This window comes from Thermobia domestica, chromosome 18 (assembly GCF_964235325.1).
Source record: "Thermobia domestica chromosome 18, izTheDome1.hap1.1, whole genome shotgun sequence".
NCBI classification, from domain to species: domain Eukaryota; kingdom Metazoa; phylum Arthropoda; class Insecta; order Zygentoma; family Lepismatidae; genus Thermobia; species Thermobia domestica.
Window position 1 is genome coordinate 123528369 of NC_137471.1, and position 288358 is coordinate 123816726.

General features: G+C 35.6%; 2 protein-coding genes across 3 annotated transcripts; one reads left to right on the forward strand and one right to left on the reverse strand.

Moving 5' to 3' along the window:
- The first annotated feature begins 2029 nt into the window (after window positions 1–2029).
- Window positions 2030–124933, forward strand: LOC145674766 (DNA repair and recombination protein RAD54B-like). The gene is made up of 17 exons (XM_081744956.1): window positions 2030–2169; window positions 11463–11712; window positions 31296–31395; window positions 36941–37033; window positions 56113–56307; window positions 63340–63542; window positions 69162–69306; window positions 73197–73361; window positions 80924–81047; window positions 84458–84663; window positions 99534–99686; window positions 106390–106548; window positions 109751–109877; window positions 110296–110455; window positions 114344–114470; window positions 116425–116658; window positions 124773–124933. Exons 1-17 carry the CDS (start codon window positions 2079–2081, stop codon window positions 124833–124835), a joined length of 2595 nt encoding a protein of 864 aa, XP_081601082.1. The 5' UTR covers window positions 2030–2078; the 3' UTR covers window positions 124836–124933.
- A 7212-nt stretch (window positions 124934–132145) lies between these two features.
- Window positions 132146–194332, reverse strand: Dci (Dodecenoyl-CoA delta-isomerase). 2 transcript variants are annotated; one of them, XM_081744957.1, is made up of 9 exons: window positions 193975–194332; window positions 184547–184826; window positions 182531–182701; window positions 174829–175004; window positions 162923–162991; window positions 147182–147302; window positions 146554–146643; window positions 144304–144447; window positions 132146–132667 (listed from the first exon to the last, which is right to left on the reverse strand). In XM_081744957.1, exons 1-9 carry the CDS (start codon window positions 194004–194006, stop codon window positions 132512–132514), a joined length of 1239 nt encoding a protein of 412 aa, XP_081601083.1. In that variant the 5' UTR covers window positions 194007–194332; the 3' UTR covers window positions 132146–132511. The 2 variants fall into 2 exon arrangements, with proteins under 2 accessions (XP_081601083.1, XP_081601085.1); XM_081744959.1 differs by lacking the exon at window positions 162923–162991 and having other exon boundaries at window positions 193975–194329.
- Window positions 194333–288358: the final 94026 nt, after the last annotated feature.

Sequence of the window (288358 nt, forward strand, 5' to 3'; positions counted from 1 at the left end):
TCTTCCTTGTTATAGTATAACATGGATGTAATAACAGTCATTCACACAAATGTAATAAGATTATAACACCAATGTTGTAAAGAGTTGTTTATACCTACAGTATTTTTCCAGTTAGAAATTGTTTAAATTAATGAACATCAGAAACGTAAGCGTAACTAATATTACTCTGCAATGACTATTCGCGAAATACCTGGAGGGATTTAACATGGAATACCTTCGATACGGTAAAATTCACTACACTAGTGAATTTTCGAGAAAATCGTACATGAATTTGATGTATCACTTGCACCTATTCCCATTTGAAAAACCGAAAGTTGAATCCAGTATGGTGGATCCAAGATGGCGGCCGGGAGTAACATGTGTCAGAGAAGCAGTACGTGACAGTATCCAATTTGTTTTGCACATACCCACGTTCAGTCCAGTTACATCTAAAGAAACTAAAAGTAATTTTGTGTCCTAGCGTTATAGTAGTGTATGATTGAATTCCGGATATATGAAGGCCCATAAATATGCAAATTACCCGTATGGGCCTCTAAAGTTAGTACAATACACATTGGGCCGCGGAGAACGTTTCACTTGAATCAATTTTCCACGAATCCCAAAGGAACACTTCGCGAATGTACCTTGTCAGAACTGTATGTAATTAAAAATCATAATTTCAAATACCATAATTTAGCATACAAACGATAGCTAGAAATGATAGGATCGTGAAAGCGATAACATTATTCACATCTTGCAGACGTATACTTACAAACATTGATTTTCTGATGCAGATCCTTTTTACACTTTCCTTATGGTCGTTGCTTAGTACTGGTGAGCTATGTAGGAAAACACTAAGAAACTCGCATAAAATTTTGCAACAAGACATTTACCCTTATAGTTATATTTAGAGTAGAATGTATGTTCATATAACAGTGGTGTAATTTCCATGTGATTTTTTTCCCTGCCTATTGAATAATTGAAATGTTCCTTTTTCACAGCTTCACGAAACCTCCTATATTTTTTCCATTAGCATTGGAAAGCCTGCTATTGGGGATATCTCACGATATCCATCTATTTCTGTAATAATAGAATCCATTTCTTGTATATAGTGGATACAGTAAGAGTTGCATATTCCCTACGCTGAAAGTGTTGGTTCAATATGGATATTAAATCCCTTCATTGAAAAGGCCATAAACGTAGCTGATCTAAGCCCACAACTTCTTGACCAACTAATAGAATTTTCGTGCTACAAATCCTTGCAACTAGTTTTCTGTAACTAAGCTTAGACAAGTTCTGGCTGAAGAGGAGAGACGAATATCCTGGTCTGGTATCTCCTGTTTTAAAAGTAACAGTTCCATTTGCTACATCGTACCTGTGCAAATTTTTTTCAGTGGTAAGCACTAAAAGAAATACAAGAAATCGCTTATCAGTTGAAAATAGTTTGATAATGTGCGTCACGAAGATTGAACTGGACATTGCCGCACTAGTGAAATCACACCATGCTCAAGAATCTCATTGGCTTTCAGTTTTAATTGTATCTTAATATGCAGTTCTCATTGGTTTCATATCATACTTCTTTCATTTAAATTGATTTTTAAACAACTCTGCACCTGTTCAAAATGTTCAGTAGCCCTGTTTTTTGTTGTTCTTAACAGTATGTGTAAAAATAAAAGTATGCATATCAGAACAAAATTAAAAATAATTTAAAATATTTTCCGGTATTCGATTCCAGTTATATTTATCTCTTCCGTTTATCTTCGCAACCCTAGCTTGCGAAACTCTGTGCTAGGCTGACGGGGAGGTGCCTATTCTGAAAAGTTCAACATAGAAGCTTCTAGATCAATACATTAACTCCAAGTAGAAACTATTCAACAATAGACTATAATTGCACTAACATAACAACAAATTGTCCAATGATTTAACAATTTATACTATTTCAACACGTAGAAAGTCCTACGATATTGTCACCCGTTGATAGTTTTAGTGCTCTTTTCGAATAATCATTTTCACGTATGAATTAATAATTTTATAAAATTTGTACATAAGTAATGTTATATTCTGATCTCTTTTCAGAGTGATACTGGATTGTTATTAAAATGCGTAGGTCAGCTGCTCCGTCAAGAAAGGGGTTTTCTGCACCATGGATAAATAAAAATACTGTCAGTAGTAAGGATGAGAATAAGAAAGGTAATTAAAATTCAGTCCTTAATATTGGCCATGAATATGAATCTATCTTGTACGCAATAAAAAATCATGGTATTTTTAAGATGGAAAGGTTTTTTTTTATTCTTTTAAATACGAGGGACATCCAGAAAATAAAGACCATTCAGTTATACAAGATGAAAAGCACTATATTTATTGGGAAAAAACAATTTTGTTATACGCCTGAAGCTTTCCTCTCTTGTCTACACAATCACGACCTTCATTTAAACATTTGTCGCATCTGTTTACGAGCTTCAAGAGTTCCCATGCTATACTCTTCTGCGGCCAGTTCATTAAACCAGGTAGTTACTGCATTCAAACAAAAGACTCAGCTTTGACATTCTTGACACGATAACACACAGATGGAGACGCCTTTCTTAATCGGATTGTGACTGGTGATGAGACCTGGGTGTGTCACATCACCCCAGAGAGCAAGCACCAATCACTTGAGTGGCATCATCCCTCATCACGCAAATCACCGAGAAAATTCAGACAGACTCTCTCGACATGAAAGTTAATGGCAACCGTCCTTTGGGATTGTAATCGGGTTCGGCAACCGTTCTTTTGGTGGATTTTATGCTAATGATCTTCATCATTTCCCTAAGTTGAAAGAGTTTCTGGGCGGAAAAAGTTTTGGAAATGATGATGAGTTGAAGAATGCAGTTACCAGCTAGTTTAATGAACTAGCGGCAGAAGAATATAATATCGGAATTCTGAAGCTCATGATCAGATGTGATAAATACTTAAATGTAGGAGGTGATTATATAGAGAAATGAAGGAAGCTTCAGGTATGTAACAGAATTGTTTTTTTCCAATAAATATTGTGTTTTTCATTCTCTATAACTAAAAAGTCTTTATTTTCTGGATGAACCTCTCTGTCTCTCTCTGTCTCTCTCTCTTTCTCTCTCTCTCTCTCTCTCACACACACACACACACTTATATATATATATATATATATATATATATATATATATATTTATATATATACTTTTTTTATATAACAATCTCCAACTACAAATACTTTGAACTAAAATTTTACAATGTAGAGCGATTAAAGTGGATGTGCACGTTTTATTTTTATTTACTTATTTATTTATTTTTTCAAATTCAACAATAGTATTCAATACAGTGTAAACGTTGTTGAGATTGTTATATACATCAATGCATGCGTTTCTACAGTAAAAGAAATATTTTGCGACAATTGTGTAAGTAAACTGAAAACGTTATCAAAAAGACTCCAAACATCTGCGTATTTCCCACTAGATTAACTTAAATGATGTAAAGTAAGTACTGATCTATACTAGTTATTCCAATTGCCAGTGTACATTTTCATTAGTCGTGACTGAATCTCTTTTCTAAGATGTAGAAATGTTAGCGTTATTTCGTTAAGTTGCAACGCGGGTTAAGTTCTAAAGTTAGTAGTCCGTTTCTGGCAAATATTTAAAAATTTACCAGGAAGAAATAATAATTTGCTCGTTTGTGTGCTTGCTAATATGCAAGGAGAGCGGAACTTGTGTTTATTTTTTCATATATTCTATGTGGATATAATCATGGAACTGTTAGGCAAGGGGAGGGAATTACTTCGCTCAAGGTTACCGCATAGTTGAATTGTGGGAAAGTAATGAGCATTTGTATTCTGAACATGGTTGCAGGTGTACAGAGACACTCCACTTGGTATCCTTACGCAAAGACGAGAACTTACACTCTTATTAATCTTAACAAAATGGGTCCAAACATCCCTAACCATAAGCTAACCCTACTCTATCCTACCATACTGTATTATACATTTTTAAAGAGGTCTTGAAAGTTGATGATCTTAAATAATAATTGATCTATTATTATTATTATTATTATTATTATTATATTATTATTATTATTATTATTATTATTATTATTATTATTATTATTATTATTATTATTATTATTTTTCGAAAACCAGGCGGACGACCAACTTCGGAATAAATGCCAACAACGCAGATAAAGTTTCGTACATTTTTATTAAAATTAATATCCACTTATCTCTTCGTGTGTGCCCTGGAATTTCTATTCTGATATTTCCTGAGCAGCTAATCCTGTTCCCATCATATGCCAGATCCACTGATTGAAGAATGTTGATTTCTGAAGATTTTCTCTGCTCTTTGCTGGTCTAGTGACTAGCGGGCATGCCTTTTATATGAGTATCTTTGGCTCACCACCTGAAACTGTAGGTCCAGAGCTCCGTCGTGGCTGTGTGATTAGCTACTTGTCTGTGCCGCTTGAGTCTTGGGTTCAATTCCTGGTAGGAGCTCATGTGGTTCGGACCCCACGTCAGGTTGTGGCTGCACGTCTCATATAGCCTTGATGCTGAAAAGAGGAGCTAAACTTCAAAGTAAAGTGTTTCGTGAAATTTACTTAAGTCCTTTTCCAAAGAACCGCTAATATCAGAGTCATTGTTTAACTATTAGTGATCACCAGGGCCCGGATCTTGTTGACAAGTCAACTTTTTTCTGTTATGCATAGGACAAGGCAAGTTGAAAGAAAAACGTTATTCATCAACTCTAGGTTCTAAAAATATATGTTTTTAGAGTCAGCATTTGGTCACTTTTTTGTCGTTTTTAAGTTTTGGGTCATTTTTTAATATTTTAAGGTAACTTTTAGGTCACTTATGGTCTTTTTATTCTTTTTCTTCTACATAAAGAAATCTTAAAATGAACACTGTTTACGGATTTGAAGAACACGAAGTTAAATGATCTCTTTTTCTGCTTCGTGACTATTGGGGTGGAAAAACTGTATTCCTAACAAGCTAATGAATACTAAGTTGTAGCTGGTTGATGAGGGGTGGGGGTTGGTAGGTGGTGAAACAGATGGTTTTGGGTTGTTGACCACATAAGATATGATCACGTGAATAACTAGAAATAAATTGAAAGGCGTTCAAAGATTTTAAACTTTTTTATCTATTATTCTTGTGTATACAGTCTATACCTGCGAACTTTGATTTCAAGTTTCAAACTTGTACTGAACTTGTATTTCCTAGTTTCAACTCGCGAGTGAATTGACACTTTCAGTACTTACAATACAGTACAATGGACTGATCATTGAACACAACATTTGATCAATGGGCTGCAGCTAACTGAAACAAAACTTTTGAAAATGACAGAAATGATATTTAAAATCCAGTAGATATTCAAAAAATGTCCATGTTTAACGAAGTAAAAGTTTAAAAAAATGCAAGTTTAAAGTCAATTTTTGTGCATTTTAGGGTCATTTTACAGGAATTTTAGTGTCATTTTATAGGTCACTTTTTAGAAAAGTTTAGGTCAACAAGATCCGGGCCCTGGTGATCACATTCAGACAGTATCTCATCACGCTTAGAAATTTAAAATTATCTCACTTACTTCAGATTCGGATTCCTGACAATTCCTTGTAATGTCAAGAGTTCGCCTCTCCCATGCTTTCTTTTTTACTGAGAATAAAAAAATATGAGTGAAAGCTACAAGAATATCAAAGAAATGTAATGGAATTATCTGAACGGGGAATGAGATATACCTTGTTAATTAGTGATTGTCACTCGTCAGGCGGCAGGGTTTGAAAAAACCCGGGTTTTTCTGATAAAGCCCAACCCACCTGGGCCCATATGGGTATTTTCGGGTTTAATTGTTTTTTTTTTTTTTTTTTTCAAAATATTTCAATGTCTTTGGAATAGAAGTGTTAAAATGTAATTTATATTTCAAGCTTATCATTGTCACAACTTGCAATAATTTTCTATTCAGTGCAATTTTGAAAAAATGGCCACCGTTTTGAAATTTTACATTGGATCACCGAGAAAATATATACAGCAAATTTAGAGTATCTCGTGCTTCTACTCTGAAAGTTTCAACTTGAAAGACCGAAAATTGCGCTTTGTAGCGTGGATAACAGCTATTTTGAAAAAAAATTGCCGCCATTTTGAAATTTTACGTTGGTATGCAGCTAAGATCTATACAGGAAATTTAGAATGTCTCGTGCTTGTAAGCTGAAAATTTAAACTTAAAAATCCGAAAGGGGAACTCAGTAGTATGTGTGGTACACCAGGGGCGGATAACCTCCAGGGGGGGAACGGTCAGAGCTGATGGAGATGAAATATTCGTCTAATGATCTAAAGGACGAATGAAGAAATGTAGATCAAATCATCCCAGAAGTCTCGCTGACATTTCCCAAATGTTTTGTTGAATATCACTTCCGATACTTTGTGCGTTGAATTACGGGAATTTCCCAAGCACTTGTTGCAAGACAGTTCTTTCCAGAAAATTAATTTAAAACAAATATATAATTCATATTTTATAAAGTAAATGTTTCAAAAAGTCTTAAATGAAATTAAATATTTTCCAGCGTAAAATAAATGGTTTTTAATGTTGAAGTATTCACTTCCGATGCTTTGTGCGTTCAACTGCGGGAATTTCCCGAGTACTTCTTTCACGACGTCCCCCCCCCCCTCGAAAATGCAGCTTGCTTCCTTTACTGTACATCGAAACTTCAATTATATAGTACGGAATTTTGAATTGAGCACTTGAAATAGTAAGCGTTACATTGTCTTCGGAACTCCGAGCATTAAGCTTTTAAATTTGACAAGAATTTTTACGCTATTGCTGGTGTTGATTCTACCGAATCTTATTTGAAGAGTAGCAAAAATAACTGAACTAAAATTTTGTTGTTGGAAAACCAAATTTTACTGAAGAATACTTGTGTTACCATCAAAAGTAATAAAAATAATACTAATAGTTTTACTAATACACTGCATATTTATTAGTAGTATTGGCACATACGGCCTTAAACCCGTCAAACATATGAGGGATAACGTCCCTCGGCGTCGCCGAGCATACTATTCATGAAAAGTATTTTTTTAAAATAAAATAAAATTACATATTTTACTTCAAACAGCCTATAACCATAGTCCATACATTAATTTGTTCTATAATTATCTTAAACTAAGGTAAGGTTTCTTGTTCATTCAGAACTTATGTTGAAAGGTGTTCTCTACTTTAACGCAAAAGCATCTCATTTGCCCAAGGAAAGGCCAAAATCTGATAAAAATTACTTTCAATGTGTTCACCTTAATTGTACCAACAGTATACCATCAAAAAGCTCAAAAACCCAGGTGGGTTTTTCAGGTGAGTCCACTTGGGCAAACCCTGTCAGGCGGTGGTGTGGCATGCTTTGAATCGTGCATCAGTTTATGCGCTTTTTTGTTTCAGAAGAGAAGATTGCAAACTGTTTTCAAAAGTGATTATATTTGTTAATTATCTTTGGGCATTACTTAACCAACCTTTCTCTATATCAAGTTTTGGATGGTTTTAAATTATAAATATTCAACTTACGAGTGGTGTTCCCTATGTACATTCCCCTTCCTTCCGCCTTCCCTTTGATAACTTCATTGCATACGTATACAGTTATGGCTACAATAATTTCACCGATAATGTTTACCAATAATTTGTTTCTTTCCAGTTTTGGAACACAACTTAAGATAGTCGATAAGGTATTTTTTTTCTAGCAATATGTTACATTCAAATTATTGTATTTTTACCGTTCCAAATAAGCACTCATCCATCCAGTTAAAACTGAAATTCCCGAAATGTAGGCATGACACTACACGCCATTCTAAGGAACTTAAGTCAAAAGTGAATAAATACATTGCTATGTCTTTGCATTTTACAGTCCTGCTCATAACTTAATTTCATTGTGTTTTCAGCTAAGGCTTTCTCGTAACTTGTGCGCATCGTATATTGTTCCATGCGGAAGTTCGATTTTTTTTTTTTTTTTTTTTTTCAGTTTATACAAATATTCAGTTCTTACATATAGTATGGATTTCTTTCTTTTATCAATGATACTCTCTTTGTTTTTAGCCTAATGTTCCCTTTAACTGTATGTTCGAACACGTCGGTTTTTTTAGGCTATCTGTTACAGTACAACGTTCATAGTTCATGTCTTCGATTAAGGTTATTGTAGTGTTACCTGGTCATGATACGTGGAATAATGAATAATGCATTTCTCCAATTGTGTGTCTCAGTTGAAGCCTCTCCCCTATATTTAGGAACAAATTGTGTGGTATTCTGTGTGTTGAGTTATTGCATGTGGGGCCGCAGTAGTTTAGTGGTAGAGCGCTCGCTTCTAGCGCGTGAAATCCTTGGTTCCATCCCAGCTCCGCCAAATGAGCTTTGTAATGGACAAACACCCTGTGTAGAGGTTTTCGCGGGATTCTCCCTTTTTCTCCCACTTCATTGCTCCATCATTATCATTTCTTATCATCATCATCTCCCGTAGCCTTGTATGATCGTGGGACGTTAAACTGAAAAAAATAAAAAGAATTGCATGCCATTTACTACTTTATTTCCTTTTAATCTGTTTCTGAGTTTCAGTAATCTTCCTAATAGTTCTGAGACTGTTCTGGCTTGTTTTTCTTTTACTTGTATCTTATTGTCTTCCATACTACTTCTATATGAAGTGTTTAGTAATAAAGCATTTTTGTTTTAGTAGAATACACGCCCTACGATCTTATTGGCATATTTCTGTGATCACTCTCTGTAGCTGAGACATATTTTGCAAACTCATAATATATAATAGCTCCTAGATGGGGCTTATGGTCAGTTTCAGAATTCGGAAGATTAGTTGCCTTCGTTGAATAATTGATAAACTATTTTATTCGTTTATCTTTTTTCCTTTACGTACTTAACACTAGAAGCTCCGTCAATAATCACCCCGAGAATCACCGAGCAGTTGTTTGAACCGCTCATCAAAGTTTCCTATTGTCAGTAATGACAGTAATGAGTGACGTTACATTTCATGTTGAGTTATCATTGTATTTAATAAAGTTTGAAAAATACTCAATATAACAGCATACGATATTGGTAATGACACTTAACAGTACTTTTATTATAATATAGTACCATAAATACAAAATTCATGTTCTACATTGTAAGTAAAGAAATCGAATATATAAAAAACATTGAGTGTGTTCTCTTCGTTACGGCTCTGTATTTTTGCGTTGATTTTCCTAGTAAAATAAACATACTCTCGTAACAGTTGGATGCACAAACTGACATTGACGCAAAATTTGATAACAATATTAGACTGCATTGCATTTCTTGCAGATAGTTTCAATACTTTCTAGCATGCATCCCTCATGATACAGTTCCTTCTTAGCCTATGTCCCATCCAGTTTCTCTTCCTCTTCATAATAATGTCTACAATTGTTCTTTCTCCCCCACCATTTCTGACACCCACTCATTCCTTTTCCGCTCCACCTAGGTAGTTCTCTTCATTCTTCTCCACACTCATATTTTGAAATCTTCCAGTCGTTTTTCATCATTTTTACGTAATGTCAATGTTTCTGACCCATACAGCACAATACTCCACACGAAGCACCTTATGGATCTTTTTTTCGACTTTTTGTTCAAGATCCCACAAAATGGTATTTTCTTCCTCCTAAAGGCTTTTTTCGCCATTCCTATCGTTGCTTTTATTTTACGTTCACATTTCATATCATCACTAATAATACTACCCAGATATCGAAAACTATTCACGTGCTCTATCCCCTCCCCCCTACTTGTATATTTGATACCGACCCCTTCGTTCCAGTCACCATGGCTTTTGTTTTTCCAACATTTATTTTCATCCCATATGCTTCAAAGCGCTTCGTCATATTTTTTAACATGTTATTGATTTTAACAAGTGCTATACACCTAAGCATTCTACTCCTACTGAAATGCCTTCTTCATTTTGCAGGCTCTTTTTCACTGTCTCTTCAAGATAGATACTAAATAATGTAACATCCGTGTCGAACTCTCCTTCCAGTTGCACTCCGCTCTGTCATTTCCTCTCTTATTCTAACGCATATTTGTTGGTTCGTATATAAGTTTCTTATGAGTCTTCCATCTTTCCATTCCAACTCAGTCTTCTTTAGAACTTTCAACATCAATTCCAAATTCACGCGCACAAAAGCCTTTTGTAGATCAACAAATACCACACACACCTCTTTCCGTTTTTCTTTGAACCTTTCACCGATCACCCTTAATAATCCAATTGCATCTCTTGTGCCCTTACCTCTCCTGAACCCAAACTGTTCCTCCTCAACTTCTTCATTTGTTCTTTCATACAACCTTCTGTTCAAAATTCTAAGCAAAGTTTTTGCTGCATGAGATTGTTCTATATTCCTCACATCTCTTTGTTCGATTTCTTCGATTTCTTAGCCATCGATATCATGATCGTCTTCGTTTGGCCACTCATCTGTTTCATATATTTCATTGCGCAGTCGGAACAATTCTTTCTTGCCCTTGTCTCCCATATTCTTGATGAATTCGATTGATATATTATATATCCCGTTTGACTTTCCATTCCTAACCTCTGATATTCCGGTAGCTTTTTCAAACTCATCCCGAAGGATACTAAACCGTTTATCATCCTCGTCTACTTCATTTTCTGCTTCAATCTAGGGCACATGATCTATTCCTACTCTCACATAAGTCCTCAACATATTCTTTCCATCTTCCTAAGACTTCACTTCTCTCGCTTACTACCTTTCATTCTTATTTTCTAGTGCCATCGTAATACCCTCTTGTTTCTTGCGAAGGTCCATAGATTTCATCTCCTTGTACATTTCCTCATATTTCCCAACACTTTCTAATTCTTCATAACCAATCAATATACTGCATTTCAAATTTTAGTTATGTAAATCATTAGAAATAAAAGCAAAGGTTGAAAATAAATAAACTCGTATCGTGACTCTCGTATTTGCCCTCTACGCGAGAGAGACATATTATATCCCAGTAGGAGCTCTTCGGATTCATGTTAAGGTGTAGGTTCAAGTCTTACACAATCTTTTTGCTGAGAAGGGACGTTAAACTTCAAATCAACCGAAGTTGAAAATCGAAGTAAGTACGACAGGATAATAGTAATAATAATAATAGTAATAATGTAAAATTGAACTTCCATACACTATATTGTACTTCAATATATTTAAGTGATCGGTTTTATTTTATTTATGTATTTATGTATATTTAAAGTGCCCTTGCCATACTCCCTAATGTAAGTTTACTTGTGTGTTGTGGTTTTAGCCTTTTTGCCTTTGTCCTTGTGATAATCACAGGTTAGTGCTTGAAATTTTGATTGTTGGCAGCTTTTTGCCAAGGAAAAGCACCAGAAGTAAGAGTGAGTTACTTTCTTGTTAGCTACATTTGGCTTTCGTCTCTTACATTCATAAGAATTGAAGCTTAGTTTCAGTTCAATGTTGTGCATAATATTCAATCATTTATTTTCTGTGTTTCCAGAGACCACTCCAGCTTCTCCCTTAGTGAATGTACCGAACGCTGTTCGTGATACAGCCAGTATATTAGGTCTCCTGAATGAACCACAAGAACCGCCGAAGGTAATTAATGATTCAGCAGTCTATGCGAGTGCTTCAGGTAAAAGAAATTGTGAAGATACAGACTCTTACAGTGTTGCTAGTAAACGAGCCTTCTGTTCCTCTGAAGTCGAAAATCAACAGCCACTACAGACAGAAGCTTCGCCTGATAAAAGGTAAGATTAATGGAATAATATAATAGTCTTGCTGTACTGTACTGTGGGGTTACAATCACAGTTGTTTCAATTGTCAGTTTTTACTAAAAGAACGTGGGGATCTGAGCAGTACAGCGCTGAAGTAATTAATTGGGGATGAATGAAATGAAATGCATGTTTTCTAATAGAAGAAATCACAGAGACGCAAAGGTTAGGAAAGGAAAGGGTTTTACTGTACCTCAACCATTTCGATGTGACGAGCCTCTTCAAATATCGGTGAAGCCTTATCCTCCAATCCGTTGAGTGTTTCCGTCTGGTATCGATCCCGAACCTCACGTTCGAGAGTGAAGAACCTCTCGACCTTAGGGCAACAGCTTCCAGATGTTCTGACCTCTTCGGAATGACACCTCTGTCATGTAGTGGATGCTGAGGGCCCAGGCGTGCCGACCGTCTCTCAATTGCTGTTAGGACGACTCTTCTGAATAGCGGTCCAAAATGTGTTTTTGGCGGCTTCTGTCACACTTCTCACCTCGAGGGTCCCGTGTCCCCTGGTTTTGTTATACTTCCCTGCTTTCGCTTTTTCCTGGTGCTCCGCACGTGGGTGACTATCTCATCAAAATTATCTTGGTCAATAGGGAAGTTTGTTAATTGCTGAAACGGCGTGGCTGCGTTTTTGATGAAGTTACGGAAACTAGGAAGAGAATGGTAAGCGTGAATTTGTATTGGGATGAGGTGACAACATAGGAAAGTCTCTTCTTTATTATTTAGTAATTACAATTTCTTGTTTGAAGAATAATAACATGCAGGGAGAATTCAAAATAGGCGCTAAGCCTGATATCCTCTACAATAGTTAATAAATTACCATGAGGGGATATCGGAAAATACGTTTTTCCTCCGTTTTCTCCCGAGAAATCGTAAAACATGGAAGTATTAAGACATCGACTTAATACGAGAGCTATCCATACGTAATTCGGAGACGTGCGTCCAAAATCTTGCAGTTGGCACTATCGCAGTGCTAGCAGAAAATTCGGATGAGCAGCTTGTTCTGTGTCGGGCAAGAATGGAGGTTGCAGTAATCAGTGGTCACGTTATTGTCTCACACTGGCAAGACTGAAATGTGGTATTCACAGGAAGCAGCCTGACCTTACTCACACACGGCGTTCTTCTTCGGACGACAATGCGAGACCACACTGAGCGGTGGCAATGTAAAACTATCTTTTCAACCTCAGTTTGGAGCGCCTTGCCCACCGTCATCCAGTCCCAACCTTTCACCCAACAACTTCTGTCTTCCATTGAAGGAAGGCATTTTGGAACCAATGACTATTTAAAGGCAGACGTGAAGGAGAATTTCGTATCGAGAACAGTATTTTTCCAAGAGGGCATTTAAAAATCGTGGAAAGCGGTATGATAAATACATCAGCATCCTTGGTATTTACGTAAAAATAAATAAATAAAGTAAGTGTTGTTTTTTATTTATTTTTGCAGTATATTATTTGCCTTCCGTAAACATTCTGTCCATACCCACCACGGAAAACATATTCTGATTTGCCCTCGTATTTTAAGTTTAACCGAATGCTAACGCTTAACGTAGAATGTGGTAGCATTGAAACAAACGATCGAAAAGAAGAAATAGAATCGTATGCTGTGGATCAAGTGCCTTTAGAGGATGAGGTTATTGTTATCTTTCTAGTAAGAAATTGAAGCTCAAAGACAACATACATCACCTACTAATTAGCTTTTTTTATTATATTTTTTTTACTCTATCCATATGTTTTGATGACATAGTTACTGAAGGTAGGGCCTATTACACTAGTTTTTAATTGAATTGTCCCTTTTTCCAAGAAGTTATCCAGTGTCCGGAGAATAATGCAAAAAGGAAAGCTTTTTTATTTATTTATTTATTTTTAGCGTCATATTTTTGGTACATAGGAATGTAGTATATAGTTTTTAAGTGTTCTTAAATCCCACAGTTAATGCTTCGTTTGAAATGATTTTGAAATTTTGTAAAATAGTTTAATATTTTCCGACTAGATGGCTCCGTAGTTAACGCCATGTTTCGACATTTGATTACCTTCTCTGGGCCGGTAATCGAAGGTTGCGGCTGCTGGATTTTCAAATTTTGCAGTTTACCAAATTGCAGTTTACCGAATATATATATATATATATATATATATATATATATATATATATACAGGGTGTATCACTTAACTTTGCGACCAGAAATATTTCCAAAATGCAAAAAAAAAAAAAAAAAAAAAAAAAAAAAAAAAAAAAAAAAGAATGTACACATGTCAAGGGCCTATAAAATTCTGTAAACAACAAGTGTCCCCAGGGGTCCCATCATAAGGCCCAACTTGAAAATTTCAAATAGAACCTCCCTATTTTTATTGCAGATTCTGATTCCGCGATTGAAAATAAACAACTTTTACTTGAAGCACTTTTTCGTTATTCTACTAGATGGAACTGTAATAGCAAGAAAAAAATGGATATCATCATACGCACGTACGTCACCTATGGCTGATAGTAAACTAAATACCTCGAGAAATACCCTTGCAATTTAAGTACATGTCCAATCATTTGAAAGATCTATTAAACTGACATAAAATGAAGTTGTCTTCATCTTCCCAAGATTCCAAATAGAAATCCTCTACATTAATGCAGATTCGCATACTATCGCCGAAAATATCCAACTTTTAGTTTAAATATTTTTTGGTTGTTTATTTAGATAACATAATCATCATCATCATCATAGGTATTCTGCCTTTATTGGCAGGTCACTTGCCGCAGCTGAGAAGCTTCCATGCTCCACGATCCTCCACTAACCTTTTCGTCTTCGCGTATGATCTTTCTGTTTTAATATCATCCATTAATTGTAGTCTCTTTCGCCCCCTCCCTCTCTTTCCCGCCACCATACCCTCTAGGACGTCCCTCATGATACAATCTCTTCTTAGGCAATGTCCCAACCAGTTTCTCTTCCTCTTCCTAATAATATCTAAAAGTGTTCTTTTCTCACCCACCATTTCTAACACACTCTCATTCGTTTTCCGCTCGACCCAACTAACTCTTTCCATTCTTCTCCACACCCACATTTCGAAGGCTTCCAGTCGATTTTCGTCACCCTTACGCAATGTCCACGTTTCCGCCCCATATAGCACAACACTCCACACGAAGCATTTTATGAGTCTTTTTCTCAACTCTTTATTCAAGGTCCCACAAAACAGACTTTTCTTTCTTTTAAAGGCTTCTTTCGCCATTCCTATCCTTGAATGTATTTTATGTTCACATTTCATATTACTAACAATACTACCCAGATATCGGAAACCAGTTACCTGTTCTATTTTCTCCCCTCCTACTTTTATATTTGACACAGACCCCTTCGTTCCAATCACCATGGCTTTTGTCTTTCTAACATTTATTTTCATCCCATATTCTTCAAAGCCCCTTCTCATTTTTTCTAACATTTTATTGATTTTCTTTTCAGATAACATAAAGCGAAATAATAATAATAATATCATTGTACGTCGCCTGAGGTTGATAAACGAAAAGCTGATTCAAGAACTGGACGTGCTGTGGTGCTAAGACTTGCAAACAAGTGAAGTTAGAATAAGTTTGTGATAATATTCTTCAAGAGATAATACTTTTTTTTTCTATGAGCTTGAGAACACTATGAAAGTTGATTAACTCTCGCTCTCTGTTGGGACATGAAGTTTCAATTAATAATCAGACATAGTGTCAAAAGAGAATTAAGTTATTCATTTTTGTCATGTTTATGTAGATACACCTTGTATGTATGACGATTTGATTTGAATATAGACCATGTGATTTTACCTGAGAGGTAAAAGTGAACACGTAAGGTTGATCGGTGGATCTATGAAAGTTTAAAAGGACATCGTCATTTTATTGTTATGGCATAATTACGATTTGATTTGAAACTGTATGTAATTCCGTTTGAGAAATGAAAGTAAATATGAACATGTAAAGTTGATCGATAGATCCAAGAGAGCAAATGTGCTGTTATAAATTTAGTGAAATAAATAACACTTGACCAGAAGGCATATATATGTCACCCCTATGTCACATTCTGTAAATATTTATGGTTGATTTTAAATTACGGTCCAGCAACGTAGAAGCCATTAGATATTGGTAGCAGTAAGCATTATTACACAGAACCTGTGAACACTCAAGATGTATTTCAACTTGTTTGTATTAGAGCTCTCAAAGTAAAGTTCTAACACTCTCTATGATACGAGAGTGGACAATCACCAAAGGTCTTGTGCTGAAGTAAGGGTAATATTGAACGAAAAAAAATCACGTTCCACACAATCCCATTTCAAGATCTACTATCGAGTGCATCGTAAGACGCGTCAAGGAAACGATAACTATAAATAATTGTAATATTCCAGGTCGACCGAAATCGGCGACAAACAGTTTGATGTCGGAGTCATTTGTTGAAAATACTCAACATTCATAAAGCTGCTGAACAACATGACATTTGTTACATCTGTGCGAAAAGAATGTTGAAGAAAATTAAGTTCCACCCATACAAAACTCATCTGATACACAAGCTGAATGAAGATGTCTTTGATCGCCGTGTAGAAATTTGTGAAGATATGATGAAATCAATGATGATCCTACTTTTCTTACCAGCATTCTGATCTCTGATGAAGCCACGTTCCACCTAATCGGTTATATTAACAGACAATCGTAGGTTTTGATTTGACAACAATCTTACTGGTCCTTTCAAACACACTCTACATCATGAAAAGTTGAATGTCTGGGCGGCAGTGCTAAATATATAATAATTGGTCCATTTTTTATTAATAACAATTTGACTTCTGAACTGTGTGAGAAGATGCTTCGAAATCAAGTACTTCCAGCAATGAGAGACATTGCAGAAGACAATTTTGTCCGCAGATGGTTTCACCAAGATGTGCAGGACCGCACAACGGTGTAAATATGCGGCAATTTCTTAACACGGAATTTCCTAAATTGGCAGAGGAGGTGTGATTTGGTGGCCCGTTCGTTCTCTGTTCCCCTGATTTATCGCCACTAGACTACTTTTTCTGGGTTTATCTAAAACTCCGAGTATATCAAACAATGCCAACCACTTTAGATAATCTTCGTCAAACGGTTATTGATAAAGTTGCACTTATTGAACTGGACGTCATCAAGAATGCAGTATTTGTTTCATTATCAAATTGCTCACTGTCAGACCAAGAAAAGTGCGCAGTTTTAGTAGATGTTGTGAAACATCAGTTACACTTTGTTCAGCAGCCAATTTTAGATAATCAAGTCGTGAGAGGCAAGTGAACTCATAATAATCAAATTCTTTATTTAAAAAAAAAAAAAAAAAAAAAAAAAAAAAAAAAAAAAAAAAAACCTACGTGGCTGGTAAAGCTGATGTGTAGTTACGCGTTCCATAACTAGGGTACCAGTAAATCTAGACAGCTGGAAACGAAGACAGGACAACGTTTTATAATACTTTCATGTGAAACGGAATTTTCAATGAAGTTAGGGTTACGTTAAATCCAAGTGTATCAGTCACCCCTCCCTAACAATTTAATTGAACTTTGAGAACGCATTTGAGAAGCAGATAAATCTCCTGACTCTGGGATGGAAAAAAAAAAGTGTCCCAAGAATTAAATTATCAAACTGATGTATATTGAATTACAACAAACGGCACCCATCTTGAGCAACTTTGACAAGGAACATAACATGCATGTGTTTATAAACAAAAAAATATTTTGAGTTTTCTGTCACTTAACATAAGCTGCATGTCATTGTGACTAAACAAACCTTTGAAATCGGGAAAATCATTTACAATAGCCCTGTATATCAATTAAGGTTCTGTGCGCTTTACCCAGGTTTTGTAAATTTGTTCTGTAAAATCTCCTTTACGCACTAGTGTAAAATAATGATTTTACTTAATCTGTCCATGTCACGTGATATTTAACCAACATATTGGTCTACTTGACCTTTACAATTCAAGGGAAGTTGTTTCTTGTTGCAGAAGACAAAAACGTTTCTTTACATATCGTAATGGTCTACCATGGTTGCATTGAAATGTAAATGAAAGCAATTTTGTTTTATGCCAAGATTTTTTAAAATATTGGTCATGTATTTCGTGCTTTTTAATTGCATGTATTTCTCGAGATATTTAGTTTATTATTAATCCCATGTAGCGTATGATATTTCTTTTTTGTGTGTGATTACAGCGCCATCTAGTCGGTTAACGAAAAGTATTTCAAGTAAAATTTGCGTATTTTAGATCGCAAATTCGAACCTTCAACAAAAATAAGGGTTTTCCATTTAAAACTTTCAAGTTGGCCCCTGTTATGTGTACATTCTTACGTAACTAGATTTGTCACATTTTTTGTTATTTCGGAAATATTTCAGGCCGCAAAGTTATTGGTTGTACTACGATGATATTCATTTTTTGCGATTACAGCGACATCTATTAGAATAACGAAAGAAGTGTTTCAAGTAAAAGTTGCTTAGTTTTGATCGCAGAATCAGAATCTGTAATAAAAATAGGGGGTTTCTATTTGAAATTTTCGAGTTGGCCCTGAGGCCCTATGATGGGACCCTGCGGACACTTGGTTACAGAATGTTATAGGCCCCTGATATGTGTACATTCTTACGTAACTATGTTTGTCATTTTTTTTTTTTTTTGTCATTTCGGGAATATTTAAGGTTGTAAAGTTAGGGGACGTACGTACGATGGTATTAATTTTTTCGCGATTACAGCGCCATCTATTAGAATAACGAAAAAGTGCTTTAAATAAAAGTAGCTTAGTTTTGATTGCAGAACCACAATCTGCAATAAAAATAGGGTGTTTCCATTTGAAATTTTCAAGTTAACCCCTAGAGCCCTATAATGGGACCCCTGGGGACACAGTCATATCCTCTTACTAGTGACATTGTAACTTAATGTGTGTCTAACGGCGTTGCCATAGTTTTGGTCCGCGTTACATTATGATTAATGACTTATAGATGTGGGTTCTTTCTTTCTCTTTCTATGTAGAGAACGGGGAAATGAACAAACATTGACCAACTTGCCTGTCTATTGAAAGTAGGTTGAAAGAGTCAAATAACAAAGCAACATCAAGCACTCGGAGTTTCCAGACTACTTTTTTCTTTACCAAAACACTTGAGACATTCCATTCCTTATTCATGTGACGGAGAAGATCAGCTTTTGCTCACCCCCTATTCTCGCTGAGAGCTGACGTCCAGTTCGAATTTTGTTGGCAACAACGAATTTCGGAGAAAATATCTGTTTCGCTACCATGTAGTGGAAGGAGAAGGCTAATAGGTCAATTTTCTATACCGCCCACTTAGGCTTTTGAGATCCTTACTAAAGAATATAATATACATACTGGTATAGTATGATACCGATAACGGATTGCTATAAAAGTGACGCAAGCAAGTATTGTACTTTAATTACGTTAGGGGGAAAAAGTTCCAGCAGATACACATGAATGTATCGTAAATTCCAGCAATAAGTTCAATGTTTCTGTATTTTCCAACAACATTATTGTTTTTCCCATATTTATTAATCTTTTTTTTTTCATCATTGAAAACAGTTCAGTGTAGGGTTTCCTTTTTTTTCCATTCTCACTAAGAAGGGTGCGTCTTACGTTCGAGGGCGTCGTAAGTTCACGTAAATACGGTATATGACTTTGACCCTCTTTGCGGCTTTTCTAAGTAACTTCTATCCATTCTTAATTATTCATCCATGTGTAGGACATTGTTCAGAGTCTAGAATTTGCCAAAAACCCAGTAGGCAAAATTATTTGATTTTCGGTATATTTTGAGTTCCGGTATTTGAACCAATGTCCTATATGTGGAAGAATAATTAAGAAAAAGAAGTCGTAACAGAGGACAGAAGTTACGAAAGTCCCAGAGACGATCAAAATCATATAATAAGAAGAAATAATCTTTCTGGATACAAAGATAGTTTATTTTCAATATATAAATACGTATCGTATATAGCATTCATTAGCTAGCATTCGAATGTATAGTATGTAGCATTTGTGGCAACGAAATTTATTATTCTTTTTATTGTAGATTTCATGCGCAGTCTAATTTTCTGCTAAATTATTTTATTTTGCTAAAACGTTAACGTTTACACTTTAACACACTAAATTATATTAAAGAGAAATATTGTTATCTGTTTTGATGCATTATGAAGTTATATTTTTATGCTGTATGTTACTGTTCCGTTTCTCCAGCATGCCCTTTCTCTTATTCGTGGACTTTATATATCTATATCTCAGGGGGCGCGGTGGCTCAGTGGTAGAGCGTTCACCTCCGGTGCTTGGGGTCCCTGGTTCGATCCCAGCTCGCGCCGTGTGGACTTTGTGATGGACAAACACCGTGCTCGTGGGTTTTCTCGGGGTTCTCCCGTTTCCTCCCACTTTCTTCATTCCATCATTTCACTCATCTCTTATTATCACCGTCTCCTTTAGCTTAACCGGCATAACCGTGGGACGTAAAACTTAGAGATATATCTATCTATCTATCTATCTATCTATCTATCTATCTATCTATATATATATATATATATATATATATATATATATATATATATATAAAGAAATTGAACAAGCCTTGTTGTATCGTACGTTTATCGTTATTTATATTAGCTGGAATCATGTAATTCGGTATTTATTAAAAATACTTAATCACCGTTTAGTCAATTATAGAAACCTTGTTACACTATTAAAGGTTACACAAGTGGGCGATCTCTGAATCGTTCTAATTACTACATAACCTATCTTACGTGGTCGCTTTATTTTCATTGTGTGCTTATATATGTACGTATTAGGGCCGGATTTAGGGGGGTGCAAAGGTGCACGTGCACCCCCTTCCTTCGTTGTAAACGTACACTATCTAAAGTGAGAAGCTAGCAGTGAAAATAGTAACACATTCCGATACTTTCTGCCATCATGTTTCCATTTGGGGCTTAAAAGAAAGATGAGCTTTGCGGAAGCAATACTTTAAGTTGATTTTCTGAAGGTTGAAGGAAAAGGATTCACCAAGTAAAGTAATATAACATTTGTCAAGTAGGGAAGAAAAAATATGGCAGGACGAGGGAAGGACATTTTTGTACTGCATTCCACTTGCTTCCTGTTGTCACATGTCACTTTGAAGAGTTTCAGTATGAGTGGTTATTTTGGTAGTTATAGGTGCACCTCCCTTCAGACAATTCTGGATCCGGCTCTAGTACCTATATATATTAGAGAATATATTATATTAAAGAATATATATAAAAATTTATAAATCCTAGGGGTGGCCAAAACCGGTTTGTAGGAAAACCGAAAAACCCGACATTTCGGTTTTCTCCAGAAAGTGATAGGTTTATCGCGGAAACCAGTTTTTTGTAAGTTTTTAGAAACCGGTTTTTGTGCCCACCACTAATAAACGCATATTGAAGTACTGTAGATCCTGTAGCAAATGCAACAACAAATGAATTCCTGAGAATTGACTGAATTTCAATATAACAGTATTTCAGTGTGCAAGTTAATTTCGGTGATCCCAAAGTTCCGTTATACTGGTATTTCACTGTACATGTGATGACCTCCTCTATAATGATACTAGAGCCTGTTGTTTCCTATACTTTTGTTAGTTGTTTACAAGTTTCACTTATAGATGTGATCTGAGTTAATGCTAATATCAGTTCCATTACCATATACTAGGAATATGTCATTCTCTGCTTTGTTTGAGGTCAACAATGAAAAACAATTTATATTTGGTATCTGTGGTACTAATGATAGAAGCTAGCTAGCAATTGCTGATGCTACCAATTATGGAAGTGAATGCTGCGATGGACTAAAAGTGTAGCAAGAGCAGATGCTAAATAGGAAGTGCTCCTGCTATACAAGCATATACTACAGCGCGCATCATTTGCTAGAAACTAAGTGAATATAAATAAGCATCTGCTAATGTTTTAAAGCAAAATTACCAACATGGGTGAGAGCATACTTGACATTATAGTATGAAGGCAAACAGCGTTTGTGATGTTACTTGGGCATACAAGTACGTAAAATTTCTGCTGTAGTGGTAAGCTATGCTATATTGCATAACATAACTAAACTTCTTCATGATCCTGACCACGGAAACGAAATCCCAGAACACGTAGATGAAGAGGAACTGGGAGCCGAAGATGATGGTAATGACGATGATGCAGTGTTATAACATGGCGTAAGAAGAAGGGGTAAAATAACACGTGGTACTTTCAACCAAAAGGTTATGAGGACTATTAATTGAGCAGGGTCCACTGGTTACCAGGATCAGACGGTTGTTAAGACTATAATTTTCCCAGGGTTAGTTGTTCTTTTCAGTTTCAGTTGCTATAATGAAACTAATCTCTGCAAACGCGATGTCGTCAGATGTGTTGCTTCAGTTTTCGGCAACGACATCTTCGATTTCTTAATGACGGTTGTGAAACCAGCGGTTGTGTTGGTGTCCTGACCAGTCAAAACTCTTTGGACGTCGATGGCTTAATTCCTGCGTCCGACACACCCCACATATTCCTTCCAGAAAGAAGTAGAGGGAAGATGTCATTTTGTGTACCTTGGATCGTAAGTTTATATGTAAGTTGTACGTACCACCACCTATTTAATGCATTACAGCGAAGAAGAATTAACTTTATCTTGACATTTGCTGGCTTCTCGCATCACCCCGTAACACTTCCACATTAACCATAGCACTTGCTTGTGTAGGGATAGGCAAAAAACCCGGGAAAATATGTTTTTTCCCCTGGGTTTAAGCCCAGTTTTTTTTCCCTTTTGGGATTTTTTTTTTCGCATAAAGACGAGAAAAGTATCTTTTATCTACACTTATCTTTTATTTATAAGTGTAACTCTCTTGACATGGAAAAAATAGCACTTCCTTTCGGAATATATTAATACAGTTCTCATAAATTTTACTATTTTATGAAAATTAGAAACATTTCTCAGGACTTACAACTTACAATGCTTCTGGAAGCAATGATAAATACAAGAGACAAAAATAATAGCCTATAGACGTCCCACGTGTTCGAGTCAAACTAAATATCACACAAAACAACCTAAGCCTTTTTGTGTGTGTGTGTGTGTGTGTGTGTGTGAAATAAGATACCGAGTATGCTAATAATAGTGTAGTGTTTGTAAAGTTTGTAAATGCGTATTGACTGACTAAGTCTATTATAACATAAAGTTTCCTAATGGCTAATAAATAATGATTACGAGGGCTAGATTGAGAAGGTAGTAGTTGGCTGGCTCGCACAGCTCAGAACTTCTCTCTAGGTCAATTAAAATTACGTCGATTTTAGAAAGAAATAGCAAAACAATCTAAATAATGTTTAATGTGAATACATTATATTTTTTTCATATTAGAAAAATAAATCTCAGCAGGACTTCCTATTATGGGAATTAGCTTAGGTTAGGTTGTTTTGTTTAGCTACTGAAATGCCAATTATGTAAACTTTTGGAAAAAATCAAGAATACTTGTCTACCACATGTATAAAACTGTAAGAATTGTACATTTTTCTTACGTGCGAGGGACAAAGTATCATTAAATCACATTTATCACATCATATGTAAGTGTATTTTATCATTCTTGAGCAAGGTAATCTAATTTATCTAACTCGAAGTCAGTAATATGTAAGAAAGTTGAACCAGTTTTCTTTACTTTACCTTAGACTTTGATTCTGAAAATTTTTTCTTATCAACAAAATATGCCCGTTTCTCGGTCAGCCATACTATCCATAAAAGAACGAATCTCATGCCCTCTTGACTTCGCACGTTAGCTTCGTACATAGGTATGGTTGGAGACTGTAAATGTTCTTGCAAATTGATTCTTTGATCTGAGTCTAATTCAATTAACTGTGGTGATGCAGTTCCACTCAAACTACACGTTATAATATGTATTCTAATCTACAAATTGGTACAAATTCGGTGGCCTAGTATTTGTATGTCTCTCTTGGTTTTGAATAGGCCTACTAAATAGAGATATACGCTTCCCACTTGTTTGGAGGAGTTCTTTCTTTACGTCTTGTGGACATCTGTAGCACTTTAATATATGGACTGACATTTTCTCCAAATTTGCAGAATTTACAGAATTTACATTAAACCGATTTACTTCCTTTCTCTGTGTACGCTCTCCAGATATCGCTTTTACGCCGTCCCATTCTTGGAGTTAAACCTTTATCAAGTACTAGCAACAGAAATGACACTAACTTCACAGCCAAACTAACTTTCACCTCTTGCACAAGTGAATAACATTTCCAGTGTTACCACATTCAAAGAAGTTAGAGTAAACTAACGTAAGTTACACTGGTAAAGATTCTGAAAATTAAAATCAATAATCATCAACTAAAAGTAACGCATTTTTGCTTTATTAATAAAAACCCAGTTTTTTGGGTGGGAAAATATGATTTGGGAAAAAAAACGGGTTTAAACCCAAAATATATTTTCCCTCCCATTGGGCTTTCCCCACGCCCATCTTTATGATTGTGTGACGCTCAAATCCAATCGTAGTCCTCTTCGGTGCGGACGTCAACGTCAGGTTATTTCTTCCCAGCTTTAGTTTACTACGCTAATGTTAAGAGATATGTTGTAGACAATAAGAACGCTTAATATTTACCTCATATTGATGAACATTCAAACGCTCCGGCACTTCACTTCAGATATACGTAATTGACAAAATCGTAAATTATTTCCAAAAGACAATCATTTTGTGTCAGTTATGACACTCAATACTTCATTATCTCACATGTTCCGCTAATGGTGTATACGCTACTGCTATTGAATTTGGGTCCCGGATTGTCTATCAATATACGTGATACGAGGGGTTGCATTTTAGATTCACATTTTTAGGTTTTCCTTAATTTTTCCTCATTAGTTTGTGCATTTCGATGCAGTATGTGACTCCTCATTGAGCATAGCGGTTAATTTTGAGGTTTTTTCCCCCCGCTTTACGGACCTTTATCTCCTTCCTCGCTCCGCTGCTCATGATTCCATTCTCTTCCTTTTGCTGTTCCTCTCTCCCATTTTCCATTCACGTGCTCTTACTTACTATTTACTTCTTTGTAATTTGTCTGTCTATTGCACAGACATATTTTTCCACACGTTTACACGTACTTGCCTTCAAAAAAACGGAGGGCTAGACACACAACACATACATACCTGTAACAATTTCAACCTTGTGCGCAAGCCTAGACAACCAAGCATGAAAAACAATCATGTAATCATCCATTTTCTGTTTTGTTTTCACTGTATGCTCATTACCTTTGATTACTATCATTGCAGTCAGACAGCTCCAAAGTTCCATTACATGAACTACGATCAGTGTTGTTTCTCGAACTACATGCGTGCTACAGCACATTTCCCCTTTCTTGTCATTGTTATTTCCCTTTTATCAAATACAAATGCACATACATTGCACCCCTTCTGACATCTTTCATACGATAACTGTTGTTGACAGTTACAAGACAACTTACCTGGCACTTCATTGAATACAGGATTTTGATCTCGTGATAATATCTGTAACAGCAGATTTTCTCCATACTTTGAGAACAATTTGCTTGTGTCCTATGGCATTTCGGTCAGTTTTTCTTTTCACCTCTGCTTTCTTATTGTTGATTTTCTTTTGCAGTTGCTTAATTGCGATTAGTTTTCTAAATGATTGTTCATATTTAGCAACCGTATCTCCCTTTGCCTTTTCTTTCTTTGTTTCCACTTTTGGCAATTGCGTCTTGTTGAATATATAAAAATTTTATATTTTCGAATAATATTAATAAATTTTAACTGGTTATCATTGCATTTCTCCGCATCGGAATGCTCCCTTTCTTCAAACATTTCTTCATTCCCACCCATTCTCTCCATTTGACCACAGAACCAGAGTCAAACATTGACCTGATAGTTGACTTCGTGCCTCTTTCACTTCAAACAACGTGAAGTAAATACTTCTCGTTGTGAGTTTTACCTTACTAGCACTATCAAAAGATTATTCACTTGCAATTCAGCAAATGCTATTGCTTTCTAGTAGATGCTACGTAGCACATGCTTTTGTTACTATCCATTGCTTCTAAGCAAGCATTTTTATTTACATCGCCGTGTGTATATACGTTAGCAACCAACAATAAACCCAATTAACTGATGGAAATTACATCAACAACGTAATTGCACTCCGTTTGAATAGTTAATTCATTTCATGCTGTGACATAAGCAATGTGATTTGAAATGAAAGAATATATTAACCTGAGATAGCACACGGGAAATTTGGAACTTCTGCAGTATTTTAATGAGGCAATAATTCCAAACCTTATCGAACGTTTTCTCTAAATCCATGAGAATAAGACATGATGGTAAAGCTTTGTTATATTGGTTAATAATTATTGTGCTGAGACGAAGTAGCTGGTCATTTATAGAAAATCCAGGGCGAAAGCCCGCTTGATGGATATGTAACAGAGAAGTTGTGTCAAGGTACTTGGAGGTAGTTGGAGTCGACAAACGAGAATTTTTCCAGTATCACAATTAAGTTGATTTTACTTTTACTTCCATTTTTCTCTTTTTATTTAGTGTTCTATTGTACACTTTTATCATATCTTTCATCTGTGTTTTCCGTTTCATTTGAGTATATTGTTATCTTTGTCTATCTCATTGTTGTGTTTTCAGCAATTTATCTTGGGATCATTGTAGAGTGGTTACTTTGAGTTCGCTGTAGTTAACAGTTGAGAGTCTTCAACAGCGAATAAGTTTGTCAAGTGCAGCAAACGAAAGTATTTTTGGACCTGTAACCTGGAGAATTCTGGAATTTGTTATGTCCTATGAAATATATCCGTAAGAAACAAAGAAAAATGGAATTGTCATTTTTCTAACATGTACTTGCTGTTCCTTTCATCTTAGAATTGCTTCAACACACTGAGAGATAACCCATTTATTCTTTATATGTGTATGGTTTCACTAACACACATCTTGAATGCTGTACTTGATACACTGATTTCTAAGAATAGCATTCAAATGTAATTCACAGTATAGATCTAGTGCTGTATATATATTCACTATACACTGCAACTTAGATTCATAAACTGAAATAGAAGTACTCGATAATATGAGGGCTGGAAAGAAATAAGTGGCAACACTGTTTTATTCCCGCGTAGGGATTTTTGTTCGAGCTGCTATTGGCAACACATGAAGAAGGTGGGTGGAGATATACAACGCGAGTGGCGGCGCTAATGTTGGTGCTGCGGTGATAGTAGAGTGTATTGAATGTAGGTTGTCAAATCATACCGCTCTAAAGGGGATGTTTTTCAAGTTAGAACAACGTGCATGGATAAAGGTTGAAATGGCCCGTGGTAAAAACACCAGGGAATGTCACTTTAGACTGCGTGAAGCTTGTAGTAATGGCGCATTGCCGTATCGAACTCTGGCACGTTGGGTTATAGCATTGGATGCAGGACGTGATAGTGTGCAACAGGAACTAGGTGGGGGTCGACATGGGGTCGAAGTCCGAGTCATTGAATTTCCCACATTACAGGTTGGATGTGTTGCACAATGTCTTTGGTTACCGACAAACTTCATCCCGGTGGGTACCGCACCTCCTTACAGACGTTCAAAAATGGCACAGACACGCCCTGCCGGTGATCATTTGGCACATTATAGACAGGAAGGTCGCATGTTCCTAGACTGGATCATCGCACTTAACGAAACATGGACGCGTTCTTATAAGCCATAACTTAAGCGCCAATCAAATGAATGTGCCACCCATCATTTCCCCGACCCAAGAAGCAGCGTTAGGAACCGGGGAATGTGAAGGTGATGATGCTGATAATGGCATACGGTTTACGTGATGTCATATTACGGCATGCAGTTTCTCCGAACCAAACCATAAATACAGTGTACTACCTCAGGTTTGTGGAACATCTTCGTCCTGCACTGCACAGGAAACGACCCAACTTCACAAGGGATCCACCCATTATTTTGCATGACAACACCCATTGTCACAATGCAGTTACTGTGAGGAACCTGTTTGCATGATGGCGGTGGGAGGTTCTAGAGCATCCACGCTGTTCATGGACATGAGTCTTATGTAACTTTCGCCTGTGTCCTAAGATGAAAGAACCACTGCGAGGGATATGTTTCCGTATCAGAGATGCCATACTTCGAGCTATAGGGTGCTCTCTTGCAGATATTATCAAAGAGTGCACTGCTGCTGGTATCGTGCGACTTGCGCACATCTGGTAACGGGTGTAACATGCAAAGAATTACGTTGTAGAAGTCTCATGATTATACAATAAATAGTTCACGAATAATTTATATATTGCCACTTATTTCTTTCCATTTGCGCGGATATGTACTGTTAAACCAAGACATATTCTTGATCTGCAAATGTTTTGACTTCTGAAGGAACTAAACTGATACATAATTATAAGTATGAACTTAAAATTTGGAATGCTTTAAATATTTATTAATACTGAAATTTTCAATAGAACTCCCACCCTCTTCAGCGCCTTACGCTCAGATTAAGCTACATCTGTTATTTCGAACTATCAGTGAAAATAAATTAACATTTCTGCATTTAAACCTTCTATAGTTCATACAAAGTATTTACAGATGAACTTTTTTCTTCCTATTTACCTTTTTTAACATGTTTCCAGCAAGCATAATTAACTTTCCCGATATCTATATACAGGGTTTATCATTTATCTCGGTACACCCTTGTAACTTTTGAATTATTAGACAAAAACCGCTGAGATTTTGTAGCATGCAAGTATCGACAGGGGGATGTTGTTTGACATAGTCTGTGATGCCACAAGGTTAACACTGTCGCCAACCCAATATAAAATTATATTTTTTCAATAGCACTACGTAAGGGTATTGCATATTGCAAATCTACATGTTAAACGAAAATTTGTTATTCAATGTTGCGAACTAAGGACACTACAGTATCACAAACATGCAAATTTTGGTGGTTTCAGTAGCAGTAAGAACGCAAGTGGATAGGCCAATACACTTTACTGTCTAGTATTATTGTCATGATATGACGGATTTCGAATAAAAAGAACAAGAGATGCAAGGAATTAAAAAATAAACATTTTTTAATAAATTTTGTTTTGAAAAATTGTTTAGATAAGTAATTCATCCAATTAACATCAATGGCTTTCAATAAATGTGAAGATCCTAATTTTACAGAACTTGATATTCCAAAACGTTCTAGAGATATGGTAAGCACTGGTAAAGTTTCCAACACTGTTTGTCTTAGTTTTTAAAAGTTTCCACAAAAATGCCATTTTAAGCAGTATATCAAATTTAATATTTTTTTTTTTCATATCTCTGAAACACTTTTTCGAAATAAAGTCCTTTAAAAGAGGTCAAATTTTCAGTTAACTTTGTTTCTACTTGTTCGAAATACGTCATATGATGTCCGTAGTGTTCGACATTAAAGTACTTTGGATATGCGTATCACTTGCGTAACTACTGTTGTAAAACTCTCTGAAATTTGGGTGTTTCTCGAGATTTGTAATACTGTAGCTTCCCTAGATTGCAATACTGCATAATAAATGTGTAATTGTAAATTTTTGTTTTCAGGCTTGGCTGGTTTAAACCATGGTTTAAACCAGATGTTTTTTTTTTTTTTTTCGGAAAAAAAATGGTTTAAACCAAAAAACGAAAAATGTTCCTAAAAGTGTAAGTGTTCGTAAAATCTTGATGAACACACATTTGTGGGTTATCACGTTTCACTCCCGTATATTATTCGTATTATATTCAGACCTAAATTCCCCATTCAGTACTCAAAGAGATTATGCTACAAAAGCAACTTTTGTTCTTTTTATAACTTTATGAATGTTTCTTTTGTGATTTTTTTTTATAGTTTGTTATTATTGTTATGCAATTGTAATCAGAGAAAAATTCTAAATATTGTTTCGTTTAATTAATGTTTACTGTTGGTAAAATACATCTAAGTGTCGTCCTTTTTCTTTTTTTAAGGGGGGGGGGTCATACAAAATCCCACCACAGGCATTTATTGAAATCAGAAGTATCTTTGGTGTCTTATTTACGTATAAATGGGTCAGAACCAAAGTAAATTCAAATAATTCTTTTCTTTACTCACTTTCCTTACTGATAATGCAAATTAAGTCGTTGTATTTCTTTAACTTGGACTAAAAAGTCGTAATAAACTAACTTGGACTAAATTAGTTCTTCTGTACTCTGCAGTATTTTGAAATTGTCCATATGTAATTCTGTATAATGGTTTCACTTGTGCAACTGTTTATTTTTTTGTCTTTCTGAAATGGCTCTTGACAATTATATTAACAAGTATATAAAGATCAGTATGATGTATTTTTATCAGGAGTACTTCGTGAGTGAGTCGGCAGACGCATCGCCAGTTAATCCTGGTTTCGAGTTCCGGTAGAGGACAATTTCTCTCGGATGTAAGCCGAGAAGCGGTTTGGATTTCGCTTTAAGCTTATGTAACCCCTTCCAGCGTAACCCGATTGTTGTATAACACTAAGGCGAAACAAACTTATTTCTGTCCATATGTGATGTAAATACATAGAAAAAAAAAAAACCTGGTTTAAACAAAACAAAAAAAAAGTTTAAACCAAAAAAACCTGGTTTTTTGTTTTTTTAAAATAAACCACGGTTTTTGCCACCCCTGTTTGTTTTACATGTTGATATGAAATATGTAAAAACCTGACGTAGTACAATTTAAAAAAAATCAACTTTATATTAGATTGGCAACATTGTTAATCCGGTTGTGTTGAAAAGTATGTCAAACGAACAATCTTCTGTCGATATTTGCATGGTACGAAATTTCACCGTTTTTGTCCATTAGTTTCAAAAGTACAAATAAAGGTAAATGATCCACCCGTATAAAGTACAATAAGTGATTAGAACAGGAACATTAGTGTATCTGAATCTATTATATTTATTACAAACTATCCACCATCGTATGGTTTATGTGTTTTATTTTCGGAATGTAACATGTAACGTTAACCATACCTCAAATGCTTCGTCAACATGAACAAATGAAAAAATGAGGTTGAGATCTAAAACAGCATTGATTTCGGCAACAAAAATACAATCTTTTTATTTCCTTCTCTTTATTTTTACGAAAAGAGTTTGAAAGTAATGAGAGAGTAATAAATCATTGATAATGTTCGCAAAAATGGTAATAGTAATGTCTATAACGTCGTAATTGTATGTTATAGTAGATCGTATGGTAAAAAAAAAAAAAAGACATGAAAGCACATTATTTATACCCTGGCCGGCGAACGATGATTTCAGACAGCTCAGCTCGCGAGGACGACTGAGGAGTGCGGTGTTGCCATGTGCTTCTCGCGCAAGGGGAGAATCGTCTGTTTCCCTCGTTGAGGGTGAGAACGGTGAGTGAAAGTTTGTCGATGTGCGGTAGTTACCATGGAGACGCGACAGGTTCTGAGCCTAAGATTGGTTGACCTGCTGTCTTCTGCTCGCCTCGCCGTGACCTTGTGCAAAGCTGTCAGAAATCATCGTTCACCGGCTATTGTATAACAATTGTTTCAGATTTTTTTATTTTGTTTCTATTGTTTAGCGTTGTTTTGTATTATTTAGTATTAATGATCTTCCTCTTCTCAGGATCTTCAACGTAGTTTGGGCGAAGTTGTCGACTAGAAAACACAAAAAATGGGAAGGAGATGGAACTATAGAAGTGTCAGCGAAAACAATTGTCCTCAAGGTAACTTATTTGAATATTCAAATTTGAATGATGTTAAAAATTTCAAACTATGTTTTATAATATTATTTATAATTATATTATTATATATTTATTATTATATTATTTATAATTATATTATTATTATAATATTATTTATAATATTTTATAAGTCTCTAAGCGACTGATTGTTTAAACAGTTTTCATAGCAATCTGTATAGCAATATAAGCGAAAAATATTATTTTCAATTCAGCCAAAGAGTGTTGCACGGAATGTATCATGTAGGCTTCTAAATATGTAACCAATTTCTCTTCTTTTTAATTCTGAATTTTAATTGTGATCTTCATCCTCCTAAACTGATTTTTTTTATACAGTCCCGTAAGACACAATATTCTTTTCTTCTGTGATGATATACTATTTTGAGACATTAGTTCTATAACTATTTTTCGTTGTTAAATTTAGTATTTTATCAGAATTACTTGTTCTACTTTTAATTTATTTCCTTGTCCAAAGAATCTTAACACATTCAGATCGGGGCCCTTTGTTGTGATTTTTGTGTCTCATGTCTGCGGTCTTTACCATATTTTCGTATTTTTGTAATAAAACATCTAGAAACCTTTGGATAATCTATATTATTTTGTAAAACAGAATACGTTGTATGGAAGCCGTTTGTACACTTCTGTATATTTTTCGTTGTATAATATAAATGATTCATTTTGCATAGAAAGAAAAAGTCAGACGAACGATGCAAACTAGCATGTGTTTTGTCCATGTGACTGTGTTGTAATGCTTAAACACACACATACACACACACACACACACATATATATATATATATATATATATGAGGTGTTCTAAAAATGGCGGCCATCGACCACAAAGCATTATTCTACAAGTCAAATAAAGCAATATATATATATATACAGATAGATAGATATACACCTTTCGAGCCCAAATCTGGAGACACAAATTGCACTATGTTGCAACATCGCAAATAAAGAACCATAGATTAGATCTACCAATGTATCAAATAGTTATATCAGTTTTTTTCCAAATAGCAGCTAAAGTCGATATTAATTGACACTAACATCATTTATTAGTGTAGCAATCGATTCAACTGCTTGTTGTATTCGTAGAGTAATGCTAATGGCTCCAAGTTAATCTGCGACTTTTCCACATTATGAAATTTTGATTCCTCATAGCGGCTGAAGGAGGCCCCGGATAGCATTCCATCATATAACATTTTCGCTTTTTTTTTTTTTTTTGCCTGTAGAATAGTACTCTGTGGTCCATGGACGCCATTTTTAGAACACCCAATCTACAAGCACTAAATTTATAAAAAGTTTTAAAATACATAACTATCAGTTGTTTCGTTTCAGAACAAGTATAGGACCTTCGCAAGCATTTACATATTCCCGCAATTACATTTTTCGATAAATTCTTTTTGTTCTTCGAAACTGTCCCGAGAACATGTTCTTTTATGTCCGCATAATTTGAAAAAGAAACAGTAGTGTAATACTGATGCATATAAATATATAGCTCATGTTCCTTTTCCAAATAATCACTTAGATAACCTCAATGAAACTAATTCTACTCGGTTACTGTTGTCCTAAAGTCCTGTATATATATATATATATCGCAGTTCAGGAGATACCATGTTTGAGCGGCAAATAGAACATGGAAATTTAATCCATATTTGTTCGGTTTATTTGCTATATGTCCTGAAAAAATGCGATTGCGATATGTAGGAATTACTTCATCAATATATTACCTACAATACTATAAAAAAAATGGACATATTTTGGAGAGAGGGATCAAACTATAACTGAGACAAAAACAGGAATGCGTGAATTCAATATTGATTCTTCGACAATGTATGATATATATAAAAATTAATAAGAAAAACTGAATTCACGCATATTTATATCGTCTGCTTGAGTTCACAACGATCAAAATACAGGTTTTAATCCTTTGTATTTTTATCTAGAGTGATTTGATATTCCCGTTTAATAATCTGGCAAAATCGCTTATCTGACGGCCGTGGTCCCGAATGTTTCGGATTAAGGAGCGCCTATTTTATATTACTTTTGCTTTTCATGTCTTGCTCTCTGTTCTACTTTATCCCCTCTTATTTTTATATTGTTATCTAGTATTTCGTTACAGTCATCGTTGCTTATGTCTTTCGAACGTTTGTTCTTATCCCATATTGATCACAGCGTATTCTCAAGGTGTCCAACACATTAATTTTCTTTTTTTTTAGATTTCGCAACAAGGCCCATATCATTTGCAAACTTTCTGGTTGCTAATCTCAACTTAATATTGAAAAAAATAAAGTATGCACCCTACACTTAATATTCTTCATTAAGGAACTTCCAAAGAAATAAGTAAAATGTAAACAAAAGTTAAAATCTTAAGCAAAGCAAAATCAATGTTAAATTCCTTACAAACACTTACATTAATCAATGCTTATTAGAAGTCCAAACACTAGAAAACACTTTGAACCATTATTATACATCTAAGCGTTCTACCTCGTACTCAAAGTATAAGTTTCTTACGAATCTCCCATTCCAACCTCACCTTGCGTACAAGTTCCACCGACGACTTCCATTTCATCCAGTGGGAAACCTTTTCTCGATAAATAAACACAATATGTACCTCCTACCTCTTTTCTACAAACCTTTCACCGATTATTCTTAATTAAACTAGTAACATATCTTGTATTCTTACTCATCCTTAAGCCAAACTACTATTTCTCAACTTCCTCGTTTGACTCACATATAGCCCTCTGTTCAGTATCCAAAGCATAAAGTTTGCTGCATGTGGTATAAGGCTACTAGGTCTATAGTCCTTGCAAGTCTGTAATTACGATTTCTTATCCAATGATATCATTGTCACCGTCAAGAAATATTCTATCTTTTAATGTATTTCATACATAGGCGATACAGTTCTTTCTTTTCCTTCTCTCCTATACAGAATAACCTCTGAACTTTGACCCACCTCTAATTTGGACACCTTTTCTTGGAACCAAGGAATTCATATTTATTGTATTTACTTAAGTTCCTGTAGCATGATTACCTAGCCATCTTGGACATTGGCTATCTATTTCTGAGAAATTTTGAATCCTTAAAAGAAATCCTTGCTGAAATGGAAAGAGTTAAAGCACTGTAAAAGAATTATAATTCCTACAAGAATCATTCAGTAAAGATGATGTTAATATCGAAAAATGACATTTCTCTCAAGACGAAAAAGAAACTGAAGGGAATAATTCCGAAGTTGTTACAAAAGAAAATCGAATCTCTGGAAGAAGATAAAACAATATTCTTCCTCTAACCAGAACCGGTTGAAATTTTATTTGTGTCAGAAAAACAATTGAAAATGTGTGGGCAGAGAGCAAGTTTTATATATATATATAAAAAAAAAGATCATTACTGAATTTTTCTTAAAATTTTGATATATATAGAAGTTCTGAAAGACTGCAAACTAATTTCTGGTAGAGTGTATTTTCTATCAGTTCTTAGCATTCGGTTTGAGTGTATATATATTATATCAAATGTAAGTTGCACTGATACTTCTCTACTACTGCATAGCGAAAAGTGCATATAGTCCGTGGTTCGATCCACCAAGTGTGTTTTGTGGTGGACAAACATCGTGCTTGGATTTTCTCGGGGTTTTTTACGTATCCTTTCTTTTTCTTCATCCCCTTATTTATCATCATCTTCACCGTCTTCCGTAGTCTCGGTGCATAACATGGGGCGTTAAACTAAAAGAATACATAGTCAAGGAAGGATCGTTATTTTCTTTGATACTTCAATGATGATCCTGTTTCCATGTACTTCAGGATATGTAAATACACTTACAGAGGCGCATTACGTAATTTTATAATCACGTAATCAACTGTATCATGTTTACATATGTACGGTAAGAAATACAATAGTATTACATACATGGTTTTCTACCATTAAAAATCCTTATCTTTCTGTATTGGACACTCCTCTAATTTGGAGACATTTTCTGCGAACCGTAGGTGTCCAATCTAGAGAGGTTACATTAATTTTAAGTAGCTGAAATGTCCATTCTGCTCACTGGAACAATTGGTTTATGCAAAATAGTACAAGGGAATAATGAACCCCTTTTTCTCACTCACAGATAGCTCTCCTCTCTTGGGTTTAAAGCCTGGGATCTAGGGGTGAGAGCGCCTCAGTTGTAGGAAGTTCAGACTGTTGGGAGGATCGGGCTCCGTTAGGGGGCGAGTACATTGAACTATTTCTTAGAATCCATATTTAAGTCGAAGTGAAATGATGAAACCCCAGCTCTACCTAAGTGTTACCGATGTTCAAAAAAAGTTTCAAACGATGCAATTGTTGTTACTCTTTGCGAAAAATTTATACCCTCTTTCTTCCTTAGAATACGCATTTCAATGGAAACGTAATGATAAAAGCCTAGGTCAATCGAGAAACTAACTGTGTTCAAAAAATTCATTTCAAATTAGTCAACAGTGTCCTTACTTTTGCAATTTTCTGAGTTCAAAATAGGAAAACTAACATATTCTAGAAACTGCCTCCTTACCTTTTAGAAGCGGAATTTTAGAGAACTCTGGGGCATGTGTCAACGTATTTTTAATGAAAATTTATATTCCTAGCTTAAGGAAATGTGTAAGATACTCTATTTTCTTTTCTTCTTCTTCTTCTTCTTCTTTTTTTTTTTTTTTTTAACTTATATTTTCAACCTCTTCCCAACTTCTATCTTAGTATATCCATGTAATTAAAGTGACATTGGAAATATTTGGCTCGAGCCAAGTGCTATATTTCAAAATTCATTTCAAATGGTTCAACCATTTTCCCGTTATAAAGAGACAGACAGCGGTTTAAAATGTGAAGAAAGCATACTCCGCCCTTAGAAGCGGAATTTTCGGAAACACTCTGGGACACTTATACAGTTATTTTTAATGAGGAGTTTTACCAAGCTTCATTCGTAACTTAAGGAGCTCCTGATAAATTGTATTTTTGGCATAAACTTTGAATTCCCTCTCCCTCCCCTGGAATAGGTATTTTAATAAAGTTACGTGTGAAAAACTCAATTCGAGGTATGTACTAACTAGATTGGAAAATCCATCTTGCCTTATCATTGTCCATCTCGGATATAGCTATTTCAGATTTAACTTGTAGTGTAGTGAACCCTTTATCATATGCACTTACTGTTTTTTCTTCTTCAACATCTAGGCTACTCGGTCTGAGTTACTTTAATAAGTTATTTCTATGTACCTAAGACTGTGTATTGTGTGAAGTACATAATTGTCATATATCTCCGTTAAGTTTGATTTGGTGTTAGTGTAGCTATTTTTTTACAAGTGAAAATTGAGACATAATCAATGAAGTACTCCTTGTCTTTAGGTGGAAATAGAAATATGCATATTACGAAAACTATACTTTGAATTCAGAACGACTTACCTTACAAATACTGTTCATTTGAATGTCAATGAATTTTAATAGTGCAATTTTTTTCGTTCTTCTTGTTCTATTATTATTATTATTATTATTATTATTATTATTATTATTATTATTATTTCAGGATACCGATGGAAAAGTAATGGGAAAGACGAACAGAGTAAAGACTGAAGTGGATGAGGGATGCCGATTGGTTATTGGAGGCAAGGAAGTAGAGGTGGGAGACTTACTTGAATAATTCATGTTTATTTTGAGAGATTTTTTTTATAAAGCATTACATGTTTTGAGATAATTTCGTTTATATTTTTTTTATAGTTTGTAGTTATTTGTATGTATCAAGTGCACTGGCTTATAACTTGAAGTGGAAGAATGTTATATTTTCTTGTATAAAATAGTTGTGATGACTTAAATAAAGAATGGTTGAAGCTAATGCCTTCGGTTGTCTAGTTCGTCTTTTTCCTCATCTTTTTCTTTTTACAAAGTACGGAACTAATGTACATTTCTTCCTGAATTATTATTATTATTATTATTATACTACAAATTACGGATGCGTTAAGATATCAAGTAATATTTTCAATAAAGTGGATACTTTCAAATACCTTGGATCAATATTAACAAACCAAAACCATATTCACTAAGAAATTAAATGTCGACTAAAAGTAGGAAATTGATGTTATTATTCAGTTCAAAATCTTTTGTCGTTACGAATTCCATCGTGGAATTTGAAGCTTAAAATATATAAAACGATAATCATGCCTGTTGTTCTGTATGGTTGCGAAATATGGTCGCTTACTCTGAGGGAAGAACGTAGACTGAAAGTATTTGAGGACAAGATATTAAGACGAATATTCGGACCCAAAAGGAACGGGAATGATGAATGGCGGAAACTTCATAACGAGGAACTACACAATTTATACCATTTACCGAAGATTGTTAGGGTCAACAAATGTAGGAGGCTCAGGTGGGTTGGTCATGTAGCCACAATAGGAGAAAGTAGAAACACTTGCAAAATTTTAGCTGGTAGTCCAATCGGAAAACGACCATTAGGAAGATCTAGACTCAAATGGAAAGACAATATTAAGATGGAACTGGTAGAAATAGAACTACAAAGTAGAAACTGGATGCAGTTGGCTAAGGATAGAAGTCAGTGGAGAGATTTTGTGAACGCAATATTCAACCTCCGGGTTCCATAGGCCATATAATGAGTGAGTGAGTTAGTTAGTTTGTACTGGAAATACTATAGAGTTAGTTGATTACGGATCGTCTGTGCTAGTCATGGCCAATTTGTCATATAGTGCGGACCATAACGAAATAAGAACTATACTTGGAGACCATTGCGAATTTTCTTTCTTTCCCCACCTGAGGTAAGAGATCGCTGAATGTGTTTCTACATTTTCTGAATATTTGTTGTATTCTGTTTTTATCTTTCATGATTAGACCAATTAGATTCCGAAATTAGAATATTTGAAAGTGATTCTATGAAAGCTGCATTTTTCTGAAGAATAGGTCCGGTACCAAGTCCTTACCTTGCAGAAGGGTTTGGTAACCAAAGATTGAAGAAAATATTCTTACAGCTAAAAGTCAGATCCTGATTTAGGTCAATTTTAAAACCAGCTATACTCGTGCTGTTGCACACAGTTTTTTTTTTTTTTTTTTTTTTTTTTTTAAAGTACATTTTTATTTGCTAACCGAATCAAACATACTTGCGGGCCGCCATTTGGCCGTCGCTGGTCTATACAATAGTTATAACTAATGAAAGTCTGAGTTGAATTTTAGTCTCATAGTTGTGCGCTCAAAACATTTCCTCTTTCTGCATGTGATAAACCACATTCTACTAAAATTGCTCGTATCAGCTTATACAAAGAGTAATAATAAGTATGAAGGTCAGTAACTACATGTGCTTTTGTATAAAAGGCTAAAGTGACTCATTCATCAATTAAATACCTAGATGAAACTGTTTTATTGACAAATTTCAAATTATGTTTCTACACTCCTTTTATGAGATACGCAAGGGATGGAATTACCAATGATTTTCAAAAATGCTGACCCCAAAAAAGGGTATAATTTCTTGTCACATCTACCTGCTGCACAAGAAACTTGGTGGAAATTGATTTCAGATATAAAAGTACGACTATCTCATTCTCTTGCACGAAATTCGGAAATTCCGTTCTGAAGCAGAAACTATTATTTCATGTCTTGTGCTAATCTTTAGACGTAAAGGCATAGATTGTGATTTTATGTTTCGGAAAATATGAATCTGCCATTCACTCGCATAAATTCAATATGAAGAATGCGGGAGAGAGCGAAAAACATTGTCTGTTGTATTAGATAAAGCTTTAAAGCGTAGTGTTGCATCGAATAATATAATGAATGTAATCCGTTCCTTTGAAGGGAAGGGGTGTAAGTGTTGTGCAGGTAGTTACACTATCTCTTCAAGAAAAGGAAGTTTTACATAACTAGAGGTTCTTTAAGGATTGGGCACGGGATGGACCAGGAGCATGTCGACTTCTTTCCCTGTAGAGGTAGCAGATGAGCTGTTTTGGTGAACAACCCGTTTCACGACGTACTATTTGACATAATTATACAACAGAATACCGTATTTTTTGCTCTTTGTTGTTACTACTCTGTCAGAAATCTTTATGATAATCGTAACTGATAACTAATATTACTTAACTAGTGTGGCTTCCAGTAATTATTTTTCTGGTATGTAAAAACAATATTGAGGTACATTACATATTTCTGGATACTATTTCGTTTTCCTTTTTGTATACATGCCCACTGATTTTTCGAAATGTTTCCTTTATCCTTTATAAGTAGAAAAATTTGTGCTAATTATTTTTTTATTATATGCTATACTTAATACGAGGTTTGGGCAATGGAATTATTAAATTAAATCTTTTGGTCAAAAAGGTGAATGTCCTCTATTTAGATGTCTAAATTTCCGTAAGTTATTCCTTCAGCTTCTACCTAGTGTATTTGCTGTTAGAGAGGGCAATCGATATATTATGTTCAAATTGCACTGAATTAGGTTCACGTATGCACGAAATAAAAAACATATGGTATTTACAACACACCGTCATAACGATCTTTTCGTCAGATCGTAATCTACTCTAAAAATGGGGATGATCCTTTTCTTCCATATCTTTCCGAGATCTTTTTATTATTTATTTATTTATTTATTTATTTTTTTTTCATAGCTTTGACTGATTTCCTTTCACTTTCACTTGCTGGCACTTAAGTGACTATAACAGATAAACTTTCGTCACTTCAAACTAAAGAAAGAAAACACCTATGATACTATGCACTGGTACAAAAATTTAACTTTATCGCTTCTAAGCAAACGAAACACACAAATTTTACCTAATGTATTAGTTCTTATATAAAAATCAAGCTTTTAACGTTACAGACTAAGCGAAAGAAACCTACCTAAATAAACGGGTTCTTGTAATAAAAAATCAAGATTTTTAATGCTTTAAACTAAGCGAAAGAAATTTACCTAAATGCACTAGTTCTCGTAATAAAAAAATCAAAATTTTTAACGCTTTAAACTAAGCGAAAGAAATTTACCTAAATGCACGGGTTCTCGTAATAAAAAAATCAAAATTTTTAACGCTTTAAACTAAGCGAAAGAAATGTACCTAAATGCACGGGTTCTCGTAATAAAAAAAATCAAAATTTTTAACGGTTTAAACTAAGCGAAGGAAATTTACCTAAATGCACGGGTTTTCGTAATAAAAAAAATCAAAATTTTTAACGCTTTAAACTAAGCGAAAGAAATTTACCTAAATGCACGGGTTTTCGTAATAAAAAAAATCAAAATTTTTAACGCTTTAAACTAAGCGAAAGAAATTTACCTAAATGCACTAGTTCTTGTAATTAAAAAAAAAATCAAGATTTTTAACGCTTTAAACTAAGCGAAAGAAATTGACCTAAATGCAGTAGTTCTTGTAATTAAAAAAAAAAATCAAGATTTTTAATGCTTTAAACTAAGCGAAAGAAATTTACCTAAATGCACTAGTTCTTGTAATTAAAAAAAAAATCAAGATTTTTAACGCTTTAAACTAAGCGAAAGAAATTTACCTAAATGCAGTAGTTCTTGTAATTAAAAAAAAAATCAAGATTTTTAATGCTTTAAACTAAGCGAAAGAAATTTACCTAAATGCACTAGTTCTTGTAATTTTTAAAAAAAATCAAGATTTTTAACGCTTTAAATTAAGCGAAAGAAACTTACCTAAATGCACTAGTTCTTGTAATAATAATAAAAAAATTTAACGCTTTAAACTAAGCGAAAGAAACTTACCTAAATGCACTAGTTCTTGTAATTTTAAAAAAAAATCAAGCTTTTTAATGCTTTAAACTAAGCGAAAGAAACTTACCTAATTGCACTAGTTCTTGTAATTAAAAAAAAAATCAAGCTTTTTAATGCTTTAAACTAAGCGAAAGAAATTTACCTAAATGCACTAGTTCTTGTAATTTAAAAAAAAAATCAAGCTTTTTAATGCTTTAAACTAAGCGAAAGAAATTTACTTAAATGCACTAGTTCTTATAATTAAAAAAAAAAAAATCAAGCTTTTTAATGCTTTAAACTAAGCGAAAGAAACTTACCTAAATGCACTAGTTCTTGTAATTTAAAAAAAAAAAATCAAGCTTTTTAATGCTTTAAACTAAGCGAAAGAAACTTACCTAAATGCACTAGTTCTTATAATTTAAAAAAAAATCAACCTTTTTAATGCTTTAAACTAGGCGAAAGAAACTTACCTAATGAACTAGTCCTTGTATAAAAATTTAACATTTGTCTGTTCAAAGTAAGTAAGAGGAGAAAAGTTAATCTTTGCCGATATGATTCTCTTCAACAGTTACAACTGACTGTTCTTTCTGGAAGATTGCTCGTTGGGAGAGTGCTCCTCATATTTCTCTTTTTTCTGTTTTCTTTGGTAACTTTCCCATTTGTTTCTCAGTATTCCTTGTTATTCCTTTACTTCTGCTCTCTTCAGTGTTCCTTTCTTATGCTTAATCTTTTGTACATTCATCGTTAATACTTTTTTTCTTTTTCTTCTCCTTTCTTCACACCTATAAATGTAACAATGATGTAGAAATATCAAATAGGAAACAAATGATGAGATAGCGTAAAAGGATACTGAATAAATAGTCCATAAAAATATTATATTAGCCCAAATCATCGTAGAGCTTGGTTATAGTATAAATGCAACTATTTGTGTAGCTAGTTAAAAAAAAAAAAAAAAAAAAAAAAATTACACTCTGCTTATCATGATAAACTTATCAGTTTAAAACTTTTTTAATATCTAGTTTCGAATTTTTATTGCATCTTTATTTGTTTATTATTTATTATTTTTTCTGGATGCGGAGAGTATTCTCAGATCGATTTGAGTAGTGGAAATATAATGAGTTAATGAATGAATGGGGCTACAATTTAATGAGGACGTCAGTGTGCTGATCTTATCTGCAAATCGTATGACGAGATAAAACATGACATATAGATCGAAAATTGGTTTTCTGCAAACACGTAACAGCTAGTGAATGGTGAGATATCAGTTGTTGCAACTCCTTAAGGTGACTCTTGAAGCCATTAAGCTTCCACTGTGGAAGCGCCGTAGCTGAAAGGTTATAGTTGAAGTCGAACCTTGCCCCTTGTGAGCCAATTACTGCCCACTCACTATCAGTTCGTCTTTTACGATATCAGATTTCAGTCAAATGCATGGAGGCTTGCGAACTGATAGAAATTTCATCCTTCTCTGAGAGAGATTGTTATTGAGGCGACGACGAATGTGTTGGCTTAATGTGACGCCAGCAGTGTGTGACAAGTGGTGATGAGGTAGCATTAGTTTTAAAATACTCGCTACGACAACCCTGTGTGCAAACGAGATAGCGACTGGGATTTTTGATTCTGGACTCTTAAATTCAATAAAAGATGTTCGGGTGGAAACGCTGGGTTGTAACAGATCTTCGGAAAGTCTGATCTCCGCAACTTCGGAAAAATGCAAGGTTGGAATATTCTCCCTACGTCGTTTCGCATTAGTAGCAGAAATCTTTTGAACTGCCAAGAGCTGTCTAATTCTTTTCTCTTTTGGGAAACTTGGTATTTTCTAGACCAAGGAGTGATCACATTTAAAATTGACGCAATAGGAATTGATCTCTGCGCCTCATAACTTTTCTGGCTACAATTCGCAGAAATACCGTGAGTCTTATTACATACGGTGCTGATGTGCCTAAAATGCTGCCATTTAAAGCAGCGAAGAGGATACTCGAAACTAGGGACATATTTTTAACTGGTACTATTCAGCTTACACAAATTCCGGGAAAGAAGGCAATCTGAAAATCAAAATTAGTGCTGAGTAACTTTTAATGCGAACTATGTCTACAACATGTTGGTCAGCTAACTTTGATTTGATCTCGTCTTCAGTAAGATTCCAATATGAAATCACTGCGATTAACATTCTGGCTCAGTCTGTGAGGCACCACTGAAACCCAAAGTGTTCTAATCGAGTAGCTTCTCCCTTTATTCCTGATCATTCGCTTCCACCAATGACATGCTATTCCATGGTTTTCTAATGTCTAACTTGTTCTGCTGTATAACTTTTTTACAAAAAGAGGGGGAAAAGCCCCTAATACCAATTAGACAGTAAGATTGAGAACTTGTACTTCCCTCATTCCCTTCTTCAATTACAACACATCCGACTACAGGAGTCACGGTTGTTTTCTTTTCTACATTATCTACACTGTTTATTGTTTCGGTCTCGCTCGCATTAGATTGTTTTCTTCTTTTTTTGCAAGGAGTTGAGTCGAGACCTGAAATATTTTTTTTTTTTTTAACCTGTAAGAGTGTTTTATTTTTAAAGTGAATAAATGAAAATAGTGTGTGGTCACCACAACACTACACAGAGGTCTTCATGAGGAGAAATAACGCTATCCCCTTAGCAAGCACGTAGATATGCCGGGGCCGCGGTGGCTCAGTTGTAGAGCGTTTACCTCTGGTGTATGAGGTCCCGAGTTCGATCCCAACTCGCACCAAGTGAGCTTTGTGATGGACAAACACCGTGTGCGTGGATTTTCGCGGGGTTCTCCCGTTTCCTCCCACTTTCTTCATTCATTTTTCATCATCACCGTCTCCTTTAGCCTAGCCGGCATAATCGTGGGACGTAAAACTTAAAGATTTCTTTCATTACATTTTCCCGTAGATATGCCGTCACTGAAGAATCAGCGTGATGCCAGCGTGGTCAAGAAGAATAAGAGGTGCACGAAACAACCATTCGACGAAAGCACACGACTCCGAAATAAAAAGCAAAAGAAAAAAGTAAAAACTAGTGAATATCAGAACTAACAGAATACAGTCGAAAACAAATAAGAAAATAGAAAAATTGTGCGTAAAACTTTTTTATTTTTTGTATTTTAAGTGTTTTTTTACATATAAAAAAGTAAAGAAGTTAACAAAACATTGGACTCACACGCAAGCAGATCAGGATGACACACAACCACTGACCATCCTTGTCCTAGCATCCCAACCACCCCCAAGCCTCACAATGGGATTCGCAACTGAAAGGACAAACAAAGAACATGAAGATAAAGGGTGATCAAATGAATGATGAATGAATGAAGCCACCCTTTCAACAAACAAGAAATTTTAATGAACTGATTGTGCTAAATCTCCGTCACCGTTACCCAGGCTATACCACGTGGAGGTAGTGCCTTGCAACCCGTGGAAACATAGTGAAGATACATCGGTAACAATCAAATCGAACCATAATATGACGCGTTACCATTACCTATTTCCTATATATTTCACAGTATGTTTCACGATTTTCTTACATGTATAAGCGTCAAATACATCACACCACGTTATTCCAAACACGACGAACCCTGGAGTTGGCGTTCCCAAACACTTTCGACTTCCCACTGACGCAGTCCATACTCACTGTGTGAAGGCTTACTTATTGCTCACCTTGGGCCCACCTTTAAGTCGGAGCATATCTGCAAATTATGACCTGTAGGGAATGCCTTACGCACACATTGGATATTACTGAAACCTGCATTTTTGGATGACATATCTATAAGTTCGTTTACGCTCATATGAACCGCCGCTCCATGGTTTCTCATGTCCTTTATGGTTTCAACATGTATCGCCATAGAACAAAACTGATAATAGATAACGACAAACGGTTTTCTACAATCGATTCAGGGTCTTAGGAGAACATATCATCACAACCGGAAGGAGTTGAAATCGACAACCACATTCGGTTTCAATATTGATTTCCATAAACCAAAAAAGGTAAGAAATACCGAAATGCGGTTTTTCGCATTTGATTCAGCTTGCCAAAAATAGGTTCCGTCTTTCCCGTTAATTCGCATAGTTTGGAAGTCACCCGTAGTTTCACACGGCAAAACGAAACACACTTGTTTTTATTATTATTATTATTATTAATAATAATAATAATAATATGAATAATATGAATACTACTTATCTCAAATATGATACTCGTAGCTATATTAATATTCGTTTGATATTTCAAGTCATGAAGGTATACGTTTTTGAAAATCAAGAAGAAACCAAGATTTAAATAGTAGTAAATTCCGAGAAATTCTCAGAAACCAGCATGTCCACAAAATAGGAGGAAGAGGAAATACAGAGTGAGTATAAATAAAATTATGTATTCAATGTAAATAACAATTTTATCACTCAATTTTATGAAAGTGCGTAAATCCACATAGTGTAACTTAAATAAATAGTTCATTTCCATGTTAACATTTTACCCCTTTCTGTCACAACTCCTTCCGAAGTATTGATGGCTCTTAATGAAGAAAGTCACAAAGAAACCTTAAACACCATCCTTACGAATATCAATAATACCATTGATAATGCAGGCTATATGAAAAAAGTTCTCAAATTAAGACAATTCCTTTCATATTGAAAATCACTTGAAGAGTATCTTATCAATATTCAATAAATCAAAAGGTCTTTAATTTTGCTCCTCTAAAGTATTATAGACTGAGTAGAAATGGAGTTAGCTTTGTGGCCGTTGTATTTGCTATGATTTTAGTTAAATATTTGCAACATTTCGTCTCTCGCGGTAGTCATTATCGTGAACTCTTCCTTCTTGTTGGAATTCACTTATTTTCCAATCTTGTTAGTTTGACTGTCATGGAAAAGAAAAGGAACCTCAAATATTCCGGTAAAACTTACTGTATTTCCAAGAAACACTTTTTTCTTTTGACTCTTGAAAGAGTTCTTCTAAAGATTTTCTTGGCAAATTGCCAGTGAACGGATACAGAGCAGATATAAGAGTTAAAAGAAGAAAAATATTTCTTGAAACACTTGAGACTCATTATCTTTTAAAAGAGAGATTGAGGCCCCATCACGGCGAAATTAAAATACTGCTAATTTTACAGTAATTATGAGATAGCTTCAAATAGATAAAAGATAATCGAAATGTGAACAAGAGCGCGGTAGACAATGTTATTTTGCATGAGGTACCGTTATTACGAGTCACTTATTAGCTTTCCACTTGCATCCATTTATGAACGCGAAAATAAATGCCGATTTTCTAAATGACTGGAAATCGAAGGTAGATAAGTGAGTCGTGATTACGGTATCACACGCAAAATATTGTTTAGCGAGCAGTTGTTTCACTTTTCGATTATCTTTTATCTATTTGAAGATGTTATATAATTACTGTAAAATTAGCGGTATTTTAAATTCGCAGTGATTAGGCTTCTTAAACAACACAGGATGGGAAAAAAGTGAATTCCAGCAAGCAGAAAAAACGGTTCGTGATTATGACTACTACAAGAGTCAAAATATTGAAAACATTTAACAAAAAATGCAAGAAGTACAACGTGTACAAAGAAAAGACCGTTCTGTTTTAAGATGTACTTTCTGGTGTCTATTAGTAATTATGTTATATATTGCTTAAAGAATGATATTGAACGTCGAACTTCCACTGACAACCATCAGCATTTTAAGACTTAGGTAAGGAAATGTGTTTAGTGGGGATATGGTGTACGGAAAGGAAATATTTACACTCAAAATTTCTTTTATTTATGAGTGTAAACATTTCATTTCCATATATCCTGTTCCCAATAAATACTTTTCCTTACCTAAGGCATGAAATACTGTCATCGAAAATTCGACGTTTAATAAGATTTTTTTTTTTTTAACAAGCTATAATTGGAGAAACAAAAGTAAAGATCTTTTTAGTTTATTGAGAGATCCTTCTTTCATCATCATTCATCATTTAGGTTTGCCGATTCATTTGGCACACAATTTATCAAAACTGTGATCTAGTAAGGAATTGTTATTGCAGAATATACTTTCTGTTTTCAAAAGTGAAGAAATACCTAAAGTATTGTAATGTTATTTAAATAATGCATTCCAGTTTAAAGTCAAATTACAGAAGAGGCCCTTGGCGTAAATATTCTGCCGTTAACATCCTTTTCCAACGTTATAGTGAACCATTTTGAAAAGAAAATATAAACTTATATATTTAAAATACGTATTTTTGTTATATTGTTATCAATATTTTATAGTTCACAATCAAGTTTTCTGTTCCAAGAACGTAATTCAATCAAGTGTTAAAACCACTAAAGACTTCGAAACTAAAAACAGCATAAGTTTCTCTTTGACATTTGCACTTTTCTTATTTTACCCAACAACTGTCTCAACACTGACCGGTAACATTCAATTTCAGTTCACTTTTCATGTTTCTTTCTTTTTATTTAACAAAAAAGAAAGAAAAAGAAAAAACACAGAGAGAATATTCTTCTTACGCAACCTTACTGTCATTCAACGGCTCCAACTTTCCAAAATTTATGTGGGTGCATATCAATGGCGGGACTTGTTATATGTTTTCAGGAAAGTTTCTCTCTCTCTCTCTCTCTCTCGCTATATATATATATATATATATATATATATATATAATATAATTATTATTATTATTATTATTTTATTTAAGCTAAGATCTTTTATGAATACTGTCATAAAGGGCTGTGCTCGATTCTATTCACAATGTAGTTCCATTTTTATTGTGGGGAGTGCCTTTGATTAGACCAGAGACAGGCAAGGAATGGGGAAGTGTGTTGCTTGATTGCTTTTGCACGAACACATTTGAAACAAACAATTATGTTTTAGAGGTTAGAAATTTTAACTTTCATCTCAATATTTTAATTGCTTATTATATTTTAATAATGACAAGTGAAAAATATTAATTTTATTTTGTTTCTATCAAACTAAAAAATCTTATGGGTGCGGCGTACCCACAAGATTATTTGTATGGGAGCTGAAGCCCCGGAGCACCCACGTAGTCGGCGCGCATGCCCTCATTTCCTATTGGTAGAAGTTCATTTTAACATTTTAAAATAGGACGGGTAGAAAATCAAACCAAAATAAAACAAAACTGGCAACTTCAAACATTGTCTATTTAGTGAACAAAAGACAAATAGCTTAGACGAGAACAGAATAATAGGCTGTACGAGAGGAGAGGATGTGGATTTTATTTATTTTTTAAGTACTGCAGAAGGAAATGAAGTCTGTCAATTTAACATACCACGATTATGTCCTTTAGGCTAAGGGAGACGGATGCTTAGGTCAAGTAAAGATGATGAAAAAATTGGTGGAATGAGAAAGCGGGAGGCCCGAGGAAATACACGGACATATTGTCTACCACAAACTTACTTGGCTGGCGATCGAACCAGGGACTGCACGCACCAGAGGTAAGCACTCTACCATTGAGCCATTGTTCCCCCCCCCCCCCCTTCGCTGCTGTAGAAGGAACAGAGCATAGAAGTAGAGAGATAGTTGACAATCGAATATGTAATGGCTGGAAATAAGTATGACTCAACTTAAGATTTAAGGAAGTAGAAAAAACTAAAATAATAATAAATGAACATGAAATAAACAGATCAATAGTTAAATATAGACTGGCACAACTTACACGATTTTCCTCATTTCGTGATCATTCATAGACAGGTAGATGATGAATTCTGTTTTCGCTTGTCTTTCTTTATTGACATAATGTGGTATTACTTGGTTTTGGAAACAGCACCAATACTCCTGCAATATGGAAATTTGTCATATTAACTACTATACAAAAGAAAGAATTAAGTTTTTTAGATTTCTTTGCTACAATGTTTACTCACGATGGTAAAACACTTTCTTTTAATGCGCTCAGAATAAAATTCTGGTAGGCAAGTCGAAATTGATGTTCCTAATGTTTCACTTCTCTTTACAAAATGTGTGTTCACTTGTGATATAAGGGTAAGAAGTAGTCTTGATTTTGTGAATATCCTCAGTCTGTAGATGATTAAAAACTTCGATTCGGAGATTGGAATACGTTTCATCCATAATTCAAAACATTTATCTTGACACACACAAAGATGTACTCGGTCCTCTCGGAGCTGAAAAATCGATCAAATTTTGCAACTAACAGATACAGAAACAGAAGAATATGTTCATTTCGAAGATGTTTAAAAAAAAGGCCCGAGAGAAAGAAGTTTTAAAATGAATGAAAAAAATCTTAGCAACCACTTCATTGTTGCAAACAAATGAATGATTTATGAACAATTGGTATGTGATCTGAAAGTGACCACTGATTCGAAAATTCAAGAAATTGTACTTTTATGCTTCTAATTTAACAACACACTCAGGATAAAATTTTAATACCGTATTTCTTCGAATATAAGGCGCCATAGAATCTAAGGCGCACCTGAAATTTCACCTCATTTAAACTCATTTTTTAAAAAAGCTTCGAATCAAAGGCGCAGAAATAATGTACAAATACAATCCTATTTCGATAAGCATTTTCTTATCAGTAAAACGGAATGTTCATTGTTCGTGAGCGATTACTATCTTTGTGCAGTCTGTCATTGTTGTAATACAACCAATTTTAAGCAAATTAGTTGTAACTACGGTACCAGTATTAGACTGCAGTAGATTCTATGTTGTAACCTACGTGCAATGAATAAATATGTATATTGGAGAATATACATCGAATCCAAGGCGCCATCGAATCTAAGGCGCACCTGAATTTTGGACGTCTAAAAGCTGACAATAAGGTGCGCCTTATATTCGAAGAAATATGGTAATAATAATAATAATAATAATAATAATAATAATAATAATAATAATAATAATAATAATAATAATAATAATAATACGAAGAAGAAGAAGGAGAAGCACTAATATCTACATACACAATTTCAATTCCTAACTTCTCTAAAGGCGTCGTCTATTTTCAGTGGATTTTATCGCAGAAAGTGTGACAAGACAAAACTCCGTTGAGGTAGGTGAGATAAGCAGAATGAAAGTTAAATCTTCAGTTTCACGACCTGTGTTCATGTCCTGAACGCTAAGTGAAATGAAATTTCCAATTTTACGTCCTACGCGTGAGTTCTTTTGGACTAAAAGAGACGATTGATTATTGGAAATGAATGATTATGAAAGAATTGGTTGAATGAAAATACGGGAGGACACGGGAATACCCACGTATACGATGTTGTCCACCACAAAGCTGTGTGATCGGAAATCGAACCAGCAACCCTTCACAACAGATGTGAGCCGCTCTACCACTGAGGATACGTGGAGACGTGAATGATCATTAAATTTCGAGAGATGAATTGTACTAAGTGATTACTATTGAAAATCTAAAATAAAAATCTGTGGAAGAACAAGGTGTATCAAAAGACTCATCCGGTTTCAAAAAATCGGAATGACAACAAATGAACATAGTACAGTAGAGTAAATTTTAAAATAAACTTCGGAATATGGTTTTACTTACACAGCTTTCATAAGTACTTAGTATGCCTACCGTTGACGGACACCATACGTCCACTTTTTAGTTAAACTGAGGCCACTGAACATCCTGGTGTGGTGGTGCACCATCGTGTTGAAAATTAAACTATAGTGACCTGTTTGCAATCGCAAGGAAAGTCAGTTCTGCAACGTTTTGTAATGTATGATACCCAGAATACTGAAAAGAAAGAAAAAAAAACACTGCACAACTATTTGCAGATGGCTGTTCTGATCCACATATTCTCACATTGTGTCTGCTCATCTTTGGATTGAGATGAAAGTATCCGTTAGTCAATTTAAGCATAAGAGAAACGTTTCATTATCTATCTTCATGTTCAGAATGAAGTTATAAATCTCCAAGCCTTCGCGGAGAGCACTTACTAATGGTCCGGTAATAATATGGGAAATGTATAGCTCCTTACTGGCGCGACCAGTGGAATTTCTTGAGTTACGTATAAAACTGTGCTTAATCCTTTCAATATTGTCGGTAATACTGGTGGGACTTGTGTACATAAAAAATCAGTGTATAAACATTTTGTATCCACTCCGAATGCACTGAGCAGTGGGCTATCCGGTACCATACTATCGCTGCAATCTGGTTTCAGTATTGGTCTCCATAGAGCAAAACTCAAGTGGTAGAGCGTTGGCTTCGCATTCGGGAGATTGTGGGTTTGATTCCCGCTGCCGATCATCCTGACTGGGGTTTTCCAGGGTTTCCCTCAGTCCTACCAGGCAAATGCTGGGATGGTACCTACTAAACAGGCCCTGGCCAATACCTTCCCAAATCCTTTACATTGTTGTTAGCTATCCAGTATAAAATGGCCTCTGGGCTATATCTGGTGACTCTTAAATAAATAAATAAATTTTTGGAATGGATTCAGCCTTCCAGCAGTAGGTTCTATCTACTCTGTTTACCCTCGATTCAAACCAGAAGTTTTAGAAATCAATGTTTCAGTTTCAACGTTGATCGCCATAGAGCAGAAACTGCAATAAATAGTGACAATTTTTTGTATTGAAGCGATGCACCATCCCAAGAATAGGTTTCATCTGTTCCGTTGACACTCTATTCAAACCGGAAGTAGTAGAAATTAGCCGTTTCCGGTTTCAACATTGATCGCCATAGAACAAATACGGTGATAGATGACAACACCTATTGTTTTTAAAAACCGGAAGTGGTAGAAGTTTAGTGATATTTCCGGTTTCAGTATTGATTTTCATAGAACAAAAACGGTAAGAGATAGGTCTTCAGCGTTCCAAGAGTGAATTTCCTCTGGAATTTTGTCCCTCGATTCAAACCGGAAATGTTGGAAATCTACGATTTCTGGTTTCAACAATGGTCGCTACCGTGAAAAAACTGTAATATATTGCGAGAAGCAATTATTTGTTATAAATTCAGTGCCGCAAAAATAAGTTCCCATTTCTGACCATATCCCTCTCTTACAACCGGAAATTATATATCTACTATTTCCTATTTTAGTATTGAAGTTACATACACTATGTGATCAAAAGTATACGGACACCTGGCTGAAAATGACTTACAAGTTCGTGGCGCCCTCCATCGGCAATGCTGGAATTCAATATGGTGTTGTCCCACCCTTAGCCTTGATGACAGCTTCTACTCTCGCAGGCATACTTTCAATCAGGTGCTGGAAGGTTTCTAGGGTAATGGCACCAATTCTTCACGGAGTGCTGGACTGAGGTGAGGCCTGGCACGAAGTCGGCGTTCCAAAACATCTCAAAGGTGTTCTATAGCATTCAAGTCAGGACTGTGCAGGCCAGTACATTACAGGGATGTTATGGTCGTGTGACCACTCCGCCACAGGCCGTGCAGTATGAACAGGTGCTCGATCGTGTTGAAAGATGCAATCGCCATCCCCGAATTACTCTTCAACAGTGGGAAGCAAGAAGGCGCTTAAAACATCAATGTAGGCCTGCGCTGTGAGAGTGCCACGCAAAACAACAAAGGGTGCAAGCCCCCTCTAAGAAAAACATGACCACACCATAACACCACCACTTCCGAATTTTACTGTTGGCACCACACACGCTGACAGATGATGTTCACCGAGTATTCGCCATACCCACACCCTGCCATCGGATCGCCACATTGTGTACCGTGATTCGTCACTCCATACAACGTTTTTCCACTGTTCAATCGTCCAATGTTATGCTCCTTACACCAAGCGAGGCGTCGTTTGGCATTTATCTGCGTGATGTGTGGCTTATGAGCAGCCGCTCGACCATGAAATCCAAGTTTTCTCACTTCACGCCTAACTGTCATAGCACTTGGAGTGGATCCTGATGCAGTTCGGAATTCCTGTGTGATGGTCTGGATAGATGTCTGCCTATTACACTTTACGACCTTCTTCAACTGTCGGCGGTCTCTGTCAGTCAACAGACGAGGTCTGCCTGTACGCTTTTGTGCTGTGCGTGTCCTTTCATGTTTCCATTTCACTATCACATCAGACACATTGGACCTAGGGATGTTTAGGAGTGTGAAAATCTCGCGTACAGACTTCTGACACAAGTGACACCCAATCACCTGACCACGTTCGAAGTCCGTGAATTCCGTGGAGCGCCCCATTGTGCTTCCTCACGATGTCTAATGACTACTGAGGTCGCTAATAATGAGTACCTGGCAGTAGATGGCAGCACAATGCACCTAATATGAAAAACGTATGTTTTGGGGGGTGTCCGGATACTTTTGATCACATAGTGTATTTTTGTTTACATATTTTGGATGTCTTCTACAGTTTAATGATGTGAAAAGAAACTCACTCGTTTCTGGTACACGCTTTATATTTTCCATGTTGTGCTGTATGGATGTGGAAGTTGGTCACAAATTCGTAGAAAGAAAATAGGCTGAAGGTCTTATGAAAATAAAGACTTGAGTGAAATATTTAGTCCAAACATTTACAGAGATCTATGAAAAAAAAAACATCAAGTACATGTAATTCTCCGTATGTAATGGGAATAATTAATTCAGCCGTCTTAGATGGGACGGCACGTGATTCACATCGGAAATTTTAAAGTGCGTTAGGTAGGGCAAATATAATGAAAGGGGGATTATAATAATCCTTACTGAAGTGATTTGATAAAAGAAGTGGGATCCAGTGATTGACTTTTATTTATATTACAATAATCTTTGGACTTGTTAAGCCATTAAAAAACAATAAAATAACACCTTTAGTTTAATGTTCCATGGTTATTTCGTCTAGGCTAAAGGGGACTGCTGCTAAATGGAAGTGAATGATATGAAAGAGTTAATGGAGTAACGAGAGTGCAAAAAACGGGAGAACCCCTGCAACATGATGATGTTCATCCCAAATTCACATGACTTGAGGTCGAATGAGAGACTGTTTCCATCAGGGAATAGCGTTTGAGCCATTATTCTCCTTTTCCCTTGAGCAGTAGAATGAGAAAAGAATAAAAAGTTCACCGAGAGGGAAAGAAAGAACTTTGAGACAACCCACGGACATCGACAAGAGTGACTTGATCGCTGGTTGACTTGCAGTTATAGGTAAATATGTCGTAACAAACCGTCACATTGTCAAGTGTGGAATGCAATAGCTGGAAATGCTTCTTTCTCAATCAACTGTTGTAAATAGGTGTCAGTACAGTATTGAGTTAGTTTATAACTTCCTACAGTTTCAGCGTCTCAGATACCAGGCCATTGCCGTCGAGCTATACAAGTTCACGTAGTGAAGAAGAAAACCTGCACCAAACATGAGCACTCTACCATTGAGCCATACTGAGTTCTAATTTCAAGAAAGCTGAACAGATACTCCGATACTCTACTAATTTAGCTACAAGACACATCAGGTTCGCACTGACCGTGAAAGTCAGAGAAGTTAAAACTAGTCTGTGAAAGTCATGAAAAAGTACTCTTAAAGTTGGAGAAATCTATACTTTACAGGAGAGTAAGGGAGAGTGCACTCACAGAAGATATATAAGAACACCTCTCAGAATCAAGAGAGATTTAAAAAGAAGATTAAAAAAAGGCTTAAGAATAAAATTAGTTTTAGAAATAAAGAAATTTGAAAGCACCTAAGGGTGCCGGTATTTAAATTTACGATTTAAACATTTACCACCATTTTTTTTTTTTTTTTTTTTTTTTTTTAGAAAAAAGACTTTCTTCCAAGTATTCTCTTTCTCTTTCTCTCTCTTTTTAATGTATTTTTTTAAAAAATATTTTCAATGTTAGATGAGGTTTCCGTAGTTATTGAAGATCCTTTAAAAATGTCATGAATAATGGCCAAGTAGCAGAAATTATCTGGAATAGAAAGTACCATTCAATTTTTAAACAAATTCTACTATGTTTTTACTATGTTCTTTAATTTCAATTATTTACCTGCGTTCCTATGCAGAATAATTAAACTGCCATAACCATAAAGATTATGTCAATGAATTACGAAATCTACTGTATTGCAAGTAAGAAATAATGTTCAAAGAAAACAAAAAAAAAAAAAAAAATTGTTCGATGAACTGACGGAAAGTATTTGGAATGGAATGCATGAATGGTGCATGAATGGTTAGCATATATGAAGGGATCCAACCCACACTTTGGGATTGCCGGTGTGTTGCCCTGTCACTAGTTTATCAGCAGTGTGACCTATTTATTGCTTTTATTAATTATTTCTCAGGTACTTTAATGGAGACAGCGCTGTTCTATTCCCTGCCTTTAACGTGCAATATTACGTGGGCCGTCCGAAGAGTAGTTCCGTTTTATAATTAAAAAATAACCTGAAAATATTTTTTTAAAAAAAATCAAAGTTTATTTTACAACAATATACCTTACACTACTTCGTTACGTACCCGCCATCTGAATATTGTCAAACACTTGTCTGAGCGTGTATTGAGTTTTTGAATTCCTGCTTCCTATTCGTTGTCGCCAGTTCTTTGAGTAGAATCACTACATCTTTTAGTTTCTTGTAACTGAAAACTGGTTACTCCCCAAAAAGTCTTTAAATTTCGTGGAAAAGTGAAAAATCAGAAGAAACAATGTCTGGATTGTAAAGTGAGTGGTCGGAACTGAAGCTGCTGAAGAAGTTGTGACCTGAACAATATGAAGTCTGACATTGTTGAATAATAGTACGTTTAGAAATCAAAACACATTTCATAACACAAGTGATGGCATCTTCATTTACCCCCCCCCCCAAAAAAAAAAAAAACGAACAGAGTGAAACAAGAAAAGAATTAATAGCACACATTGAGAAGTCAGACAACTAGGCGCCTTGAATAGATGAAGAAAATGCAAGAATGACTTAGAATAGGATCTTATGAAGATAGGTAATAATCCTGACAGGATAAAGTCTAATAGACTACTTTTATTTTTGTTATGGTGACCTTTAGGTTCCTTAAGTTGTAGAGTTAATTAAATTTTTCATCGATTTTGAAATAAAACATGTTCTTTGACTCTACGAGTTTTTATATTATTATTTACTATCAATTAAATCTCACATAGATTGGCACCCATGTGAATGACGTATTCTCTCCTTTAGGTTATTGAGAAAATAAATCATTCTGGATTAATTCAGAGCAAAACACATATTGAAGAACCTCCAGTGAACACCAGTAGTACTAAGAAGCCATGTATAAGGAAATTTAAACCAGTGGCACATGGATCAGTCAATGTAGTGGAACGACGTGAATGCTCGAGCACATTGATAATGCCTCGTCCAAGTCATGAGCATGAGGTAAACTTTTTATTTTAGTAAACAAGTCATGAGTAAGTCAAAGTAATCTGTTACAAAAGTTGCTTTTAAATAAATGAACACTATACTTTCTTTAGTCTTCAAACGTGTAGCATTCCTGTACATTTATTCCATATGTTAGCCAAAAAAATTATTTAAATAGTGAAACATTAATTGAAAAACGGAAAAAGGTAAACCTATTGGTTTTTAATTTTATTTATTCTTATTCAAAGAAATATTTAAATATCAATCTAATAGCTTCAATTCTAAATGCTTTATGCTGTATTTAAAAGTACAAAACAATAGAAGCAAAACCTGCTAAATCCATTTTTCAATTTTGTTAGGAAACGAAAAAAAAAAAGTGACTCTCTTATGTTTCAGCATTGTTGAACAGTTGTTTTTCTTTACTGGTAGATTTCACTCATCTGCATTAAGTACTGACCAGTTAAAAAAAAAAAAAATGTTCAACAATTCTGAAACATAAGGGAGTGACTTTTGTGTCGTCTTCTGACAAAATTGAAAAATGGATTTAGCAGGTTTTGCTTCTATACCCCTGAATTCTACACGTGCCTGAACAAACCCTTATCAATAAATTTAAAAGTACTAACTTTTGCTCCCCCAAATCCGTACACATCGCTGTACAATATATATATATATATATGTGTGTGTGTGTGTGTGTAACACAAGGGGCGTTCAAGGTTGGTCGGAATTTTCGTCCGTAAATAATCAATAAATAGCCGGATCATGATGAAACTTGCGAATGATGTAATGTATTCCTTCTCGAGTAACTAGCGCCCGGAATGACGTATTTGGCGCATGCGCAGCAGTTGCAGCGAACATGGCGGCAAGCAGTGTGTCTGTGGCTGTGGAGCAGCGGTGTGTAATCAAATTTCTTGTGAAGGAGAAAGTTAAACCAGCTGAGATTTTGAGAAGATTGCAAGCACAGTATGGTGAACAAACGATGTCACGGACAAGAGTGTACGAATGGTGTGAACAGTTTCGCGAAGGATGGGAGCTGGTGACAAATGAAGCGCACATTCGCCCGACTGCAGTCACACCAGTGAATATTCGCACGTGTTGAGCAAATGATTCTTGAGAACCGGCAAGTAACAGCGTGGGATATTGCTGCCGAGGTGAATATCAGTGTCGAGAGTGTTGAGACAATCATTCGTGATCACTTACGCTTCCGCAAAATCTGTGCAAGATGGGTTCCCCACTAGCTGACATTTGATCAAAAGTGGGCACGCATGACGGTCTGTGAACAGCTTTTGAATCGGTTTCGAGCCGAAGGTGATGAATTGTTGCAATCCTCCAGTGATTATCATTTGTTTGCACCCCGTAAAGACAATCTGGGAGGGAAGAGATTCACGACAGATGAAGCACTGCGGAACGATATCCTCTAGTGGCTACAACAACAAGCAAATTCTTTGCATGCTAAAGGAATCAGGAAGCTGCCACAAAGATGACAACGGTGCCTCGACGCGCACGGAGAATACTTTGAAAAGCTGACATAGTTTAGTGCTTTTTGTGCTATCTATTTCCTCTGAACAAATAAAAGTCCCGGTCAACTTTGAACGACCCTAATATATTAAACGTCGAATTTTCTGACAGCTGTTAACATTATCAAGACTCAGGTAAGGAACGGTGTTTGGTAAGGATAAGGCATCGTTACATTTACAATTAAACGTTTACATTCTACACCATATCCCTGCCAAAAGATAGTTCCTTATCCAAGTCTTGATAATGCTGACAGCTGCCACCGAAAATTCTACGTTTATTTATTTTTTTTCTATAACGAGTTTATTTTTTCTTTCTTTAATCTATCTTTAGCTTCTTACTTCTTCCTACAATGTGAGACCAAATGCACTCCCAAATAGGTAAATTATGTTGAACGTATCTATGTTAGTGAAAATGTGTCATTTTGCGAGGTTTAATTTTCCACTGAGAGCTCTTTTGACTCTATTTCTTTCCTTTTGTTTTAAGTAGAGTGGTATAAAAATTTATATCCTCGCTCTTAGTGATTACAAAAGGGCTTATCCGGATGCTATGATGTAAACAGACTTTGGGAGAGATGGCTGAAAAGATCTTTCCTAGTGTGAAATCGGCCCTTGATCCAAATTGGGTTGCTATTGACCCAAAAGGTTAATCTTGACCTAAAACTATCCCCCCCAAAAAAAATGACCCCCTACTCCCTCCCCTTACCGAATTATCGTATCATACATGATCAAAATTTTTGGCAAAGAATTGTTTGAAGAGGCTTTCACCATAACGGCCCTAAAATAAGGGAAAAACTGCGAAAAACACGTTTGTTTTCAGTTTTATTTCTTTTTGACAATGTTGCCATCACTTTCAGACCCCGAAAAAAAATATATGTTGTACATAAGGGTATAACAAATTTTTTAACCAAAAAATCAGGAACGTGTCCCACCCAAAAAAAAATTTCACAATTTTTTTTAATTTTCAACACGCAAAAAAAAGAAAGAAAATACTAATCGATAGTTTTGAAAAAAAAATGCACATTTGCATCTAGATAGTATCTCCAATCTGTGAAACTTTCCAAATTTTTGGACCACCCCGACCAAAATTAAAAATTGTTCAATTTTGAGCATGTATGATACGATAATTCGGTAAGAGGAGGGGGTAGGGGGTCAAATTTGTTTTCGGGGGTAGTTTTAGGTCAAGGTTAACCTTTTGGGTCAATAGTAATCCAATTTGGATCAAGGGCCGATTTCACTATCTTACTAGGAAAGACCCTTTCAGTTCAAATGTAGAAGAGACTATGTAGATGCAAATTCCAAAAGCAAATTGTCCTAAAATAGATGGAACATAGTAAAAAAAAAAAAAAAAAAAAAAAAAAAAAAGCCCGAAACATTAACATTAATGTCAATGGAAAATCGATGAAAAACAAATAATTCCTCCACTTATCTCAAAAACCAAAAGAGGGAGATGGCTGAAATTCAGCTTAAATATAGAAGAGGCTATGTAGATTCTATATTATAAAAGCAAATTGTCCTAAAATGGGTAGAACATAGTTAGAAAACACGAATCATGAACGTTAACATCAATGGAAAATCAATTAAAAAAATGAAGTCGCCCACGCATCTCAAACACGATAGTATAATGAAGAGCTTAAAAACGATGTATAGGACGTAAAGTAAATATGGATAAAACATTATCAAAAGTCAAGTTGTTTCAGTAAAATCAATAATAAAGATAAAGCATATCATCTTCTACGAATTACCCAGGGTGAACCCACAGGAACTTACGTGCTTAAAGTATCTCACATCTGGATTTGGAATTTTGAGACTCGATTTAGCACGCAATGTGACTTAACCTGATCACGTAACACAGTCTGGTCCTTTCGGCAAACTGAATAGGCCCTTTCATGTCAGTCTTTCATACATATACAGTGGGTGGACAACGAACTACAAATTTCCAAATATTGTAATCTATGATTTTGTTTCAGTTTGTTTACTTAGTAGTTTATAATGGCATTACCATATTTCAAATATTGACTTCCAGAATAGTTATTTTTACATCACAAACCATGATTAATTTTTTGCTACACCACCGTTTGCCTCAATAACACGTTGAGAGTGTCTTGGTATGCTTTCGATGCTGTGTGCCATCATTCCTGGAATAGCCTTCTCATGTTGCCATAGTTGCTGTAGATGCTCTTTTAGTTGGCAAATATTAAGACAAATAGAACTGCTGACTGTGTTCTTCATATATACCATATTCCTCCTATTTGATTAAGGTCTGGCCAATCGTGTATTTTGACTCCTTGCTGCTGTAGGTGATTCATAATGAGTTTATAAGTATTGCACATTGTTTTATCCTGTATAAAAATCCGATCATTTTCTACATATCATTCCTTTATCTGAGACATTAGACAGATATCCATACATATTTATATTGTTCTTTCGTCATGGTACCCTCAAAAAATTAAATCGGCCGTGTATCTTGAGTGATTTCTCACTTCATATTATTACTTTATCAAGATACATTGTTATCATAACTTATTCATTCGTTTTGAAAAGGCTGTATTTTCAAAAATATTACACGTACATACATGAAAGATGTATGAAAGGAACTACAAACTCACAAAATTTGTATTGTGTAGAGTCCCCCCCCCCCCTCATTGGCACATCCCAGTTTCACTACCTAAACGATGAACTTCCGCATCACTGGATTAGTCATATTGGTGAGAAAACCTAGCTTTGTTCCCCTGGCCTCCCAGATCTCCTGATTTAACGCCCTGCGACTTCTTTCTGTGGGGTACGTTAAGGACCTTGTTTATATACTCCTAGTATCGCAATCCTTAGTCGAGCTCAAAGAACGCATTAGTGCTCCAGTGCAGACAGTTGACAGGACAATGCTACAAAATGTATGGAATGAGCTCGAGTATCGTCTGGACGGTATAGTGACACCAAAGGAGCACATATTGAACATTTATAGAGGATGTATAAACTTGGTGAGTTTGTGGTTGTTTTCATATATCTTTCATGTGTGTATGTGTAATACTTTTGAAAATACAGCCTTTTTAAAACGAATGAATTATTTATGCTAGCCCTGTATTTAATAGTTTCTTTAGTACTCTCCGAAAGTAATCGCTCTTCAGGGAGTCACCAATAGGTACTGCTGCCAATCTTCCATTATTTTTACCACCAATTCATCTGAGAAGGAAATCTACAAGAAAACATTGGAAGTAATTTAACTAAGAAACTCAAGTCATTCGTGTTGTTTTTGAATGAAAACTTCGAATAAAGTGTGATGGTGGATTTGAACAAAATCCATTCACTGATAATTCGTGGAGTAATAAATCAAGTTACCTTACTTTGACCAATTATTTGCTTTGTGGCCTTGTGGCCCAAGAAACATTTCTTCGTTATAGTAGGTGTTACGTTTGTTTTTATTGGAGGACGAGAATCATAAGGTAAAGACATGTAGTCGTCTCCGAACTGTTTTTGCACTGACTTTACATCCCACCTCTCTCTCAGTTGCCTTTCGGTTACTTAAAGCAATGTTCTTTAGTATTCATTCTTGCCTTGGTATGATCTTCCTAAGTCCTTTGCAGTTGTATCGCACTGTCGGAGATACCGGTTCGTCCATGTCCAGTTTCTTGTTATTGCTGTGGGGCCGCGGTGGCTCAGCACCAGAGGTGAACGCTCTACCACTGAGCCACCGCGGCCCCCTTCATTCAATTCGGTCTCTAGTACCCGTAACTAGCAAACCAACACCTTAACCATTCAGGGATAAACAGGCGAGTTCGCAACGCTAACTCTGAACTCAGCCTATCCTATAACAAGTAACGTTCTCAATTACCATCTATCCTAATTCTCTGTTGCACTGGAGAAGTAGCAAATCCAGTGGACTTCGCGTCTAGTCTCATTCATCAATCGACAAGGATAAGCCGTTTTCAGGTTCATAAAAGGAAAGCCATCTACATCATTATCAGCAAGTTAGTGAGAGAGAAATATGTTCGTTGGATACACAAATTCACTACACTACATTTCCTAAATGTTCAACAAAAAGCAATTAAACTCAAATATAAAAATACTTCCATGTCAATCATTCATTCCTAACAAAAGATTAAGATTACCAGCATGAGATTGGTAAGTACCTGTATCTCTATGGCACTGAATATTGCAGTATTTACACTCTACTTTAATCCGTATAACGGTGGTATTAAGGCATGTCGTCATGATGGAGTAAAGCTAGTTTGATTTAGATCATTAGCTCGATCCCAGATCATTGTTACAAGCGTAAAGTTCTGTCATGTCTCGAGATTTGCATTTTAAGTCCCGATTTAAGTATTTAAAGTACCTAGGGAATTTAGTAAGGTTATGTTGGAAGTTTGTGAAATGAGATTCTAATAAAAAGTTCCTAATTTGTTGTCCACCCACTAGATAAGTATATGTATTTTAATTAATAAATTATAAAATAACTCATCGTTGCATTGCATTTTAATCCGTGCATCCTTTGTTTTTTAGCCCATTGATTTATGTGGAGGCTTTTTTTTTTGTGTTGTTTTGTTTGAAACGAGCTGGAATAATAGTGGTTTCAGTTCATTGATTTCTTTCTCAAATTTATTTAAGTGTTCCTTTCTTCGTATACATTAAACTTAGTGATGTATAATGTTAATATTTAATATTGAAATTTAATTCAAGTAATACTAAATTTGTATACGAGGGTCAGTCAAAAAGTTAGTTGCACATCTTTGTAAAAACTCCTAATGCTAGGATATTTTTCTTGATATTTAGTGGCAACACTGCAGACATTTATCTGAAGCACATGACATAGCGGCTTTAACGCGGCAGGTGAACTTCGCTTTCTAATCAATTGGGAACATGTCTCGGCCGCTGCAGATGGCGTTCAAATTGTAAGTGTATATGCGGTGATTTTTTTCGAGGGGGAGGGGGGAGGTGTAACTGCACAGAATTTATTGGCAAGCGCACTAAGTGCATGGTAAAAATGCAATGTCGCAAAGTAGTGCAACATATTTGAGTACGGATGTACAAATATCGGCGGCTTTTAGAAATCTTTAGCACAAATTTCAGTGGCATTTACTGGGATCAAACATTAGTAGCCCAGATCTTGCACCTTGTTCCAAGATTTTGATTTTATGAAAGAAGAACTTAAAGCGGCAATATTAGTGGGATGATCCAGGTGAAAGCAGTAACCCAGCAATGGTTGTCGGATGTTGAACGGGAATTCTTTGCAGAAAGAATAGAAAAATATGTAACACGACTCGACAAATGTTTAAATAAAGGAGATGATTCAGTCGAAAAGTAGCTTTTGTATGGAAATTTTGTGTACAAGTAAAAGTATTGTAAAAGTTCACTTTTCTTTGTCAAGCAGCGCAACAAACTTTTTGACGGACCCTCGTCTAATGCAAAATCATTTTATAAAAGCAAGAAACTTGAAGAAATCACTAAAATTTCCATTCATTAAAAAAAAAAAATTCTTCATTTAATTAAATCAATAGGCTGAAAAGCAAAGCCGGTAATTATTTTGTATTTTCGTTCCATTTAGTGGCACTATAATACTTCTCATCGCCCTGTTGAAGATGTGTTCGTAGACAATTTCCTTGCTGAAAAGCTAAGGCCTCACCAAAAAACAGGAATTATTTTCTTATACGAATGCATCATGGGAATGCGTCAACATGACAAACATGGAGCTATTCTGGCAGATGAAATGGGACTTGGAAAAACTCTTCAATGTATTGCCTTATTGTGGTAAGAAGCTTTTTTAACGTTGTTTTTTTAAATTTTTCGTATTAGTTTATTCAGTTTCACGTCACATATTTACTTAGGTTTCGTTTTTCTTTTTTTTCGTAAAGAATATTATAATTGATAATTCCTTCATGAAATAAAGAACTCATAGGTTAAATAGTTACTCCAAAGTAGTTTCGAACATCTTATTTTTACCTCTCGTTAAATTAATGAATTTCTGAATCTTATTTTTCTTGTACGAGGTTTGATGGCAAAAACTTTTATGCTTATAACTTTCTTATATATTTTAGACTATTCTGTAGTATTTTTTTTTTTTTTAAAGAAAGTAACACCTCAGTTTTTCATTATTTTATAGGATAGCACGTAGAGTTTGCTATGAAAAATCACGAAAGCTTTGTAATTAGATTTTTTTTTTACATCTATTGAAATAAATTAGTTCGAATAAAAAATGAAATGAAATGAAATCTTTAAGTTTTACGTCCCACGGTTATGCCGGTTAGGCTAAAGGAGACGGTGATGATGAGAGATGAGTGAAAATGGTGGAATGATGAAAGTGGGAGGAAACGGGAGAACCCCGAGAAAACCCACGAGCACGGTGTTTGTCCACCACAAAGTCCACACGGCGCCGGCTGGGAGTTCGAATAAAATTTAATTGTATCTTTTAATCCAGTTTTTCACATAAAGTCAAATTATCCTGTTTTCTCACGGTCCCTCTGGACATGTAAGTTTTGCAAACTTTGTTTCTCTTCGCGAACTGGAGGGGGCGCACAGTGATTCAGTGGAAGAGTGGTGGTGAGTGGTGTCCCTGTGGTGAGTGGTGTCCCTGGTTCCATTCTTGGCCAAGTAAGTTTGTTTTGAACAACATCGTATCCTTGGCTTTTCTCGGAATATTCTCGTTTCCTCTAATATTCTCATTCCACCAATTCTGCCATCATCGTTCATTTGCCTTAAACATCCGTCTGTCTTAGCCTGAAGGACATAAACGTGAGACGTTAAACTGAAAGATTTCATTTTTAATTATCAGCCAGACGACTGTTACTATATATGTAATACCCAGAAACAAATAACCCATTTCTTATTCCTCCGGGGATGCCATGTTAAGCTGTCATACAGTCTGTGATGGGAAGGAACATTAACTTGTAAAGAGAAAATGAAAACTTTGAGTTTTACGTCCCACGGTTATGCCGGTTAGGCGAAAGGAGACGGTGATAATGAGTAATGAATGAAATGGTGGAATGAAGAAAGTGGGAGGAAACGGGAGAACCCCGAGAAAACCCACGCACACGGTGTTTGTCCACCACAAAGTTCATTTGGCGGGGGCTGGGATCGAACCCGGGACCCCAAGCATCAGAGGTGAATGCTCTACCACTGAGCCACCGCGGCCCCCAACTTGTAATGAGAGTAAAACTAAAATTACTTAATATAAGTAAAACTAAAATCACTTAATATACAAAATGTTAGACTGAAACTAATAATTGCTTCCCCTTTCCCGCGAGAATATTATAAAAATGTACTTTTTACTAAGCTTAGAATACAAATATGATGATTGGCTAAACTGTTAATTATTTTGGATTGGTAGCCATCGGAGGTACGTGGTAGAACACCTAATCTTTGTTCCGAATGTTTCGGCTCCAGGGCTTGTGAACTATAGAGCACCTGTGGATTTCTCACGTTTCTTCTTTTTTGTCGCACTTTTTTTTTTAATCACGCGTCTTGTTTAGCCTATCGAGCATAATCGTCAGTCGATAAATAATGTTCTTTAAATTTCAATTTACCGTAAACGTTGAAAGAGTAAAACTACTACTACTACTACTACTACTACTACTAATAATAATAATAATAATAATAATAATAATAATAGATGTGCAAAAAGTAAATATCCTACATACTTGAAGTTAAATAAAATATGTAAAACTAAGATGCAATTCCGAAATTTGGAACAAAAGTAAATCACACCGGCAGTAAATCACACTGTGATACACAGGGGTAAAAGTGGATCTGAAAAGGTAGGGAGACGCATGATGTCAAGCCAACCACCGTGCCCATCTTTCCCATTGTATTTTTTTTTTTTTTTTTAAGAAAGTGGAGAAACGCCGCAAATATTTTCTGGAAGTGGGGGGACGGTGTCCTCCCGCGTTCTCCCTCACTTTTACCCCTGGTGATACAGAATATATGACTAATGTTGGCACTCAGGCAGTATCCTATGGATCACTCATGTAGGGGAGGAAAATGAGCTGGGAATTAAGTACAGACCTGTCTCCGTCGTGTGTCCCTGTCCGCCGATAAAGTTCATGTTAGAAGTGTCTCACATAGCCTAGATGCTGAAAATAGACGTTAAGCTGCAAAACTGTAGCTAAGAACTTACGAATAATACAATAAAATAATGAATCCATACGATCACTGTGGAGTTTATATAAATTTCAGTTTGTTTCTTTGTTTGTTAACCATGTTTTATAAATTCACTATTGTAAATTTGTTTGGTATGCTTATATTTGAGGGGTAAACTTCAATCGCTTCTCTTCATCCGTGGCTACGAAGTCAAACGAAATCGAATAACAAAAATGGTCACCTATCCTCACAATACCATGCATATTGAAAAATGTCTGTCACTAGATACAGAAATAGTAAGCACATTCACATAAAAATAATAAGGATTAAAATATATAATACGTTACCTTATTACAGGCGATCGACAGCTACTGCACATCATCTGCTATCAGACGAAATCACTATTCATCGAATAACGTAAAATGACAATAAAATTCACTTAGCAACATTTTGATTTTTGATCAATAATACGTATAACAATAAAGAAGAAAATTAATTGTAAGCACATTATTAGAAAGAAAATAGTTTTTTTCAACAAATATGCGATTATTACATATACAATTGCCAGCAACAATATATACCTTACTCTGTATGTTCTGTAAATACTAACGGGAACAATGGCCCAATGGTAGAGCGCTTACCTCTGGTGCTTGGAGATCCTGATTCGATCCTTTCAAGTAAGTTTATGGTTGACAACATCTTATCCGTGGGTTTTCTCGGAATACTCCCGTTTTCTCCCACTTTCTCATTTCACCAATTCTTTCATCGTTCACTTGCCTTAATAATCCGTCTCCCTTAGCTTAACGAGGATAATCATGGGACGTTAAACTGAAAAATTTCATTTTAGTTTATGTTTAACTATAACGTTTCAAAAGATAAGAGATATATCAATTTATAGCGCACATCGAGATGAACAAAATTATATTCTTATGGGTAAAATTTCATGTGTAGTTTTCGAGATAATGGAGAAAAATATAATTTTTATGATGCTAAAATCTGTCGTTCGTTGCTAATAATAATACATAGTTTTTTTCTTCCTGCTCGAACTGATTGCTTATTATTTGTTTATTTATAAAAATGAAAACTAATCTTGTTTGTGATCAAATCACGGGGAAAGAGCTGGACCGTTCAAACTGAATTTGGAATAGAATTATCATCTACCTCGAACTGGGTTTTTATCATGTCACTTTGAAATGTGTTCGTGAACTTTATGCGAGAAATTGAGTATCTCATAACCATGTCAAGTTAAAAAGAAATGAAAATGAAATCTTTAAGTTTTACGTTTCACGTTTATGCCGGCTAGGCTAAAGGAGAGGATGATGATGAGAAATTAATGAAAATAGTGCTATGAAGAAAGTGGGAGGAAACGGGAGAACCCTGAGAAAATCCATGCACTCCTTGTTTGTCCACTTGGCGTGAGCTGAGATCGAACCAAGGACCCCATGCACAAGTGAACGCTTTACCACTGAACCACCACGCCCCCTTCAAATTAAAGAGATAAACTCTTCATTAAGAATAAACGAGCGTGTGTCTTATCGTTTTTGAAAGTTTCCTTTTTAAGGGAAGCATTTTCTATAACGTCTTTCTTCACATTCAACTTGACATTTTCTGTTTTTCTGTGATCGCGACACGGAGAATTGCTTGAGCACTTTTAAATTAATTTTTGAATATAGTTAGCACCTATTACGACCTGGCGTTTTATTTGCTACTTTGATTAAAGAGTGTATCCTAAAGGGAAAAATGGTGTTCAAAATTTATGCCAACAATACAGTATCTCATGAGCCCGTCAAGTTAGGAAGATGAAATTCGGTACATACTGTAAGTACCTCATTAAAAATAAAGGGACACGGATGTTACAGTTTTTGAACATTTGGGGACGTGGTGGCTCAGTGGTAGAGCGTTCACCTCTTGTGCATTTGGTCCTTGGTTTGATCCCAGCTTACGCCAAGTGAACTTTGTGGTGGAGAAACACCGTGTGGGTGGGTTTTCTCGAGGCTCTGTCGTTTCCTCCCATTTTCCTCGTTCCACCATTCCCTTCATTTCTCATCATTGGCGTCTCCTTTAACCTAGCCAGCATAACTGTGGAACGTAAAGCTTAAACATTTCATTTCATTTTCAATTTTTCTTTTCAAAATTTCTCTCTTGAGGGAAGAGGAAGAAGGGAGCTTTTTTTTATAATTTCTTCCCTCACGTTGAAACTGACGTTACTTGTTGTTTGTGATCGCATCACGGAGCATCCTAAGGGAATACAAAAGTTCAAAATTTATTCCTAAATTAAGTGTGTTTTATGTTTTTTTTATCATTAAACTTTCTTTAAAATGCGTATCCAAAAGGGAAGAAGAGAGGGTAGTAATATTTTTCATTAATCTATTTTCCCCGTGCGAAGAACGTCCAATGAAGCCAGTACTGTGTATGTAAAAAGTACACTGTTAACTAAAACTGTCTTCTAACCGCGATACAAACTCCTAACAGTGGCCCCTCGTAGCGTAGTCGCTAACGCTCTTTTTTTGTGTGTGTGTTTGCGGTCCCGAGTTCGATTACCAACGGAAACACTCGGTCTAAAAAGTGTAAAAACATTTTCAGGACAGCCATTCTGAATGAGGTTTTTCTGTTTTTTCCTGATTCACACCAGGCAAATACCGGGATGATACCTAACACATAGGTCCCAGAGCGCTTCCTTCCTTTTCCAATCCTTTCTTCCTTCCCTTTCGTCAGATAGTGTATTGTCCGATGGACACTATCCCTCATGCGTGACGGGCTAACATGGCCGTAGATGCCGAAAGGGCAGGAAATTGAACTGGCCGAAATCTAAATCCTAATCTTAAAAAGCTCCTGACAATGACACCCATACTACTGGTAAATAAGAAACTATGTAACTTTTCGACCAGTTTTACCAATAGTTATTTCTGAAGTTTTTACCATGCACCCCACACAAAAATAAACGCCGGAACAATTTATTTATTGTCTTTAATGTTTGTGTTTCATTTATGTACAATACACATAAACATGTGCCTGAAAAGAGCTATACGATGTAGTTGTTTTCGCATGCTACTGACGATCATAAATTCCCATGATGCTATTTTTGCTTGACAGTTTTTGTGCTTGGAATGTAACTGGAGAAATGAATAATGATAAACTGTCAGTCACTAATCAGCTGTCAGTCAGAATATGTTTTGTTTTTCAGAAATTATTGCATTATTTGCTATTTTTTTGTTTTCTTTCTTGAGACCGCAAAATAAAGTATTTATACTTTGTATTGATATTTATATTGACGATACTTTTTTTTTTTTGTAGGACTTTATTGAAGAGAGGCCCATATGGTCGTCCTGTAATCCAGAGGGCGTTGATAGTTACACCAAGTAGTCTAGTTGGCAATTGGGAGCAGGAATTCCAGAGATGGATCAGAAGAGAACGTCTTCGTATCTTTACTGTTGATCAGGTTTGTTTATTTTACATATTTATATTGTATATATACTAGAAAAAAGTATAAAAAATAAAGAACAGTGGTTCAAATAAACGTTAAGGAAGCTTCCCTTCGCATTCATTCGCTGCATATATCAAGAAAACTTTTAGAAAATTCAAATGTTGCACACTCTGATGATAGATTTCGAAAGCAAGCTTTATTAGTAAAAACACGTCTTACTAACGATACCTTTTTAGTTGGCTTATGCAGTATAATACTAAACATGCTATTATTTATATCGGACTTCTGCTGTGAAAACCACAGCGATGGTATAGCTGAACTTAGACATAATAAATATAGAGATCAGCACTATAATATAATAAATTTACCTAGTGATACTTAAATAGGTTTACCAATTTCTATGATCTATTTCTCCAGATATATATATATATTCTATTTCTCCAGATAAATCCAAGTTGCTGGCGCCCAGATATTGGTCGTTGCATACCTAGCATTGTTTGATACGATCTCCCGAATTATACTAACTTAAGCTGTGGTAGTGACAAAACAAGAGTTGAAAAGTTTAAAAAAAAATAAACAGTGAGAAAATAAGAAAAAAGTAATAACAATAATAATAAGAGATGATATTAAAATTAAAACCATGTAGGAATAAAATGGAAATGTGGAAAGCAGAATGAATGAGGTGTATTGTAGACAATAATAGCTCGCAAATGGGGTAGTAGTGTAAAGGCTTTCCCATTTCCTTTGATGGTCATAAAAGAGATAGGGAAATGTCGTATACCTATTCTATCAGGTCTTGTTTCCACATTGTAAAACTACACACAACAACACACTCTGCAAGGCTATGTATAAAAATATATAAAGAAACAAACACGGAACAGTTTCAACACACTAACTGTGTCTTCATCAGACTTCCACTCCTTCTCTTCTGATGAAGATACGATTAGTGTGTTGAAACTGTTACGCGTTTGTTTCTTTATATATTTTTACATAGCCTTGCTCAGTGTGTTGTTGTGTTTAGGTAGACGGGGAAAATTTTTGAGGATACTTACTCGGACGGTATTGTTAAATGTATTATTGTCGTGGATTTTGTGTCTTGGAAGAGTAGATTTGGAATTCGTACGCTGCAGAAGTATCGGTTGTTGTTGCTGACCGGAAAAATAGGCTGATCAGTGAGCAAAATTAAGGATGAAAATGAGTTTGTAATAGTCGCAACCACTGTGTTTGTTACAGTAAAATGTGTGAACGTCATACTGGGTTAAGCATAAGACAAAGTATACACGAGAATTTCTGTTATTTCTTCAGCAGAATTAAAATATGACATACGCAAGAAATGGTTTGGTTTGCCAGATTTTTCAGAAAGAAGAAAACAAACATTTTACGAGTTTTAGTGGGAAAATAGAAAGATTTGTGATACTTAGAATTTACATATGACAAGCACATATATGGTTTCAGTTCTTACAAAAATTAAACTGTTTTAACTCTACGGTAAGAGTTCTAGCTGTCAATCTTGATTTTATTGTTTTGTGTATTCTCAGTCTATTTTTAAGTTATGATCTTATATTAAAAGAACCAGTCTTTTATGTTAAAATATGACAATAAGTGACCAAGATTTTAGCATGCTGGACGTGCAATTTTAAGCAAGCTTGACTCATTCTTTCAAATGATAGTTAAATGAGACTTTATTTGCGTTGTTCTGTTAATAGTATATTATGAAATTGACTGTGGCTCAGTGGCAGAGCGTTCACCTCCGGTGCTTGGGGACCCTGGTTCGATCCCAGCTCGCGCCGTGTGGACTTTGTGGTGGACAAACACCGTGCTCGTGGGTTTTCTCGGGATTCTCCTGTTTCCTCCCACTTTCTTCATTCCACCATTTCATTCATTTCTCATCATCACCGTCTCCTTTAGCCTAACCGGCATAACCGTGGGACGTAAATCTAAAAGATTTCATTTCATTTCATTTTCAATTCTTGAACCTGCCATGTCGATGCGTGCATTACACTCACTTTTCCTGCCAAAATTTTAATATAAAAAGTCCAAAGATAAAAATCAGAACTACGATGGCTGCTATACACGTAGTAATTTTGTCGTCTACATAAAACTTCTTTTAAAACTACATTTCTGCGTCGATATCAACAAAACGAAAATACATGTTATTGCCACTTGTTTGCTTGAGGATTATCTGGAACTGTTCCGTCTTTATAACTAACGTCAAAATAATGTCTTTAAGCTATCTTTACTTTACATCATATAGGATTTCTTTGAGTCTTCTCTATTAAAAGCGCGAATGTTAAATACGTGATATTTATTTATCTAAATACTTGTAATATACTTAACATTGAACATTGGTCTAAAAAAATTAAGGAAATCCTTTATTTTTTGGATGAAGGTCAGAGTTAGTGCACAGTAGATTTTATTACGCTTTTATGTTCATTAAATGTACAGGGTGTATCAAAAAGGACTTTACAACTCTGAAAACTCATATTGATTTATTAGTATTTTTTCTACAAAATGGCACCAAAACCATGTCTGTAAGCTAAATAAATAAATCAATATTAGTTTTCAAAGTTGTAAAGTCCTTTTTTGATAGACCCTATATATTTCCGCAATGAATATACTATCGTCGTGCTAGCGCGCACTGTGTTTCGAGTTCGATTCCCGGTGGGAAACTTGAAATTTGAACGCATTATGATGATTTGGATTCCACCTAACTATACGAGGTCTACATTTCATCTAACCTCGGTGCTAAAAACTGATGCTAAACGTCAACCAACCAACTGTAATGGCAACATATTCTGATTTTTTATGGTTCCCTTTTAAAAGGTCGGTGATAGAATCTGTGATTTTGAAATCAAATAACAAGCTGAAAAAAAAATAATAATATGTAATTATTAAATTATTTTAGAGCTTTTTATGTACGTATAGTTAACTTTCTAGACTACTTTGGCAGCATACAAATTATCTCTGATTTTATAATCAGCTTGCGAACATCAGAATAAAGAAAGGTGACTCAGAATTTTTGCAGAGGTAACCCTAAAATTGAAGTTCTCAATGATGTTGGCAGGCTCTTCTTTTAATGTATTATTATTGATATTATTATTCATAATAATAAAGTACCAAGCGCAATTCCGGAAAGTAAGTTCCAATGGACTGTAAAATGAAAGACGGACATTGAAGATAGTTATTCTATGATGGTGGAGTTACTGATGCATAACATAATTTTCAGCGTATGCACCATCTTTATTGAGCCACTTATCGTAACACGACACTAGCTTTTCTATGCCTGTGTCAAAGAATTCTGTCACCAAGGACTAGAACCAATATGTCACAACTTATGCCAATCAGTTGTGTTGTCGAAACGTCCGGCCAGAAATCGCTTTGGGGGAAGGAGCTGGTGAAACTCACTGGACTCGAGGTCGAGGCTGTACGGGGAAAGTCAAAGATGTCTCAACCAGCGATGGTTGGACAGTACGGTATTCGCCATGCACATTAGTGTGGCCTGCTGTGAATTGTCCGCACCATCTTCTGACCATACTTCTCTAGTCAGACACAATCATGACTCATGACATCTAGTTCATATACTTCACGTAACTTCCGGTGGGTCTTTGACGCTGACAGCTCCTTAGCCTGGAAAACCCTAATTACCGCACGTGCCCTGCACTCGGCGGGAGACTATATTTTTTATCGTACCACAGTTCCCTCACATTGACTACAAACAAGTGCACTTACGCCAACTTATGGCTACGTCCTCCTCTTCCATTCCTGTAAGCGCGTCCCGCTCCGACCACCACTCGTGCTGTCTTGGGACACTTTCGGAACTTACTTTCTGGATGCACCTCATATGTACAGTATTTACTGATTTCTCACAATAATATATGTTTTTTTTTTTTTTTTCTTTCTTGCAGAAGAACAAACCACAGGATTATTCCAAGTCATCTGGGATACCAGTGATGATAATTTCATACGAGATGTTTGTCCGGTATGTAGAAGACATTAAACAAATACAGTTTGATCTTCTTATATGTGATGAAGGGCATAGATTAAAAAATGCCAATATCAAAACTACATCTGTAAGTATTAGCAATTTTTATTTATAAGAGTTTTTATAGAGTAATGTGATTAAAAGTTTATAACGAGAATATATATTTACGTATATTTATATTATTATTATTAAATAATATTTGCAGCAAAGACTATTTATAAGATATTAAAATCTTACGGTTCCTTTTATTTCCAAAAGATGACTATAATTATTCACTACATCACAAAATATTTGTCTTCATAACAACCATACCTTCTTGAGAACCTCCTATATATATCCATGACGACCTAATCAACAAACTTTTTCAATATATATTCCTGCTCACTTATTGCGCCTCTGATCATATTCATAAAACAGGTACAGATTGATAATATTATTTTACATCGTTATAAGTTTACTTCTGTACAATTATAGTTTCGGCTGCAACCTTTGATAGCATATTCAGAATTTATTCGATTCTGTTTAAGTGTTGAAAAGTTACAGTGAAAAATATCTTTATGCAGTTGATAGCTTTCAATAACGTGATTGTACTATACAATAATGTATTTATCTTTAGCTTGTTATTTTTAAGGTTATTTTAACGTAATGTAGAAATTCCATTATTTTAAAATAAAATATGTAATTAACTGATTGAAGTGTAACATCTTGTTTTCGGCACTGAGGTTATACGAGATGGAGGCTCCTGTTTAAATTGAGATTGGAACCTATTTAAACTTGAACCCATGTCACTGTGCACCAAACAGTTTACAGCTAAAAAGTATATTTCCCTACACGAAATAAATTAATGAGGTCGCAGAGATACAATAAACACTGTTAAAAGAAGTTAAGAGGATGACCCTTAATTCCTTGATTTGTCAACAACAGACAAAATAGATTTGTTTGTTGAATGAAACGTTAGACTGGAAACCAAGCGTTCTATTTTGTTTGTCTCTGGCCATGTCTCTGGCCAATAACTCGGGACTTTTTTCTGTCATGCTGCAACCCACTTTGATAAGTTGTTGTGTGGGTTAGCTAACCACCAGGATAAAAAAATATGAATAGAAAACTGTCCCGTTAGTCAACTCATGAAACTTTTAACCGGTTGATTCTATTACCGCCCCATTATATTGCAAGAAACAGAATTCAAAAACTCTTTTGTTCAAGACTTATCCTGTGCAATAAGGAACGATCGTACCGTATATACGCACGGACTTACTAGCTTTACAATGTTATAAGGCTCACTTAGGTACTTTTAATAAGCAGTCAACAGTTACTAAAGTTGTAGTAGGCCTATTTAAGCAACTTGCTCCCAGTTGGACATAGAGACAATGCGGTGAGGACTTTATTTACGCGAGTAGATAATGGAATAGGCATAATAGGTATCCACCATTGCATTCAACACTACGGATTAAAATAAAATAAACAAACAAAAGAACCATCATTCTTTAGAATTTGTCTTGTAGATATTTATCAGCGCTACAGCAATTAAGTTAAGGACATACAAAGTTCCAAATTTTCATTCAGACTAAAGACTGGAAAATTTATTCGAAACACTAATTCTACGATATGGAGAATCCGAAAGTTCAACACCACGGAAATAAAATTCTATTACTAGATTTGTGCTGTGCAAATTCTCTCATGTGCCAACGAACTTTATCCTTTAGTCTTTAAACATGTAATTTGAGAGCATAATTTGAACTAAAATACAATTAACAAATCAAAGATCATTTACTTAATGTAATTGAAGCGCAAACAACTCTAATTTTATCTTATTCTGTTAACTTTTTATTTGTTCTTGTTTATATATATATATATATTAAAGAAAATTAAGAAGTATTCATAATGTCCCCTCTTGTTTGGAACATTCAAATGCATTTAAAAAAAAAAAAAAAAAAACTTTTCAATTCTATACCAAAGCTTCTAACAAACAAGTCAACTACTAGATAGTGATCATAGTTATACAATTTTTTTTTTTTTTCAAATGAATTGTATCCCAAAATTTCATACACTGTGTAACCTATTATTACGTACGAAGTCTTAGCAATCAGGGATACTAAGTAGCACCTTGTATTATTTGCATTCCCTGGCACAGCTAAATTTTATTCCAGTTACTGTAGAAATAATTTTATTTTACACTATGTATTGTGATGTAATTGTTATAAATATTTCTGACATTTATACTTAAAAATGCTTCATGATACGTACTAGAAAAAGTTTTTTGTCATACTTCAAGAAGGATTTCTCAAAATGAAGAGGAAGCTAAATCCCTTCTTAATTTATATACATATACGTATATACAGGGTGAACTTGAAAGATGTGCCCTTACTTCAGGAGATGAGTCATAACATCAAAAGAAGACAAAGAGTTCTCCTGCATGTAGTCAAATTCCGCGTCGGGTACGCAGTACACATCTTTCTATTCCTTTCCAATTGACAGGATTCGAGTTGCCATTCCAAGTTGGCACTCCTTTCACTCTTACACGACGCGGAATTCGACAACATGCAAAAGAACTTTTTGTCTTCTTTTGATGTCACGAGTCGACTCCCAGAGTTTGTGCACATCTTTTAGGTTCACCCTGTATATATAAGTAAAAACGTCCAAAATTTCACTTCACGTTGGAGAGTTTGCTTTAAACAAGTACTTATTAAACTGTACCACTCTGTAACTAGAAAATTTATCCACTTAACTTCTTAACATAAAATCTCGAGTAACTACATTCAAGTTTTAAATTTTTACAAACAGAAATGAAAACCTCGAGTATATGAGTATAATCGGAGTTGTCTTCTGTTAATCCGTGCAAAGTTTGAAAGATTGGAAGTACTCTTTTACAGTTCCTTATTATTTTTAAAAACATTTATTTATTTATTTATTTTTCGGCATTGTTGCTAGAATTCGCTGTGATGAGTGCTGTGTTTGTTTGTGCATTGAGCCATGCCCAAGAGCCTATCTCACCCCCAATAACATATAAAAAATGATTTTCAAATTCAGTAAGCTTCTCTATGTAGACATGTCATCTAGATTCCGTACAAACCTGTATAAGTAATGCTTTCTTGTTTTTAATATTGTTAAATATAATTATAACAATGCTCTTCATTTTTGGTAGTATGTGGCTTACATAAAAATATTGTTTGGAACTTATTCGAGCTTTTATTTTAAGAAGATTTTAGGAATACATATATCATTGTTGCCTTTATTAAAAATATTTTCAGTCTTGCTATTAGTATTGCCCTAACAAGGGAAGTTCGGAAGAAAGCACTCGCCTGCAGAGAAACTAAGCATGCCATTTGAAGAACCAATTCATGCTGATTACAACAAGCTAATAAAATTCCTGTACGGCTGAAAACTGTTCGAGAGATTCTACTGGGAAGTTTATGTGAAAAAATGAGTATATGTGCATTTAAACGCGTTAAGTACAACATTATTAGCAACGAATATTGACATACGAGTGAAATCTATCGGAGGTAACAGAAAAAACTGTTTTGCAATAATTAACGAATTTGATAGTTAAAAATTAGTCATTATACTGTTCTCAATAATGATAGGTTAGCGACAAAAATAGATCAGTGTTCTATGAAGAAATGACTCAGGCAAAAGACTTCCTTGCACCATGAACATTTTATATGTGCAATTACGTTGCATCCTTCAAGGGAACAGTTCACATAACCAATGCGAAAAGCAACTTTAACAGATGATTCAAAAGGTATATAATTTGTTTGATACCCTGCCTTGTGGAACGCAAACTGAAACAATCCAATGTATCGGAAAGATCTAAACTGATTCATTAGCATGGATACGAACTTCATTTGATTATTTTTTTGGTACATCATAACGTCCGGATGGAGAAGTTTCATACTATGTACAAATCTCCTACCATAATCTCTGATTGGTCGGAATCCAAACACATCAAATGGTTGTACAAATCGTGTTTAGTTCTTTGGTATATTCTCAACCATTACGTCTTTTCCATCCGTCATCCAACCTGCAATGGACAATTTGTCTGTGATTGGTCCCAGTGATCAAGTAGTAGCAAGTTCAAATCACCAGGCTTCGCCATGGGAGAGGATACTTCTGGAATCCTTCTTTCCTCATGAGCTCCTTCATGGCTAAGCGGTTAGCGTACGCGCCTTTAGCGTTGGAGACCCGGATTCGATTCCTGGCGGAAACTCATGTGGTTCGGATTCCATGTTAATCAGTAGGTCCACGTCTCATAAGCCTCGCTGTTGAACGGGACGTTAAACTGAAAATCAACTGAACTCAACCTTCTTTCCTCATCATGCCGCTCATAGATGCGTCGAGTATCAAATTAGGTGGTTTTATCATAGACTTCCATACTTGATTGCCAAACTTATTTTGCTTCTCTTGAAAACTTACAAGCACTTTCTATTGCAAAATCCCTGCCATTGTAACTGTAGGCAGTATGGTGAATGAATGCGTTGAAACATTCTTGCTTTGAACAATTTAAATGACATCTCAGGAACGCTTATTAATAATGAACAATTACCAGTTAACTCGTACTTGAAACCGAACTGATCAGCGTTGAATACTCTATCAGGTGTAACATTTTGCTCATCTATGAACGCCTTCACTTTCTCTACAAACTCGCAGCTCTGGTTCTCTAGATCTTCTTGGCTGTCATGGGTTACCTTTGAAAAGTATGCCGTAATCTTTCTACTGGTAATACCATACTGTCTCTTGAAGGAGTGAACAAAAGTGTGGCTTGCCGTCAAGTTGGTGTATTCCTCTGCATTTGCTTGTGCCCATATCTGGATATCAACGTCATGTATGTCAATACCGGCGTGTTCTGTTTCCAAGAAGTTTCGGAACGTGTCATCCCGAATTTTCGCAAATTTTTTTGCGGTCACCACCCCGTTTTACTTGGTCTTTCCAACGATAGATATCTCTTCAGCTGCTAACAAACGGATACCGTTTACGGATTTATCCAATATCGTGCCATTCTCCATTCTTCAAATAAGTGGAAGAATGGATGACATCTTGACGTTGTTTATCTGTCGGCTTGAAAGCATCTCGTTGACGTTTTGTAGGTATTAGTTCATATTTGGGATCTTCGTCAACCTCCATGCTTTGTCGCGACAGAGGTAGACTACTCTGACGCGATGACGGAGAGCTTGATTCATCGTCCGTCGTCTCCTCGTCGTTTTTATCCACGGAAGTTTGAACGTCTGAAAACGCCAGTGTTTTTCGGATATTGTTTTCGCATTCAAATTTACTCAATATGATGTGGAATTCTTGACAAGCAAACGCTTTTTCTTTTGGTGTAATACGATTGACTTTTTTGAATCCGTTTTCACATTTCCAAACCATCGCAAGATCAACAATCAATTAAATTAGCTATGTTGACGGAATTGATTGCCATTTTTCAGTTGAAAAAACCCTGTTTGTATTAATAAACAATCTGGCATCGCGCTACTCACTTTTTGAAACCACGTCTGCTCGCACCGAAGTCCGATTGTCAACTGCCTCAATATTGTAACTTTGTATATAACGACAACAAGTGAATCGTTCGACATCGACACAACTGGCGTTTGTTTACTTCCTGTGTCGTGTTACAGCTGCTGGCGGTCGAGGTGTGGCTCCAGACATCGTCCATGTGCGCCGTCTGTTGGTGTTGTTCAAAACTGCATAATAATGGTAAGTCGCTAGGAGATGCAATCGTGCATTTAACGTTGAATCTCTCGAAAAGTTCTCAACCATACAGGATTTTATTAAATTATTGTAATCAGCATGAATTGGTCTTTCAAATGGCATGCTTAATTTCTCTGCAGACGAGTGCTTTCTCCTCGAACTTTCCTTGTAAGTGATTATTTATTTTCAGCAAGAAAAAACTTGGTGAAAATTGCTCTTTTTATATTTTTTATTTTATTTATTTATTTTTATTAAGAGGTTAAAGCTAATTCCGTTGTCATTTAAAAGTTCGTGCTAGAACTCAATTTTCTTTCGTTCCTATGTGAAAGGCATATTAACTTACATATTTGAAATTATTTTATTTTCCACCTTTTTTTACTGTTTGATGTAATATTGGAAATAAATAAAGATAACATAAAATCCCATCTCTTAACCAGCGGACAACCAGATGCTTTAAAAATTATTTCGTTCCCACACAGTACAAGGGAAAAAAGTTTTTTTCGAGTATTTTTTGATGCCTGAAAGGATATTAAAATTATATTTGATGAGTTAGATCAAAATAGTATGAGTACTGGTAGTATTTTTCTGATATATATATATATATATATATATATATATATATATATATATATATATATATATATATCAGAAAAATAGTGATAATGTTGTTTAACACTAAATAAGGTGCACTATAAGCGCTTTCTCTAAATGTTTCGTCAAATAGGGTGGACGGGGAAGTTGTAAAATCAGAAAAATAGCCGTGAAGCATTCAGTATTTCGCCATGTTGGAGTACTGTCACATGATGGTGTCAGGTTGAAAGTGGAAAAAGTTGAAATTAATGGGACGGATTAATTTAAAAATAATCTTAAGAAAAACTTAATGAGTGTATTATAAATGGTTAAGACTAGAGAGACAGCTTGTAGATAGAATGATTACGTAAGTATCTTTGCATCTTGTCTGAGGGATTTTGAGGATATTTTAACGTGGGAACCATGGCTGAACCTGCAGTTATGATGGGCTGTGTGTTCTGGAACAGGTAAGTGGGGATTTGGGGCAATGCATTAATATCGGTAGCTATTGATATGTATCAAAAAAGGAGTAACGATTTTCTTCCACGTAGAAAGTTGTATTTAAGGATAGAAAGGTGATGGAAAAATCACCATTACTGGTATGTGTGTGTGATCTTTGTGTAGAGATGTTGGAAAATCAAACTACGGTCAAATATTATGTACGATAAGTTTTACATATGGACTTCTAATATTTCTTTCAAAGATGCAGAATGTATCAAGGTGTCATTTCTCATAATGAAGGTCTAAAATTGACCATATTGAGGAAGCCTTTTCAGTTTCGGGTGAGGCGAAGAGTGTGGGATAAACAAGAGTTAGGAATTTTTGTTCGGAATGGAAGTTGGAGTAGTTTTGAATCAGGAAATTTGCAATAGAGGAGTCTGTGATAGGATATTTTGAATTTTTTTGCACAATCGAATTATTTGCGGATAAATTTGAAGAGTATTGACTAGATGAGCTTGAGATAATTGCTGATGGACGACGTTGTGGGACAGATACACTCCCCGAATGGCCAAGGCGTCAGAATGGGGGCTCTTAAATAGATAATATTATATACACTTTGTGGTTTGATATCCACGTCATCTTGAGATGTCCTGTTTCAAATCTAATGTCCAAAAGGAAAGTTACTGGAGAAAAACCATCTGAATTTGGCTGGACACCTGTTGTTAGGAACTGTAGGGATATTTTCAGTTCTGGTTGGCTGTTAATCTGACAAAGTTACTTTTCCTTATTATGCATTTATCGAAAAACCTTAAAGTATACCTTCTTTAGTGATGTGTATATAGTTATGTTTTAATTATTTGTTTGTTTGTCCATGTATTGACATAAATAAGATTTTATTTTGAAATGGGCGATTAGTATAGTATTAATAATTTGTAAATCAGTCTCTTATTATTATAGTTTCTCATGCAATTGGACTGCCCAAGAAGAATATTGCTTACAGGAACACCAATCCAGAACGATTTGCAGGAATTCTTCACACTGGTGAATTTTGTTAATCCTGGGATCTTAGGATCAAAAGCAGGTACCTAAGCTCTTTATTGTCCTGTTCTTTTTATTGGTGACCCTCGTATGTATCTACAACTACTTTGGTTTTTAATTTTATTGCATAATGGCAGCTCTAGAGGGAAGTCACATTAGGTAAGTTTTCTTCCTAAGAAGCTTCGTCCTTCAGGAACACATTGATACCAAAATTACCGTCCTAGCTTAATTAGGGGCTGAGATATTGATGTTTAAATTGAATCACATTGATCGGCGACCAACATGTGACTATTTCACACCATCAGGTGGGTCGATGGCCGTAACTCTGCAACGACGTATTTCCCGACATAAGATCATATGTACTTTTTTGCTTGTCTACCCATAAGGAATGCACCCCTGAAGTTTTGCCTTACCTTTTTGTTACACCCTATATATATATATATATAGGGTGGTAAGAAACTATTTGAACAAGCTTCGGGAGCTGATTCCTGACACCGAAACAAGCAAAAAAAAAAAAAAAATGTCCTCTGGAGCTTTGATCAGTGAGGGATAGTTTCGGCGATATAAGGTGCCGAAAGCGTGGGAAAAATGTACTTCAGAGGTCTTTCATTTAAAAACAACGCAAAGTAGAGAGTGCGCTTTAGAACATGACACTCGAAGTCATACCTGCTCGATTGAAAAATGTATGCTTCAAACCTCCGCAAGATGTGTGTGAGGGATTCTCCAAAGGAACGTAGGGATCTCCTATAACCTGGTAAGTAATCTCTACGTTCCTTTCGAAACCAGGAAGTAAGAAACAAAAATCAAAGAGAACAGAACACAGTAACACAACAGACACTGAACTCATATAAATATTTAAATTGGAAGTGACCAAGGGTCATTCGTTTTTGGTCATTCGTCTGCGATCATTTACTTTCAGTCATTAGTCTTGTTTTTCGTCTTGTCAACATCATCATCATCATGGTCGTCGTCTAGCCAGTCTCTTGTTTGTGATCTTAGTATTTGGACTTAGTTATAAACTGGATTACCAACACTTAAACTAAGAAGCTCAGTTAGACCAAGATAGGAGAAGAGTGAACTACTACCAACTAGTATGGAGACAACACCAATTCATTCATCGACATCAGAGAGAATTATCATCGCAGAAACTAAAGTGGAGTTTTGGAAAGCAGATCAAATTTATTCAAGTCAGTCTTGGTTCATATAGTATTATGGTATAATTCCAAGCTATGGATTCCCTAGGACATAAATTGAAAACACATATACTTAAAACATAGAAAGCATAATTAAACATTCTCAAACATTAAAATCTTTATTCTTTAATTAAACTCACCACACAGTAAATAAATGTACTTTATGGTGTTTCGTTTTATTACTCACAAAGGAGTAAAATTTTACGCCCCTAAACTAATATCAATGAGGGGAAGGTGAAAGTTACCAGTAAATTACAAGCTAATTGCGTTACACTATTTTGTAAAACAAAATCACTGATAAAGGAAGTCACGTACTCTTGTAATACTAATCCTCAGACTTCTAGCTAGTATTTTATTCTTGTTTGTTCGAGAAACACATCTTTGTATATTTACATTAGTATCACAACTGTATGAACAAGTATTACTAGTCTAGTCGCTTTGAGAAATAGGTCCTTCAAGGTGGACAAGGACATAATAAAAAAAAAAAAAATAAGAAAGAATTCAACTATCTAGGAGCAACAGTGGATGAGCAAGAGAACGTGCAGGTTTCAGGCGGGTTGGTCAAACTGGAGGGACGTCGCAGGTTTATTATGCGACAAGAAAATCTTGATAAGCTCAAGGGGAAAGCATACACGACTTTAGTGAGGTCAGTTATGATGCACTCACTTGAAATAGTGGCGCTGAAGAATAATATAAATAGGATGTAGGTGGCAGAAATGAGAATGTTAAAGTGGATGTGTGGGGTAACAAGGAAAGATCGCATAAATACATCGAGGGATCAGCAAAGGTTACTAAACTAGAAATGAAGTTGCAGGAACCGAGATATGGCTTAGATACGTATTAAGATGAAGATAATTGTGTGTGTGTGTGTGGGGGGGGGGGAGTCATGCAAATGAAGGCAGCCGAACCGCAGAGAAGAGGCAAACCTAAAAGATGGTGGAGCCTAGAGAAAGAAAACCTGAAAGAAAAAAATAACAACCAAAATGACTTTAAATAGATCAATATGGCGAACTCTCATCAAATGCAACGATCCCCCCTGAGTGGAAAAAGCTGAAGAGGAAGATGATAATGATGATTGTGCATACTAGGAAGTGTCCACTCAAATAATTGAACATTTCTACTATTTTGTTTTTTTCACCTGTTAAAGTAAGTTTTAAGCTTTCTATAAAGTTATTATTATTATTATTATTATTATTATTATTATTATTATTATTTATTTATTTATTTTTGTTTACTCTTTGTTCTTTTCATTACATATATATATATATATATATATATATATATATCCCCATTTGTGCTAGTGATTGACTGTGACTAGAGGCACGAGTTTTTGGCAATGCGCGATAAAACTAAATGCGTCAGAATTAAGTAATTTTCAGTTTCTTGACCGTTTATGATATTCTATGTGTATTTCCATTGGTTTCCGTTGCGCGATAAAACGCAAAATTGGCAGCTTTGTGCGAAATTTCTAACAATACGCGATATAACGCGAAATTTTAAAAAGAAGATTTAATTACTTTAGAAACGCTACTTTTTCGCTGACGGAACGTACAACGTGGCATGAACTGTGCATTTTGGGTGATTAGGACACAACTGTAGGGAACATGTTGCCCGTTAGCTATTACCATCGCAGCTGGATGGGGAGTTCTGAAGTGATGATTGTTTGAAGTTTGTTGTAAATACACTTACATATGTGTGGCTTCCAACAAGCAATGCCAATTGTGAGATTTTTTTCCAGGTATGGACTGATGATAAGTGACAAACGTGCAACAATGAAGGATAAAAATGTGGAAACATATAACATGCTTATGTTTAATGCTTAAATGTAACTTGCTCTTTTTGTGTTTTCAGAAGACAGCAAAACTTTCCTACTCATAGTAAGTTTAGTTATCGATTTTCATCAGTTTGATTTGAAAAAATATAATTTTCTATAAATGAAATTGACATTGTCAAGTGAAATATTCAGTGTATTTCGTTTTTAGGTAATTAATGGTTTATTTTTATAGTGATCTATGAATAAAAAAAACAATTGTAAAAATGTCAGGGAATTCTTTTCCACAAGAGCTACAAAATGCGAAACTTTATTTGGAAAATGCGACAAAAGGCGAAATATGAAAAACGGAACGCGAAATTTTCAAATTCTTAGTGCGAAAAACTCGTGCCCCTAACTAAAAGACTATTCAATGAATCACCTCTGGAAATTTCATGTTTAGAGAAGAATGAAAAATAATTTGTATCATGTTAATTTCTTTCAACAAAGCTTTCAAACAAGAATTTGAAGATCCCATTGTGAAATCTCGACAGCCTGGTGTAAGCAGCGAAGACCAAAAACTTGGAGAAGAGCAGGCGAGTTACCTTAATCATCTAACAAGTTGGTTTGTTCTCCGTAGGACGCAGGAAATTATAGACAAGTATTTACCACCAAAAGAAGAGATTGTCGTGTTCTGTCAGTGTTCAGCGTTTCAGGTAATTACATTTTTTTTTTTTTTTTTTTTTAAATCTTGAACTCTAATTTGTTCTTTAACTAATAATCGTATTTAGTAGCAAATTAGTTATTTTGTCAGAACACAGTACAATGATACTGAGGAAAGAAATAATGAAAATTTGTTTAAGATCAATATATAGTATATAAGGTGAACATATGAGGGACTATCGCGACGTTTTAATTATCACTAGGAAGTTACTAAGAATGTTTGGTTCTTATATACATTAAGTTAAGGAAATTAGCTTCTATTTTTTTTAAGGCTGTTCCAAAAGTGACCAAAGTGCAAGATGGATAAGATTGAAGCTCGCATTTGAAGGGTAATAATCCCAGACAAATTCATGACGAGATAAAAACTGTATATGGTGATGATTGTTCATCTTATGACACCACAGTAAAGTGGAAAAGGAAATTCCAAACTAGTCATATATCCCTCACAGACTACCCAAAACCTGGAAGACCATCCCTGACGGACGATGCGACCACTGTGAAGGAAGTGGAATGTTTAATCCTCGAAGACAGATGTGTGACCATCCAAACGATTGAGACTGGTCTCAGTTATGGTAGTGTGTGGAAAATTACCCATGACGAACTTCACATGTCTAAGGTATCTGCGCACTGGGTTCCTCGTTTGCTGACACTTTTTCAAAAGCACAAGTTCATTCATCTCAGTTTGCGGTCGACAAAGCAAGGGCGCGTGACTTCCAGGTATTGCAGCATCCGGCTTATTCTCCTGACCTTGCATCCAGTGACTTTTTCTTGTTTCCTCAAATGAAGAATCCGTTGTGTAGTCGCAAGTTTGACAACACAGATGACGTCATTCATGCGGTGAAAGAGTAGTTTCCTCAATCTTATCCATCTTGCATTTTGGTCACTTTTAACACACACACTCTCTCTCTCTCTGCAAAAAAAAAAAAAAAAAAAAAAAAAAAATCATTAGGAGCTAATTTCCTTAACATCATGCACACACATAAAAACCAAACATAACACTGACAAAATTTCATCTTATCTTAATAACTTTACGATACCCCCTCGTAAAATACTATTAAGAACTCAGTAAAGGAAAGTTGTAATAATTTTGAAAATCGTAATAAGTGTTTTCTGTAGCGTTGTTAATGATGTTGAATTATTCCACAATATCTTTTTTATTATCCCATTGATTTCTATCAGGAATTATTTTCCTCATTTCTTTGAAATGAACTGGAATAGTAATGATGTGATTTAATGATTTTTTTCTTCAAGTCCAGTTAAACATCCTTTCCCTTTTCGAAATGAATTTGCGTTATGTAAAATTTAATATTGCTTATAAAGTAAAGTTGATTATTAAATATATTAGAAAAGTAGTTTTCACGCAGTAAGAGATATTTAGATAGATTTGAAGAAGAAACAAGTAAAATCAAACTATTAGAAGTGCTTGAAATAACTTTCACTGTTGACTAATAGAGGTAAGTACTGTGCTATTTACGTTGGAAAGTGGCATTAGACGTAAAAGTACTGTCAATAGACTTTGATATCAGTATAATCTTAGATTAAAGTTAAAAAAACATAATTTTTATTACCTTCAAAATACCGGTTTTGTATTTTTTAAAAATGGGGGAAATCGTACTTTTCTGCTTTCATCTCAAGAATCTATTGCTGAAAGTTGTCGTTTGTTAGAGATGTATGGAGAGCATGCTATATGTGCAGCATAGTGTTGTAAAAAAACGTTTTTTTTTTCTGTGAAGTTTTTTTTTCAATAAAAAACCGTTCTTTTTCAGGTTTTTTTTTTCTGGCAACCATTATTTATTGATTTATGTTGCAGATTATTGAAATAATCAACAGAACTTGAGTCGACGCTCTCGTAACTTACAAATCGTTTGTTTCTTTGTATCTATAAGAGTAAAATTGTATGGTTATCCCTTGCGGACCCAGGTCATTTTTGGCGTTTTCCTACATTTTCAGTTAATGACTTATTGCTCAAAAACCATTTATTCGATTGATATGGTTAAGGCCTCATTTTTTAGAAAATGGATGTGGCTATGCTTTGGTGTAGGTTGCATTGCAGTGTTGCCAACGGGTGAAAATTATTGAGGGAAATGTAGGGGTGAAAATTTTAAAAAATTCCCTAACCGAATTTCAAAATTTTCTGAATCTAGAACCACTGCTGCCATATGGGTTTAAGTCAACTAAAAAAATCTTTGGTGTGTTGACAAGGTACAGTGAAATCCTGAAGTCGCTGGCTTCTGTTCAAAGAGGGAAAGAAAAAAATTCTCTGTCAAAATATACATGAAATTTCGACACTTTCTAAGCCTCAGAAACAAAAATCAACAGATATGCCGGGGCTACAGCCTCTCTATTATCATATTGAAACTTTTTATGGTGCGTTCTGTAGGGCAAAGAGAAAGCTTTCAGATAGTGGTACGTTTGTTTCAATGTAGCCAGCAAGAGGGTAATAATAGAGGGGAAAAGAAAAATTTTCCGAATTTTTCACCTGAAATCGGGAATTAATTGTTTTGGCTAGAAACACTGCCACCAGACAGACGAAAGCTATCTGATAATAAACCTTGGTACACCATGAATATATCCTACAAGTACATGTTGATATCTAACAAAGTAAGCATGAAATTTAAAAAAAAATATCTCATTCTACCTGAGAAATTCACCATTTTCTTACCATTTACAGAGCATGATTTATTATAAACCTCAACTGTACTTCACCTAATTATTTCACTGAATCTTTTTATGATGCGCTATGTAGGCTAAGGACGAGGCTTTTAGCCACTGGTACATGTGTTGGAATGTAGCCAACAAGAGGGAAATAATAGAAACAAAAAGAACATTTTTTCCAAACTTTCCCCTTGAAATCTGGAATTAAAATTTTCTGTAGCTGGCAACACTGCTATCAGACACGCACAAACTATCTTAAAATAAGCTTTGGTATCCCTCTAATATATCCTACAAGTATTGTGACGCTATCTAATAAAGTAAGCATGTCAATAAAAAATATCTCATTCTACTTTAAAAAATCACAGTTATCATCTTAATTAGATTACAAGGTCTAGTGTAAACCTCAACTGTATTTCCCCTAATTATCCTATTGAAACTTTTTATAGTGCATTGTGTAGGGTAAAGACAAGAATTTCAGATACTGGTACGTTTATTGCGATGTAGCCAACAAGAAAGAAATAATAGAGACAAAATAGATAATTTTCCCAAAATTTCCCTCTAAAATCTGGAATTAAAATTTTCTGTAGCTGGCAGCACTGCTACCAGTCAGACGCAAACTATCTTAAATTAAACATTAGTACGCCACTAATATATTCTACAAGTATTATGGCGATATTTAAGGAACAAAGATTCCAATTACCAAAAATATATTACAGTAAACAGAAAAGTATGGAAAAACTAGAAAAAATCAAGGGTTAGAACCTAAATACGAATTTTTCATGTGCCCATAATTACTCCATTGTAACGATCTGTAGCCACATTTGTTCAGTAAGGATAAATGTTCGATTGGCGTAAGTTGACTTGCATTCGGACGTATAGGTACGGATTTATAAACAAAAATTTCGAATTGTTTGCCCAATTTAGAGAAATTTTAATTTTCCTAATTTGTAACACTGCGCGCAGGCCCGTCCAATTGATGTCAACAATTAGGTGTCCATCCGAGGTATCTACCTGGCAAGTCTTAAGGAGGTCTCTCTACAACGAAGGAAGCTACAAAAAAGAAATGAGTAAATTCGAAATTTGAGAAGGAAATTCGACACCAGAAGAAAAAGAAATCAATATGATAAACTATGGTCCAACCATATTTGGCAAAAATAATATCCCGATATCTTAATTAGTATCCACACAGGGGCGGATTAAAAAAGTGACACACCCGTGTGTGCCACTTTGGCCACCTGGGTCCGAAAGGGTTACGAGTGTACATTTGATTACATTTTTTTGACTACTAACCCGTGTTGTTGTTGTAGTTATAGTCTCAAGTAATAATAATACCGTTGTTGCAAACAATAACTTTATAAGGAAAATTTTCTCTCCTTTTTACATCTTAGTTCCAACACTGTTGGTGAGAAATGCAGGGTGTTCCAAAATGAATATTTGGGTTTTAAGTCTTCGTAGTACTTAATACATTTTACATACAATTATAAACAATCCATCAAGTAAAAGAGCATCTCAAACCGTCTTTGCTACAAGTATTCGATGTGAGATTCCTTCGTCACACGGCACACATCTAGTCGATAGGCGAGAAAGGCCCATAAACTTTCCACCATATGGCACAAAACACATTCAATTTAGGGGTGTATCGTTTCAACTGTACCATCTCTTGAGGATTTGCTGACCGCCAGACGCAAACATTATGAGTGTTCACATTAGCTCTTAGGTGAAATATCGATTTATCACTGAAAACGACACGATCCAGAAAATCTTCATTGTTATGCAGCAATATTTCACTTGCGAAATTGGCACGTAAACCGTTGTCAGTAGGCTTTAGACCTGTAGCAACTGCAAATGATAAGGACGTAGTTGCAAGCGTCTCCTTAATATTCTTCATACAGACGGTTGCACTGAAACTACAGATTCAGTCTTTATTATAACACAAAAAGCTTTCTGCTCTTTAGTCTTCATCTTTGCTACTTGCTCTTTCTAATGGCAGACAGAAGAAACAATGCATGTACATGCGTGCGTACAAAACTGTTTGAGTTGCTCTTTCATTTGATATAATATTTATAATTGTGAGTTAATTGTAATAGATACTACAAAGTTTCCAAATCTTAATATTAATTTTGAAACACCCTGCATTACTTCAAATTGTGTCATCCTATATTCATGTCTTGTATACACATATCATCAGGGCCGACCCTAGGCAATTTGTCGCCGTGTGCAATGGCATCATTTTTCGCCTTTCTCTAGAAAGAACAAATCTTAAAAGTCATGATTTTAAATATTCTACTCCAGCATGAACAACGAAGGGAAGGATAAGTGCAGTCGCCCTCAGAAACGCTTAAATACTTATTAAAAATACAATCCCGTTGTGTCTGTTCCTTTCTTTAAATATTAATTTGTTATGTTAGTAAAAGATAAAGCAAACACCCCTACAGAGGAAAGATGGTAATCCTTTTTATAGAATTCAATATCGAGCTTCAATCTCAATGTATCAGTTTGCAATTCCAGTGCAACTAGCTCTTTTATCTTTATTTCTTAATTTTTCTTCTACATCTGTTAACATTTTTAAAAGAACTTGTTTATATCTTCTATGATAAGGAACTTGATTCTGACAAAAACAAGACTTGTTTTCATATCAAAACTGTGATACCTAAGTAAATGGAACAGATATTCGCTACTATTCGAGAATTGAGTTCTTGCATTTGACAACAACCAAGCAATTTGTGCTGGGATTAATTTGACATTTGCTTTAGCATTGTCCATGTGACCTTAAACTAATTCGACCTAAACATGACTTATGAATGTAGTATTCAAACAGAAGGTCAGCTTAGTAAATTTAACTACCATCATCATAAAGTCTGTTTCCAACAAGAAATATTTAATTTAAATAATATACTTATAACAGATTTTGCCGGACCCTCCAAACTTGATGCTCCATGCAAATGCACGTGTTGCACATATGGTAGAGCCGGCTCTACATATCATATACCTAGTCGACGAATTATTTTAAAAAGTTTTACAATATATACGTAGAAAAATACTATGAGGCAAATTAGTAGGAGAAGGCGTTGTACCTTTGAAACAATGTACCTTTGAACACTTGTGCTTTTCTTGAATTCAGAGCTATGTAGGTGCAGTGATTAAAATTCATTTGAAAGATTAAATGAAAAAAAGCACTACAAACGCGTTTGGCTGTTGTTTGCTGAGTGTTGTGTCGAGTAATGTTCCTTTTAATTTTCACCCCCCAAAACGAAGATGTTTTTTATAGTTACCTTTTGAGTTTTGTGCTCTTCGGTTTTCGCAACTTGTGATAATTATTTGTCCAAACTTAAGGTAGAATCATTGGTGAATACAGTAATATTTTTAGTTTTAACTTCTGTTCAATATTTAAGCTAGTGGAGAACTTTTTTTCGTAATGGTGACCCTCTTGTACCTATGAACATTAATGCATCCTGTACCTTTGAACGATAAATAATACTGTTTAAAGCTACACAATGTAAGTAGTTAAAACAATTGATATATTTTACATAGGTTAGGTTAGGATATAAAGTTATTAATTATAATTTTAAGTAGTTTCTATATATTCGCTTATTATATAACATAATGTTAAGAGTTGTATATACTCAATTTTATTGTTTACAAGTTTTTGTTAGAACTTCTCTTCAATTTTTAATTTAATTGATAAAATTTTAATTCTGAGCTAAACCTTTTATAGCTAAACCTTTTATTGCAATTTATAACTGTTAATATTTGTGGCTTCTTTTTATATTATTGCCGCAGAAACATTGTAATTATCACTGTTCAAAGGTACAAGAGGGTCTGTTCAATGGTACACGACCATAATGTACCTGTGAACAAAGCAGATTTGTTCTTATTTTATCTTATAAAAGCTATTGTAATTATGTAACACGTTTAAAAATCATCCTATCTGATAGCAAAGAGATGACTCTTCAAATGTACAACAAAAATTGGGGAAAAGTTGCTGAATATTAGCACCAAAATTTCGAAGACTTTGAAAGTGTTCACAGGTACAACGCCTTCCTCTATTAGTTTTTACAAGTTGTTTGCATTTTATATTGTACGTGATATTATTTTCGTACTTATAGAAGGAATGCTTTCACGAAAAAACAAAATTTCATTTCTCGTTTTATTTCTTAGTTGATTTTAATGAAACACTGCTGAAACTCGAATTGTTAGTAGGTATGCTATTCATATAAATTGTAAAATATGTGTAGGGTATCAGTATCTAGCGTTTAATTTATGTTGCATTTTACGGTGATTACACCTACATAAAAATATTTCATACTTAAATAGACGTAAGATGCATTACAAATGACTATTTGAAAAAAAAACGAAATTTAGAAAAAAAACGAGAGGCAATTTTTTTTCTTAAAAAAAACGCACATTTCTGAAAAAATACGAACGGTTTTTTTTTTTATTTACAACACTAGTGCAGCAACTTGAGAGTTTGGCTTAGACCAGTGGTTCTGAACGTAGGCGTTATCGACTCCCAGGGGCGTTTTTATTTCCAAAGGGGCACTGGAACAAAAAGAAACGATAGACTATTTACGGGGCATTTTTTCGGAAGAAATATAAAGGAAATGTAAGGGAAAAGGTGGCTACTGTAAGATAAATTATATAAACAAAATTTCATTTAACTTTGTTACTAGCAGGATACCCGTTCTTCGCACGGGGAAAATGCCTTTAATTTTGTGCATAAAATACTGAGGGAGGCTGAATTTGGATTTAAACGGCACCGAAAGTATCACTGTCGGTCCCAGCGACCCCGAAAACTATGTAATCGACACTAATATCGTTTTCAATCATTTATATATATATATTTCTCTTTCCTCCAAGTTGCGGGGCTGAATTTGGATTTAAACGGGATCGAAAGTGTTACTGTTCATTTGAGCGATCCCGAAAACTGTGGATTCGACACTACTATCCGTCATTGTCGATCATTTTTATATATTTCCCCTCCTCCAAGTTGCAGAGCTGAATTTGGATTTAAGCGGCATCGGAAGTGTCACTATTCATCTAAGCGAAAACTATGGATTCGACACTAAAAGTGATCATTTTCGATTATTTATAAATACTCCCTCTCCTAAGATGCACCATCAAAGTGAAATGATAAAAGCCATCCCAGGCCCAAACTTCATCTATGTTGAAAATTTGATCGAGATCGGTCAGGTGGTTCAAGATTTATTAAGTTTTATTTATTTATTTATTTTATATCTCTTCCTCCTGTGACAGTGTGTCTATTGGTCATGAAAGTCATGAAAAAATCACGAAATCAGAAAACGGTCATGAAAGTCAAGAAATTTAGCTTTTGGCTCACGATTTTTTTTTTTTTTTTTTTTTTAATCTCTACAAATACACTCTGTAAAGAAAAAATAGTGACACTTGCTCAAATATGGTTTTCGCAACATACATTAACCAATATGAGCTTTTACATGAATTGCTGATAATATTACAATGAATATTCTTAATGAGCAGTTCATTCTTAATACTTGCGCCGCATTTTCAGCTTTTTTTTTTATATGCATATATTAGTAGCTGTGTGTATTTTGAGCAAACTTGTCTATAGAAAGAGTTATACATAAAAGTATAAAAGATCAACAATAATAACACAAAACAAAATATGGACTTTCTTAAGGGTAAGATACAATGTATACGAACATCGGGAGGTACAGTACATCAAACTAGTATTTTGTATGTGCACCATGGGCTTTAGGAAGTGTAGGGAATCATCGAGGCCTTTTGGTAACAAGGCTATTTCAAAATGCAACCTTGATTTCATGGAGTCACACCCGGATTATCTGTTCCGTGAGTTTCATTCTATTCGAGATAGTTGTCTGTTGAGTCTTCTGCTCATATTGATCCACAAATTTACAATTGGATACATGTCAGGTGAGTTTGGAGACCACACGAGTCTTTGAATAGTCATATTCTTGAACCACATATTAACGATTTTCACTCGGTGACATGAAGCATTATCGTCCTGGAAAACGAAGTAGTCCATGTTTTTTTCAGAAAAGTAATCTTTAGCTGTTGTATGAACTTTACGTACCAGAATATGAAGATATTTTCGTGCATCAAATGATCCTTCACATATATCCAATTTTTTGACGTCTTTAGCGATGAAGCAAACCCATACTATCACTCAATAACTGAATATTTGCATTTCTTAAACAAAATTCTTATCAATTTTCTCGCTCGCTCGTATCCACAATTTCACACCGCCATCCTTTTCCACTATTCTAAACTTTTTTCACGGAGAAAACGACGTGCTTCCAGTTGTCATAAGTCCAAGTTGCATATCACCTCACAAACCTACGTGTTGAAATCCTATGTGTTTTTGTCAGTTTCGACTTTCTACGCGGTTTCTTCTTGGTAATATCCTCTTCGTACAGTCAACATAATACAGTTGTACGAGTAACTTCAGTTTTAGGATCATCTCAAATTGTAGAAACGATTTTTGGGGAAATCATTCCTTAATTATGCAGTGCTATTGATTATATTTGGCGATCTGCTCTGGGTGATGTATTCTTTTTTCTATCATACTGTTGACGAAGGGATGATTTGTTATACTGTTTTTGGATGTGAATTACTCTTCCTGCCGTCGAATGGTGGATTTTGAATATTCCACCCATCTCACTTAGATATTTAACTTAGTTGTGCAAAGCAAGAAGTATGTCTTGTTCACATGGCGAAAAGTCACATTTCTTACTCATCGTACTTGCTTACAATCCACATGTAGCAACAATTTCATACAAAAGCAATGCTGCACAACAACAATATTGCCACTTGACTCCGTATAAACAATGAGAAAAAAAAAAGAAGAATCACAAAATGCTATTTACCTGGCCGTACGCATCACAAATGGAATGCAGAATTCTCACTCCAATAATTTACGAGATGCTCTCAGTGCCATCTGGAGAAAATATTACTGATATATAAACAATTAGTAAGCGCCGTTGTACACCACAGGTGTCTCAGATAATGCAAATGAACTATAGCACTCACCATTTCCTTCTATTGCTCTTCCAACGAGCTGTACATATGGTTTTCTGTGTAAGTTGCCTTGAGAATTGAGGTGTCGCTATTTTTTCTTTACAGAGTGTATAAGAGACTGGAAAAGTTTGTTCTATAAAAGGTCAAAATTCACCTCCGAAAATGTCTATGGTCGGTTTTAGAAGCTACCAAATCGCAAACAAAGTACGCTTCTATGAGAATTTGGTCCAATTCGCACCCAAATTCGCTCTTAAAAATGTTACTAAATGTTATGGTTTGGGAAAGAAAAGGTCACAAATTTAATTTTGGAATTTTAGTATACATCCTGTAAGTTCTACCGTCAAGGTGGAAAAAAAAAATCTTCCTAGGCCCGAACCTCATATGTTGAAAATTTGATCGTGATCGGTCGGGTGGTTCAAGACGTACGAAGTCACAAACATAGTCACGTTCAATTTATATATTATAAGATTCTTTTCAAGACTAATTTTAAGAATTGAAGCCTTTTTCTAGATCTTAAACTGTTTCTTCCAAGTCTTACGTTTATCCTTGTGCATGGGTAGATTGGATTAACCTTCTATTGGGTGGACTAGGGGTGCGCAGGACAATCGCATTCAATTAAGGGGGATGCTGGACTCGAAAAGGTTGAGAACCACTGGTTTACACGACTCAAAAACAACGATTTTGACCTAAGTGCAAAAAACCGTCTAGATCTGCCGAAGTTTTAAGATGGAGAATTAGAGGCATTACTGGGAAATGATTAATCTCAGGCACATAAAGGATTGTCTCAGACACTAAATTCAATGCGTCAACTGATAGCAAACGTTTAAAAGCAATGGAAATTATCCAGAAATTAGGAAAGTGAATATCATGTGAATTGACAGAAAGAGAGGTTGCGAAACTTTTAACCATTTGTGAATTCCTTCAAAAAAAAAAAAAAAAAAAGTAACTGTGAAAAGTAGATTCGTTACGACAATCCTAAGTGCAGGAAATCATGGGTAGCTATTTGTTATAGAAGAAGAAGAAGAAGAAGAAGTAGTAGTAGTAGTAGTAGTAGTAGTAGTAGTAGTAGTAGTAGTAGTTGTAGTTGTTGTTGTTGTTGTTGTTGTTGTTGTTGTTGTTGTTGTTGTTGTTGTTGTTGTTGTTGTTATTATTATTATTATTATTATTATTATTATTATTATTATTATTATTATTATTATTATTATTATTATTATTATTATACCACCACCAACTCGAATATAAGTCGTACTATTTTTTAAAATTTCAATAGTAAAAAATTAGGATGCGTCCCTTATTCCCGACCTTACAAAAATTGACATTTTTCATGTCGTATGGTGTTAAGAATGAGCTTGCTCATGTCGTATTGAAATAACAATCGCATTGTAACTTACGGTAATTAACAGAAAAGCTACCTTTGAGGTAAGTATAACACACAATTCTAACCTTAATTTTTCAACAATGATACTGTATTTTGTATGTTTGTATTTATGATAAATAAAATAAGTAGTACAGTCTTGTTCAAAAAATCGTGGCCACTCACTTTGCTTGAAAAGGCCATATTCTAGGAACCTACGTAGGAAATTCTATTACTTTGGTTTTAAATAAAATTTGGCCAAAGAAAATCCAAATTTGTATTATTTAATTCCAATCTCTTTTAAGAGTCTAAGACTTTTCAAATAGAGCTGGGTGGACAAGTTTATATATATATATATATATATATATATATATATATATATATGAAGGTACCTATAATTATGTTTTCCTTGATTTGATAATAAACGAATACCAGGTATTTTACTTTTCTTCCCTTGACTTATATTCGGGTATCATTATTTTCCTTTTCCGCTACTTCAAGTTTTAAGGTATGCCTTATATGTGAGCTAACAAGATGGTATTATTATTATTATTATTATTATTATTATTATTATTATTATTATTATTATTATTATTATTATTATTATTATTATTTCAATACAGAGATATTCACTAAAGACAAATGAAAATTGAATACACTGAGAGGATAATTTATTGACAGTGTTCAATACCGGCGCTATCTTGCCCTTTGATTTATGTGGAAAATCATTGTTTTGTTTTCTTTGCAATGCACTGAAATTATAACTATAACAGTTTGGTTTTGCTGGGTTTTTATTCAAATCTATTTCAATATCTTGGTGAAAATCGAATATTCTTCTATATAATTTTAATTATCTAATAATTATATTTAATGTAAGTAATGTTGAATTTATATATAATTGAAATTCAAAGCAAGTAGGGTTGCCGTACTTGCCGTTTTTGCCGTACGTTTTTCGGGCACACTTTATTTATACGTTTTTATTTCCCCTACATTAAAACTATTTGTTCCTTTTTTTTATAAATAAATAACATATTCCTGGACACTTTTTATTTTTTTTTTTAATATTTGGAATAATTTATTAAAATGATGATAATAAAGGTGAAAAGAGAAAATGATAATAATTATAAAAGTACCGTTATAATGAAAATTTAAAATGAAACAGTAAATTTCAAATTTAGTAGGCAAATATTGTTATAACTTACGGATTCAAATTTATATTTATTAACAGTTTTGTTTTTCATCATCTTCGTATTATTATAATTAAATGTTAATTCACGAAAATTTTATCCTTAATAGTTCATAAATTGCCTACAAAAGAAAGATCTCTTCTATTTTTTTCCGGCTGGCAAAATTCACAAAATGGCTGACACATTCCCTCGTTGAATGGCCATACTAAAGCATTGTATGAGAAATGCTCTAGCTCAGGTATCTCTCGATTTTAGCGATATGCGTTAGCCAACTTCATTGATAAAACGAAACCCCCTCTTGGCCCCATGAACCACTTGATTCAATTGCTATTGTAACAAACAGATATTTGTCCAATAGATTGAGATATTTATTCCTTTTTATTTTGTATTTTATTATTTATTTATTTATTGTAAGTTAGACCGAAAAAAAAATAATTAGAGGAACTGATTTCTCATACACTGTTAACAACACAACACAACGCAACGATGCAACTTAATAATCAAAGGGAAGATACAACATATTATGTTTTTATCTCCTATGTAACCGGTAATCCCACCTTATATCTAAGAATAATTTGGTTTTTAGCATTTTAGCCTTCGTCTATCAACATACTCTCGATCATATCACAGTTCTGATCGACCGCAATATATTGATGTTAGGAACAGAAACTACTGTGAACCAATAAAAGCAAAAGCAAACCTCCAAGTGGTTGAGAATTTCAAAATATACTGCAAGGAGCTTTTTCAAGATGTAAAAAAGGATGTGGAATTGTAAAGAGATACGAAATCTCCAATAAAATACAATTAAAAGGCGACAAGTACCTTATGTATTTATATATATATATATATATTTAGTGGGTTGGATTTGACTTTAGCGTCCCTTTTATCACCGGGACTATACGAAATAAGGATGAGGACCTAAAGCTTAATGTACAGTATGTAAAACCACATATGTGTTGGTTATATTTAATTCTGAACCTTACATGTCTTCATTCTCCCTCTCCTTTAAAAATCGTAAAATCATCCTTTTTTCTCTGAAAAATGCTGCAACCCTAAAAGCAAGTGGCATTTATTTATATGTATATATAGTTCCAAATACAACACGTTGGCCCGATTTTACACTGAAACACATAATAGCATTTCAGATATTTACGTAACAATATTTATAACTTTATTTTCCACAATGCAGATCAGAAACTTCTTTCAGAGGTAAAGATCCTATTGTACACTTACGTCCAAAATTATTGTTACATGTCTATAAATATGTTGTAGGAATATAATTTGATAACGAATTCGCCCGATATTTCTTTCAATGTTAGTATGTGTATAATCGGCAAAGACGTATGTGGAAAATTTCATGTCAAAAGAGCAATAAATAAGAATAATAAAACGAAAATAAAATTTTCTTGCCATTTAGCAACATTTTGTTTTACTCATTCTAAATTTCGTATTTATAATTCTTTACCAGGGGCCGCGGTGGCTCAGTGATAGAGCGTTCACCTCTGGTGCTAGGGGTCTCGGGTTCAAACCCTGCTCCCGCCAAGTGGACTTTGTGGTGGACAAACACCGTGTGCGTGGGTTTTCTCGGGGTTCTCCCGTTTCCTCCCACTTTCTTTATTCCACCATTTCATTCATATCTCATCATCACCGTCTCCTTTAGCCTAACCGGCATAACCGTGGGACGTAAAACTCAAAGATTTCATTTATAATTCTTTACCACAAATCTGAATTTCCCGAGTATACACATAGTATCAGTATTTAAAGTACCCTGCAAAATCATTATCAAATTATATTCTTACAAGAAGACAGTTATAGATATACGACAATGATTTTGGACATGAGTTTACATAGGTGGAAGTCTTTTGTAAGCAGTACGCGTAGTGAGCGATTTCTAGACTGTTGCAAGTCTAGATTTCGGAACATAGAATAGATTCGTATTCCGTGTTGTGCGAATGAGTACTCTGAAATTAAGTATGGAGAGATAAAGAATGATAGTTTAATTTTCCATTTGCTATATTATGTAGAAACAAAATATCAGCTTTTTTTGTGACAAGTACTACCGTATACACTCGAATCTAGGACGCATCCCCATTTCTAAGCTTTAAAAGTTGTGCCAATTTCATGTTTTCGATTCTAAGACGCATCCTGGATATTCAATGAAGCAATTCAGAATTTGACAGTACAAATTAAATCATACGGGTTTATTTGTTGGCAGAAACAGTGCGTCTTAGATTCAAGTATATACGATATATGATGCTATATTGAGTATTTTCCTGATAATTTTCTTTACTTGGCCTACCTAGCTCTGTAGGACTTAAAAAGAAGTTGAGGGCTGTCTAGTTTGGAAAGATATGTACAACAAGCCATAGACCAAATAGGCGAACAGTATTCCACTATAGTAGAAATCAAGGCTTTGTAATTTAACTAGATTTGTAAGAAGTAGTCAGTAAAATCACATCATTCATTTTCCAGTTAATTTAAAAGAAAACAGGAAAATTATTCTTCATATAAATAAGTGGCCTGAAAGTAAATGTGACATATTCAGTCAACAGCGGTAAGAAATTTCTAACAGCTCGTGGCCAATTTACACTGAAATGTGTAAGTGATCAAAAACAAAATACCTTTTCCAAAATTGTGTTCTCCTTTATTCCAGAGAAAGTTATACAAAGCAGCAGTCGATTATTGGGAATCAAGAGAAGACGACAGTGGTAGTCCAGTTGCCCATCTTGCAGTTCTTACAGCTCTTAAGAAAATCTGCAATCACCCTTTACTCGTGAAGGCTTCGACCTCGGAATCCAAAGAAGAAGTGAGTGTAATATAACTTAGTGGTTATGGTTACCGTTATTTCATTTATGTATATATATAATCATGTTATAACCTGTCTGGTTAATTCTTATTAACCGGTTGAATCGTAACAAGTTGTCTTGTTTTGTATCTCCTTTTACCTATTTCATTTACACCAAATTTTGTAATCTTATAAAATGAGGGAGTTCGTAGAGTTTTTACAAAATTCTTCCGTATATGTTGTTATATTTGAATAAAACAAGAACACACAATGGGTAGTGTTGCATAATCAAATTACTGACAAATGCGTTGTGACAAAAAAAATAAAAAGACTTCAAAATCCTGCCCTACTTTTCGGTAACTGGTGACGTAACTTCACGAAAGAAAAATGAAGGTTTTTCAGTAGCTCTAGTACTGCTAGTATGAATTGTGTATTGTAATAATAACTGCACAAGAAGCCAGATTCGAATTATCACGTAGGAAACATGCCTATATTAAAACAAAATAAAGTAAGTTTACGAAGAAGGACAAATTGGGTTGCTTCTATTAACCCCATTGTAAATTTACCTGCAATTTATTGTCAAAGTTCTGTTGAGGTTCATCTTTGCCCCTTGGTTATTGATCTCTAATTCATAGAAAAAAAACTGTAAACAGTTCAACTCTTTCAGGAAAAGCAAAAAATATAAGTAAAAGTTACAAACTAGTACTCATCGAGGACCAGAAACCGCAATTTCCGAAAACGCTGCTTAAATCTGCTGTGAGTACTAGCTTTTTGCTTACGTTTGTTTCTAAATATAATCACCGCTCGCAATAATCACCGCTCACAATAATCTTTTAGGGAAACATTTCTTGGTAGAAATCTTGTCAATGCATTTACGGAGGCAGAGAAGACAATGAACCTTGTCACTAAGCAAGCTTAGCTATACAAGGGTAATAAATGCATATTGTAACAAACTCCGTGCTGGATCATTATCAAGTCTCTCTAAAGATGCTATTCATTATGTCGTACAGCATTACTCGAATTCTTTCTTCTTTCAGTTATCTTAACGTAAGAAAGCTTCGAGTTGGCAAATGGCAAAGCTTCTTATATAGTATTTGTGGGCGTGAAGAGATAACGTAGAATAGAACAAAATGTTTAAGATTCTGAAGGAATCGGGATTAACATATAAGGAGAGAAGAATAACATTTAGCCTATTCAAAGAATAGAAGGCAACAATTGAGATAAAAGGAGAGAGAAAAAGCAGTAATTCAAAAGGTGCTCAAGCAAGGATGTTCCAATTTTCTTTAATCTGTACATCGAAGAAGCAATAAAAGAAAACAAGGATAATTACAAACCACGAATAAGTATTCATGGACAAAAAGTACACATGCTTCGATTTTCAGACGATATCGCCCTGTTGAAAGGCAATAAAAAAAAATTAGAGACAAGTCTACACAGAATGCAACAAGTGTTTAGCTATTAATTCAACATGAAGTTCGGGGCTGCAGTGGCTCAGTGGTAGGGCGTTCACCTCTGGTGCATGGGGTCCTAGGATCGATCTCAGCTCGCACCAAGTGAACTTTGTGGTGGACAAACAACGTGTGAGTGGGTTTTCTCTGGGTTTTCCCGTTTCCTCCCACTTTCTTCATTCCACCATTCCATTCATTTCTCATCATCACAGTCTCCTTTAGCCTAACCGGCATAACCGTGAGACGTAAAACTTGAGGATTTCATTTCATTTTTGAATTCTTTCTCCTATCAACTCTTTTACCATAGGAAAGATTAGAGTTGGCAAAGCATCTTATGTAGCATTTATGGACGTAGAGAAAGCATTTGATAATGTAAAGCAGAACAAAATGTTCAAGATTCTGAAGAAATCGGGAATAACATATAAGGAATAAGATTAATATTGAGTCTATTCCAGAAATAAAAGACAACAAATGAGGTAAAAGCAGAGAGAGAGAGAGAAGCAATAATTCAAAAGGCGGTCAAGCAACGATGTCACAAATTTTATTTAATCTGTATATCGAAGAACCAATAAAGGTAAATAAGGACACTTAGATACCACGAATAACTGTTCATGTACAAAAAATACAAATGCTTCGGTTTTCGGACGATATCGCCCTGTTGGCACGCAATAAGAAAAAAAAAATCAGAGAGGTCTACGCGGAGTGCAAGTGTTTAGCAGTTAATTCAACATGAAGACCAATAAGAGCAAAACAAAAGTTGTGAAAAAACCAATAAGAAAAATGAAAATCAAAATTGCAGATAACCTGGTGGAATAGGTGCAGGAGGGAGTAAAGAGGCAAAATAACAAGAGCTTCAGAATGGCTCAAGCGAAGAAGGCATTTGAAAAGAAAAGAAGCTTCTAGCCAGAAACATCGACATAAAACACAAAAAGAGGCTCAAGAAAACATATATATGGAATGTGACGCACCCTTGCCAAATTAAGCTACAAGTAACAGATTGAACGATTTTTAAAATGCCCTCTCTATTAATATATCAAATTGGGCGAGATGTTACTTTTAATTATCTGCAGGCTATAAATCTTAAGAACACTTGATTTTGTAAATTTTATTTGGATGTATAAAATCACAAATCATTATTAGTTTTATTTATTTTATTTATTTATTTATTTATTGAACAAATCCCAGATACAGCATAACTTTGCCATTTTACACAGGGACATGCTAACAAAAGAAAGAAAAAAACAAGACAACAATAACAATAACATAGAAAAAAGAGTCTAAAAGTAAAACTATTCCGTCAAAACTCGTTTAACTGCTCTTTCAAACACTGGGTAGCTCGAAAAAATGTCCAGATCAGTTGTTACTTGATTATAGCAGTTTGGTATTCTATAAAAAAGAGACCTCTGTATAATAGCCAACCTAGGACGGGCAAGATGGAATAGGTGGGTATTCCGGGTGATGCGGGAAGGGACACGTAAGGATAGTTCCTGAAGTAATATTTCCGATCTTAAGTTTCCATTAACTATTTTATGTAGATACTTCAGGTCAGAGATAATTCTGCGTACTTCAGAAGTCTGAATATTAAGATGTTGCAAGAGTTCCTTCTTAGATAATGATCGAAGTGCAGGAACACGAAAGCGGACTATAGCGAGGAAGAAATTGAGAACAGAATCAAGTCTGGAGAGATGTGTAGGTGCTGCCATGGCCCATATGGGAGAGCAGTATTCGATTTTGGGCGCTATTAAAGTTTCATAAAAAGTTGCTAATGAAGAAACAGTGCGTAGTTCGGTGAATCGATAAAGAAGTCCCAACATGCGCATTGAATTCTTTAGTATTGAGGAGATGTGGTCAGAGAATGTGAGTTTTGAATCTAAGATGACACCAAGATCATTATGACTAGCAGAATGTGTGATAGGGGAATCGTTGATATGGTATGTGGAGGGAACTGAAAAATTTTCAAAGTAATAGTAATACTGTCACGTTTCTTACTGTTAAGTTTCAAGTGCCACATTTCTCACCAGTCTATAAGGTAATTTATGTGTTCCTGTAGAGCAATTGTGTCATGGATACAAGATATTTCTCTTTATAACTTACAATTGTCAGCAAAAAGCAGAAGGCCACTAGGTTGAGCTGATAAATGTAGAGATCATCCATATACAGGACAAACAGCAGAGGCCCAAGTACACTCCCCTGAGGCGCCCCTCAAAGAACTACTCTCTGTTTACGGTCCTTCAAGTAGTTTGTGATTAAAGAGACAAATTTGCCATGTACATTAAATCTACTGGAGAGCTTATGAAGAAGATGAATGTGACTGACAGAATCAAAGGCCTTCGATTCTAATACAATAAAGGTTTTGCTTATTGAATGTTCTAATCGCAATGAACAATAGATTTATTCAGAGTGACGTGTTCGATACTAGTTCAGTTTTTGTTTTAGTACATTTTAATCTTCAAATCTGACAATAGGAGACTTTTCTTGCGCTTGCGCTGTTGCAGTATCGCTGATCGTGTTGCTGTCTCAGTTAATGCCTAGGGCTAGTACTTCAATAGGGCTGTGTAAATATAAACATTTCAATTTGATTGTAGATTGCATCATACATATTAACATAATGAGTAAGTAGAGGTGAGTATAATAAATATTCCAAAATTCGTGGCTTGCAGATAAAGAATTTAGGAAGTAAACTGAAGAAGTGATGAATATCTGTGAAAAAGCGCACTTTAAATTTTATCAGGTGTATGTCAGAGCCCACAAAACTGACTTAAACAAATATGTATTACCTTGGAAATCAGAAAGGTTGCTCCTTTTACACTATTGTAGTCTGCTCGATTTACTGCACACTACAATTCTACCGCTTCTCAAGTACTACGGAATCGCCCTAACACACCATCGCCAACAGCCCGGAGTTGTGTTTCCATCAAATCGTTAAAGATCTGTATATTGCCTATATATCATTAGCAAAAGTATGCAGTTGCAAAACAATTCATTTTTATGTTAAGGTACAAATAGTTTAAATCTGCTACTTTTGGAGCACATCCTCGGTACTTTTTAATCTTCAGATCTGACAACACTGGTGTGACGTTCTATAGATATGGGGCATGGACTAGAAAAAGAGGAAAAGTGGAAAACGGAAGCCTTCGAAATGTGATGCTATAGAAGGATGTTGAAAATTAGATGGTTCGTTAAGGTATCAAATGAAAGAGAGAAGATAGGAAATAGTAGGAGAAAAGAGGAATTCACTAAAGAATATTTCGAAAAAAAAGAGATAGGATGATTGGACATATTGTGAGATATCCTATTAGTTGTGGCAGAAGTAAATATACTCAGAGAAAGGCCGTGATGAGACAAACGGACCAAATAATAGAAGATGTAAGGATAAAAGTAAATGGAAATGAAATATCTGACTCAGCGGTAAAGAAGACGAAAGCTGCATGAAACCAATCGAATGATCGCCGACCTAACAAGAAGAGCAGCATACATGTGGTTCTTTAGTGTTCAATGGGCCATAGCCAAGTAACACGTCGGTAAGAGAATATGAACCTGGTACACTTACACAGTATGTCGGAAAAATAACGGAACTTTCTAAATTAAACAAAACGAATTAGGTGTTTCACCAACTGTAGTTCTTTTCATTCAAAATACATCCCTCCCGCATCAATACGCCGCTAGGCACGTTCAATCAATGCTAGCATAGAGTTTTTAATGTCCTTTTTCGGAATCGCCTCGATGACCCTTGCCACGGCAGACTGGATGTGTGTGACATTGTCATAAAATGTTCCTTTGTGGCCAATTTTAATTTTGGGAATAGGAAATAGTCACACGACGATAAATTGGACGAATGCAGAGGATGTAGAAGCACATAGATTTGTTTTTATAGCCAAAAAGCCACAAACTGCGACGATTCTGTGACATAGTGCATTGTCGTGCAGTAAAGACCAACTGCCTGACGCTCGATACTCGGGCCCTACGCGAACGATTCGCTTCCACAAACGCTCCATAACACCCAGATAATATTCACCATTAACAGTTTGACACTGCGGAATGAATTCCCGAAGTACGTATAATACCTTCGGAATCGTAAAAACAAATCAACATTGCCTTCTCACGTAACTTTTGAAAACGCAATTTTTTCGCTTTCGGAGATCCTGGCAACTTCCACATAGCACTTTGGCGTTTTGTTTGCGGGTCGTACTTGAAACACCAAGTCTCATCACCAGTTACAATCGATTCCAGGAATGTTCTGTTCCATCTGGCTGTTTTAATCAGGTCCTTGCAATGTTCAACGCGAGCAAGTTTTTGGTCGTCAGTTAAGGTGTGTGGAACAAATCGAGCACAGACTTTCCGTTTCTTTAAACCCTTTGCCAAAATTTCATGGATCATGTCTTTCGTCGTATTTAACTTCTCCTCCATCTATGTCACAGTCGAATTCGCATCGTGGGCAATCATTTCATCGCACTTGTTCCACCAACTCATTGCGATTTTTGTTTTTCGGTCTGCGTGGCTTGGATCGTCTTCCAAGGACTCACGACCGTCTCGGAATCGCGTACACCACTCAAACACTATACACTTGTTTTCTCATGTACAATGTTTGTGTAAATGTTTTACCTAGCTTGACAGAAAATGTAATATTGACTCTTTGCTCCATCGTGTTTTTGTGATGAGGTGACACCAGATACACTCACTTTTCTTGCTAGACACTTCGTTAATCGGTTCTCATGATTGTGGTCTTGTTTTGTTGAGCAGATATCCAGCTTTTCGATGATGTGTTGCTTCAATAGATGGAGCTAATGGTTATCTGTAAAGATAAAAGTTCCTTTTCCGACGTACTCTGTACTAGGAACAATCAATCTGTCAGAGTAAAAACTAATTATTAAGAGGCTATTATTATTAAAGCCACCTTCGTATTTAAAACTCAGATTTACGTATTTGTATTGTTAAAGATAAAAGAATACTCCAGAAGTACAAAGTGGCTTTCAATACAACATTCAGAATCGTCTAGACTTGCGCCTACTTTTCATTACCACGATGGGGTGCCTGTTTTTATTCCATAATCACTACATTAGTCGCAGACATATTGAGAGTGTGTATTATAGAAATTCTGCTTTTGCTCCTGTTGTACAAGAACTTTTGTACCAATTTAAATTCCGCAGTGATCTTGGCAAAGTATTTCCTTTTGACACTGTTATTAAGAACATATTTGAATTAGATTGGTATTTATGTGATAATATTAAAATTCGTCTGAGCATATTTATCGTTAAGTTGTTGTGTTTTCATTACAGGCTAACTTGTATGAGTATCTGTCGCATTTAGTCGTAGAGGAACAAGTCACAAACGAGTCTATCTTAAATCAATGTGGTAAGCTGAAAGTTGTTGCTAGCTTGGTGACAGAAGTCTTTTCGAGGAAAGAGAAAATAGTCCTTGTTTCTTATTATACACAGGTAAGTAAATTATTATTAAAGTTAAGCTACGTTAAAATAGGTGAAGATCTAGAGAAAAAGATGAAAAAGTTACAATAAATTGAAGTAATTTGTAAATTAAAACAGAAGTTTTCCAATACAGTTACGTTCATAGTTTGCTAGCACAAACGACTTTCGAGTACAGTTACGTCCGTAGTTTACTAGCACAAACGACTTTCAAATACAATTACGTCCGTAGTTTGCTAGCACAAACGATTTTCGAACACAGTTACGTCTGTATTTGTTGCACAAACGACTTTCGACTACAGTTACGTCCGTAGTGTTCTAGCACAAACGACTTTTAAATACAGTTACGTCCGTAGTTTGCTACCACAAACGACTTTTAAATACAGTTACGTCCGTAGTTTGCTACCACAAACGACTTATGTATAAATTGTTAAACTGAAGCTTTGTTTAAAAAATAAATTAATAATGCTGTGCATTATACGTAGAAGCGAGTGAAATTTATTTATATATTTTTATTTCCTTATTATTTATCAGTTTCACTATGTTTAATAAAAATCGGAGATATTTTCTAGAAATTTTCGCTGAAAATATTTGTTAAATCAAAGGAAGGAAAAACCATTCACTTCCTATTATTGACTCCCTTCCTCATCCAAGCAGTAGGGATTGTGGAAAACGCCATAGAACATATACACCATATTCTGTCAAAATCTTTTTTTTTTTTTTTTTTTTTTTTTTTTTTTTACCAAAGCTGTTGTAGGACATATTTCCTAAATCGCAGGGAGGAGCTAAATTCACTCCCTCGTCCTCAATTAATGGTAAACCCAAGCATTGGGGAGAACGGGAAAGCCCCGGAAACATATATTACACCAAAACCAAACATTCATTTACGAAAGTTATCGTGGATCATGTTTTCTAATTTGAGGAAGGGGGAAGATAATAACATCCCCACATTCATTACTCATTTTAACTCTATACATTGGGAATCATTGGTAAGCGTCAGAGGAAATATGCCATATTGCTTCAAAATCGAGTATTTTTTAAAATGAAACTTATCATGAAACAGTTTTGTAATTGGGAATAAGGAAGGGGGAATCTACCTTTATATTCTTGATGGATTTCAACCCCATACATCGTGTTCTTTCAAAATCAAATAATTTTTACGTCGTTTATACTGGAAAACTATTTTGTTTGTAAATGTGTAAACTTGCAACATGGAGTGGACTTTACCGTTATTCTTGATGGATATAAACTCCAAACAAATAATAGGGTTATTTAGAAACGCTGGAAGAAGACACACATAAAATTACAGTAAAATAACATAGATATACTGTTAATAGTCAGTATGTAGACGGTTTATACACAAGCATAGTACTGACAATTTCATGTCACAAAGCAAAGAGAATGTACAGCCGAATGGTAGAACAGAGTAAGTTCTTTCGCTGGGCTTAATAAATTTGCCTTTCATTCTGCAGTAACATGAAAATTGTATCTCTGTGCTAAACTTCGACAAGCATCTACGTATTCTATCACTTAGACTTTTTACTGTTTTCGCTGTACGTGAATTTATCTAATTTTGATATTTGAATTTTCTCGTGTTTTGAGAAAGTCTGTACACGATGTACAATATGAGTAGTACATTTATTTATTTATTTATTTATTTAGAGAGACGAATACTACAGGTAAAGATACCCATTTACTGTATTCACAAAGCAGATAAGCATATAACAATAGAATAAACAGACAAGTGATAATTTTAATAACTGGTTAATAATTGATTCTGACACTTAAAAGTTTTACTACTTTTTAAAATTTAGTGAAGGACACTCTGAATATATCAATATTTGGATCAACCACACAAAGTTTGTGGTAGAGATCACACATACTCCATATAGGCGAGCTTTTCATTATATTGGTTTTTAATGTTCTACAATGAAAGAAGCCCACTATCAGACATCTTCTGACGTTGGGAACTTTAAATTTCAGATGAATCCAATTCCTCAGATGATATTACAGTCAGAAATTTTGGTCTTTCGATAACATCGTTGCCGCGCTTCCAGAGTAGAATGCACACATATATAAATACGGCGTAAATAATCAACAGTTAAACAAATTTCAAAAGAATTTTGGTAGACATGAGTAATAATACAAAAATTAAGGACAATTTAGCTGTACTCGGACAGAACTCCTGTAACTTCTCAAAATCTATTATAGTTAAAAGAATCAAGTTGAATAATAGTCTTTCTGCTAAAGTAAAAGATAGCGCGAAAATAAATAAATAAATAAATAAGAAATTAATCCCAGATATTACGCTAATACTGTGGATGAATTCATGTTGTCAGATATATATAAACACGAACAACTGCTTTATGTAATTGTACGATACAACTGAACTAATTTACGTATTTCATCGATATTTCTTAATTCACTATAAATATAACTTCACATAACGATGTTTTGTTATATTTTGTGAAAAATGAAATCTTTACCTTCCACGATTATGCAGGCTAGATTAAAGGAGACAGTGATAATGCGAATGAATGAAATCGTGGGATGAACAAAGTGGGAGGAAAAGGAAGAAGCCTGAGAAAACCCAGCACACGATGTTTGTCCATCACAAAGCTCACTTGGCGCGAGCTAAGATCGAACCAAGAACTCCCTGCACCAGAGGTGAATGCTCTACCACTGAGCCATCGCGGCCTCCTTTTACTGTATCTTGTATTGTATGTGTAAGACTTAAGTATTTTAAGACTTATACCTTGGCATGTTCCCATACATTGTATCATTGTGCACAAAATAAGGTCGAAGGATCGTAATAAATGAATTGAATACAAATTTCGTTTGAGAAATCCAGCGCATTCAAAATGTACTCTGTTTTCCTATGGAGTGACGTATGTAATTTGATTTTTGTTTTCAGAATCTATTACTTACATTTGTTATTGCCTGATGTTGAAAAACTAGGAAGAGCAGATTATGGTGTTAGCTTTTCAGTGGAATGGTTGAAGGATAGAATCCGAGGAAAAAAGTGCTTTTATTGTTAATATTAGAACTTTAGTTGTTTTTATTACTTCAAACTCTTGTTCTTTGCTAGATTGAAGAAGAATTAATAGCCTATTTTACATTTTACAGAAAGCTTTCGATCTGTAACCTAAGCTCTAAAAACAAAAAACAATGAATGAATATAGAGTATTAACCAATATATTCTTTCATTCTTTTGCAGACATTGAATTTGTTGGCTGAATTGTGTGAATCTTTAGGTGTTCAGTATACTAGACTTGATGGCTCAACTCCAACAGGACAACGAATGGAAATAATTAAACAATTTAATAGCCCTTTCTCTAAACAATGTAAGTATCTGTATTTATAACAGGCATCCTCAACTGTTAAAGTATCATAGTGAATCTATTATAAAAATTGGAGTCATGGGGGGTGAGGAAAATGCTTATCTTTATAAATCTTTTGCTCAATCCTGTCCCGCCTGCTTAGTAGAACTTAAGTGAAGAATATATTGTATTCTTATTATGTTTTATTTGCACACAATTATTTCCAGATGATTCGTGCATCCATTTTTTCTATTTTTTCCTCCATATTTCAGTTTCTATTTAGTTGATAATCAATCGTAATTTGACTTGTGTCGTGTCGGTTCATAAATTCCGAGGTATTGAAGTTGAATCGTTTATATAATTCGAAGCAAAAAACAATGTGAAATGGAGATGTAGGTTATTTTCTACAATAATCTTCATACTCCTTATTTCTCTCTTCTAGATGTATTTTTGTTGAGTGCAAAAGCTGGAGGAGTTGGGCTTAATTTAACAGGAGCGTCTAGACTTGTTTTGTATGATACAGATTGGAATCCTGCCAGTGATTTACAAGCAATGTCTCGTGTGTGGAGAGATGGACAAGTCCATGCTGTTTTCATTTACAGGTAGGTGTCAACTAGCAATTGATTTTCTCTCGTATTACTTTTGTTTTATCTTACTGGTTCCTGTCTTCAGTCACAATCTCCCATCATGTCTATCCAAGAAGCCTTCTGTCTGTAAACGCTTCTTTGGTGATAGTGAAGAATTGAAGAAGGGAACAAAAATATTTTATGTAACGTCTTACGCTAAAAGAAATAGAATATTAATAGAAGTGAACGAATATGAAAAAAATGGTGGAATGAGCATGTGGAGGAAACAGGAGAACACCGAGACAGCTCAATGGCCTGAGATCAAATTACAGATGGACGTTTCACCGCTGAACCACCGTGTCTCCGTTGTCAAGAATATGATGTTTCACAGATTCGTAGTATGATCAAGTCACAGAGTAATATTTAGTATTTCAGCAAATACACTGACATTCAAGATCATTTCTCTAAGGCCTAGTCAAAATATGCGTATGGCGTAATATTGTTCAACGTGTACACGTGGTTTTAAGATTTTGTTTGTGTTTGGACCGTTTCACGATCTTCGAAATGCTTCGTCAGGTTAACACTCTTTAGAACAAATACAGGCTTTTGAAATGGCAGGTCAAATGTTTGATCAAGGGTGCAAACGTTCAGGGCGACTAATGCCTAATAAAAGTTGAAGTTCAAAAACCTATTTCAGGGACCTTGCTAAACAATCAATCTCTCACGTGGTTGACGTCATTGTCAAGTAGAAGATTAACTTAGAAATAATGAACATACGTCGTGCTTTTGCGACTTTTTTCCGAGTCTTAACGCCCGCATAAAAAGCAGCAGCTTCTTCATATGTGCTACGAAAACATCAGATAATTACGGCAACCGAATGATTTGCATCTACGTTCACAGTTGATACAGAAATTTGCTTTTAGACTGCGTTGCAGTGAAGTCAGCCATCATAATGAAAAAAAAAAAAATCTTTAAGAAGTAGCTGCAGGGCCGGAGTAACTATATTTAGATATTATACTTCTATTAGGAAATAGAGCTCTCAGACTTATTGTGGGTGCAAAACCAAAGGAATATTTAAAGAACTCAGTATTCTAGAAATGTTCTGTAGATTTAGTTAAGTAGTTAGAAGATTTTGTTTGATTTAATTTTAGCGTCCCTTTCAGTAGCGAGGCTATATAAGACGTGTACTTAGAGCTTAACGTAGAATCCGAACCACATGAGTTCCCACCAGGAAACGAACCCGGGTCTCCCATGCCAAAGGCGCATATGCTAATCGTTTACCACAAGGTAGCTCTACGGAGTTAAAAGAAAATATAATTTTATATAGAATACTGTTGCGTTGTTTATATAAAATACGAGAATTGGATGAATCTGAGTTACTTTAAAAATTGTGATGAGTAAATGTGCTGATCTGAAAATGAGTTTCTGGTATATTATTATCTTTAATTTACTTATCGAGTATCATGAGTAATTCTTAAATTAACAATTATACTTCATTATATGAGCAAGGTCCGACATATATAATGGCAATTAAAATATCTAATAAATTACCTACCAAAATTAAAGCAATAGAAAGTACGGGAAAATTTAGAAAACAAGTGAAAGAATTTCTGTTTTCTAATTGTTTTTATTTGGTAACTGAATATCTCAATTAGAGAATGTATATAGTTTGACGAAGATTATTAATTTGTGTATTATACGAAAATACTGTTAATCATTTGTACTTATAGCAATGTTGTAAACAAAGATTGCTTCTTCCCCGCTGATCTTCGTCCATTTGACACCTACAGTTAAAAAGAGAAAGTTGTTGGAAAGGGGAGTGAGAAATCATTAAAAGTCCTTAAGAGAAACTATTGGGAAAAACGAATGTAAACGAATAGGTTGAAGTTTAGTTAAACAACGAACACATATATATAATAGAAATAAGTATCACTAACACTAAGCAATCGATGCATCTTTTACAACTTTTGTACAGATTAACAGTAATACGGAACCTCTCTTCCTTAGTAACGTTCTAGAAGGCAATAATTTCTCCTAAAACTTAGGTCCGAAACCCTACTCTCAGAATTGTATTTCCGAATTCCATTCAAACAAACATGTAACATACATCTTTTTCATATAGTACGACCTAGATTGTCAATAGTTCAACACTTTCTGTTCTACTTGCTTCCTAAGTTATACAACGAAATGTCACATACATCCGTAGATCTACGAATTATGTTCGTAAATGAAAAATAAATAAATTAATTAATTAATAAATAGAAAATAACACAAAAATACACAATTATGAATACAAAAAATTGGATCGCAAAAGGCAATGCATTTGTGATGATAATTTATTAACGAAGTGGGTCATTTCTTTAACAAAACCAGTATATCATTGTCTTTCTTTGATAAAAAAAAAAGAAAAAAAAAAAGAAAATTCTGTCTCACTTATTGTTACAACTCATTGATAAATATCTCCTCGAAAACTACGTTCCTTTTTAGGTGCCTACACACTATATTCCTGGAGACTGTCCTTAGTATTGACGTTAGAGACTCTGACCTTACAGTGAATCTGAAAATAAAGTGTCTGAATAGCCTTTTCACATGAAGATCACAGTTTACTTTTTACTGTTTTTAGAAACTAGGACACAAATAACCGCACAAACCGTTAGCACTACCTTTTATTCTGCCCTTTTATCTTTTCATGGTTGTTTTAGAACATTGGATCATAAATATTGCTTTTGCTAAACCCTCTTGTTCTTCATTGAAAACGGAGAAAAAAAAAAAAAAGTACTGTTCGGTTTAGAACGATTAGAAAACCGTAAAAACGAACTGGGTCCAAGTAACATTTGATCACAATAAGAGTTAGGAAATAAACTTTTGTTTCAAATTAAGTGGTTTGTTTTCGTAATAAAAATGAAGGTTCTCTTTTCAGACTGCATAATTCTATTTCTTAGTTTTTTGATGGCATTACAGATTTAGTACTTAATACGATAGAGCTCCATATGAACATATTTAAAATCAGCGTCCAGTTTAGACAATCTATAGAATGACAAAATTAGCACTAATAATTCGATAAGAGTGTAGGAGAGTGAAGGAATAATAAATTTACAAAAAAATATGTATAATCTAGGAAAAAATAGTTAAATTATAGTTGCAGTTCAATTTCAGCTTAAATTCATAATGTGGACTTTTTAAAAATTTATTATTGTCATCTCTTCTCACTGTAAGAATTGAGTGCAGAGAAGCTGCTCTTTAAAAGTGCAGTATGTGTTACCTTATCAGGTGTATACATCAAAATAAACGAACATTCTTTGGAATCATGTATATGTTCTGTTTTGGTGTATATTTTGCGAGTAAAAGACTTATACGAACAAAAACGTTCGGAACATTGTTTGTTAAAGTAAATCTAAATAAAGTTGTTTATATGTATGACAGCTTCTATTGATTAGCCAATTTGAGTGTTGTGATTCAAATCATTGCAGACAGTATAGAAACTGGCATATTTTGAAATTTGCACAAACTTTCTTTTATGTATTCCCGTTTAGATACAAATACCGGTAATTCTATTTTCTGTCTTTTTGTCGTGAATGTATGTGAGGGAAAAAGGGGGATTACAATGTTGCAAAAATATTTCAGCATGTCTTATTTTGTCTTGAAAAGCTAATTAGTTCAATTTTACATCTCTTCATATTACAGATATAAGGATGTTATTGAGACATTACACAGTAACATATACAGCATATGTATCTAAAGGAATCAAAATGCTGATCAGCTAGCATTATAATGTAATAGATAAACTTAGTCAAAAGATATATACAAGTAGTTCTGCCAGAAAATAGTCGCTTTTTAAGCCAGGCGTACAGTTGATCTAAGAAAGTGTTTTGCTAGTGAAAATTTTATCTTTTAGAATTTTATTTGTTTTTATATGTATTCTAGGCTTTTGACAACAGGGACAATAGAGGAGAAAATATATCAACGTCAAATTTCGAAGACTGGACTTAGTGGCACTGTAGTTGATCCCAAAGACAGCAGCGCCATTCGGTTATCAAGAGAAGAACTGCTGGTAAGATAAACAACTCTATATAATACGCTTCGTTTCATTAATAGTATTACTACATTATTATTAGGTTCGTTATTAATACAGTGAACGTGTCAGAATGCAAAATTCCTGCAAACGATTATATTTATATCCACATATATGCCATCAAATTAAATAGACAACTACGGAGAGTTCACAGCCATCGAATCTAGAATCTCATGTACAACAGATTAGCATTTATCTTCTAGGTATATAGGGAATAAATTAATGGTCGATTTTGTTTAAGTGTAATTATTCAATGCTGGCAAATATACTTAATATTACCACTATTTCGAAGAGGAGTATTTGCCGTTTCACATTGAATGCAACCGCATTCGATTTGCGTTCCACGTGTAGCATGGCAGTGTTGGTACGCCGTCGCAGTTCTGGTATAGTTTTTATAAGTGGAGATCAGAACCCGAGAGAAAGAAATCACATTAGGTTTGATGACCAGGTAAGTTCTCTCTTACCTTCATGTGCCAATGTGGCGGGATTCCTCTTGGTGGTAAATGGACTCGTGTCCCTTTCCTTCTCTAGAGATACCACTGGAATTGCGAAGACGCATCACCGCCATTGGACATGTGCTTAAGACAGTTTGGTGAGGAGTTGAGTACTGTGTAGCCTCTGTCGTGCCATACATGCGGTGCATATCGAATGCATGTAAACATCATATGAAACTAAAAATACTCTGTCAAATGGTAAATATAATAATTTGTTTTGGTCCAATATTTGCGAAGATGTGGTCTTAACAAATTTACTAATTCCTTTAATATGTAAGTTTCAGCGTTATGTAACCTTGTAAGAAGTGTACTAATGACTCAAAATACTGTTTAAACCCCCCCCCCCCCAAAAAAAAAATATCCTCTAAATAAACTATTTTTGGAAATATGATACTGCGTGATGTTACAGTCTACGAAGAATAATGGTCATCAGACAGCTTTTAGGTAGATGATGTGTGGTCAGCACATCAGCTCCCATCACTTTTATTTCTAGTTTTCCAGAGTAGAGTTCGATAACTTTTAATTGAAATAACTTACAATTGTCTCATGATGTTTGTTTAATACTGTAAACTGTGCCTTCACCATGACCCAATTATACTGTCTGTCTCTAACTATTTAATTATACGAGTCATTGTGCTAGAAGGATAGAATCTTTTCACTTTTATTCCCAAGAAAATGTACACTTGTTTTGTAAGATAAGTTAAAATTCTTTTTCTTTTCAATGCACGTTTATTCATTTGTATTGATTACTAATGCAAATTGTATTAATAATACTGTATTGCGATTCAATGTTACAACAACCAGGTTTAAATTCTAATTCCACAACGGTTTATTCAACAGTGTTTGTTTAAATTCGTTTAGGTCTGGAGATAAAAGCAGTAAAATAAGGATTAAACTTACTCAATAAGAAAATTCGTTAGTCATCGTACTATTAGAGTATGGAAGTGGTCATATGTAGTGGGAGCTCACGTAATGTACCAGTTCTTGAATAGAACTTTCTGGAGCTGTTTAAAGCTTGCTTCTCTTATCTTGAACCGATAAATTTAATTATGTCGCATCTTCTCATGAAAAAGAAACTAATCAAAGGTGTCTACTTGATTTTTAATCTTTCAAAAACGAAAGCTTTACGATAGCACACCTAAGAAAGCCCCTCAGTATGGCAACGTGATTATCAAATTATAGCTCCACATTCTGGAATAGAAATAAATGAATATAAGATCTCATTATTTTACGAGTATGGATTTGGATGAAAGACCAAATGAGTTTTTTTTTTTTTTTATTATTATTATTATTATTTCTTAAATATGTCCCTGAAATCTACGTTCAATACGAAACATATCTAGTCTAGGTAGATAGTATAGATAATCTAGGTCTTTTTTCTAAACTCATAACTAGTACCTTTCATTGAGTAAGTATATTTTACATTTTTCCCCTCACAGGATCTCTTTACCCTTCATGAAAACAGCATGTGTGTTACTCATGACATGCTAAAATGTGATTGTGTTGAGACAGGAAGAATTCTTCCGAGGGATGCTGGGAAGGAAGAAGAAAAGGAAAATGTTGAACGCGACTGTCAGCTACAGCTTTCAAAGACTGCACTATGTACGCCTCGTATGAACCAACTGTTTAAATGGAAACATGTGTACCCGCCTTTTGATGCTGCTCTTCTTCAGGTAAATAGACTTTAATCGTGAATAATAAGTATGGAGAAATGATTTCGAGCATCAAAGAAACGAATTCATTTAATCGGCCAGTATTTCTTGATTCAACACAAAGGACATAGCTAAGAAAAATCTTATCCACCGTCAAGTGCACGGGATAGTAATGCAGGCTTTCGTTTTGTCTACTTAGTTGTATGCACATTCGTTTGCCTAGTATTAAACATTTCATGCCACTTTCTCACATTTCTTCCATTAATTACTGTATTACCATGCAGTTCTTCACTTGACGGTAGATTTCTGCAGGAGTCACCTGGGTATTCAACAATCGAATCACACTCCTCACCTCACAGTCGGCGGGATTTTGTATCAGAGAGATCATTTTTCAAAACACAGCAAATGCACAATAACAAGTGATATAACCATAATTTACAGACGACAGCAGTTTTCAGAGAAATCAGTTGAATGTAGTTACCAGAGAGCGTTACCTGCATGGCGGGAATACGCAAACAGTTGTTAGAGTTTGTGGAAGGCCCTCGTGCAATTCTGTTATACGGTGGGCAAGAAGTGACCGTACTCGTAACACTTACTAATGTGTATATGTGCGTCATTGTGTTCCACGCAAAAAGCAAGACGACTGCATATGCTTCGTGACATAAAAAAGAGCGTATCTAGGGTGATAGGGATGAGGACGCTTCCTCATCATCACACATTCTCTTGTTTGTGTAAGTAATAGTATCTAACCAAGAATTATCTCTGTGATAAAATTAGAAATTATTGAGTTCGGGACACCTTACAGATTGTGTACCACAGCCACTGCAGCGATCTGAAAACTACTTATTTAGGAAAGGGCGAATGCTAAATTCTATTCACCCACCTTGTCTGTCTTCTTGAAGCTGCAGCATTAAGTGTCCAAGACATAAATTAGACACGATGGTCACAGAATCATTATAAAAGACAAAAATATTGAGAGCCAAAATTGTTTTATTAACTTGTGTTTGTCACAATAGGAAAAAAGTGAATGTAAGTAGTTACTGTAAATGTAGTAGTAAGAAAGTCAGGTTGATTTCTGTGATTTGATATATTTATAGCACGGGTGACCAATTACGGAATTTCTACTCGTACTTACGAAATTCGGAAAGTAAAATCGGAAAGATTCCGGATTTCGGAAAAAATCCGGAATTTTTCCGAATTGCGGAATTTTCAGATTTCGGACTTTTTCCGAATTCCGGATCTTTTCGAAATTCCAAATTTCCGATATCGAAATTTTTCCAAAATCCGGAAAGTGAAATTTCCGATTCCGGAGTTTTTTGGCCATCCCTATTTATAGTTAGATGATTTTGTGGAGAACACATAGCAACTTGAGTTGCTCCCTAACTGGTACTACCGAATAGAAAAAGAATGGCTGAGTTAGACATATGTATTTCCGGTTTAATTTGTTTTCAGTGTGTTGCAAAGGAAGGTATTACGATGGAAGTTATGATATTTAAAAAGTATTATGATATATGAAGTATTATGATCTTGTAACATAATAGTGAAAGAAGTAAATTTAATGTTTGTGCAAGTTTTCGAAAGAAGGAATTTAAAAGAATAATTGGATCAAAGATATGGAAGGTAAGAGAGGTGGAGCTGCATGAAAGTAAATGAGAAACATATGCTACGTGTTTTCCTAACTAAACGGCCATATTATTTAAAATTTTAAATGTAACTTTAAAACCTTTGCACATTCGACGAATCTTAAAGTGATTAAATTACTTGACTTGACCATTGTTGAGAAATGGTAGTTCCATTATTGATAAATGACAGTTAGTGAGAAGGTACATGGGTAATTGCTACTTCCAGGATAATTATAAATGAGTATTTGTGTTGTTGAGTAAGGATGCGCACGAGACGAGTCAAGACAGGATTTTCCTGACAAAATTCGAGTCGAGACACGGCTCTTCCAATAGAGAAATATACATTTTTCGAGTCGAGACATTACTTTTACAGCACATTTTCGAGACGAGACAGCCACAAATCTTGTCTCGTACGCATCCCTATTGTTGAGAGTAACCAGATGAGGACTGTGTTTATATTATAAAGTTCTGCTGATGCTGGGAATCGTTTTCTCCTACTATCAATTTTATTACAAAACTTCCAGATAATAAAGTATGATACAATTTAACTAAAAATAAGTATAAAAGTTCTCTAATGGTTGGGTTGAATAGAGGCCAAGGGAAGGATTCGTCACAAAGCTCTGTTGCAAGCTATGTGAAGCGAGGTAGGATTCTCAATGCTCCGCTGCAAACAAAGAGAGCGGTTAAAGTCCGGCAGAGTTCCGCTGCAAAGTAAGCGGGAAAAGGAGAACCACGAAACCCCACTCCAAGCTGGATGGTTTTGTGGTAAGGAGCTCTCAAAGCTCCATTGCAAGCTAGAAGGCTTGAGTTAAGTTAAGATTCTCCCAGAGCTCCATTGCAAGCTAGGGGAGAGGATTTGAGCAGACAAGGGCTGACTGATACCAGTAGCGTTGATCCTCTGAATTTTATAGCTGTTCCGTTGTAGTGGCGGCGCTGGTGTTCCTCCTCCATCACTTGCTGAGTAGTAGCGATGATGGTCTATCGTCTGTATCTCGTAGTGGCTTGCAGTAAATACACGTGGTATTGTTTGTAAATATGAGCACGTGTTAATGTTCACAAATAGAACGATATGCGAGATATTACAATATAGAATGAAATTATAAATATCGTGGAATACAACCAATCAAAGAGGAAATTAAGATGTTGTGTATAATAATAATTAATATTTATTAGCCCTTCTCATTGCATTGACGATTCTTTTGCAATACAAGGACTAAATAAATAATAATGTAAGGTAAGTCAGTATTTTACTACGGTTAGAGTATCTTATTCATTTCTCTCGTACTCACTACATTAATTTGTCTAACCTTTCTTTCAATTCTGCAGTCTTTGTGGGGTTGCGTTATCCAAGAATCAAGTACAGAATAAATTATACTTGGAAGATTGAAGTCGCCCTATGAGAACATCTAATATTCAGTTTCATGTGGTTCGGATTCCACGTTAATCAGTGGGTCCACGTCTCATATAGCCTCGCTGCTGAAAGGGACGCTAAACTAAAATCAACTCAACTCTGATATTCAGTTTTTGTTCTACGTGTGAAGAAGTATCAGACATTCATTCAGTTACTAGGATCACATAATGAGATTTCTAAGATTCTACTGTTAGTACATACGTACGTCCGTTACTCCGTACAATAACTCTTGAACGAAAACTAATTTTCGAATATTTTTTTTTCAATAGATAGCTAGAGTGATTATCTCGGTTAAGTTCGCTAATAGAGTCAATACGTTAACATTTTTACGGGTGATGGTGAATTCAACATACTGTATCGCTTTTAATCCATGACGTTTCGGAGCTTCTATGCAACTTGTATAGCAGGAAAGTATTGTCGGTTGCCTATGATAAAATGATATGTACCTTTTCTCACTGTAAAATATCCATTAGCCTTACTTTCGCATGATTCTGTTTACTGTCTTTGCCAGAATCTATCTTTATTAATATATAGTGAGGAACATGAACCAACAACACTTAGATTTTCGATCATTAGTACTAAGTCATCAGAGCGTAGAATTAAAATATTGTATCAGTGCCCAAAAGTGGACTTTATCAACCTTTATTCTGTATGGCAAGTAAGCTGCTAGCACTTTAGGTGCAAAATTTTGAAAAGAAAAAAAAATGTAAATTTCAAATGTAAATATTAATACAAACAATACCAAAACTAATGTGCGTGGAGAAAGGAAACTGTACACCGCAGAACCGTATATTCGAGAACCTAACGGGACGGAAGTGGAAATCGCTATAAAGAAATTAAAGAAACGCAAATCTCCGGGTGTAGACGAACTTCCGGCTGAGTTAATTTTAGCTGGAGGCGAAAAATTGTGCAACAAGATACACAAACTTATTCACCTTATCTGAAACAAGGAGGAATTGCCACAGAAGTAGAAAGAATCAATCATTGTTCCAATTCACAAGAAAGGCGACAAAGCTGATTGTAATAATTATCGAGGAATTTCTCTTCTGTCAACAGCCTATAAAATCCTTTCAAACATTTTATTAGTAAGATTAACTCCATATGCAGATGAAATTATTGGATATTATCAGTGCGGATTTAGACGAAATCGATCAACTATCGACCAAATATTTACCATTCGACTAATACTCGAAAAGAAGTGGGAATACAATACCCCGGTACATCAATTATTTATTGATTTTAGAAAGGCTTACGACTCGGTTAGGAGAGAAATATTGTACAACATTCTTACAGAATTTGGAATACCGAAAAAGCTAATTAGATCAATTAAGGCATGTTTAAATGAATCCCAAAGTAAAGTTCGGGTACGAAAATTTTTGTCCACGAGCTTTCATGTCGAGAATGGCCTGAAACAAGGAGATGCGTTGTCCCCATTAATATTCAACTTTGTCCTGGAGTATGCTATAAGGAAAATCAAAGATAGTAACCAGGGTCTAGAGCTGAATGGTATTCACCAGGTTATGGCGTATACTAATGATGTAAATTTAATAGATGATAGGAGAACAATAGAAAGAAATGCAGAGGCCTTACTAAACACTTGCAGGGAGATGGGTTTAGAAGTAAATATAGAGAAAACTAAATACAGGGAAGTTCGTCGGGATCGTAGTACGGCAAATGATGGATGCGTTAAAATATCACATAATACTTTTGATAAAGTGGATACTCTCAAATATCTAGGATCAATATTACATGCATTTATAAAGCTTTTAAAGAATGAATATTTAGCGTCAGCTGGTACGCCATTTGTATATGATGCCGTTAGTTCCTCTTAGGTTGTCACAATATCACAAGTTCGAGATATCACAGTGTAGTGTATATTTTCTGAACCGTTCTCTTGAAAATAATGTTTATAATTCACGTGACCGTCAAAGTGTTTCTCTTCGAACCGATTAAACATGAGTTTCACTAACAGCCTTCGATCTAAATAATATTTCTCTTTTCCAGAAAAGTGGCATCGTTTTATAGGGAATGACTCGATATGGTTATGAAAAGGACTCTTTACCTGAACAAACGACCCCTGTGTTCAGTTGGTCATTTACCACAGAACAGCAATTCCCTTATGCGGCGAAATCTTTCATCACTATTTAGACTATAGAGACTAATAATGGCCTTTTGACACACTTCCTTTGTTGATTCATTTACAATGTGTTACGCTTCATCAGACATTTTACTTTCCTAGGACGGCTCCTTTGTACGGGCTCCTTTCTATTGCACCTTAAAAATGAGGTCTTGTTTGTTTTTCGTTTTTAGGCTGTTGAATGTATTCAATATCAGTATTTGTTGCATCTCTTCTATTCAGTAAAACACGTGGACGACCATATACTGACGAGAGGAAAGGACAACCGAGTCGGAGTTCGGTACCAGGAGCAAAGCAACAAAGCGTTGTACCGCGTATTCACTCGAAGACGTACTAGGTAAAGGCCTCTCCAACATTGTGAGGTGACTCAGTAAGTTCAGGCCTCCCTTTGCCTCAGCTTAATTGATCTTCCTCTGATCAACAAGCTGTTGGTTTTACAGTTACATTTAGAATTAGGTTTTCGTGCTACAACTGTTTTATTAGTATAATTTTTTGTATTGTGTCCCCCCCCACAAAAGCAAGTTTTACTATACTTTTATACAAGGCTTTGCTATTAACGCCTTTGTGCGACTTTTCTCGCTTTCACCACCTATCATCAGGTAGCACGTGTTATTTGCACACAGAACAACAGTATGATTATGTCCTGCTTCGCGTGCGAACAACTGTCAGCTGTTAAAAATACTGATTGCTACACTACATTGAGAGCAGCATTTCAATGTTTACAATAGAGACAATGACAGTCCTGAATTTGCGTACTTTCTGCAATTAACGCGAATCGTCGAAGTCTGTATTGCTGTAGGAAAGCACTGGACTACCGTCGCATCTATGCAGAACTGTACAACTAGTCTCTCACTGAACTGTAAGAATCATTTTTTTTTTTTTTTTTAATGGATTTAAGTAGTTTCTAAAATTACCGACTTCTTTATTTATTTATTACCTGAACTGCATTTCCAGTTACTAAGTAAATATTTGTATGTAGAAAAGCATTCAACAATACCGATTGGTGGGCTGCGGTGTCTCAGTGGTAAGCACTGGTACATGGGATTCCTGGTTTGATTCCAACTCCCACTAAGTGGGCTTTGTGGTGGACAAACACTATGAGTGTGAGTTTTCTCGATGTTCTCCCGTTTCTTCCCACTTTTCCAATCCACAGTTCTCATCCAGCTCATTTTGACCGTCTCTTTTAGCCTCGGTGCATATTAGTGGAACTATAACTTTTTTTTTTTCAATTACTTATGAGTGATTGGTCAGTTTGAGTTGCTACCTCCCTTACGTCCCATTCAGTAGCTGCACTGAAGAAAATATCTTTTAGTTTTACGTTCTGTGATTATGCCCTCTAGGCTGAGGGAGACGATGATTAAGACAAATGATTGATAATGGAAGTTTTGGTGGAATGAGAAAGTGGTAGTACCCCGAGAAAACCCACGGACATGATATTGTCCACCACAAACTTACTTAACCGAAGATCGAACCAGGGAACCCACGCACCAGAGGTGGCTGCGCTGAAGAGAAAGTAATTGATGCCGTACCCTTTCGATGTCCCTTGTTTTAAACTGTTGTAGGTGTAAAATGTGGCAAATGAGGAAGAAAATGGAAAACAGAAAGAAAGAAGTTTAAAAAGTGCTAAAACGTGCTTGAAAAAAGATGCAACGAAAAGACAATTAAGAGTGTTTATTTAATGTTTTCTCTGCAAGAGAAGCTAATTTCGGCATCGTAATAGCAAATAATAATAATAATAATAATAATAATAATAATAATAATAATAATAATAATAATAATAATAATAATAATAGGGCTCAGCAGGCCAATTCCTGTAACGATGATAAGGCAACTGTGTATTATACATGATGGCCACAAAGTCCCGTTACACCTGAAAATAAGTAACAAACCATTAATCGTACGTAAATAACTACACGGAAAAAACTGAATGACATGAACAAGAATTCTTTCGAGAAGTTTTATTGAGAAAGGAAACATTAAGTGTCCAAAGGATCAGTTTGTCGACCGCCATTCTCATGACAAAGGATAATACGCCGCCAGGTTCTGTGCGACATTTTGCGGATCATTGCAGGTGTAACTTGAGTGAAAGCTTGTTTCACAGCTTCTGTCAGGTAAGCAGTGATATCGTAACAATTATGTGCAGCGATGCTCTTTATGAACCCCCATAGCGCATTATCACAGGTGGCGACGCCTGGGCTTCGTGGTGACCAGGCAAGTGGTGTGGGCAGACCCGGACTACAACCACCAATCCAACGCTCAGGAAAGTATCAGTCATCGCTCACACAATCTGAAACAATGGAAATCCTTACATTAGCATTTACAAAGGGGTAACAATAAAACTTACAGTAGCATTTATCAAGGAGGAACGGGACTTACCACCCTGTACATTTGAATTACACCAAGAAACTGCTCTTATGTTTTCAATTCTTGATGCCTAATTGTCAGGGAATAGCAAAGCAGAAAGAAAAGGAAATTTCGAAATTGTTGGAGGATTAAGATGACAGTAATTATAGTGTGGGCAAGATGTGTTACAAGAAAGGGTCATGTACACATACTGAAAGTGGTCCAACCATTAAGTAGACATTCAGATTTTTTGATGAACATAATGTAGAATAAAAATTGTTTGATCAAAGTGGGTCAATATTAAGATGAAAACGCAGATTAGAAAATAGCCTTTAGTCATTATATAGTGTTGTGTGCGTGCAGTTCTTGCGTGAGCTATAATAAAGATGATGATGTATTATTGGCGTTATGCTTGTTTCAGAAGTTACGCTTAAGTCATTCTATGGGTTAAGATTGTGTTTACACTTTTGTGTTACCAGTACTCATATTAAGTACAGGATTAGCAAACAAAAGGCCTCGATTTTTTACAAAAATAAGTTGAATCAGTAGTCTTAGTCTGTATATTTGTCAATCGTGTTTTCTTTCTGAAAAGTAATATGTTACTATTTCTTCTTTCTTCTAGCAACTGGGATTCTATCATGCATCGGATGTTATAACTTTCATCTTCAGAAACTCAGTTACTTAAAGGTTACAACAGAAACTACTGTCTCAGCGCTCCAGAAGTGGTTTGTTTTAATCTGTGATACTGTAAATTATCGTAATACTAATATTTATATTATGTAATTTCGTTGTATGTTTTTATCTATTAACATCAAGTTTACTCAAGCAGTTTTAGTCTTAATACATGTAAAATAGTTTCACCCGACACTTTCTTACCCTTCTTCTTTTATACCTTGAACAAAAGGTTGATCCATCTATTTGTGTCCGATTTTAAACCTTCACCCCTGTTCAAAGAATCGACCGATCCGAATGACACAAACAGGAGGAGAAAGCCTCTACTATTGCACCAAGATCACTTGTGGTGTGTGCATCATGGATCCCAAGGTCAGCGTTTTGGGGAAGGCTACGTCGTAATACTCTTCCACGCAAAGTTCTCCGTGACACAGATTAAAAACCAATACAGGGAAAATGGATATGCACTATGGTCCCTATCGTCAGCGATATAAACACCACGACGTTCCAGCATTTCGTTCACCGAGTAAGGGGAGCAGAAATCGACCGTGTGCTCCGGTGACCCCTGTAGCTCGGAAGTTGCGCCGAATGGCCCTGCAGGAAAACCTTCTATATAAAATGTGATGGCAAGACGATTGCACATGATACAGTCAACTGTGAACCGTAACATATGTGGTAAATTAAAGCTCCGGATGGTGTTTAAAAGTCTTAAACATGTCCTTACTGCAACCCATCGAAGGGAGAGTAAAACCCACTACAGGCGCCTCTACGAACGCCAACTATCCCAGAAAAGTGGAAGTTTGTTGCCATACTTCATGAAGCATGGATTTAGCTATCAGATTGTGGCAAAATTCGAGCCTTAACGTACACCCAACGTGTACTTCTATGAAGGCACGTGAACGAACGATTCGCCAGGTGCCTAAAAACTGCAAAATGAACTCAATATTTTATCAGCAACATATCCTCACACCAATCTATGCAGATCTGCCCCGTTTATATGGAAATGCAATAAATCAAGTCCATGTGCATATAAATAAGGTATTATCACATATCATCCCGTTCTAGACAGAGATCTCTGCAACAGATTATGGCAGACACCGGTATCCAGGCTATGCCCTTCCAGGACATACCAGAAAAGTCACCTGATCCCGTCCCATAGACTTTTGTAGGTTTGGCCTATTGAAAAATGCACTTCTATCTCGTCGTGTCATCACTGGCCGTAGCCTGTGGAAAGCCTACCAGAAGGAGTGGCTCAATATTCCCGTTCCTGTACTTCAACGGAGCCTCCTACAATGGAAGTGACGATGCAGGGCTATTGCCAAGATACATGGTGTTCACATGTGGGTCACGTGGTTTCTCCTAAGGTAGGTGAGACGTCAAAATCGGTCACACGTAGACGGATCAACCTTCTGTAGTGCGGTTATTAGGAAAAGGGAAGGATTTTTTGCTGCGAAGATATTTTTGATGGAAGTTTTTCAGAGGTGAATCTTATATATGACCTTCGGAATACGTGTAGAAATTTCCAGCTTGACCAATCGCTAGTTTGATGCATTATGCGGGTAAGTATAGACGTTTTCTGATACCTCGTCACCTTTAGGAGCAAAGAATGAATATCGAGTTTCGTGCTCGCTTAGAGAAAACTCCAAAGGAAATATTTGAAATGTTGAAAAGAGTTTATACATTTTTCCTTCCTCTTTGCCTCGTTGTTGATTGAATGTCATAAGAGGCTCAACACTGGTAGGGAGAGAGTGGAAGATGATGTGCTCCCAAGTACAAGTAGTTCTGTTAGAATAACTAAAATGTTTGACGAAGTATTCACAATAACTAAACTTTGTTGCACACCATAATTTGACGGAACTGGCAGTGTTGTGGCTTACACCACTTGGTTCGAGTTCCAGCACTACCTAAAATAAAGGTAGACTTAGACTTTTTATTTCTTTTTGGCTTACGTTTCTGTCATTTTGGCCACACTCATCTCACAAGGCGTAGTGTATATCTATTTTTTTAAAGTCATCTGGTTTAGTTTACCATCTTGGAATTCATTGCCTGCTCAAGTTATACAACTCTTAGGTACTAGTTAGAATTAGTAGCGTATCTCCGTAGTTTAGATAGAGATCGCCTGTGAAGCTTACGCCCGTAGTAATTCAATCCCGATATTCTTAACATCACTAAGTCATTAGCTGTACAAAGGTTTTCTATATTTAGAAGTATATTTGTGTTTGATTTGTGCAATCTGCATGTAGTCAGAACATTTCGGCGTTGTTAATTAGATACTACGAGGAGCATGTAAAAAAGACCCTATTTTTTACGCAGGGTCGGCAACACTGATAAAGTTGAACATGCACAGAAGCATGCCCTAGTATTCTATGCTTGCAATAGGGATGAATCGTCCGAGTAGCAGTAAAGTGAAATGGCTGCCGTAATTCAAAATCCTGCCAAATTTGAAGTGAAACAGGTCATACGGTGATAAAGTTCTTCTCGGGCAATCAGCCAGGTGAAAACTGGTGGATAGGCCAACGTTTCGAGAGCTGTCATCGTTCTCATCATCAGGGCAATTATGTAGAGATCGGCGGATATAAGTAATATATGCTCTGGACTGGCGAAAATGCTGGTTCCTGATTGGCTGATTCAATCTGAAAACTGGAGCTGTGATTGGCTGACTATGTTCCGTAGTCCGTGGTACTGATTGGCTGAGGGTTATCTGGATGTTTGTGTGTCGTTTTCTTTGCTGTGGTACTGATGACCGGGTTCCACAGGGGGCTGAGTTGAAATCCAGTGTCTCTATTAACGTTGTTCGGTTCATGAGCTATAGCAAGAGATTTGGCTACTATCCTGGTTCAGTAATTGGTGCTCTTGGTAATGATGGATGTGTCCTTAAATAAAACTTTATGGCCTTCTGTTAAACTGTGTTCAGCTAAACCTGATTTTTATGGATGGAATAACAGATTATTCTACATAATTGCCCTGATGATGAGAACGATGACAGCTCTCGAAACGTTGGCCTATCCACCAGTTTTCACCTGGCTGATTGCCCGAGAAGAACTTTATCATGTACGGCGCCAGGAAAGCTTCAAATCTTACTTCAGGTCATACGGTTTCTAACTCCAAAGGATAGAATGCACCTGACATTCATCGGAAATTGTGTGCCATTTATGGACCGATAGTAATGAGTGAAGGGAAGGTTAAACAATAGTGCAAATAATTTCGAGAAGGGCTTTCAAATATTCATGACGATGAGCGTAGCCAAGTGTTCAGCTAGATAAGAGTAGCGGAAGGCCTAGTGTTCAGACGGACGATCTGGTGGAAGGCGTTAACGAAAAAAGCGATCCAATTGCCAGTTGACAATAACTGAACTCGTCAAAGAGTTTCCAGAAGTTCTTCAAAAACAGTGCAGTCGAATTGTGGCTGGCAAGTTGGGTTATCACAAACTGTGTGCAAGGTGGGTACCAAAAATGCTGACGGACGCTCAGAAAGAGCAAAGAATGACAGCTGCACGTGAATTTTGACCCGCTGGTGGAGGATAGGAGTGCTCTCTTTTCTCACATAGTGAGGAGAATGAAATCTGGATATCGACGCCACTGAGGAGTCAAAGCAGCAGTCAATGCAATGGCGGCACTCTGGTTCGCCTAAAGCGAAAAAATTCAAGCAAACACCGTCAGTTTATAAAATCATAGTAACCGTGTTTTGGGACGAAAAGGTTTAGGGGGAAAAGATTATTCAGTATTCCGTGTTATTCTTGTAGAATTTTTGCAACCAATTCGAATACTCATAGCAGGTGAGTATTGCTGAACACTGAATAATTTGCGACATGCCATTTAAAATCGGCAGAGAGGAATGCTACGCTCTGGAATTTTGATCCATCACAACATCCGCCCATACACAGCTGCCTGTGCTGTTGAGACAATCCAAAGCTTTCGATGGGAACTATTCAGTCGTCGCCTTTACAGCTCCGACCTTGCTCCCATCGATTTCTTTCATTTTCTTCTCGTGAAATAATGGCTTGCATCGAAGCGTTTGATCGACAGTGAAGTGCTCAAGACATCAGTTCTGGGCTGGCTTGCACACTTAGCCGGCAGATTTTTACACAGAGGGTATATGGAAGTTTCTGCCACGCTACTCGAGATATCTGCAGGTTCATGGTGACTACGTAATAGCCAATGTATGTACTTGTATATCAATCATAATAAATTTCTTGTCATATATTTCTTTCCTTTAAAAAAAAAATCATCGCTTTTTACATTCGCCTTGTATAATAATTCGAGGTATTTTTGTAGTACATTCTTCGTCCATCTACAAAAAATGCTAGGTCACATAACCCTTTATCCTCCCTATTCATTGTTTTCGAGGTAATGTACATATTTTAAAATTAGCTCACCATAATATTTATGTATTCCACAGAGATATCTCCATGAAAACTGTGCGGTATATACATTCACACATACACACATTTTTAATATAATCAAGGTATGATCCATCTGCTTCAATACACTTCTCCCATCGACTTCGAAGTGTGTTTATGCCATTTTCAAAGAACAGTCTTAGGAGTCAGTTCCTAGGTAAATTGTTTAAAGGCGGTTTTCAAAGCTTCCTAATTGACAAAGCGTTTATTCACCAAGAAGCTTTATAAATGTTTAAAGAAGTGGTGATCGGTAGGGGACAGGTTTGTGAATAACGTGGATGAAGCAGAACCTTAATATTCAACTCTTTTTCAGTTTATGTAGGGTCACGCGTGGAACATGTGATCGTGCAAATTCATGGAGAAAAATTACACCTTTTCTATTTAGCAAAGCTGACTAAGAAGTCAATAATTTTTTGATGCACAATACTAATTTGTTGAGAGTGATATGTGTGTTAATGATTTCACCCACTTTGAGGAAGCTGTAATGGATAACTCCCCTTTAATTCAACCAAACTGTTATCATGATTTTTCTTGCAAGTAGGTCTGATTTGGGTGTATTCTTTAGCTTTTGATCTGCATCCAGCCATTGTCTGAACGTCTATGATTACCACAGAGTACCAACTTTTCATCACATGTGATCAGAGAAGACAGAAAGGGATATTTGTCTAATGCTCAATGGTGGGCTAGTTTGTTTAATTTTTTGTTTAGGGTAACGAGAACGAATGATAAATGCAAGCGAAGCAAATAATGATAGAAGACTTGATGAAATGAGAAAATTAAAGGAACTCAAGCCATGATGATATATCCACCATGAAGAGCTGCCGCTCATGCCAATGGTAAAAGTGAATGCGATTTTTATATTGATTTGAGGATGCAATATATTCGTTCATGAGATCACGAGAAAAAAGACTTCAAAGTTGTGATATAATCCTGCGGGCAAACGCTCAAAATCTCGGGACTGAAACATCGCAGCCCAAAATCCTGCCCTTAATAATAATATATGAGGGTTTCTGTGGTCAAAATAAAATATATATATATATGAATAATAATCCGAAAATGCTTGATTTAGAACTAGAAGCGAAAAATATTGACGGTTCAAAATGAATGGATATATAATCTCAAAATAAACCCAAATTAAAAGAAATCATATCCATCGACTCTAATTAAGTTAAATTATTTGGTGACAGTGAATTGCGAATACCACCGAAGTTCAAAATTTGTCAATGGAAATCTGTATATAAACTCCTCTTTTGGAAACTCAGCTTTCAATGGGGAAAAGGGGCAACTTCTATATTTTTTTTTTCTGCGCATTCAACTTGACGTGGTCTGTGTCATCACCACCTGAAAACGGCTGACCATTTGAAATTAATTTTCTGTCGATTGTAATACGGTCAGATTAATTTTTATATTGCAGAAAGGCCAAGTTTTCAGTACTAAATACGTTTCAATTGAGAACAGTTCCTGTCCGTTATGAAAAGGTAAAATAACACGTTAGTAACATGTTACGGTCGGGGACGAAGACTGTCCGTGTCTATATTTCAGTGTGTCTGTGAATATATACATATATTCTTACCGAGACAAAAATCTGTCACATTAGGAAGATATACATTATTGGAACTTTTACTATATACACTATTTTTAGTGTGTGTACACTCATGTCCAAAATTATTGTCGCATGTCTATAAATATGTTGTAGGAATATCATTTGATAACGAATTCGCCCGGTATTTCTTATAATATTAGTATGTGTATAATCGGCAAAAACACGTATGTGGCAAATTTCACGTCAAAAGAGCAGTAAATAAGAATAATAAAACGAAAATAAAACTTTCTTGTCCCATTTAGCAACATTTTGTTTTGCTCATTCTAATTTTCGCATTTATAAGTCTTTTCCTATGAAATTTACCACAAATATACATTTCCCGGTTATACACATTGTATTAGTATTAAAAGTATCCTGCAAAATCATTATCAAATTACATTCTTACAAAAAGACAGTTATAGATATGCGACAATCATTTTGGACATGAGTGTGCATACAACGATATTTTCAATATTTTACACTGACGAAATCATTATGGTGAAATTTCGTCCGGCAAGATTTCATCCCGCGAGGTTACCGTACCCCAAATTTAATTCACTTCTGAGAATGAGTGCAGTCAAGTTCGAGTGCCTCTCAATCATTAACAAGGATTTAGTATTACACGATTTTTGTAAAATGTACCACTGTTGTTCTCAATAAATTACATTAGCCCGCCTACGCGTTTTTTTTTTTTTTTTTTTTTTAATCCTTGGCCCCACTAAAAATTTTGCCCACACTGTCTTAAACAACGTTATTGTTTCAAAATATTATATAACAACTAAATACAACTTCTGTCTTATTTTTTCTTTCATTTTAATACAGACATGATAACTAAGAAATAATTATCTAGTCATTAAGGAAACAATAACCTGGAAAAGCTGATGAGACTATGAAATACCTCAATAGGTAATTATAAACATGTATTCTTATGCGTATTATTTTTAATTAATTACCTTTGTAACCGAAAGTTTATTAAGAAAAAGATGTTTGTAGTATGATATATTCAAGAAATTTCTTCCTTATGATCAATATATCTGGGATATACGCGAAGATTTATATTCCAACTTTGAGATCATTTTTCTCATGACTTATGGAAGGATATGTCAAACATTACTTCCACTGGATTCCGCGTCCTCTTACATATATACACAAAAGAAATTTATTTAAGCGTGGGCACTTTTACCATTGGCACGAGTGTTTTTACATGATTTGGAATCGAAAAAGCGATTCTTCACGCAAGAGATGAGCCACCTTTCTTTAAAAACACAAATAAATTCCAAGAAACGCGTCCTATTACAAAAGCAGATGTCTGAAATCACAATAAGAAATATGCAGTAACACGTTAACATTTTAATACTATTTTATTTGTGAAAAATACTTAGTATGAATTTACAAAATATGATACAAAAATGATTCCACCCACCGCACTAGCTTCATGCACACATCATCAATAAGTGCACTTATAGCAAATGGTAATCTTTCACTGTCCTATTACATGTATTTTCCTGAGTATAATAAACAACTTTCCTCGTTACAGAAATTAAAAAAAAAGAAAGCTCCAAGTGATAAGAACAGAGGCACTATGAAAGGAACTCTCAGTTTGTTCGTAATCGAACACTGGAATAGCTTTCTATCAAAACAAAATCACCGATAGCAATATATTTGGCACTGGTTACATCGATCTTCCGCTACAAGCTGAAACCATGGTTCACATTTTGCTCCTTCTGCTTAAGAAGTTGACTATCGCATTCATACAGTCTTCGGATTGCCATCGCTCGACCAATCGATTGCATTCGGCTTCGTTCACTTCATGCAAAGTTTTGAGTAAACGGTCTCGGGTAAGTTTCTTCGTATAAATCATAGACTGCAAAGAAAACAAACAAAAACTATAAAATTCTGACTGAACGTATACAACATATTTTTAAAATTTACACTGTACTAACCTTTGTGTTTTAATAGTGATATCCAATACTCATCAACGTCTCATCGATATTTCAGGCATAATACAAGAATGCCTTTCGTCGGGATGAATTCTAAGCTAAACTGTGAAAGTTAGATTGTTCGCATTTTAGAATATAACACTTCAGTAGCAATAACCTTACTCAGAATATTAACAAATGGAAGAAACAACCAATTTTTAACACACCAATGCCTCTATAAGAGCGAATTCAATTATATACAGAAGTCTATTTCAGCCTTATGGTAGTGAAGTACAGACCCGTGCCCTAGGGCGTAACACCCCGTTTCCACCAGCGATCATGTTCGATGTGAGAGCCCCGTTGGTGAACGATTGCACGACATCGTAGTTTCCACTGAAGGAGGCCTCTATTGAGTACTGCCTATCCAATTTCACCCACTCCTCCTTGCACACTTTCCAAAGGCCATCATGTGTGGTCGGACAAGCTTATTGATGTTCCGTTTGAGGAGGCCGAAAGCACAGAAGTTCATAGGGGATGCATCTGGGACTTGACGGGGATGTCTCGAAATGGGATAGTCTTTATACCTGTCTCCTGTTCCATACGTGTCATGTAGGCCACCGTTCGTTTGGCAGTATGGCTGCTGGCCTTGTCCTGGTGGATGAACGCTCTGTCAGTGTCATTGCCATACAAAGCCGGGGCATGTTGGCGATAGATGGATTCCAGTACATGCTCGATATAATACCCTAAATTCACCTTGACATTTGGTGACACCCGGTGTATCAGAAGCTTTCCTTTTGCACAGAAACCCGTTACTACCATAAATCCCTTTGGAAAACTCTCCTTGCAGGAGCGAACCCACTTTGCATGATCGTTTCCATCACTGCGGCGGTAGTAAATTGCACACATCTCTGGGATCCTGTCAAATAGACCCATGCTTCATCTAAGGTGATCACATAACGCCATTTCTTACCTGCCAGGTAACCTTCATACAGCCTTTTGCATACCGCCCGCCGTTCTACGATGCTTCAGAACAGGGACCCGCCGCTTGTGTGCACTTCTGAGTCCCAAATTGTCGCGTATGATTCGGTGTACAGTTGCAGTTGACCGTCCAACACGCCTAGCTATGTCACGTTGGGTGGGTGGATTCTCCTGAGTCACAAACCGGCTGACCTTGGCAATGACGTCTTGACTGCGTTGTGGAGCCGGTTGCTTCTTTTGCCCCTTTTGACGACGGATGGCAATGGTTTGCTCGGGTTTGCATTGCGATGGATGGCTGCATTAATTCCTTTATCAGACACAGTGAAACCTTTCTTCTTGCACTGTGTTTTTATTCAGCTATAGCTGTAGCCTACATCAGAAAGTGCTGCGATATAGCCCTCCTAAAAAGGGTCGATTTTCGGCGGCATTCTGCTCCCACACACGTCTCTTCTCTGCACAGCTTATACACAAGTGTCTGGCTACTCGGTACTGCGTGCGTCACGTTGCTGACGCGAAACTAGCGCCTCTGGTGGCGACTGCAAATTGCCACCATAAGGATGAAACAGCTTTCTGTAAAATTGGTGGGGTTTGTATCTTAAAAATTGGTTATTTTCTCCAATTGTTACTATAATAATAGTAATACAACCGTTAGATGTATTCTAAATGTGGACGATGCACAACAGGAAGTTGTGGTATAAACCATATGATCTAACAAGGAGAAGGCATACTTTGGTAAGTGAACTTCGGGACTATTTTTTACGAGGTGGTAGTGCACATTTAAAGAGTTAATATTACGAACTGGGAGAGCGCAATGGCCGAAAATAACGGAGAAAAACAGTCTTAAAGTTTTCTACTTGCCGCATATATCGTACGACGCGCGAATTTACCAAGTGACGGTGTGGCAGAGTGAGTAAGTCTGTAACTTATGTGTAAAGTGTCCCGGGTTCGATTCCTGTTCGAGCTATATATCTTTTTTTGCTTCAACCAATAAAGTAGCCATTTGTAACTATAAGTAAAGTATGTTTATAATAAATAAAACAGACATTTTCAAATCACTTGTAAAATCTTTCAATATTCCATGTTAATTAGCAAACAAAATTTAATCTATTCCGTATATATACTGATATCACGAGTTATATTATGGCTACGACCAGTGGCGTACTTACGATTTTATTTCGGTGGGAGGTGGGCTTTGCCAACTTTAGTCCTGGAAATGTGAAAATTCTCCAAGATATTTCATTTACTTTAATATAGTAAATAACATTTCGGGGGCTTAAGCCCGGAAGCGCTCCCCTTAAATACGCCACTGGTCACGACAGTCGTTGTGTAATAAATGTTCTTGACGCTTCGTGTCTACATCTGTTGACAGTTTGCGTATTACAAAGGAGTTGAGGGGGAAATCCCCTTTGCCAATACTGGATTTTGCTATAACCAAAGGAGATTTCCTCCTGATTCCCCTTGTAATTCGAACACTATCTACAGACGTAGACACGAAGCGTCAAGAACATTTTTTACACAACTGCGGTAACAATAATATTTTACGGAATAGATTAAATTTTGTTCCTACCGTAGTTAACATGGAACATTGAAAGATTTTACAAGTGATTTGAAAAGTTCTATTGTTTTATTCATTATAAATATAGTGAATTAATATTTTACTTCTAGTTACAAATGACTACTTTATTGGTTGAAGCAAAAAGAAGAAGTTTGACTCGAACAGGAATCGAACCCGGAATCCTTTACTTATGAGTCAAAGATTTTCCTCACTTTGCCACGCCGACACTTGGTAAATTTGTGCGTCGTAAAATATACGCAGCGAGTCGAAAACTTTAAGACTGTTTTCTCCGCTATTTTTGGTCATTGAGCTCTCCCAGTTTGCAATATTAATTCATTAAACGTGCAAAAAATGGCCCCGAAGTTCACTTACCAAAGTCTGCTTTCTCCTTGTAAGTGAAAGAACACAGACTTCAAAAGTGAGGGACTGTAAGGAAGTTCAGGGAGCCCACTGACAAGGGACGTGTGCTAACCGTGACAGCTAGATATTTATGAAAATTGAAACCCTGACCAATTGTGGATCGCTAATCATCGTGGTGATAGTCACTCGGTGCGGAAATGTCTTGTTTACCCGCTACGTTTAACACATATACCAAGCAGAGACCGGGTAAGGATGTGCCAAGTTATACCCTAAAAACACCGGAAAAAGGCAGAAAATGAAAAATGTATGCAGGTAACCTGATACCTACGGAAGGGGGACACGTGACCAAGAATACGGCAGTCGTGTCACACAAGTAGTGTTGCCATCCCAATACAAACTTGTAGTTTTTCAAATAGAACGTATACCATTTTATGGCATTAAAACAATTGCCATAAAACATGAAAGAAAATAAGTAAGAGATGGGTTATCAGTGTTGTGAAATAAGATAGATATGAGGGCTTGATACAGGATTCAGTTAAAAAAGGGCACGTGTTAGAGTAATCGTAGTAAGAAGAAGTCCCATGTAACATAATGCGGAAGTGTGAACAGCAAGTCTTCCTGCAGCGCAGCAATTTCAATGGTATTTGTGTGGAAGCGATATTGCAAAGATTAATGACCTCAGATAGGTGTCAGTCGAGAGTATAGGAAACGTTAGCATGTGAGATAACGATGAACACAAAACACACTGCATTCATTTTAGCAGTAATATACAGGCGCAAAATATTTACCATAATATACCAATATATACAACAGAAAAGCCATATAGTACGGCAAAATACGTATATTCCTTACCCTAGCCTCACACTCGATATGACTCGATCAAACCCGTTAGTCCCTGGATGCTGTAGTTTACTCTACTGCACATTTGTTCCTTCGGCAGTTTTGTTGTACATTTGTTCATTTCTCTGTATGGACCCCATAACTTCTCAACTTTAGAGACTCATATCTCCCTTATCTGGCAACACTGATAACCTACGTTTTGCTTATTTTCTTTCACTTTTTAAGCCAATTGTTTTAATGCCATAAAATTGTATACGTTCTATTTGAAAAACTATAAGTTTGTGTTTGGATGGCAACACTGCTTGTGTGACACTACTGCCGTATTCTTGGTGACGTGTTCCCCTCCCGTACGTACAGTGTCGGATCTAGCCTATCCCCCCAGTTTTTTGAGTAACAAAATAAATTAAGGTATTATTTATATATTTTTAAAAGTTTATATTAACTCGTGATATACCTATCATAATCTGGGTTCTGGCTGCCCCCCCCGTTTTTACTTTCTAGATCCGTCTATGCGTAAGTATCATACTTACCTGCATACATTTTTCATTTTCTGTCTTTTCCGGCTTTATATATATATATATATATATATATATATATATATATATATATAATTTGGCACATCCTCACCCGGTCTCTGCTTGGTATTGTATTATACATAGCGGGTAATCAAGGCATTTCCGCACCGAATGACTATTCCCACGGTGATTAGCAATCCACAATTAGTCAGGGTACAAATTTCATAAATATCAAGCTGTCACGGTTCGCATCAAGTCCCTTGTGAGTAGCGTAATGGTTAACGTATCGGCCGCCGAAGATCTCGGGTTAAAGTTAGGGTTCTGTCATGCACTTTTTCACTCCGCATACAATTATTACTATTACTAACAAGGAAGGGTCACGTAGTGGCTCCGCTGAGATCCGAACGAGACAATTGTGTTTGCATTTGAAATGCTATAACTAGATGAATCCCAAAGTTATACGTGCCACCGGGAGGAATATCGTGAGTTACAACATATTTTGTAATGTAAGAACTACAAAAAAATTACATGGCAGAATAGTTTGAACCGAGTCATTTGTTCGGAAACGGTTGGGTAAGTGGAAACCTCGGCCAACACGTATCCCATTATTTTTAACGACAAACTTTTTGGGATAAAAAAACTTTGTCCCAGGGTCCCCCGCAGGGTCCCAGACGGGGTCCAACTCAAAATTTTCAAATGGCAAGGGGGGTTAAGTGGCACATCATTTGAAAGCTGTTGTAAAATGAAAGAAAATGGAGCAGGTCTCGACTCTCTACAACAACCCTGTGCAAAATGGCGACGGGTCAAAGTGTAAACAAAAACTTAATTGAAAAGTCCATGGTCACCCCTATAAATCGGAAATGGTGAGACTTGAAAATAGGAAGAGAATCTGGTATTATTTTCAAAGTATAACGATTTAAGTGAAAACGTCTTGTCCCAGGGTCCCCACATGGTCCCAGGTGGGGTCCAACTAAAAAAATTCAAATGGCAAGAGAGGTAGGACATCGTTTGAAAGCTCTTGTTAAGTGAAAGAAGATGGAGCACGTCTCGACTTTCTACGACAACCCTGTCCAAAGTTGCGGTGGGTCAAAATGTAAACAAATTGGAAAACAATCCAAGATGGCCGCTTAAAACCTATATCGAAAGAATAAGCATACCAAACTGCTGAAGCTAGGAAAACAAATTTGGCATTAATGTTGATTAGTAAGTAACTAAAATATGCAAAATGTTCAAAAACGCGACATCTTGAGTTCAAAATGCCGCACTATGTATCGAACGCATATCCAGCTCACACCACTGGTGTTGGAGAAGTGAACGTTTATGGTTAATAGTCCACAAAATATCAAAGAGTATAATCTGTAATCCAATATAGCTGCCAGCGTGAAAAATGAGTTTGTATATAAACATGTTATTTCTTGGAATACTGTGACCAAGCCAACAAAGTTTGACGCAGTTCGATGTACTGAAATGACTTACATATGTTTGGTACTACTTGCCAATCTTGCAAATGATTTTTTTTTTTTTATTTGGTATTGTTTGAAGTATTGAGATCAAACCAACGAATGACATACAAATGTAACCATCACGAATACGTTACAATAGAGCCCCCAACTTACTGGTGCAGCAAGTTCTTTCTGTATGAACTACGTATGACAAAATTACAAAAATACCCGAAGGTATTCAACTTTTTTTTTTTTTTTTTTTTTTTTTTTTTTTTTTTTTTTAACTATGAGTAGGAAGTTATAGTTGTGTGTTCATCGCATATTCGTTATATTCAAGTAAATAATGCCGAGAGAACCGTGACGAACGTGCATTAAGAAGAAACCATATATATGTTGTTACCGAATGAAATAATAGTTGAAGTGAATCGAAATTCAATTGTTGTTTAGTCTTCCTAGTATTTCTAAATACATAATAGAGAAAAATAGAGATTTAGATTTGTACTGTTATGAATGACAGGTTTTAAGCACCTTGGATTCAAGGTGGCCATATTTTTCAATTAAACTTTTATTTACATTTTGACCCGCCACAATTTTGGACAGGGTTGTCGTAGAAAGTCAAGACTTGCTCCATCTACTTTCATTTAACAAGATCTTGCAAACGATGAGCTTCTTAACCTGTCTTGCCATTTGAAACTTTTTCGTTGGACCCCACCTGGGACCCTGTGGGTACCCTGGGACAAGACGTTTTCACTTAAATTGTTGTACTTGAACATAATGCCAGACTCCCTTCCTATTTTCAGGTCTTACCATTTCAGATTTATAGGGGTGACCATAGACTTTTCAATTAAGTTTTTGTTTACATTTTGGCCCTCCGTCATTTTGCACAGGGTTGTTGTAGAGAGTCGAGACTTGCTGCATTTTCTTTCATTTTACAACAACTTTCAAATGATGTGCCACTTAACCCCCCTTGAAAATTTTGAGTTGGACCTCGTCTGGGACCCTGGGACGAAGTTTTTTTACCCCAAAAAGTTTGTCGTTGAAAATGATGGGATACGTGTTGGCCGAGTTTTCCACTTACTCAACCGTTTCCGAACAAATGACTCGGTTCAAACTATTCTGCCTTTTTTTTTTTTTTTTTTTTTTTTTTTTTTAAGTTCTTACATTACAAAATATGTTGTAACTCACGATATTCCTCCCGGTGGCACGTATAACTGGGATTCATCTAGTTATACATTTCAAATGCAAACACAATTGTCTCGTTCGGATCTCAGCGGAGCCACTGCGTGACCCTTCCTTGTAAGAGTTGTAGTAGTCCAGTAGTTCACCGAAAATCGAAAACACACTATTAATATGTTTTATATTTACAAAGGTGAACCAAAACCTAAGATGAACTTTCAATTTACTCAAAAACGTGCAGAGAAATATCTGAAATTCTCTCTCTTTGACACACAGTATTACACTAACATTTGACAGAAACCATTGCGGTACAAACATGCATTCCAACATGATACAAAATCGTCCATGTCCTTTGCAAAGAAATGTTGCTTTAGATTCCCTAACCACGTGGCCTATTGTGCCTCTTTCAGTGTATCGAAACGCCGCCCACACAGGCAGGTTTTTCTTTAGGAGTCCAAACAAATTACAGTTGGAAGGGGCTATTCGGAGGGTGGTCAAGAATTTCCCAGTTGAAACTCATGATGTGTGCATAGGTCCGTTGGGCTGCATGTGATCGTGAGTTACCGTGCAGTAACAACTCTCTCTCGTAGTGCCCCTTTCCACTACTGATGTATAGCTGCTTTCAGCCTCTCCATGCTTTGGCAGTACTGTCCGCAGTAATGCTTATACCCTTTGTCAGAAATACAACAGTCCCAAAACACAGTAGCCACTGTTTTCTCGGCAGATATCGTGGTTTCTTTGCCGGTGATAACTATGGATGTCTTCATGTCATGCTCTGGTTTTTTGATTCAGGTATCCATAGGGTCTTGGGATTTCATTGCCTGTTATGATGCGATGAAGGGATAAATTTCCTTCGTGGGTATATCGTATGAGGCGGGTCGGGGAACTGCCCATTCAAAGATGTTTTTGGCCCTCACTCTGATGTTTCGGCATCCGGCGTGCATACACTTTCCTGAACCCAAGTTGGTCATGAAAGATAGTCTCACTGAACCATATAAAATTTGCAAAATCATGCAACCACACTCTTCTGTCTTCACGAATCACATCAATGTCACACACATTTTTACCGGTGATGGACGTTGCTGGTCTGCTACTTCTGTTATCATCTTTCACATTCCTATTACTTGAGAATGCGTTCCACCACACATATATTTCTTTCTGTGACATAACATTCTCTCAACAGACCTCCACCAATTTTCGATGAATAGCAAATTGTTTCTGTCGCTTGGCCCATAAAGAACGAAAATCGCACACCTCCTCCTTGGAAAATGAAATGAAATCTTTCAGTTTAACGTCCCACGAATACGTCCTTTAGGCTAAGAAAGACAATGATTAAAGCAAATGAATAATGATGAAAGAATTGGTGGAGTGAAAAAGTACATTGTGGAGTGAATATTCCAAGAAAACCCACGGACACGATGCTGTCCACAACAACTCACTTGGCCGAGGATCGAAGCAGAGACCCCACATACCAGAAGTGAACGCTCTACCAGTGAGCCACCATGCCCTCATCTTCTCCTTGGAGTAATGTTCAGGTCGTGCTCTAGGTACCAAACGAGTTGACGTAGAAGTCTGTAATTGCCGTCAGACTTCCCTCACCTTGGTATTGCAACATATAATCTGATTTCAGTTTAGCGTCCATTTCAGCAGCAAGGCTATATGGAACGGGGACTTACATCTTTAATGTGAGATTGAACCATATGAGCTCCCACCAGGAATTGAACACGGGTCTCATGTGCTGAAGATGCGTGCGGTAACCATATAGCCACAAGAAAGCTCGAGAACTTGTACAAGTAATTTATCCAGTTATATCAGAACATTTGGATTGGATTGATTCCAGGTAACATTCCTTTTCGGCACCGATCCTATATGACACGGAACCTACTGTTTAAAGTGGGATCCAACCCTCTACTCGAATTTCTATCCGAACTAAGTACCTCCACACAGAATTGAACTCGGATTACGTAAGAACGCACAGTAGCTACTCGGCTACGAGAAAGTACATTACGACATTTGTGTTAATGTATCGGAGATTTTTGAAACAATCCTGCAGATATCCTAAAAAACTTTTATTCTGAAAGGTTGAGCACCGTCAAATGGGGTGAATAGAAACAAAAACTCCCAGATTAGTTTTGGATTTATCTGGACGATAAATTAATCAACAAAACTGAAATTTCTTATCATAGTCTTATATGGCTAAAGTGTTCACAGCGGAGACAAAATGTTTTAGTGAGTTGAGAACACTGAGGTAGACGGCAGCAGCGTTAATATGTTACTGAAATCCTACACGGTATTTTGGCACTCCGCAAACTTTCTTGGTAAGTATGACATTTTCATATTTGTTGCATTTGAACATTTGCTTATTTTGTAGTTTGTTGTTTCATTTAATGAGGTTCATAGTAAAACTTTTCCTTTTGTAAATTATTTGTGATCAAAATTTAACTTTACTGGGTTATTGTTATGGTTTTTAAATAATGGTGTGAATAGAAACACTTCTTGAGGAGTGGAAAATTCTTGAGGAGTTGAAAAAAGGACCTGATAGGAATGAATCAACCATCTCTAAGAACAAATTTCCAAGTCTTCTAAAAAAAAAAGAAAAAGAAAAAAACGTGTGACAAACTGAAGGAGATTATAAGGGCTGGATTTGAAAAGTATGGAATTTTTCCCTTTTCTCGAGACCAAGTACTGAGGATGCTGCCAAAAAGAGAGACTGAGCGAGAAGCAACAGAACAGCAAGAAACATCTCAGACTGTAGACCGTTTCCTAATGGGTCTTCTCAAGAGCATGCAAGAAGAAGAAAAAATTAAAGAACGAAAGAAAAGAGTACGAATAGATGTTGTTTCTGGTAAGAATTTTGGTTTGTTTTTTGAAAATGATACACTTTCATCAAATCACAACGAAACTCAATCTGGACTCTCTTACTCCGACAGCAACGGAACGGATCTCTCACGAACAAGAAAGCTGATGCATGTAGAACACTCGTCATCAGAGAGCTCCGACTATTATTCTCTTCACGACAGTGACAAAGATTTAAGTTTAACCCTGTATTGTCGGAAGAGGAGAAAGACAACACTCCAGAACACAACATTCCAGACGATCATGAACTAGATGATGGTTTTCTAAAGCTGGTGATTTTACTGTGGTAAAGGTTTATTCGAAGCTAAAATACTCGGTAAGGCTATTCACTACCCAAGTGCGAAAATGTGAACATGGTGGATATATGGGAGTGTTTTATAAGAGCACCAAAAACAATGAAATTTTCAGAAACTTCTGAAGAATCGTTCTTACTACATGAGGATATTGTGGCAAAACTGTCGGGTCCTATTAGGAGCTCGTCAGCACGCTTTAAGTATATGATAAGTTTCCCTAGTGATTTCAGTGGTTAAGTCTTTTTTTTAAATATCATCAAAACTGTATGGTCGTTTGTACCTACTTTGTACATTGTATTCTTTTATAAGTTTGTAACTTAGATAATATTGGTCTTATTGAACTTATATCTTGCAGATATCAAATTGTTTCAACAAATACGCTGTTCCTTTTTACCTTTCCAGTAGTATAAAAGAAACAACAATGAAAATAAAGTCATTGTTTCTATTCACCCCTACCCATGGGGTGAATAGAAGCATTAAGAAAAATCAAGGTGACGAAAAGTGGAGTTGATAAATTAATATGACGTTTACTTAATTTCATTAGCATATTAAGACCGGTTTTTTGGAATAATCTGATTCGCGAAATCTTTAACGTCACCAAACTTATATACTCATATAGCCAAAAATGTGTTTCTATTCACCCCATTTGACGGCATTTGAAATTCGAGTGATACATCAGACCACTCTGAGGACTGCAAAACACTACTTTCGAAATGGTAAACGTTTTGAAGAAAAAAAAAAATAAACAACCCGCGACTATCTCGTGAAACCGAAAACGTTTGCTTGAAAAAAAAAAAAAAAAAAACAAACAAATTTCAAGCAAAAATATTACGTCAAGATAGTTTACTATCATAAAGATATTTATACACCTTCTAGCATTGAGAAAATAATCTAAGTCGATGCACTATAATTAAATCTACTGTAACGTATTTCAATTTCATTGCTCTGGGTTTTTGAACCAATAAGTCTCTAAAATTTAAATTGTCATATGTTGCTAATACAGCTTGTGATTTATTTACAGTTATTTCAGAGTTTGGGCTATAATTCACAGGGATTGTACAATATTGGAGTGTTTTAAAAAGGTTTCCGGAAAGCAATTCCGCTAGAATAACTTACAAGCCCTTTATTTAATTAGGGCACATGGATGTTTAATTTTAAAAAAAAAAAAAAAAAAAAAAAAAAAACAGTATTGTGTCAGAGAAAACATAAAGCCCACAATGACTTTTACATGAAAGTTTATGAGCTGCCCAATCCCAAAACGTTTCTTGTCCACTTTTTTTTTTTAATTTTCTTTTTCACCGTTTCATTTTTTCATTATTAATCCTTAATTTCAGCTAATATATCCCATTTAATGTATTCAGATGTTTAACTTGCATTTTACAAAATCTTTTTTTGCTTATTTTCAGGGGTAGGAATTACAATGATAAGAAAGTAACGTTGATTTTACGAAAGTTTTGTAACGTGGACAAACGACTTTTTAGAATTGGACAACTCATATGAGGACATGTAATACAACTGTTTCCCGAAGAATCTTTCGAGACATGAAATTACCTAAAAGCAACTTACCTTAGCAGGTAACATGGACAGGTTCTTAAGCCTTGGCCAGATCTCTTTATGCAGAGCTTCATCTGGAAAGATTTCAGATACTAAACCCCAGTCTTTCGCTTCCTGTGCTGTGATCTTACGATTGAAATACAACAGCTCGCTTGCCTACGAAATGAAACACAGAAAACAAAAGTATTATACATAACTGAAACTCCTCCCTAGCTTCGATATATCTCTATATAAATTGTCTACTGATACTTGAAATTAATGGAAATTAGTATTAACACTGGAAATCTATTGAAAATTAGTATCGATACTGGAATAACTGAAAATTATTGTGTAATACTGGAGAAAAGTAAAAATTCTCTTTAAGGCCTTTCAAGATGGCAACCCCATCTTCTGAGTGTAGGTAGTGATAGGGCTAACTGGCCAGTCAATGAAAAGCTTACTGCTGATGAGATCAGAAAACGAACTGAAACGCAAAACTGTGCTTCAGTGTGCAAAAGAGAAAACAGAAGCTTTGCAAACAGAAAAGGACAGCTTGGAAAAAACTGTTAAATTGTAACAAAAAGTGCTTTATTTAACTTAACTTATATACAGATTGTACTCATTTTTGTGAAGTGTGAAGACAGTAGCACACATGAATATGTAAGTATGAATATATGTTACGTGTTACTCTTTGATATTTGTAATCAATTGGTCTTCTACTTGGCAATGTTTTCTGTACCAAATATAATACTAATGTAAAAATAGTCTAAATACATCTAATACAGTAAATCAGGTGAGAAAAGGGTGGCTGTGAGGAGTGAGTGTAAACCAACAAAATAAAAGTGTGTGCGCATTACGACAGGCACCCTAGGAGAAATAATGCCCCAAAACATTTACTTTTTTTATTATTATTATTTTATTTTATATTAACCCATTAATTTCTGTGAATTCTTTCTATTAGAATATTGAAGACGACTATGCCTTTTTCAACATATTTTACAGGCTGTTAAATATCACAGCATACAATTGTATGTGGTACTCACTTTTTATTTTTCTTTCATCGTAATATATTGGAAACATTTCTAGTACGATACTGGAAATATTCAAGTTATCTCCAGCAGACACCCTGCTACACTGCATTATCCGTTTCATATACAGAAAAATAACACGATCAAACTTCGGAAGATCATTCTTTGTGTTAAATAAAAGATTTTATTTATTGGAAAATTAGAAATGAAAACACAACACTACAGACATACATTATAAATTGCCTTTTTCAATCGCTTCATGAGATGGGAAAGGTAAGAATTAGGAATAAAAGAAATAAACTGGGAAGGTACAAAAGGAAAGAAATATTATTAGAAAGTGGAAGAGGAACACAGGATAAGGAAAGAAAAAGAAAGATGAAACACTTAGGGACGTGTATTTTAAATATATTTCTTTTTTAAAAAACAAATGTAAAAATAAATAATTTTCAAATACATAGAATGACTTATCAGACAAATTAAAAGTAAATGAGGCTGATGAACCACACCCGTTCTCCCTGTCCAGATGTGTTTATGTACCACACCCGTCATATCCATCCAAATGTGTTTACGTACTACACCCTTCACATCCATCCAGAAGTGTTTATGTTACCCGTCATATACATCCAAGATGTGTTTATCTCCACACCCGTCATGTCCATCCAGATGTGTTTATGTACCACACCCGTCCTATTCGTCCAGATGTTAATATGCCACGCTCGTCTCTAAAAGGGTTAATGAACTGGACTACGTATACACAATGTGGACAATAAATTAGATAAAATAAAAAAGTCAAAAAGACATAACATGCAGTATACTATGGGATATGAGGAAGCGAGAATCCAGGACTGTTTGCCTAATTTAACGTTAAGAGTTTAAAAAGTGAAAATTTAAAGCTAGTTAAAAGGTGAGGTCTGTACCGAATTAAAAGTTTGCAAGTTAAAAACAAAAGATAAAATCTTATTGGTTATTACAAGTGACCTCTGAAATATATGAGCTAATAGCCTTAGATCGTACTTTCATGATGATATATGCCGAAATTATACCATAGGCTAATTAGATAAGATACAATAATAATAGTAAGTGTTTGTTTTGGTCACGAACCCAGAAAGAGTGATATTGAGACAGTGCTCTTGATCTGACAATTTACGCACCTAGTTTATATTATGTTTAATATCCAGACTACTAACTTTCACCTGGCTTAAAAATAGTAATTATCTCAGTTAACTCTTTTAAAAATAGTTGGCTCTTAACTTACTTTACTGAATCCCATGATCCGTGGGAAAAGAAACGATGAGCACCCTTCAGCTGACTGTCCCAACGATGAGAACGGAGTCTGGAACGTTGCCTGAAAATAACAGGAAGAGATACTCACAAATAGAGAAAAAAGTCATATCCAATCCAGAAACACACAACAAAACCATGTTAAAGCACACACTTATTATTCTTATTATTCTTACCCTTTTCGTGTTAAAAAACTGGTTCCAAGCAGCTCCAGAATGCGGTCAACTTTAAAAAAAAAAAAAAAGTTCTACATTCCCTTATAACTTTAAAGAAGTGAACTACAATCTAGAAGTGCAAGTAATTTTTTTATTTTTTATTTTTTTCAACACAAAAGTAGTAATAAATTCTGAAAATCTGATTATCAACAACACTATAAAATGGAATTTTTGTTTGTTTTCGAAGAAATTGAAAAAAATCGAACTTTAGTAAATGGTAGAAAGTATAACGTTCATTGCTAATAACAACTGAATTTCAATTCTGCTGAAAGAAATTATTATTTATTTATGTACTTCTATGAAACAACAAGTACATTTATCTTTTCTCAAGGGTAACACACACACACACCACTTGTAACTCAAAGAAAAATGAATCTCATTACTTACTCTGTCCGTTGCATAAACAGCATCACACAGTGCTAATGTGGTAACAGATATTCCAATCGCAGGACCATTCACAACAGCTACAAGAATCTTCGGAAAGTCTATAAAAGCACTAACGAAATTTCTGAAAAAGAAGTGTTTTAAAAATATTAAACTATCATCAAAGCAATACCTTATGATGAAGTGACTACTTTTTCCATATAACTGTAAATATGTCACATCGCATGAACATAGGAAGCAATATATGTATCAAATGAACTCTTAGCTTTATAATAATGGTTTTCAATTTTGAAACTCAGTGATATCTTCCCGCCCGACTGATTTCTATGAATATGCTAATCTATATTTACACAAGTTCGAAAGGATCCACTCCAAACGACTGTGTAGTTTGTTATACGAGAACATGTAAACAAGCGGGTTTTGAACCATTTCACCTCTTGCTAATGTGATATAACAACACTTATTCGAAAGAAAGAAAACAATTCATCTCTTGAAGAACAATGACTTTCGTAACTCTGAAATATGAAGTAGATGGAAAGTGATTGTATCGCCAACCATTATGGATTATAAACAAATAAACAAATGTTAAACCGTTGTATACCCACAAAAGTTGAGGAGGAAGAAAGAAGTCAAGTATAAATATCAAAATTATGTATTCAGAAACATACGGAAAATTATGCATAAGTCGAGTTAGCTGAATTCCCTTTTCGCTTACCTCTTCTAAGATTAAGTCTTCTGCATTCAACATTTATACTGCGGGAATAAAAACGTTTACCTTAAGTTAATAATTTTCATAACCTAATTCATACCAAAATCAAAATCTGTTCTACGAGGTATGGAGATTAAATAACGAGACTGCCCACCTCCTGTCGCGCAGGATCGTCGGGGGAGGTAGCTAATGATGTGTTGTTGATCTTAAACCTTCATGAGCAGCCATTGTTTGTTTCATGATTTTGAAAGCTTTTTTTTCTTCCTTTTTTCCTTTGCAGGCTTGCATGAAAAGGATAGTGTTCTATAGTAGTGCCGGAATCGTGAACAGTAAAGTTGAGCAGCGCATTAATCTAATTTCTGGTGAAATTAAACAAAACACTGACGGAGTGTTGTTCAATGTTAAAAGAGGTGAATGGTGATAATGCTATGTCACGTGCGCGAGTTTTCGAATGGTACAAACGATTTTCAGAAGGTAGGGAGAAGATTGAAGATGATGAACGACCCTGCCGCCCTTTGAGTTCAAGAACGGAAGAAAATGTTCAAAAAATTAATGAACTTGTGCGGAAAGACAAACGTCTGAGCATTCGGATGATCGCAGACATGACGAACATTAAAGAGACAGTAAGACAAATTTTGCATGAACATGACAAATGTTTGTGCAAAAATTGTCCTGAAAAACTTCTCTCGTGAACAAAAAGACATTCGAAAGACATTTGCTCTGACGTCATGGAACGACTCAAAGCACAACCAAACTTGCTAACACGTCATCACATGTGATGAAACATGGATTTTCCAGTATGACCCCGAGACTAAGAGTCAATCCATGCACTGGGAGACTCCCACATCACCAAGAGTGGAAAAAGCACCAATGAGCAAATCGAAAGTGAAGGCAATGCTGATCGTTTTTATATATATATATATATATATCAGGGGTGTCATCATGACTGAATGGGTGCCTCAGGGTCAAACGGTGAATCAGACCTACTACAAAGAAGTCTTAATTAAGCTGAGGGAAAGAATAAAGAAGAACAGACCGGATTTGTGGAAGAACGATGGATGGATCCTCCACCAAGCACGTTCCTGTGCTCGACCATCCTCCGTATTCCCCACACCTGGCTCCCTGTGACTTTTATCTATTCCCAAAAGTGAAAAGTGCACTGAAGGGAACACATTTTCAGTCTGTGGAAGAGGTGAAACGAAAATCAGCAGAGTTGTGAAACAGTGTGACATCTGATGACCTACAGCATTGCTTTGAACAATGGAAGGCACGTATGCAGCGGTGTATAGATAGGGGAGGGGAGTATATTGAAGGGGAAACAGTCAATTGTAACTTTCTTTGCAATACATCACATTTATGACACCAGTCTCGTTATTTAATTGTCATACCTCGTATTATATAAAAGAGCAGAATTGAGTAACTCATCATCGCCTAGGCCGTATTACTATAGGTAGAAACGTGAAACTTCGACAGAATATTCCTCTTATCACATGGGTCACGGTGGCTCAGTGGTAGAGCGTTCACCTCTGGTGCATGGGGTCCTTGGTTCGATCCCAGCTCGCGCCAAGTGTAGCCTTGTGGTGGACAAACATCGTGTGCGTGGGCTTTTCGGGGTTCTCGCGTTTCCCTCACTTTCTTCATTCTACCATTTTATTCATTTCTCACCATCATCGTCTCCTTTAGCATAACCGCATAAGATTTCAACAAGAGGGGATAACACAGAGATTTCATTTAATTTTATTTTTCCTTTTATCACAAAAGACAGGGGCAAAGGAAGATTATTGGAAACATATCACAAGGAGTAAGTAGAGTTCAGATTTTTTTCTAAGGGGCAAACTGGAAGTGTGAAATTCGGGAATTAACCTCTTTTTTCATTTCACGAATTCCTGAAATTACGAAGATGAAACTCGGTATATAAACTTAGAATTCAAAATAATTAAACACGTTTTTAAGCGTTTAATAAAACTACACATCTAAGGGAAAAAGTAGGCAACTTTTATGATATTAAAATTTCCCATTATTTATTCACAACATGACAAATATAATGATTCGCTCAAATTGAAAGTGTGAAATTCGGGAATTAAACTCTTTATCATTTATCGAACGAACATATATTCTTTACTATACAGGGTACCCAGAATAGGACTAACGGTTCTTAAAAGTGTGGTTTTAATATGGTGAAAAACAAAGAGAGAAAAAGAATATATTTTGAAGGAAGTTCATTTCAGCAAACTTTCATACTTGTACGACTACCGGTGACCGCTAATATCGCCGAAACAAAAACGGCATCGGTACTTGAAAAGATGAAATGCGTGTGGTGGTTTGCAGACAAAAAAAATTAAAAAAAAATTTAAAAAAATAAAATAAATAAAATAAAATAAAATAAAATAAAAATAAAAAAAAAGTTATTCAAGTTCAAAGAAACTTCCTTTGTGTTTACCAGGCATGGAAGTAGCAATTTTTATCGACAGCGGGTGTAGTGAATTCTCACAGTAGTGGTAAATCTCTTGTGTCAGACGAACTGGTAGAGACAATAGAGAGAGTGTTTCACACTTACCCGAGGAAGCCAGTTCGCGCGCTGCGAGCAGGCAACAGAGAATTCCGAAGTCAACTATGCAGGATGTCGTATATAAACGATAACGTTTGCACATATGAAGTGCAATTATTACAAGAAATTAAGGCTAACGACATGTCAAAAAGACCTGCATTATTGCAAAAAGAAGTTCTGCACAAAGATTGTTAATGACATAATTTCCTATCGAACATTGGTTTCTCAGATGAGGCAACTTTTCACTTGCCTAGGTGTGTTAACAAACACAATGTTAGGATATGAGGACCCGAAAAAACGGATGTGTATGTGCAACATTCCCTACACAGTCTCAAAATGAATGTTTCATGCGCTTTAGCAGATAATAAAGTTAGGCTCCTTCTTTTCATAGAGCAACAGCATGAAATGTACTCCAAGACATGCTTCCCCGATTACATCATTTGCAACCTCAAGTAATACAGGGTTCCTACTGATCTGGAGAAATCTATTTCCCTGACTTCTCCCTGACCTTCGGCAGGAAATTCCCTGACTTTCATGACAGATATCGGATGACGTTGACATATAAATAAGGAATAAATAACGGTGAATATTTATATATAAGAACAGTTATTCTATAGAGACAAATAATAATCAATTGCTCATACGCAAATTTCACTTACCACCCCTAAAATTCTGACAAGTAAAGGGTCCAAATGGATGAATTGAGTTTCGGGATGAGACATAGTGCGCCTGACAGAGGATGTGAAAATATGTGTATGTGCTAAGTTATAGCGGTTGAGCGCCATAAGAAACGGAGAGGGAGGGGATCAAAGTTGGTGGATGAAGGGCTATGCTATGTTATAGAAATATATCAAATAAACTGTTAAATCGTAAAAATAGTGAAAGATAGACAATGCAAACGGTAGTCGTTTCACACATTGGCAAAAGAAGAATGGGTAGAGTAGATCACGAACCTCCGCCGCTATCTTGAAATCCGTGATATTTTTTGAAATGGAAAGGTAGTCATGTGATATATCAATTAGGGCCAGCATGTTCTCAAAAGGTCAATTATGAACTTTAGTGATCGTTATCTGTAGTTATTTGGAAGATTTAGAATCATCTTTAAGTTATTTATGAAAATCTATGAGATTGGTACCTGTATGGTGAAAGTCTGGATTATCACGAAAACAGATGTAAGTTAAACAAATCTACAAGCCAAGAAAACTAACAGTGAAATTTAATATCCAAGTTATATATTATTACATTAATATTTATGATATTACTTCCAATTTGGTTCATATGGTCCTGAAGAGAACTGTTCCGGTCTGGAAGGATCGCTTCCACTTGTTTTTCTTGTTTCTTGCGCTTTTGGTCGAAAACAATGTGCAGTTTATATAGTTACCTTTTGTTAAATGATATACTTACTAATATATCATACAATAAAATACAATAAAATCTGATAGATTGGAATGCAATTATTACGTATATTACGTAAACCACTATTTTTCACCACTTGCTATATTTTTCACTTAACTTTCTTTGTCCACCTGCGTAAGCAAAAGCAACTTGGGATGAGCGTAGCATGTGATATCTGGATGATAAGTGGACCACTGTAGTTGAACACAGCAATTGCGTGAGGTGGCTTTCTCGAGTGTCTATCGTGTCGCATTATGTTCGATCAGTTTGTTTGAAACATGAAGCGTTCGATTATTTTAACAATGCTGGTTCGCGAGTTCGGAACTTGCAATGATGATCCATCGTCGGAGGAATACAGTGCGTTTGAAAGAAGTAAAAAGTTGTTGGAAGAAAACGGAAGTGTAGTAAATGAGATACAAACATTGGTGATCGATGACGACTTGGAACCGGATGAAGATGGTGATGTTGATAATACCGATAATGATTTAGAAGAGCAAGATGTTTCGAAATTAGAATCATCCACTGAAGCTGTAGAAGACAGTTGTTCGCAACAAACCAGCAGCTCCTCATATATACCTTCCCCGGCACGGAAGCGTTCAGTGCGTTATACCCAAGAGCAACTACGAAAAGCATACAACTATTGGATCCAAACAGAAGCAATATCCGGGAAACGAAGAAAGTCCTCGTCTGTGTTCAGCCGGTATAAATTTTTGCAAGGTAATTTGAATCCTTTGTGCACGTTCGAGCGAAAGATAAAAAGACCGCCTACAACGAGCGAAAGATAAAAAGACCGCCTACAACGAACAAAAGATAAAAAGACCATCTACAACGAAAATAAATAATAATAAATAGGTGCTACATATCTTTAAGTGTGCAAGAAACAGTGGCGCTATCATTCATGACGGTACTCTTCGCATGTGGGCGTTGCCCATCGATCCAAACAACACCACAAACTTCAAGGCATCCGTGTCATGGGTAAATTAATTTAAGAAACGAAACCACATTGTGTCGCGAAAAATTACACACACTGTCAGCAAGACCTCGCAATATGATCAGGATCTGCGCAAAACGGCAGAAGAGTTTATTGCGAAAACAACGTGCGTAATAAGTTGTAACGAGCTTTAACCACATCAGGTGTTCAATGCAGATCAAAGCCGGTTTGATAAAGAACTTCATTCCGGAAGAACTTTGGCATCGAAGGGGACCAAAATAGTTAGTACAAGCGTTGGTTCAGTAACAGCCAGCACTCACTCCTACATGATCATGCCGATCATCTCAATGAAGGATCTATTCAGTCTCCTATGTTTCTCCTGTCTGCTGAACCTACTGACAAATTCCCCGCTAACAAACCTAAATGTCCAAGGAGAATTTAAAAATATTTCTGCAAGATGTGTTCTGGTCAAATATGCCAGAGAAGCATTTCATGCTTTTAGTTGATTCTTGGTCATGTAATCAAGAGGACGAATTAATCAGCTCAACTGTTCAGGATGGTGTTCAGTTCCACAAAAAGCTGATACCTCCCAAGTGCACAGGTATTATCCTGCCTTTAGATGTTGGATTTTTCAGGAGTTACAAAAATTTTGCAAAATATCTAACAGACACAGTACTGTCCATCGATGACTACAATATCTGGCATCGAGACAATTTCATCCGCCTTCAAGCATTCAAACATTTCCAGTTTAGTGCTCCCCGTTTCCGAAATTTTATATGTCACGCCTTTTTCAAAGCAGGGTATCCTGACAAGCACCCAGGGCCATTTCAAACTCCCACTGAATATTGCTTCGGTGCAGCAAGTGCAACAGACTGTCAATATCAACAATGTACTAATCCTAGTTTCATCACATGTACTTACTTACTTACTGGTCGGCACTACAGCCCTTGAAGGGCCTTGGCCTCCCTAACCACTCTCCTCCATTCTTCTCGATTCTCTGCCTTTCTTCTCCAGCCTCTAATTCCTAATTTCTTTACATCCTCTTCTATGTTGTCTATCCATCTTTTTCTGGGCCTTCCTCTTCTCTTTCAACCGTCTGGTTTCCCTACAAACACTTTCTTAGCAGTTCTACTTTCGTGTTTCGTCACATGTGCACATTGTAAACTATCCTTTTGCTTATGTCATTCACTCATAGAAGAACTCCATATCAACTGCACGAGGGATTAACAAAAGTAGGTATGTTTCTCACTTTTGTTCGTCTTTTGATTTGTATTTATGTACTTTTTAACCGCATATTATTACTTGGCTTTCAATAGATGCATAAATGTATGTTACATTCTAATAATCATGTACGTGATATCTAGGAACAACTAGATGGTATCCAAAGGGATAAAACAGACCATAATTCATCAACGGTTAGTGATATGATAAAATTGACAGTAGCATTGCATTTCTGATCAAAACACAGTCTTAATACATGTGCCACATGACTACCTTCCCATTTCAAAACATATCACAGGTTTCAAAATGGCGGATTTGAAGATGGCGGCGGAGGTTCGTGATCTACTCTACCCTTTTTTCTTTTGCGAATATGTGAAACTACTACCGTTTACAATGTCTATCTTCCACTATTTTTACGATTCAACAGTTTATTTGATGTATTTCTATAACATAGTATAGCCCTTCTCCCACCAACTTTGAATTCCTCCCCCTCCGTTTTTTTATGGCGCTCAACCGCTATAACTTTGCACGTACACATATTTTCACATCCTCTGTCAGGCGCACTATGTCTCATTCCGAAACTCTATTCATCCATTTGGACCCTTTACTTGTGAGCAACGTTCCATACTGTGATATTAATGGTTGGCTAAGCTGAAATTGGCGTACAATTCATGTTAGAAAAATACATTTTATAAAATTTCCTTCACTTTCCCTGATTTACAGTCTTTTTCCCTGAGTTTCCTTGACCTGCACCATTTTCCCTGACTTCCCTGACTAGTAGGAACCCTGTAATACTTCAATTGAATAGTGACCCGTCACACTGAAGCCTAGGAGTGAGGGGTATCTTGATACGAAAGTTCCTGGCCGTTGGAAAGGCCGTCGTGGGCCATTTCCTTGGCCACTACGCTCAACTGATTTACCTCTCTGGACCTTTTCTTCTAGAGATATATGAAAGGTTATTTATTCTGGTAATAAGATTCGTAACCTTCATAAACGGATGAACTGTATTCGGAATGCGATTGTTTAGATCTAAAGAATATGTGGAGACAAACTGAATTCACAGTGGATATTGTCTAAGTCACAACTACTTCTAAGTAATAAGCACACACACACACACACAGTTTTCCTTCAAAATGTATATTTTCTTTTTTCTCTATCTCTTAACATATTAAAACCAGACACTTTTAAAAATCACCAGCCCAATTCGTGATTCCGGCCACCCTGTATATCAAAAACGAAATATTTCAATGCATTAGGCGTTTAATTTTATTTACTTTACCCTGTTTATTCCTTCAAAACGTAAATAATGAACACTGTATATGTTCGAAATGTAGTTGGTTATACAAGAAAAATGTATAATTGATAAACTCCCTGCCTGTATACAGACAATTGCCGACATTTCTGGCATTCTAGACTGATGTTTTCCAAACAGTAACTCGGAAATTGCTTTACAATGCTAAGTCAACAGTGAAACTTTTATTTTCAGCTGGGAATCGAACACGAGACAACGCGTGCCTCCTTCGGTTACACAGTAAAAATGATTTAAAATGTAAAGGTTGTTGTTCTCGTAAAATAAAAATATGCAAATATTCCTTTCGATCATCTCAGCTTTTCAGTATCGTCACTAAAAATATATACTGTAATATACCAAAATTTTAGTAATATGTTCATATTTAAATTTTATATTTTGTCAATTTATGTACAAATTTTCTGATTTGAATAAAATAATCATTTTAACTCAAATAAATAAGTAAAATTACAATTACTACCAAATCTAAATTATTAAAACAACGCCAAAACTCATTTTATTTTACAAAACAAACACGTAAAACTTCCAGACAGAAAAACATTCATATAAAAATTCCCTATTGATAAGTACTTTTACATAGTCCCTTTTCAGAGCTTCCTCGTATTCCCTATATATTCCTTATTTCATACATATTCTCTATATCAGGCTTTCCAACGCTAATGAAACAATATATATATAGGAAATTATGATGAAAAAATATAGGAGGTTTCGTGAAGCTGTGAGAAAGGAACATTTCCATTATTCAATAGATAGAAATAAGAAAAGAAATCAGATAGAAATTACATCAATTGTTATATGATCAAACATTCTACTCTAAATATAACTAAATGGGTAATTATCTCGTTGCTTTTTTTTTTTTTTTTTAACGAGTTTCTTGATGTTTTTGAACAAAGCTCACCAGTAATAAGCAACGACCATACACTTTAATTTTCTTCAGAGCCTGAATATGCTTATTTGCCATCTTCCGTTTTTCTTTGTTCTGCTCGTCTTGAATTTTCTGTACTTCATTCATCTTCAAGGATGCGTTCTGGATCATTGCATGGGCAACAATAACGTCAGCCATGTCCTTTTTTGATAGCGCAGAAGATAATCTTGTCTTCTGAAGAGCATTTTTCTTCAGTCTAGTAGCTACTTCCATTTCCTTCTGTACTGTTTCGTCCATTTCATTTAATTTCTTCAGAGACGATTCACTCTTTGAAACTTTCTTTGATATATTTCTTGCTTCGCACTTCTTAACGCACTTTCTTCTCTGGAAATCTTTGCCACTGCAGCCTCTTTGGATCTGCATTCTTCCAAGTAATCTTTACACTTTCTCCAGGCGTTCTACATAACATCTATTAATTGCTTTGCAACAGGTAGGTTTTTAACTTTCCTCCATATATTCTAATGCTGTCCTTTACAATCCTCACAGCCTTTACACTCTCGTGTATAAGATGGGATCGATCACTTCCTGGAATGTGTTTGTCCTGTGAGAAACGACGTTCCATATTAGCACTACCATGAAATAATGACAGGCAAGCTTTGATAACTTTAGACATCATTGGATATTTAATTGTTCCCCCACATGAATTTCTTATATCACATACTCTTACCCAGTATTGATCCATGGCCAAGTATCTGACATCACCACACTCAGGATTTTCCATAAACCAAGAATCTTTGATAAGTGGCTCCACAGAACAGAGTTTCCACTCGTCCATGAGGACAACGTTGTTCTTTCAATCAGCAAATACATCCTTCATTTCTTTCGCCAAATGCCGTGCAAGGGATAAATATGTGATCTCCTTTCTGAATAGTGGATGTAGACACTGTAGGTACTTCAACAATGGTTTCGATATTGGTAATTTCTTAAGCAGTTTTGAACGCACACAAATGTAGAATCGCTACACACCCAGTGTAATTATCTTTAGGCAATTAGCAGGAAAGAGCGGAACACAGAAGAGTCTCCATTCAACTACCCTACTATGGAGACGAAAGGCCCTCCAACTAACCACACCTTATTTTCTTATGTTATTTTCAAAAGTGGAAATGGCAATTCCACAAAAATATAAGAGGCTTCGTTAAAATGTGGGAAATATAGAAGGATAGGAAAGCCTGCTATATAGTTAGCGTACGTGCCTTTGATTCTTCAGAGAGCTCATGTGATTCGGATTACACGTTAAGCTGTAGGTTCACGTCTCATTTAGCTCTGACGTTGAAAGAAAGGTTAAACTGCAAATCAATCAAAATGTTGCCTTTTTAAATTATTTCAAACCCTATACCTTTCATATTTAATACTTAAATATTAAATTCACACTTTCTTCATGACCTTCTCTTTTACAAAATTCTATAAATAATTACATTAAAATACTAAATTAATTAAAATCCAATATTTACAAGTTCATGTCTAGGTTAAAACCCTAGTGCATACGAGGGTTACCGACCGACGTTTGGGAGGTAATTCCTGGCACCAAGATAAGACGAAAAGTATAGACCAACCTGGGTGCACAAAATGCTTCCTCTCGGAGTTATAGGCTGCCAAAAACATGAAAAAAAAAATGAACTTTAGAGGTCCATAGCTCCAAAACTATGAGACCTATCGTAGTAGGGTCAATACTTCACTGAGGATCTAATATATGCCCTATCCAAAAATACATGTTTCAGAATCCTAACGTACTCACGCAACAATTTTTATAGAGGCAGTTTGGCTACGGGCATATAATTTGAAGTACTCACCTCTCTAAAAAGTGTTACGAAAGTACCGTAGGATTCTGAAACATGGATATTTGGATAGGGCACCTACTAGTTCCTAAGTGAAGTCTTGACCTGAGTACGGTAGGTCCCATAGATTGGAGCTATGGACATTTAAATTTCAATTTTTCATGTTTTCGGCAGCCTATAACTCCCAAAAGGAAGCATTTGTGCACCCAGGTTGGTCTATACTTTTCGTCTTATCTTGGTGTCAGGAATCACCTCCCAAACGTTGTCGTTGTTGTTTTGAAACACAACTTGTATATATGAAAATGGGAGAAGCCAAAAACAAACAAACAAAAAAAAAAAAAAAATGTAACTGCAAGGTTAGTACATATGTAAACGTTACATGTAGCGAATTAGATGAAGATACATATCATCTCATCAGAATATAGCACGAGAAAAATTCGTTCGTTTCATACGTATTACAGCCCGTATGCCAGCGTGTGTGTAGAATTTTCTCGCGTAATGAGGATGGAAACTACTCGAGCATCCAACATATTCGGCAGATTTATTATCTTGCAATTTCGACCTCATATCAAAATTGAAGGAGTCATTGCGTCGAATACATATGTGAAACAAGCAATTCGCTGAACACATTTTTTCTCGTGCTATATCCTGATCAGACGTATCTTCATCCAACTCTCTCCCAATAGTTTAACGTTTGCATATATAATAAAGTTCCACTTGCATATTTCAGAATTTCCTGCTTAGTTCTCATCTTCGTAAAATAATAATAATAATAATAATAATAATAATAATAATAATAATAATAATAATAATAAAAACTAAAACTAAAAAAGTTGCCACAACTCTTCCGGTAACCCTCGTATCTTTGCACAAAATTACAACATAAAATATTCGCCAACTTGCAATCCCAGCAGAGCCGTAGCTAGAGGGGTGTGGGCGATGGCTCCGGGCGCTGATAGCAAGAGGGCGCCGAACGAGCAAGAAAGAAAAAGTGTTGGAAATGAGTAACGACGCGACGCCCCGAAAAACGTATTGGTGCCCTATTAAATCAATATTGTCGGTTTGCAAAGAAATAGAAATTTTTCGTGCTCGTTCCGCTCGCAACCGAAAACGTTTCAGTAAGTGTCACAAGTTTTTACTTATTACTTAAAGGAAGTTATTCTATCTGATTTGTTAATGTGACGATGTGACGATGTGATATACAAGGTTCCGAGTAATGACTCATAGTGTGCACGAGCATTTTCAACATCAGAAACGGTTAAAATCGAAATACGTGTTCGGCGTTTTGATGGTTATGAGTTTGCTTAGTTAATTATGTTTTTCTACCCAATCGGATTAATTACGACGGTGAGAATAAAGGTATGAAAATGAGAGGGATGAAGAAAACAGGTTAGAAATCCAAACTAAGCCTCTTGAAAACAGCTCGTATTTATAAAAGAATACATAATGATCGCTTTTGACTGTTGCAATGGTTTGTCCAAGCAACTTGATAAAAATTCAGCGTAGCACAACAATAAAAGCGGTTTCTCTTCTATGTAAAAAAATAAATAAATAAATAAATAAATAAAATAAATAAGAAAGTAGCTTGGAAGGTGAGTGTAGAGGCGTTGAATTCTACTTCGCCCCGGGACCCGAAATCTTTAGCTACGGCTCTGAATCCCAGGCATTTTAATTCCGGAAGTGATTCCTTGCTATTACCATTATTTAATATTTTGATTTCTGCAAATTTGAGGTGACCAGAACCATGGGTGGGCATTTTCAAACAATCTTCTCAAATCTCAAGTTTACACCACCAGCCGACTCTTCCACTTCACAGCATTAACCAATCCGCCTTATTCTAACCAACCTCAGTTTTAGATCACCATTGTCAGTACTAGTGAAAAAATCTAGACTGAGACTCCACCAGATTTTCTATGTATAGTCATTTACTTTATTTATTACATAAACGTTGAAAAACAAAATTTTGTGTTTTAACACTTTAGCAAATAATTCAATACTAAAAGACATTATAATTCTAAGAACATCTCGTACTACAAATATATTTCAACATCCTTTACATATTGCACATTTTCTTAAACATATTTATCATAATGTAATAAGAAGATATTTAGTATTATACATTTAATAATAAAACTGATTTTATTATGCTTATACGAGAGAACGTAAAAAAAAATATCCGTACTTTCGCCATAACTCTCTTTATATTGTGCGTATTGTCTTCTGCCTCTGTATGTTACTATGCTATGAAAAAATCTCACGCATTTGTATTACTAACTTACATCTAACATAAATTTAAGAATTAATGTATTCAAATGAAACATAAATCCTAAAAACTACTTTTTGTTAAATTTTTGCTTTCAAATACTTAATCACCCTCATTCAACCTCAAACCCATGCGACTCTGTTTTAAAAGTCCTGGACCTCAACCTATTATACCTGAAACTACCAACCTCAACACTAAAACATTTATGGTCCCTTCACCTAGAAACATTTATGGTCCCACAACCACACGCAACTTGACTCGTCATTTTCAATTGCTGATAACACATATTTCAAAAAGGTCATAAAGTCCCAACTACCCTCAATTGATAATGAGTAAAGTGAAAATTGTAGCTAATGCGTAATGCTGGATCATTATCTTCAATAAGGAACAATACGTAGTTAGTTGTTATACAAGCATGCAGACACATATACCTTCCTCAATTTCAGAATATTCGATGTGATATTGCGTGTTTTCGATTTTAATTTAACTACAATTGCCATTTATCAACTGGGAATTAATAATTTATGACAGCATGTTCTTAATGCGTTGTTTTTAAAATGAAATTATTTACTTCTAGAGCTTTTATTACAACTTTGCGGGATGATCCTATTAAAGCAAACAAATATACCACGAAAATTCGGAAACAACATTGTTACTTAAGTATAGGCTTCGCAAAGCATGAAAAATCATAGTTTCCATACTCAGACCAGGTACATTTACATATACTTCAAAACGCCGGTGACGTCTGCTCTTCTACCTATTTATTTTTCCTGAGAAGATTATGTGATCTTTTTCCGGAAGTTCCTTCTGGAAATTCTAAATTGGGTATTATCTGTGAATGAAACTATGAGTTCTCTGAAATTGTCTATACTGCATCTTCGAAACTCGCGGTGCCCACCCTTCAAGAATATTCTGTCACACTTTGTTCTAGTGATATCTCAGAAACGAAAACAACATCCATCACTTTCTTCACACCTGCATTGATGAATACGGTATAATGACCTCGTTAAACATTGTAGTTGAAATCTTGGAATATCCGAAACATAGAAAAATTCAGGTTGAGGGATTATAAACAATACAACATATAAATATAGATGTTTCAGGAGGAAAGGGTCATACTTTGGGAGACGACAGCTTGGGCAGTTCTGCATAGATATATAGCAGTCTGCAAATATATGTACGGCAGATTTATTTTATTTTGAGTATTTTACTTACTTACATTATAAATAAATGTTACTTATTTTGTACTTCCAAAGTATGATCTTTCCTTTTGAGACACTCTGTATGGTATCTAATATTAGTTAATGAACATATAAACAAATGAAAAGGTTCTCATAGCGAGGAATCCTTTACAATTATCATCACCACATCAATAGATATGAGCATAATGTGTAACGTCTTCTTTTTATTGTCTTCTGATCATCCTTCATTCCCTTTCTTATAGTTTCTGGCTGATGATAATTGTAATAGTAATACATCGCTATGGGAATATATATACACAGGGTGTTACAAAAATTTGTCACAATAGATTCCTCACATCAAAATAAGAAGAAAAAAAAAAGGTTCATATAGACCTGTGATCGGAAGTGCATAGTTTCTTAGTTATAGCGTGCCGAAAACGTGAAAAAATGAAAAAAAAGGTCCATAGTTCTACTAACATAAGACTGATCATAGTCGGGTCAAGACATCACTGAGGAATTAGTATGTGAACTACTATCCATCTTTTAGAACCAGAGAATTCATTTTTAGAAAGGCTATTTGGGAGTACTTCAGGGTGTCTACTAAAATTCCAAAATGAGATTTCGTGACTTTTTCTTTGTCAAATCACACAATTTCCTAACATTCTCAAGAGCAAATTTGGGTGCAAATTAGGCCGAATTTTCATCCATGCGATAGAAACGTACTTTGCTAGCGATTTGGTAGCGTCTAAAGCCGACCATGGACGTTTTTGGTGGTGAATTTTGACATTTTATAAAACAAAACTTTCCAATCTGTACTTATATTTGTACAGTTAAAAAAATCTTGACCCAAAAGCTAAATTTCGTGACTTTCGTGACCGTTTTCTGATTTCGTGACTTTTTTGTGACATTCGTGACTTTCGTGACCGATAGACACCCTGTACTTGATCACTCTCCACCTACCTCACTAAAAATTGGTGTACAAGTACTGGGGCATTTTTTAAACATGGATATTTGGATAGTTTACATACCAGTTCCTCAGTGATGTCTTGACCTAATTACGATAGGTCCCATAGTAGTGGAGCTATTAACTTTTAAAGTTCACTTGTTTTTCGTTTTCGGCACCGTACAACTCCGAAAGTATTTACTTTTGAGCACAGGTCCATATGAACATATTTTCTCATTTTTGTAATACCCTGTATACTAACAGCTTATTAGTTTGTAATATATAAAGTATTGACTCCCACCTCAACATCATTAAAAATGAGAAAACATTAAAAAACACGATAGGAATGACTCGCCGACCAGTCACCCACAAGCTCAGCGACAAACAAAATTATTTGACACAACGAGATATCACGAATAATGCAAATGCTGCTGTAGAGAAAAAAATTTGCAAGCAATGAAACGAAGAAAAAAGTTTGAAACAGAAGAGAAGCTGAAACACGAAGAAATATCCATCCCAATAGGAATGTAAGACAACTACATACTTAAAGTTCTGTCTTCTTTCGTCCAAATCAGCACTTGTTCTATTTCCCAAAAGCTGTTCAACATAATCTCTGCATAAAGAAAGATCACAAGTATTATCAACTGGAAAAATGACTAATTTATACTCTAATAGAAGTACGAAGAGGTATAAAGAATGCTATCAAGTGATGATGATTAAACTTCGTGAGGTGATTTATTACAATAAAATGAATGAAAAAAAAAAAAACTTTAGAAAAACACACGAATCAAAAAACGCTTTTTTTCAGAGCAATATGCTGCCAAAAGCATTGAAGAATAAAATCTTTAGGCTTCTAACACTGATACAAAGATTTGCTAACACTCACAGATAATGTGCCCTGGGAATCCTAATCGGATAATTATATTCCTGATATGATTTCCGCAACCAATCTATTGCCTACGACAGCCACACAATAAATGAAAGCTTCGGCTTCACATGTTATTTAACTGTTTTTTTTTTCCTTCCTTTCTTCAGAAAACAAAACCAGCAAAAACTGATCTGGTTAAAATGTTGACCACTAAAAACACCCGCAAGTTAGTGGTATCAATATAAAATGAAATCTTTCACTTTTACGTGTTATGGTTATGCCGTGTAGGCTAAAGGAGACGGCGATGATCAGTAACGAAAAGATGGTGGAATGAAGAAACTGGGAGAAACCAAGAAAACCCACAAAAACGGTGTTTGTCCACCATAAAGTTCACTTGGTGTGAGCTACGATCGAACCAAGGAACCCAGGCACCAGAGGTGAATGCTCTACCACCGCGGCCCCTCGTATCAAAATAAAATCGATCTAAGACGCTATTATTTACACACACTTTATACAATTTATATTATTTCACTTTAGTTCACTTCCCTAACAAGAGAAAAAGAAAGAAGACAGGAATGATGTGACACAGTTGATTGATTGATTTAATTTTGGATTTAACGTCCCTTCCAGCACCAAGGCTATATGAGATGTTGACGTTGAATCCGAACCACATAAGCTTGCACCCGAAATACTGTAAAGTGAAACAGTATAAAGTGTATAAAGTGTGTGTAAATGGCCATTTAGTCCATCACGTTTGAGGGATACGTCCCTCGGTGAGCACACTATCCGGGGAAAGGGAAGGAAGGAAGGAAGTGGCCTGGGACCTATAATTTAGGTACCACCCCGCCATTTGCCTGGTGTGAATGAGGAAAACATCATTCAGGGTGGCTGGCCTGAAAAAGCTTTTTACACTTTTTCGCCTAAGTATTCCCACGGGGAACCGAACCCGGGACCGCTCAGTATGGGACTTAGAAAAAAACACTCAAATTTATACAAAGATATACAAGTTCTTTAAGGTAGAAGCTGCAGTGGCTCAGTGGCAGAGCGCATGGGGTCCTTGGTTCGATTCCAGCTCGCACCAAGTGGATTTTGTGGTGAACAAACACCGTGTGTGGGGGTTTTCTCGAGGTTCTCCCGTTTCCTCCCACTTTCTTCACCGTCTCCTTTAGCCTAGCCAGCATAACCGTGGAATGTAAAACTTAAAGATTTCATTTTCATTTTATTTCTTTAAGGTTGTAGTGAATAAAAAAAAATAAAAAAACAAAACGAAATGAATGTCACTCCACTACGCACATATTATGCTGCATTTTAAAAGTAAATAATTTTTATAAAGGAGAAGAAATAAACAGCTACGTTAAAAAAAATAAAAGGAAAGAAAAGAAAAATAATCGAAAGCTTATTAAAACATTTAAATTTAGATTTTTATCCTGCTTGTTAGTGGCTTTCGAATTTATTTAACAGCACAAGGCGGGAGCTACCTCGTTCTTAAATAAATGAAACTTTACATGTTGCATCCATGTTTTACTATATTTGAATTGAAACGGGTGATCGATCAAAGAAACGATAAAAGCTGAAGAGTAATAAAGAATCTATTTAGAGTAAGTTACTTTCTTCTTTACTCTTAGAATTCAATACAACGTAGTATCTTCATCGTCTAAAGTGTGTTTCAGAATCATATTGAATATTAAAGTGAATTCTAAGGATATTTTAACCGTTACCTAGCTTAACTTTATAAAATTTGTTAGGCAGATACTGCAATACTAAAACGAATACTTAGGAATGGATATTAGTTTGTATATATTTTTCGAAACCCTTTTTTACAGTCGTAAAGTTAGCTTGCTTTCTTGATTTATCCTTTTCCGCTTTCAGCAACAGAAAGAGGGATCTGAAACGATGCGTTTATCGATTCATGCTTATCATTATTTTATTTAATACGACGAAATCTGTGATTTTTTCCCCCCAATCACTTTTTTTCAGGATGATTCTCAATGAAAGTGGCGAATATCTAGAGGCCGTTTCTGGAATCTGGAACAAAACTTAAACACTAGAAATTAGTGGAGAAAAATTAGATCTAAAATGATTGCTGATGAGTGAGGTACTTCACTGGTAACCTTTCTCTCTTAGCTTCCTCGTTCACTTAGTTTCTGGTGATCAAGTGATTTAACACTCAGTTTCTTTGCTACTTTTTTTTAAAATTTCAGTTAAAGATGGAGAACTTTATGTTGAAATAAAACACAGAAAAATGTTTTTAATATCCATGAAACTGGCTTTATTTGGCAATCATTTCTTAATGGCATTAATGTTTGAATATGATTACGGGCATGTGACCACCGCGGCTGGCGTGTACATGGCGTAATCTGGAGGTCCAATTTTCACACACACTTCGCAGTAAATCAGGCTGTACTTCGGCAATAACGTATCCTATATTGGCTTCCAAGTGCTCAATTGTTTTTGGTTTCTCGGCGTAGACATGTGACTTTACATATTCCCAGATGAAATAATCTAGTGGCGTCAAATCGTACGAATGAGGTGGCCAGTTAACAGGCCCATTTTCTGGAATTAATCGTTCGTCAAATGTTTCTTTCAGTAATTAGTTGTGGCGCGCGTTGTGTGGCATGTGGCGCAGTCCTGCTAAAACTACATGTTTCCAACATTAATGTCTTTCAATTGAGGCACGAAAAAGTTAGTAATCATGTCTCTGTACCGTTCACCGTTGACTGTAACGTTCTAGCTAGCATAACTTTTGAAGACATATGGACCAATGATTCCACCGGCCCATAAATTCCATCGGTGTGTGTATTATCGTTCAGAGTAAACGTATTGCGAAAACAATCCATAGTTTCTCGAATTAATTGCTCTGATGGACGATTATGAGCACCGTAAAATGCATGTAATGCCCAATGAGTTTGTCGAATTGAACCATGCTTTTCAAAATAAATTTGCACTATTTGCAAACCTTGGTCCGGCGTGAATCTATTTATGATGAATTGCCAAACCAAATTAACCTCAAAACAACCAAGAAATGTAATATCAGCTGTCACAGAAAACAGTGTTGCCAGTTTAAAGTTCTCCGCCTCTAAAATAAATAAATAAATAAAAACAAATCAAATCAAAAAGCGGATTTTTACCTAAAGGGTCGATAAAAATTAACAATTTTACTGTGTACTTAATCTTGTTTAATTAACATTATTTACCTACGAAGATGATAAATAGTAAACATATAGCTAATTATAAACTTACTTGTATTTTGTCAGATACACTGTATAACTACAACCGTACGGTACACATAATTGTAACAGTACAAATAATTGTATCAACTTTTGGAAATTCTGTCTAAAATACCTTCGTGAAACAGACTCCTGAATGAGATTTTAAGAGACTTTAAAGTCACAACAGTTCATTTATTCATTATAAAATTATTCAGACATTTAACTATAATTTTATTCGTCTTCCAATACACTTTTTTCATTTGTTTTCATTTCTTCCTTAATAACTGTGAAATAATTATTTCGCGAAATGTCACGACTGGTTCTCGAAGCATAATATCTGAGGTCAGTTCTGTATAGACTTCTTCAGATGACTCCATAAATAAACTGATGAGTTTAAAGTCCTAGCACCGAAAATACATCAATCATACTGTAACATTTCTGATACAGTACATGGCATCATATTGATATTTGTTCACGTGTCAAGGAACGTTGTAACGAATATATATATTAACTTCGTTAAACAAAGGGAGTAGAAAATATCATATGGCAATAATTTTACTGTTTATGGTCTTCAGATACATGTACGGGTTGGAAAAGAAGTTCCAATATTCCTATTATATCATACCTAGTTATTTTCTATTTATAACTCCAATGCAGTCATACCAAATGAAAATGTTTATGTTGTGCATCTAAGATGCCAGTATGGCTTCCTCCATGATCACGACACAATCTAATAATACACCGCCAACATAATCATGTTTTCTTCCGCATGTTTCGCAGCATCTTTGGCAATATCCTTTTGCCTTGCCTGTTTTGGAAATGTTCCCAGCTACAATACACATGCGATCTGACATCTGTTCAAATCCCTTCTGACTTCTCCTGTCTACTGAAAGTGCGCCCTCCGAAAATGATCTTCATTGTGGCATATGATATCCTGTAGTGGTGTTAATGCTACACATACGATGTACCTCAAAAGAGAGGGCAAATACTAACTCAACTCACTACTTTCGTCCATTGATCGGGAAAAGCTACATGTCAGCAACGAACTCTTATCATTTTTCATGACAATGTGAAGACGTACACTGCTGATACAATAACGGGCAATGGAAGATATTAAGCGTCCACTATGCTCACCCGACATGAATCAATCTTCCACCGAAACGACAGAAACTGCGAGAGAAATATTACAACACGAAAGAAGCCATTAGCGGTCACTGCTAAACATCAAAAAGATAGGTGTGCTAATGGTGTGCAACGCATTCCGTAAGTACGACAGAAAAATGTTACACATGAAGAGATTATGTTGAAGAAAAGTAAGTTACTTTGCCTTTGTCAATGAAAGCATTTCAGAATTATCAAAGTGTTGTCATTATTTCTATCCTAACCTGTAATCAAATATATAAGAATACTTATTACGTTCATAAGTCCCTAATACGATCCTTTACTCTATTAACATGCATTTTCGCTAAAATATTTCACTGTTAATCAATACAAGTAACCTAAATTGCAAAGCTTGCTTCTATAAATCAAGTGTGCGCGCCAGTTTAATTAGAAATATAATATTATTATTAGCTTCATATCAGACACTCGAAACTAGGAACACATTCTAATGTAATTACTTCCCAGCTTAAATGTATTTCAGCGAAGATTTTACATTTTGAACCATAATGCAGAAATAAAGGCATTCCACAGTATCAACTAATATTACGACATTAAGTTAATCCTTCATTATATATTTATATATAAATTAGGAAAAGATAATTACGAATATAAAAATATAGAAAGTGAGCCAGGTAATATCTACAAAATGCCACTAAATAAATCAAGTATCAATTTGTAAATACTGTCTGCCTCATGTTCTACAGGGTCGTATCCAAAAGTAGTAGGACTGATTTTTTCCTGCGCGCGCGGAGGAATGTAGGGGTGGCTGCAAGGCCAGATGTTATGGAGGGGAGCCTTGAAAACAGGTGTCGACTGGCAGTGCGTGCGTTAGTTGAGTGTGGACCACTGTGTTAGTGATCTTCTGTTGTAACGCCTCGTCGTCAGTTTCGGTGGAGCGAAATTTGGAGCAGCGGTACGCCATCAAGTTTTGCGTCAAACTGGGAAAATCAGCGATCGAAACCAAGGACATGCTTACGCAGGCCTACAAGGAGGATACCATGAGCCGCACAATCATCCCGTAAAAAGAAGGCCAGAATGTCGAAATCGAAAGTGAAATCGATTGTTGATTGCATTTTTTGACCGTCGTGGCATTGTCCATAAGGAGTTTGTACCTCCTGGTCAGAGTGTAAATGGAAGATTTTACGTGGAAATGCTCACACGGCTGCGAAATCGGATTACACGCGTGCGACCAGACCTGGTGGGGAGATGGAAGCTCCACCATGACAACACGCCGTGCTACGGCGCGTGCATTGTGACGGATCTCCTGACCAAATTCGGCGTTTCTACGTTGCCTCACCCCCCCTACAGCCCTGATGTGGCACCGCCGGACTTCTTCCTGTTCTCCCGTATCAAGAGGCAGCTCAAAGGGCATCGTTTCGACTCGGTGGAAGCGGTCCAAGCGGCGACGACGAGGGCGCTGAACGGCATCCCGGAGGACGACATCCAGAAGGCCTTCGTGACCTGGAAGGCTCGCTACCAGAAGTGTGTGAATGCCCAAGTGGCCTATTTTGAAGAGTATTTAGTCGATGTACCAAAATGTTCAATAGTTTTTTTTTTTTTTTTTTTTTTTTTAAAGTCAGTCCTACTACTTTTGGATACGACCCTGTACATGTCTTAATGTGAGCTTAGCGAAAAGCTTTAACATAAAAAAGTATTGTATCTATAATAATAATAATAATAATAAAAACATAATAAAATCAATCATACATTTGTGTGATTCAAATAAACTACAACTGTATATAAATAAGTGTAAAAGTGTACCTTTAATAGGAAAAACAAATTAATTAAATATGTCTACAAAATTAATAATATTCAAAGAGAGATCGTTATCAGAAACACAAATTTTTTTTTTACAATCATCAGTAATTATTAAGTTATATGAAACCCTCGTTAGGAGCCAACTAGAGTATGCATCCATAATTTGGAGTGCTCACTTTAAGAGAGCAAGATCCAATCAATTGAGGTGATTGAAAATAAATTTTTGGGGTATTTATAATAAAAAAACATTTAAATCATGCTCAACAACTTACTTGTTAGTGTCGCTTTTACGCTGGCTATTCGACCTAAGTAGTTTAAAGGATAAAAGAACTGTACATTCTCTTATTATTTTAAGAAATATATTGACAAATAGAATTAATAGTTCAACACTATTGCAACAAATTCCGTTCTATGTACCAAGATATCGCTCCAGAAATCAAAATAACTTTTATATACCTATGTCCAAAAGTTCAACTCATGCACACTCGCCTATTATACGAATGCTGAGAATCTATAACAAATTAAATGATAGAATAAACCTGTTTTCAAATGGGAAAGTTAAATTTGTTCAACTTCTGTACGAAATATTGAATAATGACCATGCATGATTTGTCATTGTTTGATAACTTACTGATATATGTGTATATTATTTTTCTTATGGCTGGATTGTTCATTCTTTCCTTTTTCTTTTTTTTTCCTTCTTTTCATGTTTTACTTTTTTTCTTCCTCGTAAGCTTCATGTTACCTTCAATTATGTATATCAAAAAGGTATGTCATGGGTGTCTGTCTGTATACTTTGATATTAATAAATAAATACATAAATCTCTGAGCTAAGTGAAAATTCGAAACCAATACCTACTTTGTAATCCTCTGCAACTCACCTATTCGCCTTCTATTTTTCGACCATTGTATGCATTTTTTTAAACCTTACCTAACGATTCGTGAAAATTCTAAAGACGATGATTTAAATGTTAAAAATGTGCAATATCAGATTCACAGATTAAACGATAAGACTATCTATTGTTAAAAAAAAAGGTAATTTAAAAATTGATTTGGTAGCTAATTTGTACCTTAAAAGGGATTTTTTTTTTTTTTTTTTTTTTTGTTATGGGAGAAGCTAGTCCCTGAGATTTGGTCTAAGCAAATAAAATAATACAGTAAATAAAACTCTCATATGTTAAAACATCCAAATAACACAAAATATGCGAACGGTGTCGTGGCACTCCTCATCTCTTGTTCAGCGCACGTCAAGAAAACTTGTTGCTCTAAGTGAAACGATGTATGAAAGTCTCTGCTCCTTCATCCTGTAGAATATGAGGGAGTATCAGAAACTAAGGTTACAAGGCCGATATTTCTGGAGTTTTGTCTATTATAGAGGAATAAGGCGTGTACGGTAATTTTAATACATAGAGTTGGCAACTATGCAGAGTTTCAGCCACCCGCCACGTCTGGCGATAGTTGTAAGTAAACACAAATGGCGACTCGTTCGGAAAACTGATATCACAAAGAAGTCCGCTCAGTTATTCGATTTCTCTGGTCGAAACATGTAACCGCGGCTGCAATTCACCGGCAGCTAGTAGAGATTTACGAAAAGACTGTAATGTCTTATCAGCATGTGTAGAATGGTGTCGAAAGTTTGCGGGTGATAGAGAAAACGTCACCAATGATGAGCGCAACGGCCGACGCAGCATGGTATCAACAGATTTGAACACATATTGCGTGGAGCTGATTGAGGACAACAGACGGATCACGTTACTCGCTCCAAGCGACTTTCACCTGTCCCCATACTTGAAGGAACACCTAGGAGACCGTCGCTTCGCTTTAGAAGAGGCAGTGAAACACGTCTTGACAACGTGGCTGGACACGCAAACACAAGATTTTCACCAGAAGGGAGTCTTCAAACTCATCCCACGATGCGACAAGTGCCTCAACCGATATGGAGACTATGTCGAAAAATAATCTAATGTAAATACTATCTGTTGGCTGTATTGGTTGTATGAAATAATATATACACGTTTCCCTGCAGGTTTTGTAAACTTACTTTCTGATCACCCCTCGTAAAACTGACAGGGCTAAGTTCTTAGTTCAATAGTATTCAATCTTACATTGTTACCTTTCTGAAATACTGAATTCTAGAATTCTAGAACAGAGAATATGGAAACATTGAACTATACAGAACCCTAACAAGTTGGTTTATGGTTTTATTCCCTTTTTGAGTGCATGCAAATATTTCAAGTTTAAAAAATGTCAGTCAATGTACACTCATGTCCAAAATTATTGTCGCATGTCTATAAATATGTTGTTGTAGGAATATAATTTGATAATGAATTCGCCCGGTATTTCTTATAATGTTAGTATGTGTATTATCGGCAAAGACATGTATGTGGCAAATTTCATGTCAAAAGAGCAGTAAATAAGAACAATAAAACGAAAATAAAACTTTCTTGTCCATTTAGCAACATATTGTTTTACTCATTCTAATTTTCGTATTTATAATTCTTTTCCTATGAAATTTACCACAAATATACATTTCCCGATTATACACATAGTATCAGTATTAAAAGTACCCTGCAAAATCATTGTCAAATTATATTCTTACGAGAAGATAGTTATAGATATGCGACAATCATTTTGGACATGATCAGTTTTCTACGATTCGCAGTTCAAAACTGTGCTACTTGAATATTAGTTCAAGGTAGTCAATTGAGTGTTTGTTATTTGTAATTTTAAGTACAAGCACATACCAAGAGTCTTTTCATTATCCATAAGGTAGACAATGATTCTACGAACTGATGCTTACTATCAAACTAGCAACTGATCCCATCGAACACTTTTCTTCTATAGGATGGACAAGCAGAGGATTTTCCGCATTACGTCTTTCATGTACTAACAAGTTCCATTGAGATGCACTTTAGGAGGAGACCAGGCGTACCTCGAAACCGCTAGCAGATGCCTTTTAGATGTTTTACCTATGCATCCCATGGTATACTAAACAAGAATCAGTATCACACGTACATGTGTACACCACGTGAAGAAGGTTGGTTTGGATGGCGTGATATTTTGTCAATTAAAATTTAAATCGAAAGTGGCAGTAGATTTCTATCACTTCCGGTATTAGTAGAGAGATTAGAGCATATTCATCCGACGATTAATTGGTTAAGAAAACCGCTTCTTAATATCTATCACCGTTTTCATTCTATAGCGATCAACGTTAAAACCGGAAATAGTTGGTACGTATTACAATGCTAAATCGATTATAAAACCTAAATCTCGCTATCTACGATTGTTTATGCTCTATGTAGATCAATATTAAAAGCAGAAGTCCTAGCGGATTTCTCTCATATACACTTAGTAGAGGATTAAGGATGAAGACGAAATATATTCTTGGGACGTTTAATGGATTACAGGGATTACAGGACGTTTAATGGATTTCTCTCTACTTATTACCATTTTTGCTCTACATTAATAAACGTTAAAACCGGAAATGGTTGATTTCTATACTTCTGGTAGACAGACCATCTCCGTCAACGACTTACATAACTTTTGACGCTCTACGTCCTGGAAGAAATTGACGCTGATCCATCAAGTATTTCTTGAGATTTCTTTCGTCTCCCAGGAAAGACACATGGAGAGGGTAAGTATCTATATATTAAAATGCTACAGTACGAATTATGAGCGACCGAGCTCTAACCTATAACCTTAGCTTTCAAACCTTTGATTTACGGTTATTTGTGATTTCACGTTTATAACAAAGACAAATATTTTTAAAATAGTGTACTTTAAATAAATTACTTAAAGAAATATTTTTCAGAAAGTTTATCCTTTTAAATTATTGTTCAAAGGCCTTTGCCTTTAATAAAGCCTTCTCCGAAATAAATGCAAATGAATTGTGCTGCCATCTTTGGAGCTCTTTTAAACTACGTTTACATGTTTATGTGCAATCCTTTCGACAATGAGATCTCGGAAACTACAGGCTCTAGAAAGATGACGTTTTCACTGATCGATTGCAAATTTCATGTAGATTGTCCAGTTCTAATTGAATATTTAAAAAAAAGCGCACTATTCTTTTATTACATTTTTACGGGTACATTGGAAGTGTTGAAATTTAAAAAAAAGTAAAGCATCACATCCTAAGCATTATACATTCCAACACCACACTGTTGTATATAGGGGTTGTATATGTCTCAGGCGTTTGTTTCATGGCCAAATAATAATGGAAAAGGAAGGATAACCATTTCTCCAGTGTAAGATGAACCTTTTTTTTCTTTTGGGAGGGGGTGTTTTGTCCAATGAACACCATATATAACTGACATTATAATTAATTGTGTATGTAATGTATTTGCTTATTACATACTGCATGCCAGAAGAAAAAAAACACTGGCCATACATGAATTAGAAACTCCAACAGGAAGCAGGCTCAAATCTTGCAAACGGTGCGAGATATTGAGAAAAATAATGGAAAAAAGTCTCCCCTTTATGATACCCCTTGACTTTTTTTAATCAATACGTCTTTCACTTGTGTCTGTAAAGGGACATGTACAGATGTTGTAAGGAATGATAAGTAGATTTATGCTCATATGCGAATGATGCGCTGTGTAGAGAGCGCAGGTTCAGCTAGTCTATATATTAAAATGTTAGGTTTATATGTTTGTGATCAAGAAAAGTATATATGTTTGTGGCCAATCCTTTCGACAGTGAGTTCTCGGGAACCGTAGGCTCTAGAAAGATGCCATTTTCACTGATCGATTGCAAATTTTGTGTAGATTCTTCAGTTTTAATTGAATATTTAAAAAAAACATGGCTGTTATTTCTTCATTACATTTTTTTACGGGTACACTGGAAGTGTTTTTTAAAAACATTAAGCATCATATCCTACGAGTTATACATTCTAACACCACATATTTGTATACAGGGGTAGTATATCTCTCACGCGTTTGTTTCATGGCTAAATGATAATGAAAAACGAAGGATAACCATTTCTCCAGCCTAAGATGAATCTTTATTGTTTGGAGTATTTTGCCCAATGAACACCATATATCACTGACATTATAATTAATTGTGTGTGTAATGTACTTGCTTATTTTTCAGGGCAAGAAGAAAGAAAACACTGATCATACATGAATTAGAAACTCCAACCGGAACTAGGCTCAAATCTTGAAAACGATGCGAGACATTGAAAAAAATTAATCGAAAAAACATTCCCTTTATGGTACCCCTTGCTGACTTTTATTAAGACGTCTTTCACTTGTGTCTGTAATGGGACATGTACAGATGTTGTGAGGAATAACAAGAAGATTCATGCTCATATGAATGATGCGCTATGTGAAGAACGCAGGTTCAGCTAGTTTAATAAAGTCATCGTAAACCAAACTCCTTATAGAAATTATAGTATTTATTCCTACAGTGAGACGAAGTAACGTAATGAGATTATGCAATGTAATGTCTGATACGTACTTGAGCAAAATCCCATTCTCTTCTGCTGCTTTGGTTATGTTGGATAAATCCACATTTGCGAAGTTACTGAGATCATTCCCACTGCAATAGTAGTCTCCTGCTCCAGTGAGAACAGTTATCACATTTTTCTCATCCTTTGCGGTCTCATTTAAGATCTCAGTTAGATCCAAGTACATCTGTTGAAAAAAAAATGTAAGCGGAAGGAACATACATATAACCCAACATATTGCTTAATTAAAATTAATTAAAAAACACACACACATATATATCGGGTGTTGCAAAATAAGTGTTACAGCTCTTGGGAGGTGACTCCTGCCACTGAGACAAGAAAAAAAGTTCTCTTGAACTTTCGGTTATTGGACATAGTTTCGGATCTACAAGGTGCCGAAAGCGTGGGAAATTACTTTCGGACGCCAATAGTTCGGAAAGTATCCAACGTAAAGAGGGCGGGTAAAAAATTCAATGAAGAAGTGATACCTGCTGTATTGAATTTTACATGTTTCACAATCCTACCATACACGCGCAAGGGATTCCCCAAAGGAACGTAGGGATTCCCGGATAATCTGCCAAATGAAAATTGATGTAAATGGATATGAATTGATAGAGTTTCTACAAGGTAACAATAATTCGTTTGTATTTAGTCGATATCTGGAACAAATACAAAATGACGAACACCTTCATGCTCGTTGTGTGTGGTTGCATAATCACCAGGTACAGATGCTGGCCAACAGTGACGTTCTGAGTATTAAATATAGCGAATGTGTACTCAAATGCTCTAGAAAGACATCTGGGGTGTCGGTAGAGCACAACAGATGAAGCAGTGTGATTCACATGTGTGGAAACAAGTAACGAAAAATGCCGAGAAAAAATGCACTCATACTAAGTAAACGTGAGTTCAAAGCGTCGGAAATGTAAGGATTAGCGTCAAGACGATGAAAGCCATTTCCAATTCACCAATAATATTCCATCAATCCGATGCAATATGATGTGCACGGTTGCATACCAATATGGATGCAACAAATGAGACAAAGTTGAAATTGTGCAAGGGGACTCACTAAGAAACTGGGTAAACTAAAGGAATGTCACTAGTGGGATCGCATGGTCAATATTGAAATGTGGCCAATGTGTGTGTTGATATCAACATGTAGCTAATGGACAAATGTCAACATGTTCCACTACTGCTGGGACACAGCCTCACGTGCGAAAACTAGGAAAATAACGTTGTACATTCTGCTATTAAAACTGGTGCACTTTTTGGTAGAACGTAACTAGAACACGACTGTATCAATGTCCCTCTTTGTTTGGGACATTGTCCCACAGTCGACACATAGCCTATGAGAAGAAATCTCTTAATCCATGGTTCAAATTCTGATAGAGCGTGAAAATAACAAACCTGTATCATGTCCCAGGTCTTCTGGGACATATGACGTACTCGAAATATAGGGAAATACCTCCAGAAATTTGTATCTTACACACAGTGCATATACCAAGACAAAGACGAAAATGAACCAATTTGGCACATGTAACACTACAGCTGGAACACCTACATATGGAAAATAAAACATGAAAAATAGAAACAAACGTCTTAAAGCTCTGATTGTTTACAACTGCGCAGTAAGAGTAACAAAATGAAACACACAAGCATGTCGGGAGGCTGTACAAGGGCGCTTGCCAAACAAAGTGGGTACTCCTCAAAGAAATGAATACAGGGAAAGTGAAGCTCCCTCGAGTCTCAGGGTTAGAGCGATCGCTTTCGCTCGCGTGGTCGTAGTTTCCAATCCTACTGGGAGCCCACGGCCTCAGATTCAAGACCAGAGTAGTTATTTTCCTATTTTTCGCACGTGGGACGGTGTCCCAGCAGTAGTGGGACATGTTGACATTTGTCCATTAACTAAATGTCGATATCAACACACACATTGGCCACATTTCAATATCGATCATGCGATCTCACTAGTGACATTAATTTAGTTTACCAAGTTTCTTAGTGAGTCCCCTTGCACAATTTCAACTTGGCCTCATTTGTTGCATCCATATTGGTATGCAACCATGCACATCATATTGGATCGGTTTGAGGGAATATTGTTGGTGAATTGGAAATGGCTTTCATCTTCTTGACGCTAATCTTTACATTTCCGACGCTTTGAACTCACGTTTACTTAATATGAGTGCATTTCTGGGCATTTTTCGTTACGTCTTTTCACACATGTGAATCACACTGCTTCATCTGTTGTGCTCTACCGACATTCCAGATGTCTTTCTAGAGCATTTGAGTACAAATTCACTACATTTAATACTCAGAACGCCACTGTTGGCCAGCATCCGTACCTGGCGATTATGCAACCATACACAACGGGCATGAAGGTGTCCGTCATTTTGTATTTGTTCCAGATATCGACTAAATACAAACGAATTATTGTTACCTGGTAGAAACCCTATCAATTTATATCCATTTATGACCAATTTTCATTTGGCAACTTATCCGGGACTTCCTACGTTCCTTTGGGGAATCCCTTGCGCGTGCATGGTAGTATTATGAAACATGCAAAATTCAATATAGCAGGTATGACTTCTTCAGTGAATCTTTTACCCGCTCTCTTCACGTTGGATAGTTTCCGAACTATTGACGTCCGAAAGTCATTTTCCCACGCTTTCGGCACCTTGTAGATCTGAAACTATGTCCAATAGCCGAAAGTTCAAGATAACTTTTTTCTTGTTTCAGTGGCAGGAGTCACCTCCCAAGATTTGTAACACTTATTTTCCAACACCCGATATATATCTAAGTGGCGATGTGAACACACATCTGGGGTCAGCAGATCTCCACGAGATGCTACAATTGTAACAAGACTTCCCTAAAGTGAATGTTTTGTGCCATTTCCCGGCGGAAAGTTTATGGACCTGTCTCGCCTATCGACTCACTGTGTACCGTGTGACGAATGGTGCTCACATTGAACACTTGTAGCAAAAACTGTTTCAATTGCTCTTTCATTTGACATATTTATAATTGTACATTAAATATAATAAATACTACAAAACCACGATATTCACTTTGCAACACCCGATATATATCAGGTGTTGCAAAGTGAATATTCGTGAATTATTCCAGGTCCATAAACTTTCCGCCGGGAAATGGCACAAAACATTCACTTTAGGGAAGTCTTTCTACATTACTAAGACGACACGATCCAGGAAATCTTTATCGTCATTCAGCAGATTCAACATGTAATTTGCGAAGTTGGTATGTAAATTGTAGTCTGTTGGCTTTAGAGCTTGTAGCAACTACATAGGATAAAGACGTAGTTGTAAGCGTCCCCTTAAAATTCTCCACAGAGACGGATGTATTATAACTACAGATTCGGTCTTTCCAAAATATAAAACACACAAAGCTTTGTGCTTACTAGTCGCCATCTTGGCTACTAGCACTTTCTAACAGCAGACTGAGGAAACAGTGCATGAGCGTGCGTGCGTAAAAAAATGAGTTCCTATTTCATTTGATATATTATATATAATTGTGAGTTAATTGTAAAAAGTACTACAAAGCCTTAAAATTCCGATATTCATTTTGAAATACCCTGTATAGTAGTGCTGTTAAAATTCGAATACTCGTTATTCGAACAATATTAGCTACTCGAATGTTATTGTTCGGATAATGAATAATCACTGGAACACTTGTTCGAATATTGAAAACGAATATTCAGATATTCGAATAACAACAGACCAATTATTCCAATAACAAACATTAGAGTAATTTAAAAGTACTAACAAACATCCATATTGTAAAAGCAATACGCCTCGGTCTGTCAGTCATGCTAATTACTAATTGTTCAGTCAGGCTGATAGATGTTGCCAGCTGCGCGGTCTCCTACCTGACGCCAAGAGATGTTGCTCGCGCGCAGGTAATTTGCAGACGACTCGAAGGCTTAGGGGAAACAACTAGTATCTAAATAAAACAAAAAATAAAAACAAGAAAAGAGTACAGGGTGTCTACTAAAATTCCAAAATGAAATTTCGTGACTTTTTCGTGTCCTTTTCTTTACCAAATCACAAAATTTCCTAACATTTTCAAGAGCGAATTTGGGTGCAAATTAGGCCGAATTTTCATCCATGCGATAGAAACGTACTTTTGCTCGCGATTTTGTAGCGTCTAAAGCCGACCACAAACATTTTTGGTAGTGAATTCTGACGTTTTATAGAACAAAATTTTCCAATCTGTACTTACATTTGTACAGCTAAAAAAAAAATCGTGACCCAAAAGCTAAATTTCGTGACTTTCATGACCGTTTTCTGATTTCGTGACATTCGTGACCGATAGACACCCTGGAGTAACAAAAAAAAAAAAAAAAAAAAAACTTTTCAGACGGAGAACTGCGTATTTTATGCATTGAATAAATAATTAACATGGATATTAATTAGAAATATTTACTTAAAGCTCAAACAAACTATATGCTGAGCACAACAATATATTTACATTAAAAAAAAAAAATACATACCTGTGACAGTTTCACCAACTAACACGTATGTAGTTTTAATGTTAATATATTGTTGTGCTCAACAAATAGTTTGTTTGTGTTTAATTATACACAAAATGTAGCTTATACTTATGGTTAATAAAACTAATGGATGCATACTGAAAATTTAGAAGAGAAAAACATTTCTTAACTTGCATTCTAGAGCATTATACTCATCACCATCATTATAGGTATTCTGCCATTATTGGCAGGTCACTTGCTGCAAGTGAGAAGCTTCCATGCTCCACGGTCTTCCGCTAACCTCTTCATCTTCACACACTATTTACGATTTTTCCGTTTTGATATCGTCTATTAATTTTAGTGTTTTTCGGCTCTCCTATTTCGTGCCACCATATCCTCTAGCACGTCTCTCACGATACAATTCCTTCTTACCCAATCTCCCAATCCGTTTCTCTTTTTCTTATTAATAACATCTAAAATTGTTCTTTTGTTCCTCACCATTTCTAAGACACTTTCATTCATTTTCCGATCGACCTAGCTAATTCTCTCAATTCTTCTCCATACCCACATTTTGAAAGCTTCGAATCGTTTTTTATCATTTTTTATGTAATGTCCATGTTTCTGACCCATACAGTACAACACTCCACACGAAACATTTTATGAGTTCTTTCTCAACTCTTTATTCAAGGTTCCACAAAATAGTATTTTCTTTTCCTAAAGACTTCTTTCACCATTCCTATCCTTGCTTTTACTTCACGTTCACACTTCATCATCACTAATAATACTACCCAGACACCAAAAAAACAGTCACCTGTTTTATTTTCTTTCCTTCCTACTTTTATATTTGACACCGACCCCTTCGTTACAATCACCATGGCTTTTGTCTTTCTAACATTTATTTTTACCCTATACTCTTCACAGCCCTTCCTCAAGTTTTCTAACGTATTATTGATTTTCACTTCAGATTCCGCAACAAACGCATTCTAGGAATTCTACAATATTTCTAATGTTTAACGGGGGGAAATATGTCCACAGATGAAACATATACCAAACGATAAATTTCATCGAACTAAACAGAATGATAAATATAAATCCTCATGTGTAGCTTTTAAGGTGGATCACCACCCGGAAGTCAGTACATATTTCAGCTCGTTCCCTTAACTACTGCGCAATGAAACGTTACATATTATAAATATTGTACTATAAGATAGAGTTATGTTTCAGCTACAACATAAGATACTGATTCATTTGGTTGTGTTTTCTGATATCGAAAAAGGTAACAGATAGAAGAAAATGTTTGATTCGGTTTACAATGAGCACACAAGATGGCACTTGCTGTTAGATCTTACTAAAAGTGCTCAATTTTATTAAATGTTTATTTGAATGTGTAAAGTGCTTTAAAAGTAACGATCTTATTAACAAATAGATATATTGTTTGACCGTTTTTCGTGTTATGTTTCACGTTTTATTTGGATATTAGTTTACATTTAATGAATAGATTGTGAGAAGAAACTTGCGCTGAACGCCGTAATACGTTGTTGCCAAATTTGTACGTTTAATTCCTGAATTCCCGCGTTGCAGTTCGAGAAGCGGAACTTAGCTGTGAACTGCGGTAAGGGTTAAAAACTAATTTCTTCAGTAAGTATCCAAGCAGAATACCATGATTACTTCCTTTATTATCTGGCACCAGTAAACACTCGACACTACCTGACAACGCCGCAGTATTCAAGCAGTTTGTATCATAGCACCGAGAACACCTAGTAATCCACCTTAAGAAATCGATCTTTCTCGTAAACCCAAAATTTAATGCTGTAAGATATCCATCACTTATTAAGATGAATTTCCTACTGAAGAGTATCAACATCAAATTTTACGTCCTCAAATGGTTTCCGTGTCCACCCTTGATTCCCTAATATGGTCCTTTATCCTAGAGTTAATATATCTTGTTTGCCATGCAAATGTACGATTCTTTACGAACACAAAATAGTTTGGTAATTCCCCTTTAATGTCTTGAAAGTTCGTGAACAAAATACTTCTTATACTAACTCAAGCCCCTTTCCAAATTTTGAGGTGGGTTTTTGACATATTCAAGTTACCTTTTTATATATATATATAAAGAAAAGCAATTTTTACAAATCTAGATGTCAACCAAGGAAGTAATGGAAACAAGACCTATTTCGGGGTTTTTCTATTCTTCATTTCCCCACTTAACGAACTTTCTAATTCTTGCACCCTTAAAAATGTTGTGTACGTGCTCCTGCCATTTTTCCCATAACCATTAGCTATACCAGTATTAATTAAGATGTGTAACAAGAATTCAATAACATTACAGTAGAGTTTCAATTATCCGTGCCTGAACGACTAAACGTGCTGTATAGCAAATAATATAGGCCTATTTAATTATTATACTGTATCTCATGCCTTTATGTATGTACAGTACTGCCCTTCATTTTCTAGAAAGTTTGTATTGTTCGAGCCCTGATTATCTGAGGTTGGTCAGGTTCACATTAGCTGGGATAATCGGGCCTCTACCGTATTTGATGAGGGTATGCTTCGCCGTAATTAATGAAAAATGAAATGAAATATTTAAGTTTTACGTCCCATGGTTATGTCAGCTAAGCTAAAGGAGACGGTGATGATGAGAAATGAATGAAATAGTGGAACGAAGAAAGTGGGAGGAAACGGGAGAATCCGAGAAAACCACGCACACGCGCGAGCTGGGCTCGAACCAAGGACTCCATGCACTAGAGGTGAACGCTCTACCACTGAGCCAGCGCAGCCCGCCGTAATATATATATTCCTTAAGAGTGATGACACCGGTTGCTTGAGTGAGAGTATCAGAAAGCCACACTGTACATCAAGAATTTTGAATAACAAGGCAGTTCTCCCTTGCAAAGGTTTTTCTTTCTCATCCTGCAATAGTTTTGAGCCTGAAATGAATCACAAACTGAAAATGATATGAGAAGAATTTTCAGCACTCCCACTTACTGAAGAAGACAGGCATCACCGCCGAAACCGTATAAGACAAAATGATGCATATACCTGTACGTTTGTCTAATTGTATTTTAAGTTTATTCGTATAATATGCTGAAGTAGGAGAATTCCATCCCAAACCCAGAAATTTCTACGCTATGGTACGGGAGTCTAAATCTGAACTCATAACAACACTGTACGTAATATGAGAGGGAAATCGCTTCAGAAGCACTATTCCAACTTATATACAAATAATGTCTTACCTGACCTGTTAGAGCATTAAATTTCTTCGGCCGATTGAGTTTAATAATTTTTAATCCTCCATCAACCGTAATAACTATATCAGAATATTTTCCTGTAATTTGGGTACCAGCTTCTTTTTCTGCTGATGTTAGATTACTGACCAAACCAACATACTGTTCCATCGCTGCATCCTATCAAATGAACAGTAACAAAAATTAATCATATTAGAATTAAACATGGTTATTCTATAACAATAATGTACAAACAAGTAACAGAATTAAAATTATCATTATTTAACATCCTAAATAAGCTGCACCTATTGATTGTAATATGAACCACTTGAAACCCATCTTATCAATAAACTCGAAGATTCTGATAGCTCGTTTAAAGAAAAAAAAATCATATTAAACGTCTAATTTTCGTTGACTGCTGTCAACATTATCAAAACTTAGGTAAGGAACGGTCTTAAGTATAGATAAGGTGTATGAAAATTAAATCCTCACATTCATAAAAAAACTGTTCCACAGAATACACATTTTAAATCTTTCTTCTTCAGTTGCTGATCACGAAGATGAAGCATGTCTTTATATGAACGATGAAGATTTCTTGATTTATTTCACTTTACCAATGTTATTCTTTGAATCTGAGGCGTTTCGAAAGACCTGACCTTGAAACACCGTTCAATTTGGAATCCTGAATGTGTTCCTGCAGCCCCTTTGTCATGCCTATGTAAGAGTCTTGGCATGGACATGATGCTTCCATACATGCTATCTCTACCACATATCGTTCCTTACTTAAATTTGATAATGCTGACAGCTGTCACCGAAAATTCAACAATTAATATAATTTTTAAAACGAACTCCTAGAATTTCGAGAAGCAAAAGTGCGTTCCTTTGAATTTATTGCACCTATTGACATTTTTTCTCCCACTCTCTCCGCGAGAGCTCATATAGTTCAGATCTCACGTGAAGTTGTAACTCCCTCACGTTATTCGCTTACGACATGATTGATTTTGTTTAAAGGTACACCAGCATTAATTATTTAACAACTGCTATAGCATTGTATTTTTTTTTCTTAAAATCTTAAACTGTACTACCAGTTAAATGAATTCTTATTTTTCGTCCCACGAATGATCGAATCTTTTCTCTCATTAAAGTAAATTGAGATGATGTTGATTTAACGTTCCTTTCAACACCGAGGCTATATGGGACCTACTGATTTAACGTCGAATCCGAACCACATAAGCTCCCGCCGGGAATCGAACCCGAGTCTCCCACGCCAAAAGCTCGTACGCTAACCGCTTAGCCACGAAGGAGCTCTCTCATTAAAGTAAGTATTTATAATACGACTTGTACGTCATAATTACTACTCGTGTTTTCAGAGATGCAAATGACTTTTAATAATAAAACGTATGTTTGGTCAAAAAGTAGGAGTAAGTAGGTTCATTGGATTAAAATTTAGTATCCGTTTCAACAGCAGCACTTTCTTCTAGGACTTTTATGTTTATTATTATTATTATTATTATTATTATTATTATTATTATCCAACTATCAATTCAGTCTTATTTAACTCTCGATATGAACCTGGAAATTTTGCCTGAATAAGTTTTTCAACCGAGTTTCACGAAACAACGTAACAAACTCTTGACAAAGATGCAAACTCCTTCATGAAGTACATAAATAATGACTCCTCTTTCTGAAACAGCTTCAAATAAAGATCCGGCAATAGTAATGACAATAAAAATAGTTTGAGAAACTCTGTTCTATATTATTTAAATACTTCTTTAATAAAAAAAAAATAATCAATTAGTCATCCTAAAACATCCTCTCAGTAATAAACCGCCCTCCCTCACTATTAAATCTAACTGAAAAAAACACTTTTGAGTGCTCAAAGCTTCCGGCGAATTGAGACACACTACAGAGATAAAAATAAATAAATAGTAAAATAAACAAAATAATAATAATAATTAAAATAAAACAGTAGCACACAATTTAGCTCTTTATCGCCATATTTCCTTTACACAAATAGAATCATACCTTTGACATATCTCCTAATGAATTCCACGCATCCCACATGCTCCGCTTCGCAATATCTAGAATTCCTGGTTTTTCAGTCGTGTTGGGACCAACTGTGGCTTGTTTATATAACGCGTATAACTTCAATTTGGTATTGTTATCTACATCCATTGGATGTTGTTTTAGCTTGCTTTGTGCTTCCACGAATTTCTGATCCACTGAAGACATTGCTCTCGCAGCAAAAGACAATTGAAGGCAATCTCTTGCAAGCAGAGGATGAGGCTCACATAAATAGTTCACCCTGGAAATCAAAATGTAAAGGTTACTACGTATTTTTGTGATCAACTAATTTTAACTGATATGGTTAATATGTATTTGGTCTTAATCCAAATATAGTTAACCTCTGTTACCGAAACTTCATCACGACGGGAAGATAATCTCGCCTTGCAAATGGATCCTAAGCTGCAAAGAACGAATCTAATCAGGTCCTTTATTCAGTAGGTATCGTTGCATAGTGGTCTGCAATGAGATTATGCGAAGTGACACAATGTTCTGAGATAGTCCAGCAAACAGCCTGAAAAAAGAAGAACAAGTGTACAGTAAACCTGGGAAAGTCTTCTGAGATAATTCCGGAGTCTTATAAAGTTAACCTTGTTGAGTTGAGTTGATTTTAAGTTTAACGTCCCTTTCAGCAGCGAGGCTATATGAGACGTGGACATACTGATTAACGTGGAATCCGAACCACATGAGCTCCCGCCGGAATCGAACCCGGGTCCCCCACGCCAAAGGCGCGTACGCTAACCGCTTAGCCACGGAGGAGCTCAAAAGTTAACCTTGTGTGTCACTGTCAGTATACAGAAAGATGCACTATTTAATAAAGTAAATAGCTCCCTAATCGGGTGTCCCCCTAAGGTATGTATTAACTCTGGCCCTCTTGGTGTACAGTCCCTGACTAGAAGACCACTATTTACTTCCAAAAAGGGTGCCTCTAACATACACAAATATACGTATGCATTTTCTATTATACAGAATATGTCCCTTTCACCTTAGTTACTTCAATGTAATTATCTACACTATATTTAGTACTCCGTAGGTGAAGGTAGCTCCTTGACACTACAGAAGTCCAAAATTAAGTTACACACTTCTTGCATATGTGGTATCTTTAATCCTATGCTAAAGTTATTCTTCTACATCACCTTCTCAATTTTCATTTTCCATGACAAACTGATTTCCCTACTCCTGCTCCAGTTGCCCCGCCTAGCTACCTTAGGTTGCTAGCTACCTAGCATCTTGAATGTTGCAGTATCAGGTCTTTCCAAGCATGTACAAAATTTCAATCACAATATTCAACATATCAAACTGTTGTATCGTTCTTCATCACTACTAAAAAATGTGTTTATAACTAAAAACTAGTTTAAACGAGTGCTCAGAATTTTCGAGTAAACTGGTACCCGCACACATGGGTATCAATAAACTCGTTAGAACCGTTACACCCAACACTCATTGTAAATCCATACATACAATTTGTGTCATAATAATCACTTAACCAAATAATAATAATAATAATAATAAAATTGAAAAAAATAAATAACGACAAAATATGTTTTCCTGCATATTGCAGAGTTGCTTCTCCTTAAAAAGATTAACACTGAAAACCAAAAGTATACATCTTATTCCCGGCAAATCTTAAGTGATTTTTTAAGGGACAGCATTCTCGAGCGTACCTTTTGACCAAATGTCAATAGTAGTGCTTTATGTGTATGTCGTCCTCGGTTTGATCTCAAGTAAAGCAAATAGACTCGAATCAAGTTCTTGAGCAGCGTTGACTACGGATAAAGAGTTGATCCCATCTCTTCTCGAAGAGCTGCAGTCCAAATGGGATCATTCCATATCAATTCAACACAGTGACTTAACCTCACCATCTTAGATTTTAATGAAATTTGATACATAGATGCCCTCTAGATAGACTAAGAAAAATACCAAATTTCAACTTTATATATCAACCGGTATTGACGATAGGGCTATGTAAAGTTTGGAAAAAGTGACCAACATAGCATGTTCAATAAATTTTCAAATTGGAACTGCAGCTCTCCTTATTGAGCTAGAGAGCTGGTTGAGGTGTCATTTAACAGCATTTTTCATGCAATTTCCTATGGTATACATCATCATATAGGCTAATACAGAATTTGTTTTTTAAAACTCAAAATCAGAATTTTATTTGAAAATTTTTCATAAAGTACATATTTTAAAATTTTGAAATTAATTCAATAAATAGATAGTATTGTTGTAAAGCACCTGACAAAAATGAATTTAGGATGATAATGGGATCATTGTTTAAAAAATTCAAAACTAACACTTGATTTTCCAAGAATACTCTTACGCAGGTTAATAGTACAAGAATGCTCAATTTTACACTTCTGTGAAAATAAAAATAAACGCTTACTTGAAGAAAGAGCATAGAGGAGTCCATAGTAAAACTTTGAATAACTAGTAGGATTTGTTTATCATTTGAATTTTAGAAAAGACATATTTGTTCGGCATACATCACTTTCAAGGAGAACGCAACTTCTTCCATCGGGAATTACAGCATTCACTTTCATCAGAACGTTCACTACAGACATCCACAGAACATCAGCGTTTCTTGGATATGAGAATGCTGGAGATGGCCAGGTGAATGAAGAAAAGTTATTTTTACGACATTAATTTCCTTCATAGACAGCGGTGACATATAGCCTGATATACCTTCTAATTGAAATTTATTTGGAGATTTTGACATTTCCTTTTTCCAAAACTGCAAACCATCTGAAAAGTGTTTCACTAATAATGCTGATGTAGTAGTTTTGGGAATGAATGCATGATATTGCTGGTGTTCCTTTGATAGTCAATGCTTGATCGAAGTGACACTCCAGTAACATTTCAGATTCAGTATATTCCTCTTGGGTTGAGTAGGCAAGGTTTACCTTAATAATGTTTTCTACTGCCCGTTCAAAAAGCTGTCTTGGGGTTTGAATTGATTGTCATAGGGTCTTTGCAAACTAGCACGAGCTGCCAGTCTCTTAACTGAACCACGTACTTCATCGCAAGGCCCTTTTCCATGTGCTATAGCTGAAAAGTACCATTTTCCTTTCACTTTAAAATCTGCCTCATGAAAGCAGAGGTTCAAAAAGTTTTTCTTATTTTTGTATTTTGCGGCAGACCCGTCAGAATTTTTTTTTTTTTTTTTTAAATCTTGTTTGGAAGTTTTTGAAATTTGGATGTCAGAAATGATATGAGTCTTCCTTTGAAAGGTGTAAACAGCAACTGTATTGTGCTCTAGGCAATCAGAAACTACATAATTAACATGTTCAACTTTGTTTTCCTGTTTGCAATATATAACAAAAGGATGGATTGTGCCCTGTTGACTTGTCCAGTAGATGCCCTGTGCTTCATCTTGTAGCAATATCCTGTAATTTTCAGAAAAATCACAGATGACAGCAAATTTTGATTGTTTGAGATTTTCTTTTGTGTAGTTACGGAAGGCTTCCTGTTGCTTGGCAACGAACTCATGCCTACCCGCTAACGCTGCTTCGGTTAGTTTGGTTTGTTTAGGTTTGACGTCCATATGTAACAGCGAGGTTATGAAGGATTTGACATATTACTTGAAGTGGCATCTGAACCACTACTCGGTTTCCAGCTAGGAAAAATTTTGTAGGCTCATCGGGACCCCTCAAATACAAGGCGAAAATTAGATTCATTTAACAGAGATCAATCGACATATGTGAAAACGTCAATATGAAATTAACACAATTTGTGGCATTTTTGCATTGTTCTCTTTTTACACCAATTTATTTTTTTTAATATAAAAAAAACACCTGGTTTAATAAATCACCTTCGTTCAAACCTCCAACCCTGCTGTTGTACCAGAGCTGTATGTATACTTTTTACAAACCACATTTATTTACATTAACATTTTTAATTGTGAAACTTGTATTAATATTATTTTAAAGTTCAAATGTATCAGCATTTTAACTTAACTTTAAGTTAGTTTTTAAAGTACGAGGTAATAAATATTGCCAGCAGATTACAAGTCAGTATGTTATGTTTAGACTTATTACTGTACTCTTAAGTTAGCGTTCATATTTATTCCCACAAGTTAAATAAAAATGCATTCTTGTATTTTTCAGCTAGGTACAGGGTATTAATGAAAACTCTAGTGTTAGTTTTATTTTTTTTTTTTTTTTAACAATGAACCCATTATCATCCTAAATTCATTTCTTGCCAGGTGCTTTACAACAGTTACTATCTATTCATGGAATTAATTTCAAAATTTTAAAATATGTACTTTTTGAAAGAGTTTGAAGTAACATTTTGATTTTGAAACAAAGTTTGTATTACCTATATGATGTTGTATACCACAGAAAAGGACATGAAAAATGTTGTAAAATGACACCTCAACCAGCTCAATTAGGAGAACTGCAATTCCAATTTTAAAATACATTGACATGCTATTTTGTGTATTGTTTTTCCAAACTTTACATAGCCCTATCTTTAATACTAGTCGATATATAAGGTTGAAATTTGGTATTTTCCTTAGTCTACATGAATAGTACCCCTGTGCAAAATTTCATGACAATCTGAGATTGTAAGGTAAATTTTGTTTTCAAATTGTGTTGATTTGACCTGGAACGGCTCAATCATGTCTCGTCTTGGAAAGCATTTCTTTAAATTGAAAGAGTTCTGTCTTGTTTCGCTTTGTGGGCAACTCTTATCTCTAAGTAATGTTTTGTATCCTTTAAGCAGAAGGCTGTCTCACAAAACCTCGTTGTTCAAAATGAACGTTAAAAACCCTATTAATCAAATCGGAACCAGAGGTGAGCTGCCTTTTAGGAGGCCTCCTATCCCCTCGGCAAAAATAATTGGTCAATAATGAAAATTTCCTTGCAATATTTGTTGTTTCTCTGGAATAATATACAAAACAATTTGTATATATATATATATATATATATATATATATTTTTCATGCAGGGTGTATGGTTTACTAATCTGAAAGTTAAACTTATATTGCCACGGCTGTCTTCTGTAGTCCAACATCAAACTAAAATAATAATTGAAATCCTCCGAAACTAGTTGTGGGTCTTAAGTTTGGTTTTTATCAGTTGATGTTAGTGTATGTGGAAGATGAATTCATGGATTGTGGAACTGTTTCAACAACGAGGCTGTGTAAGACAGAGCCTTCTGCTTAAAGGATACAAAACATTCAATAACCGAAACTAAACAAAGCAACAGTTACAAAATGTAAGCGTTATTGAAACCTCCACCCACATTCCCTTCCCTCTTGAAGCTTATTAACATAATACTTTATTCGGGGGTTCCTTATAATACTGGTTCGAAAAACTGAAAGAAGAGCAAGAGAAGTGAAAACGGGCGGGCAAGAAGATATACCCTCCCTCGAAGTGGTAAGGTAAATATTCATTACTTTCGCTATTTCTACATAGTACGGAGTTTGCAACACCTAATATTGTAAAGGCACTACAGTTGCTCAGTAATATAATCTAGATGCATATGTATTTAGTGAACAACAAAGAACGCATGAAAATAACAAATATTCTTGAATCAATCAAGAGCGACGGAGAAAAATAAGACATGAGTAATTGTGGGTAAGGTATATTAAAATAATAATAATTAATTAGTAATTCAACGTTGAAAATAGGTTCATGTGGATGTAATCCGGAGTCGTCATCAGCGGTACCTTGGCATTAGTGCTGTATCGCTGGACGACACAAAAATTGAAGAAAGAAAAAAAAAGTTCCATACTACTAAATTAGGTCAGAAATGTAGGGATACTTAATTAGATTATGTTACGTTAAGTTAAGTTAGACCTTCAAATCAGGTGTGCAAACTTTTCCAGGAAATCGAAAAGTACCAAAATGTACTGAATTACGTTATATTAGGTTAGAACTTCAGAACAGAGAAGTATCGGGAGGGACCATTTGGGTGAGAGGAATACATGTATATTTCCACACAATTTTCTATTCGAACTTTTCCAATTTCGAATAGAAAATCGTGTGGAAATATACGTGTGCTTCTCTCACCCAAATGGTCCCTCCCGATACATACAGTGCCGCTTACAACATCAAAAACAACCACTTTCTTAATTTCAACTATACACCTTGGCATTTGAAAATGAAATGAAACCTTCGAGTTTTACGTTCCACGGGTATGCCGGTTAGGCTAAAGGAGACGGTGATGATGAGTAATGAATGAAATGGTGGAATGGAGAAAGTGGGAGAACCCGAGGAAACCCACGCACACGGTGTTTGTCCACCACAAAGTTCACTTGACGGGGGCTGGGATCGAACCCGGGACCCCAAGCACCAGAGGTGAACACTCTACCACTGAGCCACCACGGCCCTTACACCTTGGCATTTATTCCGAAGTTGGTCGTCCGCTTGGTTTTCGACAAAAAGCGTAATAATAGCTACGAAAATTTAAAAACAAATTTTTGGGACCGCTTTAAAAGGGTGTAATACAGTAGGGTAGGGTCAAGTAGAGTAAAGTAGGGATAATTAGGGTGAGTCGAGTTAGCTTAGGGTTAGGAAAATCGAAAAAAAAGGAATATTATTTAGTTTCTCACCCAAAATATGAGGTTGTGACCCTGGCTCACTTGGAATGATTACTATTCGATGGTATAAAGACTAGTGCATAAAACACGAACCAACTTGTGCTAAGTGGCCACTAAAAAGCACGAATGCTATCTAACCGAGTCAGGGCAGGAGACTATACCTTTCACACAATTTCAACAACTGACACTCATTATTTTTGTACAACTTGATAGAACTCAAACACGATATAGGACAATCTTGTCATTTACGCACCATTTCCACAGTGTCTTTCCCATAAATTATAACAAGTTTACCTCTTCGCCAAATAATCCCATCCGCCTCCATATATAGTGTAGCTTAAAACATTACGTGACTTTCACTCACCCTTCCTCACAAACCAAAATAAATTTTCCAATTCGTCAGGTACCTAAGTCGAAGAGAATATGTAGAGAATATCTAACATTATTTCAAAAGAAGAATATGAGGTGTGACTGAAAAGTTTTGAGCCAAACATTGAAAATTAGAATCTAGAATATAATAATTATATGTATTAGAATAGTACAACCTTTGATGTTAATACATACTATCCATCATTAATACATATTATACATCTTTGATATTATACAGCAAGCTCTTGGTTCTAAGTAATTTCTTTTGTCTTTTACAGGTTCTTGAAGTGAGTCAGGCAGAACTTGGGAAAATGGAAAAAATCGAGTACAGGTCAGTCATCAAGTATCTGCAATTAAAAGAAATGTCGGCGTCTGAGATTCGCCAGGATATGGTCAATACCGTAGGTGAATCTGCTCCTTCATATGCAACCATCAAAAGATGGGTGCAGGAATTCAAGCATGGTAGGCAGAGCGTTGAAGATGAGCCGAGATTTGGGAGACTATCAAGTGCTACCACCACGGTAAACATTGGCATGGTACTTGATATGATCATGGAAGGTCGCCGATTGTCAAGTCGACAGATAGCAGACAAGGCTGGGCATATGACAGAAGCGAGCAGATCATATTCTGAAGAATGAGCTTGGTTTACCAAAAGTTTCTGCTCGATGGGCCCCACGTCTTCTGACTACCGAACAAAAACGCACTCGGTACCTCCTATCCGTGGACAATTTGGAACTGTTAGAACGTCATGTGGACAATTTTCTCTGTCGATTCATCACTATGGACGAGTGTTGGGTACACCATTATCAGCCAGAAACAAAACGACAATCTTAACAATGGAAGCAACCTTCCTTCCCTACCCCAAAGAAGGCAAAGTTGATCCCCTACGCTGGCAAATTGATGGATTCTGTCTTTTGGGATTCCCGAGGTGTAGATTATCATTGATTCATAACTGATTGATTTATTCATTGATTACCTGCAAAGGGGTCATACCACCACAGAACAATACTATAGTGACTTTTTGGAAAAAGTTCGAGTGCAAATTCATGAAAAAAGGCCATGAATGATGCCCAGAGGCGTTCTCTACCAGCATGACAATGCTCCCAGCCACACATCAGCAGTTGCCATGGATACTATTCACAAATGCGGCTTTGAACTCGTTCATCATCCACCCTATTCTCCAGATCTGACCCCCCGCAGACTTCCACTTGTCCCCTAATCTTAAAAAAAAAGGCTCTAGCAGGACGACGTTTTGCAAGCGATAATGACGTCATGGCAGCCGTGGTAAAGTTTCTGTGGTTACAACCTAAGGATTTTTTTTTTCTATTGGGATAAGAACACTGCAGCACCGTTGGAGCAAGTGTGTTGCTGTCCAAGGGGATTATGTTGAAAAATAAAGATATTACCAAAATCTGTACTTCTTATAGTTTCATCAGGGCTCAAAACTTTTCAGTTACCCCTCGTATATAAGTAATCAAAATATATGCTGATCTTGTACGCAGGTAGTACTAATAGCCCATGCAGAAGCTATGATGAATTAAATTCTACGTCAAAGCACTGAATTAAGTTGTGATCTGCAACGATAAAGTTGTCCTTTAGGTAAAGCAATCTAGTGACATTCGGAACAAATGTGTTTCTATTATCCATGCTTATGCATACTGCTACCAGCTTCGCTTCGCCCCGACTTAGGTACACTACTTGCTTTTAGTGGCCACATAGGACAGGTTGGTTTGTTTCTTACACCCTAGAATGTACCTAACTCTTCCCATGAGCAATAATTTGTAAGGTACTAGGAGTGCATTTCCTGATTAAAGAACTACATAAATCATGAATTCATGTATCGATCCGTTACAGAGCATAGCATTTAATATCCTTAGGATAATACGGCAAGAGTTTACTTTGTGCCGACCAGTAACTGGAACCGATTCATCTGATCTGGTTCCCGCAACAGTTCAGGAAGAACAGAACCCAACCAACCCCTGCGAGGCTTCTAACCCGTTCCTACTACTACTACTTGTACTATGGAGCCACTGGTCGGTACAAAGTAAACTACCGTCTCTCCACATGATTGGTATCACAATTTAAACACCAGTATTTTCTCATTTCCCATGAACATCAGTTAGAACATTTAGAATCCTGTAACTAAAATGTGAAGATATATTAAGAATTGAGGTCAACAAAAATCTTTTATTTGCCCAGTATATAAATACTAATTTATTTATCTTTCTGTGGTATGAATTTTCCTTTGTACTTGCTGGTAAGAGTGCAAGTGAAAAAACTTACCCAAAACTTTCAAATATCATGCAACTGTAAAACTAATTTAAAATACACCTTGATTTATATTACAATTATTTCTCTACATCCTCAGGAATCTTCCTTTACGAACTATATTTTTGGGCAAATATATACAAATAATCTGATCTGTAAACCCTGTAGTTCAAAAATATTAAAAATGAGTATAAATAAGAGCCATCCTTACACGGTCCGTAGCCCTCGAACCACTTTCAACATCTCTTCTTTTTACTCAGATTGGATATTAATTCTTACTCTTCTTTTTTGAAATTTCTTCTTAGCGCGTGATAATTTATCTCCGGCCTTACTCAGCGTTTTTTATTACATATACGCACACGCACGATAATATACAAACAATATAATAATTACAGTGTTAGGCCTTAATTAACTTTGAACCTTTTATTTGAAATACTAGTCTTAATTTAGCGATAAGTTAGACTTGGCAAGAACTATTGAACTTCAGGTCATTCATACCACTGTCTACATCAACAAACAATCACTAACATATGATTGATATGATTGCAGAAGTCATTCTCAACTATTCAGTGTTGCCAGGCTTCAAGTTTGAAGTTGGACCAACCCCAATGCAAATGAAGAATTCCAATGATATACCGAGTCAGTGGCGTAACAATAGGGTAGGCGGGGTAGGCATTGCCTACGGGCGCAGGGAGTTTTGGTATATTAGGGTGCCCCAGATTTTTAATGAAAAAGAAGCAACTTATATAAATAGAGCCTCAAGTTGTTGCTGTCTTCCTGTTTGAACACGGCAAGAACACAAATACCTGTTCACTCTCAGTTTATTACATTTGCGTATCAAATTATTGGCATTACTGTAAACTCGTCTAGGTTATAGCACTGCATGATTAAGAAATTAATTTTCCTGTATTAATACGATATCAGTTCTATATTACATGTACTGAGCTTACTAACTTTAAATAAAATTCCCCTGCGCAACAGGCTTCAACAATAATGACAATTCTATGACCTATAAGATCTGGATTAAAACAAGTTAAAAAGTGTTGTCATGATTAGGAGGCAGTACAATTGCCACGTACCGCAGCTACACAGAACCAAACACAAATACCAAGGGTCGGGCAAACCGGGCCTAGGTCGGGTGGGGTGCGGTGGGGAACACGAAGACATTTTGACCGTGAAAATTGTGCTCATGAATTGGACGTCTCTGATCTTATTATTATTATTATTATTTTTTAATGCATAAGCAAAAGTGAGAAGAACACTTCTGATTTTGTATCCCATTTGTCGATTAAAAAAACTGAACATAGAAAAAATGCTTATAAGCGGTTTTACAAATTTTAATAATTATGTCAAATCGTAACATCATATATTCAGCCGAGGTTTTCATCTAAGAATGTCGGAAAATTAATTGTTGTAAAAACGTTATATTCAAATTTCTATTTGTTTCTGTAATTTTAAATTTTTAAATAATTAATGATTTTATTAGTATGTAAAAAATAATAAACAATTTAAATTTTATATATATATATATATATATATATATATATATATATATATATATATATATATATATATATATATATATATATAAGTTAGCTAAGGATAGAAGTCAGTGGAGAGCTTTTGTGAACGCGGCATTGAACCTCCGGGTTCCATAGGCCATAGAGTTAGTTAGTTAGTTAGTTAATATCATATCCCCTATATATATATATATATATATATATATATATATATATATAGGGGTTGTTCAAAAAAATCTAAAACGTTTGCAAAAGTGTGAAAATCATACCTAGTATGGTGTGGGGCCTGCTTTTGCGTCCAAAACAACTTGGATCCGACGTAGAATAGACGTATACAGCTCCTGATTCGTGGTGTGTGGAATTTTGTACTATTGTTCCTCCAAAACATGCTCCAGTTCCTTAAGGGATGCTGGTGGAGGGTAATGAAACCGAACACGCCTTTCTAACTCAGACCACAATGGCTCAATGATGTTCAGATCTGGTGATTGTGGGACCCAAGGGAGGTGTGATAGCTCCTGGTCATGCTCCTCAAAACATGATTTCACCGTTTTTCAGCGTGACAGGGTGCCAAATCATCTTGGTAGATACCATCACCATCAGGGAACAATATTTGGGCCATGGGTAGAACATCTTGGTAGATGCCATCATCATCAGGGAACAATATTTGGGCTGTGGGTAAAACCTGGTCCCCCAAAATGGCCTCATACGCCTTAGCATTAATCATTCCATGCAGGGCTATGATGGGACCTGCAGAAAACCACGATATCACTGCCCATACTGTAACAGAACCACCCCCATGCTTTACAGTTGGGAGCAGACAGTCTGTATCATAGGCCTGCGACGGTGTTCTCCGTACGTAAACACGACCGGTTGTTGAAAACAAGGTGAAAATCGATTCATCGGACCACATTACGTGTTTTCACTGCTCATGAGTCCACGCCTTGTGGTTCTTGCACCACTGGATACGCCTCTTCGCATTTACTGCTGTGACCAGGGGTTTGGCGATAGCGGCCCTGCCATGAATTTTCCTTTTATAAAGTTCCCGTCGCACTGTTGAAACCGGGTTCTGAAGGCCGGAATTGAGTTCAGACGTAATTTTCATTGCAGTAGTCTTCTTTTAGGCTGCTACAATCCGTTTTAATGCCACCCGGTCCCTATCTGACAGGATTGTCTTTCGACCACTGTTGTGCTTTGCAGACGTCGTTTGTCCATGAATTGTGTATGCCCTCGTGACATTGGACACAGTGTCTTTCGATACCCCCACAATGTTCGCCACTGTTGCCACTGAAGCTCCAACCAGACGGGCAGCAACGATCATGCCTCTTTGGAAGTCTGTCAGGTCGCCTATTTTACCGCACTACTTTCACACCACGACACTCACAGGTGAATTGGTTCGTACGAACTGGTTACTGCTGACGGCTGTGATGTGGACCCACAGACAAAGGATATACAAACCGCAAACTCCGAGGCAAACTGGAAACTTCGGGAACAGTAGCGCCTCCGCACCAACGACGACGGAACTAACCAGTCGATCTGTCGTCACCTAAGTGGAAATTTTCAAAGTAACGCTCTCGGTTAGCACGTGGTGTACACAGGCAAAGGATATATCCTTTGTCTGTGCATAAACCCCTATATAAACTACCATGTGTTCCAACTGCTAACAGGGAAAGTTCAGAGGGTTTCCAGAATTCCTAGAAAGAAAGGCTCACGATACATCCGCTCATATAGTAATAAAACGACGGTAATCTTCTCTCTCTCTCTCTTCCTGTTTGTTTTGATGCTCCAGGACGACAATGGTCACTAGTCCAGTTACCAGTAAAGAATTCAAGCTGGGAGCGAGAGAAAAAAGTATTATCTTTCCTTTTTATTACAATAAAAGTTCTGAAACGGAAAAATAGTTGTTTGGCGACACTACTTTTACTAAAGAAAACTAAATATTATATTCTGAAAATGAAAACGCACCTGAGTAGTTATTTTCTAAAACTAAGTCTGGAAAAAGTACTTTGAAGAAATAAGGATACGAAAACATAATTGAAATATTGGGGGGCTCAGCACTCTCATCGGTAATATTGGTGGGGCTGAAGGGGTCTGAGCCGCCAGCTTCAGTTGCCTATGCTTTGAGCCCCCTAGAGAACGTTCCGTGGACTTACATATATGTATATATTACATGAAAAATCTCACGCATGCTACTCTGATCCCTTTCCGAAAAGTCAACGCCAAAAAATAGGTGAAATGGGATTTTTTCAAGGTTGGTATCACTGGTATCGAATAGAGCGTTCTGCTTGCTTCAAACCTCCTTCCTCCGAAAAAATTAAATTGGAAGTTATCTCATCTGATAGATACATCTTTTAAAAATATCAGGAAAACAAACAACTTTCCTAGGGAGAAGTTGTTTGTGAGAGACATCATTTACTACGATCTGGGAAATATTTTCTGCTTTGCTATTGTAGTCAGTCTAAATGGTGGACATTCCGCAAACGGTTACTCACACGAATATTTTTTTTTCTTTCAAAAGTTTGTTTTTGCATGATCTTTGCAATGATGTATCAGATGCTACGCTTCATTTAAAAATTTCGGATGACCACCCTGGGCCTCGTGGAAGGGCAGGCAGAACCCGCCCTCCTTAGCTAGTAAAGAAAAATGTGTCCTGTAAAGACTATCTAGACAATAACACTGCGTAACGATATTTGTTTATCATGTACAAAAATGTTTTAAAGTAGTTACGGAAAAGCAGTGTGTCGTTAGGGTGAGACAGGGGTGCACCGACCCCTCTAAAAGTATCATATGCCCCAAATTGGTTTTGATTTATTCATTTATGATTTGTTAATTTAAGTATAACAATAATAGAATAATAATAATAATAATAATAATAATAATAATAATAATAATTATTATTATTATTATTATTATTATTATTATTATTATTATTTGATTAAAATAATTTAAATCAGCGTTTTGTAAAAATGAACTTCCTTCAGAAATTGGAAATTAGTGACATCGTCGAGAGTGCCTATAAATATCTTATTTGATTCAGGAGCACTTGCGGAATATTGTGTCTCCTAGGCTTGTGACAGTGCAAATGTTATGAGAGAACGCAATATGAAGTGCAAACTACGAGGGGAGTAGCCAAACTCAGAAGTTGTATAATGATGAAGTTGTACAGTTTTAAAGAACATATCTCTGTATGTACACCTTGTCTCAAAAAGATTGAGCGCATTCTTTATTGGTGTTTTGAGGCAAAAATTTTCTAAGTCCAGCTTCGGGTATCTTCGGGAAAAAGTAAGCCAGGTTCGAACCTCCAAGCCAGCCTTTGCAATCGGGAAAAAGTTTGCAGATGTGTTTTTCTTCTTTTAAATATAATAAGACTTGTTACCAAGTGTTTAAAAAAGCAACATTGATTGAAATACTTAATGATACAATATTTCGAAACCTTTTAATAATGTGAGCACATGCTTGTTTGTCATTTAGCTCTCTATACGTAATGGAACATTTAAATACGTTAAAGAATCTTTCCATATGTAAAAGAATGCTCAAAGTTAAGAAATAGAACATAATTATCGCCTGAGTACTAAAATAAAAGTCAAAGTAGAACAGAAACAGCGTTTGTAATGGATATGAATGTCATAATTATCTTGAGATCCGTTATACATCGCTACAAGCTTACTTCTAGAAGTCGTTGTGTTAGCTCATTGGTAAGCTGTCGGATTTCAAATCATAAGGTTGTGAGTTCGGATCCCATCTGGGCCAATACTTTTTTTAAAATTATATTTTCCGCAATGCATGAAAAATTATATAAAATAATTACATTAAAATACATAAGTTGTTTATATATAACATAATAATTGCAGAACATAGTAATTATTATGTTTAAAATATAACATCTGAGATAATTTTCACAGTAGGTCGTTATTATATATGAGAATTTTAAATACAAGTTAGGAAAATCGTTTAATAGCAATAAATAAGTTATGTAGTGTATTTATTTGCAGCTATTTGTCGTACAGATTTAGCTTCTCAATATTCTCATTACAGTATGTTATTTATATTCGTGAAATACAGTATATTCCTACGGATATAGAAAATGTATAAACAGAGTATCCAAAGTCGTATCCTGCTTCAAGACACATAACGTTTCCCGATCCCCTTAACGTCACGGGAAGAAACACAAATTCTCTTTAGAACGGAATGTCGTTACTTAGAGTCTCATTCGAATACGTTGAATATGCTTTTGTGTATTCATCTCTCTCTCTCTCTCTCTCTCTCTCTCTCTCTCTCTCTTTTGCTTTGTTTATGTGTGTGTGTGTGTGTGTTGCGGAATATCCCAAGTTGAATACAACATTTGCAAAGTATATGAGTATCATTGTCATCGAATACCAGAAATTGAAAGTCGTGTTTCTTCAGGTTAGGTTTGCGTGTTCATGTTAGCTCACTGGTAGAGTACGGACTTGCCACTGAAGAGGTCTTGAGTTCAAAGCCTACAGCTAATTATCATTCTTTTGTTAGTAGGATTGCATAGAAATCGGATACAAGGAGTGGTTTACTTCTAGAAATATTTTCAGAAGCGTTTAGGTAGCCCTGAAAAGAGCTGTTTTCGGGAGTTAAGGCGGGGACATTAATATTGTGTCCAAGACCCTTCTGAATTTATTACACGCTCCATTCTTCTGGGCATGGAATCTATTACATGGGTGACAAATCTATCTCCTTCCCCTACCTCCAGCCATGCTTCGGAAACAAGATGCCACAGGTCATCCTGAGTTCTTGGTGGATCTGCCTCAGGCCAACTTTCCCTTAGAGTACGCTTCACTTCTGCTCACATATTTTCCATGAGATTGAGGTCTGCTCCACGAGGCGGCCAGTCGATTAAATCAATCTCAGGGTGCCCTGCGAACCATTCCTGAACCACACGGGAATTATGTATTGGCGACTGGTATTGCTGGAACTGAATTACACCATCAGGCTGAAATACTCGTACAGATGGCACCATGATATTACTGATAATGTCTAAGTACTGAGCATTGTCCAGATGTCCTTCAATTCTATGAAGCTGTCCTGCTCCGCGACTGGAAATCCAACTTCAACATAAAATAGATACATGGCCACTGCGATTGCAAGCAGCCACATACCCATGGTCATATCGGGTGCCTCTCGGACGATATACAAAACGGCGTCCCTCCTTTGATGTTGTGAATATGGATTCATCTGAGAAAACTACGTTTTCCCAATTGAGACCCACATTCGCCTGTGCAAACGCGAGACGGTAAATTTTGTGGTCGTCTGAGAGTTTTTCCTTCACGGCAGCAACACGGCCACGTAACCCAGCATGACGAAGCCTTCGCAGAGCTGTATGCTTACTACCAGGAAAGAGAGAAGCTTCCCTTATCTGTCTAGACGTCCTTAGTGGGTCTAACCGGGCTTCGTTTACTAATCTCGCATCTTGGGCTTCGGTTGACACATGCGGACGACCAGGAGATCGTAAATTACCAGTCTGACCTGTAGCACCATATTTCCGAATCCATTGCCTTCCTGTAGAGGCCGGGACACCTACTCGCTTGCTAGCTGCAGTTGCAGAATAACCTTCCAACTCCCATAAAGTAATTACTGCTGTACGTCTATCCATAGTTACAAATGTTCTGAGCTGTGAGAAGAAAGCAATAGGTAAAAGCTAGTACCTGACGTGTGATTGGTTACTTGCACGACACGCCTATTGTGGGGAACAGCGTTGCCAGATCTAGCATAATGATGCTAGATCTAGCATAATTTGCATGTCTCTAGCACCTAGCATCTTGCTTTTAGCATCCTGACCAAATCTAGCACAATTTCAGCAAGTTATCAAAAAGCCGTAAAACCTGGAGAAGTTGGTCGTGGGAAGAAAAAGAACGGCAGAAATGTATCCTCTTCCATTGATTCATACACTCGGTAAACCATACAGGCAGTCTTATTTTCCTAAGTAAGTTCGGAACGGCTTTGGGCTTTTTTTTTGTGGCTCCACCCAGGGTTTTCTAATCCTTTAACTCCGAGGCATGGGCGGAGCTATGGGGGCCATTCTCCCCCCAACTTTTTGACAACTTCACCATCTTTACTTCTGACTTCATGATCATATTTATTCCTGAAATGACAGCTCCGAGACCGACCAAAAATCTGCCCCCTCCCCCAGCAGACGATTCCCAACTCCGCTTATGCTGCGAAGTAATTTTCTTTCAAAATATGTAAACAAAAACTTTGCATTCATTTATACGATATATACGCCATTGAGTTTGGCAACGACTGCAGTAATTTAGTTGAGTTAAAATTTTGGCGCGTGAAGTATTGAGTTCTATCCACGCATTCTTGCTCTCTGTGTATTTTAAGTTACGTTATCGTATCTCAACTTTGTTTTTTTTTAAACTCCTGAATTAGTAATTATGAGGATCTAGCATAATTTGACCGAATCTAGCATAAGTTCGATCAGGTTTTGGAATAATTCCGAGCTGTGAGTCTGGCAACGCTGGTGGCGAACGACTTGGTCAACGACTCGTGAAAGAAATCTGAAAATGGTGCGCCGTAATAATAATAATAATAAAAACAGTTTTTATATAGGAATATTAATATATACGAAAAGCTGTTTAAAGAATGAATTGTTATACTGACTTTACACGTATAAAAACATATACCATATACCAAACAGATTGAGCGATATGATTATAGCTGTTTTGAGACGAACACTTTCGAAGTCCAACTTCGGGTGTCTTCGGAAAACAGTAAACTAAAGCTGCTGGTTCGAACCTCCAAAGCCAACCTTAGTAATCGGGAAAAGATGTACAGATATGTTTTTCCTTCTGTTAAATATAATAAGACATGTTGAAATGGTATTAAGTGTAGAAAAAAGTAACATTGATTGAAATACTTAATGATACAATATTTCGAGACTATGTATTCACACTCTCGTTTCGTCATTGTGATTTCCATACGGAAAAGAGCATTTACGTATGAGCTCAGTTATATTTCAGAAGCAGCTTCCGAAAAGCGGTCATGGTAGCTCAGTGGTACACCACCGAGCGTTTAAATCGTGAGTTCCATACCCGTTCAGGTGAGATTCCTTTATGACATTCTACTTTCCTCAATGCATGAAAATTATGTAAAATAGTTACATTACAATTCATCAGTTGTATATATCAGTTGAATATATATATTCATATCATTTCACGGCATAAGTAATTCTTATCTTTAAAATATAACATCTGAGGTATTCACAGAACGTCGGTGTCTTATGTGTGAATATTGAATACAAATTTAAAAAATCGTGTAATAGCAATAAATAAGTTATGTAATATATTTATTTGCAGCTACTTTCATCGCAGATAACTTCTCAATATTCGCATTACAGCATTTAGGTAGAGCATATCGAAACTCGGATCGTGGTTCAAGACAAAAAACTAGCTAGCCCCAAACTGTCACGTAAGAAATTCACGAATCGCAAAAGTAAAGTGAAGAGATTGAGAGCGGTAATTCCTTAATCGCTCTCTCTCAACTCTCTCTTATCTGCATTTATACATATAAAAGTGTATGTATGTATGTTCCATCATAACTCATGTATGCCTAGAGCAGGGTTTCTCAACCTGGGAGTCGCGGCCCCTAGGGGATCGCGAAGATAGGCGGAAGACATAAATATAGTTAGAATCTAATACCAGAAATTATTTTTAAATATTATTTTTAATTTTGTTCTGATAGGCATACTTTTATTTTTTATACACACTGTAAAGAACAATAAAAAATAAGTCTACTGAACATTTTCAAAGGGTGTAGAATTCGTGTTACTATTCGGTTCAAAGTCTCTTGTCGTCGCGAATTCTGTCGAGAAATTTGAAGCTTAAAATATATAAAACGATAATCATGCCTGTTGTTCTGTATGGTTGCGAAACATGGTCGCTTACTCTGAGGGAAGAACATAGACTGAAAGTATTTGAGAACAAGATCCTTAGACGAATATTCGGACCCAAGAGGAACGGGAATGGGGAATGGCGGAAACTTCATAACGAGGAACTACATAATTTATACGGTTACCCAACATTGTTAGGGTCGTCAAGTCTAGGAGGCTTAGGTGGGCAGGTCAGGTAGCTAGAATGGAAGAAAGTAGAAACGCTTTGAAAGTCTTGACTGGAAGACCAAACGGAAAACGACCATTAGGAAGACCTAGGGGCAGATGGGAGGACAATATTAAGATGGATCTCGCTGAGATAAGAATACAAAGTAGAAACTGGATCCAATTGGCTAAGGATAGAAGTCAGTGTAGAGCTTTTGTGAACGCGGCATTGAACCTCCGGGTTCCATAGGCCATAGAGTTAGTTAGTTAGTAGAGTTGTTTAAAAATGAATTTAAATCAAAGAGGTATGATATAAAACTAATGAGAACTGTATATAGAAATACTAGAAAAATACACATGAAACAAAACCTGCACATTGAAATACAATTAATATTAAAACCTAATGAGATACCTAAGCATGGTGTAATTTCACTAGTGCAGCAATGCCCGGTTCAATCTTCATGACGAATATTATCAAGCCATTTTCAACTGATAAGCGATTTCTTATCTTTGTTTTAATGTTTACCATAAAAAGAAACACTTTCGCACAAGTACGATATAGCAAATGAAATTATTACTTTTGAAGCAGCAATCACCAGACCAGGATATTCTTCTCTCCTCATCAGGCAGAAGTTGTCCAAGTCTTCGTTACAGAAAACCAGTTGCAAAGACTTGTCGCATGATCATTCTATTATTTGGTCAAGAAGTTGTGGGCTTAGATCGGATACGTTAATGGCTTCTTCAATGAAGGAGTTTAACATCCATCTTGAACCAGCACCTTCGTCGTTGGGAATATAGATATTACAGTTACTGTATCCACTGTCAGTGCCGGGCGCCGAAAAGAGGGGCCACAAATTTCGGAGGAAGTGTGTTACTCAAGTTAGGAAAGTGCATGTGCACATGTGTAAAATAGAAGGAAAAACGTAATAAAATGTGCTCAAAATTAAGGAAAGGTAGGGTTTATTTTGAAAATGTTATTGAGCTTCGTGCCAACCATGGTGGCGCTTCGTAGCTAGTCTGTCGACGTCACTCATATATACGGTGACATCGTACTATATTCTCGCCCCGGGCAATGATTTTCCATGGTACTGTTCACTATAAACAAAAAATGGATTCTACTATTATAGAAATAGGTATGTTAAAAATCCCACACAAGCTTATTATAAAACAAATTATAAAAGGGTCGCTGGCAAGAGCGTGTGATAAAAGGGGATCGTGATAGGAATTAGATTGAAAACCACTGGCCTAGAGTAATTTTAACCACATTTCTTATAGTTTCAAAAAGAGTGCTGTCGGGTTACCTATGGTGAATGGGAGGGGGTTCCATATAAAAGATTGCTAGAAAATGATCGATATTAGATTCATGGTTTTCGGGGTCGCTTAGATAAATAGTGAGACTTTCAATTTCGCTTAACTCCGATTAAGCTCTCATTAGTAGGGATGGGCACGAACGACTTTTCTTTGAAACTCGACTCGACTCGAAACAGACATCTTTGAGGTCTACTCTTGGACTCGGCGTGAAAAATATCTTCCAACTCGACTCGGATTAGAGTCAAGTCGAACCAAAACTAGCCAAATCCTGTGTGTAGTCCTACCTAGACAATACATAGACAATAATTATTCTATCATCAATTATACTACTGTTACTACAAATAATAATAATAATAATAATAATAATAATAATAATAATAATAATAATAATAATAATTATTATTATTATTATTATTATTATTATTATTATTATTATGACAACACCGTGTACAAACATGAACGATAGATGGTTAGTAAAGGAATACTAAAAGCTAGTTGACTGCCGACGTCGGTAGTCATGAAGTCTACAAGGCAAGGACATCGTTCATTACCCTAAGCTGTAAGCGTCGGTGGACTACAGATGGTCAACTATTAACCTCTCGCCAGAAATTGGTGGCCCCGCAGCGACGATCCGTGATGGCCCAAGTTCCATTTTGAAAACTTTACTACCAGCGGCAGAGACGCGATGAAACGCCAACGAACCACAAAATTACTCTCCCAAAATATGTTAAAATGCCTATATGTGTGATTTGTTTATATTTAGATGAAAAAAAAACACAAAACAAATACCCCGGGGTGGACGCGAACTATCAATATTACGATTACTAGGCACGTGTTTTTCTGACTTCCCCACGGAAACGATCATAAAAAGCTTGGTTGTTGAAGGATAAATCATTGACGTCTTAATTTAGCCAATCAGACAAACCCCTACATCTCGAGTTCTAGGAGGTCATACCGTGAACCGTTTCAGATTTATTGCTTTCTGGTGGAGTACTATCCATGCGCAAAATTTGAGCATAATAGCCGACATGCATCTTCGGTGCCTCTTATCTTTAGTACAATTTTAACCAGAGATGGTGTGGGTCAATGAAAATTTGATCCACGACCCACCATGACCCACTATGACCCACCACCCAAATGACCCATTGGCCCACTCTGACCCATCAACCATCGTGATTTACTCTGACCCACCACCAACTATGAACCACTCTGAACCATTGCGACCAACTCCGACCCACCAAAACCCATCGACATCAACTCCGACCGATGACCCACGTCCTCCTCTCCATTGACTAAAGAGATTACACTTGTAATAAAACAAGACTGTGAAATTATCACTTATCGGAGTTCGGAGTGTTTCTCATCTTCCGAATTAAAATGAATTTAAATTTATCATATGTAATTATTTCTTTGTTGCCTTACAGACACATTTCAGTAGAAAATAGGGTGAAATTTAAAAGTTTCGAATCAAGGAAAAGTAGACCAACGTAAAAAAAAAAGAGAGAGAGAGAGAGAGAAACTAATTTTCTATATAATTAAGCATGCCGTACTAATTGAAAATGCCCATGCAATTAAGTTTAGAATACAAATTTTATGGCCATTTTTCTCTAACTTTATGGCTTGATTGCCTTATGCTCGGAACGCTTCATATATTAAACACCAGCTTCAGCAATTATAAATAGAAACTTTAGTTTGCAGTACTCAATTTTTTTCTCAACTAATATCAATCGTTTTCGATTATTTTTACAAATCAACCCACTACCAATTTCCAATATATAGAAAATGCACCCCCGTCCCCCCGCTCATAAAAGGCAATTTTAAAAAATGCCAGGGCATATTCTCTTTATTTTTAATAAAGAGTTATATGCTGAATTTCAGCTCTCAGTTGAACGGCTTGTGAGATACTAAATTTTTCGCAAAAATTCGGACTTCTACTCCCCCTAAGGATATGTATTATAATGAAAGTGACACGCGTATGATAACTTCCCAGTTGGGATTGGAGCCTGATTATATACCAAACGTCAATTCATTTGACTTTGCAATTTGACCGTGATGATTACGCAGACATAGTTACTTTCAATTTTTTATGATACATATCCTTATTTCATATGTTACAGATGATTCAAAAATATTTTTTCAAGCAGTTAGCTCCTCTAGAATCTCACAGGCTGCATCCCAAAATCCAACTCCTACTATCCTATGACAATCCAAAAGTGACTGAACTTTTTTTATTAGGAACAAATGACAAAAGAAAAATGGAGATCTTGAAAGTAAAATGTAGAAAAGCTCGGTGCCCCCAATAACTCCATATTTCTCCGCCCCTTCATTTCGAACTTAAAAATAAAACTTAATTCGAATATGGTTAATTAGTGAATTTATTACAGTTAAATTCCACTCACTACATGCTACAGCTACAACTATGTAAGAAAAAATAACAACTGTGAAACATGTTCTGAATTACTATTACATTTCTTACGCTATTATTAAACATATTAGAATAGTAAAAGAGGATTGTTCGTGAAATAGTATATTTGCTCATGATTTTTAACTTTTTCATACGGAAAAAATTAAAATATTATTCAAGTTTTAAAATTTGCACTCTGCAAATATGTTGCCCTCTAGACAATGGGACTAATGTGGACTAATGGGAAATGCTGCACTGTTAGCGGCGCTGAAAACTTACGATTCGATTCTAATATCGGTTGATTTCGATATCTTTATGTCGCTACGTAACCACCCTGGGTGCTAATGGGAGCTTAATTGGACTTGAATTCAAAGTAGAGCTATTCACCTAAGCGACCACGAAACTATGGATTCAATAATAATATCGACCCGTTTCCAGCATTTTTGATATGTATCCCGACAGTACTCTTTTTCCAGACTGCAAGAAATATAGTTAAAATTGCTCTAGATATATCAGAATTATGTTGAAACACACACATAAATCCACTTTTATATTCTGTATAAATAGAGAGAGAGTGAGTGAGCGAGCGAGCGAGAGAGGGCGACTCAAGGCATCACCACTTCCACATTGCAAAAGCATATATCAGGAATTGAATTGAAAATCTACGTAAAGACTTTCTGCTGTGGCATGCTTCATAAGGACAATTCCAGTCTGCTCACGTGACCTTTGGGGTTCATGAATTTTTTTGCGAACGTTCCGACTTTGGATTCTCTGTTTATACCCTCTGTTTATGCATCGAATAACTTTTCAAGAACATAAATGACATTCTATATTATGAATGTTGAGAATTACTCTCTATATGACAAATAGCTGCAAATAAATACACTACATGATTTATTTATTGCTATTGAACGAGTTTCTTAACTTGTATTTACATCCTCATATATAATACCGACCTACTGTGAAAATTATCTCAGATGTTATATTTTAAACATAATAATTACTATGTTCTGCAATTATTATGTTATATATAAACAACTTATGTATTTTAATGTAATTATTTTATATAATTTTTCATGCATTGCGGAAAATATAATTTTAAAAAAGTATTGACCCAGATGGGATTCGAACTCACAACCTTATGATTTGAAATCCGACAGCTTACCAATGAGCTAACACAAGGACTTCTAGAAGTAAGCTTCTAGTGATGTATAACGGATCTCAAGATAATTATGACATTCATATCCATTACAAACACTGTTTCTGTTCTACTTTGACTTTTATTTTAGTACTCAGGCGATAATTATGTTCTATTTCTTAACTTTGAGCATTCTTTTACATATGGAAAGATTCTTTAACGTATTTAAATGTTCCATTACGTATAGAAAGCTAAATGACAAACAAGCATGTGCTCACATTAATAAAAGGTTTCGAAATATTGTATCATTAAGTATTTCAATCAATGTTGCTTTTTTAAACACTTGGTAACAAGTCTTATTATATTTAAAAGAAGAAAAACACATCTGCAAACTTTTTCCCGATTGCAAAGGCTGGCTTGGAGGTTCGAACCTGGCTTACTTTTTCCCGAAGATACCCGAAGCTGGACTTAGAAAATTTTTGCCTCAAAACACTAATAAAGAATGCTCAACCTTTTTGAGACAAGGTGTACAAATACAAATTTTTATATTAATAACGATTTTTTAGGCTGCTGAAGCGTTCATCTGTGCCAACCAGCGACAAACTTTTGTTTCACCAAGGAAAATCACTGAAGCAAAATTCATGAGGAGATCAGTGAAACACTTCGGGTCTGTCGTTCGTCATATGTTGTGGTGAAGAAATGAGTGGCACAGTTTAAAGCAGTAGCGGTTTTAGTGGGTAGGCCGGGTAGGCACGGGCCTACCTAAAAATTTTGAAAAATATATAAACGCTGAAAGATACAATAAGGAGTAAATATATGTTCCGCTATGTATATTAATTGTAGATAATTGTTTAACAAATTAATTGTAGATAATTGTTTAACAAATAACATCAACAATTATTGTAAAAATAATTTCCTACTGTCATTAATGAATCAAATGTGTATATGTATCCATAAGCGAGGCAGTGGGCCTACCCAAAATTAAAATCCTAAATCCGCCCCTGATTTAAAAGTAGCGATTTCTCAACAGATGATGCTTTATGTGCAGGAAGACCATAAACAGTGACTATCAAAGATGAAATTCATGACATTATTCTGGAAAATCGCAGAATCTCAGTAAAATGTGTGGCAGAGATTGTGGTTATTTCTTGAGAACACGTCGGTAGCATTGACTTGAGCATGTGCAAGCTCTTGGTAAAATGAGTTCTCAAAAATCTATCAGCAAATCAAAAGTGCGAAAGAGTGAGAATATCAAGGGAAATCATTTCCCATTTTCACCGCCACCGCAATGCCAACCAATTTCTGACACGAATAGTAACCATGAACCAAACAAGATTCTGAAGTGAAACAACAGTCAATAGAGTGGCGGCTCTCAGATTTTTCTCGTCCTAAAAGTTCAAGAGGCAAACGGCAACTTGGAAAATGTTTGCAAAATTCTTCTTGAGGCTTCGTACTCATAGATTACCTGCTCAAGGCTGGGAAATTTAAAGCAGACTATTATTCTGCATTACACACTAAACAGAAATACAAATTGAAAGAAAGAAAGAAAAACAAAAAACGAATTTCTCATCTTCAGGACAATACTCCTGTCCATTGAGCACTGTAAACGCAACTGACATTGCATGATATAGGGTTTCAATGTCTAGATTATCCTCTTTACTCCCCAGATTTAGCTACGTCAGACTATTACTTGTTCCACAAACTCACACAGCACTTTTGAAAGTATACCATTTTGGATATAATAAGGATGAGATTAGTGCTATGGAACAGTGGCACGAGGAACAGTCTTCAGATTTTTTTTAACTGGGCTGCAGAAATTGGAGCACCGTGCAAGGAAGCGTATTGAACTTCGAAGAGAGTACACTTTAAGGCACTAACAGGCTGTCTTATCCCTGAATAAATATGTACTTTGATTAATAATCATAACTAAATATGCAAGTGTGTTTTACATTTGTAATCTTATACTTTTGTGTTAGTAATTATATCGGTACATGAAAATAGGTTCTCCCTTTTCAGGAGATTTTGTAATAATAGCACAGATCGTTTCTATTGTTAGTTTATTTTTTCTTTAGAATGGAAAGCTGTTAAATAGTGGTGAAGTTATTTTTCCATAAATTATCGTAAGGAAAATATATTCTCCTTTTAAGTAAACTCAATAAGGTGTCCCATTATGTAATAAGTAAACTTCGGATCGATATGCACTAAAAAACGGCAAAATATGCATGCAAATATGCGCTAAAAATCATGAAAATATGCACTAAAAATATGCAAATATGCACTAAAAAGGATAAATATGCACTAATCAAAAGGTAAATGAGAGATGAGAAATTTTATTATCTTTAGAGAAAAAAAGTTGTATTACTTAAACTACATATACTTGGTGTATAACTATGATGCATTCGTGTTACAAGACACAACTATGTAGTTTGGGTATTTTCTGGCAAAAGCCTGCATTTGTCAGTCAAAACATTACTGTACATCGAAAATGTTCCTTCTATGTTACGTTAAGGGACAGTATTTCAAAGAAGCAATGTTACTTAGCGATAACTCTGTCATTCGTGCGTCGTTGTTCCCAGGAGCACTTTATTTGCATTAGACAAGAATTTTATGCCAGGATTTTTCGCGTTTATTGACTGTGTTTTCCGAAAAAAATGTTTGTCCGATTGGTCTTGGCGGAGCCTGTTTCGTTATTGAATCAAACAGCTCAAATGCAATACAGTCCTAATAATCGCTCGTTATGATCTCTTTATGATATTTGAAATTGAACTGAAATGAGTATTGATAAACGCAAGTTCGGTTTTAATGTTTTCAGCTCCACAAGTATCCAAGTATATATATATAGGGGAAGGTAGTACACAGTGGATCAGAAGGCGTTATTCATTTATTTATTGCACAAATTCACCTAACACATGTCAGTTATTCTGTTTTCACATTACACACTTATGAACGAAATGTCAACAACAATGGATGCTTCTCACTTGTGGTGAAATCTGTTTTCCTTATGCTAAAGTAAAAAATGAAGTAATAGAAGTGAATGCTCTGACGCTATGATTTGTCTTGTAATTTAGAATATCACGGACATGGGAAGTAGGTAGGAATGTATTTGTAATATAGCATTGTTTATTTTGATCTTCTACTTTAGTAGTTCCTTGTCATGGGAAACTGTTTGGGTTGACACCAACAAGTACACAGTGGATCACATCGGTGTGGTACACAGTGGACTGATCCACTTTGTACCTCATTGTGTTTATAGAAGTTCAATGTATTTGGCATACTCGTTTAGAAACAAGTCATAGTATTGGCATTTCACGGAGCTTTTAATATCATGTTATACGTTACAGGTTAATGATTTAACCACAAGGAAATATAGGCAAGGCAACATGAAAGACATTTATTTAGATGAGAGAAGCAGTGCAATTAGTGGTGGAACAGGGATATTCTATTAGCAGCGTTGGTAAATTGAAGAACATTGATTACACAACTTTGAGCAGATGTGTCAAAAAATAAGAAAGTACCAGGTGACAATGTTAAAATTAAGTCAAATTATTCTGTATGACAAGTATTCACTTCAGAGTTGGAGCATTTATTTCCGAAATATATAAAAATGTGCAACAAAACGTGTTAGTCTACCGTGGCCGTGAGGCATTTGGCGTATGAAATTGTCAAGAACAACAGTATATCGATACCTGCTTCGTCGAAAAAAAAAAAATCAGGTCTAGAGTGAATCGTTATAAAGATCTTAGTATTAGGAATCCCGAAAATGTGTTGCAAAGCGTCAATCTTAAACTCTTAAGATTGATGTCATTCAACAAACACAATGTTGAGGCATTCTTTAGTAATTTACGTAACTTATCTACGAAATATCCCAAATTCTGTAGCCTTTCACGTATTTCCAACTTAGACATGAACTAGAACAGTTCAGACATCCAAGAAAGTAATAACAGAGAAAGAAGCCAGTGAATAAAAGGAATTCAAATTCAGCAGCAATCTCAAGCAAAATGGATAAAATAAAGACTTTCAGTCCTGAAGAAAGGGAAAGAAAATGATAGTTCAACGGGGAATGATGATTTTAAGCCAATTATATTATAAGATTCTTTAGATGATGATGATACTTTAGAAAACGAAATCTTTCAGTTTAACGTCACACGATTATGCCCCTCAGGCTAAGGAATACGGAACATGTTACTTTAGAGACAGAAACTACTACTTATTGATGATTTGGAACAGAGCCAAAGAGAAGTTCAACCTGGTGATTACGTTCTTGTAAGATTTATTTCACAGACACATTACATTGGTCAAATCACGACTAGGAAAGACAATGAAAATGATTTTTAGATTTCGTTTCTAAGAAGTGAGAAGATACATGAAAGTTTCGTCCACCCAAATAATCCAGATATTTCACCCACACACAATATTTGAATAGTAAGACGGCTTCCAAAACCTCTTATTGGGAAGAATAAAATACTGTCTGTTAATATCAGGTTGCCGGTAGAGTTCCATGGAATTGATCTCCTCTAACCTTTTGAAGTTTCAAAGAATGATAATTTCGAGCTGGACATATATTTTTCTCGTCATAGTGAAACTACTAATTTGCATACTCAGACTAATTGAATTCAGTACAGAAAGTTAAATTCTCCATTTTGTAACAAATTGATTATGCTATAGTGCATAACTACTAAATTTACTAATCCAAAACCAAAGATTCTCCGTACAAGATATCAATTTGTCTAAAAAGTTTGTTTTATAACAGTCGTTTTTATTGTTTATTTTGGCAATCAGTTTCTGAAATTAATTCTGTGCTATTAAGATGCCTGTAATACTTCGATTCTAACTTTTATTTAAAATTTTAAAATTTATTTTGTATTGTGTAGAGATTTTGACAATAATGCTTACAATTTTATGTAGATTTGGAGATTTTCAGATGACGGCCCCTTTATCATACGGTTTCTATTCATTCCTTTCAATACAATGTTCCTTTGATCCACTGTGTACGTATATATGATCCACTGTGTACGATGGTGGTACACAGTGAATCACTTTACAAGCATTAGCGTTAACTGTAACTGTAAAATACAGAGCAGCCCTACATATTAATAAATTACTTACGAATGTAGTGGAAACATGTGTCCATGTTCTACAATAAACAAATTCCAGTAATAGTTGCATTAAACGGATTTATGCTGAAAGTTTTAAATATTGATCCACTGTGTACTAACCTTCCCCTATATATATATATATATATATATATATATATATATATATATATATATATATATATATATATATATATATATATATATTAGAATGCGCCAAGTATCTGTGAATAAAGAATAAATATACTCAGAGAAGTATGTAACGCCCCATTGTAAACGATTCTACAATTGTATTATTAGTACAAGTTATTACTTACCTCTTGTAATCCTTTTGTATTTGGCAACCCTGCCGAAGCATCATGTTCGCGGGTTCGCGCAAGGGATTCGGGGTACTCGAAGTCGAACATGAAGACATCATGGTAGGATTAATTTGGTGCGCGTTGATAAACTATGTCAAATCTCTAATTTACAGCCGCCATCGTCAAGTTTAATAGTGTGTGTGCTTCATTTTATGCTTCAAGGAACTGTTTCACAGGTTTTGGCAAGTGTGTCACTATTTAGCATAATGTGAAATTCCGAATGTAGTTGGGATATAATTATTAGCCCAGGCTGCCACGTGAGCCATCTTCGTGTAGGTGTATGTTTTAAGTTGGCTCTGTTCTGTTACTTCTGCAAATTTGAATATCTAGTGAATAACATTCTCAGAGTTGACTGCTCATCATGTTTTTCAGTGAGCCATATTTTTACTTGCAGTCAGAAATGATGTATCTAATGTCTAATTAAATTCTTAGCAGCGGGGCCCCCCAACTCATTCGCAATGTCCGTGAAGCGCATCAGAAATAAGTACTTTCCTCATCAGTCCTATTCAGAAATATCCGTGCCTTTATGTAATATGGAAGCATCAGGAGTTTATGGTAAATTTGCCAGTGAAAACATGACATTCCGGAAGTGTAATCCAGAACATTGTCATCATTGTGATTTATTCGAGTGGCAAGTATGGATACAGGTTTATCACTTGTTCCTGCTAATTTTGCTTGTGCCGTTTAGCCATTTGATCGTACGTAACCTGGTGACTTATGTGATCCAGTACTCCCGAGTGACTATTTAAGAAGTCAAAAACTCAGCATTCTCCCAAGAAGTTGGAATGGAACTTTGTACATAGTCTTACCGTTCGAAGTGTCTATCCATAAGAGTTAATATCTACAAGTTTAAGTTTCATCAATACGCTATTTGTGTCTCTTACGAAGCGTTCAATTAATATGTCCTCAGTGCGATGTTACAATAGCGCTACTTATTAGTCAAATCTCCGTTGATATTCAGAATACATACTGTATCTTCATTGTCTGTTATATTGTCCAGTGAACGTCATGGATTTTCAGCATCAGGATCGGCGTGTTTACTTTTGGCGACGGTGCCCCCCAGCTCTCGCCTGCCCAGATCGGGTTGTGTGCAAGATGAAGATTTCTCATCATGTCCTATCTTCTAGACGTTATAGCTCAAGGGAAGTTCTCCATAACAGTGATCAGTTATTCCGTCTCAGTTTCTGTGCATCGTATGCGTTTGGAATAGCAGTTGGTGTGTATTTCTTTCGTGTCCAGTTGGAAATGTGTTCCGTTAATAGTGCAAGTGCATTTATGAAAGGTATAGCAGTCTCTGCTTGTTTATACTTGTTGGAAGGGTAAGTACCCTGTGTTGTGAGTGCCCGCCTTCGTAGCAGGCTGAACATAATTCTGCTTTGTACAGAATTATCTTTTCTGTTGCTGATTCATTGGAATCGTAATTGCATAGCACCCGTATGTGGATTTGCTGATGCCCGTCTTAAGAATGTAATTTCGACGATTGTCTGTTTGCACTTATCAATGCTGGAGTAAGCTATAGGAACACCACTAGCTATATGATTGTTTAGTTAACTGCTGTGTATTGAGTTTATCACTGTCGGAAGCAGGAGTGTGCTTTCAGTATTTAGGAGACACCTGGCCATCTAGCACAAGTTGATTCGATACGTTGCCCTTTTGTTTCTCCACCTAAAGCTAGTGTGACTTTTACTTTTCCCAGCATTAGGATAGGATTGTTTGTTTTTGGCGAGTCATCCTATATGGATCACGTTACCGTCGCTTCCTTTTAAGTTCTGTCCAAATACGCCACTACTTGAAGATTACATGAGTTTTGTTAGTCGGAGCATTACGTCTGTATAATTATAATGCTCACTTGTACCTAGCATCCTGATCGGCGTTGGCGTTCAGTAATACATTGTCTGTTTTCCTTATAATGTCTAATATTTACATTTGTCTAATTTGTCTACCCCTTTTATTTACATTCATGTCCTCATTCATTTGGGACGAGTCACTTGTCTTATGTTTACATACAATGTAGCGAGAACCTATCTACCATGATGTTTCTTTAGGGTTCCTTACTGCTATAGTGGTTACTAGTAAGTGCATCATATTATACTTCTGAGTATTACATAATTGGTGTAAACCCGACTAGTCGTGGTAAGTAAATCTACGTTTGCTCGAGCCATTTATCCTATTATCTGTTAGTGTCATATTACTCGTTATGCAATTTTATAAAAATATATATATGTATATGTTCCAATATTTTGTTTCATATGAGTGTTGAATCCCATATCATTATTTTCAGTTACAGTATAGCCTTATGATGGGTGTGAGTTTATTCAGTTAAGCAACTGAGCAAGTCAATAAGTATAACACTGCAGGGTTATCTCAGATAGCAGTCACAATGGTAACTTCAGTATAATTTTGGTGTAAAAATTGGTGAGATCCATCATTCTTAAACTGTGAATGTTTTAAGTCAAATAAAATGTTGCAACACCCTACCATAAGTGTTATGCTTTGCGAAATTAACTCTGTAGCCTTGTATTTCAGCTTTGGCATTCTCACAAGATTTAAATAAGTAAGGAAATCACAGCACAAGGGAAGGGCTGTGTTCTGTGCATTCGTAGAGTGTACAGGGGGCAGTCTCGCACATGTTGGATTCGTTTTACCGTTGTACTAACAGTTTGTTTGTTTTTTTTCTCGTTTTTTTTATTAACGCATCGATTCAGCGCAATTTTATACAGTGTTAGCATCTGTTGCTATTCCTCTCCTGTGTCACAGTATTATCACAGGTGGCGACCCTTACTATATTTTTGTCATCTCAGTGCTCCGGCACTGGGCAATCAAGCTTAGCTGTAGCCTGCCAGGGATTGGGCCCTCTGGGGCGCTACAGCGGTTTGTTTGTTTTTGGCGACCTGATAGCCAGGATATCAACTGGTACCTTTTGATTTTTCTTGTGTTCTAGTGATTTCTATTTTTATTTCTCTATATAGAATTTTGTTGGCATCGTATTGCAATTTTGTTTATCAGTATCTAGTACATTCTGTATATTTCTTAGCTCCCAAAGATGGATACCGTCATCTTTGAATTTTTCAAAAAAAAAAAAAGGTCTTATTGTCTTAAGTCATCTTTTATCGTAGGTGAGGTGCAGCGCTCTTTATTGACATTGTCGAATTGGGTTGGGGACCCGCATCATATATTACTGAAGTAAAAGTCAATTGAGTGTTTAACGTCGAATAAACTATTTTTTCAGTGTATCCTTTTAATCTTAGTGCATGTGTTAAACTGTTAGTGCCAGAATGAACAAGTCTAAGAGGAAAACTCGTCAGTGTGGCCATTCAGGCACTTTATTAGAGTGTACTTCCTGTAATACTTGGTACTGTAAGCAGTGTTCAGGATTAAGTGAAGAAGCTTTCGCCGAAAAGGGCAAGCCTAATTTTTCTTGGGATTGTAATTCATGTTTGGTACAATCTCCTGATTTAGCAGACAATACTATTGAAATAGATGATGTAAACGCTGGATCTTTAGTAGAGAAGTGTCAAAGTGGGAGTAGTAGTAGTGAAGTTGGTGTTGCTTCTAATTTTTCTGAGCTACTAGCGCAGCTCACCACCCAAATAAACTCTATAAAAGTGGTTGTGACAGAAGAAGCTGTGCAGCTGAAGTCAAAGGTGATTGAAGAAACTATTCAGTTAAGGTTGGACGTAGCAAACGAAACCTCCCAGTTGAAGGAAGAAGTTTCGCAGGTTAAAGCGACAGTGATTAGTGAAATCTCTGGAGTTGTGGGAAAGGAAATGTCAGAGCTGAAAGACACCGTGGACCGTCATATTAAGGAGCAGGATGCTCGTATAGCAGCCTTGAGCAACCAATCGGAGAATAACACGACGGAATTGAATCATCAATTGGAAGTGGTGAATGAGAATTTAGCCTCTCAGGAAGAAACCCTGCTTAATTGTTTGAGAGACAATAGTATGTGTAAGCGTCAATTAGAAGCATTGTCTACCCAAGTGAAAGAAATCCATCAGACCAGCAACTGTTGTCTAGGACTACGGGACGAACTTGAAGCCTTGAAGGAGAAGGTTGACAGCCTTTTTGATCAAGATTACGACGAAGTGGAAGAGCAAAATAACCAGCTCAATTCTGATGTTGTTAGTGTGGAGCGTAGACACTTCACAGACTTTGAAAGATTTTTAGGTCTTGTTAATCCTAGTACTTGCGAAAGCAGTAGTCAGTCTGAAATTCCAGTGGTTGTTTCTAGTCCTTTGATTGGAACTACTTCAGTAACTACTACCTCTTGTCTTCGCCCTGCCAAAGTCAATCTGTCCCAGGTACAGCATTTCTTTAACAATGCTAGTTGTGTTTCCACTGCTTCTGCTCATGGTATGCCGCATAGTCATTGCACTCATTCCCTGCCTGGTCATGACAAAGGTTTGAACGGTCGGAAAGCTGATGGTCTTCCTAGTTATGAGCGAAATAATTTATTCAACCCTTTTCTTTCTCAGCATGCTAAAGATAGGAATGATTTGCCTTGCGTTTCATCGGTTAGTGTTGGTCGAGGTGACTCTGCCTACCCAAGAACTTCCACCTTGGAGCCAGATGTTCCCTCTTTTCTGTCCAATGGTTGTCCACTATCTAGTATTAATGGCAATAATAACAATGGTAATGGTCTAAAATCATTACGTCTGTCTGACTTAAGTCATTTCCCTGAGTTTACAGGTAATGTGTTGGAGATTTCCCCACTTGATTTTTTGCAACAATTAGAACAGAATTTTAAGTTGTTGAATCTTGATCCCGAATATCAAGTGTTAGTTGCCATGAGGGCTATGAAAGATTCTGCTGCTTGTTGGATTTCGCAGGTCTCGGATCAAATCCATTCATATCATGACTTTAGACGTCTTTTCTTGTCGCAGTATCTAAATCCAAAGGTCTGTAGGGCTCAGTGGAGATATTTGCTGTCCACCAAGTATAACCCCAACATTCACGGAAAAGCTTCTGAGTTTGTGTGGAAACTTTCTAAAGGTTTAAGAATGCTTAAGAATAATATGTCACAAATAGAATTAGTGGATTATTTAATTGATACACTACCTCCAGAGTATCAATTTACTTTAAGTCAAGTAGAAATCACTTCGGTTTCTGAACTAGCGGAGCGCCTAATGCGGCTAGAAGTACCTGACAAAACTAAACTATTAAACAGTCCTCTAGTGTCTTTAGAGTCATTTAGTTTTAAACGTAAAGCAGGTAATGATAATGATCCTCCTAGTAAGAGTAAGAAGCGCAATGTGCATTTTGACGTTAATCTCGCCACTACTATGATCAATGAAAACAATAATGAACAAGGTAGCTCTAGTGTAAATTCCAGTTCTGAAAATAAGGTAACTACTAAAGAAAAATGGGCTCAAGTGGGATATGCTAACGTAAAGGATTACCTAGGCAATAATCCCCCTGGTAATAACAGCAACAATAACAATAATGTCAATTTTAGGCGTAATAACCGAAGAAGGTTTGGTTTTGGTAACCGTAATAGTAACAATAGTAGTAATAATTTTAACAATAGACAAAGTAATTTTAACAACAGACAGGCTAATCATAACGTAAGAAGAGTAAACGTTAGAAATAGAAACGCTAGTAGGAATGCTAATAATCAATCAGGAAATTCTTGTGAACAGGCTGAACCTATTTCATCTTGTTGTAATTGTAATCATTGTCCTAATTTTAGGAGTAATCATGAAAGTATGGGTGTAAATTCACAAACTGTCTCCGAGCCTTATGCTCAATGTAATGCAACTTTAAATTAACAGGGCAGACTCCTGATTGGTCGCCTGGAGCCCGCCAAGATTGTAGTAAGCGACCAGAAGCTATATTATCTAACCGAACTAACGGTACATGGTTCACTCAGTCTCCTCTTCAAGTTTATTTTATTTTAAATGAAAATTCTCTTGACAGTGTCAATGAAAATAGTACTTTCGTAAAGTCACCTTATCTGTCAGGCCAGATAGCAGGTTTATCCCTATCCTGTATAATTGATAGTGGGTGCGAAGCTAACCTTTTGAGCCATGATAATTGGAAAAGGATTGTAGAAGTGTTACCCACCGCCAAGCTAGTGCCAGCCAAGCATGTAACTCTGCAAGCCTTCGTGGGTGATAATAAACACCGAGTTAAAGGCCAAAAAACTTTATATCTAGAATTCTCTGGTCATGTTCTCGAAGTTTCTTTCTTCATTGTGGAAGGTATGAAGTCAGATGTTCTCTTAGGAACTCCTTTCTTGAATAAATACAGTTGTGTTGTGGACTTTTCTAACCGCATCCTTACATTCAAAGATCTCGATGGCAAGCCAGCTAAATTGAACCTGAACTCCTTATGGATAAGTTCAATGGAACCAGAACCTCTAATACAAGAAGTGAACCAAGAAGATGATTATTTGGTGCCCGTGAACGAAATTCAAGATACCATTTTGTCCAGAACTGATTTAACAGAAGATGTTAAGTCAAGATTGGTAGATTTATTAATTCGGTACCGAGAATTATTCTCTGAGAGGCCTAGGCCAGTAAAGATAAAGCCGCTGAAGATCGAACTTACAGATAATGAGCCAGTGGTGTGCAAGCCGTACCCGATAGCCTACTCAATGCGGGAGCCATTCCGAAAACTCTTGCAGAAATGGTTAGAATGGGGAGTCATTGAAGAGAGATTGTCACCGTATTTAAATCCGGTGCACTGTGTATACAAGGCAGACAAGCAGTCTATTAGACCCACATTGGATTTAAGGCACCTGAATAGAAAGGTAATATCTGCTAACGTGCGAGTGGAGCCCATACAGGATATATTAGCTCGTCTCAAAGGTTCTATAGTGTTCTCCTCATTTGATTGTAAAGATGGATATTATTGTCTACCCTTAGAAGAAGAATCTTATGAGAAGACAGCCTTCTTATTTGAAGGAAGACAATATTGTTTTCGTTACCTAGTGATGGGACTGAAATCTGCTACAAGTTTATTTCAGTTCGTTATGAACAGTATCTTTGACCTGTCCACAAAACATTTTATCTCTTGTTATTTAGACGACCTTCTTTGTTTTTCACCCTCTATAGAACAGCATTTTAAGCATCTAGAATTTATTCTATATACGTTAAACAAGTTAAATTTTTCTTTAAATTTTCGTAAATGTAGATTTCTGTTTCCCGAACTGTTATTCCTAGGACATATCATATCGGGCCGAGAAGTTAAAGTCAACTCCAAGCTGAATGAAACTATTAGAAATTTTCCTGTGCCAAGAACTCGTAAACAGTTACGTCAATTTTTGGGCATAGCCAATTGGCGTTGCAAATTCATTAACAATTACGCCGAATTAACTGAAGATTTAGTGCATCTCCTACGCAAGGAAGTGAAATTTCAGTTCGGCCCAAGGCAACTGAAGGCTTTTGAACTATTAAAGCAAGAGTTAATTTCTCCTCCTGCCTTAGCATTGCCTGACATGAGTCAAACTTTCCACATTTTCTCAGATTCCTCTGCTATAGCCATTGGAGGATATATTGGTCAGTACGAAGGTGACGAATTTCGAGTTATCTCCTACGCTAGTAGACGTATTAAGCCCACCGAAATGTCATTGTCTATTTTCCAGACAGAATTATTAGCAGTAGTATTTTTGTGTAAGAGATTCGCAGATTATATTCTTGGTAGAGAAACGGTTGTCCATACAGACAACAAGGCAATAACGCATCTTAAAACTATACGTAATTTAGATGCTAGAACCACTAGGTTATTACTAAAACTTCAGGATTATAACTTGCAGTTTGAACACCTGTCTTCCGGTGAGAATTATATTGCTGATGTCATTTCGCGTAATCCTCCTGATGAGGATGAGTCTGGTAGTGCTATGTACATGGTGAATGTTGTGTTTAGAAATTTAACTCAATCTTCTTTCTTACAGCTAATGTTTAAAGAACAACAGAATGATGCTTTTGTCAGTAAATGTTTAACTAAATTGGAAGAAGGTAATTCAAATTATTGTAAACATTTAAATTTAGTGTATGTTAAGCAATCTAATGTTTGGAAATTAATTATTCCTAAAAGTCTAGTTCATGTAGTAATAGACGAAATTCATAAGGAAGCCCAATTTGGTTCCAGGAAATGTTACTTACATTGTAGAAAACTTTTCTATTGGCCGAATATGAAGCGTGACATTGCTAAATTCATAAATGATTGTGAAATTTGTGCCTCAACTAAACCATGTTCGCAGGCCAAGGTACATCAAATTTGCCATGTGGAGGCTGACCGCCCACATTGTAAATTAAGTGTAGATCTTATAGGGCGTTTACCAAAGAGTAACTCTTATTCTTACATATTATCTGTCTTAGATGTCTATAGTAAATTTCTTGTGTTGTATCCAGTAAGGAATGCTAATGCTAAAGAGATCACTTCTATTTTTACCAAAAGGTATTTTTACCATTATCCTATTCCCCAGGAACTCATTACGGACAGGGGAGCACAGTTTGTTTGTTGCCTGTGGCGTCGTTTCTGTCGCAGAAATGGCATTCAACATTTGTTGTTGAGCCCGTATAATCCAAAATCTAATCCTGTGGAGAGATATCATTCAGAAGTTTCTCGTTTGTTAAGGGTATTTATTAACAAAGACCATACTCAATGGAGTCAAAAATTATCAGAGATTCAGTCATTGTTAAATAATTCTATATCTCTTACTACTGGTTACGCTCCTTCAGAGCTTTTTCTTAATTTCTCAGCTCTAGATAATTTCAAGAAAGAATTAGATTGGCCTTCAGAGTTTGGTGAAGTAGACTATAAGTTTAGACATCAATCAGTATTGTTAAATACAAAGAAAAGTCTTAAGAAAAATGATTCTAAAGTGAAAACTAAAGGTGTCGAAATTAAAATTGGTGATCTTGTTTTCGTAAAAAATCAGAAGCATAGCTCTATGATGGATAAGACCATTAGCAAGTTTTTCTTGAAGTATTTGGGTCCATTTTTGGTCATAGGTGTAGAAAATAACGCAGTAAGTTTGGTTAATTTAAACAATGAATGGATTGGTACTTATAATTTGGATAATGTTAAGTTGTTTAACCGTTCTCTGGAGAAGCGCCAGGAATTGTTGGTGAATACATACTTATATAAAAAAACTATTTGGTCAAAGTTTTTTTTTCTTCAACCAGGGCGAGGTTGTAACGCCCCATTGTAAACGATTCTACAATTGTATTATTAGTACAAGTTATTACTTACCTCTTGTAATCCTTTTGTATTTGGCAACCCTGCCGAAGCATCATGTTCGCGGGTTCGCGCAAGGGATTCGGGGTACTCGAAGTCGAACATGAAGACATCATGGTAGGATTAATTTGGTGCGCGTTGATAAACTATGTCAAATCTCTAATTTACAGCCGCCATCGTCAAGTTTAATAGTGTGTGTGCTTCATTTTATGCTTCAAGGAACTGTTTCACAGGTTTTGGCAAGTGTGTCACTATTTAGCATAATGTGAAATTCCGAATGTAGTTGGGATATAATTATTAGCCCAGGCTGCCACGTGAGCCATCTTCGTGTAGGTGTATGTTTTAAGTTGGCTCTGTTCTGTTACTTCTGCAAATTTGAATATCTAGTGAATAACATTCTCAGAGTTGACTGCTCATCATGTTTTTCAGTGAGCCATATTTTTACTTGCAGTCAGAAATGATGTATCTAATGTCTAATTAAATTCTTAGCAGCGGGGCCCCCCAACTCATTCGCAATGTCCGTGAAGCGCATCAGAAATAAGTACTTTCCTCATCAGTCCTATTCAGAAATATCCGTGCCTTTATGTAATATGGAAGCATCAGGAGTTTATGGTAAATTTGCCAGTGAAAACATGACATTCCGGAAGTGTAATCCAGAACATTGTCATCATTGTGATTTATTCGAGTGGCAAGTATGGATACAGGTTTATCACTTGTTCCTGCTAATTTTGCTTGTGCCGTTTAGCCATTTGATCGTACGTAACCTGGTGACTTATGTGATCCAGTACTCCCGAGTGACTATTTAAGAAGTCAAAAACTCAGCATTCTCCCAAGAAGTTGGAATGGAACTTTGTACATAGTCTTACCGTTCGAAGTGTCTATCCATAAGAGTTAATATCTACAAGTTTAAGTTTCATCAATACGCTATTTGTGTCTCTTACGAAGCGTTCAATTAATATGTCCTCAGTGCGATGTTACAATAGCGCTACTTATTAGTCAAATCTCCGTTGATATTCAGAATACATACTGTATCTTCATTGTCTGTTATATTGTCCAGTGAACGTCATGGATTTTCAGCATCAGGATCGGCGTGTTTACTTTTGGCGACGGTGCCCCCCAGCTCTCGCCTGCCCAGATCGGGTTGTGTGCAAGATGAAGATTTCTCATCATGTCCTATCTTCTAGACGTTATAGCTCAAGGGAAGTTCTCCATAACAGTGATCAGTTATTCCGTCTCAGTTTCTGTGCATCGTATGCGTTTGGAATAGCAGTTGGTGTGTATTTCTTTCGTGTCCAGTTGGAAATGTGTTCCGTTAATAGTGCAAGTGCATTTATGAAAGGTATAGCAGTCTCTGCTTGTTTATACTTGTTGGAAGGGTAAGTACCCTGTGTTGTGAGTGCCCGCCTTCGTAGCAGGCTGAACATAATTCTGCTTTGTACAGAATTATCTTTTCTGTTGCTGATTCATTGGAATCGTAATTGCATAGCACCCGTATGTGGATTTGCTGATGCCCGTCTTAAGAATGTAATTTCGACGATTGTCTGTTTGCACTTATCAATGCTGGAGTAAGCTATAGGAACACCGCTAGCTATATGATTGTTTAGTTAACTGCTGTGTATTGAGTTTATCACTGTCGGAAGCAGGAGTGTGCTTTCAGTATTTAGGAGACACCTGGCCATCTAGCACAAGTTGATTCGATACGTTGCCCTTTTGTTTCTCCACCTAAAGCTAGTGTGACTTTTACTTTTCCCAGCATTAGGATAGGATTGTTTGTTTTTGGCGAGTCATCCTATATGGATCACGTTACCGTCGCTTCCTTTTAAGTTCTGTCCAAATACGCCACTACTTGAAGATTACATGAGTTTTGTTAGTCGGAGCATTACGTCTGTATAATTATAATGCTCACTTGTACCTAGCATCCTGATCGGCGTTGGCGTTCAGTAATACATTGTCTGTTTTCCTTATAATGTCTAATATTTACATTTGTCTAATTTGTCTACCCCTTTTATTTACATTCATGTCCTCATTCATTTGGGACGAGTCACTTGTCTTATGTTTACATACAATGTAGCGAGAACCTATCTACCATGATGTTTCTTTAGGGTTCCTTACTGCTATAGTGGTTACTAGTAAGTGCATCATATTATACTTCTGAGTATTACATAATTGGTGTAAACCCGACTAGTCGTGGTAAGTAAATCTACGTTTGCTCGAGCCATTTATCCTATTATCTGTTAGTGTCATATTACTCGTTATGCAATTTTATAAAAATATATATATGTATATGTTCCAATATTTTGTTTCATATGAGTGTTGAATCCCATATCATTATTTTCAGTTACAGTATAGCCTTATGATGGGTGTGAGTTTATTCAGTTAAGCAACTGAGCAAGTCAATAAGTATAACACTGCAGGGTTATCTCAGATAGCAGTCACAATGGTAACTTCAGTATAATTTTGGTGTAAAAATTGGTGAGATCCATCATTCTTAAACTGTGAATGTTTTAAGTCAAATAAAATGTTGCAACACCCTACCATAAGTGTTATGCTTTGCGAAATTAACTCTGTAGCCTTGTATTTCAGCTTTGGCATTCTCACAAGATTTAAATAAGTAAGGAAATCACAGCACAAGGGAAGGGCTGTGTTCTGTGCATTCGTAGAGTGTACAGGGGGCAGTCTCGCACATGTTGGATTCGTTTTACCGTTGTACTAACAGTTTGTTTGTTTTTTTTCTCGTTTTTTTTTATTAACGCATCGATTCAGCGCAATTTTATACAGTGTTAGCATCTGTTGCTATTCCTCTCCTGTGTCACAGTATTATCACAGGTGGCGACCCTTACTATATTTTTGTCATCTCAGTGCTCCGGCACTGGGCAATCAAGCTTAGCTGTAGCCTGCCAGGGATTGGGCCCTCTGGGGCGCTACAAGTAAATAAACATTTCTGGCATAAGCATATAGTAAAACCTGACTAGCGAAATGTAACAGAACTCGTAAAAATTTCCTTTAAAGGCTTTAAAGTTAACGGAGATAGATCTATCCAATAATAATAATAATAATAATAATAATGGACATAGTGAGATAAAATAAAATGTTATTTATAAAGTATTAAATTACAGTATTTAGTTATGCTACAAAATAATGCATTTAAAACTTACAGTAAAAAAAAAAGTCTTACACACGTTTTCCAAGGCCAAGGTAAAAGGTAGATGCTATGCCCTTTTCAGCGTTAATCCCTCTACTTTTGGCTTCCCTTGATCTATTGTTTATATTATGCTCCTTATTCCAAGTCTCTAGACCAGCTAGAGAAATAGTTACTGGTTTGGAAATTACTATATAAATTGCACTTCGTTCAAAAAGTTGCACGGTATCTAGGGCCTTATATGACGCTAGACTATAGGTTAAATGTGTAGGGTAACAAGTAAACGAAGACTTTTACAGACAACGTAGGTAATATACCTAACCTCTCACAGAATGTCTAAAATTTTTGTAAACGCTGCATTCCGGAACTTCGAAATTTCCGATGAAAAGTATCTTTTAACATCCGTTGTTCGCAACACACGTTCCGATTAATCAAGAGTATTTAACACTTTTTTTTTTTAAACCTTTAAGTTCATGAGACCGTGAAATATTTCCGTTTAATAAGGGGCCTGTTGAAGACAATTTTTACTGTATTAAAAGCCTGTATTCAAAACCTTATGTTCTTGTTTAAAAGAAAATAAATTCACTTGAAATTACTTTCTGCATCCAATTATGTGTTAATCCTAAAATATTTTCTTCTAGCGTAATATTGGCCGTTTCAAACAGCAATAATTTACGATGTATAATATTGATACTTTAAATGGAATAAACTGATTTGAGGAGCATGAATGGGAAGAAGGTAAAGTTGTCGAAAACATAACAGAAGACTTGGTAGGAAAGTTACGTTTCTACTAAGGTGCATATCAAAGCAACACAAGCTTATATTTAAAGAATCTCATAAACTCCTTAAAGGAAAACATGGAAACGTATCTCAAAAAGTAACTGCTGCGACAAGTTTTAGATTTTGTAAAACAAATATTTTAATGAATTGCAGAGCTTATTTTCAAAAGGGTTGTTCATTTCTTCCCGAAATACATTTTTCAACGGTTTCTTTGGGATGAACTCTGTAGAGTATGAAAAAAAGCCACATCTGGGTTGTTTCACAGTTGGTCTGGGTCTGGTCCTTACCAGACTTGAAACTGCTATGAAAATATAAGAAGGCCAAAAAATAGGGCGCTGCTGAAGTTTAAGCTTTTCCTGTCAAACAAAATGGAAATGTCCTCTTCTGAAAACAAGCATACTTACTTTGAAAATATTACTTGTTTAACATACACTTTGCAAAATATATTTTCTCCTTGAATTGTTAGTCTCTCGACCTCAATCCATAGTTTCAGAGGGTCCATTAATTGTAGTGCTACACCTTCAAATTTCAATTTTAACAAGCTCAGAATTTTGTCCATTTTTATCCACCATTTAAATAAATGACGGAAAGCCATTTGAAAATATTTGCCACTTCGATCCCTTGTCGTGCGATATCTCCAAATTAGAATTTTAACTAGCTCAGAATTTTGTCCAATTATTGTCCATTTTTTCAATCCAAGAAAAATTTTTGTACCATTTAAATTAACAAAGGAGGCCCATTTCAAAATTTGGCCATTTCGATCACCTTTAGTGCGACATCTTCAAATTCGAATTTTAATTAGCTCATAATTTTGTCCCGTTTTTGTACATTGGTGAACCACGAAGAAATTTTTTTACAATTGAAATAAACGAGAGAGGGCCATTTGAAATTTTGGTCACATCTGTAGTGCGACACCTTTAAATTCGAATTTTAACAAGCTTAGAATTTTGTTCAATATTTGGACATATTTGTACCACCAGGAAACATTTCGTACCATTTAAATAAACCAGGGACGGACATTTAAAAATTTGGCCACTTCGTTCATCTGTACTGCGACATTTCAAATTTGAATTTTAACTAGCTTGGTGGTACAAAACTCTACATAAAATAGTGAAAATTCTAAGCTAGTTAGAATTTGAATTTAAAGATGTTACACTACTGGCGAATGAAGTGGCCAAAATTTTGAAATGACCTCCTTTGTTAATTTGAGCATTCAATATTTTTCTTGCTGGTACAAAAATGTACAACAATTGACAAAATTCTAAGCTAATTAAACTTCGAATTTGAAAATGTCACACTACAGGTGATGGAAGTAGCTAAATTTTGAAATTACCTTCCTCGTTTATTTAGAGGGTACAAAATGTTTTATTTGTGATACAAAGATTGGACAAAATTCTAAGCTTGTTAAAATGCCAATTTGAGCATGTCACACTGATCGATGTAGCCAAAATTTCAAATGGCTCTCGCTTGTTTATTTCAATGGTACATAATTTTTCTTGGTGGCTCAAAATTGTACAAAAATCGGACAAAATTATGAGGTATTTAAAATTCAGATTTTGAACATGTCGCACTGCAGGTGATTGAAGTGGCCAAATCTTGAAGTGGCGCTCCCTCGTTTATTTGAATGTTACATTTTTGGGGGGAAGTAAACAAAAATGGACGAAAATTGGACAAAATTGTGAGCTAGTTAAATTTACCTATGTAGAAATTGAAGATCTCTCACTACAGGTGATCGAAGTGGTCAAATTTTTAAATGGTCCTCTGTCTTTTACTTGAATTTTACAAAAAAAATCTTGGGTGGACAAAAATGGACAAAAATTAGACAAAATTTCGAGGTAGTTAAATTTCAGATTTGAAGCTGTCGTGCTACAGGTAATCAAAGTAGCCAAATTTTTAAATGGCCCTCCCTCGTTTATTTGAATTTTCAATTTTTTGTTGGTGGATAAAAATGAACGAAAATTGGACAAAATTGTGAGGTAGTTAAATTTAGAATTTCAAGATCTCGCACTACAGGTCATCAAAGTGGCCAAATTTTTAAATGGCCTTCCCTCGTTTATTTGAATTTTCAATTTTTTGTTGGTGGATAAAAATGAACGAAAATTGGACAAAATTGTGAGGTAGTTAAATTTAGAATTTCAAGATCTCGCACTACAGGTCATCAAAGTGGCCAAATTTTTAAATGGCCTTCCCTCGTTTACTTGAATTTTACGATTTTTTCTTGAGTGGACAAAAATGGACAAAAATTGGACAAAATTCTGAGGTAGTTAAATTTCAGATTTGAAGATTTCGCACTACAGGTGATGAAAGTGACCCAAATTTTGAAATGTTCGCCCTTTGTTAATTTGATTGGTACAACATTTGTTCTAGGTTGGACAAAAATGGACAAAAATTGGACAAAATTCTGAGCTAGTTAAAATTCAATTTGAAGATGTCGCACTAGAACTAAATGGACCCTATCCCGAGAGATAGCTCCTAGAAGATTTTCCTTTCGGTATTTTTATATTGCCACAGGACCACTCAATTTCAAATCCACACACACACAACAGTAGCAACTTCCGAGATGGGTGACGTGAAAATTTTGTTGTAGGTGATTTGACACCGTTATTTCTCTCTTCTATTAAAAAAAAAAAAAAGTGACAGTCATGCATCATTGCCAGGAGGATGAATCACTCACCCCTTTCTTATTTCTCTTTTACGTGACCTTAAAAGACATTCGAGGCCGACAACAATGAACCATTTCAAGGTCTTGAGTCTATATATTTAGAAACTTGGAATTTCATTTATGACGAAAGTTATTGCACATTAAAAATTATCAATTTGGTCGTTTCTTTAAATATGCATTTATATGCAATAACGACATAAACATGTACTAACCACCGAAATATGCATATGCACCGTAAAACTCTACGATTTTACCCCAAAACAGCTGAAACGAAATTCTGTTTAAAGAGCACATCAATATCACATCAGAAAAAAACATGCAAATATGCAAAAATCCGAAGTCTAGTAATAAGATTTATTACTTTTTATGTATATAACATCTATTTATGTAGGTTTGTATATACAGGGTGATAAGAAACTATTTGAAAAAACTTCGGGAGCTGATAGAGATGGTATCGAGACGAGGCGAAACGAGACTTTGTACAGTCTCGGTCTCGTCTCGGTTGGTAAATAGCGGTTTCGGTCTGGATCTCGTCTCGAATCAAAAATCGCCGTCTCGGTATCGGTATCGGTCTCGTTTTGATCAACAGATGCTTGTTTCGATCTCGGTCTCGTCTCCAAAGTCTCGAAATAAATAATGTGAAATTAAAATTGTGAAATATTATCATCTTGCAGTCTGTCGTTTCCGCTTCTTTCCCCCTTCACTCTTGACTTAGAATTATAATAAGGTGTACCTCTTCATACGTAATTTGCTAGCGCTAATGCTTTCCATGTGGTGTTCCAGGTCAGTCATCAGTGGGTACAGAAGCGTACGCAGGGATTTATTTCGGGAGGGGTGCAAACTCAGTATGAGGGTATTTTAAATTAAAATTACTAAAATTACACCTAAAATTAGGCTAAATTTACGCAAAAGTAGAAATTTCGGGGGGAGGGTCAGGACCCCCAGGACCCACCCTCTGTGTACGTCCCTGAATATATCATATCTGGGATAAAACCCTAACGGTAACCCATATTTCACTTTCAGCAATAGACTTTGTCTCATATAGCCTCAGTACTAGCTATACAATTAAACTCTATAGGCCTTATACAGAGTCTTTTTGGCGTATGATTAGTGTCATACCAAATTCCTGACTACTGCAGGAAACATATTACTCGAACTCTTTAGTATGGCATTAATCACGCATCAGAACGACTGTGCATAAGGACCTATTAAATTAACTCCAGTACTATACAGTAGTTTATTTCCTTTCTCTGAATCAAAATTGTTCAATAACGCAGTACATAGCAGCACGAATGTATTTAATCGTACAGAAACTGAAATTTTACAGTTTCTCATTTATTATCCAAAACATTGTGCTTTGACTGTCATTTAGAAACAGAATATAAAGTTCATTATCTTTACAAATAGGTACATTTTTTCTACAATATATTTTGTTTTAAATTGATCAAATGCTTTATTACTGTTTCATATCTCCGCGTTTAATTGACACTTCATAATACGAACTTCCTGAAGCTTGTGGTGGGAGCTGCGGCACTCATCTTTGCTATGTGTGGTCTTGAGTTAGATCATCAAACATGTTAGATTCAGTCTGCTGTTTCGCATAGTTCGCGTCTCACTTAAAGTACATTCTGTTCAAGTTCACAAGGTCGTATATAAACTTTGGATCCAGTTTTACCCTACCTTACCCAGTAAAAGTTATATATTTATCAACTTTAGAGATAGACTATTCAAAGTCATTTTTGGTGAAAATTTGAGTTAAGAATACTTTTTAATAGACTATGTTCTTTCTAGTGGTGTAATAATGTACGTCTTAAAGCATCCTACTACTTTGTAACTACTTAGTATAGCTTAGTAAAGTAAGATTATAGTATATCAATCAGTACTATAGGTCTCACTTAAGGAACCGGTTTCTCGCTTCTCCTGTAAAATTACAAAATAAAATCATCACCATTATTATAATCAACCATTATCAATCCACTGCTGAATGACGGTCTTCCCGAGTCTTTTCCACAACTATCTATCTTGGGTACTTCTTTTCCAGTTTACTACCCAGTGGTTCTTGATTTCGTCACACCTTCTTGTATGCGGACGTTTTCTAGGATGTTTTTGTGACGTGGTATCCAATCAAGAATTGTTTCCGTCCATCGATCATAATTTCTTCTTGCAATATGTCCAGCAAATTTTCCAGCCCATGTTAAAAATTATTTCATTAGTACCAGTCACTAGTTGCCAAATAATTCATTTCTATATATTTGGGTTACAAATAGTTCAAATCCGCTACTTTTGGAGGACAGACACGCTACTTTTTGATCTTCGGAACTGGCATCACTGAATTAATGATTTAAATCAATACACTGTGAGGACCCCCATTTGGTCTAGCTGCTAGCACGCTTGACTTCGGTTCGCATTGTTCCGAGTTCGATTTCCGGTGGGTGTATATTTGAACGACCGAAGTGCAGTATAATCAGTAGCTTCATGTCTCCTTTAGCCGTCCTAGCATAATCGTGGGACATTAAACGAAAACATGCAAACCGAAAATCAACAAAATATGTTTTATTAACTGTAAGTCGTTGAATAATTGTATATAGTTATATGGTATGGATCGAGTTTGAGGTGGTCGGTGCCCAAATTAAAACCAGTGAAATGTAATTAGGGTGTAATTAGAACTTTTAATTAAGCACGGTTTTAATCTAAAGTGTACAAAATGCTTAAGGCTAAATGGGAACAATTTGGCGGTGTTATGCAACAACCATTCAACCCACAACGAGGTCAGTTTTGGAGAAATCGCAGTTATAGGTTTCTTGACTTTATAAAATATTACTACATGCGGGTTGACCTTTCTCTTCCTAGATGTCAGACCGATCGCAAACGCGTTACCAGGATTTTTAAGTGTGTTCCTCACATGTGTTCGAACCCTCCAACAGGGTTAACTCATTTTTGTAAATTTTGTGGGTTGACTGGTTGTTGCATAATACAGCCCAATTTGTGTTACTGAAAAGTTATCAGTTGAATTTAATTTCAGTTAAAATTTGTATTTACATGTATTACTGGAAAGAAACCTTTGACATTAACATTATAAGTAGCCCAAAGACAAAGAAGAACGTCGTTTTTGAAAACATTTTTGCACCATAAAACAAACTACGGGTAATTTTAAAATATTTTGTAGTTTACCTAAGTCATTTGCACTATATTTAGAATAATATTTAGCAATTTATTTAAGTTGGCAACACTGCTTAAAATAATGTTGCAACTTGTAATTAAAACCACCAAAAACTATTTTGTAATGTTTTAGAAGCAAAGGAAAGCAACAATCATTTTAAAAATGTACCGTAAATACGTCATTTTAAGTAGTATAACAATCATTACGCATATGTTTGGTATCTCTGAAACGGTTTGAAATAACAATTGTTGTAAATGGCATTATGATCATTTAAGTTTTTTGGAAGTATCTACATGATGAGACGTGTTATGTGAGCACGTTTTTAAAGTAAAGTCTTTAGAAAAAGTTAAATTTCCATTTCTTGTAACTTTGTTCCTTTCTTCATTCGAAATACATTATAGCATGATCATAGATTTAACGCTAAGATACAATTGATGTGCATTGCACTGTCCATGCCACTTGAGTTAATAGAGATTTCCAAAATGTTGATGTTAGTGATACTGTATTGTTCTTTGTTACACTGAATAGTGTATGTGGTATTGTGGTTTTATTTAATATCTGAATTAGAAATATGTAATATACTACGTAGTGCAATTTGAGAAAATACAACTATTTGTTGCGTTAGCAATATTGCTTGCTTATCTAGTGGTATTGCAAAGTATCTAGAAGAATTTCCCCTTCAATATTTCACACAACATTGTACAAATTTTTCAGCATTTTATATATATATATATATATATATATATATATATATATATATATAGTGTAACATAAATGCATGGCCGAAAGTGACGAGATGATTGCGGATATCCAAATAAGCAAAAATACTCTTATAAACATGGGTCCGGTGCCCCTTCGTTTTCGAGATACAGGGTGTTCATGTGTTGAGTCCCTCCAATGGTTCAATTCGAACATTTTGTCACTATCTTTACGAACACTGTCTTCCAGAAGTCCAGAAGTTTATGTGTGTATAAACGAACGCTGTGGCCTCCATCGAATTCCTTTCTCAATTACTTATGTTTCGAAACATCCAATAGTTGTGGTCTATGAACCGTTATTTACTATTGTGAGCCGTTAATTGACTTCACACTTGGACGCTTTGTCTTTCGAAAACGAAGCGGAATCTGCCCCATGTTTAGGAACGTTTTGAGGTCACCAATCATATGCTAACGTATGATCGTCTACTGCTATTTGAAATCATAACATTTTGAACCAGGCTGGCAACACTGATAACCCAATAACCTCAAACATTGATTAGTTTTATTCTCTATGGTAGTGTAAATGTGTTTACACATGCATAATTCCACTTAATTGTATTATTCCTGTAATATTAAACATTTCCATTCACTTTCCCATAGCGAGCCATTGGAGGGATTCAATATTTCAACACCCTGTATGTGGGAACCAAAGCGGCATCGGATCCATGTTTACAGGAACATTGTTAAGTATTTGGATGTCTCCAATCACCTCGTCACTTTTCGCCATGCATTTATGGTACACCCTATATATATATAGCGAGAGAGAGAGAGAGAGAGAGAAGGTTATACATCAGCAATAGATTTTGTTTCGTGAGAGGCTTGAGGAACGGGTAAGAAACATCTGTGTTGTACGTGCAATTCGAAAAAAGGATAACAAATTTATTTCGAAAGGGGCTTGAGCCCGATATCTACCCCCTAAATACGCCACTGTACATCAATCAACCATTCCGATATTATCTAACACGGCAACGACACAAATTTTGAGTAAATGGCAATTTTAATAGCTATCAATATTCGGGACGAGATCGAGACTTTCGAAACTGGCCTAAGTCTCGTCTCGGTCTCTTCTCGGTTCATAGAGGTCTGTCTCAGTCTCGTCTCGGTATATAAAAGTCCGTCTCGGTCTCGGTCTCGTCTCGCTATATAAAAGTCCGTCTCGGTTTCGGTACCGTAGCTGACACCGAAACAAGCAAGGAACTTTGGTCAGTGAGGGATAGTTTCGGCGATATAAGGTGCCAAAAGCGTAGGAAAATGAATTTCAGAGGGCTGTAATTAAATAAATAAATAAATAAATAAATAAAATAATAATTAAAAAAAACGATGCGTAGAGAGTGCGGTTAGAACATGACACTCGAAGTCATACCTGTTCGATTGAAAAATGTCCGCAAGATGTGTGTGAGAAATTCCAGAAAGGAACGTAGGGATCCCCTATAACCTGGGAAGAAATCTCTACGTTCCTTTGTGGAATCAATCACACATATCGTGCGAAGCTTTGAAACATATATTTTTTAAATCTAGCAGGTATGACTTCAAGTGTCATGTTCTAAACCGCACTCTCTACGTTTGCGTTGGTTTTGAATTACAGCCCTCTGAAGTTCATTTTTCCTACGCTTTCGGCACCTTATATCGCCGAAACTATCCCTCACTGACCAAAGTTCCACAGGATTTTTTTGTTTGTTTGTTTGTTTGTTTCGGTGCGAGGAATCAGCTCTCGAAGTTTGTTCAAATAAGTTTCTTACCACCCCCTAAGTGCGTGTGCCAGGGGTGCACTACGAAAGGGTCCACCGGGTCTGAACCCCCCCCCAAATTTCCCAACTCACCATAGATTTGTACACTTTCTCTATAAAAGTATACTTGTTTAACAAAAATGATTGATGTAGCATGAAAATTTGATCTTACACTTCGTATGTACTCTTATAAATACAATCTAGTTCTACATTTTTTTTTTTTTTTTTTTTGAAAATGTAGATGGAAATATTTTACAATTACTTATCGTCTTTTCGGGTGCAGAATAATACCCGCACAATATTACATAGACGTAGTGGCTTGTAGTATTAGAGCCCCGTCCCAAGAGCTTGGATCTCTTCTAACAGAAATTTGTAGGTGCTCATCTGTAGCGCGTATGTCATCCATTGAAATAAGTATTTCTTATTTAGCCTTAGTTGAAATTAATCATTTTCAAGAAATGGAAAATAATGTGTAAAATCACTATATTAAACCCATCGAATGTAATATACGTTTTTTTAAATAGTATGTATTGTGAGAGAACACAAGGGGGAAGGAACCAGGTCCGTAGCCAGCCCAAAAATTTAGGGAGGGCCCGGTAGAAGTTGGGGGGGGCACGACCCAATCATATTATACTTCATCACCAAATTATAGTTCATTTGCAAGCCTACCGTGAAATTTTATAGGGGCCAGCCAAAGTTTAGGGGTGACCGGCCCCCCTTGCCCCCCGTGGATACAGGGCCTGGAAGGAACGTAATAACTTCAACGACGTACTTAAAAATAAGAATGAAGTCTAGATTTTCAAACGAATTCTTTTAAATAAACAGGTCATAAAGCTATAAATTCCCCCTCCTCAAATTAAAGAACCTAGATACGTCACTATCGAATAGTAAGGTAAACTGGCTGAATATTGGATACTTTTTTTAAAAAAAATAACTATAATTAGTCTACTGAAAATTATTCACAGAAGCAGAATGTTGCGTTTCATCTGCGTGTGTATTCTATTGATCTATTACGTCGGTTTCTCAATTTCTGGGATGCAATCTCTGAGGTATTTACTGTAGTGACACAATAATTTCATTGTCCTTACAGTGTACAGTCTCGGCTGAAATGGCGTAGCAGATATTTCATAGTAATAACATTGAAGACCTGCTACTGTACATTCCGAAATCTGTTATATATATATATATATATATATATATATATATATATATATATATATATATATATATATATATATATATATATATATATATATATATTGGCTTCATATGTTAAGAAATTATCTTCAATTTTGAATAGCATTCTACAGTAAGAGACTTAAATAAAAATGAAATGAAATATTTGAGGTTAACGCACCACAATTATGCCAGTTTGACTAAGGAAGATAATGTTTAAGGCAAGTGAATGATGATGGAAGAATTGGTGGATTGATAATCTGGGGGGATACTGGAGTAGCCCTAGAAAACATACGGAAACATACGACTAAGAAAACTATATAGCATAGACTATACCAAGAAACGAATTTGATGTAATACTCGTAGGCTTAATTTGATTCAAAATAAAGTTTCACTGTTTCTCCTTATTTCTCATTTGATAGTTCTCAGGATATTCCCACAAACTCGTCAGTTCCCTCTCACAATTAGAACGTCTATCTGTACCCACTTTTTCCAATAATTATGTTGTGACAAATAATTCAATACTGAAAATATCTCTTTTAAGATATAAACCAAATAGTACAATAAAAGTTTTAACAGCAAATATTCGTACATAAGAAAATCAATTTGTACTACTTACCACACAGTAGTTATTTTAGTCTCTTGAACACCTCTCCTCCAATTTAGGAAAACCCTTCAACAGTTAGGAGGTACGCTTATTATTGTTATTATTGAACTAGCCGTAAGGACACGCTGTTACCAGGTCTTAATTCAGAATCTCGATAAAAAGAAAGTAAACATGACTTATTGCCGACACTAAATTTAGAACCACGATTAAAAGACAAGCAAAAATGTCCTTATTCCATTACCTGGTATTTATCCTATGAACTTATGCAATCTACACAACCAGTAGAACGTGGCTTGCAAGGCAAGGTGAATTCAGAACCACGATTAAAAGTGAGGTAAAAATGTCCTTATTCTATTACCTGTTATTTATCCTATGATGTTATGCAATCCCATACAACCAGAATGTAGCATGGGTTGCATACGGCAAGGTGAATTCAAAACCACGATTAAAAGAGAGGAAAATGTGTTCTTATTCTATTACCCGGAGCTTATTCTATGAAGTTATGTAATCCTACACAACCAGTGGAGCGTGGGTTCCATAGGGCAAGGTGAATTCAGAACCACGATTAAAAGAGAGGTAAAAATGTCCTTATTCTATTACCTGGTACTTATCTTATGATGTTATGTAATCCCATACAACCAGAGTGTAGTGTGGGTTGCATAGGGCAAGGTAAATTAGTTGAGTTGATTTTAAGTTTAACGTCCCGTTCAGCAGCGAGGCTATATGAGACGTGGACCTACTGACTAACGTGGAATCCGAACCAAATGAGCTCCCGCCGCGAATCGAACCCGGATCTTCCACGCCAAAAGAAGGTAAATTTAGAACCGCAATTGAAAGAGGTAAAAATGTCCTCATTCTATTACCCGGTACTTATCCTATGATGTTACGTAATCGCATACAACCAGAATGTAGCGTGGATTGCATATTGCAAGGTGAATTCAGAAGCACAATTAAAAGAGAGGTAAAATGTCCTTATTGTATCACCTGGTACTTATCCTGTGAAGTTATATAAGCCCTCACAACCAGAATGTAGCGTGGGTTGCATAGGGCAACGTGAATTCAGAACTATGATTAAAACACTTCTTATTCCATTATCTGGTACTTATCCTATGATTTTATGGAATCCCACACAACCAGAATGAGATGTGGGTTGCATAGGGCGAGGCGTTCTTAGAAAAAGAAACGGACATAAGTTTTCGTTCACATTATTCAGCTCCACCCTCCAAATCCTATCCTGCTGAGCCTCAAATGGAAGAAATGGCTCCGTGCTGGATTATATTTGTTAAAGATGAATCCCTGTATAAAATTTGCTGGCTGTAAATGTCCCTTTTATAAGCTAAAACCTGTCCACAGAAACATGCATGGTATGCTCCTCTCTCTTTCCTAGATTGTTATGTCTCAGGGATAGAACAACGTGTCACTCTACCTGGATCCCTGTCTCCATTCAGTCCCGTCTTATCCGGAGTGCCTCAAGGGCGCGTGCTAGGTCCGCTTTTGTTTTTATTACATATGGACGATTTACCTAGCATCTTCTCGACCTCATCATCAAATATACTGCTTTTCGCTGATGGCTGTAAACTCTTCAGTGTCGTTAACACTGTAGATGATGTTTCTTCCCTGCAAGCTGACATAGATATGTTATGTAATTGGTGCTCTACCTGGAATTTGTCTCTAAATATCAATAAATGTACTACAATCTCTATTTCTTTAAAAAAAAAATGTGCTTCGACATATATATAATGTTAACAATGTACCTATCAAACGCGTTTCATCTCAAAAAAGATCCAAGTGTTGTCTTTGATGAAAAACTCTCTTTTGCGGGTCATAACGGTTGGATCTCATGCAGAGTTATGAAACTACTTGGTCTACTCTTTAGATTTCCTGAAATACAAAGTCTTCCTGCCTTTACAATGTTTTATAAGGCATGCTATAATTTATAATTTCTCCGATTATTAAATATTAATCACCAGTATAGAACATGGCAGTACCTACTAATCTATCTCGCATTGACTCTGTATTAAACTTCTTTCTTGCCATTGTTAGATTTAGGATTCCCGAGTTACGTAATTACTCGAAACAAGAAGTAATGTCTTTAATGAATTTATATTTCCCTCACAAACAACGCTGCGCACCTGATTTACTTTACCTGTATAAGAACATCAATGCTAAGATTGATTCTGAAGTTTTTTTCTATCGCAAATTAACTTCCGTATTCCTCAGTGGCGAACTCGCTCTCTCAACTTGCTAACATTTGAGACTCCTAGGTTATCGATTGTAAAGCGCTCCTTGTTTTACAGGCCAGCTCACAATTATAATACATTGTCAACAGGATGTAACATTTTTACCTCTGAGAGAAATTTTAGAACTCAGTTGATGAGACCTTTGTATATTGAAAGCTCAATCTTTTTTTTTTTTTGTATTTTATTTTTCTGTTTTTGTTGTTGAGTTCTTTTTGTCTTTATGTTATACAGTTTCAGCTAATTGGCCTAGTGCTGTATGAAACTTTGTGAATAAATAAATAAATATTATTTTATTATCCTTTAACCCTGTTGTGTTGTTTTCTAAATAAATAAAAAAATAAAAAATAAATAAATAAATAAATAAGAAGAGAAAGGAAACACTGACTGTTAATTTACGTATCACATGATTTTGTTATTGTGTTAACAGTAAAAAAAAGGTACTTGTCGCAAGCCTGAGAGCTGAAAGCTGTTTGCCTGAAGTTTTATATAATTGATTAATTAAGAGTTTAGCATTCCTTTCAGTACAGATGCTATGTGAGACGTAAACGTACAGCTTAATTTGGAATCTGAACCACATGAGCTCCCACCAGGAATCATTGCTCTTGTTGTTGGATTTGTTTCAACGTTCCACGATTATGCACCAAGGCTACGTAGATTGTGATAATGATAACAAACAAAATGGCGGATAAAGAAAATCCGAAGAAATGGAATAACCCCGAGAAACCCAGCGCATACGGTGTTTGTCCACCACAAAGTTCACTTGGCTCAAGCTGGGATCGAACTGGAGACCCCACAATGTTTTTTTTTTTGTTATTTGAAGAACTATTTCCTTGTCAGAAGTGAAACACCAAAAATTACTAAATTGTGCAAATTTATACTAGCGTTAATATATTTTCATAACGTAATAATATGAAATTCGTTTGTCAGCTATGTTGTATAAACAACTGGTAACAATTGTTAAAATGTCACGCCATGACACTGAATGCAGAGTATTCATCCTGCTTACATTTCTTAAAACTTGATCTGTCTCTTGGCTACATAATTAGAACAGGTGTCTTCAACGCAGAAGACCCAGGTTCGATTCCCAGCGGGAGTTCATGTAGTTCGGATCACACCTTAAGCTGTAGGTCCACATTTCTTATAGCCTCGCTATTGAAAGAGACGCTAGACTCCAAATCAACAAACCGTTCCCCAAAACTCAATGATAGGTCATTTTTGGCATTCATTATGGTAAATAAACCAGAGCGAAGATGGCCACTTTGACTTAAACTCATTCAACTTCACGCTTACGCTATCAGTTCGACATTACGCTCACTCAATCTCTCTCACGCTATCAATCCGTCAATACGCTCACGTCATCAATCCAACGTTACGCTCACCGAACCTTACGGTCACAACATCAATCTAACATCACACTTATTCGATCTGACACTGACGTCAGCAATCTGACTTCATGTTCATTCAGTCCTCACGATCCAACATCATTACGATATCTCGCTTACTCAACATCACTTCGGTATCACAGTCATGATCACATCATTTTGATCTCACGTTCATATCACCAATCAAATATCAAATTTACTCGACCACTCACACACAAACATCACATTCACTCAACCTAACAATATTTCAACATCACCCTCACATCATTTCCATATTGCGCTCACTCAATCTCATGATCACTTTGTGAGGTTGAGGTCGGATGAGTGTGAGTTTCAAACTGATAAGCGTCGACCTCATGAGTTTGGGCACTTTTGAACCACAATTACTTACAGCCAGTGTTCGAAGTGGGAAAAAAGCAGAAGCGGTATGTTTTATTACGATTTTGACTCGACATACCGGCTATCTAAATGTTGAGCTACAGTGAGGGCAAGGGCGCCGATTTCTCTGTAAATTTGGGAAGGGGGCATTCAGATGCAGACGACACATATATATATATATATATATATATATATATATATATATATATATATATATATATATATATATATATATATATATATATATATATATGAGGGTTTTAAGACAAATTGTATTCAAATTATGCCAAATATTGTGTATTCACAAATACAATGAGTGGGCCCACATGAGCTTTGGAGTCGTCCGGGCCCCCTGGCCCCCCAGGATCGGCACCCTTGAGTGAGGGTATGTTGCCTGAAAGATTGCGTTTCTATTTACATAATGACTGAAAACCATTAGAGATCTTCTCTGTAGTACGGGGTAGGGGGATGGAGAGACTTTGATCCCCTGCCAACAACTTTCTGAAAAAAAGTAAAAAAAAAAAAAAAAAATCTCCTTATTGTTAAAGACAATTGCACACGAAAATGCTCAAAAGCCGACTTTTTATATTAACAATTTCCTGCGGGAAAACTCCTGATTCCTCTACTCGACTGAGGAGTATTCGAAACCTCCGGAATATTCACCCCACACAACAGACAAGCCCTAAGTCCACCCATGCTCAAAACACGACATCTATATGCATTAAGGCAAGAAGACACACAAACACACACACACAAAAAAACAAAAACAATTCAATATGACACTTGAAGAAATCTCATTTTAAAAACAAAAGATAGGAAAAAGATAACAAAAATGTCAGTGTTGTCAACTTAGAAATTATTTCCACATAAGAAATAAAATTTTTCTTCTTGCAGAACTATTTGTCAATTACTGTGTATAAATGGATTTATTAAAGGTATTTAGTGTTTACTGTCCAGTGACGGTATGTCTGGATTACTAAAAAACCAGAGGTGGTATGCCTTCATCACTGAAAAACCAGAGGGTGGTATAGCATACCACCGCATACCGTATCACTTCGACCACTGCTTATAGCCATTTCAAAGATTATTTTTTGAAGAAATGGTATTAAAATAGTAGAAATTGTACAAATAAACTCTGGTACAGAGTAGAAAGGATCAAGCGCTAAGTTTCAATGTCATCCGGTAGATATCAAGTACTGAAGGCTAATAGTTGCCATCTAACGGCAAGAGCCTAACATCTACTACGTTTGTTTCAATAGTGTAATGGGACATAGACATGGATAGCTACCGTTATCCGTGAAGATGCTAACGGATTACATCAAATAACGAACCTAGCCTAGATAATCACTCAGTTATCTATTGAATAAAATGCTTTCATTCAAGAGTTATCATGTGAACTAACGGATGGACGTAACTCACCGTTACTCGTTATAATTAACGAATTGACTCCACTAAAGGACTCGACCGAGATATTGTTCTAGCTATCTATTGCAAAAAGAGAATGAAAAATTCTCATCCGTTCAGGAGTTAACGTGAAGAGTGACGGATTTCAATATTATAAATCTCACTGCGTAATCCTAAAAATAGAAATAGTAATGTGTGATATAATTTCAAATCTCTGTTTTGTGCAAGTTCAAATTTCTGCTTCTCGATTTCGAAATTTTGAACTTAGAACATCCTCAATAAGCGGGTCCAAACTGTATGAATGTGTCGTGCTCTCCACCTATCCAATAACTAGGTATTGTGTTATATTATTATTATTATTATTATTATTATTATTATTATTATTATTATTATTATTATTATTATTATTATTATTATTATTATTATTATTATTATTATTATTATTGGTCTGTTTAATGAAATCAATAAATGAACTTCTTTTAAAAGGAAAAGAAAGGCAAACTCATGGCTGTGCAGCCGTGCTATTCTATCTCTTCTTCTTCCTAATCAGCTCAATTATATATTTTGATACAAATTGTTTCGAAGAAGCAAGACATGGAGCAGTTTATCTGGAGGGAAATCGTCAAATTACATATACACACAATGAACATTCCGAGTATTAATTATACGAATGTTGAATTGAAAACTAAAATTAATTATTTTCGCCATCAATCGAAATTGCTACAGTAAAGAGAACGACAACGAATTTAAATGTATAGGATACTAGCAGCGTTCACCCCGCTTCGCTGCGGTCACCCCGGAACGCAATAAACTTTGTTACTTAGATAATTTTTACTTTTTCGCTTTCAAGTGATATGATAAAAATCATAGTAGATTGCAGTAAATGTTAACATTATATCGCCTGTCATTTATGTTAACCCGCCGAGTAACACGGTCATGTGGGTTGCATATAAATACGTTTATTTTTATACCTATGATGAACTAACAAAGGATTTGTACGTTATGGACACTTGAATGGTCAATTATCTCAAGACACTGGTAATTAAAAATTAAAGTGATATGATAAAAACCATCTAGGGTCCAAATCCTAATAACCCCCCAAAAATAAAAGAAATTGGTTCAGCCGTATTAGCGTGATGAGCTAACAAAGGATTTGTGCGTTCTCTTTTATATAATAGATGGATTTTCACCGTTACTCGTTAGGATGCTAATGGATCGGCTCTATTAAGCGAACTCGGCTTAGATAATAACTCTAGCTATCTATTGCAAAAAGAAAAGAAAAAAATACGATTGGCTTGAAGAGCTATAGTGCGGAGCAACGGCTGCGTTGAAATTACTGTTAACAGAAGAAAATCGCTAACGATTTGACTTAATTAATGAAGTCGGCCGAAAAAAATTGTTTTAGCTATTTACCTGCAAAAAAAAAATCGCTTTCGTACAAAAGCTTTGTACAGAGCAACGGACGAACGGACGTACTAACAGTACAATTTTATAAGTCCTATTTGCTTGATCCTACAGGTAATATAACTTGTGTCGAATTCCAACTCTTTAACCTCAGGGATTTGTGAGATATTCCTGAAAAGAAAATACCCTCCACCTTCAAAAAATCCTTTTTTATCCTTACCTTTCGTAACAGCAGCTTTCTGTCCAAATATTCACATTTCTACTTGTAGTATGACCTGGGTGTAGTTGAATGAGTCACTTTTACTCCTTCATATAATATTAATTGAAATGTATGTCTTTGGTACGGGGGTTTGTACAAAAAACAAGAAAATAAATAAATAAATTACGAAAAGCAAAGACTTTGGCGTAGACAATGTCAATATCAATAAAATAAATAAATAACAAAGAGGAGTAAGAGTTTAAATGTTATCGTGACTGTTACGAATCTACAGAGTTCTATTTCTTGGACATCAGTGTTGAACATCAGCGTGGAAGACCCGGGTTCGATTCCCGGCGGGGGCTCATGTGGTTCGGAACCCACGTTAATCAGTAGCTTCTGTCTCATATAGCCTCGCTGCTTAAAGGGATGTTAAAATCAACTCAACAACTAGTCTTGAACATCGATTATATTCCTCTATGTAGATGAGCCCGCATAGCAAAAAAGGTATTATTAGTTCCTTGTAGGTAATGCATGATACCCAATTTTTTTTTTGCATATATTTCGACATTTGAATCGAAAATCGAAAAATGGCCTCATACGAGATTAGATCTGACGAAGATATATGTGTGTAGAAAACTTGGTGGCTTTAGCTGACTTCTTTCTATAAATAAAATAAAGAGTTTGTTTGTGTGTCGGTCTGTGTGCGGCCTGGGAATCAGACAAGTGGTCCGAGAATTACCAAATTTTGATCATGGGTACCTTGGTCCAGGCCCCAGACCAAGGCAAAGCGTTTTTTTTTTTCAAAAAATTCGAACCAGGGGAGCGTTTACAGGCACATCTAAAAGTAGTAGAAAATGGCCAATATTAGTGTCAAATTCATAGATTTCGCGGTCGCTGAGATCAATGGTGAAACTTCGATCGCATTCACTTCCAAATTCACCCCATTCGGCTGCGGGCCAGGGGTCATGTAAAAACAATCCAAATTGACCGATATTAGTGTCAAATCAATAGTTTTCGCGGTTGCTGAGATGAATGGTGATAATTCCACAGCCGTTGACTTGCAAATACAGTCCCCATTGGCTGGGGGTCAACGACATTTTTTTTTTAAATTCGAACCAGGGGTCCAGGCACGTAGCCAAGGGGGGGGTCCGAACCCCCTTCCTCTTCGAGACGAGAAATGAAAAAATTAAGGAAGGGTGAAACCAAATGAAATGAGAAAAAGAAGGATCAGCGTTGAAATTAAAAACTACAGGAAGCTTTTGGTTACTCTTTTTTATGAGGATATTTGTATTACTTGCAATACATGGTGGCGAGGTGAGCGAGATATCCTGGAAGAGTCAGGGAATTTAAAATTTCTAGAAAAGTTGCGGAATTCTCAGAATTTCTGCTACTAGTCAGGGAGATTTTAAACTTCCGAAAGCATAGTATCGTTGAGTAACTGCGTGGACATTTTTTATCATAAATTCTCGTCATCGGATCCTTGCAATATCAAACATGTGATTTCAAAAACAATTTTCTACTACTCCTTTAACCTGTCATTTCGAACCGACAGTAGTTGACGGAATAATAAAAACCAAAATTTATGTGGAAAGAAAGTTCTGTTAACATCTGATTCAACAGAGAAAGAAACACAAATATTGTAAAATAATTTTCAAGACATTATTGAGTATGTACTTTTTGTAATAGTTGAGGTCATAATGAAAGGAAAATTGTTACATTTGAATGAACAGAGGAAGGACGTAAATATTGTAAAATCTTTTTCAATACATTTTTTTATTTTACTCGAGACTTCTGCATAGTTTGTTATTAAAATATTTACCAACATATCCTCATTTTATTGTAATAACAAAACAATACATGTTGATAGTAATGTAGTTTAATTGATCGAGCTCCTGGGCCTTCAGAATTTCATGTCACGCCCCCCCCCCCCATTACGAAATCCTGGCTAAACGAACCAATATATGTTGCCAGTAAAATAGTTTAGAATGATGAGCCCCTGGTGTGATGACCACAATATTTCATGTGATGGACCCCCCCCCCCCCTTTCATGAAATCCTGGCTACGTGCCTGAGGGGTCTCAGGCGGCGTTTACCGGGATATGTAAAACTAATAGAAAATGACCGATATTTTTCCTTTCGTTGTTCAGTTTGTTTATATAGATATTTTATCTGACCCATGAGAAGAATGAGTATTTCAACTAGTATTATTATTATTATTATTATTATTATTATTATTATTATTATTATTATTATTATTATTATTATTATTATTATTATTATTATTATTATTATTATTATTATTCACGTGAGTACGAATATTGGTTGTTTTTTGGGATTTCAATTTTTATCAGGAAAAAGGAAATTTATTACACAAATATAGTAGTGATTACTACTTGAAAAATGGAAATAAGGGTGCCGATTTCTAGTGCAATAAGCCAATTAACACTTGTAGCACTAAATTCAAACCACCAAATATTGAAAAGGGTGATAACGTCTTATAACAATTGAAAATGGACATATGTTGTTAGAAATAACAGAGTGAGTTTTACAACCATTAAACTGTTTTAACTTTGTGATAAGGGACTTGAGTTTATTGTTATTATGAAGGCCTATCTTCAGTGTATCTTTACGTCATAATCTTTTATTCAAAGAACCAATTCTTTATTGAAATATTGACAATAAGTAACAGGATCTTTTGCATACCGGATATGCAATTGTAAGCAAGGTTGACTCATTCTTTGCAGGATACTTAAATGAAGCTTTAATTTATATAGCCTAGTTCTGTAAATGGTATTTTATGAAATCTATTGTTTCTATTTTAATCTTGTTTTATAAATCAGCTTGAATCTTGTAATTTGGATATATTAACTTCTGAAAAGGACCTTAACATGCTAATATTCACTCTATAGTACAAATTCTCTGGTCTGTTTAAAAATGATTGTAAAATGGTTTTAACATAGTGTTGCATTTTTGCCAATCAGTTGTTCACAACACTGAAAATAAAGTTATTATTATTATTATTATTATTATTATTATTATTATTATTATTATTATTATTATTATTATTATTATTATTATTATTATTATTATTATTATTATTATTATTATTATTATAGACAAGTAAAATGAAAGTTGTTTGGCAGATTGCCATAGAAAAATTATATCCTCGTGGACGCATCGGAAAAGTAATCAGGAGTCAAGAGATAACTGCAAATGATAATTAATAATAGTGACACTAATTAAAACATAGCTTTAGAACAAATTCGATATCTAAAGGATATAGGCCTAATCGAGTAAACAACCATGGTGCATGTAAACTGCGAAAGATGAATTGGTAATAATGAAAAAATATAAATATTTATGAGAATAATGGTAATAATAATAACAGCAGGAACAGATTGGCTACAGCTATAACTGTGAGTAACCATTAATCTGATAGTAGAAAGCTGTTTGCCTCTTTCAATAGAACAGATTGTAATCTGGATTCTGCTAAATGCTGCCATCTGTCGTCCGTTCTCTGAAATAGTACGAGCCAAGACCTTGGGAAACAGCAGAATAAGGCGAGAATAGGCAGCAACGTGGTTGTAGGTGTATTTGAAAACATCAGAGGGCGAACTGTGCAATTTAAATATCGACTAATAATAATAATAATAATAATAATAATAATAATAATAATAATAATAATAATAATAATAATAATAATAATAATAATAATAATAACTTTATGTAAGTGCTTTGAACAGCTTATAGGCAAAAATACAGCTCTATGTTAAACCATTATATAATTATTTTAAACAGACCAGAAAATTTATAACATAGAATGACAGAGCAGGTTAAGGCCTTTGTCAGAAGGGTCATTCCATGTCAAATCACCTAATTTTAAAACATGACCGTGCTTCAATGTCTCAGATTCTCTTCAAAATTTTTTCATACATAAATACCAATGAAATTATGCTAAATTATTATTATTTTACGATTTTTTGGATGAAAAATGGGCCGGGGAGAAATTTTTGAAAAATGTGAATTTGAAGCCAATTTCACTTTCCGGCACACAGCATCATGGAACTGAAATTACCATAACTTCCTTATTTTTGAAGTTATTGGGCTCATCCACAGTGACGGCGTAAGGCAAACTGGGGCCCGGGACCAGTGAAGTAGATTGGAGCCCCTTTTCAAACAATCGTGATTTATACCCTTATATTTTTGATATTCATTTACATAATCATTCTTTCTGTTTGCTCTTCCCCCTTTCCCGTTGGTGTGTGTGTGTGTGTGAAACGTCTGTTTTATTTTTTCGCCTGCATTCAGCCTTTTCCTTTAAAATTCTTTGGGGGGCCCCAAGAGTATGAAACATTTACTTTTTCACCTATATTCAGAGCTTTTTCCTTTAAATTTCTTTGAGAGCCTCCAAGATAATGAAACTTTTATTTTATTTATTTTTAATCTACATTCAGTATTTTCTTTAAATTTCTTTCGGGTCCCCAAGAGAGTGAGGCCCGAAGCTTATAGTTTGTTTAGCTTGTACGGAAATCCAGCACTGATTAGCTTTATTAGACAGATATTTCTGTTGTTTCATCCGTTATTTGGTGTAATATTGATTGACAATTAATTGCGTTTACATTTAGGGAAGGTGTAAATTATAAATCTTGACGGCCCTTGTACGGCTCATGCTAACAAGGTTCCTTAGTAATTATTTTTTACTTACCGTCGGGGGCCCCCACTAAGTGGGACCCGGGGCAGGGGCACCGCTCGCCCCGCCCTTTTGCCGCCACTGCTCATCCAGGTGTCAAATGAAAGCCTAATTGTTGCTCTTTCAGTACATTCTAAGAAACCTTGCAAAAGGTTACACTATCAAACATTAATGGGCATACAAAGCAACTTTTATTTTATTTCTTATTTTATTTTATTTTATTTTTTTTACAAATTGTGTCATTGCTTGTAAGTTACAACTATGAAACTTTTGAAACGTTTTTAATAGAATCATCTTAGCACATACATGATATAGTTAAAAAAATAAAAAGGATGCTTTTGGTAATTGCAATTATTATTATTATTATTATTATTATTATTATTATTATTATTATTATTATTATTATTATTATTATTATTAGTGTTTTAAATACACACTACAGAAATATACAGTTTTACTCTTTTTAACAGATTATGGCTTTTCTCTGAAGTAGTGATGGCCAATTACGGATTCCCGAAAGTAATAACGGAAAATTCCGGAATTCGGACAAATTCCGATTTCGGAAAACCATGGAATTCGGAAAAATTCCGGAAAGTGAAATTTCCGATTCCGGAAAATTTTGACCATCCCTACTCTGAAGTGACAACTGTCACACATTAAATATTTTTCAAATAATCATCTTAGTAAATATTAGGCATGCTTAAAAATAGAACTGGTGTAATGTGTAGTTTTGGTGTTACCATAATATTTTGTACTTTAACTATGGCTTCCATTTTTTTTCTCAATTGTACCATCGCTTACAACTATCAAACTTTTGTAACTTTTTATAGGATTAGTTTGCATTTAATAGGTATGATTAAATAACAAAAAGTGATAATTTTTTGTAATAATTTTGCGGTTTTATGAATGGAGAATATAATCGTAGCAATGTAAGTGGTTGAGTGAAACCTATCAACAGAAATAAGAAGTAATAGACTAATGTACATAGATGAAAACAATAAACATACATACCGGTAATATTTCTTAGAATTACATAGATTTACATACAAAATGTTGTGTCCTATATTTCACAGCTCATTCTTTTCATTGATGATATGATGTCTTCTTTTAATTTTGCTTTCAGTTGCGTAAGTCCGGGCTGATTGGCTTGGCACAGGAACTTCCCAAATGATATCTTCAAAAGGTACCCAAGAAAAGTCTTCATTTTCTGGCCAGTAGAATATAGAAGGCCCAGAGCGATTCATGAATTGCACTCTGACGTACAAAAAATAATAATTAAAAATACCAAAAACACCCTTTTTATATTTTAACGATATCATATATGTGCTAAAATGATTTTATAAAAAAGGCTTCAAGAGTTCACAGTTATAATTTACGAGCAATGATACAATTTTTAACAAAACTTAAGACTCTATATTTCCGTACATGTAAACTACCAATAGTAATAATAATAATAATAATAATAATAATAATAATAATAATAATAATAATAATAATAATAATAATAATAATAATAATAATAATAATAACGAAAGCACCCATTTTATTTTTTAACCATCTAAGTACATATCATTTATGTACTAAGATGATTCTATTAAAAACGATTCAAAAGTTTCATAGTTGTAAATTACGAGCAATGACACAATTCGTAACAAAACTTAAAACTGTATGTATATTTCCATACATGTAAAATATAAAAAAAATATCAATTAGAAAAATACAAAAAAAACACCCTCTTTATTTTTTTAACCATACCATATACGTGTTAAGATGAATTACAAAAAAAAAGTTTCAAAAGTTTCATAGATGTAACTTTTGAGCAATGGCACAATTTGTAAAAAAAATCCTAAAATTTGCTTTGTATGCCCATTAATGTTTGACAGTGTAACCTTTTGCAAGGTTTCTTAGAATCTGCTGAAAGAGCAAAATTTAAGCTTTCATTTGACACCTGAATGAGCTCAATAATTTCCAAAATAAGAAAGTTATGGTTATTTCAGTTACATAATGCTGAGTGCCGGAAAGTGAAATTGTCGCCAAAGCTTCAAAACTTTCTCATTTTTCAAAACTTTCTCCTCGGCTCATTTCTCATCCAAAAATTCGTAAAAAAAAAAAAAAAAAAAAAAAAAAGAATAATTTCATTGGTATTTATGTATGAAATTTTTTTGAAGAGAATCTGAGACATTGAAGCACATAGCTCTAAGTGATTTGACATGGAATGATACAGAAGGTTAATATATTAGAACTATAAGGTTCAAGCTAATATATAAAACTATTAAAAAAAACCAGTCACTTTCATAATATACAGTTAACAGAATTATGCAAATTAAAACCTCATTTAACTACCACTTACAAGAATGAGTTAACCTTGCTTAAAATTGCACATCAAGCATGCAAAAATCTTGGTCAGTTATTGTCATATTTTTAACATAAAAGATTATAACATAAAAATACACTGAGAATACACAATAACAATAAAATCAAGAATGTCAGCTAGAACCCCTGTCATAAAGCTAAAACTGTTTAATTTTTGTAAAGATTGGTATGTTATTTCTGTTAATATATATTCATAATAATAATAATAATAATAATAAATTTAAGTGCTCACCAGTGGAAACAATAATGTTATTCTATTGTAGCCAGTGGTGTATACTAGGTAACGGGGTGTTCGGGCACTAAGGAAAGAAGTCAGGCTTCTGGATCATGCTATTTCAATGCATAAACTTATCATAATTAATCATAATGATATATTGGTGATCAGTTTTGCCACCATATCAGTGCCTTTTTGAATTCAAGATTCTAACCTAAGCTGAGTGTCTGAAAGGCAGTACTTATTGTAAGATATGAGATGTTTTAATTCTAATAATATTTAAATGACTTTTAATTCTTTTTTAGCATTACTTGTATTTTAAAGGAGCAGTGAAAACAGTTTACTAGCAATACGAAATTTTGCAATATTCATACTTGAATGCACAAAATGAATTAATAATTTATAATAATTTATATTCAGTAATAAGTAACGTGAGCTTCAGTAACAATAATAAGTAAAAGCGATTGTGCCACTTACACCAGCGACTGTTACAACTCTGCTCAAAACCAGTATTATTTTTATAACTGAACTCATGTTTTACTGAGGAGTTAAGCTTGCCAAAACCCTTTTATATATTTACTCTATCTGTCCGCGCGCCTTTGGCATAGGAAATCTGGTTTCGATTCCCAGCGGGAGCTCATGTAGTTCGGATTCCATGTTAATCAGTAGGTCCACGTCTCCTATATCCTCGCTGCTGAAGGGGACGCTAAACTCAAAATCCAATCCAATCTATCTGTTCCCGTATCCGTCCGTCTGGGAGACAAGAAAGGTATCTCTCCATCAGAGAGACAATATATCTTAAGAAGGACTTAATGAGTCACCATTAATTATCAGCAGAAGGTAGAAGGTCAAAGGTTAGGGATCGAATTCGTAGATGGAGGTGACTCACTCACCAGATGTTATAGGAATCATGTATTTTCGGCCTTGACGTTGATCATTGTAAAACAAAAGAGTAATAGATAGGAGAATTGGTTTCCCTAGAATACATTTCATTTACATCGTTAACAATACACTAAAACCGAAAGTAATGGAAATCCATCATAACTTCCAGTTTCAATGTTGATCGGCATAAAGCAAAAACGTTAAAGAGATAGAGAACCTATTTATTTTTAAATCAATGTAACTTTCTAAAAATAGGTTCAATTCAGCCTATACCAAAAAGGTTGACCCCATTCATTAAGAGTCTTCATTATGGCGAAATTAAAATACCACTAATTTTACAGTAATTATGTGATATCTTCAAATAGATAAAAGATAATCGAAATGTGGAACAAGAGCGCCCTAGACAATATTATTTTACATGAGAAACCGTTATCACGACTCACTTATCTGCTTTCGATTTCGAGCCATTTTGAAAATCGGCATTTATTTTCGCATTTCTAAACAGCTGAAAACGGAAAGCCACTAGGTGACGTGTGATAATGGTACCTCACGCAAAATAATATTGTCTAGGGTGCTCTTGTTCCATATTTTAATTATCTTTTATCTATTTGAAGATATCACATAATTACTGTAAAATTAGCGGTATTTTAATTTCGCCGGGATGAAGACTCTTAAGCTGTTTTGAGCTGAAAATTCTCTAAGTCCAACTTCGGGTATCTTAGAAACAGTAAACCAAAGATGACAGGTTGTGGTAGTCAGCGCCACCACATCGTCCCAGGCTTCTGAAACGTCTCTGGATGGTTCCCAGTTTTCTCGCAAGGTGGCAGCGCAGGATCCGGCCAAGGGGCTGTATACATCAGAGTGAGAATAACCTTCTTCTTCACGTGGGACCCGAGCAGAGAACATCAACAGTGGTAGCAGCGGAAGGGTCGGAACCAGTACAAGGGGGCACCGGAGACCAGGATCTGGGAATATCAAGTGCATGGAGTGAAACCAAGTGCGACGAGAATTATAGACTCAGTTATTTTTTTGTGAAGTGCAATAGACAGCTGGATGTCATGATAAGTATCCTATCTACCTCATTATACCTGCACAATCTGTATCCGATACTCATAAATATTTTTATAAAATATATATCAAATATTTAAACCTTGATTCTCATTTAAAAATAATATTGGATACCACCTCACCACTCCACGCGCCATCTGCGCAACTAAGGGATATGCACCCTCACATTTGCTCGAGCGTAAATGCCACGGTGACAAGGTTCAATCTCACAAGGGTACGGTGAACCTTCCCAATTAGGAAAACTTTGTGCCGATGTTTTCCTTCTTTCAAGTGTAATCAGGAATGTTGAAATGTTATTATGTGTAGAAAAAAAAGTAACATTCTCTGAAGTAAGTTATGAAACACAGTATTTCGAAGGTATGCACAAATGGGAGCACATGCTGGTTTTTATCACTTACATTTCCATACTAAATTTACATTTTTAATGAAAGCAAAAACAGTAAACACAGTTCTCAAATCCATAGTAGAATGAAAAACACAAAGGAGAAAAACAGCAGCATTTGCAACTGATATAAATGTCATTATCTTGATAATGCAGGTACATTTCTTCAAAAAGACGTCGGCATGGGTGTTCATGTTAGTACAGTGGTAAAGCGAGGGACTAATCGTAAGGTCTTGAGTTCTATTCCCCTATGGAATAAACTTTTGGAATGTAATGACTAGAGACCGGATGTTTAGGCACTAAAAACCAGGAAAATAGGCAGGCAAATAAGCGCTTAAAATTTTAAAAATAGGCACTAAAATGTAACTCGAAATAGTGAAGATAAATACTCAATACAATAAAAAAATAAATTCAAGTCATAAATAATGTTCATTGTTAATATCTTCTTTTACTGTATATATAAAAACGAAGCTTGACATGTATTCCATGTATATTCGGTAAATACATTCTCTACAGCTCTTTATCACTACACATAACAATCCAAATTTTATACACTTCTCAGTACAGACAACGCAGCCCAAAGTTTTTACAGCACGTTATCAGTACAAAGTTTTACATCTAATCACTAAAATCAGCACTTATATTTGTCGTAAGAGGCAGAATTCTTTCTTGAAATACTAAATTATATATTTTTTCCCAAATAAAGTCTTATTTCGAAGAAAATGCATAAAATAGGCAACGTTAGACACTAAAGTAATTATTTAGGCAGAAATGGGCAAAATAGGCAAAAATAAAATTGTCTTAAATTGAAACTATAACCTCAAATATAAAATTTAAAACGTTATTTTTGATCATATCTTTAATATTAAAGAATAGGCATTTTGCCTGACATCCGGTCTCTAGTAATGACACATGCTAAATAGCTATATAAAATAATCACATTAAAATAAATTAATTTTGTATATATATTTATACAAATATTTCAGAACATAACTAATTATTATAGCTATATAAAATGTAAAATCTGAAATGTGGTATTTATCAAAACATCATTCATGTTTTTTTTTTTTAATTACTAAAGGCTTAGGAAACGGGTATAATTGAATTTCAGATATAATCGGCACTAGTGTCGAACGCCAGTCCCAAATTTGCAATCTTTCGAAAGAAATTTGTTTCTTTACCAAAAAATAGTGCTACTGCACTAAAATCGTGCAAATTGATCGGCAAGGTTATGCAAAACTGTACACTCCTTACTTTTCATAAAATAAATGTTAGTAGAGTTTTCACATACTTTTTGTACGTCTTCGATTCCCGGCGGGAGCTCATGTGGTTCGGATTCCAAGTTAATCAGTAGGACCATGTCTCATACAGCCTCGCGGCTGAACGGGACATAAAACTCAAAATCAATCAATCAATCAATCTTTTGTAGTCGGATGCTATTCTTTTACATGCTAATTTATTTCTCTGTATTTTTACTTTCAAATGACGGTAGCACAAAAGAAAAAAATGGAGTTCGTGAAAGTAACTAAGTGTGAGATACCAACGAATTTACACGTTTCATGCAGGGGCGTAGTAGTATTTGCCCCACCTGATCTCACTCTTGATTATCCAATTTGGGGCCACTATGGTCCATAGCGAATGAATCAGGGATGCGGGATTGCGTCACTTATTGAAATTTTGCTTATGCTTATTCAGGGGTCATGCACGCTGGTGCGAATGGGTCAGAGGTACATTGGCCCGGCTATGACGTCATTGAATTGGAATTTTTGGATTAGAGGTTATGATGATTCTTTAAATTTACTAAAAATATGGTCTTGATGATTGATTACGTTATGAATTAGTACAGGTTTAGAATGCTTTTTATTTTTCGTTCCCTTTTATGTCATAAAATTTGGAGATTGTTATCCCTTTGATGAGATGGACTAACATTGGTGCAAATGAAATCTTTAGTTTTACGTCCCACGATTATGCCGGTTAGGCTAAAGGAGACGGTGACGATGAAAAATGAATGAAAGTGTGGGAGAAAAATTGGAATATTTTGATCATAATGTTGCCCACCACAAAACTACTTTCGCAGGATTTGAACCAGGGACCCCATACAGCAGAGGTGAACGCTTTACCACTGAGCCACTGCGCTCTCTACTGGTGCGAATGAAGTAGAGGTATTTGGTTCGAGCTAATGTGTTTGTTTGACGTTGGGGTGACCATATTTTACTCTTGATTATACAATTTGGGACCCCATGAGTAAGAGATGCTTTGGTCCGGAATTGCATTACCTATTGAAATTTTGCTTATGTTTACTCAGGGCCCAGGGAATGCATAGGATCATTTAGGACACATATGATCACCTTGATCCACGTGACGAGAGGGACCTCGTTCCCTTTGATGAGTATAAAAATATTAAAATTTGGACTTTTTTTTAACTTATCCTATTATCTTTCACGGGACATTTTCGTTATATAATAGAGTACAATGGTTTACTTTTTAAATTTGGGAGTCATCGTTCGCTTTGATGAGTATTGATTTTGGAGCCTTATTACGTTATATGGAGGCGTATTTAAAATGATTTCCTTAAATTTGATAAGTACTTTGTGATCCATTTTGTTCCGCTTCAGGGGTGACCATGGATACCTTACATGTGTTGCAATCGTCCCGAGTTCGATTCTTGGTGCTAGTTTAGGAAATGTTGAATTTAACGTCCCCGTGAAACGATGAGAAATGATAGGACGAAACAGGGGAAAACATGAACTTACTTGACTGAGGATTGAAGCAGGGACCTCACATATTAGAGACAAGCGCTAAGCGACTGTGCCCCATTGAGAAATTTTAATTTGTTGATTACTATGCAATGGTCCCGAGTTTGATTCTTGGTGCTAGTATTAGGAAATTTTAACGTCCCCTCGAAGCTAATCGAAAGGATGATGATAAGAAATGGTGAAATGAGAAAACATCATAAACTTACTTGGCTGTGGATTGAAGCAGAGACCTCACACATCAGAAATAAGCGCTGAGTCACCATGCCCCATTGAGAAGTTTTTAATTTTCTGTGCAAGCAGTTTTGCGTATGAAAAGAACATGATCAGATTATCTTACAATACACATTTCTGCTCGTTGTTACGCATAGAAGTTTGTTATTGTGAAATTGCAGAATCTGCTTATACTACATCAGCATTTTTCTCAGCTGACGGACTTTTAAAGCTCAACTTTACATTTATGTCAAAGACAGTTTCGTAACATATCGATGAGTGTTACATTTTTCAATCAAGTTTAAGAAAAATGAATCAGATTTTAGATATGTTAATTTGAATATCGTAAGAAACTAACGAGTCAACGGTATGATGTCACGATCAAAATTGCGATACTAGATGTCGTAACAATTGACGTGTAAGAAGAAAAACGTGAATAATGTCACAACCAATCAGATTGTTTCTTACATCACATTTCGGCTCATGATACATGATGAAAGCTATGTTTTCATTGGTTCTTCGTGATTTCATTTATTCATTTCATCGTTTCTGTTTGGCTGATAGTGACGTCACTTTATACTTGAACACGTTTCAGACCTAAATAAAATCCTTAATTTCATTTTTCAAGTCCTACTTCCACGAAGATCTTGAAATTGAACAGGTGTACCTCTTGTGCCAGCGTGATTTTACTACGTTCCTTGAATTTGAGGTAAGTTTATTAAGAGTTTATTAACTGCGTTTCTTAATATCCGTGAAGTGCTTCTTAAAACGTATTACGCATGAGGATAAGATTGTTATCACTGTTTTTAATTTAGCATGAAATATTTAGCAAATGGAAGAATTAGTGGGATTACCCTCACTTACTTGACCGGGGGTTGAATCAGGAATCCCACACATTAGAAGTAAGCACGAGAAATGATATGATTTGTTGATTTTGATTTAGCGTCCCTTCAGTAGTGGAGCTAGGAATACAGCATAATGTTGAATCTGAGCGCATACTGAGTGTTGAACCCGGGCCAGAGGTGCGTAACACTAACCATTTAGCTATGAGGAAGCTCAGTTTCTGAAAGTTACCATTAACGTATACAAAATTTTAGTTTTTCAAAAAACTACGTACGAATTTGTTCCCCGAAAAAAAAAGTTTACCAGTGAGAAGTGGACCTTCAGTTTAATGTGGGATCTGATCTCCCGCCGAGAATCGAATTCGAGTCTTTCTTGCCTTAGCTCGAGAAAAGCAAGCGCATGAGATTTTGTTTTCGTTTTATGTTCGTCATACGTTTTAAAGTTCAGTGTGAGGGGGAAAATGCTTACTACAATGATTCTCTCAGCACAGTTAGAAAAACAATTTCATTCATTCTTTTTATCACTACAGAAACTTAGGGCACTTACATGTTGATGTTGGTCCCGGATTTGGTTTCCAGAATGACGACAATAAAAATTTTTAACAGTAGAACTATTTGAAATATCATAATTCTTTTAGGATTGATCGTGTAGTCATTTTGATACCGTTAAACGTGTTAGCGATTTCTGATTTGTTAATTCAATTTTAATTCGTGTTTTTTTCGTTTTAGATATTTGTTTTCTTTGCCATTCCTTTTTTGTTTTACCTTACCTTTTCCTATTTAAATATGGCTACCTCTGGGTTTACTGTCTTGCGAGAAATCAATAGACATTATCGGCGTTTTAATCTTGAAGGACGAATGCTGGAAATTCAAATCAATGCTCCGACCAGTGACACCGATATTGTTGAGTGGGTTCAGACCTCCTTTCAACAGATGTTGGATTACTTATTGGAAAATGTCGACGAATCATCGATGGTTGGATTATCGATTTTATCTCATGATGAGAAGAACAAACCGTTTTATTTATCTTTTCGACGTGCAAGTTATCTGACACTGGAAACTTTATGGGCTTCCTTTGATCGCATTCTTCAAAGTAACGATAGTTTTCTCATGAACAAACCGTTCATTGTACATTTTGGCATTTTACGTGTGAAAAACACCGACAAGAAATGTTTGGCTTATGCGATTGTGATTGCTATTGGCCTAAAAAAGTATAAGGATACGAACAAGAAACTGTACAGACAATATCAGGACCAAAGAAAGTGTGTCGTTCTCCCTGACGTACATGAACTTTTGTCTCGATCCTCAGTGAATTTAGACCATGGAGGATCTGTGGAAGAATTGCGACAATTGCAACGCTACTTGACCTATTATAAACTTACCGTATACACCAGCTTTTCCGGAGAAGATATTCTGTATGAAGGTCCGGGTGGCGAAGACAAAATTCCAATCAATTTAATGTGCATCAATTCTCATTATGACATCATCACATCATTAACGTCTGTTTTTTCTACTAAGTACTATTGTGCTGCATGCCACAAAAAATATGAACATCGTACTGCACTCGTCAAGAACTGTTCGGCGATGTGTGAGAAATGTTTGCAGAAACCGCCATGCAGTAAGACCAATACGGAGAAGCAGTGTGCAGAATGCAATCGTGAATTTTATGGTGAAACATGCTATACAAATCATCTGACTGTACCATATCATAAAAGCCAGCCAATATGTAAGATGGTGAAACAGTGTGCCAAATGTCTACGCATTTATTCGTTTGTCCATACAGGGGAAAGACAACATCATTGTACAGATTATTTTTGTAATGTATGTCGTAAGCACGTTACGTCTACCCACCAATGCTACATGAAGCCTGATACGACTCAATTAAAGCCTGGAGTTCCATCAGTGTTACATGCCAAGAAGGCTATGATTGTCTTCTATGATATCGAAGCCACACAGGATAATTTCTTTGATGAAGACACGTTCATTCATAAGCCCAATTTACTGGTGGCCCAACAAGTATGTTACAACTGTGTTCAAGATGAAGATATACATCATCCGTGTAAAGTTTGTGGACAGCGGGAACATATTTTTCAAGATGATCCGATCAATGCCTTTGTTGAGTATTTACGTCCACCACGACCCAACATCAAGCTTATTGTATCTTTGGCACATAACTCTAAGGGATATGATGGTTATTTTATTCTTAAATCCTTAGTGGAAGAACATGAATTGAAACCGACTTTGATCTTGAACGGAGCAAAAATTTTAAGCATGAAAGTGAATCACTTATCGTTTATCGACTCCTTAAATTTTATGCCAATGGCTTTAAGTAAATTATCCAAGGCATTTCATTTACCAGCGACCAAAGGATAGTTTCCACACTTTTTTAACACTGCTGCAAATCAAACGTATATGGGAAAATTACCGGATATCCATTATTCTGGTGCAGATGAAATGAAAGTGGATGAACGAGAGAAATTCATGACATGGTACAACGAACACCAGAACTATACGTTTATTTTCCAAGAAGAATTGGTGAACTATTGTGTCCAGGACGTCAACGTACTTCGAATGGCTTGTATATCTTTCATGACCACTTTTGAACAAGAAACTCACGTTAATCCTTTTGTGGAGGCTATCACTTTGGTGAGTGCGTGCAATTTAGTATTTCGACGAAATTTCTTAAAACCTAATACTATTAGCATTCTTCCTGCACGAGAATACCGTCACAGAAATAATCAGTCACGGATTGCTTTGCAGTGGCTTGCCTAGATGGAAGAAAGAGAGAGCCATCCAATTCTACATGCAGCAAAAGGGAAAGAAGTTTATGTTGCTGGTTTTCATCTGGACGGCTACTACAAACATCCCGATACTGAAGAGGAACACGTGTATGAATTTGAAGGCTGCAGATCCATGCCTGTACTCTATGCGTCCCTACAGGCCGTGATCAGCCCATTTATGAGAACTCCGAAGAAACGATGAACTATCGCTACGAGAGAACACAGCGTAAAATGAAATTATTACGATCCATGGGATATAAAGTTCATGAAATGTGGGAATGTGAATTTTGTCAAGTGTTAAAATCCAATCCAGCGTTGGCCTCTTCTTTAAGCACACATCCTTATACTAATAAGACACCGTTAAGTCCAAGAGACAGCTTCTATGGTGGCCGTGTTAATGCCATTAAATTGTATCACGTCGCTAATGAAAATGAAGGCGAAGAAATTAAATTTTTGGATATCGTTTCACTGTATCCTTATGTGAATAAATGTGGACGGTATCCAAGAGGGCACCCACGAATATATCTACAGGGAGATCCAGAAATGCCCGACATTCAAGATGTCAACGGATTAGTCAAGTTAAAGATTTTGTCTAGCAGAAATGTGTTTCACCCAATACTTCCATTTCGCTCAAATAAGAAGTTGTTATTTCCACTTTGTGCTGCCTGTGCTACAGCATTAAATCAAGATTCTGAATGTACACATTCCGACAGTGAACGAAGTCTAACAGGAACGTGGGTGTCCTATGAAATTCAAAAAGCCATTGAACTTGGGTATCAAGTCATTGAAATTTACGAAATTTGGGATTACGACATCACCGTATATGATCCAGAAACCAAGACTGGCGGATTATTCAGCGAATACATTAACACATTTTAGAAATCTAAGCTACAAGCTTCTGGTTGGCCTGCCAATTGCGTCACTGAAGAAGAAAAGCAGCAGTATATTCAAATGGTACAACAACGTGAAGGTATAACTTTGGATGCAGCAAATATAATGACAAAGTCAGCACGTCGTAGTCTTGCAAAACTCTGTTTGAATGCCTTCTGGGTACGACTCGCTATAAGAGACAATTTCAGCCAAACGACCATCATTAATGACCCCAAAGAAATGTATCAGAAATTAACTGCTCCAGATATAAAAGTCAACCAAATTTTACCTGTTAATGATTCGTTGTTATATTTTTATTGGCAGTATGAAGATGATGTTCCAGTATAAAATCACAATGCTAATGTTGTCCTTGGAGCATTTACAACATGTCAAGCTCGTCTGGAACTACAAATATTTAGAATTGCTGCAAGAAAGAGTACTATATTTCGATACAGATTCCGTGATATTCACGCAGCGACCATCAAAGCCCACAATAGAACCAGAAGTATTTCTTGGTTCAATGTCAAATGAACTGGAATCAATTGGACCAAAAGCATACATTAAAAAATTCGTGTCTGGTGGCCCAAAACAGTACGCCTTAGAAATCTACGACCCCGACACGAAATCAACCAGTTATGTATGCAAAATTCGTGGATTTACACTCAATTATACAGCAAGTCAAAAGTTAAATTTCAATAGTCTGGAGCAAATGATCGTTAATCAATCCAGTGAAAAAATCTCCATTAGCACGCCACACAAAATTTACAGAACCCAGATCATCAGCTTGTCACAAAACCTGAAGAAAAGAAGTACAGTTTCAACTATAAAAAACGCCGATTAATACCAGACACATACGAGACATTGCCCTATGGGTATAAAGAAGCTAGAACATTATAACAGCCATATTTTTCCCTAATCCCACCAACATCATCTCCCAAAGATGGGCAAAGAATCAACACGGGACATGCTTCAACGATGCACGAACGGAGACAAACTCAGATGACATCACCTTGCAGAAACCAGTGGAGAAAAAAAATAATTCAGGTACGTCACATTTGCTTTTCTTTTTTTCACCTCACTCTCTCTTGATCAGTTAGTTTATGTTCTTGTTCGATGTTAATAATCTGTTTTTCTTCTTTCACAGGAAACAAAATAAATATTACCATGTATATTCATATGTTTTATTTTCTCTTTACAGAATTTGTACCCGTCACGGACACGTCTTTCTTTGAAGAAAAATAAAAGCACACAAAGATGGAGAAAAATAAATTATGTATTCTATTTCACATGCTAAAAATAAATGTACAGAAACATGAAAAAAAAGTAATTCTGTGTTTTATTTAACATCCTAAATCAAATTCTTTTTCTGTACTGCGATTTCAATTTCTTTTTTCTGAATCAGTTTACCGGTAAAATAAATTTTCTGAAATCAATGTTTTGCGGGGAAAAAAATCAAACTAAATTTTTGTTTCAGAACTTTTTTTTCGTGTACGAAATAAAAAAAATTGTGTACAAAATAAAATTCTGTTCCAGAAAATTTTTTGTGTACGAAACAAAATCTGATTCAGAAAATTTTTTGTGTACAAAATAAAATTCTGTTTCAGAAAATTTTTTTGTGTACGAAACAAAATTGGTTTCAGAAAATTTTTTGTGTACGAAACAAAACTGATTCAGAAAATTTTTGTGTACGAAACAAAATTGTTTTCAGAAAAAAATTTTGTGTACGAAACAAAAACTGTTTCAGAAAAATTTTTATGTCCGAACAAAATTGTTTCAGAAAAAAAATTTTGTGTACAAAACAAAAAACAGTTTTCGTCACGAAACTGCTCCGACTAAATGAATCAATTCATTCTGATAGTGTTGGCAACACGAAAATCTCGCCAAGTATCGCTCAGGCACTGAGTTACAGCGAACACAACTAGATTCGAACCAACAACCTTAAACGTCTGATTCATCTCTAAATACAGCCAACTAAACAATAAGATTATGTTTATACGTTTTAATGCCAATTCTTAGTACTGAGTCAGCAAGGTTTCCTTCAAGGTTAAAGTCGTACACGAAGTAAAAAAGATGAGAACACAGACCTCCATCTTTCTATATGGAACATAAACCTAGTGTGAAAACTGCTCACACCGAATTATGTAATGTAACATAACCTGTCCATGTTCATTTCATACGTGAAATTGCTCGCACCGAAGGTGGCATGGTGGCTCGGCGCTTATTTCTGATGTGTGAGGTCTCTGCTTCAATCCACAGCCAAGTAAGTTTATGATGTTTTCTCATTTCACCATTTCTTATCATCATCCTTTCGATTAGCTTCGAGGGGACGTTAAAATTTCCTAATACTAGCACCAAGAATCAAACTCGGGACCATTGCATAATAATCAACAAATTAAAATTTCTCAATGGGGCACAGTCGCTTAGCGCTTGTCTCTAATATGTGAGGTCCCTGCTTCAATCCTCAGTCAAGTAAGTTCATGTTTTCCCCTGTTTCGTCCTATCATTTCTCATCGTTTCACGGGGACGTTAAATTCAACATTTCCTAAACTAGCACCAAGAATCGAACTCGGGACGATTGCAACACATGTAAGGTATCCATGGTCACCCCTGAAGCGGAACAAAATGGATCACAAAGTACTTATCAAATTTAAAGAAATCATTTTAAATACGCCTCCATATAACGTAATAAGGCTCCAAAATCAATACTCATCAAAGCGAACGATGACTCCCAAATTTAAAAAGTAAACCATTGTACTCTATTATATAACGAAAATGTCCCGTGAAAGATAATAGGATAAGTTAAAGAAAACGTCCAAATTTTAATATTTTTATACTCATCAAAGGGAACGAGGTCCCTCTCGTCACATGGATCAAGGTGATCATATGTGTCCTAAATGATCCTATGCATTCCCTGGGTCCTGAGTAAACATAAGCAAAATTTCAATAGGTAATGCAATTCCGGACCAAAGCATCTCTTACTCATGGGGTCCCAAATTGTATAATCAAGAGTAAAATATGGTCACCCCAACGTCAAACAAACACATTAGCTCGAACCAAATACCTCTACTTCATTCGCACCAGTAGAGAGCGCAGTGGCTCAGTGGTAAAGCGTTCACCTCTGCTGTATGGGGTCCCTGGTTCAAATCCTGCGAAAGTAGTTTTGTGGTGGGCAACATTATGATCAAAATATTCCAATTTTTCTCCCACACTTTCATTCATTTTTCATCGTCACCGTCTCCTTTAGCCTAACCGGCATAATCGTGGGACGTAAAACTAAAGATTTCATTTGCACCAATGTTAGTCCATCTCATCAAAGGGATAACAATCTCCAAATTTTATGCCATAAAAGGGAACGAAATATAAAAAGCATTCTAAACCTGTACTTATTCATAACGTAATCAATCATCAAGACCATATTTTTAGTAAATTTAAAGAATCATCATAACCTCTAATCCAAAAATTCCAATTCAATGACGTCATAGCCGGGCCAAGGTACCTCTGACTCATTCGCACCAGCGTGCATGGCCCCTGAATAAGCATAAGCAAAATTTCAATAAGTGACGCAATCCCGCATCCCTGATTCATTCGCTATGGACCATAGTGGCCCCAAATTGGATAATAAAGAGTGCGATCAGGTGGGGCAAGTACTACTGGCGTAACCAAGGACAGATTCAGGGGGACATGTCTCCGAGGAAATTTTGATCAAGGACAGAAGTGGAAAAGGGTTAAAGGGAATAAAAGAAAAACTGAGTGAAGAGAAAACAAGGAAAATAAAATACACAATAATAATCTTAAATCAAATCTGCTTTCAGATATAGTATTACGATAATAAAGTAGCATTTAATACCCATAGGACGAGTTCTTCCAAATCTAGATTATGCTGTTACTCTGGAGTAAATAGGTACGTAATAGGGAGTAGGACACAGTTGTTTTTCTTGGCAAATAGGCTACTCTGAGTATAAGGATAACATGTACTCCACCAAATTCGAGCGAGTTAATTCAAAATTCGCGAGTAAATTGTGAATTCCTGCATGGCAGGACAATGGTGGGGAGGTTGAGACAGTGTTTACTAATGATTCGAGGGGAAGATTATGATAGAATTCGGCGAGCAACATCAATCAGAGAAAGAGCAAATTTGTTGGAGGATTACGATGATGCTGAATTTGAAATTTTCGGTTGAATAAAGATAGTGACTTGTACCTACTGAGTAGCATTGAAAATAAGTTAGAAATTTCCTCTGGCATAATTTATTTATTTATTTATTTATTTATTTATTTATTCTTGTGCCATTTTGATGTAATATCAGGAAACCTATAGTTCGTTATTTTTCTTATTAGGCTTATATATTTAAGTTTTAATCTTGAATAGCAAGAGCGTAGTCTGTTTTTTATGATTATTATTATTATTATTATTATTATTATTATTATTATTATTATTATTATTATTATTATTATTATTATTAAATAGTTACTGAGTTATTCACTTCCAAATATTATGTATGACAATACTCACGAGAAGAACGTCTTAGAAAAACACTTTACATTAAAAACACTCTTGTACTTAATTTTTAAAAGCTCTATCAGACGAGGTTGTTTTTAATGTTGAATGCTTTAAACGGTAAGTACATGTGTGCATATTTGAGCTTTAAACACTGAGTACAAGGAACGATCTCAGCTTGAGATGCTTTGCTAAGGAGTCCCTTTTCTTAGGTAGCCTATTATCTAACCTAATATTTGAAAGTAAATAACACAGTAACTAATAAAATTCAAGATCATGAACTCACACTCAATTTTGAAGGTTCAAACTTAAGTATACGATCGAAAAACATTTTCAGTTGTATTCGGAAACGTGTTTTCAGGTGACAAGAGGCACCTTGCACTAAGTAAGTGACAAGCATCTTATTACTTACATTAGTATTCAGAAATGAATTTCGTGTGCTAGTAGTGTCGATAGTTTAAACAAAAGGATGTTCTAGTTTCCAGGTGGTACGAATTTTCCTCTATCTGAAACGCTTTTGGTGATATTTTCAAAACTTGCTCTAAACTAGCAAAAGAAGTCTGTGAGAGTGAAATTCATCCCTCTCGAGTGACGTAAAAACAAATGGAAGAATTGAATCCATGAAGCAATTCCTCGAAAGAGTTTTTCAGAAGAGCTGTCTTTGTACCGTGCTTAGATGATTTAATTTTCGGTCTTAAAACAAGGTTTTGTGACAACAAGAGAGTGTTAGAAATAGTTTTTTCAAGACATGTTGCGAAAGGAAAACTAAAAGATCTCGAAAAAAAATCAGAATTATCGTACTGATTTTGCTTCAGAATCCGCTCTCACTACTTAGTATAGTACACTGTAAAAAAATTTCATAAGTAAATTTACAAACAACGGTGGCAATCTATTTGCCAAGCCTCTATGTAAATCAACTTATAAAGTATAATTACTAATATGAAATGGTGTAAAATTAAATTTTTAACAATAAAAATATCATATTTTCTTATAAATTTACTGTAAATGGGTAAGAAAACAGCAAATTTTGTAATTTAATTTAAGAAAATGTATATCAACTTATAAAATGAAAGGTAAATGATTTTACATTGATGTTTGATAATTTAAAGTACACAAATTTTTTGTAGTGTATATGGTGTGAAATATGGCATTATGAGGCAAATAAACCCTTGAAATTATGAATGTATTCGATGCCTGTAATCCAGTCTTCTTTTCAAGTTACTCAATATCTTAGCTTCCTTGCCTATTTCAACAACTTCGTCGGAGACATCATTTTCTTCAATGAAAATAATCAAATCGATTTTACGAAACTGAGTCTAGTTGAGTTGATTGTGAGTGTAACGTCCCTTTCAGCAGCGCGACTATATGAGACGGTACCTACTGATTAACGTGAAATCCGAACCATTTGAGCTCCCGTCGGGAATCGATCTCGGATCTCCCACGCCAAAGGCGCGTACGCTAACCGATTAGCCACGAAGGAGCTCTTTCGAAAGTGAACCAATTCTCCTGTCAATTCATTCCCACCTGACACCTAATGTTGAGAAGGCAATTGTGTTATGGCTGCTAGCAGACAAAGAGAATTGCTTCTGTGAAGGGACATATAAATCTTCTCATTGTGTTTTGTAGTAAGGGTATGCCTATATTTTAAAGACAAATAAGATATTCATTTCGTTTAGATACATAGACATATTAATAGATAGTTAATAAATCGAAAATTAATGAATTTAGGTGTATGCACTTCCCAGTCCCAAAGTGCAGACCTATGGACTATAAAGATTCGAGATCGATCCCCGGTGGGAGTTCAAGTGGTTCGGATTTCATGTTAATCAGTAGGTACCGTCTCATGAAGTCTCGCTGCTGAAAGGGACGTTACACTCACAATCAACTCAAGTTCTTGGAGCAGAAACCTCGTATGATTTTCATATTCTTGTCCCCCCCCCCGAAATGAAATTCTGACTATGTGCCTAGTTTCACGACCCCTAACCGAAAAAGTTATTTTTGGATGTCTGTCCGTCTGTTCTTCTGTTTATTCGTTTTTCCCGATGTTATTTAACTTCGACAAATAACGCTACTAATTTAACATAATGCTCTGAAATTCAGGTAGTTTATAGTATTTAGAACCGTTAAACTTCTATGAACGAGCGAGTGAACCCTTTGCCATATTGCAATGAGAAGACAGAAGTATTACATATAAAAGGATGTCGATCATGTGTCAAAAATTTGAGAAAATACGAGGCGTTCTAACCAGACATGTCGGGAAATAGCACCACTACATCTTTAACTACGAAGAGAGGGTATTATTGTCTTACGTAAGTACATTTACTAATGTAAATTAATAGCGCTTTTGGCAATCCGTTATCTGGCTCAATATTACACAAAACTGAAAATATGTGACTGGGATTGTAGCTCATACCAGAATAGCAAACATTGGAACATAATTGTCTTACGTCAGTCACATGCAACAATAGTCGTTAGAGTCAAACAACGTTCCACAACTGGCATCACACAATATGTAGAAACCACATTTTAGAATGCTTCGTGGAATCGAGGTTTGCATTCAATACACTGAATCAAATTGTTACTACTCCTGAGATCGTAGTAATATTCCACACAGTCTCGCAAAACAAATTTCTATCCTTCTTCTTTGAAGATGATTTACACTTTTCCGTGAGGGAGAAAGTGGAAGAGCCAAGTCATTTTGTTCAAATTTCATAAATAGATATTTCACTAACGAACTTATAATGTGGTGTAAACAGTTCCTTATGAAGATATGCACCAAGGTTTGTTTGCTTTGCGGGATAAACTTTGTCACATGAGCTCCCGCCGGGAATCAAACCCGAGTCTCCGGCGGCAAATACATCAAGATTTCCCTAGGCGCCTTTGGCTTGAGAAACCCGAGTCCAATTCCAGGTAGAAGCTTATGTTGTTCGGATCCCATGTTAAGCCATACGTCCATGTCTCATATAGCCTAGCTGCTGAAAGGAACACTAAACTCAAAAATCAAAATTTTGTTTTCAGATGGTTTCCTCAAAAACTCATCAGCCGGTTTTGTTCATATTTTATAAACAACCCTGTAATGAAGTGTGAATCGTTTCTCTTGAAAATATTCAGGAGTAGTAATTTATTCTTAAGGGGGCAGACTTAAATATTTTTGAAAAGCCAACAATTTTCCTTTTGCCCGTTTTTCATACGTGAAAAGAGATAATGATATGTAACTTACCACAATAATAGATAATGTTATTCCATGCCAGAAAATACGAATCAGAAGAATTTTCAGTGTTGCCATCCATTGAAATAACGGTGTGACCAGAATTTGAATTACCAAAAAATCTAGATTAAGGCAGCGACTAGAAAAATGAACTCAACCGTAATTGATGACTTATCATGCTGCCTTTGTTCCTTGTTAGCTACCTTTTAAATAATATTTGCATTTATTTTGTAATAACTTACATAAATAATTACAAAATATTACAAAAGAGAAAACAAATGTATTCATCTTGTTCATAATCAGATATTAAGCTTAAATAATTCAGAAATTTTTTTGATTTATTACTATAAGTATAATAACATTGCTGGATGTTTTCTTATTGTACTGTTTCAAAATGCTTTTTTAAAAAGTAGTCGATAAGGAATATAAGAAAAGGTCTTACATATATCCACTGATGGTACGGATTGAAAATTTCCAAAGGCTTGTTTCTCCCTTTTGTTTTGTAATATTAAAGACGTTAATATTGTGCACTTCCATTATCAAGATTGGACATAAGAAAAGTAAATATCTCAATAGAATTACATTGAAAGATTTCTTTCTTTTAAAAAATCGTATATTTTTAGTTTTCCTTGTGCCGACAGTTGGTCAATCTGCACGTTATGGAGTTTACATTGTGTATAATTGCTTCTTAAGGTGGATTACATGAAAATGACGTTTACACCAATTATTTGATTTCTCCCTTATCACTTAGAGATATGGAGCTTTTGGAAATAAATTACTTAGATACTAGTCTTTATGAATTTTCTTGATTTTATTCGTAGTTTCCTAAACGCATTTCCATATTCTAAATCCCTATTCCTTAATTTTACCCTTTCCCACCAATTTTATTAGTCGTTAAAACATTTTATAATTATAAATAAATTTACAGCCGTTATCCTTGTTTGTACTAGACTTTAAAATACATCATTCGTTCGTTTGCACGTGTTTGTATAGAAAAAGCATGGCCATCACCTTGGTAACGTAAAGGAAATGACGACAATGCTATTTGAATCTATTATGCTTGCTTAATCTACCTCAAGTCACTACATTAGTAGGAGTAGTATTAAGAGTTCATCACATTTCCCTTGCCCGGATTAAGGATAAAACAGTTTATTCATAATTGGGGTGAAAGAAATTGCGAAAAGAAAATTAGTAGTTCTATTACGTTATTAAAATCCTATTATTATTATTATTATTATTATTATTATTATTATTATTATTATTATTATTATTATTATTATTATTATTATTATTATTATTATTATTATTATTATTAAAGTAGGCACTTGAGTAGAAGTAGGCTATGTAATTAATATTATGGTTGCCACGCGCACAAAACCGCGTAATTATTGACGTGGAGCGGTATTAAATGTTTAATGACGTGTGCCCCTCTAAACATATCACACCACAGACTTTTGTGGTTGGTTGTGGAGTTGTATTTATTTGATAGTGGATGTGGAAAGTGATTTTACTCTCGTAATAGAGCCAATAGAGCAGGCTGTAATCTGGATCCCGCTAGATGCTGCCATCTATCGTCCGTTCTCTGAAATAGTAGGAGTAAAGACCTTGGGAAACAGAATAAGGCCAGATGAGGTACTAAACAACGTTGTAGGTGAACTAAAAAAGGCAAATGTGCCAATTATGCAATTTAAATATCTACTTAATAATAATAATAATAATAATAATAATAATAATAATAATAATAATAATAATAATAATAATAATAATAATAATAATAATAATAATAATAATAATAATAATAATTCATTTTAAATGTTATGAAGAAGTGTAAATCAAAAATATTACTCTGTGTAAAATTAGTCGTTGAAGGCCTATGAACATAGAAAAAGTTATCTGAATACATACATTGGTAATAGATTTTCTGCGAGACGACATGAGACAAATATCGTAAGATACGATACAAGAGAGAGATCTTGTGTAAGTGTGCATTTTCAATACTAGTATCCAGTGGCGTATTTAGGATTTTGTTTCGGGAGGAGCTATGCACAACACGTGAATAAGCTTACATTTTTCCTTTTGTGTGAAGACAAATTTTAACAAAGTTGTGTATATAACAAATTTATTTCGGGGGGCTTGAGCCCAATAGCCCCACCCCCGCTTAAAACGCCACTGTTGATATCAAATGTGCATAATATCACACTTGTGTATATTGTTTATTTAAATACAAATGCATATATGGCTGGTTCCAGTGAATAACCGGCTAAGTCGTGAAAAGTAAATTTTACAAGAGAGCAGTTTAAAGGTTTAAAATAGTTCCTGTAATTCGAAATAAAGTTAAATTATCAAAATTTTGGACGATATTTTAACCTCTTTATAATGTGTTACGGCGCAAATTTTCGTCATGAATAAGCAACAATGAAGTGCGATTTTGCATTGTTTTACTGAGTTACCTGGTTATTCACACTCATGTCCAAAATTATTGTCCCATGTCTGTAAATATGTTGTTGTAGGAATATAATTTGATAACAAAGTCGCCCGGTATTTCTTATAATGTTAGTATGTGTATAATTGGCAAAGACATGTATGTGGCAAATTTCATGTCAAAAGGGCTGTAAATAAGAACAATAAAACGAAAATAAAACTTTCTTCTCCATTTAGCAAGATTTTGTTTTACTCATTCTAATTTTCGTATTTATAATTCTTTCCCTATGAAATTTACCACAAATATACATTTCCCGATTATACACATAGTATCAGTATTAAAAGTACCCTGCAAAATCATTATCAAATTATATTCTTACAAGAAGACAGTTATAGATATGCGACAATCATTTTGGACATCAGTGCACATACTTAAATTATGAAACAGCCATACTTACCTGGCTATGCACTTAATTATTTTATTAATACCAATACCATGTATCATTTTACCAATACCATGTAATACCAATACCATTTTATTAATACCAAAAGTAATTTATTACAAAGAAGTTCGTATTACAAAATATTTCAAACTGAGTAATCAATACTGAAATGTAAAGTTGTTACATTACAAATTTCTAACAATACAATCAATGTTTTCAATAAAAATAATATTTTTAACAGTGGAGTATTCAAGCAAAAAAAAAAAAAAAAAAGTACATTGTCCCACTCTCCACAAAAATATTATGATGTAGTTCTAAAACAACGTTTGAGTTGATTTTGAGTTTAACGTCCCGTTCAGCAGCGAGGTTATATGAGACATGGACCTACTGATTAACGTGGAATCCGAACCACATAAGCTCCCGCCGGGAATCGAACCCTGGTCTCCAACGCCACAAAAAACAATGTTTATAGAATGATATTTACGAATAACAAAGGCAGGTGTAACGACTGTAAGAAGCTCAAGCGTACGGATCAAATTATTCTAAATCGGGATAAATTTCGGGAATCTCGTCAGATATTCGCAGACTCCTGTAGAAATCGTGAAAAATGGGATCTACCAAAGGAAGTAAATCCAATAGACCGTTCTTCTTTCCCTTATTGATGGGTACAGGTCCGTCATGTATCAAGTGTAATAAGGAAATATCTTCAGTCTTTTGCCGTCGTCTCAAATTCAGTGACAGAAATGGTTCTTCATCTTTTAACGAGTGTTTGTATTTCAACTTGAAGGAATGTTTTTTTTTTTTCATATCGAAGTTATTGCACTGGTTGCCATAGGAATCTTTCCCTGTCTTTCTTTAGCTCTCTAATATGAAAGATTCTTCCATTTTACACAAACTGCTGAAATCTAAAAAGTTACGCCTCTGCATAGGAACTACATTGAAAAGTATTTTCTTGTTACTCGTGCCTACGAGTTGCATTCAGTCATAAGGATGATCGATGGATCTTCAAACCAGTTCTCTTCTTTAATCTTTCAATTAAAGGGACAGGCTACTAAATATTTTTCAAAAGCTAACAAATTTTCTTTTACCAGTTTTTCGTAAGTGAAAAGAGATAATGAAATGTACTTACCTCAGTAATTGATAATTATTCTACACCCGAAAATACGAATCAGGAGAATTTTCAGTGTTGCCATCCATAGAAATTACAGCGTGTCCAGAATTTGAATTACCTAAAAATCTAGGTTATGGCAGCGACTAGAAAAATGAACTCAACGGCAATTGATGACTTATCATGCTGTCTGTGTTTCTTGTTAGCTACTTTTTAAATAATATTTGTATTTATTTTGTAATAAAGAGTACAAAATAAATAATTTTTAATTATTAGTAGAATTTGTAATGTACCATTACAGTTGAAAGTAATGGCAACTTTTTTTTACGCACCCTGTACCTAGTAATATTTTTTACTTCGATTTCGGTTTAATTACACAATTTATTTATTCTCCTTACTTCAAATTAAATGTAATGAATCGAAAGGTCTCATTAGTAATCATATTTTAACTGAATAATATATTTATTTATATTTTGATTAATTGTAAATCCCATTTTCGCATATACAAGTTGAATAGTTATAAGGTTTACCATTCTGACGTCATACCGAAACATAGTTCCGTCATTGGATGTAAATTTTCCCCCTTAATTTCAGACCAATGTAGATTTTGGCCAGGTACCTAAACTTTCCCTCACCCCCTCTCACTAGTCCATAGTCACTTTCAGATCCGGTTATATCTGGACTTGCCAAATTTCTATTCGCTTTGTAATTTCCGCGGCTGGAGGACTCCGCCCTGATTGGTGGAATTTTCCAATCCTTGTCGTTTTCGGCGCAATGTTATCATAATAATCAAGGACGCATCTGGACGCACAGCTCGTAACGTGTACTGTCACATTTCAACTGGGAAGGACTAGGATTTTAATAGAATTCAGGTAAAAATCTGATTTAATTTCATAGTTGAAACATTGAAGACTGTTTAGGAGCACAAAAATATGTATTTTCATTAAAGAAACAGTGGATAGTTAAGTGAAATACAGGATTTCGGTTTGCAGGAAGCCATGTTTGCTGCCCAGATAGGATAGACAGTATAGGAAAGTGATTTTTTTGATCTTTTCAAATTCAGTTAGGGATTAGGGACAATACGACCTGTTTTGTGTGTTTCGTTCGTGTATCTGGTAAATGTGATTTTTTTTAAATCAATAACTGCATGTACATGGTAGGTTTCGTAGTGTGATATTAATCATCAGAATGGCAGCTTAATTTAACAAAAAGGGCCCCTATTTCTCTTTCCAAATTGAACCAGTTCTAGCGGGGGATGGGTTAGTTATTATTTGTTTTAGGGCCTTTTCCCCTTTCAGGGGAAGGGTCCCTCAATAAACCTCGTTAAGGTGCCCCCAGGGCATCAATCTTTACCAATCATTTTGTAAACAATTGGTCAGGTCAATTGGACCTAGGGTTAACTCTTCTCATTTTGCCCCCTAAAGTTTAACAGAGCCAACTCTATATACCAACAAGGGAGTACTTTTCCTCAATACGCATGTAATTAAATGGTGCTTGTTTAGTTAGTAGTATTTATGTGTAGTATTTATAGTGATGTGTGTAGTTAGTAGTTCTGTGTGAGTGCGTGATTTCTACGATTAGGACAGTGTAGTTCACATGCGTTAGTTTAATACCATTTGTCTAACTCAAAGCACACTATACGAGAGTAAATATTAGATTTCTGATTCATAAGTACAAGTATATATTTCAGTACACGGTAAATTATGTCTCCACTACAGCGCCATCGTGTCCGTTTTCGCTAATCAATTGTTTGTTGACACTACGTCATCGCCCAAGTTAGTGATCTAGATTGTTTGATTTTGGCCCCTTATTTCTAAATTACATCCCGTGGACATGGTTTTCGGTTTAAATGAGTGTACGTTTTGATGAAATAGCATGAGATCTCGTAGTTCTGAAAATTACAGCTTCCTAGGTCAAGTAGCAATCGAAATATCCACTGAAATCAAGAACGCCTATTTTCTTAATATAAATAGCCTACATGATATTACTGTTTGTTTCAAAATGTAGTATTAAATTCTCTTTTCCTTTTGGCTGTAGAAAAATTCCATTGTTGCTTTAGTTTTAGCAGCAAATCAGAAATAAATTCATCGTTGACAATTTAACTTTCAGTGAATAAACGTATGATATTTTTTTAACTGCGAAGTAAATATAATTTGTGTGCTTTGAAACAAAGAGTCTGTGGTTCGATGAATGTTATCGTGTAGTAGTTTAAGCGTGACAGATTGTGATAAATATATATTTATTAGTGTGTATTATAAATATGTGTATGGCCTACGTGTAAAATGTAAGAAATAGGGTGTCTGTAAAATATTACTTCGTGTGGAAATGAGTAAATAATAATTAAATGTAACGATATAATAATAATACGATTATAATGTGAAATGAATGAGATGATATGACACCTATATTTAAATGGATAGGCCCAGTGTATATTATATAGTGAGAATATGAATATGTTTACTGAGAATCTCTCGCGTTTTGACTTCTACACCAGTACATTCATCCAACCGAGTTTGCTATTTGGATAGTAAAGTGTAGTTGGGAATTGTGTGTTACTTCGCATGTAAGGACCTCATATTAACAGCCCTGGATCTTAAGTCTTTCAACAAATAGGGTAGCATCATGTGGGAATTACTTTTAAAGGTTGACAGAAATGATAATTAAGAAAAATAACTGCTATATCCTGTGATAAACGAAAAGTGCAGGTTTGGTCATTTGTACCTTTAACACTCATTGAGTCTCCGAGACTTTTTTCGTTGCTTACGTTATTTACTGTGCAGTGTTCATACAGCTCAGTTCGGACTATCCGATTAAATCAACCGCTACTAAATTAATATTTATGCCCATCGCGTACCCGGACGTCGACCCTCTTAAGTATTTTCGTTTCTTTTCTCAGTTTAATTAGTTGATGGAAATTAACGACGTCCCAGACTTTGGCATGTCTGCGCAGGGTAGCCATCGGTGATGTTTGGTCACTGAAATCACCGATCCAAAATTTATTTTATTTTATTTTTTTATTTTGGCAAATTATCATTAGGAATATCTTAGCTATTACTCTAGTTTCATTACTATTCTGGACTTTCTTAGTTTCTAAGAGGTCGGATGGTTTTTTTCTCTTTGAAATTCTAAATTAGCGCCTTCTCTAACCTTCCGGTGGATTCCGGGATCTGCAATGGCATTGACCGGATACGGTGAGTTGTGGGATTTCCCTAAAGCCTTTGTCTTTCCGAAAATCCCATCGAGGGCACAGACTTGTTTCGTCTTTGCAGACATCTTTTTTTCGGCTATTTATTTGGTAAGCCGAACCCCTTTTGGCATAAAAGAAAATATTTGGTTATAGTATGTTGTATACGCAAATTCGACCACTTATCTTGCGTAGTTGTAGTGTTCTGTCTCCTCTCTTTTCACCTATCCTTCTTCTACTTCTTCTCTAAAGTTTTTTTTTAAATTTCAACCTTCCTCCCCGGTTTTGAAACTCATGAAAGCATACAATATTCATATCACTTATTTCGATCGTATGTACTAACTGAGACATCGAGGAATACAATTCGTGGAGGTATTTCAGAACAACTTACTACCGTTTTTCACGATACTCAATCCACCAAGGGAGAAATTTACGAGAAGGTACACTATGATTTTAGATTCCCAGAAACTTACTTGTTATTCATCGATCGTACAAATTTTACCCATTAACGACCTATTTCTGGTTTTCTTTCTATTGATTGGTCATATGGTGTGTATGTATTAGTAGTTTGGGCCCACTAGTTTCATTTGTTGTATTTCCACCTCTTATGTCAACTTACTAAATAACATCAACTATTTCTTTATACGCGGATCTTTAGTAAATTGAGAATTATTATTGATTATCGGGTTTACACATAAAGTTCAATGTTGCAACGTTATGAGAAAAAAAAGAATTTTGTTAGTCACGGTTTTTGTTTATTTTGAGCCAAGAAAGTGTGAATACTTATTGAATATAAAAAGGTTATGTAGAATTTAAACGTCGACCAAATACTAAGATTGATATAAAAATGAAATTTATTATATTAAGTAATATGAATATATATATACATGCGAGTATGTATGTAAAGGGCTCGATATTTACCCTGGTTTTTTTAGGTTGCAATAGATTTTTGACACCCGACATTGACCAATTATTTGTGATGTAAAGTATTACCGCGTAATTTATAATTAATGACACCTTATCGATTTGTTAGTAATGTTTGTAACTATTCAATTTTTTAATACTATGTCAAATGTTGCATGGAACAAGTAGCAGGTCGTAAGAAAACAAAACCCTAATCCTTATCCAAAGTTATTTTGCGAGATCATAGTGAAATCAGTAAACTACGAAACAGTGCGCCCCGCCAACAAATCCTTCTATCAGTAAACTATGAAACAAATCCATCCCCTACGATCGGAAACCTAACTATTTGTCGTTCGTCAGTTCAGTGACTAAAACCTTTTCACTCCACGATCTATACTAAAAAATAAAAAAAATTAGTGATCTTAAATTCAATGAACTGAAATGTGGTTAATAATTTAGTAATGTGAATACAGGAGCTAGATAGGTCCAGAGACCTAGCTCCATTGAGACATATAGTATTATGGAAATATGGTCCCAATGTCTGGGATTGGATTCGATAAATTTTTTAAATCTTAATAAATTTTGAAATTTCTCTACCAAGTGCGTCAAGTGACGAAATGGAAAATATGTATAATATGAAGAAACTATTTTTTCTTTCGTCTGTCGTTAAGACAAACGATTAAATACTCTCATGGACACCAATCACAGTGCGTAAAGAGAGTTAAAAAAAGGAGTTACTATCGACGTGAGAACAAAGACTCATAAATTGTCGAAATTTCTCCTCTTGAGACAGAGACTCAATAAAATGCTACCAAAGTGCTTTTTTTTAAGATTAATTAACCAATTATATTTTTTTCTTTTCTTTTTCACCGTGATATGTATTCATTGTTCTGAACCTGAAATATGTTTAATGTTTAACTTTGATTTTTCTTTCCTTCTCTCTTCGTCTTTCGTTTTGTCGATTTTTTTAAAGTAATCCAATTTTTTAATATCTCTACAAGAGAAATGTGTTATTTGATATTGTTGAAAGTAACAGATTTCTGTGCATGCCTATGTATTATTATTAATATAATTTTTTTTATTCGTGTGTCAAACTTTTCTGTTATGTCAAACTTTTTCTTTTCTTGAAATGTAATAAATGTCTATAGAAATGTAGTTAGGTTAGTTTAATTCAACTAAATACAACCTGGAGTATACATTGTCCTGTATGAATGAGAGTGTGAGTGAAATGTAGGTTTAGTATTAAGTGCACCGATTCTTTTGATATATATATATATATATATGTGACTTACTATAGTTAATGGTAGTTGGCAATTAAAGTCGTTGAATGTCAATACTAACTTAATTTAAGTTGGCTCTATAAAGGAAGCAAAAAGGACCGAAGTAGCCTGAACGAATGATCATCATGGGAGAACTGTGAAAGTCAAAATCTTCGACAAATATATGTTACTCTGATTTTTTTTTATTTTTTTTTTTTTGTGGTCAATTCTAGCATGCCGTCCACTTCATCGTTTATACTTCAAGTACTGGATACTCGTCAAGAATTATGGAAATATTTAATAAACTGTTAAATTAAACTTTCTCATCTATCTCAGAGCTAGATTGGGATAATTCGGTAGTTGGAGTTACATGGATCTAGGTCTGGGAGGTATGGGTTAACATGTGTCTACCTTTGATCACCTTAATACCAAATACTCACCCAATAGCTCTTGGAAATAATCCCAATTCGATAATTATTCACTTTCCTTTACAATATTTCTCAAAAATATCCAGTAACAGTTCCCTTTTTTATCTTCTTACTTTCTCTATTTTTTTCTCTTCTTATCTCAACTTTCTCTCTTCTCTTCTTTAGTTCTTCTTCTATTTTAATAAAACTGAAAAGGGGGTCGTGACTGGGAGTTCCATATATAATAAACACAGTCATGTATTTATTTATTTTATTTTATTTTCTTCAGAAGTCCGATATAAGAGTTTTTTTTATTTTGGTTGAACCTTGTAGGTTCGAAAGTAAGAAATGAAATATATATATAATTAGACATAAGCTGATAGCTTCATGAATAACCCCCCACCAGGGGTGAAGGATTCCCACTCACGACTTACTCCATGCATCTCATTTGTTGCAGAGCTTTCTTTCTTTTCTTCTTTCTTGCCCTTTTTAAATTAAAATACAAATATTATTTAAAAAGTAGTTAAAATAACTCCGTGTGTGGTGTCGATGGAACCATTTTTCTGTGTTGGAAAACCACGTGGTATGCACGCTTACGCTTACCGAAGATTCTAATTTTAAAATAAGAATAGTAAACTACAGATCACTTCATATAGAAAAACTTCATAATAAATTTTGTGTCCTCTCCAACATTTATTGTGAAGTATTTGTTGATGGCGCGAAACACAACCTTCACCAACAGCTTCTTCAAGAATGATAGGAAACTCTTACCTATATCCTTATAGTACGTTTGCCTCTTAACCTTAAACTACGGAGGTAAATCTTTAACCTTTAAACTACGGAGGTAATTTACCTTTAACCTTTAAACTACATTTAAAGCGTTTTCGTAAGGGTTTACAAAGAAATCCATTTCTTCACTCCTATTTATCGAAGACACATGAAACAAAACGTGTTTAAAAAAGTTATTATAGTACCATTTCGAAATCAAAATATCCGTAGTTAAGAAAACAAACAGGGTATTTTGAAAACAAAATATCCCGTATCGTGATTCAACTGTTTTCCGCCATTTTTGAAGCACAGTCCCTGGTGATGACTGGTGAGCTGTAGTGCAGTGTAGAAGTGACAGAGTAATACGATGTTGTTTCTCGCTGTTAACGTATTTCTTGAGAAACATTATGTAAAACAATTGAAAACACATCCCGCGGTTTGCATATTTAAATTTTGGAGTATACCTGGATTTGTTTAAGTATTTCTTTCTAATGTGTTTGTCTGTAGCTTGAATTCATAAGTCTTTATAATTAGATGTCCAACATATTTGGCAATCACGCAGGAAACAACACCGAAGATACTACACTTGTGTTAATTTAACACACAGGCTGTGTGTCATTTCAACTACCGGCATTTGACACACAACTCCAAATGGAGAGTGAGTTCTTCTAACTATCTGTTTGTGTTATGTTTTACATGTCGTTGAAGTAACACAACGATTTTTTACAGTGTAATTAAAGAGCAAATGCACTATATTCACTCTTGATGAAAAGTCTGATAGATAAGAGATGCGAGGCCATAGGCCGAGCAAACGCAGGGGCTTGGGGGCTGAGCCCCTAGCTAACCAAAGGCTAGTCTATAGTATAAAATCGAAAGTGACTATGTTTGTGAGTCTTAATCTCTTGAACCGCCCAACCGATCTTGATCAAATTTTTGACGTAGATGTTGTTCTGGCCTGGAAATGTTTTTAGCTCTTCACTTGACTTTAGAACTTAGGGGTGGGAGAGGAGAAGGAGATAGAAAAAATAAAATAAAACTTTATAACTCTTCAACTACCCGACCGATCTCGAGAAAATTTTCATAATAGATGAAGTTCAGATCTGAGATAATTTCATCATGTTATTTTGTTGGTGCAAGTTAGGGGGGGATGGAGGAGGGGAGGAACATTTATAAGTGATCGAAAATGACCGATATTAGTGTCGAGTCTATAGTTTTCAGGGTCGCTGAGCTGCACAGTTACACTTCTGATGCTGGTTAAATCCAAATTCAGCCCAGCAACTTGGGAGAGAGGGAGTGGAAAATACATAAACTGATCAAAAATGGCCCATATTAGTGTCGAATCCATAGTTTTCGGGCTCACTGAGAAGAACAGTGATCTTTCAGATACCGTTTAAATCGACGCCACTAAAAACGAAAACAGCATGTTTCACAGGTACCAAACACATGAGAGACGGAGTTGTGCACTTAAATTTCCATTTTAACCCAGCGAAGAGAGTAATCGATGTTACTATTTGCTAACACTTACCTCTTCTTATTTCTTCTTCCGATATGCTTTTCGTCTTGCAGCTATAACTCGTTTCTCGCTACCAGATGACGAACTTATTTGAAAGTCAGGATTAGTGATTGGCAAATTCCCGGGAAATTTTTTTTCGGGAATATTCCCGAAAATGGGAATATTCCGGGAACAAACACAGAAAATTGCATTCTATTACTATATTATGATTTCTAAATAAAGTTCTTTTTTTTTTATCACAGTATATTTATTATTGTTGTCTCCAGAAAATTCTTTAAAATATATATTCTGAACAGCATTATGTTATTTCATTATCTTTAGAGAGCAGGCATAAATGTATATTTACTTACAATATGTTTTATGCGAGCTAATATGTACGAAAGGCATTTGGTATAGGAAGTCCATTTATTTTTACACCGCTAAACAATTTAAATTTATATGTAGGGGATCTAAGTAGATTCTCTAAACTTGACCCAACTACTAATATAAACATATTAATTTAAATTTTTAAATTATATAAACAAATTAGGTTGATAACTGCTAGAAAACATAGGCTATGTAGTCTGTCGAAAATTTCGTAAGATTGCCAGTGTATGGAATGGCATATATAGAGAAAAAAAAAATGAAATCTTTAAGTTTTACGTTCCACGATTATGCCGGCTAGGCTAAAGGAGTCAGTGATTGTGAGAAATGAATAGAATGATGAAAGTGGGAGAATCCGGAGAAAATCTACGCATACGGTGTTTGTTCTCCACAAAGTTCACTTGGGTGTGAGCGGGACTAGAACTACAGACCCTACGAACCAGAGATGAACGCTCTAACACTGAGCCACAGCGGCCCCCAGGCATATATACAGAATGTTGAGTTCAGATACACTGTGCTTTCTTACTGTGTACTATTAAATCTCCAATTTAAGAAGATAAGCTATTTCGAACAATATATACTGTGCTACAAATATTCGCCAACAACGCTTGGTACATGAATATATACGAAAAAGAAGCAAACAAATCCTAATTAACAATTTGGAAACACCGGTACTAATGAAACATCCTAAGAAGTAATCCTAGATATGTAAACAGTATATTTTAAAAGTATGTATTTACAACTACAGAGATTTCTTTATTCAATATGTGATTCTTCCCCAGAGAGCGAAATTCGAGTCCGAGACAGCAAGCAGAAAGACCGGCATCTATTACTAACGGTGGTTCGGGGGTGTATTGATAGTACTTCACTTCTATCTCGACAGAATTTCTAAATTACTTTACAAACTGGTACCTTTTCGTCATTTATAAATTAGTGCTTAGTTACTTCCTAGTGCAAGTGATCTCGAGCTAAATAAGCCTAAGCCTCAATGAAGTAAGTGAGCACGAGTACGAGTGAGCGTGAGCCTAACTCAGGGAAGTGAGCCTGAGCGCGAGTGAGCGGGAGAACAGCTAGGCGAGCGATCCCGAATCCTAGTGAATACGAGTCGCAGCAAAGTTAGTGAGCGGGAACCAGAACTCCAAGAAGGCTAATTAAAAACGAGAGAAGTGAGCCCGAGCCCGAATAAGCGAGAGTCCACTTGAGACAAATGATCCCGAGTCCGAGTGAGCTTAAGTCCACTTGAGAGGAATGAGCCCGAGAGTAAGTGAGCGCGAGCCCAAAGTAAAATGATCTCTATGCAGTCCAAATACTTTTCATTCCATGAGGCACCACTTAAGGCATCGTTAACTTTACAGCGAGACCTGTTTAAAATAACGGAAAAAGTTGTAAAGAACAGAAAGAAAAAGGTACGCACCAGTTTACTCTAAAATAATGGTTTATTGCAACCGAAGAACAAGGCTCAAATGGCCAATTTAATTGTCTAAAATAATCCAACCCGGCAGTTATCAAGTGCCATTATTGCTCAAGTGGCTCAATTGCCAAGATCAGACTACTACTTATACCGAGACAAGGCAAAAACTGCCATTTTTTTCACTTAAAATAACCGAGTGAACTGAATAAAAATATTTTTGTCAAATTTTCTCAGTAACTAGTAGCTCACAAGACAGAAGTTAAAAGTGTGACTGTCTGCTGTAGCGGCAGATGCCCCCTGAATTTACAGTTTGTGTTTATTTCTTGAAAATACATGTCAAAACATACTAATTTGATCTCACGTGGTTTAGTACTTAACACACTTATGTTAAATACTATAGTTTATTTATTGTAGTTAATAAAGATATGTGCGTAAATAGGTATTGTTTTTGATTATGTACTAGAATCAATTACCCGCTTCGCTAGGTTGCATTAAGAAAAAAAAATACTTGTAATAATATCTTCTATCTTCTATTAGTCAGTCACTTTTTACTATTACTAAAGCATTTAATAGTAGACGAGACGACACTCCAATAGCCCTCTACCTCACTCATCCTTAATCTCACGGCCTCTCAAACCCCTCCCACACCTTCAAACTTATGTATTTACTTCAAAGAAGAGTGAGGTAGAGGGGTAAGCTTCTGAGGGCCCACACATCGATATACCAGTTTATGCATTTATTTTGTTCTACACTAGTTCTTGAGATAGTTCAATTTTTTAATCAGTTTCTCATCAGGGGTAAAAGTGTGGGAAAATGCCGTCCCCCACGCCGTCCCCCACCTCGAAAAATATGTACGGCGTCCCCCCAGTTCCTAAAATATTACAATGGGCAAAGATAGGCAGGGGAAACTGCGTGAAGTCTTGCAGCTAAATACCGTCCTCCCACCTTTTCAGATCCACTTTTACCCCTGTTTTTCATAATTTCTGAGCTGCAAGTTTTTTCACTCCCGTTTACTAAACTTTCTTCATAGTTATAGGCATTACTCAGAGTGGTCTGACTTCAAGCGAAGGGCGGTGGTAAAGACATTGAGAGAGCGTCATTCCATCCGCCAACTTTATACATGCCTTGAGAAGATAATACCAAGAAAGATTCACTAGATATGCGAATTTTCCTCTGTGCTATTCCAGAAAAATACTGTAAATATTTCGTGGAAATTTACTCATTATTTTCGTTATTATATAGATATTTTCGGGACGCCATAAAGGAGAGTATACAGCGGGCAGCTGCCCCGTTGCCCGGAGGTCCAGTCCACCCATAAACACACTACTCGTATTGATTCTGAAAGTTTATTGGTATTGTTCGTAACATTACTGTATAAACAAGATGGTAATCAAAGTTAGTTGAATGATTTTTTTTTTTTTTTCATTGAAGGCGTTCACCTCGGGGTCAGTAAGTGAGAATAACGTTCCACGCGAAAGCAAGCGTTCGAGCGAGAAAATGTAGAAACGGGATTTCATGGAGAAAATTCCTTTCATAGAACGACTACAAGCGATTAACGCCCAGTTGTAGGATGCGTGCGTCTAACAACGTGTACAGATACATGTGCGTATTGTCCTGTTCGCACTTTTGAAACGGCGTAAACAACTGAGAGCATCAGTGTAGCTAAGCTGCTTCTGGTAGATTGTGATCTTGGTTGTTTTTTTTTTCTCTTGTATTATGGTTAGAGTTGCTCACGAGATGAGAAATTTCTCGTCTTGTCTTGAAAACGAGACGAGGAAAGACACAAGAAATACATTTTTGAAATGAAAAAAAAAAAAAAAAAAGAAATCTTTCAGTGTTACGTTCCACGATTATTTCGACTAGGCTTAAGAGTCTTCATCCCGGCGAAATTAAAATACCGCTAATTTTACAGTAATTATGTGATATCTTCAAATAGATAAAAGATAAATGAAATATGGAACAAGAGCGCCCTAGACAATATTATTTTGCATGAGGTACCGTTATCACAAGTCACCTAGTGGCTTTCCGTTTTCAGCTGTTTAGAAACGCGAAAATAAATGCCAATTTTCAAAATGGCTCGAAATCGAAAGCAGATAAGTGAGTCGTGATAACGGTATCTCATGTAAAATAGTATTGTCTAGGGCGCTCTTGTTCCACGTTTCGATTATCTTTTATCTATTTGAAGATATCACATAATTACTGTAAAATTAGCGGTATTTTAATTTCGTCGGGATGAAGACTCTTAAGGGACGGTGATGATAAGTAAGGAATGCAATAGTAGAATGAATAAAATGGGAAGAAACGGGAGAACTCCGAGTCTACCATAAAGCCCACTTGGCGCAATCTAGGATAAACCTGGAACCCCACATACAAGAGGAGATTTCTGTACCACTGAGCCACAATATCCCAAATACATTTCAGCTACCATGCTCCAATAAAAAATTTCACGAATTTGTGAGCAACAGTAGTTTGCTCAAATCTTAGATCTTTAAACACTGTTTTTGGAGGAACACTGTGGCGCAATGTTATATCGCTTACCTCTGGTGCGTTGGGTCCCTGTTTCGATTCCCGGTCAAGTAAGTTTTTGGTGGACAACATCGTGTTCGTGGGTTTTCTCAAGATACTCCCGTTTCCTCCCACTTTCTCATCCCAGAAATCCTTCCTTTATCATTCACTTGCCTTAATAATCGTCTTCCTTAGCGCAAAAGGACATAATCGTGGGACGTTAAACTGAAAGATTTCATTTCAGTTTTCAAACACGGTTTTCTTTACATGATTCACATAGAGAAATAAACTATAAATTGATAAAGTAATTATACGAACACAATGAAGAGCATTTATCAACGTTTAAACACACGCAAATCATTACACGATATATGTACTTCATTAATAAATATGGCTTAAAATTTGTTATGTCACTCCTCTCTTTACGCTGGACAATTCTGACAACTTCTAGAAGAAACGAAGGAAAAATTGAACAAAAAATGTGTTTTGAGAGACGAGATGAGATTTCAACGAAATTTCCAAGATAAGACGTGAGAAATGTTCCATAATTCGTGTTATTTTCTACAGCTCTGGAAGAAGAAGAAGTTTTCACACTATTAATGTGAAATTTGGCATTCTTATTGAAAAATGTCTGAATTGATCAAATTTGAGTTGAGTTGAGTTGATTTTAGTTTAGCGTCCCTTTCAGCAGCGAGGCTATATGAGACGTGGACCTACTGATTAACGTGGAATCCGAACCACATGAGCTCCCGCCGGGAATCGAACCCTAATCAAATTTGAAAAGTAAATAAGAGTAAATCACTGTTTAACCCCTCTTTTGGAGGCGTAAACACAAAAGTTCATTTTCCTTATGGGAGAATCAATGTTAAATTTTGGAAGCAGTTTTTTTTTTTTTAATTATTGCTAACGATTTTGAGGCAAAAGAGCATTATTTGTTACAAACTGAAATAACACTCATCCACAATGTTAGTGCAGTCATCTCAAACATAATTTTAGGTAAGGATACCCCTTTGAGGGGCAAGGGGCGTAAGAAGGTGGCGGGTAGAGTAGTACCAAAATCCTAAATCTTATTTTGGGAACGCCAGTAAGGATCAGATCAATCCAAATGTCATAAAATTAATATTCTGATACTCCTTGCATGTATCAGTGATTAATATGGGGCTACAGCCCCCTTTCAATAATCATATTAAAAATTCACCATAAATATCCTTAGCATGGACAGATGAGAAGAAATAGTTTATTTTTTTTATTTTTTGTCAACGTGAAATTTCTTGTTATTGTAGTAAAAAGTTATGCGTTTTTGAAATCTAGAATGTTATTTTGGTAACACATCGCCTTAGTAGGGGGAAAGGGGGCGTAGCATAAACATTTGGATCTTTATAAAAAAAAATCCAAATTTTATTCTGGAAATACCAGTGAGCGTCAGATTAATCCTAAACTTCACAGAATCAATATTCCAATGCTCTTTGCATATGCCAGTGATTGAAATGGTGCCTTTGCCCTCTTTCCATAGAAAACAAAAATTCACCATAAATATCTTAGCAGTGACATTCCGGAAGAAGCTATTATTTATCAATTAATGTTAAGTTTGTTGTTATGGTGGTAAAAAGGTATGTGTCTTTTTAATATATGATGTTACTTTGGCAACGCACCGCCTTAGGGGGGCACAGGGAGTGAAGCATAAGATGATCGATGTTTATAAAAAAATCCAAATTTTGTTCTAGAAATGCCGGTGAGTGCTAGATTAATCACAAATATCACAGAATTAATATTCCGATGCTCCTTGCATGTGCCAGTGTCTGATATGGTTCTACTGCTCTCCTTCTAAAAATCACACAAAAAAATCACCATAAATATCCTTAGCAGGAACAGATGGGAAGAAACTTTTTTTGTCAATTAATGTAAAGTTTCTTGTTATTGTAGTAAAAAGGTATGCGTTTTTGAAATTTAGAAACTTACTTTGGTAACACATAGTTTTAGGGGGGCAGAGGAGGCGTAGCATAAGCATTTGGACCTTTATTTTTTTTTAAATCTAAATTTTATTCTGAAAATGCAAATGAACGTCAGATTAATCCTAAATTTTACCGGAATTAATATTCCAATGCTCCTTGCATATGCCACTGCTTGATATGGGGCTACAGCGCAACTTCCAAAAGTTACAAAAATTCACGATCAAATACCAGAGAGTCAATATAGGGAGAACAGTAAGGAATCGCTGGAAATACTAAACCCTGTTTCGCTACAACCCATGAAGAGCTTTGCCTGTTAGATCGCGCTTGTTCAATAGGGTGTAGTGTAGTCAGATTATCGTCTCTCAGGTGCCAATATTTCTGGTTTTCTGGACCGGAGTTCGATTCTTCTTAATTTAGATTGTTCCCCAATTGCTTTACGAATACCTATATTACGGAGGTATATGCTGAATACCTATATTACGGAGGTATATGTTATTGACAAGAATCCGTACAGAAAAATTTGACTGTAATACAATTGCCAAACAAATAGGAGTGTCCGTGTACACCACGTGAATGAGTATGGATTATCTGGCGTGATATTTGCCGAATTAAATTGAAAAGAGGAAGTGGTAGTAGATATCTATCACTTCCGGTTTCAGTAGAGAGATTAAAGTGTGGATGGAGCATATTCTCGTGATAGTTAATTGATTGCAGAAAAGTACTTCTCGCTCACAGTTTTTAGTCTTTGGAGATCAAAATTAAAACTGGAAGTGGTTCAAGTCTGCCGCTTCCGGTTAAGAGAGAAGATAGTAGCTATTCTCAAAATGTTAAATCGATTCCAGGAAATCACTTCTCGCTATCTGTTACCGTTTTTACTCTTTAGCGATCAACGTTGAAACCGGAAATGCTTGATTCCTGGCACTTCCAGATTGATTCCACAATCGTTTTTGCTAACATAAAAACTGAAAGTTGTAATAACTTTGAATCACTTCCGGGGAGAGTACGGTAGCTGAATAGTAGGGGGTTCGCCTCTGATGCGTAGCGTCCTTGGTTCGATCCTAGTTCAAGCTTTGTGGTGGACGAACACTGTGTGTGTGGATTTTCTCGGGGTTCTCCTACTTCCTCCCACGTTCTTCATTGCAACATTTCATTCATTTCTCATCATTACCGTCTCCTTTAGCCTAACTGGCATAACCGTGGGATGTAAAACTAAAAGAAACATTTTCAATCACTTCCGGTGTTAAAAGAGAGTTAAGGGTGAAGATAAAATGTATTCTTCTGACGCTTAATCTACTGGAGTCAACCGTTTCCAACTTTCCATCACCACTTTTGCTCTATAGTGATATCAACGTTGAAACTGGATGTGGTTGATTTCTACCCTACCAACCAGAATGCGTCTCCATCAAACAACTTGGCAATGGGGGATCCAGGGGGTTATCGGGGCGATTGCCCCACAGAAGGGGAAACTTTCCTATTTAATATATACAAGTAAAACCCACCCCAG

Coding starts and splice junctions, on each gene's coding strand:
- LOC145674766 (XM_081744956.1), top strand. CDS start 2,079: ATGCGTAGGTCAGCTGCTCCGTCAAGAAAGGGGTTTTCTGCACCATGG. Junction 81,048..84,457: donor GATCTTAGGATCAAAAGCAG/GTACCTAAGCTC, acceptor CTTTCAACAAAG/CTTTCAAACAAGAATTTGAA. Junction 110,456..114,343: donor CATGCTGTTTTCATTTACAG/GTAGGTGTCAAC, acceptor TATGTATTCTAG/GCTTTTGACAACAGGGACAA.
- Dci (XM_081744957.1), bottom strand. CDS start 194,006: ATGTTGAAAGTGGTTCGAGGGCTACGGACCGT. Junction 184,827..193,974: donor GTTCGAGGGCTACGGACCGT/GTAAGGATGGCT, acceptor TTTGATTTCCAG/GGTGAACTATTTATGTGAGC. Junction 146,644..147,181: donor CTGTTTATGCAACGGACAGA/GTAAGTAATGAG, acceptor TGTTATTTTCAG/GCAACGTTCCAGACTCCGTT.